Raw genomic sequence first — 225,881 nt, 5'->3', positions numbered from 1 at the left:
AGGGGGCAGGATGCATGGAGAAAGCTAAAAGTGGAGCTCCAGTAAGTTATACCACTTTGTTGACTTTACATCACACATTTTTTTTATGATTAGGTGTATAGGCAATGTACTTTGCTTCTGGGAATCAAACTTTGGTGAAAACCACATTAGACGGGACAGAAGAGGAGGGTTTGTAACGGGGCATCATCAATTGACATCAGTTCAATAAATGGTACCCAACCGTAGGTTCTTGACTTCTTAATTGCACCTGTTTCGCTTAGTTCAGGGGTGTCAAAGTCCCTCCTCGAGGGCCGCAATCCAGTCGGGTTTTCAGGATTTCCCCAATGAATATGCATGAGATCTATTTGCATGCATTGCATGCTAATAGATCTCATGCATATTTATTAGGGAAATCCTGAAAACCCGACTGGATTGTGGCCCTCGAGGAGGGACGTTGACACCCCTGGCTTAGTTGTTGAAATATTTAATATTTTTGTAAACCTCCCTGGACCGTCGCACGGAAAAAGATTCGATTCTATAATGGAACCTAGTTGCAGTCCATTATGGAATAGGCTCCCACAGCCCTCTCAGAGGGGGCCTAAACAGAGGTGCCCACTTATACAATTGCCCCTAAAGTGTCCTACCGCAGTGGTTCCCAACTCTGTCCTGGAGGACCACCAGGCCAATCGGGTTTTCAGGCTAGCCCTAATGAATATGCATGGAGCAGATTTGCATGCCTGTCACCTCCATTCTATGCAAATCTCTCTCATGCATATTCATTAGGGCTAGCCTGAAAACCCGACTGGCTTGGTGGTCCTCCAGGACAGGGTTGGGAACCACTGTCCTAATGCACATGGAAAAAAAAAAGAAGCAATCACTGAGAGAATGCAAAAAAAAAAAAAAAAAAAAAAGGCCGGGCACAGAAAGGGGCATGTGTGCCAACATGGGAGAGCACAAGGCTCTGCACCACCACTTGTGCAAGCATGGTGTTACACACGTAAGTACTGCAATCGCATTCCGCGCAGAAATATTGTCAGCGTTGGCCTACGGCGTTAGAAGCGCAAAACAGTATTCAATTCCAGGTACGTACGAATAATTCTGTATTAAGGAAATTTTGGGAGGGAGACCGACTTATCTGGTTTATTGCATTTTACAAGGTTTGTTTGTGTTTGAAATTGTGGAGCTAAATGTTTTTGTACGTCGCTAAATTATGGCAGCAATTCTTTGAAGTGCACCACCCGACAGACACCATAATGCTGGGCGCTGCGCCTGAATTTTAGAATGGGATCTGGGCACTCACGCCCACTTACGCTATTATTCTGGCATGAACACATAACTGACACTTCTATAACATGTACAATTCAGCTGAGAGAAATTGTCTCACAGCGTTACCACCCTTCATTCACACTTATGGTTTATTTTTCATTTAATTTAATAAAACATTTCGTTTCGACGCTATGGTGGTTGAATGTTGGTGAGAGGGAGTGGGAACCTTGATAAAGCCCATCAATTTGCACGGGCGAAACATGTCGGTGTATTCACACAAACTCCCCTGCACAGCGTCTCGCTAAAAGCTAAGTACTTTTAGTATATATAATTTATTTATAAAGTAAGCGCAAGAAGTATAAAAAAACATATGCTGGTTCCAATGAGGAGTGGGAGCGTAAAGCCATGCCCTATGAGAACGCTTGAGTGTGTGGTGGCCCGCTGAGGAACAGTGAAAAATTAAATGAAAAATAAACCATAAGTGTGAATGAAGGGTGGTAACGCTGTGAGACAATTTCTCTCAGCTGAATTGTACATTGTCTACATTGTCTAGATTGTCTAGATTCTTCATTCTAAAAGACTTTATTATAATAGTGCTTAAGTTTACTTCTATAACATGGACATGTAATGCTATAAAGACATGTACTGAGCTCTCCTGGGAGAACGGTATAGAAAATTGAACGAATATATAAATTAATTGTGGGACATGCTCATGCCCCATGAATGATCCCTTGCACACTAGGGGCCTGATTCTGCAAACACATGTCGCGGTGGTAGGTGGCCTACTGCTGTCTCTCAGCCAATCGGAAAAGTGACATTGTAACATAGTAGATGACGGCAGATAAAGACCCGAATGGTCCATCCAGTCTGCCCAACCTGATTCAATTTAAATTTTTTTTATTTTTTCTTCTTAGCTATTTCTGGGCAAGAATCCAAAGCTCTACCCGGTACTGTGCTTGGGTTCCTACTGCCGAAATCTCCGTTAAAACCTACTCCAGCCCATCTACACCCTCCCAGTCACTGAAGCCCTCCCCAGCCCATCCCCCACCAAACGGCCATACACAGATACAAAGCTGAACAAGTGGAAGTACGAATGAAGTAAGGAACTACTTCTGTGGTAAGTAAATGAATGGAAATGCTTTTAAAACAGAGAATAGTAAAGTTATAAAGAGGTCAACTGGAAAAGCAACATCATAGAAAGGGTGGCGGATGCCTGGGATGCAAGCTCAATACAGAGGATCTCCGTCTTTTTTGAAGTATGAAGTCATTTGTACTGCTCTCATCCCATCCTCTTGCAATTGAGCAAAGAGTTCAGCATGGGATTGATATTTACTTATATAGAACTTTATGGATATTTGTAACACAATCACGAGCACGATGAACATAGTCTATCAATGGCATCCATTGATTCAGATAAGTACAAGGTTTTTATTGGCCATCCATTTAGAAAAACGTACATAAGTGATTAGTGAGAGTGGTGGACAATCAAGGAACGTGATGATGCCCTGATGGTTCCTTGTAATTTGTGGTCTTAATATCTTGGGATATGGTCGTGAAGGAGGTGTACTGAGCACATCATATTTAAATAATTTAAGAGTGAAAAAATTTTTTAATTGAAATTAAACATTTTTGATAAGACATTCTTGTTAGCTGATCGGAAAGTGGAATGTCAGATAATAAATTGTTTCCCATAAATTAGTCTTAATCTGAATCTCCTGCCATCATAAAAACTGCCAAAAGTCCATCAAGCCCACTATCTGGTTTCCAACAGTGATTAATCCAGGTCATGAGTATCTGACATGCCACACTTCTTACCCACAGGGATAAGCAGTGACTTTTCCCAAGTCGTCCTGGTTAATAATGGTTTATGGACTTTTCCTCTAGGACACAGGTGTCAAAGTCGGTCCTCGAGGGACAGAATCCAGTCGGGTTTTCAGGATTTCCCCAATGAATCTGCATGAAATCTATTTGCATGCACTGCTTTCAATGCATATTCATTGGGGAAATCCAGAAAACCCGACTGGATTCCGGCCCTCGAGGAGGGACTTTGACACCCCTGCTCTAGGAAGTTGCCCAAATCTTTCTAAAACCCTACTGAATGAATTGCTTTTCAGGGACGTAGTCAAGAAGTCCCTGCAGATATATAAAAAAGAGATAGCAGGAATGACTGGCAAGAGTCTACCAGAACAGAGGCTTTGCTGAAGCATCCAATAATTATATCAGTGAAAAGGATCTTGGCTTTCGCCATGACCCCAACATTGCTTGCTTTCATTGTGCACTGCCAGGCACTGAGCCAAGAATTTCAATGTCTTCTTCATGATGGTGCCTAGATCATTTTCCTGGGTAGTGACTGCTAGTATGGAACTTAGCATCATATAGTTATGGTTTGGATTATTTTTTCCATAAGCGCACTGCTTTGGCTAACCAAACGGCAGATGAAATGTAATGTGGATAAACGCAGTCTCTCAATATCCCCCCTGAAATTTCTCAGAATCTGGTTGTGATTTAGCAGCTCGGAACAATTTTGTATTGTCAGCAAACTCGATCTTCTCACTTGTTCTTAGTGCCAGATTATTTAGAAACGAGTTCAAAAGGACCAGTCCCAGTGCCGAAGCCTGGGGCACTCCACTGAGAAAATTCACCATTTAGGAGATAATTTTATAGACATTTTTGTGTGTGTGACCACAAATGCATGTAAATGGCCTCTTAAAGATACCAACTGCTGCAAAGTACTTTCCATGACATGATGGTGTGTGTTTTTCTGGTAGGCATGCACAGAGGCAACGGCAGCCAAAAGAGGAAACAAGGTGTTAGGAATTTTTAAAAAAGGAATGGTTAACAAGACTATGAATGTTATAATGTCTCTGTATTACTCCATGGTGTGACCTCACCTGGAATAATGAACATAAGAACATAAGAACATAAGAAGCGCCATCTCCGGATCAGACCTTCGGTCCATCAAGTCCGGCGATCCGCACACGCGGAGGCCCTGCTAGGTATTCACCTGGCTTATTTTATAGCCAACCATATCTTTATATGCCTATCTCAAGGAGATATGCATCTAGTTTGCTTTTGAAACCTAGGACTGTCGATTCCGCAATAATCTCCCCTGGGAGAGTATTCCAGATGTCAACCACTCTCTGTGTGAAGCAGAACTTCCTGACATTAGTCCTGAACTTGCCCCCCCTTAGCTTCATTTCATGTCCTCTTGTCCGTGTCAAATTGGACATTGTAAATAATCTTCTCTGCTCTATTTTGTCAATTCCTTTCAGTATTTTGAAGGTCTCGATCATATCCCCACGCAGTCTCCTTTTCTCAAGGGAGAACAATCCCAGTGTTTTAAGTCGATCCTCATATTCCAGTTTCTCCATACCCTTCACTAGTTTAGTTGCTCGTCTCTGCACCCTCTCCAGCAGTTTTATATCCTTCTTTAGGTAGGGAGACCAATGTTGGACGCAGTATTCCAAGTGGGGTCTGACCATTGCCCTATAAAGCGGCATTATAACTTTCTCCGATCTACTCGAGATTCCTTTCTTTATCATGCCCAACATTCTATTTGCCTTATTTGCCGCTGCCACGCATTGTGCCGACGGCTTCAGGGTCCTATCTATCAGTACACCCAGATCTCTTTCTTGTTCACTTTTCCCCAGAGTTGCACCTGACATTCTGTACTCGTATTCCTTATTTTTACTGCCTAAATGCATTACCTTGCATTTCTCCACGTTGAACTTCATCTGCCATTTCTCCGCCCATTTTTCTAACCGACACAAATCGCTCTGGAGTTCCTCACTGTCCTCCTGCGATCTGATTGCCCGGCAGAGTTTTGTGTCGTCTGCAAACTTGATGATCTCACTGGATGTTCCGTTTTCCAGGTCATTGATATAAATATTAAAAAGGATCGGCCCAAGTACCGAGCCCTGGGGCACACCACTAGTCACTCTCTCCCAGTCGGAGAACTTCCCATTTATGCCCACTCTCTGCTTTCGGTTTTCCAGCCATTTGCCTATCCATCTTTGTATATCTCAGTTCTGGTCACCTTATCTCAAGAAAGATACAGCGGCACTAGAAAAGGTTCAAAGGGGATGGAACTCCTCTTGTATGACGAAGAACTAAAAAGGTTAGGGCTCTTCGGGAGAGGCGAGATAGGATTTAAGCCTACAAAATCCTGAGTGGTGTAGAACGGGTCCACGTGGATCGATTTTCTACTCTGTCCAAAATGACAAAGACTAGGGGACACGATGAAGTTACAGGGAAATATTTTTTAAACCAATAGGAGAAAATATTTTTTCACTTGGAGAATAGTTGAGCTCTGGAATGCGTGGCCAGAGGTTGTGGTAAGAGCGGTTAACGTAGCTGGTTTTAAGAAAGGTTTGGACAAATTCCTGGAGAAAAAGTCCATAGTCTGTTACTGAGACAGACATGGGGGAAGCCACTGCTTGCCCTGGATTGGTAACATTGGAATGTTGCTACTCTCTGGGTTTTTGCCAGGTACTAGTGACCTGGATTGGCCACGGTGAGAACATAAGAATAGCCTTACTAGGTCAGAGTGGACAGCACAAACACACAGATTATGACACATAGTAACATAGTAGATGACGGCAGATAAAGACCCGAATGGTCCATCCAGTCTGCCCAACCTGATTCAATTTAAATTTTTTCTTCTTAGCTATTTCTGGGCAAGAATCCAAAGCTTTACCCGGTACTGTGCTTGGGTTCCAACTACCGAAATCTCTGTTAAGACTTACTCCAGCCCATCTACACCTTCCCAGCCATTGAAGCCCTCCCCAGCCCATCCTCCACCAAACGGCCATACACAGACACAGACCATGCAAGTCTGCCCAGTAACTGGCCTAGTTCAATATTTAATCTTATTTTCTGATTCTAGATCCTTTGTGTTCATCCCACGCTTCTTTGAACTCAGTCACAGTTTTACTCTCCACCACCTCTCTCGGGAGCGCATTCCAGGCATCCACCACCCTCTCCGTAAAGTAGAATTTCCTAACATTGCCCCTGAATCTACCACCCCTCAACCTCAAATTATGTCCTCTGGTTTTACCATTTTCCTTTCTCTGGAAAAGATTTTGTTCTACGTTAATACCCTTCAAGTATTTGAACGTCTGAATCATATCTCCCCTGTCTCTCCTTTCCTCTAGGGTATACATATTCAGGGCTTCCAGTCTCTCCTCATACATCTTCTGGCGCAAGCCTCCTATCATTTTCGTCGCCCTCCTCTGGACACCCCTTGCACTCACACCTACATTCCAGGCATATTCTCTACCATATCCCCCTAGCATTTTATAAAGACACATAGGTGCTTATTTATAAGGACATTTATAAAGACAAATAGGCACAAAGCTTTTGACTTTGTGAATCATGATAAACTATGGGGATGACGCTGGAGGACCTTACTGGACTAGCACAAAATCGATCTCGTTTTAGATATGTAATTTATCACGTCGCTAGGACTCGAGCACGAGTTGATGGTACCTAACTAGGTGCTTATTTGTCTTTCTAGAGGAGAGGTCAATGTCTACCCAATAGTACTCTTGTTATAAAACATTACCTTTTTAATCCAACTCTCTTGTTTCCTATAGTTTAACTAGTTCCCAGTTCACAAAAGGACATTACCTCCTATCCAACGACTTTCAATTTCCTCAGGAGTTTCTCAAGAATGCAATGAAGCATGCTCGACTTTAAGAATAAATGGGACATCCACATGGGATCCCTACGAGGGTCGAGCTAAGGAACTAGGTCATTAGCACTCAGACTTAATGGGGTGGGTCAATAGAGTGGGCAGACTTGATGGGCTGTAGCCCATTTCTGCCGTCATCTTTCTATGTTTCTAAGATTACAGAGCAAAGTAGCAATCCCGTGATTAGCAACTGCACTTTAATCATGGTGGGAGCCTCGACCCTGAAGAAGTATAAATGAAACACGGACATGTTGGGAGAGGCGCTCCACGAATGAATGATTGAGCAGATAAGTGATATTTATTCATTTAAAATAGAAAAAATGAGTAAATTATATGAAATTGAAGAAAAGGATCCAATGACAATAGCGGATCATGCGGCATACACATGAAAAGTGGATGAAGAGCTAGCTGAGGATCTATCAAGTTATTTAAGTGGATTGATAAAGAAAACCGATTGAGGGGAATAAATGTTTGCTATTAGACTTGAATGGAATACATTTTTTTAGGTGAATATTTCTTTAAATTGGCTTTGGTAGATGATTGGTGGATGAACAGCAGGAAAACGGTGTGCCCCTTCTTTTTTTTAAACAGGCACCATTATTGGTTAAGTTGGATGACTATGAAGTCTTTATCGACATCATTGTGCAAATTAAGTACTACCATCGTGCACCCTTTCTACAGTTTGTGAGTGTCCTCTCTTCAATGTTTATGTTTATTAAGAATTTGATATACCGTGCCTGCATTTTACTGACTTATGCGGTTTACAATGTAACAATTGAATACTGAAAGGAACTCCAATGAACATATTCAGATAGGAACGGTAGAGATAGAGAAAGATACAAGATATACATATCCTAACAAGTATTCATTACGAGTGAAAACAAAAACTACTTTAAAAATTAAAATAAAGTAGATTTAAGAAAATTTGAAATTTGAAAATAGAAATTAAATTGAAGTGAAATAAAGGTCCAATTGGGCTCAGTCTAATGCAAGGCAGCAGCAGGATACAATGGCTGAGATAATTCTTTGATGTCAACCCATCATTGGCCAAAGACGATCTCAGGATCCCCACCACAGGAGCTGGACCAACAGCCAAAGATTGTAGGCAGAAAAGAAAAGGTGTATGATTGGTGGATGAATGCAGGATCAAAACGGGCCACGTCGGAACCTGGGATTTAAGATGTCCTTTTTTGAAGAGTTATTGAACCATTACAATACGAAAAAGTATCAACCTGTGGGTACACAGTCAAATGAAGAATTTTAAGATATCAACTGAAAATATATTGAATATGCGATGATTGGATGGTGAGGTGATAGTTTAGGGGTTCGCCCCATGTCTCTGAGCACGGTTTCATTATAAGTTGATATTATCTTTATGAATTACTATTTATTATTTTGGAGTGATTCTGCATCTGATTTATGATTGTGTTTATGGCAGCATTACATTCGATGTGTTTATTACTGTCACTTTACTCTGAGACTTTTTTCTCCGCCCTCAGTTTTTACAGGGAAGATTGGTAGGTCTCACGCTGAGCTTCTCTCATTTCAACAGTATAGTTTGAGCACTGACAGTTTTTCTTTTAAATCACTTTAGCATATCTCCTCTAAAACCATTTATCATCTAAAATTCAACATGGCTGGTTCGGCATCACACCTATAGCAAGGGTACAAGTAGGCATCAATACAGATTGCAATATCCAAATATTAACACTGGCCAACACTCATTTTGGTGCCTCAAATGTTCAACCTGTTTTTAGGTATATTTGACCTGCTGATTCCAAAAACTGGCACCAGTTTTCTCCTATCAGCTCTAGTTTCTGAGATACAGAACATGTGCCATAAAACCACTCTTCATTCTGCTCGCCCATTAAAAAAATCAGGATATTTTAATGTTGTGTTTAAATTAGTATCTTTTAAGCATGAAGGAAACATTAAACATTAAAAAATAAGTGGATTTTCATGCTGAACACTTTTCTTCTATTTCATACCAAAAGCACAAGTTGATTGATAGTTACTTTTTCCTAATTTTGGATCACAATTACCTAAATGTTGTCGGCAAAAGATGATTATTATTTCCTATTGTATCCTTGTTTCATTTTAGTTCAAGAATTTCTGTTAATCTCCAGAGTATTGGTGATGTAAAAGTGAAATTAATAAATAATAACTCTCCCCCCCAACAAAAATATTATGATATGAACTTTCCAGTCATTTGACACACAAGAAGCTCCTTTTGTAAGACTTCCAAGAGTGGGATCTGCCAGGATAATCCCACATAAGATTCCAACAATAGTCTACCATCATGCATACATCCCATCTTCCTTGGTATTTGGCTTCCATTGTTTTTATGTCTTGGTGAAATCTTTCACCTTGCTCTTTGCTTAAGTCACCAAGGTTCTCTGGAAAGCGATCTAAGCGACTGTGCAGATAATGGACTTTAACACTCATAATTGAGCAAAGCCTGTTGAAATGAACGAGCATATCCTCTACTAATTGTGTGTAGTTGGCTGCCTTCTTGTTGCCAAGAAAGTTTTCACAAGAACAAATGAAGGCCAGGCACATGATTCAATTTCATTCATTGATGCTATGAAATGTGGGTCATTTATAAGCTGTCTGATCTGTGGACCACCGAAAATTTCTGTCTTCAGTTTTTCCATGGTAAGTCCAGGTAATATATGGTGTATGTATTCAATGCATGAACCGTCTTTATTCAAAGCTTTACAAATTGTTTCATCAGGCCTAGCTTTAAATGTAGAGGTGGCAGTATGATTCTATCTCGTGCTACCAAAGGTTCATTGATTACATTTTGTCCTCCAACCACCATATATTCCCTCGGAGGCCAATATTTTTTTGCCCAATGTTCATGTTTGGCTCTACTATCCCAAAGGTATAAAAAGCAAGGATGCTTTGTGTGGCCACTTTGTTGACCAAGAAGAAAATGAACCATCTTCAAGTCTACACAATTCAACCATTGATGTTCTTAGTAATTTATCTTTTCCAAGACTAAAGAGATTGCCTTGTACTCTTCTTTCATCCTGGTGGAGTGACCGATTGGAATAGAACCATATTTGTTGCCATTATTTAAAAGAACACATTTCAAACTACGTTTTGAATTGTCAATGAAAGGACACCACTCACTTGGGCTATATTCCAAAAGACCTATTTTCTTCAGAAGGTTTCCGATGTCATTGCAGAATACTAAGTTGTCTTCGGTAAAGAATGGCAGCAAATCCTTTTCTCTCCTTTGATAAAATGTAATTTTCATTCCAGGCTGAAGTACATTCTTTTCCTTTAGTCTGGAGGCAAGCAATTCAGAAGATTCCTTGGAAAGATTTTAAGTCCCTGATCAGATCACTCAATTCATTCTGGTCAATGCGTTCACTATTTGAAGTTGGTTGTGAATCACTGTCACTGCCCTCATTTTCTTTACCTTGTGCAATATAATAATAATAACAGTTTATATACCACAGTACCGTTAAGTTCTATGTGGTTTACAAAAGATTAGTGAAGTACAAGTTGAGAGAACTTAAAGGATGGGAAAACAAGAGGGGGATAGGGCAAGAGAACCGTTATAGAGGGGAAAGAGAAGAACGGGTCAGCTGTCTAGATACTTCAGGAATAGGTGAGTTTTGAGGCACTTCCTGAATACCTCTTAAGTGGTGGGCGAGAGGAGTTGTTCTAGATTTTTACCCCATAAAGCTGCTTGATGTGATAGAAGGTGTTCATGGTGTTTTTTAAGTTTGCAACCTCTAACCGGGGGAGAAACGAAGTGCAAGTGGGAGCTTCTCTTGTGTCTGTTGGCTGAGAAGAAGAGGTCAGTTATGTATTTAGGGGCTAGACCGTAAAGAACTTTAAAGCAGGGGCAGGCAAACTTAAACTTTACACGAGCTTCCAACGGCAGCCAGTGTAGCTGTTTGTAGTGTGGCGTCATGTGATCAAATTTCTTTAGACCGAAGATAAGTCTGACAGCAGCATTATCCATTAATTGTAAGCGTCGCAAATTCTTTTGGGAGATTGCTAAATAGGCGATGTTACAATAGTCGAGTTGACTCAGTACGAGGGATTGTACCAGGATTCTGAATGCAGAGTTGTCAAAATATGATTTAATGGATTTAAGCTTCCAGAGGGTGAAAAAACCCTTTTTGATTAAGGAGTCCACCTGGTCTTTCATGGTTAGGCATTGGTCCAGAGTTACACCCAGTATTTTAATGGTGGGCTGTATGGGGTAGTTAAGTTTGTTGACATGCAAGACATGCAGATATGCAAGACTCATCCTCTGAGAGCTGTAGTCGTTCATGGAAAGGTGGAATGGGTACAAGATCCAAGTGCAGAACAGGTCTCCTGGCTGAAGGTTGATCAGGGAAAGATCACTTGTCACGATTATTTCGACTGATGCCTATGATATTAACAATACAAAAATAACAGTCATCGAAGTGGTTTTTCAGTTCCCTCCAAACCATTGGTACTCCAAATTTCAGGCAGCTTCTCTTTCCATTTGTCCACTGGTGCAAATGCTCCGTACAAGTTTTGCATACAATAAGAGGAACCCATGGCTTATCTTGATCTCCAAACTTGACACCAAAATAACCTACATATGTTCTTTTTACAAACTTAGAAATAGGTTTTCAACTTCTTTTCAGCGTGTACTTCCCCCAAACAGCAAAATACATTGGGATGATTCAAGCAGCTCCGTCTTGAAGTAGACATAACCTCTATGGTGTTCAATCTGCAAAATTGAAATGATATGAGTGGGACTACACACACACCTCCTATATGATCATAACTATTATACAATTGAGTTACTTACCTTTTACAATTCGATGTTTTGGATGTAAAAGTACAGTTGGAAATATGTAAACACTCACTATATCTGCTAACTTGTACGCAAAAAACACAAACCAGGTAACAGAAGACAAAGTTGAAAAATTTGTTAGAATTTAAATCTACGTGCAACTGTTTTAAAAAGATCAGGTTGAGAAACCTTTGAAATAGAGAATGACACGGTGACAAAATTCATCACCTTTCCCGTCCCCGCGGATAATCACGGGAAACCATCTTCATGTCATTCTTTAAAAAGAGAGGGAAGAATCAAGAGTTTGAATGGCCACAACCACTGACCCGCAAGCTTTGCTCTGAAGCTGGTGTAGAAGGACTGAGGTTGAAACAGACACTACAGAATGACAGTCTCTGGTATCCAGAGCAGATATTGTGATGTCATAATGCCTCATTCCACCAGTGCCTAAGAGCCAATCACATCAGTGATGTCACAATGGCTTCATTATCCTTGGCTCCCATAAGAATCAGAGTATGAATGGCCACAACCACTGACCCGCAAGCTTTGCTTTGAAGAATGCTGGTGTAGAAGGACCGAGGTTGAAATAGACACTAGAAAATGACATGGGATTATTTCCCGCGGGGAATGGAACGGTGATGAATTTTGTCACTGTGTCATTCTCTACTTTGAAATACAAATTTATGTAGTCTAAGGAAACCATGTTTACCATCTAAATACGTATTTGCACATAATTATGTATTATAACAACAAAGACGATTTTGTCATTTGAGCTTTACATTTTTATGTCAGTCTGCATTATTGGAAAGGAAGTAGACAGCTTGTTATGACATCCCAATTCCGCAGAAGAGATCTTTTAAATAGCGGTAAAAAAAAATTAATAAATGGAACCATATCTAAGAAACTAGAGCTAATGCGGTTTATTCAATGCAATTTTCAGAATCAGCGTCCCAAATAACCCCAGGAACAGGTTACAAAAAACAACCCAAGGCACTAAGAAAAAATTTTATTTTTGTTGGCCTGTTTTATCATACAAGTATTTCAACAAATGCAACGTTGCCAGATGAAGTCAGAAGACCATTCAGGAGCTAGAGAGAAAACAACAACAACAAAAAAAATCACCCTAATATTCCTACCTCTCCGTGGTTCATCCAGTCATCCTCAGTGCTCTGACACAGTCACCAAGTTGCCCATGTATTACCGCTTAGCAGTGATATACTTTACTGTGAATGTTATAATTTTATGTGATTATTTTTTTTTGGTTAAGCGTCCATTTGCCACACCATTGCCCCCTGCTTTTTGGTTTGTGCCATTAGAAAAGACAAAACCAAACCAGTACCAGGCGATGCATTAAAACAAAGAGTGGTTCAGCTTCTCCATAAAACAATCCAGCTCTTGCCATGCTCAGATCGGTATTACTGTTGACCTAAATGAAGAAAAGAACCCGTCCAAAAACGCACAACCATTAGGTCTCCAAAGCTCTAGAACTTTCAGAGTCCAAGAACACAACACTGAAATCAACCACCTTAAAGGACGTCCACTGTTGGTCCTCCTTTTCCGCGTTCGATTCCTCTGCTTTATTCAGACTTTTGAGGAGGCAACATCCAGGTTGCTATGTTCTTAGGTAGCACAAACCGGGTGAGCCAAATAGTCTTTATCCACTGCTTCTATGGCCCCCCCCCCCCCCCATTTTAGTAACGTGGGTTACAGTTTTACACTTACTGTGCGTTAATGGCTAAACACATAGCTTCATGTCGATACTGCCTAACAGTGCCCTGAAGAAACGGTCGTCAGACCGTGAAACGATGGCTCCATTGAGCACATGGCATGTTGGCGGACAGCACAGTTTGAAATAAGTCCAGCGTGTCTGAACGGGACGCTACACAGATAAGCACTTTTCTATTCTTCCAAAAGCTAGTGCAACTGCAATACACATTTGGAAAAGTTTGAGGAGGTTTTTTTTTTTTCTTTTGTCTGGTCAATTTTAGAAGTGTGCAGGGGAGCTAGCACATTTGACAGCTCCAAGACTGCGTTGTCTCCCGCCGCTTCCGAAGCCCTTTTCCTCCTTAAAGGAAGCATTAAGGCACCATACTCAGTTCTTGACGGGCGTTTATAACCATTTGTTTGAATAAAATTAATGTGCTGCAGTTACTACACCATCTCGGCATTAACTGCGGAAGGGATCTGCCACGTCTTCCCATACAGAAACAATGCACTTAGGACCCGATTCTATAAATGGCTTAATTGGCGTGCTAATGGACCACACCGTTAAAAGTAAAAAAAACAATTGGCTATTTCTAGGGAAAAGAGTTTGGATCTACCCAGATGGGTGTCAGGTCAAAACCGCGGAAGACAAAGGCGCGCGCCGACAACTGAGCGCAGCGCGAAGGCGCGCACCGAAGAAAATAACTGTTTTTAGGGGTTCCGACGGGGGTGTGTGTGGGGGGAACCCCCCCACTTTACTTTATACAGATCGCACCGCGATGTGGGGGGTTTGGGGGGTTGTAACCCCCCACATTTTACTGAAAACTTCACTTTTTCCCTAAAAACAGGGAAAAAGTTAAGTTTACAGTATAATGAGGGGGGTTACAACCCCCCAAACCACCCACAACGCCGCCGCGATCTGTATTAAGTAAAGTGGGGGGGGGGGCTCCCCACCAAAACCCCCCGTCGGAGCCCATAAAAACTGTCATTTCCTTCGGCGCGCGCCTCCGTCTTGCGCTTAGTTGTCGGCGCGCGACTTTGTCTTCCGCGGTTTTGCCTATGAACCACCCAGAAGCCACTAGGCAGACACATGAGAGGCGAAAACTTTTCCTGGCAATGAGATCTGAGGTAGTGACACTGGGTGCAACTTTCTTATTAGCCCACCCTTGCAAATGTTTAGTAAAATACCTCGGAGTTAAATATGTATTTTTTTTTTTTTTGTTCCTGAACTTGCATTTCTCGATATGAAGAAGTTGGTTAGTTAGGGCTCCTTTTACTGAGGTGCGCTAGCGTTTTTAGCGCGCGCTAACCATGCGCTAAACAAAAAATACCAACGCAAGCTCTATGGAGGCGTTAGCATTTAGCGCGCGCACGCTAAAACCGCTAGCGTACTTGAGTAAAAGGAACCCTTAGTGCTTAATGTTAAATGAACATTTATTTGTGTAACGGGAATCTTCGGTTAAGCCGATTCCTTTTTACTATCATTGATATTAGTTTCTCTTCACTATTTTCTGGATCTCTTTTATGATTTGATGGTGGTTTAAGAAAGTTTAATTGATTACCTTGGAAATTTAACTCAATGGTTTTTGGGGGGTTTTCCCCTCTGTTTTGCTTAAGCAAGGATATCTTGTAAATAATGTGCAAATTCAATAAAAAAAATTTTTAAAAATAAAATTCAATAAAAAAAATTTAAAAAAGAAATTAAAAAAAAAGATCAATTATGAGTTCATGGCAGAACTTGATAAGGTGCTTACCTAAAAAGTAGGCGTGGTTAGGGACGGAGAATAGACATAGCACGACGTAGGCGTTTGCGTCAGGCTAAAAAAAAGTACATATGAATCAATGAAATAATAGATTCAAATAAGAATTAATGAAAATTTGATCCAATGAAGATCGGGTTCAGTGATTTGATTCACGAGAACCACCGGGGTAGCTTAACCCTCTGAGGATCTTTACCATTCCTATTTGAATTAAGGTCTGGTAAAAAAAAAATTTTTTTTTCGTTATAGACAACACTGGAAGTTTATTGTTGTTGAAAGGATTATAGAATACCAGCACTTACATATGTGAACGTAACATTCAAGTGCAAAAGAGCTGGCTGGGTACTAAGAAGCATTCTACGAGCTTGGTGTACAACCCACATAGCCCAAGTGCAAGAAGAGGGGAAGGGAGTATATACATGGGCGGGTCCCACACTTATGTTTAAGGAGGTGTATCAAAGCTGATTTTCTAGATTAAGTAATTGCTGTTTTAATGTATTTGTTGGTTATAAATTATGTATATTTGTTGGAATCTGCCTAGAAATGTTGATAGAGCAGAGTATGCATTTTTTTTTAATAAATAAAAATTTACCTGTTAACGTTTACACCTGCCTTTTATGTGGCGTGCTGACTTGGGTTCTAGTCTATAAACAGAATCTGGGCATCCACATGCCATTATAGAATTCATGCTCAGAGCCCTGCATTTTAGGCACAAATTTAGGTCACCTTTACAGAATCCCCCCCTCCTTCATGTCAAGCCGCTGCATTAGCTGTTAACGCAGGGATGTGCTAATTCCATGTTTACCGCTTAGGGCTCCTTTTACTCAACTTTATTGTTATTTATCCAGGTTATGTCATTTTTGCTTAGCTAAGCTTTGTCAAACAAAGGAAACAAGACTTCTTTTTTTTTTTTTTAAATGTACAGGGATTTTTTTTTGTATGCACACCTCAGCAGGAAAGTAGGCCAAGGCCCTGCTCGCCTGAAAACCAGTTGTCAGAAGTGTTAAAACTCAGTGAGGGGAAAGTTCTTGGTGGTTCACAGACCTAACGGGGAAAGAATGTAGGTCTGAAGTAATATCATCAGTATAATTGTCACAGTTTCCGAAAGCCGCTTTTCCACTAATGGACAGAATCATCCACATCTCAGTTTCTTACAAAATGTGTCACTAATATATATTACATGCATGAAAAAAAAAAAAAAAAAAAGAGGAGAAATGTTTGATGTTTTCTCCAATCTTTCCATTATGGTTTTGTGGTGGGGCACAGTGGAAGCTGGAATCTAAGCAAATTGAAGGACTTGAGTTTGTACTGAATTTTGCCTTTATAAATGATTATGTACTCAGTCAGGCATACCTTCTAATAATAAGAAGTTCAAAAAGGGGGAGCTTCTGGTGAAACTACTAATTTAAGAAGAAGGATACCTTCCTTAGCACAGTGGTTCTCAATCCTGTCCTGAGGAACCCACCAGCCAGTTGGATTTTCAGGATATCTCTAATGAATATGCATCATGCTCTATTCAGGGTTCATAAGAAATGCCTTCACCGGATCAGACTCTAGGTCCATCCAGTCCGGTGACCCACACACGCGGAGGCCAATCCAAGTGTTCCCTGCTGAAGACCCTGTTTACCCATATCCCTCAATGTGTTTTGCAAGAAGGTGTACATCCAACCTGCCCTTGAATCCTGGAATACAATATACTATAGCTTGATTATAATCTATATAATACACTCTTAACTAGAGAGCAATATCCCACAAACACATTAAAATAAAAAATAAGACTTACTGTTATAATAAAAATAATATACTGTTTATAAATTATCTTCTATTTTAATTGCTTGTGGGATATAGCTCTCTAGTTAGAGTGTATTATAATGAAAATGCATGAGACAGATTTGCATGTAATGAAGATAACAAGCATGCTTTATTCATTAGGAATAGCCTGAAAATCTGTCTGGCTGGCTGGTAACCCCCCCCCCCAGCACAGGTTTGGGAACCACTGGTTTAGAATCTTGGTATTCACTCTCTGTACTCGAGGGCCACCAATGGTTCAGGCTTTCAGATATGCCTAAAAGCTATAAATAAAATATTTGCATACTTGCTACCTTCATTGTACGCAAATCCCTAATTAATAAGCATAAGAGATATCCTGAGACAAAGAACCAGTGGCAACTATTGAAGATTAGGAGTTAATACCAAGGGGCAACAGTAGGGGTTCTTCATTCCAGTCCTCAGAACCCACCCAACCACTCAAGTTTTGCTCGTTAAGTTTTGAAGATCATATTAGCAACTTAATCCAAAAATCCCTTCTTACATTACAAAAACTAATGGTAAGACCTTACATCTTCCAACAGCACTACAGGATACTATGCAGTCAACAAGATTGTCACTACTAGACTACTGCAATGCTCTACTCTCGGGTATCTCCATGAAATTGATGGAAAAAACTTCAACTGATACAAAACACTGCAGCAAAACTCATATACTACGAGGGTTCTTCAAAAAGTTTCTGAACTTTCATATTTTTGCAGGAAATGGTTGGGGCAGGAGAAGTGGTAAGAGGGCGAATTACCATGTTTCCCCAAAGATAAGACAGTGTCTTATATTACTTTTGGGCCCAAAAAACACATTAGGTCTTACACGATCATCTCTCCCTTCCTCTCCTTCACCCCAATTCTTCCTCTTTCCTTTCTCTCCCCCACATGTGTAGCATCTTTCCTCCCCTCCCCCTGTGCAGCAGAACCCTTGCCCAGCTTCTATCCTTCCCTCCCTCCCTCGTACAGCAGAACCCTTACCCAGCTTCTATCCTTCTTTCCCTCCCATCCCTTGTGCAGCAGAACCCTTGAGCACCCCCTCCGCCGCGCAGCCGAACCCCTCTGACCCTCCATTCTTCCCTCCCATCCGAACCCCGCCAACCGAGAGTGAGCCCTACATACCTTCATCCAAAGCAGAGTCAGGCCGGCAGCACTCTAAACAGGCTGCTTCGGCCTTGTCTGCTGAGGAATTCACACTCTGCCGCGTTTGAAGATCCCTTGTCCAAATCAAGATTTGACCATGCCGCACCACTGCTTATAGAACTACATTGGCTACCGATAGAAAACAGAAGCTGTTTAACATTTAAAACGCTATATGGCGATGTCCCTATAGCTTCCCCAGATTTACTGAACTATTAAGTAGATCTGTAGACCAACGAAACTCTACAACGTAACTCTAACAACCTGGCCCTATTATTCCCAACTCTGAAAGCTATAAAATACAAGACATCTCACAGCAAATCATTCAACCACCAAATAGCAAAAGTGTGGAACTCACTTCCCACTGAAATTTGCACAATCACAGTATACACACTGTTTCGCAAAAATCTAAAAATATGGATTTTTAAGAAATCCCGAATAATAATACAGGTACTCGTCGACTTACGACCTATGCGACTTGGGATGGATCGACTTTACAACGCGTTTCCCCAGGCCATACTAACTACAGCGCACATGTGAAAGGATTTTTTTGCCCCTCCCCGCGTACTTTTTCCCTGGTGGTCCAGCGGTGTATCCTGCCTGAGCCCCTCCTGCCGATGTCAGCCGTCAGAAGCCAGCAGCGCACCCGGGCCGGCACGCGCAAGAGCGAGCTTTTAGAACTCCCGCCCCGCACACTGAAACGCAGTGTGCTGCGAGAACCACAAGTCCCGTGAGAGCTGGCGGCAGTGTTTCAGTGAGCGGCGCAGGGCGGGGGGGGGGGGTTCTTAAAGCTTGCTCCTGCGTGTGCCGGCCCGGGTGCGCTGCTGGCTTCTGAGTCAATTTGATGTTTGAACAATAAAGATCGTCATTTCACCAGACGGACTGAAGGACATTTTTTTTAGTGCACATCATTCTCTTTTGGACAATTCCACTCTGGTTGTTGCATATTTGTGTCTGTGGTGTTGTTTTTTCCCGTTTTTTTCTTCTCAGCTGAAATTTATGATATATTAGCTCAGGCTGTATGTATAATTTGATAAACTTTATATAGCATGTATAATTCTTTATAACATACTGTATTTAACTCCATACAAAATTCTATGTAACAATGTGTTGCCTGTAAACCGCCTCGAACTCTTAACGAGGATTATGCAGAATATAAATGATTGCGCACAACACAACACACTGGATGAAAATCTCCCTTATGCATATTCATTATGGATATCCCGAAAAGCCCTGAGGACTGATAATTCCTGGATTAGGGTAACGGGCTGCCAGCCAGAGAAATCAGGGGTTGAAATCCACGTCCCCTACCGACACTCCTTGTGACCTGGGCAAGTCATTTCATCTCCCATTGCCTCAGACTGGAAGCTCTCTTCTGTACCTGAGTTACTACCGATACCTCAGGTATTATTTGGAAAGGCAGGCTCAAAACCCAAATTGTCATCCTTGAGAGAATTCAAATGGAAATCTTTTATTTCAAAGGCAAGGAAAGAACATCAAAGTTGCACAAGTGAAAGCAAGATTTGACCTTGGGACCTGAGGCATGGCAGAGCGCTGGACACGACAGTGGCACTGGGTTAAAAACACCACAGAAGCAGGGGGTTGAATAGGAGTCATGTCAAAGGATTAACAGAGCCCATTTAGACCTCGAGTCACTGTGGGGATGTTCATGTTTGTGAGACATTTCATAGTTAGCAAAAACCATACTGGCTCCACACAGAGAAATCAAATATTGCACAATCAGCCAAGTCTTAGATCCCTTCAGAAAGGCCTTCAGTCTCACTCTTTGGGACGTATACAATAATGCAAACCAGCAATGGGGAAATGCAACAGATCCGAGGGCAGAATGAAGGGGAGACACAGCAACAGCCCTGGGTCCAACTGCAGGCTTAAAAAGTGACGTTCTCCAATAGCACATAATGGAGGAGGGAAGAGGCCATGAAAGCTGAACACAGTTAACTCATCACAGCTGCGACCTCAAGGAGGCTGGAGGGAGAGGAGAGGGAACAGCCTGAACCTGGGCTGCGACCGCAGGCATTTCAATTGGGAAGACTAGATATCGTCAGAAAGCCGAGTGCAGGGCCCAGGCTGTGATCACAGACCCTTACACAGGGAGGCCAGTTGCTGGTCCTGGGCTGTGATTGCAAGAACCGTACAGGGAGGCCGCAGCTTGAGAGCTCTCTTAGATATATTATAGCATTTTATAGACCAAAGGAGGGTGCTACAGGGTAAAATGGACACACCCCAATGTTTTCTCGGCTCCACGCCTGCTGATTCAGAATTAATAGGCAACTTACAAACACAGCACCACAATTCACAGTTCCCAGTCACTTCAGAGAAGAGCTGGGGCCAAAAACACACAGTAACATTAGATTACATAACAGATGCGTCTACGAATTCACACACAAATCTATATACAGCATGTGCTGCATTTCCACATACTCTTTGGGTGCGGTAAGCAGAGACTGATGCAGGGATCTCTCGATTCCCAAACTCACCGTGGATAAGTGCATATCATTTTGCCTGCCTTTAATGAAATATTCTTTCCAAAATGTGCATTAGCAGCAGCGGGAAGCCAGCTAGGAAAAGGCCAGGCAGCTATTCAGTCTATAGGAACCTCAGAAAAATTTTTACGCAGTTGGGTTGACGGGCATGTGTGTCCCACTGGGGCATATGGTTGTACCCAGGAGCATTGCTCAAATAATTTGCAGCAGTGAGTGAGCTAGTGTTTGAAAAGTCATGGACAGAATGCAAGAGGTGGATTTTGTTTTAAAGAAGCAGACTGAGGTGTCAAATGTTGGTCCTTGAGGGCCGCAATCCAGTCGGGCTTTCAGGATTTCCCCAATGAATATGCATGAGATCTATTTGCATGCACTGCTTTCATTGTATGCTAATACATCTCACGCATATTCATTGGGGAAATCCTGAAAACCCAACTGGATTGCGGCCCTTGAGGACCGACATTTGACACTCCTGGTCTAGGCAAAAAAAAACCCAAAACGAAACCCAGCCATCGTCCATCTTGAAAGAACATCAACAAGGAACACCACCACTGATCAAGGATGTTCATTCTCTCCCCTATATTCCCCCACCCCCATGCTGAACTGTGGACAATCCATGGGAGAGGCACAGCCATCCTGAATGCCGGATGCATATTATGTGGTACAAGCAAAACACTTCTGCAAAAAAACCAAAACAAAACCAACACTCAGACAAAAAGACCTCTCCTATAAATAGCAATTTAAAAAAACAAGACACAAATATAGACCAAAAGACTGAATGGGACTATATTTCAGACACACTTATTGTCCAGAGTTCGTTCTTGGAAATCCAAGATGCTCAGGGCAAGAAAACTTGCTTCCAATGCAGAAAAATAAATCACTCTTTGTTGGTGCATGCAGCGGTCCGCACTCTTTGTTGGAATGCTTTGGATGAGCTGAAGCCCTCTCAGCAAAGCCTGCTTCGGGGGTCAGGGGAAAGAAAAGCAGGGATTTTCTTGTCCACAACTGACAATGGTAGGAGCCCCTCTCTGATCAGATAGTCAACCTTCCTTGGTGTAACCTTAGGGACATTTCACAAACAGGAAGCTAAAAGACTCAGGCGAGATGAAAGTGGCCTACCCTTACAGGACACGGACAGACAAGACAGGGCCTCCGGTTCCCTCTTGTTAGCACTCCTCTCTCACTAGTCAGAGGTAGACGCACTGGCACCTAGTCTGAATCCCTCTAGCTAGCAGCCCCTGCATTCAGAGGGTAATTACTGGCTCGGGTGGTCACAGTATCTGATGTCCTCTGATATGATCTGCAGTTAGGCGGCTCCACTGCCAACATTTGCAGAAAGGATATTAAGCTCCAGTTGTAGAACGAGCATGTGTGTCTCCTACAGTGGCATGAAAACAGCAGGTGAACAAGGTGCAGGATAAGCATTCCCCCCCCCCTCCGGCCCCATCTAACTAGAGTGCTCGTATGGCAGCCCAGGGAACTGAAATGTAATGGACGCCTTCAAAAGCAGCAGCAGCTGAAAACTGGCATTTCATGGAGCATCTGAACTCCACCAAGTCCTGGGAACTACATGGGAGGGGGGGGGGGGGTCAAAGTGCTTTGTCGATTGCTGCGATGAGGTGTGCTTTGTGTCGCTCATTTTCCAGCAAATTTGCACGTTACTGAATCGGCCTCAAAGTCTTATTTCAGCAATAAACTCCCGACACACCTTGACAACCCCGCTTCCCCCCTCCTTCCCCAGTCCGAGCGCTCTGCAGAAAGTTGTGTCCCTGAGAACAGAGGCTGCCACAGGATGAGGGGTACCACAGCATGTAGCTCTCGTCCTTCCTGTTGAACTTTCCAGTGACCCAATTCAGTCATTTGATTCTAATAAGATGCTGCTCTCCCCGCCACGTCAATGCCGATCCTGCCTTTAGAGAGATGTAACCTCTCCCGTAAGTTCCGCAGCTTCACCAGGGAAAGCAGTTTTGTCCATCTAAGGTGGGCAGACAGAGGCCAGAAAGGGTCAACAAATATTAAAGTCACAGCTTCACTAAGGGAGCTCAGCCAAAGCTCATCTGTTCTAGCAGTCGCTGCCATCTTCCCATCTGCAAAACACGTCTAGGACCAGATTCCTAAACAATGCAAAGTTTCTTTAACCAGACCCCAGGCCAGAACCTTCTGCATCCTCCAAAGAGACTCGGAGGAGGAGATAAAGTCCATCATACTGGGAAGAATGTGGCTGGCTGGAGGTGGGGGTATTGCATGCTGACCTCCCAGGCACTCTGTACTTGCCTCAGATGTGGCAGAAACTCATACGGCGATACATATGCATTACCAAATAAAAGTCTATATTAAAACCTTATCAACTTTAAAAAATAAAACATTGAAAACTTAATTTAAAATCCAGTTTCTGTCACAGTTGGCAGCTCTGGTAACTGAAATTTGCCGGGCAAACAAGGCAGTCTGTGCTCATTCTCTGGGGTCTCGCGTCTTCTCCCACCTCTCTCATCCCGAGAACGCTCCAGGCTTGACGAAGGGGGAAGTCTCGGCCAAGAGACTACCGGAAGGCCCTCTCTCTAGCGCTACACAGCCGTCTCCTGGTCCTCCCGCTGGATCATCTGGTAGTGCTGTCTGTTTTCAAGGTAGGCCGCTAGCTCTGGGTCATTGGCTTTCTCGGCTCGGTGCTTTGGAGTATCTCCCTGTAACGTATAGCACAAGAACAAGCCATTAGGAAAACACGTCTACACAATTGGCATCAAGCAAGGAAAGTAAACTGAAAACACTAAAGTAAATGTTTATGTTTCTTAAAAACTTTATATACCGCATAATGCCGAAAAAAGGATCCAAGCAGTTTGCAATATATATTTGAAAACAATTAGGAAAAGAACTCCATTCAGAAATAGAAAAGGAAAGAAAAAAAGAAAAAGGTTTTTAAAAAAAAATTCATAAAATTCTATAACAATGAAAATATCAAAAATAAAAGTTAATTAATACAAACTGCAAATTTTCTAAAAAAAAAAATCAACAACTACATAAATACAGATTGCAGTCCAACTCATTTCTTTAATTTGAAAAAGCCAATTGAAAAACAATGTGCTTTTAGATGTCTTTTAAAATTTATATACCATCCTTCTTTTTTCAGTTCTATAGGCAAATTATTCCATAACCGTGGAACTAAATAGAAAAACTTGTAATAGTCATGGTATGATGATATTTTAATTATTGATTGCTTTTGTGTATTTTTCCATAGATTTTACAGCCTCTTTGAATCTAAATCGCCTTGAACCTTTTTGGTATAGTGTGCATTAGATTAGATTAACAATCTCTATGCTAGCTGCCCATCTCCTAGGCATTAGTAAAAAGGGAGAGGTGGTGGAGAGTAAATACCCTAGAGGAAAGGAGAGACAGGGGAGATATGATTCAGACGTTCAAATACATAATTTGAGGTTGAGGGGTGGTAGATTCAGGGGCAATGTTAGGAAGCGTGGGATGAACACAGAAGATTTAGAATCAGAAAATAATATTAAAGATTGAACTAGGCCAGTTACTGGGCAGACTTGTACGGTCTGTGTCTGTGTATGGCCGTTTGGTGGAGGATGGGTAGGGGAGGGCTTCAATGGCTGGGAGGGTGTAGATGGGCTGGAGTAAGTCTTAACAGAGATTTCGGCAGTTGGAACCCAAGCACAGTACCGGGTAAAGCTTTGGATTCTCGCCCAGAAATAGCTAAGAAGAAAAAAAAAATAAAAAAATTTTTTTAATTGAATCAGGTTGGGCAGACTGGATGGACCATTCGGGTCTTTATCTGCCGTCATCATCTACTACTATGAATGGTAAACAAGACTAAGAATGTTATAATGTCTCTGTATCGCTCCATAGTTCGACCTCATTTGGAGTATTGCGTTCAATTCTGGCCTCCTTATCTCAAGAAAGATACAGCGGCGCTAGAAAAGGTTCAAAGAAGAGCGCCCAAGATGGTAAAGGGGATGGAACTCCTCTCGCGTGAGGAAAGACTAAAAGTAAAAGAGCTCTTCAGCTTGGAAAAGAGACGGCTTAGGGGAGGTAGGACTGAAGTCTACAAAATCCTAAGTGGAGTCGAAGTGGATCGATTTTTCCCTCTGTCAAAAATGACAAAGACTAGGGGGGACACTCGATGAAACTGCAGGGAAATACTTTTAAAACCAATAGTTGTAAATATTTTTTTCACTCAGAGAATAGTTAAGCTCTGGACTGTGTAGCTGGTTTTAAGAAAGGTTTGAACAATTTCCTGGAGGAAAAGTCCATAGTTTGTTACTGACAACTGATAGAACTTTTTAGTCGACAACTGTACGGTGATATGTACTGATTCTCCCTCTTCTATTATTGATTATCAATGTACCTAAAAATTACGTTTTGTTAACTGGTTTGAGTCCCTCTGGGAATGACCCAGTATATAAAACCAAAGATTAGATTAGATTAGATTACCTTAAGAAATTAGAGCAGGGAAGAGGGTTTTGCATGTTTTAGGATCACATACTCTTTGGGATAGGGTGCTTTCGTCTTCAACACAGCTGCAGCCAGGCCTGGGGCAGATGTGAAGAGCTCAATCCCTGTCTGGAGCGTTTGGAATGTTAACCGACCGATTCCCTGAGGAGGATTGGGAAGGGGGCCTTGGGGGGGGGGGGAAGAGAGTTTGCTTAGTGTTTATTCACCTGCTTGAATGAAGCGAGAAACTCCTTGGGTTTACAGAGAGAAGGGCACTGTGTACAAGGGTCTAGTTGCAAAAGTAATCTACTTTAGTCCTATAATCCTGGCCTTAGCCATAGCAGTCCTGCAAAGGAGGCGGTGACTGTGGGGATTAAACCCCAGTTCTCTGTGCCTGCTCCGTATACGGCATTGGCGATTTTCCCACCCATATTTCCACAGTTTTCTTGGGATTAAAATTGAAGGGGGGGGGGTAAGGGTTGCTTCGGTCTCCACAGAGATAGGTCAGTGACCCCTAGCAGGCAAAAGGTTTGTGCAAGGAGGATGCTGGGACATGTCAGCGTGCTCTGCTCCTGCCACTCACTGCCCCCGTGGAGGCTCAGGTTTCAGCCATCTGGCCTTCATTTGCTAATGAACTCTCACACTCCATAAAAAGTCCAGCTTTTGGCAGTACGAAAACAGTAAACCTCCCCCCCTTTTGTCTGACAAACTGCAGCACGCTAGGACCTAAGGACAGACACAAACCGCTCTAACAAGCGGTGTGCCATGGGGCAGGTTGGGAAGCAGAGGGTTCATACTGAAATCAGGGACAAATGTCTGGCACCAGAACTGCAGAGGGACCAAAGCAGTGGGCGAATTTTCTATTCAAGGAACAAAACGGCTTATGCGAAGTCTTGGAACTCATACAAGCGGCAAGGCATCTGATAATCTTAAAGCAAGCAAAGAATTCTTTAGCTCCAAGGAAACGGAAGACACGGTTACGAGGTAGTACACGTCTGATCGAAGGTCACTCAGTAGCCTCTCCTCCTTGATCTGGGCTGAAGTTCTGGTTCTCTTTCCTCCAACCATCACTCTACACCAGGGGTGTCAAAAGTCCCTCCTCGAGGGCCGCAATCCAGTCGGGTTTTCAGGATTTCCCCAATGAATATGCATGAGATCTATTTGCATGCACTGCTTTCATTGTATGCTAATAGATCTCATGCATATTTATTAGGGAAATCCTGAAAACCCGACTGGATTGCGGCCCTCGAGGAGGGACTTTGACACCCCTGCTCTACACCCTTTCACTCTCCCCTTCATTTTTCCCCTCAAAAAGACTGAACCTTGAATCCTCTTCCAGCTTTCCCTTTCCATTCTCCTCACTGTTTCTCCTCCATTCTCTTTTGTCTTCCTTCACAGTCTTTCCTTCTAATCGTCTCACTTCCCCCTTTCCCTCCCTCTCCTTCCATTCTTTTCCTGTCTCTCCTTTTGCTAGCAGTCACTTGTCCACTCTCTGGGCCACATCAAAAGATGCAAGATACATACCAGAACGAAACCCCCAGGCATTAGACAGGTATTTGTAAAAAAAAAAAAAAAAAAAAATTCTGCCCAGCAAAACACGTTCAGGTCTCTTGTGTGGGCACGTACTTGATTCCTTCTGCTATTCACATATGAACACCCTCAAGTCTGGCTTGGCTCCCTCTGCAGAAAGGGCCAGTTTGGTAAAAGAGACAGGGAACAAAGATTTGTGCTCCCTTCACAATACAAAGAAAAACACCCACCCTTAACTATATCAGGAAATACACCACTCTCGCTTTTCAAAGTTGGGGGGGGGGGGAACCCCTTTCCGCTAATCACAGGAAACAAATGATGCCATCTTGACCTGGCTAGTGGTCCTAGGGCTAGAAGATTTTGAAGGGCCCCCTCTCATGCCATCAAGACCTGAAGTTCTTTTTTAGGGGGGGTTTGGCCTATTAGAGATCTGAGCACTAGCAGAAGTAAAACAAAACACCTAAAGAAGGATGTGACCCTGCTGGAGAGGGTGCAGAGGCGAGCTACGAAGCTAGTAGTAGGTATGGAAAATTTGAGCTACAAAGAACGCCTCAGGAAACTGGGCTTATTTACCCTTGAGAAGAGAAGACTGCGAGGGGATATGATAGAGACTTATAAAATAATAAAAGGATTCGACAAAATAGAGCGAGAAGCATCGTTATTCACGTTGTCAAATGTGAATCGGACAAGAGGTCATGGACTGAAGTTGAGAGGCGACAGGCTCGGGACAAATACCAGGAAGTTCTGTTTCACGCAGCGAGTGGTGGACCCTTGGAACGCTCTCCCGGAGGAGGTTGTGACGGAGACCACCATTCTGGGATTCAAGGGCAAGTTGGATGCACACCTTCTTGCAAATCACATCGATGGATACGGGTAAACAGGTTTTCATCGGGCAACACCTGGCTTGGCCTCCGCGTGTGCAGGTCACCGGACTGGATGGACCAAAAAGGTCTGATTCGGTGACGGCGTTTCTTATGTTCTCATGAACATGTCCTACATCTCCATGCTGCTCTCATCAGGGAGTCATCACACACAAACCCCCGAGAGTTAGCACAGAACGCATTGCTCCTCCTGAGCTCTGGCTGGGAGCTCTGCAGAAAGGACTCCCCAGCCCCTGAATCAAGAGGGACTGCTGCAAACATTTTGTGTTTTAGGGTGTCCAGATCAGTGGCGTCTCTCTACACAGAGGCGCCTTTTATGCAACAAAGACATCCTATCTAGTTAGGGTTACCAGATTTTCCAAATGGAAAATCCGAACCCGTGGCCTGTCCCCAGGCTCGTCCCCCCCCCCTCGACCTGCACAAGCAACGTCGGACGGCATTCGTGCATGCATGCGGGCGATGTCACGGTGCTGCATCCCCGCATGCCGTGCCGACGTCGCGCGTGGCCAGAAGCTTTTCGAAACCCGGACAAAGCGCGAGGTTTTGAAAAGCAATCCGGACATCTGATAACCCTAGATCTAGTGAAACTACCAGTAAACTTATCCGATAGTTATGATTTCACCAATTCTTTTACACGGGAGTAAAGTCTGATTAAGTTCAATTGCCTTTGTTCATTGATATTTCTGGGTTATAGACCGCAGAAGTCCAATTAGTGGAACTGCCATCGAAGCTCACTCCATCCTATCTAGAGCAGTGTTCTTCAACCACCGGTCCATGGACCAGTGCCGGTCCACAGAAATTTCCTGCCGGTCCACAGGGCCAGCACGTGCATCAGGCCCAAAACAGTGTTCTTCAACCGCCGGTCCACGGTGCGATCGATGCGGCGTTATCTTCGAGCCAGCTCCCTCTTCCTAACTGATGCAGTGCAGAAAGCCATGGGCAGCGGCTCCTACGGGCATTCTGCGCCTGAACCGGAAGCCTTCTCTCTGACGCTGCAACGTCAGAGGGAAGGCTTCCAGATGAGGCACGGGACGTGCAAGGTGCAATTAGTACTATTATGGGGGCGGGGTCTGGGGTGGAGATTGGGTAGAGATGGGCGGGGTCTGGCCCATGACTTAGCCCAGTGTTCTTCAACCGCCGGTCCACAGAATAATTCTTTTATTTCTGCTGGTCCATAGGTATAAAAAAGTTGAAAAACACTGATCTAGACCATCCCAAATTATTGGGGTTCCCATCAAAGCCCTCCTAAGCTGAATAGCCACATACAGGACACAAACCGTTCAAGTCTGCCCAGTACCGGCCTTGGTTCTTCCAATTATACCCTTCATTCCTGATTAGAGGCATCCACCACCCTCTTTGTGAAAAAGCAAGTCCTAATATTACCCCGCAACCTCAATTTATGTCCTCTAGTTTTAACATTTTCCTTTTTTCCAGAAAAGATTTTGTTCTATATTAATACCTTTTAAGTATTTAAACATCTGTATCATATCTTCCCTGTCCCTCCTGTCTTCTAGAGTATTTTGATTAAAACAATAAATCCAATTGTTTTACAAAAAAAAAATTGTTAAAGAGGAAAGTTTTTAGGTTTTATTTTGTGAAATAATAGATGTTATACCCCATGGTATGGAAACACACACCACAGACATACATATCACTGTACAAACACCACTGTACCCATGGAAAACTAACGTACAGACATGCACAGAGGGCAGATGCAACTGAGATAGCTGGAGGACCACCAGGCCAGTCGGGTTTTTGGGATAGTCCTAATGAATGTGCATGGGGTAGATTTGTATGCCTGTCACCTCCATTATATGCAAATCTCTCTCATGCCTATTCTTTAGAGATATCCCGAATACCCGACTGGCCTGGTGGTCCTCCAGGACAGGGTTGGGAACCACTGATCTATAGCTCCCAGCACTCTTCCCTCCGATATTAAATTACATCCTCCATGCGCTCCTGCTTTTCCTCTCACCTGCAGATCTGTTTTCATCAGCGATGCTCCAGCTTCCACGATGTAATGGCAGATGGTGCGTTGGCGCAGTGATGCCGCTTGGTGTAAACAGGTCTCCCCCCTGACAAGAAAAAGAAGAATCATTCCATGTTGGAACTCTACAGCCACTTAACCTTCAACCTAACAATTGGCACGGAAAACGCCCAAATCCCAGATTCTCTAACCGGCGCCGGACTGACAGCAGGGAGAGGCGGTGGGAACCTGACCTCTTCCGCTCATTTAGGGCCTTGGCACGGCTGAAGTAACGAAATGGAGCTCGCCCCCCCAAACGCTCCCATACGAGAGCAAGACCAAGCGCGGAATCCGGGATGCCCCTTGAATCCGGAAGAAGGTGCTTCTTTCACGGGGAGATGTGAGAGGGGACAGGGCGAGCCAACCTTCCCCATCGGGGAGGAAGGGGCCTGACCCTTCTAACAGGCCTTTAAAAGCAGCTGCCGCTTGGCATGTCAATCGTGCAACAGCATTGGTTACAGAATCACGCCTTTGGCAAAGGTAGATGCCGGAAACGTAGGCCAGGGTTTTCCAGGCCGATGTTTTTTGGCACCTATCTTTTGATGAGAATCGCACTTCTGAACGCACTTGGTGGCACCTAATGATGCTTTTGGCGTTAGCCATGCCTGCAGTGGCGTTAGGCGCATTTCCGGCACCTTGAAAATCAATTAAAAATGTCATTTAAACGGTGTTTTTCACCGGGTTTGGGCACCTACCGATGCCGTTTAGAGAATCTGAGGGAGAACCTCACCATAGTGTAGGAACCTCTATCCCCACTCTAGCATCACAGTATGACCTCTCCCCTCTGCCCCTCCCCCCAAGTTCTATCATGGTAAAATTTCATATGATAGCACAATATGGAAATTTCTAGCATGTGAGATCCTCCCCTCATACCAGGAAGACATTTTGATTTAATGGCGAATAGTTATTTGCATCATCCTGGCTAGTTTATGCTGCACTTGGATTTCCTTGCAAATCTCTTGGGAGGGTGTGTTTTGGGTGCTTTGTGTGTGAAATTTAGTTGTATTAAGTATGCTCAAATTTTATATATACTTCTTGTAACTTGTCGTGGGACCAATATGTGGACAGTTAGAATTCAAAGGTAAATAAATAAACAAATGAGGTCAAAGATCCCAACATCTCTATCATGAAAGACCCAAACACAGGGGATCCAATCGCTCTGCACTTCAGAATGTGGGGCCTGAACCTCAACATGGCAAAACCATCCAATATTAGGGCCTTAAGAGGCTTTCTGTCCTGCCTTAATATGTACTGTTCATGACTTGGCTTACCCCCTACAAATTTACAAGCTCCTCACCTGGCTCATCTAATTTAATTTAATCTAATCCAATCTACTCTTTCTGGGTCGCTCTGTACCTATCTAGGTTCACGGGGACTTACAAATTAAGAAGTTACATTATGTTTAGGAGTTACTGCAATGGAATACAAGTGCGCATTATACCATGAGGTAGGAATCATTAAATAGAGGGAGATATAGAGTTCTTTAGAGATTGAGGGGAGACATATCGTGTAGGTACCTTTGTGTGGGCATACATTACTCTCCCGAAATTCACGGGAGTTCCATTCCAGGGGCACCCGCGAATTTCAAAAAACCGCAAATGCGATTTAGGAGCGGATCGGAGGCGGGAGAGAAATGCAGGGGCGGCAGGGTGTGTGCAGAAGGCTGTGGCAGGTGGAATCAGCTGTGCAGAAGGCTGATTGGCTGATGTGGAAGGGGGGGAGAGGGGAGGAGAGGAAGAATTGGCTGTGCAGAAGGCTGATTGGCTGACGGGGGTGAGAGGAGGAGGAATTGGCTGTGCAGAAGGCTGATTGGCTGGCGGGGGGGAGGAGGAGGAATCGGCTGTGCAGAAGGCTGATTGGCTGACGTGGAAGGGGGAAGAGAAGGAGGAATCGGCTGTGCAGAAGGCTGATTCGCGGACTCGGTCATTCCCTGTATTTTCCGAACGGAAGAGGCAGTCAGAAAATACCGCGGATGACTGAGTTCGCAAGTTCGCGAACAGCATATTCGTGGGGGTCTACTGTACTTGTTAAGTGTTGATTGAGTATATGTTCTCAAAAAGGGAAGTTTGCAGTTTCTTTCAAAATCTGGGGTAGGTAGGTTCCATTTTGAGGATTGTTGGGAGACTGTTACAGGTCTTGGTGCCAAGGGAAGCGAGCAGAGAAGTTAAATATAAGCTTGTATTTTACACCCGTGGGAGACCTCGTAGGAACCAGTTTTACCTTCCGGTGCTCTCAGCACGAGCCACTAGTTAAACTGACCAGTATTTCAACAACAATTGGCAACCACGGTGACATTTCCAGCACTTGTCACGGACAGTCACAAAGGCAGACACCGGGAAACCCTTCCACCACAGACAGGTTCGAGGTGCCGCTGCCACTTACTTTTGCTTGTCTGTAGTATCAAGGATCTCTGGAGGAGCTGAGGAAAGTAGAGAAAACCACAGGGTTAATTAGCAGAAGGAAAGGGATTCTGGATTTTGCTCACCATATACACGAATATAAACCGACCTGAATATAAAGCGAGGTAACCTTTTTACCCCCAAAAAAGGAAAAAAGGCTGACTCGAATATAAACTGGGGGGGGGGGAAGTTTTAATATTCAAGTGCAGTGCCTGTTCCTCCTCCCTCACTGCTCTGCCAGACTCTGCATCCGGTTCCCTCACTCACGCCCTCCCCTGCCCGTCTTTGCACCCAGCCCCCCTCCCCTCCCTGCCAGGAGCATGCTCGTAATCCAAAGTGCTCGTTTATCAAAACAAAGTTCCCCATTGGGGATAATGGAAACTCAGATGATTCGTTCTAGAATCCGGGGTCTAAACCTGTCGGGTGCCGGGTGCTGCAGCGCCGTCTCCTCCGTCGGTCATCTGAAGAACCCCACAGTGCCTCTTCGTGGGGGGGGGGGGGATGCCAGCCGCCGGAGAACCCCACAGTGTCGCTTCGGGCGGGGATGCCAGCCGCCGGAGAACCCCACAGTGCCGCTTCGGGGGGGGGGATGTCAGCCGCCGGAGAACCCCACAGTGTCACTTCGGGCGGGGATGCCAGCCGCCGGAGAACCCCACAGTGCCGCTTCGGGGGGGGGATGTCAGCCGCCGGAGAACCCCACAGTGTCACTTCGGGGGGGGGGGGGGGATGCTAGCCCCCGGAGAACCTTGCAGTGCCTTCAGAGGGATGCCTCCTCCATCCGCCGGCCAGCCCTCCACGTTGTATGCCCCTCACATGCTAGAGAGCCCCCACCCGAGCCCACGCAGCCGAGCGCCGCCCCACCCGCACACCACGCATGACACGCACAACGCCGATGATTGACGCTGTGCGCGTCGCACACAACGCGCAGGCGTGACAGCACCCGGCCGCACAGGCCCAGACAGAGGTCCTCCAACCTGCGGAAGGCACCCGACGTAGAAGGCTGGCCGGAAGACGGAAGAGGAATCCCCCGAAGCGGCGCTTCCTGGACTGTAAGTGCTCGTTGATCGGGGCAGTGCTCGGTTTGCGAGTCAAAAGTTTGTCGAGTGTTTTGCTCGTCTTGCAAAACACTCGCAAACCGAGGTTCCACTGTACTTTTAAACTACATTCAAGCTTGTGTTAAGAACTTACAATCTCAAAACCAAATATCTAAGCAAAAACTTAACTGTCTCACTATGCCTCTATCCATGTCTCCACGGAAGAAAGTTGAATATATAGTATAAATGTTGACTGATAAAGACCCGAATGGTCCATCCAGTCTGCCCAACCGTACCCTCTCTCTAATTTACCGATTTTATTAAAAATTGTCCTTTTTCCTAGATACTTCTGGGACAGAAACCCAGAGCTCTGCCCGGTCCTGTGCTTAGGTTCCATTCACTGAAGTCTCCGTCAAAGCTCACTGCAGCCCATCTAAACCGTCCCAGCCATCGAAGCCCTCCCCAGCCCCCTCCTCAACCAAATGACCATAAACAGGACACAGGCCGTGCAAGTCTGCCCAGTCCTGGCCTTAGTTCTTCAATATATACCATTATTTTCTTAGAGATCCTCTGTGTTAATCTCACGCTTTTTTGAACTCTGTCACCGTTTTCCTCTCCACCACTTCTCTCGGGAGCACATTCCAGGCATCCTCTCCGTAAAGAAGAATTTCCTAATATTACTCTTGAGCCTACCACCCCTCAGCCTCAAATTATGCCCTCTGCCAAAGATGGATATAGGGCAGAAAGTGAAAGAGAGAAAAACAGCAATTGGATAAGAAGGTCATGGAAACACAGTTAAGAGCACAGACAGAAGGAAGTGCAACCAGAGACTGGGAAAGGATGAGTCGAAAAATAAAATCACCCGACAACAAAGGTAGGAAAAGTGATTTTATATTCAATTTAGTGATTGAAATGTGTCAGTTTTCAGAATTTACATCTGTTGTCTATATTTTGCCCTGTTCAGGAAAAAATGCATTTGTTTCTATTTCTCTGGCGTTGTACTGCATGCAAAGCCTTGCATCTTAGGGTTTCGTTTGTGCATATTAAGACTTTTAATTTGTGGTTTATCTGTGTTCTGCACATGTGATCAAAGGCCAGGTGTTCTGGAAGTAATGAACATCATGAAGCGTTGTTGGTGTCATGGCCCAAAGTAGGAAGATATTTGTCGGCGGTTTGTCCGGGTTTTGGAAGGCCCCAAGCGTCCAGAGGGCCTCTGCGCTTGTGCCGATGTTGATGTCATGACATCACATGTATGTACATAAGCGTGATGTCATCGCATCAACATTCACACTCGCGCGGAGGCCCCCCCCCCCCCCCCTAGACATGGCCCCGAGCTCGGGGAAGGAAACACAAGGTTCGTGTGGGGGCAGGGCTGAAGGCAGAACAGGGCGGGGCCAAGTGTCCTGTTTTTTTTAAAGAGGAAATCTGGTAACCCTACGTGAATAGAAAATCTAATAATCAGGATTTTAATTGCGTCCAACTATCTTCAAGTTCCAAAAAAAAAAAAAAATGCACCTATGCTCTAATAACTGAAGTAAAAATTTACCCAAATCACCACCTTATTTATTATTCAGCATGATCAATTATTGTAGACTTCAAAAAAAGAATTTTTTAACCTACAATTACACATCCCACTTGGTGCCTTTCTTATACTATTGGCATAGAGCAGTGTCTCTCAAACTGTGTGCCCCAAAGAGAATCCAGGTGTGCCAGGAGAGATTCCAGAATTTTACTTTATTTAAAAAAAAAAAAATCCCTGGAGACTGGGACATTAGATCATCTACTTTATTATTTGTCCTTATATGCCGGTGGACATAATATACTTGGACTTCCAGAAAGCGTTCGACAAAGTTCCACACGAAAGACTTCTCAGGAAACTACAAAGTCATGGCATAGAGGGGGATATACAAAGATGGATAGGCAAATGGCTGGAAAACCGAAAGCAGAGAGTGGGCATAAATGGGAAGTTCTCCGACTGGGAGAAAGTGACTAGTGGTGTACCCCAGGGCTCGGTACTTGGGCCGATCCTTTTTAATATTTATATCAATGACCTGGAGGAAGGAACATCCAGTGAGATCATCAAGTTTGCAGACGATACAAAACTATGCCGGGCAATCAGATCGCAGGAGGATAGAGAGAAACTCCAGAGCGACTTGTGTCGGTTAGAAACATGGGCGGAGAAATGGCAGATGAAGTTCAATGTGGAGAAATGCAAGGTAATGCATTTAGGCAATAAAAATAAGGAATACGAGTATACAATGTCAGGTGCAACTCTGGGGAAGAGTGAACAAGAAAAGGACCTGGGTGTACTGATAGATAGGACCCTGAAGCCGTCGGCACAATGCGCAGCAGCGGCAAAGAAGGCAAATAGAATGTTGGGCATGATAAAGAAAGGAATCTCGAGTAGATCAGAGAAAGTTATAATGCCGCTTTATAGGGCAATGGTCAGACCACACTTGGAATACTGTGTCCAACATTGGTCCCCCTACCTAAAGAAGGATATAAAGCTGCTGGAGAGGGTGCAGAGACGAGCAACAAAACTGGTGAAGGGTATGGAGAAACTGGAATACGAGGACAGACTTATAACACTAGGATTGTTCTCCCTTGAGAAAAGGAGACTGCGTGGGGATATGATCGAGACCTTCAAAATACTGAAAGGAATCGACAAAATAGAGCAGAGAAGATTATTTACATTGTCCAATTTGACACGGACTAGAGGACATGTAATGAAGCTGAGGGGGGACAGGTTCAGGACTAATGTCAGGAAGTTCTGCTTTACTCAGAGAGTGGTTGACACCTGGAATGCCCTCCCAGAGGAGATTATGACAGAATCGACCATCCTAGGCTTCAAGAGCAAACTAGATGCATATCTCCTTAAGAGAGGCATATAAGGATTTGATGGACTATAAATTACGCCAGGTGTACACCTGGCAGGGCCTCCGCGTGTGCGGATCGCCGGACTTGATGGACCGAAGGTCTGATCCGGAGAAGGCAGTTCTTATGTTCTTATGTTCAAGTGAACTTATTATTGGAAAATCATGTTGCACTTTCTTACGATACAGTGTTATTTGGCATGATGATAAGGAAAAAGAGTCAAATCTCATCATATAACAAGAAGCTTTTATTAGTTATGACAGGGGTTGCCATAAGAACATAAGAAGTTGCCTCCACTGGGTCAGACCAGAGGTCCATCCCGCCCAGTGGTCCGCTCCCGTGGCGGCCCATCAGGTCTGTGACCTGTGAAGTGGTTTCTGACCACTTCTATAACCTACCTCTAGTTTTATCTGTACCCTTCAATCCCCTTATCCTCCAGGAACCTATCCAAACCTTCCTTGAACCCCTGTAAAGTGCTCTGGCCTATCACACCCTCCGGAAGCACATTCCATGTGTCCACCACCCTCTGTGTAAAAAAGAACTTCCTAGCATTAGTTCTAAACCTGTCCCCTTTCAATTTCTCCGAGTGACCCCTAGTGCTTGTGGTTCCCCACAGTTTGAAGAATCTGTCCTTGTCCACTTTCTCTATGCCCTTTAGGATTTTGAAGGTTTCTATCATGTCCCCTCTAAGTCTCCTCTTTTCCAGGGAGGATAGCCCCAGCATTTTTAACCTGTCAGCGTATGAAAAATTTTCCATACCTCTTATCAGTTTAGTCGCTCTTCTCTGGACTCCCTCGAGTACTGCCATCCAACATATAACCAATAATTGGAAATATCACAGAAACCTTAGTTATACATTTTGGTGGAATTCATTATGCCATATATTTAAAATGGAACGAGCAATAGCAGTACAAAGAGGGACATATACTAACTTTATAAAAATATGGGGGCCATTGGCAACATATTGTGGTGAATAGTCATCGATTCTTCTCTTTTCCTTTTCTTGTTAGCACACTAAAGGGGGGGAGGGAATTGGGAATAATTTATACATAATATGTTAAAATATGCTATATAATATGTGTGTTTATTCTTACTGAAAATGTGATAAAGGATGGGTGGTTGGTGGGGTTATTATATCGCTAGAATATTATGTGGTAGAGATTAATGTTCTATTGTGAAATAACTGGTATAGAATATTCTTTTGTGCACTTGCTGTTCAATTTGAAAATGAATAAAGAACGTTAAAAAAAAAAAAAATCCCTCCATTAAGTATACACTAGAATAGATGACATATATGTTGTGCACGCAAGAGTCTGTCAACGTTACGAGCCTCTGTGTGCGTAAGGATACAACGGCCCAGATAAGCCTCATTCTTTGACGCGACTGGTCCTTGAAAACTAACGGCAAGTCATTTTATTTTGCATGCAGTCGTTATCCTAACTTGAGCATCAAAGCAATCAAGGCTTTGCTACCGGTTGGATCTTCTTATCTTTGCGAACTTGGATGTCCAGCTCTGGCCGAAATTAAATCGGAAAAAAAAAAGAAGAGAACGATGGCAGACGGTAGTTGATGAAATGCGTGTTTGGCTTGTCGGCTACTGAGCTGCGTTTTGAGTTAATTTGCACTCAAGAACAAACACGTCCGTCGCCTATCTAGTTTCACCATTGTTACAATTGCCCATACGTAGTACAAAGAACTTGAAATAAATAAACTCTCAAATTTTAATTTTTTTGCTGGTTTTGCAAGTTCATCGTTTCAATTATAACGTGCAGCGAAAAACATTTAGTGTGCCAGGGCTAAAAAAAAGTTTGAGAGACCCTGGCAGAGAGCTATGAAAGGTGTGGAGAAGCCTAATAGTTACAGCAGTGGGCTGAAAACGTGGGGAACTAGGTTTGGTCCCCAATGCAACTTCTTGTGGCCATTGCCCCAGGAATAAAAACTTAGATTGGAAGCCCCGGGCAAACAGTGGATTATAATATATGTAAAGTGGTTTATCAGATCCATTACCCTTTCCCTTAGGTGTACATAAAAGATCTGAAGTCTTTCTCCTGTAGAGTTCATATCCTCTAATAGGCAAATTTACCGATTCATTTATGTTGCTTGTTTGTAGTGATTTTCTTATAGGTTAACAGACATTTCTAAAATTTGCATCCATGGGGGGGAGAGGTTTCTCCAAACAGTGTAGTTTTGAACATATCCTGACAGAATAAAACTCACCTGTAAGCTAGGCTGCCATCTTAGTTTCTCAGATTTACTGCTAATGCAGATGGAACCCCAAAGACACCACCTAATATACCACACGAAACCTCGCTAAAACTCGCACGCCACCGCAAATATAACCTGAATTACTACCACATTCTCCGACAACAAAGATGCACCCACCAGCAATGAAAAGCTACTTCACTTCCTAGTATATCTACACCGAAAATGCTGCAATTTAAACCACCCTATGTCCACTAAGTCTGTATTTGTAAGTCTAAATGTTATATCTATACTGTGATTGCTGTAATCTAAACCCGTGTCCATGCTGTAAAGTCTGTGTCTCACTAAAATCTGTCCTACCCATACTATGAATGCACTCCTGTAACCCGTTCTGGGCTCCTTTGGGAGGACGGGCTAAAGGAATGACCAAATAAATTATGTGTGGGGGGGGGGGGCGGGGGGGCTCTCCTAATTTCTGAACGGTCAGACAAGACACCTCAGCATTTACATGCTTGTGTGGGGTAGATCCTCATCCTTGGACGGTCACGCAGACGCTCTCGGCCACCCTAACTTCTCTCACCATTCTCAATGATGTATTTCACAATCTCCTTGCTCCCCGAGCTTACGGCGTGGTGCAGCGTCGTCCATCCGGAGGAGTCTTTCAGCATCAGATTTCCCCCAGCACAGTGCGCTTCTTGGAACTGTAGAAAGAGAAAGGAAAAAAGGAAGAGCGTTCGCCGGACCTAGACCCACCACCTATTAGCAAAATACTCATTTCGGGTCAGGTCTGCCACTTTATCTTAACAACAAACTCATAGCTCAGAACCATGACGGAGCATTGCGGTCTTCGCAACTTCTCTTTGCCACCTTTACAGTGCATCCGATTGACTACCGTGTTCTCGTGTTGGCCCCTTCCTGTGGAACAGTTTGCCCTCTATTATTTCTGAACTAACGGGGGTTTTCTGTTTTTCTTAAAGTCTTGAAGACTTGGTTGTATTCTTTCTCCTTTGATGTTTGACTGAATTATAGATTTTATATTTTGATTATACATTTGATTATACATTTTGATTTTTGATTATATTTTGATTTTTGATTATACATTTTCCCCCCACAAATTTGTGGTTCGCAGACTCACTAATTTGCAGTATTCTCCTACCACCTCTTCCTGTACTAAAGTCGGGCTACACCAATCGGAAGCTGCGTGTCAAAGCAGCTCCTGATTGGTGTAGCCTTACTTTAGTAACAGGAAGAGGCGGTTGGAGCATACCGCGAGTGATTTTCTTTACTTGCTGGCGCTCCAGCTGCCCTCTCCTGCCTTTTTGACAGGCGAAAAAATGTATTTGCGGTTTTTCATAATTCGCGGGGGGTTCCTGGAACGGAACCCCCGCGAATACTGGGAGAGTACTGCATATACTTTTTTTTTTTTTTTTTTTGTAAATCACATTTAAACTTTGTACAAAGCAGTTTATAAAGCCAATAAATCAAATTAAATCCCTGGCAGTACAGTCAGTGTTAGACATGCAAGGGGGTCCCGGGTAGAAACTAAAGAAGAGACCAGATGCACTGAAGTTCTGCCTCCATGCCGTCACTCACTTTGTCCAAGAAGACCCCAGGCAACTGCCCCAGGCCAGCTCTTCTCTTTGTACTTTACCCCCTAACACCTCCTCCAGGTCTGAAGTCTAGCTTTTGCGCTGAAAGATCAGCTGAAAGATCGCTTGCGTCAGAGATAAGCAGCCACAAGCTATTTCAACGCTCTGGCTGCTGGTAGGACGCACTTTTAGAGAAATTGCCTGCCCCAAAGGTAAGGAGCAGGGAGGGACATGCTTGGACAGCAGCGATCAAGCGGCGGCAGCCATCAGTATGGAGGGAGGAAGCACGATTGGCGACTGCGCGCGTTCCCTCCCTTCACTGCGGAGAAAAGGCCATTCACCGCTCCACGGGGCTGTCAATGGCCTTCTCCCCATACCCGGGGCAACAAATTCTTTTTTCTCCTCCGTTTTGGCGGGTTACCCGTGGCTAGCCGCGAGTAACAGCCACCGTGTCATTCTCTAATTGAAACCGTTATATATGTTGGATATATGTTGAACTGACAATACATTGATCTGAAAATTGGCTATATTGATAGTTACTTTCTATAGCATGGCACAAGAGTCAGTGATAATTCCTGACAGTTAAGGGCAAAGGTTGGGGGGTGGGGGTGGTAAAAGCTTTAGTACCTTCTTGAAATTGTTACTTTTTGCAGCCTCTAACAACACTTCATCTACAAAGGAAAAGGGGGGAAAAAAAAAATCAAGTCAGTAAGATTCTAGGTAATGCAAGAGCTGCATCCATTTAAGGGTGGTGGGGGTCGATATGGTCCCTCTGATCTAAGAGAAAAAAGCTCCCTCTCCTGAGATTAAGAATGGGATGACGCTTCCCAGTTTCTACCCTCTAGGCCAGGGGTAGGGAACTCCGGTCCTCGAGAGCCGTATTCCTGTCGGGTTTTCAGGATTCCCCCAATGAATATGCATGAGATCTATTTGCATGCACTGCTTTCAATGCATATTCATTGGGGGAAACCTGAAACCCGACTGGAATACGGTTCTCGAGGACCGGAGTTCCCTACCCCTGCTCTAGGCACTGGAAGCAAGACTCCTGAGAAATAGGACTAGCAACACTGGGTCAGATGAATGGTCCATGTAGCCCAGTGTCCTGTTTCTTTGGGGTTCTTTGATATTGAAGTTTTGCCTTCTGTTGGGCCTTTTACGCACCTATAGTGTTGAACTTATTGCATTATCTTTTCCCTCTTCCTTCTCTTTTAAAGTACAGTGGTACCTCGGTTTACGAGTGCACCGGTTTGCGAGTGTTTTGCGTGAACTCGCAGGCCTTGAGCATGCGCAGATGCTCAAGGCCCAGCAGAAGAGGAGGCCGATCTTCGGGCACCGGCACCAAGCACAGGACATGCCGGTGCCCAGATGAGGGTAAGAAGCGGAGGGGGGGGGTGCCCAATCGCGCTGGGGGGGGTGCTGGATCGTGGCGGGGGGTGCCGAATCGCGGGAGGGGAGGATCCGGATCGCAGGGGAGGCCTTCGGGGGGAGCAATGCCGGTTTTCGTGGGGGGGGGGGAACGCATCAAAGCGAGTTTCCATTATTTCCTATGGGGAAACTCACTTTGATAAACGAGCATTTTGGATTACGAGCATGCTCCTGGAACGGATTATGATCGTAATCCAAGGTACCACTGTAATTATTTCTTTCATAGGTACTATAGTTTGAATTTCCTTCTCTGTCCCAACAGGCTCACAATCTAAGTACCTGATTAGATATTTGGCCATTACTTAAGTTAATTTAATTGTTTTGTAAACTGCCTCGAATTCTTTTGGGAGATTTAGCGGTATATAAGACACCACATTATATTAAATTTCCACAGTGGCCAACCCAGGTCCCAAACACCTGGCAGAAACCCAAAGAGTAGCAACATTTCAGAGCTGAGATTGTGATGTCATAATGTCTCATTCCTTCAATGCCTAAGAGCCAACCTCAGTAGTGATGTCACAATGGCTTCATTGTCCTATACTTGGCTGTAGCCATGGGGGGGGGGGAGAGTCAGGCCCTGTCCAATCAGTGGCAGCACCATGAGTGAATAAGAGAAGAATTGGAGTCAGTGTCAAACATTCACATAGCCCAGTGCCCACCCATGTTAACCTCAGGCCACCCCCCCCAAAAAAAAAAAAAAATCAGACCTGGATACGCCATTGACTGGAAGCTTTAAAAATCCATATTTATTTCCTTAAAAAAAGAAGGGAGGAGAGTAAAAACTAAAAGGATAAATCAAAGCCTGTGCAAGATCTGAGTCTCCCTGTCTTTAAGGTTTAGAAATCTTGTGTTTTCATTGTACATTGATGGTTGCAAACCCACCAAAAATGGAAAACCAAGTCAACTTCATGGCTTGAATGTATAGGTCCATAACAAACTGTTTTACTGGCATCATGAAAGCTGTTGAACATGACAGGAACCAAGAAAACAGAAATGGAAGAAGGCTGACTGCAAAGGGGCTAAAAATCATTTAGGAGGGAAATCTTTCCAGCTGTAGAACAAGCCAACTGCGCACATGTTGGGACAGACAAATCCAATGAATGATTTACCAGACAAAGAATGAACAATGCGGCTCGAGGCACCACAAAGAACTGAGTCGGGAGGCAAAGTAACTGACTCACTCAACCCACATTCCAGTAAGTAAAAGAACAGAGACAAAACTCAACTGGAAAGCGGGCTTGGAGCGAAAGGGTCTTGGGACCTGATACGTCTGTAAAATCCCTGGAGAGACGCTCCTGTCCTTGTGCACATCAGCCTCTCTCCCCAGTTCTTTGTCTAAAACTATAATTCTTAACCTGCTGGTCCTTCTGTTACAGAAGGCCAGGTTCAGCTCTGTCGTCCCACCATCAATGAAAGGATATGTTGAAGAGTCTGTTATAAGCTAAGGACTTACCTTTCTCAGGCATGGAGGCCCCCTTGGTAGACCTAAGAAAGAAGAAGACTGTAACAAAATCTGCTGATATTTGGCTACATATTCATGTTCCTTACTAATCCCAGAACAGCCGGCGTGCCTCCATCACTCCCTACAACTCCCCTTCACTGTTAGCCCTCCCACACCACTCCCTACAGCTCCCCCCCACAACCACCACTCTCTGTAGCTCCCCACTCAACAGCCAGAGATCCTCTGCTATTCACTGACCCTCCCTTACACTCCATGCTCTTTCACCATTCCCTGCCCTCCCACCATTCACCAGATCCTAGTCAGTGCTCCAATATCCCTCCCCCAGTAAACAATGACATATTTCAGATGCCGCATCGTTATCAGGCAGTTATGGATTGGGCACCCAGATCTCTTTAAACTAAAATATTTATAGCTGCTCTTACATATTCCCTTATTCATCTCACTCTAAGGGTCTGTAGTACCTGCTGAGTGGAGCCTTTTCGCTTCGAAGAGCTTCACTGTGTGCCAGTGTCTCAGTGACTACGCTATCGCTGGAGATCCGTTTCCTCTGGGGTACTCTCTGCAGATCTAAGATCCTGTGAGGGGCAGTGACAGAGCAGGAAGAAGGTCAGAGAGGCACATGAACCCAGACCCAGAAAAACATCACCACAGGAAACCATTCTGGGGACGAAGAGGTGACATCTAGTGCTGGGGTGAACCAGCTCCTACCACAGGTCATAGATGCAGCATACTGAAGTCAGAGGTCCTGTGATGTTAAGTTCCTCTATGACTCCCCCTCTCCCCCCCAACTCCTAAGTACAACAATAGCAGACTTTCTGCAAACTCCCGGGAACAGCATCTCAAGGAGGAAGGCTTAAGCCCACCCCCCTTGGAATCTCATTCCATAAATGACATGCACAGCAATTCCCTTAATGAATCTGGAGGTGAGGGGATAGAGAACAGAAAGGGCCAGTGGCACAGTAAAGGGGCATGGACCGCCCTGGGCACCGTGTTGGTGGACCGTCACACTAGAAGACAATTTATCTTCTCTGTTACTGCTCCACAAATTTGGAATTCTCTGCCAATATATTTAAGGAAAGAAAATGATATTGAGAAATTTAAAATCAACTTAAAAACATTTCTTTTTAAAGATGCATTTGATTAACAAATTCTTCCCTTGAATTTAATAATGCTGCTTTCAACAATTCTTTGAACTCCCATCCTTATGTTTTTCCCCACCTACTTTACTATTATAAATTGTATTTCATTTCCCCTTTTTCCCTTCGTTCATGTTTGTTTTTATTTAATGGTTATATATTAATTAATGTTTTATTGTTAATTTTAAAAATGTAATTTTTGTCTTATAGTTGTAATTTAAATATTTTTTTTATGTATGTACATCGCTTTGAAGCAAGATTAAGCGATTAATCAAAAATTTTAATAAACTTGAAACTTGATATGCTCCCGCCATCCCTCCCCCCCACCCCTTCGCTAGTGCGAGCAACTTCTCCAGCCTGTTGCTCACACCAGCCTGGTTCCCCTCTGAATCACTTCCAGGTCAAGGGCCAGGAAGTGATGTCAGAGGAAAATCCAACACTGGCGCAAGGAGCATGGTGGAGAAGCCATTCACGCTGGCAAAGATTAGAGGTACCGGAGGGGCGGGGAGAAAGTGAGTGTGGGGATGCGGAAGGAGCCGCATACCCTTACTACGCCACTGGAAAGGGCAGATGGGATTAGTGTGATAAGCAGAGGCACAGTGGTTGCTGATGTGAGTACTCCATCCGTCCATCCTTCCCTGCTCTCCTACCCCATTGCAAAAAAAAAAAAAAAAAATCCATTCTGGATCCAGTTATCTGTTTTCTGTGAGCGACGCTGTGAAACCCGCAACTACCAGCAAAGCAAGGGACACAGTCAGAAAGCAGCAGCAGTACCTCTTAATAGGAAAATGGAAGCCAGTGTGTGAAGAGAAAAGAGGCTTTCGATAGCAATGCAGGAGAGCCTCACTGTCCGAGTGAGAGCCGGTTGGACTGGGACCCCAAGGCAAGTGGAGGAGGAGCAGAATAGGACAGGAGACGGATAGAAAAAAAAAAAAAAGCAGATGTTAAGAGCTTAAGGTGAAGAGAGGCATGCTCTTACAAGATTAGAAATTACAGTTACGGTAAGGGGAAGAGGGAAGCTGTAGCTTGTTCCAGTTTATCTGCATAGCTAAGCACGGTAGGCACGGCAATCGACTGATATAGTCTAGGCAAGGGAGTAGCCACTTTCAGCTCAGGCCCACTCGGCGGCAGTGCGCCAGTCAGCGGCATCACTCCTGCCTACGCTGGCACGTTGTGCGTCCCCAGTTCACGCTGGTGTCAGCGGCTGGGAGAGCTGCTGCTGGCTGCCCCAGTTGTCTAAGGGGAGTTATGGTGGGTTGTTTATGTCTTCAGCCGACAGGGCTTAGGGATACCTATCAGCTACGATATTTCATTTTTAAATCAGGCTGGGAAAGGTGGGAGATGGAGAGGAAATGCATTATGCCCACCCATTCTACCTGGTGGTCCACTCATAATCTGCCACCTAGCTATATCACTGACTCTACGGTATGTGGCTCACTGTTGTCGGGGAGGACAGGGAGCAATGCTCGGCGGGCATGACTTGTTCAAACCCACAGGAAGGATTCAGGAGCAACAATGGCTAACAGAGTATCTTCCTCCATCTACCTGAATAGCCAAACTGGGTCAGACTAATGGTCCATCTAGCCCAGTATCTGTTTGCACAGTGGCCAATCCAGCTCTCAAGCACCTGGCAGAAACCCAACGAGTAGCAACATTCCAGAGCTGCGATTGTGATGTCATAATGGCTCATTCCACCAATGCCTAAGAGCCAGTGATGTCACAATGGCTTCACTGTCTGACACTTGGCTCACATAAGAACATAAGAATTGCTATACTGGGACAGACCGAAGATCCATCAAGCCCAGTGGCCAACCCAGGTCCCAAGTACCTGGCACAAACCCAACGAGTAGCAACATTGCAGAGCTGAGATTGTGATGTCATAATGCCTCATTCCACCAATGCCTAAGAGCCAGTGATGTCACAATGGCTTCACTGTCTGACACTTGGCTCACATAAGAACATAAGAATTGCTATACTGGGACAGACCGAAGATCCATCAAGCCCAGTGGCCAACCCAGGTCCCAAGTACCTGGCAGAAACCCAACGAGTAGCAACATTGCAGAGCTGAGATTGTGATGTCATAATGCCTCATTCCACCAATGCCTGAGAGCCAACCTCATTAAACCTATGGCCACAAAAGTTAGGTTGGTGTAATCTAGACAGATGTTAGTCAATATGTATATCCAAAAATGTGTCCAGATTGTATTGGTTTTTAACCTGACGCCTCAGCCCCACCACTCCACCGCAATGTTAAGTTCAAAGAGCGGGAGATTTACTGTGGGAGCCTCATCATTGGCTGTCGGGTTTTTACCGTTAGTTTATTTATTTTGTATTTTTAATAAGTTTTTAGTATATTTTTTTAGTATATTTTTCAGTATATTTTTTCAGTCGTTAGACTTAGACTTAAAGAAGTTTTAAGAAATAAATATTGTATTTCTGAGTATCATAATTTAAAAGTACTTGATACTTATCTCAGCGTTAAACCCAGGGAGTCAGACCCGACATGTTTCACAGCATTGTGTTTTATCAAGGGTCTCCCGAGGGCGCCGCTGCCATCCGACTCCACTACTTTCATGATCTTTTCTCATGAAAGTAGTGGAGTCGGATGGCAGCGGCGCCCTCGGGAGACCCTTGATAAAACACAATGCTGTGAAACATGTCGGGTCTGACTCCCTGGGTTTAACGCTGAGATAAGTATCAAGTACTTTTAAATTATGATACTCAGAAATACAATATTTATTTCTTAAAACTTCTTTAAGTCTAAGTCTAACGACTGAAAAAATATACTGAAAAATATACTAAAAAAATATACTAAAAACTTATTAAAAATACAAAATAAATAAACTAACGGTAAAAACCCGACAGCCAATGATGAGGCTCCCACAGTAAATCTCCCGCTCTTTGAACTTAACATTGCGGTGGAGTGGTGGGGCTGAGGCGTCAGGTTAAAAACCAATACAATCTGGACACATTTTTGGATATACATATTGAGAGCCAACCTCAGCAGTGATGTCACAATGGCTTCACTGTCCTATACTTGGCTCACAAGAACATAAGACTAGGGTCAGACCAATGGTTCATCTAGCCCAGTATCTGTTTGCACAGTGGCCAATCCAGCTCTCAAGCACCTGGCAGAAACCCAACGAGTAGCAACATTGCAGAGCTGAGATTGTGATGTCATAATGCCTCATTCCACCAATGCCTGAGAGCCAACCTCAGCAGTGATGTCACAATGGCTTCACTGTCCTATACTTGGCTCACAAGAACATAAGACTAGGGTCAGACCAATGGTTCATCTAGCCCAGTATCCTGTTTCCACAGTGGCCAACCCAGGTCAAATGTACCTGGCAGAAACCCAATTAGTAGCAACATTCTATGCTACTGATCCCAGGGCAAGCAGTGGCTTCACCCACGTCTGTCTCTACTACTACTATTAATTATTTCTGGAGTGCTAGCAAATGTACACAGCGCTGTACAAAGTCATAAAGGAGACAGTTCCTGCTCGACTAAGCTCATAAGAACATAAGAAGTTGCCTCTACTGGGTCAGACCAGAGGTCCATCGCACCCAGCAGTCCACTCCCGCGGCGGCCCATCAGGTCCATGACCTGTAAGGTGACCGGTGTCTAAGCCCTTTTAATCCCCTTGTCCTTCCCTGTAAGCCCTTTCATAACTTATCTCTACCTCTATCTGTATCTTTCAACCCCCGTGTCCTTCAGGAATTTATCCAATCCTTCCTTGAAGCCCGGTAAGGTACTCTGTCCTATTACAGCCTCTGGAAGCGCATTCCAGGTGTCCACCACCCTTTGAGTGAAAAAGAATTTCCTAGCATTGGTTCTAAACCTGTCCCCTTTCAATTTCTCCGAGTGATCTAATCAATCCAGACAAACAGGATGCCAGGGTAGGGGTTACAGTTAGAGGGAATGGTTAAATTGCTGGCTAGGGTGATGAGCAGAGGGCAGTGATGAGTAGGGTTATGAGTTAAACAAGGGAAGGGAAGGGAAGAGGCGAGACGCACGGACTTGAGGAGTCTATTCCAGGTACATGATGACCTACATGCATGACAAACTGTTCCCCAAATACTTCTGTTCTTTATTAGGGTAATTATCACATTGCCCACACTGCTGCCAAGGGCAGGGATACTTTCTACCTGAGAACTTTCCACTTATTTTCAAAGAGAAAATGATTAGCTGATAAAATTGGTACAAGGCAGATTATAGGAAATACAGTGGAACCTTGGTTTACGAGCATAATTCGTTCCAGAAGCATGCTCGTAAACCCAAATGCTCGTATATCAAAGCGAGTTTCCCCATAGGAAATAATGGAAACTCGCTTTGATACGTTCCCCCCCCCCCCCCCGAGGCCAGCGGCGCTGCTCCCCCCCCACTCGCAAAGGCACCCCCCACCCGACCAACTTGAACTCACCCCCCCCCCATGTCTGAAACCGGCATGAGAACCGGCATCGCTCCCCCCCCCCGAGAACAGGCACCCCTCGCCCGACCAACTTTAACTCACCCCCCCCATCTGGCACCGGCACGTAGCCCACAGGACGTGCCGGTGCCGCTTGAAGATCTTCTTCCTGCCTCTGCCGGCTTTGAGCACGCATCTGCGCATGCTCAAGCCCTTCTAATTCTCCCTCTCGCCGAGATCTCCGAGTTAAAGTTGGTCGGGCGGGGGGTTGCCGGTTCGAGCGGGGGGGCCTTTGCGAGAGGGGGGGGGGGAAGCAATGCCTGTTCTCGGGGTGGGTGCTCGCAAATCGAGTCAACACTCGGTTTGCGAGACAAGTTTTGTGAGAATGTTTTGCTCGTCTTGCAAAACACTCGCAAACCGAGGTTTGACTGTAATTAATAATCTAATTGACACACTGAACCCATTCCAACTTGCAAACAGAACAATATAAACAATATTCCCCCTCCACAAACAAATCAACTAATACTCACCCACTATCCCACCCTTTATAACCTTTATCAATTAACAACACCCACGATTAATGACATACTCATAGAAGTGGCTTTCAAAGCTGTTCTCTATTTTTGCAACAGTGGACTCACCAATTGCTTTTGCCCAAAAGCAACTGGTAATTTCTACACCAGTCAACCAAAGTACTCTGAGACATCCCAAGGACCCTTACAGAAGAAATGCGATTAAATGGCTGGAAGGCGTAAGAAAAGCCCAAAGCAGCCCAAAACGCACACACACTAAGAGATGAGCTCCCTCACCTTGGGACTGGCGATCCAGGCGGAGAAGACGACGACGACGGGAAAGCAAACTGACGCGTCCTGGGACTGGAGGACGAGGACTCCACCAGATCAGGGATCGCTGGAGAGGTGCCCACAGTTTGGGTGAGCACGAGCTCTGGATCCAGGACAAACAGCTCATCCTGAGAGATCTCGGTCACGTAATTCAGGTGCTCCTGCACATGGCAAAAGTACATTTCTTACCCAAAGACTCACCGGCAGAGGTTTTCACTATAGCACGACATATCACTTTAAAAACTGCCTGCTGAGCTTGTAAGTGTGTCCAAGCAGGGCTGGATTTCCTTCCGGAGAGCCCACAGGAAGTCGGAAGGGGGCAGAGGGCAGACCAGTCCCAGCGAATACAGATCACTCATTCAGTATGGAGCCCGAAACCTACATGCTCTGGAAGACCCTATAGCAGTAGCGTAGTGAAGGCGAGAAGTGCCTGGGGTGGTTGTGTCCCTACCCTGCCCTCTTCTCCACCCCCATCCTCCACCGTTCCTTCCCCATCCCCCTCTTGCTGCACGCGCCCCTTTCCCTCCCCTGTTCCCGGCGTGGTTCCAGGAAATGATGTCAGAGAAAGAGCCGATGCTGGAGCGAGCAACAGGTTGAGGTTGATGCTTGCGTTGGGAATGTAAAAGAGGTACGGAGAAGGGGCAGGCGGAGAGGAGGACAGGTGCCGGCGCCCCCACCAAGAGGGCGCCCGGGGAGGACCGCTCACCCGCCTCTTACTACGCCACTGCCTAGAGTGCTTCATTGACCTCCCAAACACGAGAAAAGGCAATGTTTATGTTGATTTAAGATTTGATCTACCGCTCCTGCATTTTACTAAGCGGTTTACAAAGTATCAAACTCAAATGAAATTAGGTTCTTGAGAAAAACGACCCGATCTGTCCCGGAGGGCTCACAATCTAGCTCAGACATGGGCAACTCCGGTCCTCGAGGGCCAGAATCCAGTCGGGTTTTCAGGATTTCCCCAATGAATATGCATGAGATCTATTTGCATGCACTACTTTCAATGCATATTCATTGGGGAAATCCTGAAAACCCGACTGGATTCCGGGCCTTCGAGGACCGGAGTTGCCCATGTCTGATCTAGCTCAAGTACCTGATTAAAATAAAAATATGTGATACATTTCTAAGATGGAAAATCAAAGAGACAGAAAACAGAAATAATGAAAGAAGATAAAAAATTTTTTAAATAAAACAAATTGAAGAGACGGAAAAGTATCTGAAGTGGCCTGATAGCAAACGGTCCTATTTTAGTGCAGGTCTTTATACAACTCCCGGCACAGCCCACGTCACAGATCCGTCACTGGCAGAGCTTGAGAGCATCAAAGAAATGAACATTTCTAAAACATATCCACTAAAACTCTTCTATGAAATCAATCAATCCATGCATCAATGCAGCACCATCCATAGGCCCCACCCTGAGTGTTTGAATTGTATTTGCCACGGATGCTGCCTCGGGATTGGCCTGGATCGAGGCATTCAATGCTCCAGTGCCCATCTGAAGTTGGAGCTGGAGGCAGATGTCCACACTGGCCATCCCTATATCTGGGCCTGGCTTAAAAGCAACATCGGTGTCGCCTATGAGCTGCTTACCACAGTATGTTATGTTATTTTAATCAAGTTTTCTGTTTATGCCTTTATGTTATAACATTTTATTGAAGAAATCCAACAAATATCCAATAATATAATACAATAAAATAGTCATTACATTTAAATTTAACAAATTAATTTTTCATCATATGTCTATCATTCCTTCAAAATAAATTTCCAAATTTCTCAATACCTTCCCCCTGTTTCCTTTCCCCCATTCCCCTCTCCCTCCTTCCCCCCCAATTGTTTTAATTTAATTACAACATTGTAATAAATGAATTAAACAAAAATACCATTCAGGTAATTCCACACATATTAATATCATCCCTCAAGGTCGGAATACATTACAACAGGGTGAGTCAGTTACCCAGAAAGTTACAATGGACAGGTTGACGTGGACATTCAATACGGTTGCTAGTACAGGTAGATTCAACGATACAAACAAAAGACTGAGGATGTAGATGTTCTGAATGATGATTTATTATTCACTCTTCGTAATAAAACCATTAAAATACAAGTATGGAGCACAGGTCGATCAGCATAACTATTAATACAGTTAGGTCATAGTTTTAACTATAGAGTTTCAAGTAGGTCACTGTCGGGATTTGCATTAGACAGTTTAGAAATGTGCTTTCACAATTACCGTTTCACTTACTTCAGGGTTGGCTCCTTGTCTTGGTACAGAAATGCCTTTAGAAGCTTTCTGAACCTGAAGTAGTGGTCACAAGATCGTAGTGTAAATGGTAGGTGGGTTCCGGCATTTTGCTAATTAATGGACGGATAGGGTAATTTGCCTGGTAGATTATAGGTTATAAACAAAAATCAAGACAAAGAAGACACACTTACCTGTGCCCGATCGATACGGTAAAAGCGATCTGCTGTTGTAGCTAAAAGACAGACGGACATACAGATAGCTGTTACTCCTCTTACCACTGATCCAAGTTCCTCTATAGACAAACAGACAGATCAGCAGCTCTTATCCACATTTGCTAAACGGAGAGGCCTATTTATTCATCTCTACTTGCAACAGAGCATGTGAACACACAGATTACTAAATGCATCCTTACGAACAAATGGGCTGATATATATAATACTCCCCCGAAATTTGCGGGGGTTCTGTTCCAGGAACACCTGCGAATTAAAAAAAAAACAGCAAATGTGGTTTTGAGTCTGTAAAAAGGAAGGAGAGGGCAGCTAGGGTGCTGGCGGGTTCAGTAAATCATATCCAGTATGCTTGGGGGGGGGGGGGGGAGGAAGAGGAATCGGCTGTGCAGAATAGTTAAGCTCTGGAACGCGTTGCCAGAGGATGTGGTAAAAGCAGATAGCATAGCTGGTTTTAAGAAAGGTTTGGGCAAGTTCCTGGAGGAAAAGTCCATAGTCTGTTATTGAGAAAGACACGGGGGAAGCCACTGCTTGCCCTGGATCGGTAGCTACATCAGAGGGAAGTATTGCATATCAGCCACATGCAGGATGCAAGAGCCGTTGACCATGTCCCTGCAAAGAACTCGTGCTGCTGAAGGCAGGAAGGAGCAGCCCAGGTGGTGGGCCTTGAATGGAACAAGTGCGGCCCTGAAGGGAACAAGTAAGGGAGAGAGGGGATATGAACATGGGACAAAGGGAGAAAGGAGGGACAGATTGAAGGGGATGCAAGGGGGAGGAATGTTGGAGATAGTGATGGAGGGAGAGGTGTGGCATGGTGCTGGAGAGGGGTGCTAGCAGAAGAAATGTTGGGCATGGGGCTGGTAGGTAGTGATGAAAATGCTGCACGTGATCCGGGGGATGAGAGAGGGAGAAATGTTGGATGTGGCAGTAGAGGGAGTGGGAGAGATGCACCTTGGATATCTCTCTCTCTTTCCCCACTCCCTGTACACAGGGGAAGGGGATCATAAAATGCTGAGATGATGAAGGCAGGGAGATGGGCACTGGGGAAATACTAGAAAAGGACGCATAGGAGACAGAGATGTGAGATGCTGAACATGGGTAACAGTACATACACAGAGAAAGAAGATGGATGCTGAGCATGGAGAAAGAAGAATGTCAATTGGTCAGGAGACCCTGGCAAGTGAGTTAAGAGAAGACAAAAGAAAGCAGAGACCAGTGCCTGAGACCAACATGATTTGAAAAATAAAATGACGAGACAACAAAAGATAGAAAGAAATCATTTTATTTTCTATTTTGTGATTCGAATATATCAGATTTGAAATATGTATCCTGCTAGAGCTGGTGTTAGACATAACTGGGGAACGCAAAGCCCAGGCTGTGCTTCTTTAGCTTCCAGCTGGCTTAGGGCTCTCTCTGACCTTGGGACAGTTGCCCGAGTTGCATTCTCCTAACACCAGTATTCTGTTAGCATGATTTTTCTGTGTAGCATTCTATAATAATCGGGCTTATTCCATTTTCTCGATAGTGGAGGGAATATATGTGAAGGGGAAGGGGAGACAGGGGCTTTGTTGATCTTTGCTCTGTATTATTTGTGCTTATAAAATGACCACTGTACAGAATATTGTTTCTTTTTATATTTTAATAAAATAAGGGCAATATAAAATCATAACTATTCGAGGCTTGTACGGATGGGATTAGATGGTTTGCAGGGATGGGGATCGAACTCGTGGGGATGGGGAGGAGACAGGGACACATTTTTTTTCCCTCTGTGTCATTCTCTATTACCCACTCTTATATTGCACATATATACAGCAGGGAAGTCAGGCCTTGTGTGAGATGATGAAAATGAGGGAAGAGAAATCAGAGCACACAACACACTGCTAAGGTAAGGGGGGAGGGGGGTTTTGCTTCGAATAAGGCGAATCTGACAGAAGCCAGAACATACTGGAGAGGTGAAAGGCCTCATTTATCAGTACAGCAGCTGATTTATGGCCAGAGATGGGGGTGGACTACAACTGGCCCTCCTCCCTTCTCTTATATGCGTCTGCTAGTTTCTCATGTGGACAATTGTACTGGTCTGGTAACCCGCTGCCTAGAAACTGCTTGGGGGGAAAAGATGGAACAAAAACTATTTCAATAATACGCTGTGAAATAAAGCAAGGAAGAGAAGATCATAAATTGGTTACGTTAACCCATGCATTCTCGGCGAGGGCTTCAGGGTTCATAGACAAAACCGCCGAAGACAAAGGCGCACGCCGACAACTGAGCGCAAGACGGAAGCGCGCGCCAAAGAAAGTTTTTAGGGGCTCCGACGGGGGGTTTTGTTGGGGAAACCCCCCCCCCCACTTTACTTAATACAGATTGCGATGGTGTTGGGGGGGGTTTGTGGGGTTGTAACCGCCCTCATTATACTGGAAACTTAAATGTTTCCCTGTTTTTTAGGGAAAAAGTGAAGTTTTCAGTAAAATGTGAGGGGTTACAACCCCCCCAAACCTCCCACAACGCCCCCACAACGCGGCGGGATCTGTATAAAGTAAAGTGGGGGGGTTCCCCCCCACACTCCCCGTCGGAGCCCTTTAAAACAGTCATTTTCTTCGGCACGCACCTCCACATTGCGCTCAGTTGTCTGCGCGCGCCTTTGTCCCGGCACGCTTTTGACCTGACACCTGTGTAACAGCATCTCCAAACACTTCTGACACATTTCACCCTTCACGCACCATCCTATCACATTACAGTCTCCTAAGTCCCACCCTAAGAGTTATATGCCTTTAATTCAAGACGAATCAAGATGAACGCAATTCAGAAGTTGCTCTTTTCACAAGCGAGCAGAGGGAATAAATCTTACAATAATAACCACACCATGAGGACAGAATTTGGTTTACAAGCATATTAAATTGTCTCCCGGTGTAGCTGTTTTGGGATGAATCGGTTTGACTCTTGCCTTGTAAAAGTACCTTTGTGAAGTTAATTATCGTGAAATCTTGCGGCTGGATATAGGAGAGGTGGGGGTCCTCGGTGTGAACTAAAGAGGGGGGGTCTTATAGGTTCACCTACCCAGAAGGGTGAAGTATATAATGGAGGAAGATGACAAAATCCTCATTGAATCAGTCACGCTCTAAGGCTGGCAGCGGGGAGAGGTCCTTGGCAGGGTGGATAGGAATAACTGCTCTCATCTACCATGTTATGCGTAACCTAATACCCCCTGAACATTTATTTCAGGATCGCTCATACGAAGAGCGATTCTTTTTCTAATATGCCACACACATGAGGATTGGAGAATTTGGGGGCCAGCTGGTTCCATGGGAGAGAGAGAGAGAAAGAAGTCTAATGCACCTCCATTCAAAGAAAATCTCCTCTCTTGAAGGCTAGTTGGCTAAAAAAAAAAAAAAAGAACAGACTGAGGAAAGAGCACAGAGACAAACCAAGATAAAGTGGGAGGAAACAGAGACATTCAAAAAAATTCAAAGAAAGTGAAAGGAAAAAAATAATCCAAGGAAAAGTCTATTAAAACTTGAAATATCTCGTTTCAAAATAAGCAACAAAATAAAAAGACTCAAACAAAATAATGAAACACAAAAGTAGAAAGAGAAGGGTATCTAATTACAATCTTATCAACACACAGAAATTAAATTATATAATAATAAAACTAAACTATACAATAATAAAGATTTACAACAATCAGTCGGGGAAAATGTAGTTGCCCCCGTCTGTCCTGGCTATCACGTCTCTGTCTTCAGGGGTCAACAGTTCACAAAAGCTTGGGATCAATGAAAGGATTTTAAACGTAAAGGCTTGAGAGGAAGTTTCTGGGGGATGGGAAGGAGTTTAGTTTATTTATTTAAAAAATTTTTAGACCGTTTAAAATTTACACACACAGTATTTAAAATGAACACATAATAAAAACAAATGCACAGTTACAAAACATGTAATAAAATAAAGATAAAAACAATCTTCAAAGGAGATACCATAATGTGGATAGAAAGAACACGGATAGTTCACCAAATTTGTCAAGAATACCTAAAAAAAAGGCATCGACAAATAGCTGCGTCTTTAGTAATTGTCTAAAGCTCCCCTTTTCACCGCAATTTCGCATCTGACCCACCAAGGAGTTCCATAACTTAACTCCTGCGCAGCAGAAGGTCATTTTACCGGTCTCGACAAGTCTTGGCTTCAAAGACGTCTTCAGTAACGCCAAATTCCAAAATAAAAAGAGCGTCACCCAAAGAGAAAGTAGAACCATGTGAACCATCAAACCTAACCTAGAATCTAGAATGGACCATTAACAGGTTCTTATTCCGAGAGCGTCGAATATATGAAGAACACGTCAAAGAAGAGACACGTACGAGAGAACGTCAGAGTGAAGAACGCAGTAAGGGGTCCTTTTACTAAGGCGCGCTAACCAATTTAGCACGTGCTATAGATTAGCATGCGCTAAACCTTAGAATAAGGACCCTCAAGTGAGAACTAGTATTTTGAATTTGATCCTATATTAAAGCAGGCAGCTAGTCATGATGTTTCAGCTGTGGGGAGACACAGTCGTATTTACTGGCATAATAACTGAAGATAATGAAAGGAATAGACTTAGTAGATAAGGACTGGTTGTTCACTCTCTCCAAGGTAGGGAGAACGAGAGGGCACTCTCTAAAGTTAAAAGGGGATAGATTCCGTACAAACGTAAGGAAGTTCTTCTTCACCCAGAGAGTGGTAGAAAACTGAAACGCTCTTCTGGAGGCTGTCGTAGGGGAAAACATCCTCCAGGGATTCAAGACAAAGTTGGACAAGTTCCTGCTGAACCAGAACGTATGGGCACAATGGACCACTGGTCTGACCCAGCAGCAATTCTTATGTTCTGTACTCGCTGTAATCGATAAGGAGCTGAGAATAGCAAACCATTATGCAGACAAGTGCCTTCACCAGAAGTGGTGATTTTGTCTCTAGAATTGATCTGACCAAGCAAATTTGACATTACGTCAAGAACGAAGCTAGCATCGCTGAACCAATTTGAGATTTAAAGGGCAATGAAGAATCCAGATAGATACTCAAAATCTTTAACACAGTCACACAGTTCAAGCTGATGGCTTTTGGCAGTTGGCGAGATCCTAAGAGTCGTCGAAGAACTAGATATCTATATGGCCTTAGATTCCCCCAAATTTAATAGAAACATAGAAACATGATGTCAGATAAAGGCCAAATGGCCCATCCAGTCTGCCCATCCACAGTAACCATTATTTCTTCCACTCTCTAAGAGATCCCAAGTGACTATCCCAGGCTTTCTTGTCCATAACTGTATCCGTTGATTCAAAGAAGAAAGATCCGGTGAGAAGCAATCAGCGAAAGCCAATGGGGAATGGAAAACATTAAACAGGGTCACAGACAGGACTCACAGAGGTTAAGAGGAATACATTAGGGGAAAGAGAGTTGATGGTAACCTGAAAAGCATGCTGGGAGTATGATAGGAACTAGTTAAGAACTGTGTCATTGATACCCAAAGAAGATAAGTGTAATGGCAGTAGGTTTTGATCAATTAAAACCAAGGACACAATAATCCCAAGATGGCCAGCCTTTAAGCAAACATTATTATTAAAGCATAACCAGCAATAGTGTTGCAGTGCCATGAAGGACATTTCTATCTTCAAGGAACTTATACAGCTGTGTCTGGAAAATCGCTCTTCCTGGCCAGTCTTCCAGTGCTGGGCCTGTCTCTTCTCATTGTTTGGCTTTCCCTGCGAAAGGCCTATTTCTCCTCATTGCTGGGTTTTCTGCAAGGCCCATCTCTTCTCCCTGCCAGGCCTGTCTCTTCATTGCTCTGTTCTTCCTTTGTCAGGCCTGTCTCTCCTCACTGCTGGCTCTCTGCCAAGCCTGTCTCTTTTCATTGCTCAGTTCATCCTTTGCCAGGCCAGTCTCTCCTCACTGCTGGCTTTCTGCCAGGCCTGCTTTTCCCCCCATATTGCTGTTCTTTTCTCTCTTTTCTTGTAACTCCAGAACGGACTCCCTGTAGTGGCCAGTAACACTAGCCCGTCCTCCTTGAGTTCCTCAGCAATCTCAGTACAAAAGTAGCCATTGTCACAACTTTAATGGCTTCCAAGAGGCTTTTAAAAATATATCATTACCCTAAAAAAAAAAAAAAAATCAAAGCACATGTTGAAAAGAAAAAAAGCCCTGTCCTAGAATTCTGGGAACAAAGTGTGAAAGGGCCTAAGCAGGAGCACAGATCGTGAGGAGGCACTGAGAAAATCACTGCAACAAAAGGCCTGTTTATCAACATGGAGGAAAGGCCTGTGCCAAGAGCTTCGGGGAGCCTTCTCATAGAGCCGGCCAGCTCAGAGACAGAACAAACAACCCCAATCCATCTCACGAAAGCTATACTAGGCTTTCTAACTAATTTAAAGACTCTCAACTCTTGCAAAAAAGAAAAAGAAATCCTCTTGAAAATCAATCCTAGTTACCAATACCAGCAGTGATGTGAGAGGCAAGGAAAATCTATGAGACCTCCGAAAGCTATTTGCAAGTTTCCCTCCCCCTCATTGTCACCACTGCTATACAGCTCCCTTCCCTCCCAGTTAGTACTCCTCTACCATTTCCTACAGATCCCCCCACCCTCCACAGCTCCCCCACCGCTCCCTAGGTCCCCCCCTTCCACAGCCAGCGATCCTCCACCATTCCCTATAGCCTGCCGCCCACAGCCAGAGCTCCCCCACTATTCCCTAAGTCCCCCCCCAAAACCAGCGCTACTCCACCATTCTCTACAGCCTGCCCCCCCTCCCAACCAGAGCTCCCACCACCATTCCCTAAGTCCCCCCCAAAGCCAGCGCTACTCCACCATTTTCCACAGCCAATGCTCCTCCACCATTCCCTACAGCCTGCCCCCCTCTCTCAGCCAGAGCTCCCCCACCATTCCCTTGAGGAAGCCCCTATTTATTTATTTCATATCTGAGAGTCCGATCCTGTTATACGATTGAGGAAACTACAGCTTTGGGCATAGTCAGCTCTTTGACTTTTATCGATTATGTGTAGCTGTAAATTTTGTTCTTTGGGGAATCTTTTAGATTCCCTTTGGGTATCCTTAGGGGTTGTTTGGTGGTTTAATGATGGAATTATTTTGTCGCTGTAGTGGTGGTAGGTGCTTTTCTTTTTTTTTGTTCCGTTTTGCTCTTTTTGGTTCACCAGGTATTTGCGTAACTGGTTTAGGACAAAAATATTTGGGCACTACCCTAACGGGAACTGTGCTGGAATTAAATTCCAGAGGAATAATAAAGCCATTGTTCCTATTTAGTGCCAGGACAGCATTTCAATTGCTGAGGAGGGAGAGGTGGAATTAAATGAAACAAAAAAAACCCCCAAAAAACCCACAACTTGGGGGGCCTGAGCCTGTGCTACCAATGGCCACTCAGAGTGTTTCCTTTACTCCGGAACTAGACAAGTCCTGGCTTCTTAAAGATTGGAATTGCCTAGGTCAGAAGGGGCTTATATTTCTAGGCCTCTGCAGAAAACCTTTTTGGCTGTTAAGATGCCTCTAATGGCACTTGGAAGGTTGTTTTTCTGCAAATGTTTTGTTAAATTTTACAGACCCTGACCATTTAAACATTTTTCTTGATGTAAGGAAACCTGATGTGTCCACTCCTTTCTTTAAATTGAATTAGGACAATGTTTTTCAACCTTAGGAGTACGTGAGCTGCTTGTTGGGGGTACACGACACTGTGCGGGTCTCCTCCTTAATGGCCGCTGCCGCTGAGGATACCATGCCCTCCTTATTGCTTGCCTGACCGCCCGCCCCCCTCCACTGAAGCTGCTGCCGGGGATCCCATGCCTTCCTGTCCGCCCCCCTCCACCAAAGCTGACCTAGAGATGACGTTGGAGGGAAGCCTTCCGGGTCAGCGGGAGATCCCAGTTACCTCCTTCCAAGTTGGCTGTTCCTTCCTGCCTTCAGCGGTACTTGTTGAAGGGATGCGTCAGCAGCTCTTTCATGCTGCATGTGGCTGACCTGGGAAGGCTTGTGGGTCAGCCATGTGCGGCGTGTAAGAGCTGCTGCCTGTGTGTCCCTGGAACAAGTGCCGCTGAAGGCAGAAAGAGCAGCCAAACTGGATGGCCCTGAAGGAAGCGAGTGCGGCCCTGGAGCTAGCAAACAAGGAAGAGAGGGGACATGATCTGGGACAAAGGGAGAAAAGAGGGGAAGAGTGCGTTAGGACATGAGAGGAGCACGATTTTGGGACACAGGCTGGAAGGCAGGGAGGGGGGCATGAACTCAGGGCACAGAAGGAATGGAGGAAGGGGGAACTAACTTGTGACATAGGAGGGAGGGAATAGAAAGGGATAATTGTTTGGTATGAGTGTGTGAGTGAGAGGGAAAGAGATGGTGCACATGGGGAAAGGAAGAAAGAGGAAAATGGAGGGGAAGAGAGAGAGAGGAGTGAGGTAGAGATGAATGGGGAAGAGAAGGATGAAAGGGAGAAATGTTGGATATGGTGGTGGAGAGAGAACAGATGGGCAGATTGAAAGGGATGCAGTGGGAAGGAATGTTAGACATAGTGATGGAGTGAGAGATCTGGCATGGTGCTGGAGAGGGGTGTTAGAAGGAGAAATGGACATGGGGCTGGTGGGCAGTGGTGAAAAATGCTGCATATGATCTGGGGGATGAGAGAGGAAGAAATGTTGGATGTGGTAGTAGAGGGGGTGGGAGAGATACACCCTGGATCTCTCTCTCTCTCTCTCTTTCTTCATTCCCTTTGTAGCAAGTGAGAGAGAGAGAGAGAGAGAGAGGGAGAGACATGTTGTCAATAGGGTTGGAAGAGAAAGGAAGAAAAGTTTGACACATGGAGGGACAGAGAGAGATGTTGGTTGGGGAAGAGAATGGGGTCCAGAGGAGAGGAAGCGTGCAGGAGGCAGAAAGAAAGAAATATTGGATGCACAGTCAGAAGGAAGTACAACCAGAGACTCCTCCAATACTTCCTGCAGCTACTCCAAATACCAGTTTCACCATTCTGTACAGCACCTCAACCAGCACTCCTCCATTATTCCTACAGCTCTCTACAACTGGCACTCCTCCAATCATTTCTGAAGCTTTCCCATAGCTAGCTCTCCTCTAGCACTCCTCCACCATCTCCTACAGCAGTGTCTTGCAAACTTTCCAGCCGGCGGTACACTAAATCCAGTGCCCCAGCTGGAAGGCACCTGGAAGTGTGTGGAGGCCCTTCTGGTCATGACCCGCTTTGATGGAGGGATCCGGGAGGTGCAGGGAGAGGAGGAGAGACGCCGGCCAGGAGGAGAGTCATCTGCGCCGGCTGACTTCCTACAGGACATGCCTCTCGCTGCGAGAGGCACGTCTTGTAGGCAGTCAGCCGGCGTGGACGACTTTCCTCCTCGCCAGTGTGTCGCGGCACACCTGAAATCTCAGGAGGCACACTGGTGTGGCACAGTTTGCGATACACTGCCCTCCTACAATCAGTGTTCCTTTACCAAATTCTACCGCTCTCCTCCACCATGCCCCTATGGCTCCTTCACGGCCATCGCTCCTCCACCATTCCCTACAGCTCCTCCACATCCAGTGGTCATACTCCATCTGTAGAAAGCCATCACTGTCAGTCTTGCATGATATGGAGGACACCAATAGGATGAAGCAGCAATAAGCAGAAATTGTTAAATCCTATCCCAGGAACAAGCCGCAGTTCTGTGAAGTCCAGCCCCAAAGTCATGAGACGGTCTGGAAAGCTGCCAATAAAACCATTTTTTTTTTCCTCTTGATGTAGCCAAATCTTGTGAAAACATTCAGAGAGATGAATGTTTTTCCATCCTCTGCTGCAACTGGAGTTGCCACCTCTATCCAAGAAAGCTCAGCTTTAAAGAATGAGGACTGACCTCAAATTAGACTTGTCACCCTCTCCCTATTTCGGTAACATACCCCTGAACAATATCTCTAGGAGAAGAAGCTAGGAAAGTGCAAGCCTCCCTTCTAATCTTGCCTTTGTCTGTATTATACCCCAAGTGAAAGTCTGATCAACTTTAACACTGTCCCTCCCACAGTGTAACACCCTGATGGAAACCTGTCCCTCTCCACCTCAGGGAAATCCTAACACTGCTTCCTCTCCTACCATATAAGTGCTATACCGTTTATTGCTTTGGTTTCAAGCAGCGTTCTCTCCACATACCAGTTTTTCCACGTATTCACCACCATAGGACTTTTAGGGACCCTTGAAGAAGACATCTTGTCGAAACGCAGATTGTGTTGGGTCCTGCGCTACCAGCGGACTAGATCCTTTTGGCTTTTATGTGGATTATTTTATTTTCATGTGGATTGTTTTATTGTATATTTGGAACTTTGATTCTTTCATTAGAGTCCATCTCAGGATCATCGTCATCCCACTGTGTTTTCTTGGTTTCTCCTATACCCCCATGTAACACTTTGAGGAAAAGACAGAGCTCCCGCAACAGCGACCCTCCATGTGTTATACTTCCCTGAGGGAAATCCAATACCCCCATTTTTACAATTTATTACTACTGCATTATAATTTCTATATAACATTCAAGAAGCGGCTACTAAGGTTTCAATTCCATTGCACATTGGTCAGCCGATACAAAAACAGTGCTCAGAGATTCGATTGAATTTGTCAGCAAACGCTGGGAAACCAGACGTTGAAACCAGCTGAAACATCTTTCTCAGTCTGCAGTCGAAAGGGTGGTTGGGGGTGAGACAGACCACTTTCTCTTTGAATCTTTTGGGCAGCTTGCAAAACGACGGGCTTTACGATACAGCTTCGGCAAAACGTGTCAAGCCCAGAGCTCTCCAAAAAAAAGCACTTCTAAGTTACGTGACCCTGGTGCATACGTTTCAGATAAGTGATGTTTCTGACCATTTTTATCTGCAAATATAAAATTTAAAGAGGTTTTTTTTTTTTTTTATAAATCTTTATTGATTTTCCATGACAAACAAAAAGTGCAACACAATATTCGTATCAGTAACAGCTAAGCACTTAAATTCCATCAGTAGCAATGCAATAATATAAGCCCCCCCCCCACCCCACAATTACATCAAGGAATCACACTAAAGATATATCCCTCCCCTCCCTCCCCCCCCTGGATGTGTTTGAATTATACCAGCAAAAAGAAGGATAAAAGAACTATAACAATTGTACAAAAGACGTCAATGGACCGCAAACTAAGTTAAATTTCTTAGAATGTCCTAGTATGTCGGCATTCGTTTTCTCATGCCTATAGCTTAAAGAGTTTGAAAAGCATGTGCAATGATTAGAGAAAGAAGTTTTGGCTTGTTTCAACGTCTGGTTTTCCAGCGTTTGCTCTGACAAATTCAATCGAATCTCTGAGCACTGTTTTTGTATCGGCTGATGAACGAACAATGGAACTGGAACCTTAGCAGCCGTTTCTTGAATGCTGGTATTCATACTTACCTTTGAAGTTTGGCAGTTATATAGGGCTGGATTCACAAAGCAAGCCGACCTCTTTACTATCAAATTTCCCTCCGGCCTGATTCACTGACCTCTCCTGCGATCCGCTTCAAATCCGTGCATGCAAATAAGGTGAAACGCATGCAAAGCAGGCTGGGTCGCGATTCACAATACCAAATTTCAGATCCAACTGGGCTGGCCAATCACCTGAAGAAAGCGACTGCTGGGGACCAGTCGAAAACGTCTTTCCGACTGGAAGCCCTGCTCTCTGCCCTGCGATCTCTCCAGCCTGCTCGCTCCGAATGCCGCCCTGCTCTGTCTCGATCTTCCCCGAATCTCTCCTGCCGCATCGCCGTTCTCCTGCCCTTCCCCGCCCTGCGAGCCCATGGTTTTAACCCGCGGGTTTAAAGCGGGTTAAAACCACAGGCTCGAAAGGCTAAAAACGAATTTTTTTTAAGTTCAGTATGTTTTATTGAAAATTTTGCATAACATAAGAATAAAACAATACTAATACATAACAAGAGATCTTGACAATAATACCTGTACTGGAAATCAGTAAATGCACAAGTCAACGCCCCAAACTAGGCAATGATAATTCAACATTCCATATCAGTGAAAAGGGGAGGGCGCCATTTGTTAACTAACTCAAGACCTCACTCCTTGCGTTAAAAACAAATTTTAAAAAGTTTTAAGTTAAAAAAAAAAAAAGGTCACGTCTCAGATGGGCATGCACAGACCATCTACAGATGGTCTGCGCAGGCGTGCAGATTGCACAATAGTGATCCGTGCAGGCAGATGGGGGCGTTCCTCCGATTGCCCCTATCTGCATATTTTTCGTTCCTGAATTCGTCGGACCTGCCCAGATCAGGCCTGATTGGGCAGGTTAGTGAATTTGGGCCATAGTCATTTTTCCCCCTTTCTCGTAAGGATAGTATGGTAACATCATGAGGTGTGAGAGATTAAAGTTAAGAGAGATGAGAGATGTGGGATTAGAGCAGGGGGTCTCAAAGTCCCTCCTTGAGGGCCGCAATCCAGTCGGGGTTTCAAGATTTCCCCAATGAATATGCATGAGATCTGTGTGCACGCACTGCTTTCAATGCATATTCATTGGGGAAATCCTGAAAACCCGACTGGATGGCGGCCCTCAAGGAGGGACTTTGAGATCCCTGGATTAGAGGCTGTGAGGAAGGTGAAGGGGGAATCAAAACAGGAGATGCAAGATATGGGGTAGCGGATAGAGAGGAAGAGGTGAAACCCGAGGGATGGTAGGTACAGGAGGAGTTTGAGATGATGGAATATGGGGTGAAAGAGGAAGCAGTTTGTGGGTTCGGGGTACAGAACCAAGTGGTGTATGGAAAGGAAGCATTGGGGACGGAGGTGCATAGGATTGAGGATGCAGAAAATTGTAGATTGTAGGCGATGGGGGTGAAGGATACGAAGTTGACTAGTAACATGGTAAGTGATGGAAGATAAAGACCTGAACGGTCCAACCAGTCTGCCCATTAGCTATACCCATTCGCTCTTTGAAATCAGAATCGGAGACGGTTCTCCTCTTTCCTAAATGACCCGGCATCGTCCTAGCATACAAACAGATACAAACGGAGAGGGTATGGGAGGGGGCAGAGGATGGGGGGTGGGACAGAGAATACAGGAGATAGAAGCATGTTGGTTTACTGGTTACTCACAGTCCAGAAAGCACCACTTTGGCGACAGCTTGTGCGAGGATACAGTCTTTGCTTTGGCCGTTTCGCCCTCCTGTATGATTTGGGGGAGGGGGAGGGGGGGTTGGAAAAAAAGAGAGAGCTATGAGTAAACCTGCTCTTTGGTCATCAAACTTTGACCTCCCTCCCTTCCTTCTGTCACCCTTTCCTTCCAATCACTGCCGATACTTATCATTTCTGGGGGTGGGGGGGCAGCCACTGCTTACCCTGGGAGCAGTAGTTCTTTTTCCTTATATGATAATTGACAGAATGGGGGGATGGATGGTTTATGATAATTCAATATATATGTGCATAATTTAATTGATTAATATACATAGGAATTATATTATTCATGTATAGATATGAGATGGGGGTGGGATATAAATCTTTTAGGTATATATTGTTATGGAATTATCAAGTGATAATGTAATATGTTGTGTTCATATTTTAATGTACACTTGATGTATATGTTAAAATGAATAAAGATTTGGAAAAAAAAAAAAAATCTCACTACTCTTTGGGTTCCTGCCAGGAACTGTGGCTACTGTGGAAACAGGATACTGATCTGACCCAGTATGGCATGTTCTTATGTGAACACAAAAATACACAAGAAAGGATGCCAATAGATTCTCTTCAGAAATAAACATCCAATCATGCACCCAGCACTGTACACAAGCCCAGATTATGCCCCAAAATTGGAGGAAAGACCTCGGTGTCTAATAGGGGTACAATCAAAGTTCCAGACAGACAAACCTGCCTCAATATGCAATTATTGAGACAGGAAGACACATCCTCGGTCGTTGAAGCTGGATAATTAACGATCGTTTCCCTGACGAAGCTTTAGCGAAAAAGGGGGCCCTGTTGGAAATTGTGGTGAACAGTGTGGAAGCGGTGGCGATCGAGCGGCCGCTTTGCACTCAGGTTATGTTCCACTTTGCGGGGGGGGGGGGGGGGGGGTTCCTGCTTCTACAGCCCAGCACTATGAAAATGACTTTTTTTCAGATAAGTGTGACGATGTGCAACCGTTACTTAATTCGATGAAAAGTATTTTCACTTATCTCTGGAGTTTTTCAGACCCGAGGATGTGTCTTCCTGCCTCAATAATTGCATATTGAGGCAGCTTTGTCTGTGTGGAACTTTGATTGTACCCCTATTAGACACCGAAGTCTTTTCTCCAATTTTTTTGGGCATAATCTGTGCTTCATTATATTCACGTGTACAGTGCTGGGTGCATTACTGCATGTTCTTATGCCAGCCAAGTATAGGATGGTCGAGCTATTATGACATCACTGTTGAGGTTGGCTCTTAGGCACTAGTGGAATGAGGCATTATGACATCACAATCTGAGCTCTGGAATGTTGCTTCTATTTGTGTTTTTGCCAGGTACTTGGGACCTGGATTGACCACTGGTGTGACCCACTCCAGACATTCTTATGTTCTTAAAGACGTACATTAAACACGCTTTGGCCAGGTTGTCATACAGCGCTCGTCAATCTTTTTGTGGCCAAGACCCCATGATTGTGAGCAAATAAAGTGATGTGACTTCCCACTGGAAGGGTAGAATAAAGATGCACCTATGGAAAGCACACCCAGATTCTGCTACCCCATTTGGGGTCCCCACCCATAGCTTGGGAAGCTCTGCTGTAATACCTCTTCCTTTCTAGATCACCCTCCCCTTGGCTGCAACTGCCCCTTTCTTCCCACCCACCTCACTCTGTCACCTAGCCCCGACTCCCCCTCATTTCGGTGTGGCATCAGAGCAGGTCCCTGTCACATCCCATGCTTTTAAAACTCCTCCTTTCCCTGCCCTGGCCTAGGACCCCCTTTTCTATTCGTTTTTTGTGCCCAGCCCTATAAATGAGAGCTTCACTTCATACAGCAAGGCTATTGAAATCCAGAACACACCATACGTGGGATGCAGTAAAAGCAAGACACAAGCACGGGACATGCCAGAAATACGGTCAATAAGGCCTCCATGTTTTTAGGACAGAATGGCCCAGTCCTGCAGTTGTTTCACTGCACGAATGGAACATTAATAAAGTGGTATCTTGGTTTGCGAGTGTTTTGCAAGACGAGCAAAACACTCGGCAAACTTTTGACTCGCAAACCGAGCACTGCCCCGATCAACGAGCACTTACAGCCCAGGAAGCGCCGCTTCGGGGGATTCTTCTTCCGTCTTTCCGGCCAGCCTTCTACATCGGGTGCCTTCCGCAGGTTGGAGGACCTCTGTCTGGGCCTGCGCGGCCGGGTGCTGTCTCGCACAGCATCAATCATCGGCGTTGTGCGTGTCGTGTGTGGCGTGCGGGTGGGGCGGCGCTCGGCTGCGTGGGCATCCGACGTGGAGGGCTGGCCGGCCGATGGAGGAGGCATCCCTCTGAAGCGGCACTGTGGGGTTCTCTGGCGGCTGGCATCCCCCCCCACCCGAAGCATCACTGTGGGGTTCTCCGGCGCTGGCATCCCCCCTCCCGAAGCGACACAGTGGGGTTCTCCGGCGGCTGGCATCCCCCCCCCCGAAGCGGCACTGTGGGGTTCTCCGGCGCTGGCATTCCCCCTCCCGAAGCGACACAGTGGGGTTCTCCGGCGGCTGGCATCCCCCCCCCGAAGTGGCACTGTGGGGTTCTTCTTCAGATGACCGACGGAGGAGGCAGACGGAGGAGACAGTGCTGCAGCACCCGGCACCCGACAGGTATAGACCCCGGGTTCTAGAACAAATCATTGCTGTTGCCACTATTTTCTATGGGGAACTTTGTTTTGATAAATGAGCATTTTGGATTACGAGCATGCTCCTGGAACGGATTATGCTCGTAATCCAAGGTACCACTGTACTGTACTTCCTGCTCGCAGTGGGTTAAAACCAGAACTGGATCAGTCTGTCTTGATAAAAAGAAACTGCACGGGTAATCTTTCAAGGAAGCTCACTGCACATATCAGCAGAACACAGATATCAAAAGAAGACCACAGCGCAACGAGCCGAAAAAAGGCAGGGTCAGAGGGCAAGGGGGTAGCGCAAAACAGCAGCACAGACGGGGGCTGAAGAATTTTACAAACCTTCAAAGTCTGACGCTGCGTGGCAGAAGAACACAGAGGGAAATCCTGTAATTGTAGAATGCTTATCTCAGCCACATGCAGCTAAGGTGTGTTGTATCTCCCTTCTGTCTCTTCCCCCCACCCGAAAAGTTGACCCCTTTAATCCACAGTAGAATGGAAGTACAACACAACGGAACTGTGGAGTCTGAGGTTACTGAGGCAGACTTTATTATATCAAGAAGATCATTCATAACTTATAGATGAATGAAGAGGACCCAACATGGTCAGTGTTTCGACCTTAATGTCTTCCTCAGGGGTCCCTTCAAAAGACTGGTGGATGTAACAACCTACACCCAGCGTCGGTGAGTGTGTTCCTCCTGGAACGTTACAGGAAAGCACTCGCCGACGCTGGGCGTTGGTTGTTACATCCACCAATCTTTTGAAGGGACCCCTAAGGAAGACATAAGGTCGAAACACTGACCGTGTTGGGTCCTCTTCATTCTTCTATAAGTTCTGGATGATTTTCACTGCTCCAAAGTTGTGGATGATCTTCTTGATATAATAAACATCAGACTCCACACTTCTGTTTGTGTTGGTCTCCCTCCCATCCCCCACTTAACTATGTCCCAACCATGGAACTGGCCTTCTGTTAGAATCAGGTACTATGAGGCCCATTTAAAAAAATGCTCAGTTTCTTAAGTTGGTGCTAACTTTAGGGTGATTTTCAGCTGAAATCTTCCTAAATTTAAGCATCTGAAAACGTGTACGTCAACGCTAGGAAGCTCAGCTTCTTAACACTGACCGTATACTAATTCCATTAGCGCATACTAAGCTTTAGGAAGAGAGAGCTCCAATGTTAGGTGTCTATAAGGTAAATTTCATAAGATGCTATATTAGAAAGAAAACATAGGTGCCTATGTGTCTTCAGAAAATATTAGCTTAAGCAGCAGAAATCGCACCCAGCACTCAGGAGTGGACATTTACATCTGCACCTATATTCACACCTACATTATTCAAATATGTGCATTAGAGAATGACACGGAGACAAATTTTTCCCTGTCCCCACGGAAACTCATTTTCCCGTCCCATCCCCACGAGTTCTTTTCCTGACAGCTCTGTCCTCATCTAAACAAGCCTCAAAAACTTTAAAATCATAAGTGTCCAAGGCTTGTGCAATTAAGGCAGAGCTTCCAGGAATGGGGGTGGAGACAGGGACAAAACTTGCGGGGACGGGGGAAAAAAAAATTTGTCCCCATTAATGAAATTTTGTGGAGACCTGGTCAGAATTTTTCCAGATGTTTCTAGAGCCACTCAATTGAGGAGGAAATAATTTCTGAAATTAAAGGTTAGGGTTTTGGCTCTCGAGGCATCATTTTATTTAAAATTTCCCTGTAAGTGCCTTGTTAAATTACAAGACACTGAATTTGTATTTTGGGATCCAATAGAACTGCAACAATTTTTACTTGCTCGAGAGAAGAAATGATTAATGATCACTTAGAGAATAAGAGGAAACAATAATTATCCCTATTAAGTTAAGAATATATCTAGATCCATAATGGATGGATCTTGAATTTATTCTTTCTTTTCCCTATTAATTTTGCTCTGTAATGAAATATATCTCCCCATTAATGTGGGCTTGAAAAGGAATTATGAAAGGATGTTTTGATTATTGTAAATGTTTAGTTAATGATGCCTTTTTTTCCTTCTTCATTATGATAATGTAACGACTGAAAACGATATATATTTTTTAAAAATTTGTCCCCAGGTCATTCTCTAACATGCATAAATTTGCATATTTTACGATCTGTGCGTGAACTTGCAAACTGTGCCTATCAAGTCAAAAAGAGTACTCTTAAGCCATTTATTACATTATAGAATGCTATTTACACATGTACATGGCTACATAGCGGTATATAAGAAATAAATTACATTACATTACATTACATCTGCCTGCTTTCTATAATTACCCATGTAGGGCTAAGTATCAGGGATAAGCAACTAACTTTCTTTTGTATAACTACACACGTACAGGCGGGTTATAAATGCAATAAAAATCATCCTCCCTTTAGCCATCCAGATTTTAGGTTAACAAAGGTGTTAAGTTCTAATTTTCAAAGAGGCCAACTTAAGCTCTTAACTTAAGTTAGGAATAGAGAATGACACGGTGACAAAATTCATCACCGTTCCCGTCCCCGCGGATAACCGCGGGAAATAATCCCATGTCATTTTCTAGTGTCTATTTCAACCTCGGTCCTTCTACACCAGCATTCTTCAAAGCAAAGCTTGTGGGTCAGTGGTTGTGGCCATTCATACTCTGATTCTTTCTTCTCTCCTTAAAGAATGACATGAAGATGGTTTCCCGCGGTTATCCGCGGGGACGGGAACGGTGATGAATTTTGTCACCGTGTCATTCTCTAGTTAGGAACTTAAACCCTTTGAAATTGACTCCTAAAAGAGGTGGATATTCAAAAGATTTGTCTGGCTAAAATCAGGTTCTGGCTGGAGAAACCTAACCCAGTTAAAATGTGTCCTTGTCCTTCACCCGACTAAATCTGTTTGGGTAAAATCGCTATTCACAGAATTCACAAAACGCGGCAGAGCAGCCCTTTTAAAATGGAGGCCCAGGTCATGTGATCGTAAGTGCTCCCTGGTGAAATCTGTGGAAACCACTCCTGCAAAAATCAGTCCCAAAGCACGAACTTCGTCCGGGCGGCTTCAACCGGATATCCAGGGGCACTTTCAGGCAGATAAGTGCCACCACATAGCCGGATAAAGGTAACTGGGCAAATGCATCCGCTCAAAACAGAAATGTGAAAACAATGTTCCAAGGACTTTGTTTTATTTCTTCGAGAAAACTTAAAACACTATCCACATTTGTGGACCTGACATCTTTTTGGTTTCATGAGGTTAGCTACGCTACATCTCTATGGAAGAGGTTTTTTCTTTAATTTCTTTAAAGGGTTTTTGCACGCTCATGCCTTTCTACACAAAATCAAGGGGTTGCACATGCATGGTCATTTTTAGGGTCTGTCTTGCGCAGTGTACATGTACGCTCTTTTAATATTTATTTAAAAATTTATATACCGCATACAACTATGCGGTTTCCAAGTTTCCAAGTTTATCCAAGTTTATTAAATAGTTTGATTAATCGCCATATCAAAATTCAAGGCGATGTACAAAATAAAACACATAGTTATAAAACATAGGTAAAATATTATATAAATAAATACTGTTACAAACACAAATCACAATATTAAAATAAACATAGATTATTGGACATTAATTAGAAACAAAAGGAAAGTTCATTAATGGTTACAATGCATATTAAAAAAAAAAAAAAGGGTAATAACATAGGGGGGGGGGGAAAATTACTAAAAATAAGATAATAAAAGATCGTTAATCGCTAAAAGCATCATTAAAAAGGAAACTTTTAAGCTTACTCTTAAATTTATCTAGATTCTTTTCTTCTCTTATTACATACATAAAATCTTATTTCCCTAATTATCACATATAACATAGACATGTCTAAACAACATCATTAATCGTCCCTGTTATAAACAGGGATAGAGCACAAATTCAATCAATTCAGAAATACAAGCAAGCTTTAAATCATACATTGCTGTCAAAAAAATTAATCTATTTGGCATAAGCACGTAAGAACTGCCGCTGCTGGGTCAGACCAGGGGTCCATCGTGCCCGGCAGTCCGCTCACGCGGCGGCCCTCTGGTCAAAGACCAGCGCCCTAACTGAGTCTAGCCTTACCTGCGTACGTTCTGGTTCAGCAGGAAAGCAATGTTACTTACCGTAACAGTTGTTATCCAGGGACAGCAGGCAGCTATTCTCACTAGTGGGTGACGTCATCCGACGGAGCCCCGATGCGGACATCTCACAAGCATACTTGACGTCACCCACTAGTGAGAATACCTGCCTGCTTGTCCTGGGATAACATGTCCAACCTTGTCTTGACTCCCTGGAGGGTGTTTTCCCCTATAATAGCCTCTGGAAGAGCGTTCCAGTTTTCTACCACTCTCTTGGTGAAGAAGAACTTCCTTACGTTTGTACGGAATCTATCCCCTTTCAGCTTTAGAGAGTGCCCTCTCGTTCTCTCTACCTTGGAAAGGGTGGACTTAACTACTAAGTCTATTCCCTTCATTATCTTGAACGTTTTGGTCATGTCCCCTCTCAGTCTCCTCTTTTCAAGGGAGAAGATGCCCAGTTTCTCCAATCTCTCACTGTACGGCAACTCCTCCAGCCCCTTAACCATTTTAGTCGCTCTTCTCTGGACCCTTTCGAGTAGTACCGTGCCTTCTTCATGTACGGCGACCAGTATTCCAGGTGAGGGCATACCATGGCCCGGTACAGCGGCATGATAACATACATACATAGTAACATAGTAACATAGTAGATGACGGCAGATAAAGACCCGAATGGTCCATCCAGTCTGCCCAACCTGATTCAATTTAAATTTTTTTTTTTTTCTTCTTAGCTATTTCTGGGCGAGAATCCAAAGCTTTACCCGGTACTGTGCTTGGGTTCCAACTAACTTTCTCCGATCTCTTCTCGATCCCCTTCTTAATCATTCCCAGCATTCTGTTCGCCCTTTTCGCCGCCGCTGCGCATTGTGCGGACTGCTTCATTGACTTGTTCACCAGTACTCCCAAATCTCTTTCCTGGGGGGGTCTCTCCAAGTACTGCACCGGACATCCTGCATTCGTGTATAAGATTTTTGTTACCGACATGCATCACCTTACACTTATCCGCGTTAAACCTCATTTGCCATGTTGCGGCCCATTTCTCGAGCGTATTTATGTCATGTTGCAGGTCTTCGCAATCCTCCTGCGTCTTCACTACTCTGAATATCTTCGTATCATCTGCAAATTTTTTCTACTGTCCTACGTCACTCTCGTATCACTGACAATTTGGCCAGTAATTTGTATCACTACAATTACTGTTTCCAATACTTTCATGTCTTTATTTCTGTTCAAATAGCATCCAGTTGGCACATTAATACATAGTTACATTCCTTTATTATCATCATTAGTTTCCTAATATTCTAGGACCCCCTAAGGAAGGTGTTTTACCAAAACACGGCCCATGTCGGGTCCGTTCAATACAAATGTGGATAGTGTTTTTAAGTTTTCTTGAAGAAACAGAACAAAGACTTTGAATATTCTTTGTTTCCACATTTCTGTTTTGTTTGGTTTGGCATTTTCTCCGTGGAAACATGGGTCATTTCCTCTCGTTTTCTGTCGTCTCAAAAGCATCCATCGACATACCCGCTCAGCTGGCTTCTATTGACCTGTAACCTCACTCAGTGCACGTGGGACTTGCAGTTCTGTATGCAAAGGACTACAAAGCCCACAATGCAGCAGAGAAAGGCCAGACATTTCACTACGGTTTATAGTTTTTTTTGTTGTTGCTGAAAACGCAGATATAAATAGCACAAATATTCCCCTGTACCATTCATAACCGAGTCCTCCTGCCTAATCCTTCCCTTCATGCCAGAGCTCAAATGCAAACTTTCTCGGGGTAGTGTTTTCAAATGTATTCGTTTTGTACACGCTGGGCGAGAATAAACCTCATCCCTATGCCACTAAGTGCTGGAGATAATCTCATTCCCTCAGATTCACTGCTAAATGACACTTGCCTTCTTTCTCTTGTAGAAGACATAGAGTTGACCTGAATCCAACCCAGAAAACTTCGTCCCTTAGTTAACACAAGCCAAATTCTTTGGAATAACTTTAAGGCCCGTTTGAAGCATTATCCCTGGGCGTAGAGGCACCAAAATCACTTGGAAAGGCCAGGTGCGCCAATGCGCGATGTTGGAGGGATCGCACGCTCGCCTGGACACTAGCCGGGCGTTTTCGATCAGGCACATACCTCTTGCAGTCTCTCGATGTGCATTCGACACACTTCTAAATCGCTGTCTCCCGGCACCACGACCAGCCCCAGTGGGATGGCTAGAAGAGAAGAGAGACTGTCGTCAACGCAACATCTTCTCAGGCAGCACCGATTACACGCCATAATCGGCCTGCCCTTATCTTCCTTTCGCTCCGCAGCGCAAACCTACAAAGAGGCTCATCTCAGGTGAGACCAATCGAGACGAGAGGTACTAGGTGAAGAGGGGCGAGAGCAAATGCATCGAGTGACATTACAGGCAAGAGAAGAGGCATCAGAGCAGGCTGGAAAAGAGAGGACGTACTGGAGGAAAGAGGAGGCAGAGAGTGAGGTGGGTGGCACTACGTGAGAGGGGGAAAAAGGGGTGACACACAGGGTGATTTATGTTTGTTATTAAGGCAATGACAACCTACTAAGGGTATTTTTAGACATAGATTGTTTGCACTTGGTGGTACATTCCGATCATTGTAATCCAATATATTTGTGATTGCAAGACATTCTGGATCAAGTAATTTGCTCCTTGCCAGCATGCAGTGGCACAGATTATAGGTGGCTTGTGATATGCTGATCATATTACATTAGTGACTTCTATTCCGCCATTACCTTGCGGTTCAAGGCGGATTACATAAGAGGTTATCTGGACATTTCCAGAAGAGTTACAGAGTTGAGCGGGTTACTTCGGGGGATTGAAACGCTTCCTGCGGCGTTAGCTTGTCTTGATGGATTTCTTGAATAGCAGGGTTTTTATTTCTTTTCTGAAAGTTTTGTAGTCTGGTGTCGTGATCAGTAGATTGGAGAGTTGGCGGTCTAGTTCAAATACTTGAAGGGTATTAACGTAGAACAAAATCTTTTCCAGAGAAAGGAAAATGGTAAAGCAGGTGAATGAGGAGCACAGGATGAGGCTAGATGAAAAAGGAGATGCTTAGATAATACTCTTGGTGAGAGAGGTACTGAGTAAGGCTGCGTGAGAGGGGAGTACTGGCATCAGGGAACGTTTGAGCGCAAAGCTTAGCAAAAGAGTGTTAGAGGTGGTCTTCATAAGGGGGAAAATGATATACTCACAGGCCTCCTTTAACTTTTCCTTGTCATAGTGCAGCGTTTCGTAATCATGCATGCTGACACGACTCACACGGATCCGCAGTCTCTCTGGGACAGGCTGCTGGCTGGAGGAGAGAAGCAAGGAAACCCCGTGACTGCCCAGCAAAAGCAGGACGGTCTCTGCCAGCTGCCTTGAGTTTCAACACTTCAAATCTAGGCCCAGAGAACCAGTAGAGAGATAAAGCAGAAGATGCGACAGTCCAGGAGAATCTCTATTACATGCAATGTGACCTCACTAGAGAGGTGAGGCACAAGGAGACAACCGAGACTGCCCCAGAGAAGAGCGACATCCCTAGAAGAATCAGTCATGATCATAGAGGCCAGAGACTCTGTTACACAAGCACACGTCACAAACTGCGCTGTGACGCTGAAAGAGGGGAAGACGCCTGTGAATTGTACAGGACAGAATTTCAGTCTCTATTAACAAAAAACTAGAACAGAGGACGATAAATGGATTTTTGCTACAATTTTGCAATCTTTGGATTTCTGAGTTAAAATCGGACCTAACTCAGCATCATCAACTTGGGGTTAGGCATAGGCAACTCCAGTCCTCGAGGGCCGGAATCCAAATCGGGTTTTCAGGATTTCCCCAATGAGTATGCATGAGATCTATTTGCATGCACTGCTTTCAATGCGTATTCATTGGGGAAATCCTGAAAACCCGATTGGATTCCGACCCTCGAGGACCGGAGTTGCCCATGTCTGGGTTAGGGCCACAGAGCAGCTTGTTTGGTGCTTCCAAAAAAAAAAAAGATGTCCCATTGTCTCTGCCTGAGTGCTAGCAGACAGATTAGATTAGAGACTGCTTGAGGAGGAAAGCGATGGTCTATTATAGGTTTCTGCAAGAGAAAATTAAACTATTTATTACAGATTATATTTGGGAATGTGTGGTGCGGTGGTTAAGAGCTACAGCCTCAGCACCATGAGGTTGCGAGTTCAAATCTCACATTGCTCCTTGTGACCCTGGCAAGTCACTTAATCCCCACTGCCCCAGGTACATTATGTGGGCCAAAAGATGCTGGAATGGTGAAGTAAGATGGACGGTGATCATCAGCTGCCATTGGCTCTTCATTTCTCGTCTAATTACAACTGAAGTTTATTTCCTCAGCGAGAAAGCAGAGCACTATTTGTGCTTCAGAAATCAATGAACATCTCTCCTCAGCAAGCAAAGGAAGCCCTGAGCACTCTTGCGTAATCCTCTTTCCTATACGTACTCGTTAAGGAGCGGCACAGAGGTGCGGCGCTTGGTTTTCTGCACCATGTTGGCCTGGTTACGGAGGGAGATCTTCACAACGGAGGGCGCAAGCTTACAGGGCTCTCCGTCCACCTGCATCGGGATGGACTTGTAAGTGGTCAGGACAACCTCTCGGCACTGATTCAGTCGCTCCCCGTGTCCTCCGACCTGTAATGCGGCCTAAAAACAAATACGAGGTCACAAGGTAGCCAGGCATGCTGAGCAATAAACACAGTTATTACCTCTGAAGAATGCTAGAGAAATTAAAGGCCTACCAGTGATGCCATAGTAAAACCAATGACTTCAATGCAGCCGTCGTCGTGTCTCTGTGGTTCGAAGTCGTGGTGTTCTCCTGGGTTGCCCCAAGGCATTGTACCTGCACAATATCTGCGAAGCAAAACACGTGGCTTTAATTGCGAAGTTTGGTTAAGTCAAGTCGTAAGATCTACTTTTTATAGACTTCGTCAGATCCGATCGATATCTAAATTTTTATGTTCAAAATCATTGAATATCTTAATTCATTCACTTGTAGTGTCTAAATTAGACTACTGTAATGCACTATTTACAGGCTTGTCACAGAAAGAAATTAAACGATTACAAATAATCCAGAACGCCGCTATTAAATTAATCTATAAGGCTAAAAAATTTGATCATGTCACACCCCTACTTAAGAAAGCCCACTGGCTCCCAGTAGCACATAGAATAGTATTTAAACAATGCTTACTCATTTTCAAAGCTTTAGAACACAAAACTCCTGCCTTTATATTTAGACTTTTAATACCCTATACTACCTCTAGATCTCTTAGATCTCAAGACCAGCAACTTTTAGCTATTCCCTCACTAAAAGTTATTAACACAAGGCGTAACACTATTTTTTCCATAACAGCCCCTCAATCTTGGAACAATCTTCCATTGTACCTAAGACAGGAAAAAAACTTAACAAAATTTAAGTCAGAACTTAAAAGTTTTCTATATATTGACGCCTTTAATAACTAATTCTTCCTTTTTTCTTTCCGCAACCATAACTTAAAAGGTCAATTGTCTTTGTCCCCCTTCCTGTTGTTTTTTCCCTGAATTTAATTAAATATTTTAAATTCGAATTAGTGATTGTATTATCGAATGTAACCATTAAATAATTTTTCCTTATGTTTCACTATAACCTATTTAAATTACCTTTAAATGTAATGTTATATGTGTTATTTGTATTTTAGATAATTGTTTGTTTAATTTAATAATTGCAAGTGTGTTACCATCCATTTTATTTGTACATCGCCTTGAATTTTGAATAGGCGATAAATCAAAAATACCTAATAAACTTGGATAAACTTGGGAACAGGAGGCTCTGGATAAACTCACTCGGCGCACATCTCACCTGGGGATGTTCAGAAAGACCAGGCACTGCAACTTCAGCTCCTGAATCTTTGCCGTCAGGTCGGTGTCATCGCACTGAGAAGGAAAGGGCCAACGTTAGTTGATAGACAAGCCTCAATCGCCCTGAACACGAGAGAGGCCTAGCCCTTCGTACTACCCGCTGCCGGCAACACAAGACACAGGCCTCTCGCAGAGGTAATGGCACTGGAGTTCACAGGCCAAACTCACCTTCAGCGTCTCCTATCGCCCACGCCACTTACCACCACTTTGATGTGTTTTGCCAGGTCCCTGGAACTTCCAGTGAAGAAATCGGAGAACGCTGTCTGAGGACAGAAAGCAGAAGAGAGCTGGAGTTCTCAGGACAACGCAACGCAGGTTCCCTGAACCATCCTGACCTTTCTGCCTTTTGCTTGCAATTTGCTTTTTAGTTTTTGATTGTAATTGTTTGTCTGGCAGCTCTGGAGTGTATACAAGATTAGGCTGTAACTGCCGTTCCCTCCCTGAAGCTGCAGAGACAGTTGGGAAACCCCCAGCTGTGGGGAATCAAACAGAGCCATTCCAGACCACAAAGCAGTGATACTCCACGAATCCCAAGGGCTTTACACATATTTTCCTTCTGACCCTGCCATGACAACAAAGACACAAAACAGGCCCAATATCCAAAGCGCTTATGCTTCTATTTTGAGAGTTAGGCTTCTAAATTGGCCTCTCTGAAAATTTATCAGTGCCGAGGGTCTAAATTTATACTCAGAACTTCACTAAATTCCTACATTTAGAAGCATTAAAAAAAAATGGGTGGCAAAGAGGGGCAGATTTAAAGTGGGGGAAAAAGTGACGAGCTTAACTCTTCCCAGCCTGCAGCTGAAATTCAATTAAACTCAAATCTAGGCAAATGAATGGCAGGCCAAAATTTACGAGCATAAGCCTAAATTAGGACGAGTTTAGAGCTGAAAACATAAGCTCCCAAGTTTGGCTGAAAATAGCACACGACATTAGGAGCTCAGGGTATATAGTCAGCCAATGACCTCATAAATGTAGTTATGGGAACATACTGTGACATCACAATCACAGGGAGAGGCTGAAAGACCAGATATCAGAGATGGAAACCGGGGTTCAATTCCCACTACAGCTCCTTGCGACTTTAGGCAAGCCACTTAATAGAGAATGACACGGTGACAAAATTCATCACCGTTCCCGTCCCCGCGGATAACCGCGGGAAATAATCCCATGTCATTTTTTAGTGTCCATTTCAACCTCGGTCCTTCTACACCAGCATTCTTCAGAGCAAAGCTTGCGGGTCAGTGGTTGTGGCCATTCATACTCTGATTCTTATGTGAGCCAAGGATAATGAAGCCATTGTGACATCACTGATGTGATTGGCTCTTAGGCACTGGTGGAATGAGGCATTATGACATCACAATATCTGCTCTGGATACCAGAGACTGTCATTCTGTAGTGTCTGTTTCAACCTCAGTCCTTCTACACCAGCATTCTTCAAAGCAAAGCTTGCGGGTCAGTGGTTGTGGCCATTCATACTCTGATTCTTATGTGAGCCAAGGATAATGAAGCCATTGTGACATCACTGATGTGATTGGCTCTTAGGCACTGGTGGAATGAGGCATTATGACATCACAATCTCAGTTCTGGAATGTTGCTGCTCAATCTCAGCATTCTTCAAAGCAAAGCTTGCGGGTCAGTGGTTGTGGCCATTCGTACTCTGATTCTTATGTGAGCCATGGATAATGAAGCCATTGTGACATCACTGATGTGATTGGCTCTTAGGCACTGGTGGAATGAGGCATTATGACATCACAATCTCAGCTCTGGAATGTTGCTACTCAACCTCGGTCCTTCTACACCAGCATTCTTCAAAGCAAAGCTTGCGGGTCAGTGGTTGTGGCCATTCATACTCTGATTCTTATGTGAGCCAAGTTTAGGATAATGAAGCCATTGTGACATCACTGATGTGATTGGCTCTTAGGCACTGGTGGAATGAGGCATTATGACATCACAGTATCTGCTCTGGATACCAGAGACTGTCATTCTGTAGTGTCTGTTTCAACCTCGGTCCTTCTACACCAGCATTCTTCAAAGCAAAGCTTGCGGGTCAGTGGCTGGGCCCATTCATACTGATTCTTATGTGAGCCAAGTTTAGGATAATGAAGCCATTGTGACATCACTGCTGAGGTTGGCTCTTAGGCACTGGTGGAATGAGGCATTATGACATCACAATCTCAGCTCTGGAATGTTGCTACTCAACCTCAGTCCTTCTATATCAGCATTCTTCAAAGCAAAGCTTGAGGGGCAGTGGTTGTGGCCATTCATACTCTGATTCTTATGTGAGCCAAGGATAAAGAAGCCATTGTGACATCACTGATGTGATTGGCTCTTAGGCACTGGTGGAATGAGGCATTATGACATCACAATCTCTGCTCTAGAATGTTGCTGCTCAATCTCAGCATTCTTCAAAGCAAAGCTTGCGGGTCAGTGGTTGTGGCCATTCGTACTCTGATTCTTCCCTCTCTCCCTAAAGAATGACATGAAGATGGTTTCCCGCGGTTATCCGCGGGGACGGGAACGGTGATGAATTTTGTCACCGTGTCATTCTCTACCACTTAACCTTCTATTGCCCCAGGTATATATCATATGTAAACTGCTTTGGAGTGGCAGGATATCAGGTCTTATCCCATTTTCCCCTTTTGTCAGAAAAGCAGAGGAGAAAAGGCTACTTCCCGTTCTCTTGTACAAGAGCGGAAAGCACCTGCTCAACATACAGTGGCGTAGCGAGGGTGAGAGGCACCCGGACACCCTCATCCGCTGTTTCCCTGTGCCCCTTCCCCCGTCCCCAGCTTTAACATTCCCGGCGAAAGCATCAACCCCAACCTGCTGCTGGCGTCGGCTCTTCCTCCGACGTCACTTGCAGATCCAGGACGTGACATCAGAAGAAAAGCCGATGCTGGTGCGAGCGGCAGGTTGGGATCGCTGCTGGCGCCGGGAACTTTAAAGCTAGGTATGGGGGAAGGGAAGGGGAGCGCGTGTGGTCGGGGGGGGGGGGAAGGCGGGGAAGAGGAGGACGAGTGCAGGCACTCCCACCAAGATGGTGCTCGGGGCAGAGCGTCCCCCCCCTTATCCCGCCAGAAATATTGATCCAAATAACAATACTTATTGGATAACACTCTACTGGGTAATATATATTATCTATATTCCATCAAACTAACTCAGATAACAATAATTACGCAAAATATTTTTGTAGATCCTCTGTATGCTTGTAATACAGCACTCCCCCAAAATTTGCGGGGGGTTCTGTTCCAGGAACCCCCGCAAATTTTGAAAAACCTCAAAGGCGGTTTTTCACCTGTCAAAAGGCAGGGGAGGCAGGAGAGGGCAGCTGGAGCGCCGGCGGGTGAAGAAAATCACTCGCGGTCTGCTCCGACCGCCTCTTCCTGTAGTAAAATCGGGCTACACCCATCAGGAGCTGCTTTGACACGCAGCTCCTAATTGGTGTAGCCCGACTTTACTACAGGAAGGGGCGGTCGGAGCAGACCGCGAATGAGTGAGTCTGCGACTCGCGAACCGTGAATTCGCGGGGGAACACTGTACTCCTTTATGCTGAAACCGTGGATTGAAGACAAAGTTTTATTTTATTTTTCTTTCCAGCTTATGATTTATCTTTAATCTTATCTATTGTTTTGCCTTTTGTCTTTGTTTTGTTCTATTTCTATCATTTAAATTTCTCCAAAATTCTACTGTTCAACGGCTCCCCCTTCTGCTTCTATTCCTTTCTCTCCTCTCTTCTACCTTCCAAAGTATTTAGATCAATGCTGTCTTGTTAAAATGTTTATTTTATTTTTATTTTTCCTCTAACTCTACTTTTCACTTCTCTATTACCCTCCAGGTACTTTAGTTAGATTGTGAGCCTTCGGGACAGTAAGGGAATTTTTCAAGTACCTTTCTTATTTCTAATCTTAATGTATATTTTCTGTAAACCGCTTAGAACCTAACGGATGTAGCGGTATATAAGAAATAAATTACATTACATTACATTACATTTCATATAGAGATACTAATCTACCACTGGAAAGGTGGAAGCGGATTAAATAAATATGAATAAACCAAACTATTCCGCTTATACAATGTAAGGGCACTATCCCCAACGGAAGAAAAAGCCTCAGGTAAATATTAGGGCAGAGCATGAAAATGCTCAAACCTCCTCCACCCACATCATTGGCAAAAAAACTTCCGAGGGGAATGGGCAACGTCCACTACCCTATTTACGCAGGACAAAATGCGTAAGCTGCCTTCAAAAATTGTGAAGTTTTAAGGGATGCTGTATATATGCCAACGTTTCACGGCATATAGCGATTTCCTCAAGGCTTATTCACTCCTCCACTCGCATTCATTGCGTGCATTGCTTCTTTGCTCTTACCAATGTCCTGATTTTGAAGGCAGCTTACGCATTTTGTCCTGCGTAAATAGGGTAGTGGACATTACACATTCCCCTAGGAAGTTTTTTTGCCAATGATGTGGGTGGAGGAGGTTTGAGCATTTTCATGCTCTGCCATAATATTTACCTGAGGCTTTTTCTTCCGTTGGGGATAGTGCCCTTACATTGTATAAGCGGAATAGTTTGGTTTATTCATATTTATTTAATCCGCTTCCACCTTTCCAGTGGTAGATTAGTATCTCTATATGAAATGCATAAAGGAGTACAGTGTTCCCCCGCGAATTCACGGTTCGCGAGTCGCAGACTCACTCATTCGCGGTCTGCTCCGACCGCCCCTTCCTGTAGTAAAGTCGGGCTTTTTCTTCCGTTGGGGATAGTGCCCTTACATTGTATAAGCGGAATAGTTTGGTTTTTCCTATAGAGATCGCATAAGCCATTCTGTTCATAGGATCCATTTTTAAATATTTTACTGCAATGCTTTATAATAATTGTGAATCCTTCAAATATAACTTATCTTTTTGAGATGACCATTCCTGCTGCTGGCTCAATATTTCTATATCCCATCAAACTAACCCAGATAACAATAATTACGCAAAATATTTTTGTAGATCCTCTGTAAGCTTGTACTATTCCTTTATGCATTTCATATACAGATCGCATAAGCCATTCTCTTCATAAATATTTCCGTGCAATACTTTATAATAATTGTGAATCCTTCAAATATAACTTATCTTTTTGAGTTGACCATGACCATGTTTCACAGAATTTTCTTGAGGGTTGAGGCTCGTTGTTTTTACTCTGCGCTCCACAGGACTGCCAGTTCTGCATGAACTCCCGTGGAGCGCAGAGTAAAAACAACGAGCCTCGACCCTGAAGAAAATTCTGTGAAACATGGTCATGGTCAACTCAAAAAGATAAGTTATATTTGAAGGATTCACAATTATTATAAAGCATTGCACGGAAATATTTATGAAGAGAATGGCTTATGCGATCTGTATATGAAATGCATAAAGGAATATTACAAGCCTACAAAAGATCTATAAAAATATTTTGCGTAATTATTGTTATCTGGGTTAGTTTGATGGGATATAGAAATATTGAGCCAGCAGCAGGAATCACACCACAGTTCAGACGGGGCTGGAGCAATGAGATCTAGTGGGGCAGAAGCTCAGCCCTTGCTGCCGTCTCTGGCTCCACTTCAAGTTTCACCTCAGACGCTTCCCACTGCTGATCTCGCAAAATGAACAGGCGGGAATCACGATTTCAAGTTTCTCATTCACCATGCAGGCTGAGAAGAAAGAGGGCAGCAGGCAGCCTGAGACAGGCACTGCTTCTTCTGTACCGAGTGGGCGAGGAGTGAGGAGGGGGCAAAGTGCTGGTTGGGGAGGGCATGTGCTCAAAATCTCTTGCTTTACATATTGCTCCCTCTTGGACCCCCCCCCCACACAGGAGGAGAAGAGAGGAGTCTGGAAGAGCTACAAACAGAGAAAAGCATGGAACAGATATCATTGGAAGAACCACTTACCCCAGCGTAAAACATTTTATTTCGAAACCGACTATTGAATTTCTCAGGATTTGCCTCTGGGGGGAGAAAGAAAGGAGAGAAAATAAGAAAACCAATGAGAGGCTGAAGAGTGCATGATGCAGTGGTTAGAGCTACAGTCTCAGCACCCTGAGGTTGTGGGTTCAAATCAAGTTTCAAGTTTCAAGTTTATTAGGGGACTTGATAAATCGCTTAATCGGATATTCTAAGCGATGTACATTTAAAATTTACAATATAAAAACGAAAAACAATAACAATGCAATACATTACAATACATACAATTTTTAAATAATGGCTAAAATACTCAAAAATTTGAACATTGTTAAACAAGAGGAAAGGAGGGATGAAATACAATTTTAAAGTAAAGAAGAAACATTGAGGGAAAATACAAAAGGGATATAGTTAAAACAGGTTTAACCAAATAAATATAATTCATGAAGTATAAAATTATGTAGAAAAGGCAACTTTAAAAAGGAAAGTTTTTAACTCAGTTTTAAATTTTCCAAGGTCTTTCTCCTCCCGTAAAGTAAGAGGGAGGGCGTTCCATGTTTGCGGTGCCATACAAGAAAAAATAAATTGTCTCCTTGTATTAATAATCCTATGCTGTTCCTTGTGACCCTGGACTTAATCCTCTCCATTGCCCCAGGTACATTAGAGAAGAGTGTGAGCCCACCAGGACAGATTGGAAAAAATGCTAAAAATAAAATAATAAATGTTTTGAGATTTTTCTTTGTTTGTTCATGAATTTTAATACAATTGTTTTTCAACCTGCTTCTTATATATAATTATATACACTGTATACTGCTTGAGGCACAGAGGAAATGCTGTTTTGTACTGTATGCAAAATCAATAAAGTTAAAAATCAAACTCCACCCCTGAAAATGTACAAAGAAATGCAGAAAGGGGAAGCAGAGAAGAGAAGGAGCGAGATAAACAGGAAGGGTGGGGAAGAGAGAGGAGACAGCGACTCGCACAGCAGAACCCAAGAATGACAGCCAGACTACAGACATCACCGTCATTAACCCAAACAGTTCCAGTCCTGCAAACACACAGAAACTATGCCAGTGGCGGAAACCCCCGAGAGAACATCTAACCCAGCTCCACGGGGAGAACTTCTTCAAACCTACCGGAGACTTTTCCATTCTTTGGACTTTCCCGCCAAAATTCAAATTTCTGACCAACTGACTTTCCCGCCAAAATTCAAATTTCTGACCAACTGATTTTCCCGCCAAAATTCAAATTGGTGGACTGCCCTGTTCCCAATCAGGTCAGTGAACCCACTATTTCCAAAGTCACACTGCAGACGTCAGAGCAGATCCTGAAGAAAGCCACAGCGTGGCGGCTGAAACGTCGGCTTCTAGCTAAGAAAGACGCAGCGAGACCCGGAAACCTGCAGCAAGCACGCAGAAACTACCCACACCTGGAGTGCAGAACAGAACTAGGGGCTTCTGTTTACTGCTCACCAGATAAAAAAAAATATTCAAATGCTGCTCTCTCGTCAGTAACAGCAACACAGCTCCCTCCACCACCAGGCATTATGAGGATAATTTGGGACGGAGCCACTTAATTTAAGGCAACAAGAAGACATACCTCAGCCACTTATGCAAGTAAATGACCTCTCGGAAAATACTGGCTAGCAGAAACGTATGTACCATGATTTAATGGTGCATATTTTGATGGTGGGAGTGTGCCTGGGCAGAGTACACAAGGAAAGCGTGCACAAGAAGCTGTGTAACTTACAGAAATGAGCATTTATGTGAGTTTGAACTAGCAACTGGGCATGTGCATTTTTTGTTTTTGCACTCTGGGCTTTTTATTTATTTAAAAATTTTCTATACGGTTTAAAACTAAACGGTTTACAGGATTACATACATAATTTAAAAGCAAAATCATCATAACAAACATACAAATAATCCTTAAAAATCATATTTACAAACTAAAACCACGTTAAAGGTCGTGAACAATTCATCAGCTTTGCCAGGGAGGGCAATTATTGACTAGAAAAAGACATCTACAATTGGTTGCATCTTGAGTAGTTTCCTAAACGTGCCCTTTTCACGATAATTTCGTATTTGGCTCACGAGGGAGTTCCTTATTTTAACTTTTGATACGTTTTAATGATTTTTTTTTAAAGTTTTGCTCTACTTATTTCATATGTATTATTTCTTGTTGTTATGTAAGTTGGCCATTGTTCCTCGCCTAGATTTGTGGCTAGGTGGGTTATAAATACTTTTTAAATAAATAAATAGCGCTGCTGAAAGTGATTGAACCTTAAAAGTCAGTGCTTTTTCAGGCGTTTGCACTACTGTTCTATACAGATAAGCAGAGGCCAGCTTTTCTTTTAGACTTGGCCTCGAATAGGACCCCTAACCAGCACCTTTATTGTTACAGAATTATTCTCCAGGTGCACAAAGACAAAATCATGCAAAATAATCAGTACCTGTAGGACACGAACTCCCAGGACTCGAGCACAGCGACACAAATAACAGACCTCCTTTTAGAAAACCAAACCAGCCAGATAGCTTTAAGGGAAAGGGGACTTGTAGACCGCCTTTTTGTGGCTTTGGCATTTCAAAGCTTACCTTCAAAGCGGTGGGTACGGGAGGATTAAGTGACTTGCCCAGGGTCACAAGGAGCAGCACCGGGACTTGATCTCACAACCTCTGGGTGCATAGGCAGCAGCTCTACTAGTGAGCCGCACCTTCAGTTTGTCCTAGTATGGCAATTCTTATGTAAGTCAAGTATAGGACAATGAAGCCATCACTGATGAGGTTGGCTCTTAGGCATTGGTGGAATGAAGCATTATGACATCACAATCTCAGCTCTGAAATGTTGCTATTCTTTGGGTTTCTGCCAGGTACTTGGGACCTGGGTTGGCCATTGTTGGAAACAGGATATTAGGGTTTGATGGACCTTCTGTCTGTTCCAATATGGCAACTCTTATGTTCTTATGTGAGCCAAGTACAGGACAATCCAGCCATTGTGACATCACTGATAAAGTTGGCTCTTAGGCATTGGTGGAATGAGACATTATGACATCACAATCTCAGCTCTGGAATGTTGCTATTCTTTGGGTTTCTGCCAGGTACTTGGGACCTGGGTTGGCCATTGTTGGAAACAGGATATTAGGGTTTGATGGACCTTCTGTCTGTTCCTATATGGCAACTCTTATGTTCTTATGTGAGCCAAGTACAGGACAATCCAGCCATTGTGACATCACTGATAAAGTTGGCTCTTAGGCATTGGTGGAATGAGACATTATGACATCACAATCTCAGCACTGGAATGTTGCTACTCTTTCGGTTTCTGCCAGGCCTGGTTTGGCCACTGTTGGAAACAGGATAGTGACATTCAAAGCAGTGGGCACTGGAGGATTAAGTGACTTGCCCAGGGTCACAAGGAGCAGCACCGGGATTTGATCTCTCAACCTCTGGGTGCAGAGACAGCAGATCAACCAGTGAGCCACAGCCCTTCCTTTAGAACCCTACAGCGAAACTACACATCTGCAGAAATTCTACATTCCCCCACCACAGACCCCCACCAAATAAAGAACAAGAGGTGAAATATTCACAAGAGAGTAATTGGGCAGGAAAGGCCATAACAGGTTAAAATCCTGACGGCTGGCTGCCAAAGTTATATTCAGCGGCATTTACTCTAATCTAATCTAGAGTTCTTCTATTCTGCATCCAGGTAAATAAGATTCGGAGCCGATCACAATAAGACAAACTTTAAGTTAAAGGGAATCCTTTTTACTATCATGCTGCCGGGACCCCCCCCCCCCAGCCAGCCCTCTTCTGGGAGGAGGCGGGAAGGTGTGGCAGCAGCTGGCCCAAGAAGAACTGCGAGGTGCCATTTTCAGTTTTGGCTGAAACCGAACAGCAGATTTCGGACAGTGTCACTATCAGTTGTGAACGCCGGGACGGCGGGAACAGCGTTCAAAGTCCATGCACTGGGTATGTGTTTGGATAAAGCTAGGCCCCAAAAAAGGCCATCTTAACTTTATCTGGCTACCAGGCAGAAAATCATCTGATACTTGGAAAAGTCCCAGTGCACAGATGTGCTGGATATTTGATGCCAGAATCCAGACTAGAGTCCAGAGCTGAATATTCAGGTATAAAAAGCCCACAGCAGTTGGCATTTAAAAAAAACAAAAAACGCCAACCTCTGTGGACTACATATTGACCTGTCAGTCACCACAAATTAGAACTATGAGTGTGCAGACAAAAACTGCATGGGAAACCCCCAACAAGCCTGCCCTATGCATGCAGAGAAATAAACACATTTCATGTGTTGTGCCAAATGTTACCCAGCTAGATTGACAGAAGGTCAGGGTGGGGGAAGATACAGAGAGAGGAAATAACAGAAGAGTAGGGAATGAGAGACAAAGCGATCAACAGCAACCCTTAAGGGCCCTAGAGTAGAATTTGGTTAAATAACCGGTGGGGATTGAAACAGCACAAGGACTTATGGAGGCTGGCTGAAGGTTAAGTAGAAGACACCTGGGGACCCTTTAAATGAGGGAACGTCTTTAAGGCTTCTGTGAGGCAGCAAGATTCAGGAGACTAAAAGGTTTCCAAGCATCCTCTCGGAACATACCGTACCTCGGGACTCGTGGAATTCCAGCGTCACATGAGCATCGAAGCCTAGGCTGAAATAGTTATTAAACACATCCAGAGGGAGCTGAGGGAGAAAGAAATGAAGCAAAGCATTAAATTCCCTAGCAGCAGCCTCCACCCCCCCCCACCCAAAGTCTTCCTCATTCTGTCCTTCCTCCCCCCCTGCCCCCCAGCTTCTCCTCATCCGCTCTATTTTGGTCTCTCAACTTTGCTCCCACCTTCCAGCACTAATTATTTGTCTTTTTAAAATTCTAAGTAACAGCAAACTGGCCAGGCCTCTCCCCTTTCCGTTCCTGTGCCCCTCCCCTCTTTTGCCAGTGCTGTTATCCGTTGTGTGCGAGTCCGTCCCAGTGTTGGGCAGCCCTTGGTTCTTGCCGATCGCCTAGCGGAGTCCCTATGACTCTCATGTATCAAGCAAGTAAACAGCAGTCTTAGCTAGGCACCTACATTAATGGAGCTAGGCTGACCTACAAAGAAATTAAAACTGCATTGTTTGATAGATTTATCTCCTAAACAGAAGTTACACTAAATCTAACAATTTTTACTATGTCTATTCTTGAGTAATATGCTGCACTTTTATAATTTGCATATTGTAATTCGCCGATTGCCCAGCTCTCTTCGGCGTGAACCGCCTAGAAGTCGTCTGATTATGGCGGTATAGAAGAATAAAGTTAGGTTATGTTATATGTCAAATTCAGGGCCCCCAACAAAAGGATTTTGGAGAGGGCCTCCAGAGGGGGAGGGGATTCCATCTCAGAAGACTTGAGAGTGGCTGAAGGTCAGCCTGAATCTCTTTTTGGGACACTCTGCCTGTCACACATTATCATGGAAGAAGAACCCTAGTGGTCAGAGCATCCAGGGGGGACACGCATTCAAATCCCACTGCTGCTCCTTGCGATCTCGGACGTTTCACCGTCCACTGCCTCAGGCAGAAAATCAGATCATAAAACCTCTGGGGACAGGGCAATACCTTGTTAACCTGAATGCAACTCGCCTTGAGTTACGACTTGAAAGGTCTGGGCAGAATCCAAATAAATCGCCACTGCCTGAGGTACCTATTAGATTATAATCGCTCTGGGGACAGGAAACATTTACTGTATCCGGTAGCGCAGTGAGAGTGAGAGGCGTCCGTGGCGGTGGCACCCCTTCTCTGACTCCCAACTCCATTCTCTCCTTCCCTGCCCCCCTCCCCCGCACCTCTTTAACATTCGTGGCGTGAGCAGCAATCTCAACCAGATCGCGCCAGCGTTGGCTCTTCCATCGACGCCGATTCCTAGGCGCAGGTCCAGAAGTGACATCAGAGAAAGAGCCGACGCTGGCACGAGCAGCAGGTTGGCGTTGCTGCTTGTGCCGGGAATATTAAAGGGAAGGGGTGCGCGGTAGTGGGGATGGAGAGGACGGGTGGCCAGAGCTCCCACCAAGACGGCGCCCGTCGGAGCTGACCACCCTTACTATGCCACTGATTGTACCTGAATGTAACTCACCTTGAACTACTGAGCAAGCAGGCACTAAATCCGAAATAGAGAATGACATGGGGAGAAATTTTTCCCTGTCCCCGTGAGTTTTGTCACTATCCCTGTCCCTGCCCCTGCCCCATTCCTGTAAGTTCAGCCTTAACCACACTAGTCTCAAACACATGATTTTAAAGGGTTTGAGGCTTGTGCAGATGAGGACGGAGCTTAGGCATTGGTGGAATGAGGCATTATGACATCACAATCTGAGCTCTAGAATGTTGCTACTTAGGATTTTAAAGCGTTTGAGGCTTGTTCAGATGAGGACGGAGCTTAGGCATTGGTGGAATGAGGCATTATGACATCACAATCTGAGCTCTAGAATGTTGCTACTTAGGATTTTAAAGTGTTTGAGGCTTGTGCAGATGAGGACGGAGCTTAGGCATTGGTGGAATGAGGCATTATGACATCACAATCTGAGCTCTAGAATGTTGCTACTTAGGATTTTAAAGTGTTTGAGGCTTGTGCAGATGAGGACGGAGCTTAGGCATTGGTGGAATGAGGCATTATGACATCACAGTCTGAGCTCTAGAATGTTGCTACTTAGGATTTTAAGGCGTTTGAGGCTTGTGCAGATGAGGATGGAGATTGCAGGAATGGGTTAGGGAAAGAAAAAGAACTCGCCAGAACGGGGCGGGAAAATGAGTTCCTGCGGGGACGGGGAAAAATTTGTCCCCGTGTCATTCTCTAATCCGAAATCCCTCTTTACTACCAACTGAGCATTTTGGAGTGGAGTGAGCGATATTCCCTGCAAGCTTAGCAGATGGAATGTATCGAGTGCTGGCAGAAAGCCCAGAGGAGGAAGAGGGACTCACCTTGTCTGTTGCTGTTTCGTCCCTGTCTTCGGGGTTTGCCTCTGGGTTACTCTCAACCTGCAAGTTCCACCGGTCCAGCTGCACAATGTTCCCATCTTCCACATGTGACAAAATCTTGGACAGAGGCTCATCGGTATATCCCTGTGACAGTGGCATGGGAAACAAGGTGAATGGGAGCCGTTAGAGGGGTACCAAGGTGCTGCACACAGCAGCAGGGGGTTATTAATGCAACCCCCACCCTTCTATCTGAGGGAGTAGAAGAGGAGGTTCAGGCTTATTTTAGATAGATGAGTGACATCTCTAAAATACTGAGCAAAAAGGAAGAATCAATCGTCCCTGGTACCTTCAGGGCAGATTTATCCATTAGGCACAGAGGCAAATTCTATAAATGGTGTCCCGATTGTAGGCATCTGTAGGCGTCCTACCGCTGTCTAACCAGCCAATTGGGACGCACCTTTAAAAAAAACAACAACCCAACAACATCCCGAGGCAGGCAGGCATCTTCGCGAGTCTAGAGAGGCGCACAGGGCGGCCTAAGCTAGTCCAAGACTAGGTATGGGCATGATTTCGACCAGAAGAGGCCTTAGGCGAGCTTAGGCAGCCCTAGGTGTCTCCCTAGGGCCACGATAGGCGCATGAAATGTAGGAATGGGAGAAAATAAGAACTGCTCAAGTCTGTCTCTGATGAGCAACTATAGACCTGGGAGTCCATCTAGTAACCCTGGAAATTTTGCAGTAACTGGAATTAGTTCTGATTCCTGTGGAACAATAGCGACATCTTGTGGGAAAAGCAAGAACTGCTTTAGCTTTCCAGAATTCAATACAATGATTTTTTAAAATGTTTTCACGAGTGGAGCAACTCAGAGCTGTAAGATTACATTTTTCCACCCAGTTTTGAGTTACTGTAAAGGTATTGTGCCTGTGTGTGTAGAAAGGGGAAGGTTCTCCTAAGAACTGCCTCTCTCAAGTACAGAGAGAAGATGCTCAGATCCTGTCCCCCACACTTGCAACTTACCCCACCCCAGTTCAGTGTCCTGGCAAGGTCATTTCCTGTACCCAGAGGAAGTATGGCAACGGGAGGCTGAGGATTTAGCTGCAACTGATCCAAGATGGAGAGGATCCAACCCACCTGCACAAGGAAGCAAAGAGAGACCAGTACAGAAGTTAGAGGTCAGCAAGTTAGAACATCAAGTGTGTATGAACAGGACCATGCTAAACCTAAAGGAGATAGTGCTTTACCTGACAAGACAAACCTTATGTCCTTGAGAGACTAGGATACAAAAATGAAGGGGTTGATATTTAGCATGGTTCAAGTGAGCGAGAAACTCCTACCTGCTTAAACCACGCTGAGTGGTTCATAGACAACGGCGCGAAAGACAAAAGCGCGCGCCGACAATTGAGCGCAGGGCGTGCCACCGCACCGCTCTAAATTACAGTTTTTAGGGGCTCAGACGGGGGGGTTTTGTTGGGGAACCCCCCAGTTTACTTAATAGACATCGCGCCGGAATTATGGGGGGTTTGGGGGGTTGTAACCCGCCACATTTTACTGTAAACTGAACTTTTTCCCTAAAAACAGGGAAAAAGTGAAGTTTTCAGTAAAATGTGGGGGGTTACAACCCCCCACACCCCCCACAACGCCACCACAACGCGGCGCGATGTCTATTAAGTAAAGTGGGGGGTTCCCCCCCCCACCGGAGCGCTAAAATCAGTAATTTAGAGCGGTGTGGCGGCGCGCGCTGCGCTCAATTGTCTGGGCGCACCTTTGTCCCGGCGCGCTTTTGACCTGACACCCGCTGAGTAGACTGGCCGCTGATATCAACAGCACATAACCAGGCAGAGCTGGCGAATATCAGCTCTAACCACCAAGGCATTTTCTGGTTAGTGCAAGGGCGGTTGGGGGAAGGGGGGGTGTGTGAAGCCAGCACTGAACCGGTTAGTGGCAATATTCAGTCTGTAAATCAGACTTGGGAGGAGGCATGGCCTAGTGGTTAGAGTTGTTGCCTCTGTACCCTGAGGTTGTGGGTTCAATCCCAGCCTGCTCCTTGTGACTCCGGGCAAGTCACTTAACAGCTTATTGCCCCCAGGTACCACACTTAAGATTGTGAACCTGCCAGGACAGATAGGGAGAATACTTAAAGAGTACCTGATTACTATTCAGTGGATTGTAAATGGCTTTGGGTGACTCTCTTCATGAAAAAGGCAGTTAATTAATCCAAATAAACAAATTTTTTTAAAAAAATCAGTTAACTAAGGGTATAAAGTTAGGAAAGGCTGCCCTAAACATGATCGAAACATTTAAGTACCTCACGGGACGTGTCGAAGTGGAAGATGATATTTTCTTTCTCAAGGGACCCTCGGCCACAAGAGGGCACCCGCTCAAACTCAGGGGCGGAAAATTTCATGGCGACACCAGAAAGTATTTCTTCACAGAGAGAGTGGTTGATCATTGGAACAAGCTTCCAGTGCAGGTGATCGAGGCAGACAGCGTGCCAGACTTTAAGAATAAATGGGATACCCATGTGGGATCCCTACGAGGGTCAAGATAAGGAAATTGGGTCATTAGGGCATAGACAGGGGGTGGGTAAGCAGAGTGGGCAGACTTGATGGGCTGTAGCCCTTTTCTGCCGTCATCTTCTATGTTTCTATGTTTCTATCTGCCAAATTCAGAAATGGAGATAAATTCCTCTATTCCATAACAACAGAATCCAACAGAAGAGAGAGCAGAACATAGAAACATAGAAGATGATGGCAGAAAAGGGCCACGGCCCAACAAGTCTGCCCACTCTAATGACCCACCCCCTTAATTTCTTCCTTGAAGTGATCCAGCCTGGTCTTCAAAACCAACTTTAAAACAATCGATCAATCGTAAAAACATCTTTATGGTATTATATGTTCTAGGACTCCCGATGCAGGCAACATAGCCGAAACACATTGCGTGTCGAGTCCATAACCTGCCAGATGTTTTTAGGATTGATCGATTGTTTTATGCATGGTTTGCCTTATTGGTTGCCATTAAAGTTGGAGACCAGGATGGTTCGGTTTTCTCTTCTATTAGTTGCTGTCTGCCAAATTGACAGGGCATTGGTCTGAATACTGGCTGGTGACCCGTTAACTTCCAGTGACCACACCGACACAGATATTCAGTACCAGAGCCTAGATATGGCCTGGCACTAAATATTCAGATTTAAATTCAGCCTGCGGATATCAACGAGTTTAAAACTGCGGACGACCAAGAACTAAATATTGGGCTCAAACATATTAAAAATAACGGTCCATTTTTTTTTTTTTCTGGGTCAAATATACACAACTTCTTGCCAGGATGTCAAATGGCATCACACAGCGAGACTCTCCATGCAGGAATGGTCTAATGCCTGGCAACTAAAATTCAATGCAAAGAAATGCAGAGTAATGCATTTGGGGATTAATAATAGGAAGGAACCGTATATGCTGGGAGGAGAGAAGCTGATATGCACGGACGGAGAGAGGGACCTTGGGGTGATAGTGTCCGAAGATCTAAAGGCGAAAAAACAGTGTGACAAGGCAGTGGCTGCTGCCAGAAGGATTCTGGGCTGTATAAAGAGAGGCGTAGTCAGTAGAAGAAAGAAGGTGTTGATGCCCCTGTACAGGTCATTGGTGAGGCCCCACTTGGAGTATTGTGTTCAGTTTTGGAGACCGTATCTGGCGAAAGACGTAAGAAGACTTGAGGCGGTCCAGAGGAGGGCGACGAAAATGATAGGAGGCTTGCGCCAGAAGACGTATGAGGAGAGACTGGAAGCCCTGAATATGTATACCCTAGAGGAAAGGAGAGACAGGGGAGATATGATTCAGATGTTCAAATACTTAAAGGGTATTAACGTAGAACAAAATCTTTTCCAGAGAAAGGAAAATGGTAAAACCAGAGGACATAATTTGAGGTTGAGGGGTGGTAGATTCAGGGGCAATGTTAGGAAATTCTACTTTACGGAGAGGGTGGTGGATGCCTGGAATGCGCTCCCGAGAGAGGTGGTGGAGAGTAAAACTGTGACTGAGTTCAAAGAAGCGTGGGATGAACACAGAAGATTTAGAATCAGAAAATAATATTAAAGATTGAACTAGGCCAGTTACTGGGCAGACTTGCACGGTCTGTGTCTGTATATGGCCGTTTGGTGGAGGATGGGCTGGGGAGGGCTTCAATGGCTGGGAGGGTGTAGGTGGGCTGGGGTAAGTCTTAACAGAGATTTCGGCAGTTGGAACCCAAGCACAGTACAGGGTAAAGCTTTGGATTCTCGCCCAGAAATAGCTAAGAAGAAAAAAAAAAAAAAAAAAAAAAATTTTAAATTGAATCAGGTTGGGCAGACTGGATGGACCATTCGGGTCTTTATCTGCCGTCATCTACTATGTTACTATGTTACTATGTTACTATGCAGTTTGCACATCGACACCTTGCTGGGATTTTACCCACATAATGCATCGGATTTTTAAGGGTGTAAGCTACGTTCTGCAGGACACACATTTGGGTGAAGGCGAGGGGCAAGACAACTGCAACAAACCCATTTTACTTACCGTCCCATCTCCCCCGCATGCCAAGATTCGCAATGTAGGGACCTTCCGATACATCTCCAGGCTACGGAGGAGAGAAAAACAGGATCAGTCCCAGGGGGGGCCTGAAATCAGTCCAATAAACACCGACAGACCACTCCTTCGAGATTGATTTCAGAGGATTTATGCAGTTAGCTTTGAATTTAGTCAAATAAATTGTTGGCTGAAAATCTGAAGCACAGGCGTCCAAACTTAACCGGATAAGGTTTAGGATGGCACGTTGCGACGTCCAAGTTATAGATGGATAGGGTGGCTGAAATCGTGCTAAAAGCTACCTATCCATCACCCTCATAAATGCCAGACCAGTGAATAACAAAGACATCATACTAAAAGACCTCACACATAAAATCTGTGACATATTCCTGCCTACTAAAGCCTGCCCATGACAAATGGATTGCAGAGAAACGTATATTGGACCTAGATCTCAATGTGTGTCACATTAGGTTAAAAACTTGCATTGACACAACATGCACTGCCAAGGATAATGATGCAAATTGTAACCTATCGACAATATAATATGTACGTTTAACCTGTAAGCCGTTCTGAGCTCTTCGGGGACAACGGGAATTAAATAAATAAATAAATACGTACATCGTGACCTCCTGTAAAACCTCTATGTGATTTTTTTTTTTCCTGTCTTTTATTATTCTTCAGTCCACTTCTTCCTTTTTGCCCTAATGTATTCAGACTCTTAGGTCCTTACTACTACGACTATTTATCTTTTCTATAGCGCTGAAAAGTGGATGCAGCGCTGTAAGTTCAACATGCAACAGACAGTCCCCCTGCTTTGAAGAGCTTACCCTCTTATTTGGACAAACAGAACATAAAGGGGGGAGGGGGAGTTGGGGAGTTTCTTGCAGAGAATGATAGGATGGGCATAGGTAATTTTTTTTTAATGGTGAGTGGGAGTTACTTACACTGTACAGAAGCATAAGTTAAGAAAATGCTATCTTGTGAGCAATTGTATTCTTAAAATCTCCAAGTCCACTCACTGGCAGTTCATATTTTCAGAAAGGCAATTTTCAAGGAGGTATGAGCTTGGCTAGAATGGCCAGATTAAAAAGTGCCCCATTCAGGTCCCCGCTTTTACAGTACAATGTTCCTCCACGAATTCGCAGAACCGCGGACTCATTCGTAGTCTGCTCCGACCGCCTCTTCCTGCAGTAAAGTCGGGCTACACCAATCAGGAGCTGCGTGTCAAAGCGACCTTGTTTCACCAATGTTTGGCTGGTCTCAGCGTGGCTGTACTTTTCAAGGCTGTATTGTTTGTTCCCCTGATGAGCCAAACATTGGTGATAGAAGGTCGCTTGTTGGGAAGATTGGAGAAGACGTGACAGCGTTGGAGCTCAAGTCGTCTTTTGTCAGCCAAGTCCTTGAACGTGCCTCCTTTGCCCTTTTCAAAACCTGAGCTGTTCTGTGAGTTTTTTTGCCAGTGAAAGTATCAAAAGCAGTTTTGATCGGTACCTTTTGGTTTTATACTGCTACATCAGTCTGAGGCTTTTTCTCCCTCTTTTTGGGTGCATGCTGGGTTTGAAGAGGTGGGGTTCCTCAGTGCCACGATCACACAACATTTTCAATCATTATATGAACATATTATAATTTGTTAATAATAATTCATTAGCAAAATATAATTTTGAGGGTGCCGCTGAATTAGAGATGTCACTGTGGAGCTTGGTTTAAATTATTTTTGCTCCAATTTTTATTTCCACCTTAGATTTCTGGAACAATTTTGAAACACTGAGCAAAAACAGGTTAAGGAGTGAAACACTGGAATGCATTTTGGGGGTTTCTAGCAGACTATAGCAGGGTTTGGGGAAATTAGCAGTTGGTTCAGGTAAGGAAAATACTCACGCCTCCTTGGGACCTCCCTGGCTGAGGTCAAAGACTTGGCGTGGATTAAGGTACCACATGAAGGACTGGATAATCTTTGTTCCCTGCAGAGAGAAAGGAGCTTCATCAGGTAATTCAGAGTAGAGAATGACATGGGGACAAATTTTTCCCCATCCCCGCAGGAACTCATTTTCTCATCCCAGGGCGAGTTTTTTCCTGTCGAGCTCCATCCTCATCTACACAAGCGTCAAACACTTTAAAATCATAAGTGTTCGAGGCTTGTGCAGTTAAGGCAGAGCTTACAGGAATGGGGCAGGGAGAGCGACAAAACTCACAGCGATGGTGAAATTGAGTTCCTGCAGGGATGGAGACAAATTTGTCCCCGTGTCATTCTCTAATTCAGAGCCCAAGGATGGACTATGGACTGAGCCAAGACCTGTGGGTGAGGATGGGGGCACACAGAAAGAAACAAACTGAGAAAGGAAGGGAGGGGGGGGGAAGACGAGAGTGGCCATGTACAGCTAGGAAATTTGCATACTGGTGAAAACAACTCACCTGGTTCCCCCCACTTTTGGGATTCACAAATACTAGGAGTGGTTTCATGTGGGCAGATGGTGAGGGTTTTACAATAAAGGGTCTCCATCGACCTTCCTGAAATAAGCAAGAAAGGGATTAGCCAGTAGATGTGGTGGAGACAAAGACCAGTCTGAATTCAAGAGAACATGGGAGAGAAACACTGGATCTCTTAGAGAGAGGAGGAGATGGTGGCTGCTGCAGATGGGCAGACTGGATGGGCCTTTTGGCCTTTATCTGCTGTCATTTTTCTTTAACCATAAAGCTCTATGACATCACAATGCAAGTGTAAAGAGCCTTAGCCTAGAGGAAGAGGAGATGCAAATGTTAAGAGCCTTAGCCAATAGGGAGAGGAGGAGATAGTGGATGCTGTGGATGGGCCATTTGATATCTGCCATCATGTTATAATGTTTCTATAACCATAAAGTTCTATGACCTCACAATGCAGGTGTAAAGAGCCTTAGCCAATAGGGAGGGAGAGGAGATGATAGCAGATGCTGCGGATGGGCAGACCGGATGGGCCATTTAGCCTTTATTTGCCATCATGTTTCTCTGTTTCTACCCTTTTATTGAAACTAGAAAATGTCAGTCAAATTATATATTTTCATAAAACAGACTCTAGATATTTCTACATTTCTCCAGTTTATCTCTCCTACCTTTTTCCTCTTCCCTTGCTCCTCCCGTCTTCTTTCTTTTCCATCACTCTCCTCTACCCCCTCTTTTCTTCCTTCCATGACTGGCATTAGCAAGATGTGAGCCCTGAGCCTGTGCAAAGCCGATGGTGTTGTTGTTTAGGAGGGGGCACCCCCAAACTTATTATCACCCTGGGCCCTTCCCTCCATTGCTTTTGATCCTTTTCCCCCCATTCCTACCTCTGTCCCCTTTTTGCTGGATCTCCTCTTAAAGGACGCTCTCTTTTTCTTCTTACTGGACTTCAGCGAATTCTAACAGAGGAATGAAAAACAAAACTTTACAAAAATCTGAGTCGGGAAGGAGAAACAGGTGGTGAGAAAGCAAGAGGGAGAGATGCTGAGATGAGAGACAGGCCATGAAAAACAGACAAGGAAAGAAAAGAAAAGAAAAAAAACCCACCCAAGAAAGAGAAAAATTGCAAGAGAACAGGATAAAGAAGGGTAGCGAAGACAAGAAAAATAAATAATGCAAGAATAAAGAGCAAAAGAGGGGTCAAGAGAGAATGTCACATCATAACGCACTAATCGCTCCATTTCAACAAATACAATACAAAAAACCTTTTTTTTCCAAAGTCTGTTACATTAGACTCTTCAGTTTGGAAAAGAGATAGCTGGTCTGAAAGTTATTTGTCATACTGCAACAGCTGAGAAAGGTCAGACCATACTTTCTCCACCAACACTACAGGATACTGGTCTAATCAACACATGTAGGTCTTGCTTGTTGGGGTGGGGGGAGGGGAGGACATCTTATAAAGGAACTTAGTAAGATGATAAAGGGGATGGAACTCCTCTCGTATGAGGAAAACCTAAAAAGGTTATGGCTCTTCAGCTTGGAAAAGAGACGGCTGAGGGGAGATAGGATTGAAGTCTCCAAAATCCTAAGTGGAGTAGAACAGGTACAAGTGGATCAATTTTTTACTCTATCAAAAATTACAAAGACTAGGGGGGACACTCAATGAAGTTACAGAGGAATACTTTTAAAACCAACAGGAGAAAATATTTTTTCACTCAGAGAATAGTTAAGCTCTGGAACGCGTTGCCAGAGGTTGTGGTAAGAGCGGATAGAGTAGCTGGTTTTAAGAGAGGTTTGGACAAGTTCCTGGAGGAAAAGTCCATAGTCTGTTATTGAGAAAGACATGGGGGAAGCCACTGCTTGCCCTGGATTGGTAGCATGGAATGTTGCTACTAGTTAGGGTTCCAGAATTTTGCTATTCTCTGAGATTCTGCCTGGAATCTCGATACTCCTTGGTTTTGTCCAGGTACTAGTGACCTGGATTGGCCACCGTGAGAACAGGCTACTGGGCTTGATGGACCATTCTTATGTTCTTATGCTACACGTTCCAACTATCAAGCATTGGTTTGCCAACTTGGAAACACCACTCCTCATGTAATGGCCCTGCAGTCTCATTGGGCGATCCTGATGCATTCCCTGCACCTGGAGGTTAATAAATAATCATCATTTTGGTTTTCTCCCGTGCACATACCCACCTGGGGGCGGCGAGCTCGGATGATCCAGGTGGGTGGGACAATGACAGCAGCATGAGCCCCAAATGAGCAGGGGTCTTCAATCTGATGCAGCATGAAACAGGAGACTTTATTGTGATACTGTGGGGGAAGGCAGAGACGGGAAGAGAGACAGACGGGAGAAGAAAGAAGAGTGAATCTCAGTCAATTCAAATTCTTTTTTTTTTTCCCCATGAAATTTTATTGAGTTTTCAAAAAGTTACAAGAAACAAAGGCAATAAAAGAACATCAATGAGCGTCACAGTACAATAGTACAAATTAGAGAATGACACGGGGAAAAAATCTGTCCCCGTCACCGCCCCGTCACCGGCCCACCATCCTCTGCACCGCCCCGTCACCGCCGATCCCTTCACCGCCCCGTCACCGTCACCGCCATCCCTTTCACCGCCCCGTCACCGCCACTGCCATCCCATTCACCGCCCCGTCACCGTCCCCGCTGCATCCATATAAGCCTTTTTCCTTTCACTCCCTCCTTCCAATTTGAGCCGGGAACACTAGCGATCGCACGGTCCCCGCGGCCACTACCTGCCTGCCCGGTCGATCCTGGTGTTTGGCCGGCTCTCTCCCTTCTCCTCACCTTGGTTTGTGGGTTTTCTTTTTCGGCAACCTGCGCGCTTTCCCAGGGAGCCGCACACGCGCGGCTGCTCAGTGTTCGATCTTCTGCTCTGCTGCAACTTCCTGTTTCCGGTTGCGTCAGAGCAGAAGATCGAGGCTGAGCAGCGGCGGGTGTGCGCGGCTCTCTGGTAGCGTGCGGGTCGCCGAGGAGGAGGATCTGCGGACTGGGGTGAGGAGAGGGGAGAGAGCTGGCTGGACACTGGAATCGATTGGGCGGGCGGGTGTGAGCTGCAGGGACCGCGCGATCCTTCATGCCTCACTGCGGGGGACAAGACCATTCACCGCCCCGCGGGCGGTGAATGGCCTTGTCCCCGTCGCCGCAGCGACTGCTAGTTTTCTTCCCCGTTTTCGGCGGGTGACCCGCGGCTAAAATGCGGTGGCCGCGGGTAAACCGCCACCGTGTCATTCTCTAGTACAAATATCAGATTAGAACTTAATGGGTGTTTTATCTATTTGCGTGCTTACATTTGATATTTGAGAGACAGAGAGATTACTAACAAGAAACACACTGAAAAAAAACTTTTAAACACCGTTTGGTAGTGATTGTAAATACACTTGTAAGGGGAACCATTGGTTATTGAAGGAGATTGTGCTTATAAATTTTGTTGCATGGGTCAATTCGTATTTATAATAGTGTAGTATCAATTGCCACCAGTGATGTGAGGAGAGAGAGTTGGCCGATTTCCAGTTAGAAAGAATATGCTCGAGTGCTATGGAGAGAAGAGCATTTAGGAGTTTATTTTGTCTCTCGTCAATAACTTCTTGTAAAGCATGAGATTTGAATATTACTATGGAGAGAGAAATATCATGGTGAAAATCAAAATTTTTTTAACTTAGTTCCCATATAGCTCTCCAGAATCGTATTACATAGGGACATTCCTAAATCATATGAAGTAGTGAACCTACAGCTTGTCCACAATTCCAGTAATTGCTGATCTGTCAATTCAAATTCTATGATGCCATTTAAATGATGCAAACATACCAAAGCCAGTAAAACAATTATTTTAAAATTTTCTATACCGTTTACAACTAAACAGTTTACAAAATTTACATACAGAGTTTTAAAACAGGAATATAATAAAATGAACATACAAAGCAACCTTAAAAATTATGTCTAGAAAAAGGCATCTACAAATAACTGCATTTGAAGCAATTTTCTAAACATCCCCTTTTCAGGACACCAAAGAGTTCCATATCTTAACCAATTAGATACAGTAGAGCTCCTTAATAGCAAATATTCAGGCTATTTGGAGTAGCTACTTAGAAACAAGACCTTGTGGGATGGAAGAAAGCGGAGAGAAGACAGATTTGGAAAGAGTAAAACTAACTGATCTCACCACACCAGGTTTACGAGTAACTTTGCTTTCTATGAACTGCTTCTAAAATAAGTCATACCTTTCTGGAGATAAGATCTCCAGAACTGCACATTACTCCAGATAGTAACGTAACATAGTAGATGACGGCAGATAAAGACCCGAATGGTCCATCCAGTCTGCCCAACTTGATTCAATTTACATTTTTTTTAAAATTTTTCCTTCTTAACTTTTTCTGGGCAAGAATCCAAAGCTCTACCAGGTGCTGTGCTTGGGTTCCGACTGCCGAAATCTCCGTCAAAACCGACTCCAGCCCATCTCCACCCTCCCAGCCATTACACATTCCCTTGTTTGTGCTGGCAGTTCTTGTCTGTTCTTTTTCTCTCCAGGCTTTGTTCAGTCAGTTGGAACCAGGATGGGTTTCTGGCACCAGGAGCTTCGTTGGACTACCCAGGGAGGTTTTTTCATTTTTGTTTTCCGCCTCCCACTAAAGATATACTCTGTTGGGTCTCTGCAGCAGCCATCTGGGCCAGGGGCCATACACTGACTTTCTATGCAACTTTACAAACACACTCCCCGACTGTGAACTCAGCTTCACTTCTATACAATGACAAATCCCGGGAGTGGATGTTCTGGCTGGGAAACAGAGCTCTACCTACCACATAATAGAGTGTAAACCTCAGCCCCTAAGCCAGCGGGGTTGTCCTTGTGCAGACTTGTATTACTATGCTCTACGTAGGGGCTCAGGCGGAGCCCACTCCTACTTCTGATAGGGTCCCTCTATGTGACAGTAACAGGGCTCAAAGTTTGCTGTGAAAGTAGATGGAGTTCTACAACAAGGTTCAGATTTCTCAACCACGTCACCTCCTCCTCCACCTCTCCTTCCATCTGTCCCCTTTGCCAACCTTCCCTCAACCCCTGTCACCTTTTCTGAAATCCCTGAAAATGAAACTGCATTTCTCTCCTCCTCCAAATCCACTACCTGCTCCTCTGATCCATTTCCCATCAACCTACTCAGCACCATCTCTCCCACTGTCAACCCTGTCACAACCTCAACCTATTGCTCTCCACCGCAACTGTTCCCAATGTCTTCAAACATGCCGTAGTAATACCTCTCCATAAAAAAACCTTACTAGACCCCCACGTGCCCCGTCTCCCTCCTCCCCTTCTTATCCAAGCCACTCCTGGACTTCCTATTCTTGACCCACTTCATTCCATGGAAATTGTTCTTGCTAAAGTCTCCAACGACCTGTTCCAAAGGCCTCTACTCTATCCTTATCCTTCTCAATCTTATCTGCTGCTTTTGACACTGTTGATCACCACTTATTCGCTACACGGTCCTCACTGGGATTCCAGGATTCTGTCCTCTCCTGGTTTTCTTCCTCTCTCTTCCACCGCACTTTCAGCGTATGCCATGGTGGCTCCTCCTCCGCTGCTATCCCATTATCAATCAGCGTACCCCAAGGCTCTGTCCTGAGACCTCTCCTTTTCTCCCTTTATAGTCACTTCCTCGGTGCACTGATCTCTTCCCATGGTTTTCAGCTATCATCTCTACGCTGTTGACTCCCAGATTTACCTCTTCACACCACATATCTCTACAAGAATCCAGGCCCGTGTCTCAGCCTGCCTGGGTATCTCACCACCACCACCTAAAATTGAATATGGCTAAGACCAAGCCACTTCCCCTGTCCTCTATTTCTATGAACAACGCTCTCATTCTCCCTGTCTTAGCTGCTCACAACATCGGGGTCATCTTTGACTCCTCTCCTTCTCTGCTCAGATCCAACAAACCGCTAAAGCCTGTCACTTCTTCCTCCATAATATTACCAAAATCTGACCTCTCCCTCTTCGAGCACACTCCCAAAACCCTTATCTACATTCTCATCACCTCTCACATAGATTACTGCAACATGCTTCTCTCAGGTCTTCCACTCAACCATCTCTCCCCTCTTCAATCCGTCCATAATTCTGCTGCACGTCTTAGATTCCGGGAGAGCCACCATACTCGTATTACCCCTTTCCTCAAATCATTTACGAATACAGTTCAAACTCTTACTGACCTACAAGTCATTCACTCAGCAGCCCTCGGCAGCCCCTCAATCTCTCTCTTCGCTTAAAGTATCTCCCACTAAACTCTCTCCTGCAAACTCCATTCAACAGGTAAGTCCCTCCTATCTGTACCCTTCTCCTCTACTGCCAACTCCAGACTCTGCCCCTTCTATCTTGCTGCACCATCTGCCTGGAATAGACTGCCTGAGCCACTATGTCAAGCTCCATTTCTAGCAGTATTCAAATCCAAGATATAAGCTCACTTTTTCGAGGCTGCTTTTTACTCCTAACTCCCCACTCCCCATAAGATACCTACTGTCCATCTTACCAGTCTCTCTGCGAGAAACTTCCCAACCCCTAAATGTCCTGTTTGTCTGTCTAAATAGACTGTAAGCTCTTCTGAGAAGAAACAGTCTATGACATGTTAAATGCACATGTACAGCGCTGCGTACACCTTTCAGCGCTATAGAAATGATAAATAATAGCAGTAGTAGTCATAGTAACATAGTAGATGACGGCAGATAAAGATCCGAATGGTCCATCCAGTCTGCCCAACCTGATTCAATTTAAATTTTTTAAATTTTTCTTCTTAGCTATTTCTGGGCAAGAATCCAAAGCTTTACCGTGTACTGTGCTTGGGTTCCCAACTGCCAAAATCTCTGTTAAAACTTACTCCAGCCCATCTATACCTTCCCAGCCATTGAAGACCTCCCCAGCCCATCCTCCACCAAACGGCCATACACAGACACAGACCGTGCAAGTCTGCCCAGTACTGGCCTAGTTCAATATTTAATATTATTTTCTGATTCTAAATCCTCTGTGTTCATCCCACGCTTCTTTGAACTCAGTCACATTTTTACTGTCCACCACCTCTCTCGGGAGCGCGTTCCAGGCATCCACCACCCTCTCCGTAAAGTAGAATTTCCTAACATTGCCCCTGAATCTACCACCCCAAAGAGGCTCTCGCCAAGATTAGTGCTGCTTTTTCTGTGAATACTTTGTCCCTGAAAAATGTAGTGCACAATTTGGAAAAATGCACAACATCACAGGCAGAGTTATGCTTTTATCCATGTACAGGATGGGGATTTTAAGGCAGCCTTTTTGCCCAGTAAAGGCCTTTTAGAGACTGCCCTCCATATGATGCGAGAGAGAGAGCCAGAAGCTCCGCTTACCGCTTGCTTACACCAGGAGCAACTGATGGCGACGATCTCCTTGCTATGGAATGCAAACTTCTGTTGGAAACCCTAGAAAAAGAAGTAAAGCTGATGATACAGGACGCTGTCCACCTGTCTTCGAGCCAGTAGAGGGCAGTATATTAAGCGAAGATAACCTAACCAAAGTTTCCTCACCGAGAGAGTTCTTACTCTGTTTAGGTAGAAGAAAGAGTTTGAGAGGCTGATGGCTTCAGAGGCTTTCCTCGCAAAACTCAGAGGAAAAGTACAGGACTAAATTAACTGTATAGACATCCAAGCAAGGGGCAAGATGGGCGTCTGTGTGCAAGTATGAGGCTTGGCACCCAGGACTAGATGGATACAAGGGCTGAATTTTGGCTGGGCGACAGGGATGGCGGAAGAGTAGAGATGAAATTAGGAAGATAGGTGCCTGATTATTCCAAATTTTGATTTACCTCCTGACTGTAGTACACCCCTCCCCTCCCAATTCACGGGTTCACCGCTAGACCACCAGGCTTTAAAAGTAAGGTGTGGAGAAGTCTGGGAGGCGGGGGTGGTTCAGAGTCAGCCTTAAAGTTATTCACAAATTTTGTTATTCACGACGGGGCTGCATGCGAATATGGAAGGGGGGTAGGAGTGTATTTCACTGTCCCTAAGCTTGTACTCAGTAGTGCTGCCCGATTCAGGGAAAATCTTTTGATTCGATTCAGCCTACTGAATCAATTTTTCGATTGGATTAACTTTTCTTGCCCAATCGGATGATTTTTTTGTTTCAAAACATCCTGGCAGGTTTATTTTGTAGTCTTTCCACCCATCCACCCCCCTTTGTCCTCTCCATCCCCACGCTGGTGCTGTGGTGTAAACAAAATAAAAAAGACTTTTCCTTTCTGTTAGGTCTTAGCTCACACTCGCTGTCTAATACCAGCTCTGGCAGGATACACATTTCAAATCTGACATACTGTAATCACAAAAAAGAAAATGATTTTTTTTACCTTCCACATTTGTTTCTTTCTCACTGTCTACCATTTCTCTTTCTCCCTGGTCAAACCTCTCTATTCCCCTCCATGCAGCATCTCTCCTTTCCTCCCCTCTATTATCATATGCAACATTTCTTTCTCTCTCCTCATGCACCATCTCTCCGTGCCCTCCACCCCTTTGTCCAACATTTCTCTCTCTCTCTCTTCTCCATGCGTGTCTCCCTCCCCGCCACCATATGAAGGATTTCTCCCTTTCTACTTCTTTGTTTCATATCTCCCCTCCTCTGCTCCACCCCAATTCTTCCTCTCTCCTTTCTCCCCCCCCATGTGTATCTTTCCTCATCTCCCATCCCCCTGTGCAGCAGCTTACCTTCCCTTCTTCCCATCCCCCCTGTGCAGTACCCCACTAATCGTCCCACTGTGAAACCTGATATTCCTTTGAGGCCTCCTAAAGCAGGAGCGGCGGCAGCGCTCTGAACGGGCTGCTTTGCGACCTGCCCTGCTAGGGTTTCCCTCTGCCACGTCACCGATGACTTAATCAGCGACACAGCAGAGGGAAGGCCGCAAAGCAGCCCATTCAGAGCGCTGCCGCTGTTTTAGGAGGCTTCGGAGGCATGTCAGATGTCACCAGGATGAGCAAAGTCACCAGGATCAGCAAGTCCGATTTTCTCAGACAATGAATCGATTCACCGGAGTGAATCGGGCAGCGCTAGTACTCAGGTGAGTGACTTGTCCCAGATCAGAAGGCACGGCAGTGGACTTTGAACCCAGACTTCCCTGGCTCTCGGCCCACTACTCTCACCACCGGGCACCATTTGGGCACGGAGTCCGTATTGTCGTTCCAAAACTGAGGAGACTGAGGTGTGGAAGAGGCGATTTGGAGAATCCTAGTACAGTTGTAAGTCGGTCTTCATTAGCATCAACTCCACATTGTCTTACCTTTCCACACTGCCGGCACTTGCCATCTTGCCGCCTTCGGTGAACCCAGTGATGTCGGACAAACGTTGGCTAAAGAGACAAATACAGAGAGTGACTTAATTTTTCTTTTAAAATGGCGAGAGAAGATAAAGGCAATTGTAACGGCATGAATAACACACTGCGACGGGAATATCTGTGATGCCCTCCTGGCCGGGTTTTCCAGGAATCCTGCACATTCACCCCCAATAGCACACTTAAACCACTTTAGAGGGTGTAATAAACACTTTTATTAAGAGCCTATTCATGCACTTAACTTTTATATCTTACATTCAGTTCAACAACCTCAGCTTTCGATCATTTCCCCAGCTCTCACATTATTCAAGTAATATAGTTGACTTACTGCAGATCTCATCCAAACACTAACCATCTCACATAGGCAGATCTTCTGAGCTTCCTCTGCTCAGGGAAGTCTCTCTTCTAGGGACCTCGGAATGAATTCCAAACTCTCACCCCTCCGAGTGAGGCATGACCTGCTCTGGCCAGTTAGCGCCACCTCATGGAGGATAGTCTAACTGCCAGCTCAATGAACCAGCACCCTCTGCTGCCCATTGATATAATAGCATCATTTGTGAGGGAGAATCCTGGACTCCCTCACAATATCTTAAGAAAATCTCACCCCTTCTTAGCTAATGTGGTCCATCCAGTCTGTCTAACAGTCACATTCATTCTCAAGGCAACAAACCAGTAATTATTCGTTTTACTTGCTAAGTTTCAGTATATCCAAGATCGGTAAGATCTGTACTTAGATGATTTCGTCTAAAATACGTGTAACTGCTCCTGATCTTTCTTGCCACGTATGGGACGGAGACCATAGAAGTCTGTCTGGAATCGGCTACACCACCCCCATACTGAAGTATTTCCTGATGTTTCTCGAAAGTCTACCACCCCACTGCTGGAGTCACCATCTCAGCTAACTCCAGCCCCCCTCCTGAACCATCTTGCCCTATATGGGACACAGACCGTAGAAGTCTGTCCAGCATCGGATTCATTTCCCTGCTGCTGGGCTTATATTTAAGCACCACTCCTGCATATCATAAATTAAGTTATAGTTTTTGATCTGTCAAGTTTTATGTCATTATCATCTTCTATTTAGGGATCCTTTGTGTCTATCCTTCACATTTTTGAACTCTGTCACTGATTTTGTCTCCGCCATCCTCTCTGTGAAGAAATACTTCCTGACATTTCTCCTAAATCTACCACCCCGCAACCTCAAATTATGTCCTCTAGTTTTACTGCTATTCCTCTCTGAAATAGATTTGTTTGGAGATTAATATTCTTCAATTATCACCATCATTTTCAGCATAATGAAGTGTGGCGTTCTGGAGAGGAGGCTGGGCAAACCCGAGTACTAGATTGTCTTTTTTGTTGATCCTGCAATATCTATCGTAACCAATGACTACAGGATAATTGGGAAATAATATGGGCCTAGATTTCAGGTCCTGCTCTGCAGGCTGACCAGGACTAGGAGCATTATGGGCACGTTACTCAGAGAACCACATGTCGCTGGAGGAAACTGGAATTTATGATCCACTTTTCTTAGCTGGAAGATCATCAATTCGATCCATGGACTGGCCCTAGAGGAAATGGTAGTCCATGATCTGTGTTCTTTGGCCACAGAACTACCACTTTGTCGTTAATGCTGCCTATGGAGGAAGCTGTGGGTTGAGGTCCATGTTCCTTAGCCAGAAAGAAATCACTGTGATCCTCGAGCTGATGCTGGAGGAAGCTGTGGTTTGTGGTCCACGTTCCTCAGCTAAAGGAATGCCACTATGCTCTTTAGTCTGGTCCTGAAGGAAGTTATAGTACGTGATCCATATTTCTTGGCCAAGGAAATACCTTCATAATCCCTGGTCAGACTACAGACGTAGTACAGAAACAGACCACGATGACTGATCAGAGCCATTAGGCCTAGTTGGTCTGCCCAGGTTCATTCCTATTGTGCTTTCTGAGGCCTCAGTTGATCCGTTGTCCCCTGTGGTTTTTATCGCCTGTGTCTTGGCTTGGTGACTGTCACTAGGATCTCCGAGCTGGCTCTGAAGGAAGCTGTGGTTTGTGGTCAGTGTTCCTCAGCAGGAAAACTATTGCTACCATTCTTGCGCTTGTTCTGAAGGAGGCTATAATCCACAATCTATATTACTCAGCCAGAAAAATATCATTGGCTTTGGAGGGAACTGGGGTTTGAGGTTCCTGTCCTTGGCTGAATGATTATTACCGAGATTTCTGAGCTGCTATGGAGAAAAGTTCAGTTTATGCTCCATGCTCCTTCATTAGAGGAATATGACTGCAATCCCTGAGTTGGGCCTGGTGGGAGAAAACTTTCCATCAGTTTTCTGTCTACTCATTCCTGATCTGCCTTTCGTCGTCCTGTTAGAAGGGACTGATCCTCACTGATGCATCCTATACCCAAACACCGATGGAAAATGGCAGCAAGGAGATGAAGGTTTCATGATAGGACCAGATGCTGGAGAGGCCAGGCCAAGGTCAGTCTCAGAGGCCTCCTACAATGATAGCGTTACAAGAAGAAATGATAGGCAATGGAGGTAGCCAAGGACTGAGGTGAGACCTTGGCTTAACTCAGACCAGTAAAGGTCATGTGATTAGCCCTCCTATCCAAAAAGAAGTTGCCAGAAAGCATCTTGATGTAAACAGACCACAACGAAGAACTGGGTCATTTGGGAAGGAGAATGAAAACAAAGAAAAAGAAAAAAAAAAAGGCAAAACAAGAGAAAATTCACCTAAAAAAAAGGGCAGATAAAAGATGTATCCATTATGGGGATAATATTATAAGCCATTGAAGTGTGTATATACAGGTACACTTCTCCCTCTGCATTCGCGGGGGATGCGGGCAGAACATAGCTGTGAATACCGAAAAACCGCAAATAACTTTTTGCATATTATTCACCTTTTTTTTTTGGTAAAATAGACCTGAAAAAGATAATAAACCGTGAATAACCCAACTTGCGATTTGCTCTCTACAATGCTGGGAGCAGTGGTTTCCAATGTGAAACGCCAGGTTCAGTGATGAAAATTAGGGGGCGGAGTCAGCAGCCGGAAAAATCGTGAATAAGCGAATCCGCATATGCGGAAACCGCGGATATGGAGGGAGAAGTGTATATGCAAAATAATGTAGATGCTCAGACAATACATCCGCTTTTTTTATGCAATGCACGTAGAGGGCCAAATTTAAAATTCTGGTACTTACAGGCAAGATGGGGGAGGGGCAATTGTAGATCTCATTGAAGAGCCACAAAATGAACAAAGAAAGGACACTGTCACGCCTGTGAAGCGCCACGTGTGTACGGCTTTATAGCAAGTGGGAGCAGCTCTCCCTTTGGATTTCATAACATCACCAATTAATATGCAGCGGATAGATTCACAAGGGCGTGGCTCTTGAATATTAAGCCCCCCGTCTTATATTCGAGTCAACCATTTTCCCTTCTTTTGGGGGGGGGGAAATGGGGGTCTCGGCTTATATTCGGATCGACTTATATTTGAGTAAATAAATATAAATCTTGGATCCAAAATGTTGAGAGTGGCTGATTTTTCACATCGTGGGACCATAAGCAGTCTGTAAAAGTTACATGTTTGAACTTCTAGAACTTTCTTATGGGGTTTGGACTGCTGTATTACAAATTGCTCTAACAGAACTAATTAAAAGCTTTGGTCTTCTTTTCCCAGAGAAGGTCCTAGCTATGCTAATGTTCTCAACATTTATGCAAGGACAGGAATTGTTAGGTAAACGCTATGGTCTACTTTATGCCGAAAGGTTCCAGTAAGGAGCCGAGATAACAAGGAAGTTCATCATCTGCATCCTACATCCAACAGGGGCTAAGAGGACAAAAGCCACAGCCGGGAAACGGATTCTGTTTACAGTCACAAACTCATTTGAGGAAAGTTTATTCCTTCCAAATCAGCCCAAACACATACAGGGACCAAGCACCCGTCCAGAGTTCTCACCTCCCGAATGTTGCGGGATCCAGATTCTCGGAATGAAGGCTTGCACCGGAAGTTAATCTGCAAAGAAAGAACACAAAGGGGGCAAGACGCTTATGATGTGGGTTCCTTACCCCAGGGATACTAAAGTTTAGACAGAAATATCCGTGCCAAAGCTCTGGTTTGTATACTGGGCCTGACCAAAAAGCAGCCACCGATCATTGTTAGAAACATTAATAAATGCTTTCACAACTTACTACACACACATACACATAAACTCCAGCATTATACTCACACGCATACACACACAAGAGCTCCATCACTTGTCCTGTTTGTATTAGTACTTTTGTGAATTTTTTTTCCCCTTCTGGCATAGGCCCTACAGCTGATCAACGGGCTTCGTGGAGCTGAGCTCTGCAATGGAGACCCAAAGTTCTTGGGCCAGGGCTCGTACCCTGCGCTGGGCACTGCCAGAACAGAGGTGAAAGTGAGTTCCTGTGCTGGGATGACTTGCCAAGCAGCACCTGGTACCCTCACTATCTCATCACACACAGCAGAAACACCAACACAAGGTTTCCAAAGCCAAGACTTTACATGAGATAAGTCAGTTTACGCTGGAGATGGAATATATGCAAATTTATCTCATGCATATTTATGGTAAATATCCTGAAGAGGAACTCAACTGGCTGTGGGGGGGGGGGGGACATCAAGCCAGGTTTTGGTGCCCTGGTCCAACACCTTTCACACCTCCAAATGTGAACACTCCTTCCCCACCTCATGGGTACATAGTCTCACCCCACTATTTTCTGATCTGAAAAAGAAGGGATACCTTCGAAAGCTAATTAAAAAATGCTCTAAGTTAGTCCAATAAAAAAAAAAAGGCTCTGTTATCACCAGTTGTTCTTGGGGGAGGTTGGAGTGGAGGGTAGGAGCACTGATCTTCAGAGGGGGGAGGGAGGGAGTTTAAAGAGTTAAAAAGAAAAGTCCACATCACATAACGTAGACGTTATGCAAAGCATACCGCTTACCCCAAACTCCTGGTCTGGTCACTGAATTAATGGCCATGGCCGGGGACTTTGGTAACCCTGGAAGTTATGGATCCTAAATTTGGCTACTCGAGGTTCCTTTTAAGCAGCGACAACATCCTCCACAATCAGGGCTCTGAATACAACCTTCAGCTGATGCAGGGACTTTCCCTCCCTCCCACCCCCACCCACGCTGCTCCTTGTGACCCCGGGCAAGTCACTTAATCCCCCCCCCCCCCATTGTCCCAGATGCATTAGAGAGATTGTGAGCCCACCGGAACAGACAGGGATAAACCGTTCTGAGCTCTTCTGGGAGAACGGTATAGAAACGGAATAAAAACACACACACACAGACACACACACACAAAAAAAAATACAGCCGTGAAAGCTTCCCTGACACACCCACAGCTCCACCCCAGAACCCACAGCATAAACAAGGACTCGCCCTGTTACTCTGACTTGTCAGTAAGAGGCAGCGTCACTCACCTTTTCCAGCTGCACAATGCAGGGTGTGTGGACCACAATTCTGCACGCTGCACACTTCCTTCGCGACACAGACTTCTGTGGACACAGAGAAAACGTGGGTCCTGTTATTTGCATTCCAGTGGAGCCCGGGAGCTGAACTTTCACCCCCCCCTGACTTTACACCGCCCTCCCTCTTCGTTCTTTGGTCTCTTCCCACCAATCCCTTCCGCTTCTTTCCCCTTACCAAACGGTGCTTCCTCTCTCTCTCTTTCTATCCTTCACCGGCGGGCTTTCCGCTCTTGCTATCTCTCCCCCAACTCCACTCCAGTGTTTTTCTCTCTCTCTTCCCCTGTCCTTCCTTCAATTTGTTCCTCCTCCAGCTTCCATTAGACATTACGGCCTAAACATGAGACACAATATAGAAAGCTGCCACTAGTAAAAGTAGTGCTCTCTTCGGCCTTCTGCTGTGAGGAGAAGGGCAGAAATTGGGGGACGGGGGATGGGAAGGAGCTCTGCAGCCAGAAATTGGGAAATCCACTCTTGGGTGCAGTGCAATCACTGGTCCTGTCCCCAAAAGCTTAGGGTGTTGCCTTTATTTTCTCTCCTCCCTTCCCCACCTCTCAAAGGACAGACCTCGTGGCAGCACCTTCCTCCCTCACCCTGGTGACGCTTCCCGTTCTCTCCAGTTTTGGGCACCGCCTGCTCCCGTTAAGTCCCTTCTCTTTTCCCCTTCTTCTCTTACTTGCACTTTGGCTGTGCAGTTCTGCTCTCCCACATAACAGAAATCTCCCGACATGTTCGTCTCAAACCAAATGTGTTCGCCGTACAAGGCATTCTCCTGGAAAGCACAAAATTAGGTGATGTTAATGCCCTCTCACTCTGTCAGGATGCAAGAAATGCGCTGGCATGAGTAGGGTTACCATTTTTCGGGGCCGCAAAAATACGGATTTGTGGCCCTGCCCTGTTCCGCCTCTGGCCCCTCCCCATTCCACCCCAGCCCCACCGTTCCGCATTTGTCTCCGCCCCATTCTGCCCGGGCCCCCTCCCCCCACAAACCTCCTCTCTTCTTTCCCCGACAAGCTCCGTCCGTATCTGGAGGGCCTGGAGCATGTGTGCCAAGTCATCCGCGCAGGCTCAAGTGCCCTCCAGACGTGGCCGGAGCTCGTCAGAGCTTTCCAAAACCCAGACAAACTGCCGGTTCGCCTGGTTCCTTCGATCTTCATTATCTAAGAACTTGATGAATTTCAGACAGTAGCTGAAGACAAACTTAGGCCTCTTTTTACTAAATGGCGCCACAGGTTTTTCGTATGGGCCGGCGAGGTAAATGCTCCATCGCTCATAAAATACCTACGAGCGTCGGAGCATTGACCTCGCTGGGCCAAGCTAAAAAAAACACTAGCACCGTTTAGTAAAACCCGGTGTTATTTTAGCGCTGCATCTGCGGGAATCGGATGTAGCTCGAGAAGCCTGAACTGCAGAAATCAGTTCCGAGTTTTGTGGGGATGGATCAGAGCAGGGTCTTTATCTAAAGGCTGTCAATGTATCCTCATCAGTCGTTTTATGCTGAACCAGCAAGACTATGAAATGCTTGGAACTGTCTTAATCTTTTTTTATTTTTTTTTTTTTTTAAAGGTTTTGCTCTTCTCTGTTTTGAGAAAATTTGATAAGATACTTATCTTATCAAATTTGCAGAGAACTTAGCTGCAAATTGCTAAGGTCTTCCTGGGTTCTTTTCTCGATATCTTTTCAGAATGCTATCTTTCTTTACTCATGCTGCTAAATTTGCTGGTCATCTAAAAATGTACCGTATTTGCCGGCGTATAAGACGACTTTTCAGTACCTTAAAATCCTCCCCAAAGTCGGGGGTCGTCTTATACGCCGGGTACTGTTTACATGCAGTGGCGTACCAAGGGGGGGGGGGGCGGAGGGGGCGGTGCGCCCCGGATGCCAGCCCTAAGGGGGTGTTCCCGGCCTTGCCGTTCAATCCCCCCCCACCCCCGAAGGACCGCTCGCCCCACTGACCTTCCTGCACCACCTGTGAAGCAGTCCGCAGCAGGATCGCGAAGTCAGCGTCAGCGATCCCGCCCCTCCTCTGACGTCAGAGGAGGGGCGGGACCGTGGCGCAGGAAGCAGCGCAGGGATCGCTGACGCTGACTTCGCGATCCTGCTGCGGCTGCTTCATAGGTGGTGCGGGGAGGCCAGGGGGGGCGAGCGGTCCTTCGGGGTGGGTCGGGGCATCAGGCCTTCAGGGTGGGGCGGGTGGGCAGGCAGGCAGGCTTTCAAGGGGGAGGGGGTGACAGGCAGGCAGGCAGGCCTTCAAGGGGGGACAGGCCTTCGGGGGGGGTGCAGACCTTCAAGGGGGTGCAGGCCTTCAAGGGGGGGGACAGGCCTTCGGGGGGGTGCAGGCCTTCGGGGGGTGCAGACCTTCAAGGGGGGGGACAGGCAGGCAGAAGGTTGTGCAGAAGGTGTGCGGAAGAAGGGGTAGTCTTATACGGCGAGTATATAACAAACTCTATATTTTAACTGTAAAAGTTGGGGGGTCGTCTTATACGCCCAGTCGTCTTATACGCCGGCAAATACGGTATATATTTTCTTTTTCTCTCTTTCTGCCCTGCTTTTCCTTAGGGGAGATCCAGACTTCTAACCGTTTTGTTTTAGGTTTTACTTCTGCACTACAATTAGCTTGTAAACTGCTAAATGAACACAGTAACATAGCAAATGATGGCAGATAAAAGACCTGCACGGACTATCCAGTTTGCCCATCAGTCTCACCCTCATCCATTTTACTTAAGAACATAAGAATAGACTTACTGGGTCAAATCAATGGTCCATCAAGCCCGGTAGCCCGTTCTCACGGTGGCCAATCCGGGTCAATAGTACCTGGCCAAAACCCAAAGAGTAGCAACATTCCATGCTACCGATTCAGACTATGGACTTTTCTTCCAGGAATTTGTCCAAACCTTTCTTAAAACCAGCTACGCTATCCGCTTTTACCACAACCTCTGGAAACGCGTTCCAGAGCTTAATTATTCTCTGAGTGAAAAAATATTTCCTCCTATCGGTTTTAAAAGTATTTCCCTGTAACTTCTTTGAGTGTCCCCCCTAGTCTTTGTCAATATTGACAGAGAGAAACATCGACCCACTTGTACCCGTTCTACTCCACTCAGGATTTTGGAGACTTCAATCCTATCTCCCCTCAGCTGTCTCTTTTCCAAGCTGAAGAGCCATAACCTTTTTAGGTTTTCCTCATACGAGAGGAGTTCCATCCCCTTTATCATCTTGCTAAGTTCCTTTATAAGATGTCCTCCCCTCCCCCCACCCCAACAAGCAAGACCTACACGTGTTGATTAGACCAGTATCCTGTAGTGTTGGTGGAGAAAGTATGGTCTGACCTTTCTCGGCTGTTGCAGGATGGCAAATAACTTTCAGACCAGGCTGTTGACATGATTTTGAAACGTCAGTGAGCTGTCTAAGGTGACTCCCAGGACCAGAGGATTTCTCAATATTGAGGTGTACTCCATTTGTCAACGTGATAGAGGATGGAATCAATTGTGTCTACAGCCCAAATCATAATAGTTTTGAGTGTTTTCTGCTTTTAGTTTAAGATAGTGTTTTATTGACCATTCTTGCACTCTGTTTAAATCGAAACTAAAAACATTTTTATTTCAAGACGCCTTCGAACTTTAATTAACGGTTCTCCATACTTTTATTTATAGACGGTCCACTCCTACTGTACTACCCTTAATTAGCTCCGCATCCAATTTAGAAATATATTTCTTCCCCCTCCTTTCTGTTCCTGTATGTCTGTGTGTCAAAATTCATGTATACAGTACCTGGTTTTATATTTTTATGTACACCACTTAGAAGCTTGATAAGCAGAATATGAAATTTTAATAAACTTTGAAACTTAAACTTTGAGACAGCTTGATACGTAGAGAGGCTTGGAAAAAGAGTCGGCTGAGAGGAGATATGATTGAAGTTTACAAAATCCTGAGGGGAGTAGAACGGGTACAAGTGGATCGATTTTTCGCTCCGTCAAAAATGACAAAGACTAGGGGACACTTGATGAAGCTACACGGAAGTACTTTTAAAAACCAATAGAAGAAAATTTTTTTACACTCAGAGAATAGTTAAGCTCTGGAACGCGTTGCCAGAGGATGTGGTAAGAGCGGATGGCGTAGCTGGTTTTCAAAAAGGTTTGGACAAGTTCCTGGAGGAAAAGTCCATAGTCTGTTATTGAGAAAGACATGGGGGAAGCCACTGCTTGCCCTGGATCGGTAGCACGGAATGTCGCTACTCCTTGGGTTTTAGCCAAGTACTAGGGACTTGGATTGGCCACTGAGAAGACCACCTAGAGGCCACTGAGAGGATAGGCTAGATGGTCTGACCCAGTATGGCTATTCTTTTGTTCTTACGTGAGCTAAGTATAGGACAATCAAGCCATTGTGACATCACTGATGAGGGCCCTGAGGCACTGTGGAATGAAGCATTATGACATCACAATCTCAGCTCAGGAATGTTGCTTTCTTTGGGGTTCCAGAATCTTGCTATTCTGTGGGGATTCTGAATGGAATGTTGCTACTCCTTGGGTTTTGGCCAGCTACTAGTGACCTGGATTGGCCACCATGAGAACGGGTTACTGGACCATTGGTCTGACCCAGTAAGGCTATTCTTATGTTCTTGTTATATCCCAATCTAAGGGAATTACAAGAAAAGAGTCTTCTGCATAGCTGTTGTGCCTTGACCCTGAGGCAATTAGGCTTGGATTCTCTTAATGCCGCTGGTAGGCACCCAAGTTCGGCAACAAACGCCATTTAAACAACGTTTAAAACTGATTTTCAAGGCGCCTAAAAAAATCAGCGCAGGAATCACGCCTCCGTAGGTGCTTTATGTTGCCCAACGCCACTGTAGGTGTGGCTAACGCCAGAAATGACATTAGGCCCTTAAAGTGCCTACGGAGGCACGCATCTCATCAAAGGTAGGCGTTGGAAAGGTAGGCCTGGAAAACACTGGCCTACATTCGCCAGATTCTCTAACTGGTGTCGTCACCTGATTGACACACGATCAGCGGCCGCCGACAACGGCGCCGGTTAGAGCGTCCGGGCCGAAGAGCTTTCTCCATCGGATTCCAACTCTATTTTGAAGAAAAAATTAACTCAGCTGCAAGGAAGAATCAGCTGCAATAAAAAAAAAGTCCTCCCCCAGGGCTCAACGTTATGAGAAGCAACCCCCACTCCCACAAAGAATCCCAAATCCCAGAAATAGATGAATTATTGTGAGTTTGACCTAATACACAGAGAAACCCACTTCCCAAGGGATTCCCCTGAAAAACCGCCTTCTCTGCCTTGGAAAACAGAAGCTACAGGAACAGAAACTGATGACATTAGAGAAAAGCACTCCCCAAAATACTAGAAATCCCACAGGCAAGGTCTAAAGAGCTCAAAACAGGAAGTAGCTCCTGCAGGGGAACTCCCATTATTACAGAAATCAACTTAAAGGGCATTAAAAAGGTTAAATGCCTCCCAGGATCCTCAGAATTGTCACAGAATTTTATGTACAGTGATACCTTGGAATCCGAACTTAATCCGTTCCAGAACCCCGTTCGAGTTCCAAGACAATTTTTCCCATTTCAAATAATAGAAACTGGAGTCATCCGTTCCTGGGGTCCACGAACTCAAATTTTAACAGTACAGTGGTGCCTCACACAACGAACTTAATTGGTTCCAGGAGCAAGTTTGTTATGCGAAAAGTTCGTTATGTGAAACGCGTTTTCCCATAACAATACATGTTAAAAAAAATAATTCGTTCTGTAGCATAAAATATGCTAAGATGACATAAAAAAAGATAAATTTGTTGTTATTATTTTTATTTAGATACATCTAAAAACATAATTGTTTTTTAAAACAACACACATTTTTTAAATTTAAAGACAGACTAAGTAGAGTCTAATTTTACAGTGAGAGAGGGCAGAGTCTCAGCGGCAAAAACTGGGACTTAACTGTTCATTTTTTTTTTTTTTTCTAGCATCGGGGAAGCGGCGAGAGTAGCTCCGCCCCCCCCAACGCATCAGCAATAGGCGCCGGGCCCCTGCGAGCCGACGGTCCGCCACTGCACAGGGAGCCAGGTGGAGAGAGGGCAGTTAAGCGCAGTGCCTGCGCGGAAGGATGCAGCTCGGGCGACTTCGTTGTGTGAAACGAAGTTCGTTGTAGGAAGCAAGACATGAAGTTCGTTGTGCGCAGCGTTCGCTGTGCGAGGCGTTCGTTATGCGAGGCACCACTGTAAATACACTGGATTTTAAGGTAAAATATTAACAAACAATACACACAGTATTTTCCTCACTATACTACACAGAGGCAAAAATCACATGAGATGCTTTCACTACAGCTTCCGACAATGAACTGGACGATGTATGGGTGGCCCGAACGCTGGGGAAACGTACGCACAAACACACATGAACGACGTGCAGGGCGTTCGGATTCCGTGGCGCAAATACACATGACCGGCCTCCAGGGTGGTCGGATTCCAAAGCAGCGTTCGGATTCCAGGGCACAAATACACATGACCAGCGGGCAGGGCGTTCGGATTCCAAAGCAGCGTTCGGATTCCAGGGCACAAATACACATGACCAGCGGGCAGGGCGTTCGGATTCCAAAGCAGCGTTCGGATTCTAGGGCAAAATTTGCTGGAATTTTTTTGTTCGGATTCCAAGCTGTTTGAGTACTGGGGTGTTTGGATTCCAAGGTATCACTCTGTATTTGGGGGGGGGGGAAGAGTTCTTTTTTTTTTTTCCTCTTTCCTTTTCTATTTTTGAATGGAGTTCTTTTCTAAATTGTTTTGTAATATATATTGTAAATTATATTATATTTTATATAAAGTTGTTCATTAACATAAACCACAAACCAAACTGTGAATAGAACCAAAAGAAAAAAGGATTGGAAAGCTGATGTTTTGATTAGGGTTACCAGATTTATTTGCAAAAAAAAAAAAAAAGAAAACACATGGCCCCTCCCTGTTCCACTCTCCCCAACCCTACACAAACCTCGTCTCTTCTTCCCCGAGTTTGGGCCGCGTCCGCAGGGCTTCTGAGCGTGCGCGGTTGCGACGCAAATGAGGTCACGTGCATGCATGCGACATCATCGCATGCTCGGTGGCTCTCCAGACACAGCCCCGAGTTCGGGGTCTTCGAGAACCCGGACAAACTGCCGGGTTTTGGAAATCCATCCGGTCACCTGGACAGTCCTCTGAAAAGAGGACATGTCCGGATTTCCCGGACATCTTGCAACTCTAGTTATTATTCTTGCGGGAACAAATGACCTGATTAGAAATAGAACCTCTGCAGTCAAAGAAATATCCAGATTTGGGGAGATAGACTTAAACCTATTATAACTTAAACTAGCTCTCCCCTGGTTAAAAGGCGTTATTTATGCTGGAAAATTAGAGAAATCTCTTTTCTTCAAAATCACTGAGCTTTGAAATAACCTTCCCGCCCTTCTGCGGAATCTGGGCTCCTTCCAATTATTCCGAAAGCATCTGAAAACTTGGCTATTCTCAAAAATGTAAATCTCGCTGCCCTCTTTATAATCACTAATTCTTATTATGGTTTTCCTTCCTTATATTAAAGTTCCCGTAAACCGTGCCGAGCTCTATCTTTATAGAGAGGGTGCGGTATATAAACTTAAGGTTTAGTTTAGTCTAGCATTGTCAGACGTTCTTCCTGCTTTGCACATCAGTTGTGTACAATAAAAAGTGAAAGGCCAACGTACATAGACCAGGAAAGAAGCCTTGGGCCGATAGGGCAGGAGGATTTCAAGGTCACAAAACAATGTGTTAAGGCGGTGGCCAAGGCCAGAACGATGCTCCTAGAAGGAAGGAGGAGGTGATAATGCTCGTGTTGGCGAGGTTGCACTTGGAATTCAATTTTGGTGGCCACACCTTGCCAAGGAAGTTAAGACTTGAAGCAGTTCAGAGGAAAGTGACCAAAATGGTATGGGGTCTATGCCACAAGACATATGAGAAGAAAATCTGAATATCACTGCATACCCTGGAAAACAGGAGGGAGAGGGGAGATATGATACAGACATTTAAATACTTGAAAGACATCAATGAACAATCAAACCTTTTTTTCAAAAACTGGGGAGGCTACAGAACCAAGGGACATGAAATGTAGCCGCAAGGGGGAACTGAAAAGCAATGCCAGAAAATACTCGTACAGAGAGGGTGCTGGATCCTGGACTGTTCTTCCATTGGAGGTGGTAAGGAAGAAAATAGTGATGGGATTAAAAAAGCTGTAGGATAAATACAGAGGATCCCTATATGGGAAGAGGATGAAACAAAAGTATGACGCAAAACCAATTTCAAGCATTAGGAAAAAGATAAGAGTCGAGAGTTGTACCTGCTGTTCTTCCCAGGTTTCCCCCTCCCCCTTCACTCACACTCTCTCTAACAAAGTGGGTGGGCACAGCTGATCAATCCAGTCTTTATCTACCACCATTTGCTGTGTCGAGAAAGGGGATCAAACATATGAGCTTTTCATGGGAAGAAAGACACACACAGGTCTTGAGCAAGAAACATGTTATTCTGGACTTACGCTCCAATCCACCGTGCTGCGGATTTGCCTCTCCGAGTCACTCCTTAGGACTAATGCGGGATTTGACTGCGTAACCATATGTTGGAGGCCTGATTTAGCAATGGCTTTCCTGAAAACAACGAAGAAAGATGAGAGGAGAGACTCTCCACACAAGTTTCAAGACAGACTTTTAAAAACAATGACTTCAGAAGGCGTATCCTAATATCAAGAGAAGTGAGGAAACAACTCTCTTTCTCATCCTTTAATTCTACTCAAACTTTAGCCTCAGAATTCCCAAGACCTCTAGGGATCCAACTAGGTACTTGGGAACTGAGTTGGCCACTGTTGGAAACAGGATACTGGGATTGATGGACCTAGAATGGCAATTCTTATATGAGCCAAGTAGAGGATAATCAAGCCATTGTGACATCACTGATGAGGTTGATTCTTAGGCATTGGTGGAATGAGGTATTATGACATCACAATCTCAGCTCTGGAATGTTGCTACTATTTACGTTTCTGGGACCTGGGTTGGCCATTGTTGGAAACAGGATACTGGGTTGATGAACCTTCGGTCTCTCCCAGTATGGCCATTCTTATATTTTTATGATGACCACAGAAAGCATAAAGACCCTCAGAACTAGACAATGAGGTGTTAACAATTGCTTTAAAGGTCTCTCACCAGCTCTGGTCCATTCAACATGACTCTCGATGACATTAATCTGCAAGGGGTAGAGCACTGTTGGTCTTAGATTACGATAGGGGCAATTTTAAACTGTGCCCTTCAGTGTTAAGTCCACAGGCACTTTTTAGCAGCTAACCACAGGAGCCAACTCTTGGGTTCTTGAGCACCCCAATATTGAAAACACTCCTTGACTGTGTCCAGGGAGAGGTAATTTTCAATGGGTTTAGCACCACCAATAATTTTGAAAAGTTGGCTTTTTGAAACGTGCCCCAGGTAACTCTATGCTTTTCTTTTCATGGAAAATAACATTCAGATTTAAAAATAAAATCTGTGTGTGGGTTTTTTTTTCTGATCCTGCCCAAAACATGCTCCCTGGTCCACTTCCCCGAAGCACAACCAGAAGCATATTCTTGGTGAAACTGTCTGAAAAATTGCCTTCGGCCTGGCTAAAAGGTCAGACAATTTACCTTGGGTAAGCGGCTCTGAAAATTTCCCACTTTCTTGCAAGAATGAAGTCCATTATCATTTCCAATCGACAGTAATTTGGTTATGGAAAATAATGAAAATGTTGGGGGTAAATATAGCGTGTATTTTGCCTGCTGTGAAAATCATATCGCATGACATCCTTCCCAAAGCCATCATCGCATCATGTGACTTCCTCCTTTCTCCTCAAAGCTTGTGATCCGAGGGCTGATAAATTCTTTTCAAAAAAAAGGAAGTTTATGACCTGCCAATCATTTCGGGACTAAAAATGGCAACTATGCAGCAAAATTATCCCTGCAAACAACTAAAGGTGACTTCGCTGACTTCATCTTTTCTTTGTATCTGTAACAGTGGCATCGTTACCCTTAATTTGAAAAAGATTAGGGACAATTTTAATGAGCAGAGTAGAGTCAACCGCTTGCAAGTTCTCGGTGCCACGGTTGCCATGCTCACCGTGGGATGTGCCAAACTCTGAGGAAAGGCAGATTTTAGAGCACAACATGGGGAAATCCCAGGGGCACAGCTTTGAAATGCCTGCTGAGAAATGAAGGTGCATATATTCCATTATAAACATGCCATGCTGTGACAAAGTACAGCCAGCACAAGATTCCCCGGAAAATGCCTCTAGTACTTGGCAAGGAGCCATTAAGGCAGGCAAAGCTGCAAGGTCCCAATGCCTGGATGGACTGATGGCAATTTAACCGTTCCCTCTAATTGCAACCCCCTACCCTGGTATCCTGTTTGTTTGTCTTGACTAATTAGATTGTAAGCTCACTCGAGCAGGGACTTTCTCCTCTGTGCATGTCTGGTAGCACTCTAGAAATATAATAGTAGGTAGTATTAGGAATGGGGGAGCATTTTGGGGTATTGTTAAAGCTTCTCCCTGAGGTTTTTGACAAATCACTTAACCCTTCACTGCCTCAGGCACAAACTTAGATTGTTATCCTTCTGGGGACAGAGAAATACCTAGTAAACTTGAACATAATTTATCTTGAGCCATTATGGAAAAAAGACAAGAGCTATATACAAAATCACCCTACTGCAGGGGTGTCCAACCTGCGGCCCGAGGGCCCCGTGAAGTACTTTGTGCGGCCCCGGTCGAGGGCGATGCAGTGTTTTCCTCTGCTGTCCCCGGGTGTTTACCGTCTTGCCGGCTCCCTCCTCTGTCTTGCTGCAGCGTTTGCACGGCCCCAGAAAAAAAAAATTTTCGGCCAATGCGGCCCAGAGAAGCCAAAAGTTTGGACACCCCTGCCGTACAGGATGGATGAGATCCACTGTATATATAATGAATAGGCTCCCTGACAAACCCAGATTAAAAAGTACACTTCTCCCTCTGTATTTGCGGTTTCAGCAATCGCGGTTTCGATTATTCGTGGTTTTTAGCTTGCTGGCTCCTCCCCCAAATTACTTCAAGCTTGCATAGAGAAATCGCTGATTCTAAGCTTTTACAGAGAAAAATAGCCGGTTCCCGGCACTTTCTTCACCGTGTTTTGCCTCTCCTTCAGGAACAGCCCAGGTCTCCCCAACATGTTATTCGCGGTTTCACCATATTCATGATGGTTTTGAATAGAAAACAGCGAATAACGTATGAAAAAAGTTATTCGCGGTTTTTCTGTATTTGCGATTCTGTTAATCCCCTATCGCAGCGAATACGGAGGGAGAAGGGTATCAACATTTAGGGGTCCTTTTACTAAGGCCCGCTAGAGCGTCTTAGCGCGTGCTAAATGCTAACGCGCCCATAGGATATAATGGACGTTTTAGCACGCGTTAGTATTTGAACAAGATACTAATGCAATTTTAAGATTAGACTTTTGTAACTCCCAAGTGTTATTCTATGGGAAAAGGGTTTGGATGTTTCCAGATGTGACAAGACAAACACAGGAAAGAAGATAATTATGCCTGGCTATGAGATCTGAAACTGTGAATCTTGGTGCCTCATTCTTATTAGCATATCCATGTTAATGCATGGTTAAATATTTGGGAGTAAGATATAGCTTTTTCTCTCCTGAACAATTAAGATCCTTTCTGCATTTGAAGAAAGTGGTTTATGGAACCGTTTGAATGGCTGTTTAGTGAATTGGGGGCCTTTGGTTGTTAGGTTTTTCCTATATAATTAACTCTTTATTATTTGGAGGTTCTCTTTGGCTTTTCCAGTCTCCTTCCCCTAATCGTGGTCTAAGGCAGTGTTTTTCGACCTTTTTACACCTATGGACCGGCATAAATAAAAGAATTATTCTGTGGACCGGCATCGGTCCGTGGACCGGCGGTTGAAGAACACGGGGCTAAGTCGTGGGCCAGACCCCGCCCATCTCTACCCAATCTCCACCCCAGACCCCGCCCCCATAATAGTACTAATTACACCTTGCACGTCCCGTGCCTCATCTGGAAGCCTTCCCTCTGACGTTGCAACGTCAGAGAGAAGGCTTCCGGTTCAGGCGCAGGATGCCCGTAGGAGCCACTGCCTGTGGCTTTGTGCACCAAATCAGTTAGGAAGAGGGAGCTGGCTTGAAGATAATGCCGCATCGATCGCACTGTGGACCGGTGGTTGTAGAACACTGTTTTGGGCCTGATGCACGTGCTGGCCCTGTGGACCGGCAGGAAATTTCTGTGGACCGGCACTGGTCCATAAACCGGTGGTTGAAGAACACTGGTCTAAGGAAGATTGATACAATATTTTTTTCCTTTTCAAGTTTTATTAATTGATACAATTTCCTGTGTTTCCTGAGCGAGATGATTCTTGCGAAAAAATCCCCCCTCCTTTTTACTAAATCGCAAAAGGAACGCTATGAGCATTGGGAACAGCGCAGAGTATTCAGTGCGGCTCCCTGCGCTAATAACCACTTTCACGGTTTAGTAATAAGGGGGGGTTGAAATTTCTTTAAAAAAATAAATAAATAAAAGTATCAACATGAGCTCTTGAACTAGAAAAGCTCATGGGTACAGAAAAGCACCTGGTTTGAGTTAATGCATCCTGTCGGGAAAATATGAGAAATGTTATATTCTATGAACTAAAATAGAGGGCAGCCTCTTGCAGGTAGTCAAAGTTGCATGGCCAAAAGCAGGAAATACCCTAGGACAGAGGCTGATGGCTAGAGAAAGAAAGGTGATCACAGGGGCTAAAATCATCTTTAACTGTAAGACTTACAGCAATGAAGGGGCTCCATTTAAAGCAGGGGTGTCAAAGTCCCTCCTCGAGGGCCGCAATCCAGTCGGGTTTTCAGGATTTCCCCAATGAATATGCATGAGATCTATTACCATACTATGAAAGCACCGCATGCCAATAGATCTCGTGCATATTCATTGGGGAAATCCTGAAAACCCGACTGGATTGCGGCCCTCCAGGAGGGGCTTTGACACCCCCGAGTTAAAGGCTAAAAGAAATGAGGATCTCTCTATACTTTGCTAGGTTTGTATGTTGGCATCTTGCTTTTTCTTGACCCATTTAATGACCGATTTTCTTTTGTTAAATGTATGCGTGTGCACCTAAAATTGAGTTGTAGGAATCATAATTAAGGAAGAGACAATTAAAAATGTCCACCCCCCAAGTGTGTGTGTGTGTATATATATATATACACACACACACACACAGTATATGTTATTTTGTTCCCATTTTTGAGAGGCCCTTACACTAGTGCTGAAATGAAAAAAAAGACAAGACAAAATAATCAATTTTTTAAAAAATCCACTTAGTGAAAAAGACAACCAAATTATCTTTAATCAAATTTTCAGCCAAGCCTCACTAGATATATACATGGCTGAAATTATTTCTCAGCCTAGCTGGTCAAAATATGTTTGGTTAGAATTAAGACTGAAATTACTGTACCATGGCTAAATTTACTGCTGAAAATCAGCCCTAACTGGCTAAGGGGGAAGTTAGAAGCCATGTTAGGGCCTTAAGTCATGCTAATCAACTTTTAACGTTACTTTAAAACTCTAAGGCAGCTCTATTTAGTAATGAGATGAAGAATATGCAAATGCATGTAAAACAGCTCATTACTATGTAACAACTATAACGTGACTTGCAGTGAACACCAGGTGCACAATGCATCGCTTTATAGCCATAAATCACAGCTGGGAGCATTGGGCCTTAAAGCTGCTGAGCTTAAAGCCAGATAAGACTAACGCAAGAGCAACTTTATTCCCTTCATACAGACTCGGCAAAGTGACACTAGACACAGCATTTCCGCAAATTATGAACCACACCAGAAGAGGTGACACTGTACTAGATTTAATTCTAAGAATGCAGAGCTTGACAGCTCCTTAATGGGGGCCCATAATGTCGTCAAATTCAATGTTCACATTCAAAAATGTAAACTTTACAAAGGAGGACCTTACAACAACTTGACAAGGCGTACTCCCACTGGGTATACACATGTAAGCATGGTGATCCAGAACACATGCTATGTCCCAGTCAGTTGCACTTTTAAGGAGAGGGCTTTTTTTCCTTTGGCAGCAAGCGAGCTCCTTCAATGTTAGAGAATACAGCCAACCTCAAAACAGAGAAGATTCAAAAGAATGACAATATCTCCTCTAGTTTAGCCTCTAAAAGAGAGTCATAGAAAGACAGACAGATACAACCTACCTGTCAAATGATCTTTTCTACTTGTCTTTGTATGCAAATCTGTGTTAGAATGCCTACAAATGAAAAATCTATTGAGAAAGAAATTAAAAGATACAGGTAGGAGGGCAGCGTAACACCTATTCACATTCACTATTTTAGAGGCTCAGAGTAAATGTATACACATACATTTTTGAAACATAAATGTATGCACCTACTTTCCATCCAGGACCTCCAAATGCCTCAATTTAATATAGGCAAAAAATGTGCACTGTCAGGTAACTGAAGATTCACCAGTATAGATTCAGCAAATCCAACCACTTTACTCTATATTATATTATACATGCACATATCCCAACTAAGTCTTTGAAAATTTACTCAAATATAAAATTCTATCAGTCAGGTCACCAACAAACCTCAGGAGCCTTTTGTAAAAGAAATAAAAACCAACAACTTTTTTTTTAATTAGATAAAATCTGTGCTTTGAAGAACGCATCATCTCTGTTAAAATTAACCTATTATTCCCATTAGGAATATCATCAATCATGCTGAAAAGGTATATTTGGCTAGCTCTCTGACAGAGGGAAATGGTATATGCAGCTGGTAAATGGAATGGTATGGGCCACAGGACCAGTGAGTTAAGTAGCATGCAGGAGAGATCAGCTATACATAGAAAGAAATGTGTTTGAGCTGGATGTTGTGCATGGGCGTGAAAGGGAGTGGATAAGTGGTTAGAGCTAGACTGCAATACAAGGGTATCTGTAAAGGCATGGGCTGGATATGGATGCCCAGGTACATGGGATATGTGCGAGTGAGAAGTGAGAATGGGCGAGAGAGCAACTGTATGGGGAGTAAGCTGCAGTGTAGAACAAAGATATTCATGGATAGTCCTCAAGAGCTGGAAAAGGTTCAGATTTTTGTGATGTTTCTAATGAATATGCACGACATAGATTTGCATCCATACCACCTCCGCTGAATGCACATCTATTTTTTTTTTTTAAATAGAAAAAAGAACATAAGAACATAAGAACATAAGAAGTTGCCTCCGCTGAGGCAGACCAGAGGTCCATCTCGCCCAGCGGTCCGCTCCCGAGGCGGCCCATCAGGCCCATTGCCTGAGCAATGGTCCAGGCCTATCCCTATAACCTACCGCTACTCTTATCTGTACCCTTCAATTCCTTTATCCTCTAGGAACCTATCCAAACCTTCTTTGAATCCTTGTAACGTGCTCCGGCCTATCACAGCCTCCGGAAGAAAGAAAGAAAGAAATAAGGTTAAATAATCAAAAGTTTACGCGAGCGGGAAGGCAAAGAGAAAAAAGTTTCAACAGCCGTTGAAAAACGCGTCTTCTTAGCTCCGCGGAAACTAAGAAACTGAGGGACCGCGCGCCTCTGTCGGGCGGGAAGGCACTCGCGCGTGCGCGGTGCGGCCGAGCTAGAACTTTCTAAAGTTCTTAGAGTGCAATCACTCTAAAATTGTCCGTACCGGGGCTCCGTCGGTGCCGTCACCCATCAGTCAAGAATATGCTGCCTGCTTGTCCTGGGATAATAGGAATATCCTGAAAACCTAAATCATTTCTGGACAGAAAGAAAACAGTGCAGATGTTAAGACCCTTGCCTTATGAGTGGGTGCAATGCACATGTACATGAATAGGTGTGAGTCCATGCACAATCTCTGTATAGTTGTGAGTATGCACTGGGTATGTGCATGTGTAGGTATAATGAGTGGGGTCTATGTCCATAGTATACTCTTCTTCATGGTCTGTGCCTCCCTTTTCCCCAAATCTCTTCCTTAGCAACTATCCCTTTCTCACCCCTGTTTTTTCCTGTCCAGCTTTCCTTTACTCTTCTGCTGGTATGGCCTGTATCACTATTTGCTGGCCAGGAATTGGGAACCCCCACTAGCATTTTTGATGCTCATGCAGGAAATGCCAATAGGTAGACAGGCATAGCCTTAATAAAAACATACCTCATAAGAGGAAAAAAAGAAGGAATGAAAACCACTGAAAAGATGGAGGAAGTGACGTCACCTCACTGAATGGCAGCTGAATGGAGTTCCATCGAGGCTGGAGAGATTTGAAAACAAACTCACATGTTATGCATAACTTTGCCTGGTGTGTGTTCTCAGAATTGCCATACACCATGTCAGGTTGGAGAAATATCAGTATGTGACGGAGGCAGGCGATAAGCGGAAGCCAAAGATGGTGGTACATCTGCCGAGAGAAAGAAATTGGCACAACCACCCTCCCAATTTGACGAGCATTCAAGACGACTCAGAAGATGTTACTAAAAAGGAGGTAATTGCACACTTAAAATGTAAAATCTGAAACAGCAGGAGTTCACCAGGATGGTCAAGCTGTGCTATCCACTAGAGTGGAGGCTGGAGGACTGAGTATGCATGCAGTCACAGTGCAGAAGCACGTGTCTGCTGAAACTTGGGAAGGACCCCTCTTCCTGTGGGTCATATAGATGTATCTTGCTATTAAACACAGATGCTAAAATTATAGCCAAGGTCTTGGCCAATAGATTGGGGAGGGAGTTGTTGGTGCTTGTCCGTGTTGATCAATCAGGATTTGTTGTGGGAGATAGATCAGGAGAGCTGTTGCATTTGCCTTGGGGAACCCAGCAAGCCTATGACAAAGTGGTCTAATTTAAAGGGGAATTCGGATAGACTCCTTGGAACACAGAATTACGCTATTTGTGGCTGATTATTCTGTGTCCTGGGATTCATTATTGTCACTCTCAATCATTCTAGATGTTTTACAAGTTTTTAACAGGGTGACAAATTTTAAGGTCAACGTGGAAAAGTCTGAGCTTTTGGGAATTACTATTTCATGGGCAAAGGAACTCCGCTTGAAACAAGCTTTCCCTTTCAAAATTAGCTCCAGCTGATATTAGATATTTAGGGATTCAACTTCTTAGAGATCTAAAGCGCGTTTGTATGGTGTGAAATACCCAAAACATTATACAACAGCTTAAAGGAGACCTGAGTAGACAGAAGGGGCTTTGGCATTTGTGGTGGGATAAAGTAGCAACTGTAAAATTTACTGCCCTATCTTTTGTTCTTATTCCAGAGTCTTTAAGATTTGAGTATCAAAGGGAGTATTAATGCAGTTACATAGGGAATTTAACTGAGCTGCTGAAAAATTACCACCATTGTGTTGGCTTTATTTGCTGTTATGTATACAAAACCTTTAATACAAATTTAATAATTTTTTTTTAAAAAACTGGAAAGATAACAAAGCTATTACATATGAAAGCCAAATTTGTGTCTGATCAAACGGAGAATTTAATCCAGAAAAACTGTAGAGAAAAAAAAGTTTAATTTAAACATTAAACAGAGAGAAGATTTTTGAGAACTAATTATTGAAACCGGGGAAGTAAAAAAGGATTAGTTTGCAGAATTGATCAAACTCTTTATGACTAAGATAATAGAGGTTCTTAACAATGCCCCCCCCCCAAAAAAAAAAAGATTGCACCGCCAAATTATCAGAGAAAGCTTGGCAGGATAAATGAGCCAAAGCCCAAACGGCTCCTATGCTCCAATTAATAATTGAAAACAGTTGTAAATTGATAATGAGAAGGTATGAGAAATTTTAAAGGTTAGCAAAAATTGGGAATGGTGGTTCTGACTTGAAGGCAGTCGGGGCAGATCGAAAGCTACATACAGTATATATATGTGATAAGACACCTTAGAGGTGAAACAAATAATTTACAACATTATACACGGGTAGAAGTAATGTCATTCTTTTAGGAATGCTGATTTAAGAGAGAAATTAATTACATTTATGCTGGGTTCAGCTGGACTAATGAGAAGAGCCAAAGGAATAACTCGACATTGCTGAAGGCAGAAGACCGACCAGCGAAGAGGTGGGATATGTGGAAACCATTTGTAGTCTTACAAAAGAGGACAGATAGATTAGTAAAACTCCCGCCTAGTAGCAAGATGCAAGATGCTGAATTTCTACGATATATACAGACTAAATATAAAACAACCCCAGATAATTACAACAGGACATTGGAGTGTATTCTTGGTACAGTCCACTGTCCCTGCTCAGTTGGACTACTGTAATTCTGTCTATTCCTGGGTAGTTTAGACCGGCTGTAGCTGATACAAAACACAGCGGCTAAACTTATTTTTGGAAAGAGGAAATATGATCATGTATCCCCCATTATTAAGAAAACTAAACTGGTTACCAGTTCGCTACAGGATACATGTGTTATCTTTAAATTCCTCTGTGGAATATTTGACCCTGTCATTCAAGGACTACAACAATATATAAACTATCATATCCTTCTTTTAGAGGATTTAAATGTACTGGGAGGCTGAGCAAATCTATGGCTTTCAAATTGGTTGACATTTGGAATGGGCTTCCCGATTCCACCAGACTGATAGGCCAGTTTTTACAATTCCGGAAAACTCTAAAAACCGTAGCAATAACTTTACCCTAATCTTTTTACTCTTTTAATTTTTAAACTAATTTTATATGTTCAGAAAGGAAATAAAAACTATACTCTTCAAGAAATCCCTTAATAAAGCTTAATACCATGATAAAGCTTAACCCCTCTCTTACCATCCCCTCCCTAACCCCAGATCCTACTTTTCCCTCTCTTGGAAACCTTCTCTGATCTAACGTTGTAACCCTTCTTCCATAACTCTTTTTGTAATCCGCTTTGAACCGAAAGGTAACGGCGGAATAGAAATCTGTAATGTAATGTAATGTAATATTTTAACTTTAATTTCCATGTTGTTTTTGAACCCATAAAATGAATGTACTGAATGATAGATGAAACATCTTATCAACTTAACTTTAGATGATCGGTACACCGATAGTTGATAAGATGTTTCATCTATCATTCAGTACATTCATTTTTTGAACGTTACAACAGTGCAGCGTTTTTATAGTTTAAGGAGGTTTTTTGAGCCAGTGAGGTGAACGCCTTACCACCGCTATTCCACCATTGTGGAGGTGGGAGGGCCCTTGTCTGAGGCTTTTTCCTCCATTGATAACTAACATTTAACCTGCACTCTGTCTTTATTATACCATCAGACATTTTACATCTAACCTTTGTAGAAGTGTTTTTCTACTACATTTGGTTTTCTACAATATCTGAGTCTTTGTGGCTATTCTAAAAGTGATACAGAGAGAAAACTGGTCAAAGCTTCTGTGGGGCCACAGGATCAGAGTGTTAAAGGGGAATCTAGTGAAACAAGAAACAGACAGAAAATAGAAATAGGGAAAGGGGAGGGCAGAAGAGGGAAGCTCCCCACATTATTTGCATCTGTTGGGGAGTCCCAAACCAGAGTCATCCTTTCTAGGAGAAATCTGAAAAACCGACAGCTGAGGTGACTCATGAATAGTTTTGATAAAGTGAACAGACATGATTCATTTAGGAGTTAATATTCAAGAGAGTTGAACCAGACAGGAAAAGCTCATGCCTGGTTAAGCCCCACCGAGCTGGCCGGCTGCCAGGATTCAGCTGCGCTTAGCCAGGTAGTGTCAAATGAAGGATGGCTCTAACCAGCTAAATTAGGAGCTATCCGGGGACGGAGTTTTGAGCAGAAATGCTACTTAGCATTGATATTCAAGTCCACTGACTGGTTAAGTATGCTAACTGCATCCACTAAGTTAACTGCGCACTGGTCTGCCCCAGCACTGAATATCCAGGGTTAATTCAGCTTGTGGCTGTAAATGGCCTTACAAGCTGATTACTGCTACATCGGGCCTTTTTAATAGAACTTTGGCCGTTGATAGCTGCTCTGCAGATTCATACTCATCATTAAAAACAGAACTGAAAGGGTGCCCTTGGAATACCCATCTTCAGAAAGGTAACCCAGAAAATACAGACCAGTAAAACTAACCTCTGTTCCAGCAAATACTGAAAATAAAATCTGCCTGGAACAAACTGCTCGACCCGGTACGTCAAAGCTCTGTCTCTGACAATATTCAAATCCAGACTCAACGCCCACTTTTTTGAAGCTACTTTCAATTCAAATCTCCAACCAACCTTCTAGCGCCAATATCGGTCTTATAATTTCCCCCACCTGAGCACTGTATTGATGCACCTTCCTGTTCAGTTTGTCTGTCTTCACTAGATTTTAAGCCCTTTCGAGTAGGGACGGTCTCTTCTGTGTTTTGATGTAGTCGTAGAAGCTATCTGAACGCTCTGTGACATCCCTGAGTTCTTGATGACATCATAATGCAGCTGTATGTGGTTCCCCCACCTGAGCACTGTGTAGTGATGCACCTTCTTGTCCAGTTTGTCTGGCTTGACTAAATTATAAGCTCTTTTGAGCAGGGGCAGTCTCTTCTGTGTTTGGCGTACAGCGCCGCGTATGTCTAGTGGTGATATAGAAATGATAAGAAGCAGTAGTAGAATGGGGTGAGAGAGAATCAACGTGGCTTCTGTAAAGGGACATCAATTCTTGCTAATCTGTTAGGAGCTCTTCGGGCTGACAATGCGCACTTGGTTGAGGAGGATTTTCCAAAAGCTTTTGAAAATGTTTCTCACTCAAAACCGTTAATGAAACCTTTCTTAAAACTAGCTACGCTCTCCGCTCTTACCACAACCTCTGGCAACGCGTTCCAGAGCTTAACTATTCTCTGAGTGAAAAAATATTTCCTCCTATTGGTTTTAAAAGTATTTCCCTGTAACTTCATTGAGTGTCCCCTAGTCTTTGTCATTTTTGATGGAGTGAAAAATCGATCCACTTGTACCTGTTCTACTCCACTCAGGATCTTGTAGACTTCAATCCTATCTCCCCTCAGTCATCTCTTGTCCAAGCTGAAGAGCCCTAACCGTTTCAGTCTTTCCTCATTCAAGAGGAGTTCCATAGTTCCATCCCCTTTATCATCTTGGTTGCTCTTCTTTGAACCTTTTCTAATGCCATTATATTTTTCTTGAGATAAGGAGACCAGAATTGAATGCAATACTCCAGGTGAGGTTGCATCATGGAGCGATACAGAGTCATTATAACATTCTTAGTCTTTTTAACCATACTTTTTTTAATTGATAATTTTCTATATTACATATTTCAAATGAAATACAGTAATGAAGTCATAGTCCACATTATTGAGAGGAGACATCATGAATCGTTCATTCAAATATATCAACTTTAGGAAATTAGACCCTAACATCCTTCTTCTGCTTCCTTATTTATTTCATAATGCCCTATATCAGTGGTCCCAAACTCACAGCCCGGGGGCCACATGTGGCCCACCAAGTACTATTTTGAGGCCCTCAGTATGTTTATCATAATCACAAAAGTAAAATAAAACAGTTTCTTGATCATATGTCTCTTTAGTTATAAATTACAATATTATTATTGAGACTTAGCCAAAAGGAAAGATTTATAAAACTATAAAGAGTTTTACTTTATGCAAAATTCTCTTTTTTTTTTTTTAATAAGACATTAACTATTTTTTCTGAGGCCCTCCAAGTACCTACAAATCCAATATGTGGCCCTGCAAAAGGTTTGAGTCCTATATCATCTTCCCCTCTACAGAAATTTCTTTTTCAATCAGAAATCTCTCCAGCTGAGAAGAATCAAAGTAAATATATTTATTGGACTCTAATGTCACAGCACATTTACATGGAAATTGAAGAAAACAATTCCCGAGTAAAGATATCACCCTATCTTTTGATTTAAGAAATTCCTCCCAACGTAATTGTGTGGTTCTAGCCACATTCGGAAATATCCGGATAGGCTGACCACAAAATTGAGTATCTTTCTTTTGGAAATATTTGTTTTTTTAAGATTAACAATCTTTACCTGTTCAGTTGAGGTGGTCACCAAGTGGGTAGCTCTAGTCGAAATATCCTCCTAAGAAGATTCAAGGAAATCAGACCATCCCTTTTTTTTTTTTTTTTTTATAATTCCTAGCATCTTGTTAGCATTTATGGCCGCCACCACCACCACACATTGGGTGGAAGGTTTCATCGTATTGTCCACAACAACACCCAGATCCTTTTCTTGGGCGCTAACCTCCAAGGTGGACCCTAGCATCTGATAACCGTGATTTGGTTTCAAGATAAATGCTCATTGAACTGTCAACATTTTGCACATTTCAACTAGTGTCTTCATAAAAGATCTAGAAAAGGGAGCAAATTACTAAAATGACAAGTTTGCAGAGGAAAAACATTATTCCGAATCATCAAAACCCAAGCCAGTGGTAAAGAGTTGTGAAGAGATCTCACAAAGCTAAATCAGGAACCAGATGAGTTACAATAAAATGAATAAAATAAATTTAATTTACGCCGATTAAATGGAGCTGTTGATCTGCTGTGAGGCTGTCCTGTGATAGGGTATATTGGGAATTTGATTGCTATTTGCCTTTAAAGGCAGTATAACAAATCATTAATAAACTTGAAACTGGATGTGTTTCTGTTAATATCGATTTGATTGATATGAATAGTCAGTGTTTTTAGGTCTATTTTATGTTTATTAAAAACTTTATATACCGCTTAATAGCCAAAAAAGATCTAAGCAGTTTACAATACATATTTCAAAACAATTAGAAAAACGAACTCCATTCCAAAATAAAAAAGATAAGAAAAAGAAAAAGGGTTTTTAAAAAAAATAAAATTCATAAAATCCTGTGACAATTAAAATATCACAAATAAAAATGAATTGGATTAATACAAACTGAAAATTTTCTTAATAAATCATTAACTACATAAATACTGTTAAGATATATTTTTTGATATTCTATTGTTCTGGCATTTGTGGTATTTCTATGCTTTCGAGTAATCCCACTTCGAATCTGATTGATAGAGGTGAGCTTATAAGTCTCATATTAAATTAAATTAATTATACAAGGGATCCCAGTCATCTCCAACATCTTAACAGGCCTCAGGAAAGAGATCAGTTCTCAGTGTGGAGTAGTGGTCAAATTGGCTAACAGAAAGTTCAGATTACAGACAAAACAAAAACCTCATTTCACTTCATAGTGTGTCCATATCTTCAATACTGTGAACGCAGAGCACTTAGCAGATGAAAAGAGTAGACAACACGGATGAAACTGTGCTTGATGGACCTTTGGTCTGACTTAGTAAGGGAGTTCCTATGTTCTTATGTATGAAAGATCTGTCACATGTACTTTGAAGTCATGTTGGCTCGAAACCCGAGACAATCCTACACGGGTTACAGAGATCCTGCTCTAACCCTGTTTGTCAAGTATGTTGCAAAATAAAAGTGTTCAGGATGGTCCTGTGGTCCAGGCCGCACCACTGAGCTGCAATATGTGGAATGTGAATTCAAATCCCTTACCTGTCAGGGCTTGTTGGACATGGGTAGAACTCTAGATGGGGCACTGAAGCCCAAGGAATTTCCTGCTACAATGGCAATGTAAGGTCAGAAGGATACACCTCAAGGGATGCACCCACTTCACTTCTCCTGGCAGCTTGGGCCCTTGAAAACTGTCTGTGCTTGATATTTGGGAAGGGGGTTATGGTTTGTAGATGGCGGGAAAAAAAGTGATCTCATTACCAATTTACCTGCAATAAGACAACACAAGAGAAAGCTCACTTGAGTAAAAACTATTTGTTCATTTTTCTGTGTTTCCTTTTATTGGATTTTAAGGACTTGGTCCAGATTTAAATTTGTTTACTCTCTTTTTTTTTATCTTTTGTTTTTTATTTGAATGAAGGTATATATTTGATTGACGTTAAAATTTGGCTTTTCTGTACAAGATTCTCTCTTGGCTTGGTTGTATTTCAAATTTCATAAATAAAATTTTTTTTAAAAAACTGTTCAACAAGACAGGAACATTTGTTTTTCCACCCCCATTCTCCCTCCTAACTAGCTTATCTGAGCCTCTTAAATACATCTACATAGTAGTGAGCATAAAACACAGAAGAAGATGGAGGAAGATAGAGGATCTCCTACTCCAAAATACATCAACCCATTTCCTTAAGTCTACAAATACTCCAATCCTTTACTCTGTTTAGTATTCCCCAAAGCCTACCCAAGAGCATTGTGCAAAATGTGAGATTTACGTACAGCTCAGCAGTCTCCACAGCTTCAGGAGAGAGGTGACCTGAGTCCTCCGGTGCAGAGGCTGGCCTACAGTGTAGCATAGCCGGTTCGCACAATGTCTGGGACTTTGGTCTCTTGCAAGCTAGCATCTGCCTCCTGGCCCACGGTCTCACTCTGCTGGGCTGGCACAAGCTCCACCTCTCCCCAGAACCAAAGGGGTCTCCACAAAGGTGCCGTTGGCTGATACGTTTGTAATTTCCATGCAGTCCACTGGCACTCTTGCTGTGTACAAAGTCCAGGGGTAGGAGGTGAGAGGAGCTGCGGCGCAGACATCGGGGAGCCCGCAAGAAGTGCTTCAAAGCAAAGGTGGACAGTATGGGAGGCTCTACCCCTCCTGCAGGTCCTGGCGATTCCGGGAATGTTTCCAAAGGCCGGTCCTCGCCAGAAGTCATTGCCTCCTCAGAATCAGATACAGATACCTCACTCCAGCTTCCTGCATCCTCCTGAGCACGGTTCCTGTCCCTTATCTGGCACCCCTGTTCTGAGTTATTATTGGGTGCTGGAGTAAGCAAGGTGGCCATTTCCCCACCTTTATCCTCCTCTTCCTCACTCATTTGGATTAAACTGGCCAGCAGCACAGATGGTCCCACAAGATGGCTGTCAATGGTCCACATCCTGCCTCCTCTCTTTTTCTGTACTGCAAACCTAGGGTTCAAGCAGGGCGTAACTGTACTAGAACGCCGTCTGTACCCGCCGTTCTTGCTCCGGCTGCAAGACAAGCCTAAGCACAGGGGAAGTCCCTGCAGCTGGGCACTGGAACGGCGTCTCTGTGACAGCGAGGCCGATGGCATCCCGATACTGGAACGCCGTCTTGCCTTTCCTGTAGGCACTGCTACACTAGTGCGCCTCTGTCGGCAAAACCCGTGGGTGCTTGGACTCAAGGAGGCCACTTTCCTCTTGAAGTGTCTTTTGAAGAATGTTTCCATGGCGGGGAGAGGGGGGTAGAGCCAGCAGGAAGAGAAATGTCAATGCAGTGGCTGTTAACGTAGAAATCATGAAATTAATATTGTGTCCTGGAAATCTCTAACAAAGCTTCTGCCGCAAGTACGAGAGGCAGAAATACCAATACGGTGTATCGAAGAGCAGGAGACAAAAATCATACCGCTGCTAAGAGTTTCGAAGTTTTATTCCAGTACTAGCCAGGTTATAATTCTCATTAGACCAGTACATCTTAAATACCTCAACAATTTATTAAAGCTATGGACAGAAACAGAGTGCGATACCCTAAACCAGGAAGGCGCAAACACAAACATACAATATTTTCCTAAAACCAATATTCATTAAAATTAAAAACAACATTAAAACTTATGTTCAGTTAAACCAGGGGTCTCAAAGTCCCTCCTTGAGGGCGGCAATCCAGTCGGGTTTTCAGGATTTCCCCCATGACTATGCATGAGATCTATGTGCACGCACTGCTTTCAATGCATATTCATTGGGGAAATCCTGAAAACCCGACTGGATTGCAGTCCTCGAGGCGGGACTTTGAGATCCCTGATTTAAACCAAAAACTCACAGAAAAGCGAAAAAGAAAACAGAAAAAGGAAAGATATGGCAAGGTGAAAAAAAGTACAAACCCCCCCCCCCCCCCCCCGAGTACCAAAGCATATAAAGAAAGCCAAATATGTTTAACTTAAAAAAGCACAGTGATTGGGATCCGCAAGTCCCCCCCCCCCTCACACACACACAAATTTCACCGCCAGAATTTTTGCCCCCATACATTCACTGTTGGACTAAATTTTTTTTTTTTTTTTAATTCAATTTTTCTATACCGTTCTCCCAGGGGAGCTCAGACGGTTTACATGCATTCATTCAGGTACCTGTAAGGTCATAATCATTACTGACCCAGCACTGACTTAAGGCCAGAATGAAATTTTATTTTTCATATCTTGAGGGAGGGGGGTATTTGCCTCCTATCACGATGACATTTTTTCATATCTTGGGGGCATGGAGGGGGGGGGCACTGCCTCCGTTACAATGAAATATTATTTTTCATATCATGGGGAGTGTGGGTGATTTGGGGGGCATTGCCCCCCCCGTCCCCAGGACCGGGAGGGATGTACTGGTAATGCTGCAATGGGGAGGGCAGGGAGGAGAATCGGATTCATCATGGACGGTTCATTGCGCCGAAACGGCCGCAATGAAAACGTCCTAGACCCTCTGCCATTTTTTTTTTATGATTTTGTTACTTGATTTTAGACTTTTTGATGAAAAATTAAATTTCATTGTGGCCTTTTGAATGGGTAAAAAAAAAAAAAAATACTGCAATACAGCAAAAGATCTGAAATGCACGCAATGAAAAAAAAAAGCTGGATATCCATAAAAATTTACTTGAGTGGCATATTCAAATGAGCAAGGCCTACAAAAATGGTCATGATGATAACGCTTAATGATTGCGATATTGCAATTTAATACTGCGGTGAATGTTGGGGGCAAAAGCTCCGGGGGGGGGGGGAGGGGGTGAAATGTGTGAGGGGCAAAAATTCCGGAGGGCAAAATGTGGGGGGGGTGAAACTTCCTACATCCCACAATGACAAGCCAACATATACAAACACAAGGCTAAATTGACTAATCGAAGCCCTCTTTTACAAAGGTGCGCTAAGCGTTTTAGCGTGGATTTTGCGCGCCCTGAATCAATGTGTGTTAACGCATCCATAGGATAATATGCATAGGTTAGCGTTTAGCATGCGTTAATCTTTAGCAGAGCGCGCCTTTGTAAAAGAGGGGGAAAAACTATTACAGCTAATCAGAATTAAAAAAAAAAGCAATAGACAAGCAAATGGACTCAGAATACCACTCTTAAATAATGCCGGTCTTGCAACCACCAGAAAGTCTCCACAAAAAATAATTTTATTAGGATTTATATACCACCTTTTGGAGAAAAAAAGTCACCCAAGCCAAGTGTGCGGCCAGAATAAGTTGAACATTTGCAATGGAAAATTCCAGAAGTAAAAATGCTCAAATAATAGTACATAGTATGCTAAATATTTAGACAGTCAATACATGAGGGAAGAAACCAGCATAGGGTGAAAGCAAAGGTGGAAGACAAGAGAGAGAAACAGGAGTTAGAAAATAAGCAGACTCATTTATTTATTTATTCAATTTTCTAAACCCTTCTCCCAAGGGAGCTCAGAACGGTTTACATGAATTTATTCAGGTACTCAAGCATTTTGCCTTGTCTGTCCCGGTGGGCTCACAATCTATCTATCTAATGTACCTGGGGCAATGGGGGTTACAAAATATGTAACTGTATACGCTCCTGCCCCGTGCAGATTACTCATCCAAAATGGCTGCCGTAAGTTCCCGTAGTCTCTCGAGACTACGACGGGAGCTCACGGCAGCCATTTTGTATGAATGATCTGCATGGGGCAGGAGCGTAAGGAAGATCGCTCCTGCCCCGAAAGACCGCTAGACCTTCAGGTAAGGTCTGGGAGGTGGAGGCGATTCCGGTTTTAGGAAATCGCGAGTCCTAAAACCGCGAATCGGGAGGGGGGGAAGTGCACTCTAAAGGACAGGCGCACACTCTCCCAACCCCAAGGATCACCTTCAGAAGAACACATAAGAACACATCAAAAGCTACACTGGCTGCCCCTGGAAGCACGAGTTTTGTTTAAATTTTTCTGTCTTTGTTTTAAATCAATATTTGGCCTGGCACCTACGTACCTGGTTTCTCAATTTAATTTGGACAGTTCTATTAGATCTACACGTAGAATTCATATGTTCACCTATCCAACAATAAAGGCCTGCCGCTGCAAAAGATTCATGGACAGAACTCTCGCTTTCCAGGCAGGTAAATGGAACGATTGGCTGGGTAACATTATTACGCATTCCTCATCCTACTTTAGTTTTAGAAAATCAGTAAAAACAACGATTTGTAACCTAGAATTTTTATAGTTTTTCACTTCTGCTATTCCGCAAGCATGTATTCGACGACTTTGTATGGTGACCATTTCTCTGGATTGTCCAGCACTTCTTGGTGTAAACCACCTCGAACTATTATGACTTTGGCGGTATCTAAATTATTATTATTACCCGCCACAGTAGTCACTCTGTGGATTGCATCCATTTAAAGAGCAACAATAAAAGTGGCAGAAACGTCCCTACCATCCTGACGAGTGTGCAGGTCCGTTACTCAGTGCTGAAAACAACACGTGTGGAGTGTGTTCAAGGAAACAGTCCATAGAATATACAGATTAATCAAAGGCCATTTTTCTGGTAGGTGTTTCTCCTTCTTACGGATGTTACTGTCCTTGCCGTTTCTCTCTCTGAACCCATCAGAGTGCTCAGGAAAGTCACACTAGAAGTCAGCAAAGTTTTTTTTAGGGGGGGGTAAAAAGCGAATAAAATAAGAGCCCGATGCAGTACCCTAAGGAGCTCCCCAAATACATTCCCTATATCTCCAGTGCACCCCCATAATTCACTACCCAGTCAGACAGTACCCAGTAAAGCTGTCCCTTAAATGCATTCACCATACCACCAATGCATTTCCAGTAAGAAAGCAGGGTCCACCCCTCTAAAAAAAATTTGCTGTACCCCCATTACTCAAAACCCAGTCAAACAGCACCCCACCACATTCAATGCATTTTCATAAAACTCAATACTTGCCCAGACTATGCCCCCCCCCTTGCCCTGTATAGCACTTCCCGCTGCAATGAGGACTGGGGCTCCCCTAGTGAGTGAGGAAGGGCCTTCGCAAGTAATTAAAGGTTAAAAAGCAAAATGTGGAAAGCAAGGTATTTAGTTCACAAATCTCTGTGAGGAGATTAGCAGCGACTCCCGAGTATGTCCAGGTAATGAGGAGCAGGAAAGGTCATTCTCAGTTGAACCAAGCACAGGTCAGGCCTCTTTTTCAGACCCTGCTGAGGAAACTCACGGAGGGAGTTTGAGAAGATGAAAGAAAGAGTGGCAACTCTCTAATGAAGGATACATCAGAAGCGCCATGCTGAGCTGAAACAGCTTGGCAGCTTAGACAAGATGGAAAATGATCTTCCACACGGAGCAACAGAAGGTGATGCCCCATGGCACTGGTTTCAAGCGGGCTAGGCCATACGAACGCTGGCACAGAAAACGGATCTCAGCTTCAATTTCAGCTCCTACCACCCAGAAAGGGCGATTTTATATCAGGCTGCCTGGATTGAGAGGGCAAGAAGGTGTCTATTTATAATTTATTTTATAAGAGCATATAGGTGTCTATGCGTCTTTAGAAAATTCCAGAAATCGTGTTTATAAGAAAGCTGCAGATATTTCAGCTTGCTTGAGAACAGGTGGAAATTTTTGTATGTAGGTCGTAACTTTGCCCTTGCTCATTCTGAATTCTCCTTACACCAAAAAAACAGAAGGTTTAGTATGCAATATATAGGTTCATAGACAACCCCACGAAAGACAAAGGCGCGCGCCGACAACTGAGCGCAAGACGGAGGCGCGCGCCGAAGAAAATGACAGTTTTTAGGGGATCCGACAGGGGGTTTTGTTGGGGAGCCCCCCCCAGTTTACTTAATAGAGATCGCGCCGGCATTGTGGGGGGTTGTAACCGTCCACATTTTCCTGTAAACTGAACTTTTTCCCTAAAAACAGGGAAAAAGTGAAGTTTTCAGTAAAATGTGGGGGGTTACAACCCCCCCAAACCCCCCACAACGCGGCGCGATCTCTATTAAGTAAAGTGGGGGGTTCCCCCCCCACACACCCCCCATCGGAGCCCTAAAAACAGTCATTTTCGGCGGCGCACGCCCCCACGCTGCGCTCAATTGTCTGGGCGCGCCTTTGTCCCGGCGCGTTTTTGATCCGACACCCAATATATGATATATTTTTTTCATGTGCTTTGATTGAGGAACACAGAGCCAAAGGAGGTTTTTTTTAAAAAAAAAACAGCACAGGAACTGGACAAGGGTTGAAGGTACATGTTTGATATTTATCCTAGATAAATGACTGCTCGTGAATCAACAGGAGATAAGCCGAGTGCGTGGCACAGTGGTTGACACCCCGAGGTTGTGGGTTCAAACCCCTCATTGCCCCAGGCATACTAGATAGGAGTCTGAGCCCACCGGGACAGAAGAGAAATATGATACATCAGCCAAATGTGGGATATAAATGGCATATAAATAATTAAAAGATAAATAAATAAAATATAACAGTGGTCCCATTTTATGGCATACAATGCTAATGATGTCATAATGCTAAAACGTGATGTTATAGACGTTGCCAGGACGTCTATGTGGCACCTAAAAGGCAATTATATAAAGGATGCTTAACTATATAGGCACGGCTTAAATTCGCTGGACGCCGCCGAGCGCAATTATCTATTATGCGTCTATGCATAATAGAATTTCTCATAAGAACATAAGAATTGCCGCTGCTGGGTCAGACCAGTGGTCCATCGTGCCCAGCAGTCCGCTCACGCGGCGGCCCTCTGGTCTAAGACCAGCACCCTAACCGAGACTAGCCCTACCAGCGCACGTTCTGGTTCAGCAGGAACTAGTCTAACTTTGTCTTGAATCCCTGGAGAGTGTTTTCCCCTATAACAGCCTCTGGAAGAGCATTCCAGTTTTCCAACACTCTCTGGATGAAGAAGAACTTCCTTACATTTGTACGGAATCTATCCCCTTTTAGCTTTAGAGAGTGCCCTCTCGTTCTCCCTACCTTGGAGAGGGTGAACAACCTGTCTTTATCTACTTTGTCTTGAATCCCTGGAGGGTGTTTTCCCTTATAACAGCCTCCGGAAGAACATTCCAGCTTTCTACCACTCTCTGGGTGAAGAAGAACTTCCTTACGTTTGTACGGAATCTATCCCCTTTCAACTTTAGAGAGTGCCCTCTCGTTCTCCCTACCTTGGAGAGGGTGAACAACCTGTCCTTATCTACTAAGTCTATCCCCTTGAATGTTTCGATCATGTCCCCTCTCAATCTCCTCTGTTTGAGGGAGAAGAGGCCCAGTTTCTCTAATCTTTCGCTGTATGGCAACTCCTCCAGCCCCTTAACCATCTTAGTCACTCTTCTCTGGACCCTTTCAAATAGTACCATGTCCTTCTTCATGTACGGCGACCAGTGCTGGACGCAATACTCCAGGTGAGGGCGCACCATGGCCCGGTACAGCGGCATGATAACCTTCTCCGATCTGTTCGTGATCCCCTTCTTTATCATTCCTAGCATTCTGTTTGCCCTTTTTGCTCCAGGACATCTAAACGATGCCTAACCTTTAGGCGTCCCTAGAATTTGCCCCAAAGTGTACGTTACACAGAAGATGTGCGCTTCGGAATGAAATCAAACTCAGAAAAGAAAGGAAAATCTTAAGAAGTTTGGTTGCTTTAACCTGGTAACTGATTTATCTAGAAAATGTTCTTGCTTATACCACTGCTGTCTAACTCATCCTGCAGAGACAAGAGAAGGTGGGTTACTTCCAGTCCTGGTGACCCTTTGCGCAGACCGATAGTCATCAGGAGGTGAGATTTACTGAAAATAAAGGTCCATGAATCTGTAAAATGCCACAACACGTATAACTGACAGTGTCGCCACAACCATCAAGACCTAAGCTTATTAAAAATCTGATTGAACGCCACCGACTGCCGGGGAAGAGACACAGGCCAAGATTCAGAGGGGACAGGCACCATCTAATTGAAAACATCAAATTACAGAAACCTTCAGTGGCGTTATCTGTTCGGGCAACACTTACTGCCTCTTTTACAAAGCCACGCTAGCGGTGGCCCCGAAGCCCTTTAAATCTCGATGGGCTTCGGGGCCGCTAGTGCGGCTTTGTAGAAGCGGCCGTTAGTCCTCCGTTTGAACACGATTCCCTCCGTTAGGTTTAGCGGCTGCATACCATGACAGGCGCTGCTCCTAGATAGGCCCAAGCCCTGCCGGCGTTTTTTCAGCCCCAGAATTTTGGATGCACCACCGATAAGGGCTTTTCACAGTGGATCCTCTGTTTTCTATTCCTGCGTCCATTCACTTTGCACTCAGTCGCACAGGCACGCAATTTTACTCTACCAGATAAAGGACTTCGAAACATCTGTCCCTAGCGGTTTGAAATTAAGTACCGTACACAAAATGTGCTCAACACCGCAGGCACAGCTGCTCTCTGGACGCGGGGGTTGCTTTTGTTCTTATCTGGAAATTGCACTTTTCCATCCCTTCAAGACTTCGGCTTCCTGCTGGCAACATAAGGCTAAATAATGCCAATGAATTTGCTGTAGAGTAATACAATAACACTCAAGAGAGAAAAATGGGCAAACGTCTGACAGAAAGCACCGTTATACTACTTGCACTACACATCAATTCAAGCCCCAGGAAGCGACAGGTCTCCTTTATGCGCGATTAAGGCTCGGACTCCTTTTAAGGCCAGACGGTAGCTGACGAATTTGAGGGCCGAGATGCACAAGTGCTCCCCCGTGCTCTCTGTAACATTTCCTACAGGAAGATTGCTAGGGAGGGGCTGCACTGAAGCCTAAGGGTTGCCAGGTTGTCCTTGTGAATAAATAAAAGCCAGCGGTTTTACTTTGGGGCCGGCACTGGTGCCCCGGGCTCAGAACACAGAACTGGGAATTTGAGACCCGGCTCTCGGTGCCCCCCCCCCTCCCCCAACTCTCTCGCCGATGCTAAAGCAGGGCCAGCACAAGCCGACAGCAATGGATCTTATGCAGGACTGTGGCATAGCCGTCCAGCTCAAACCGCTGTTTAATAGTTAAAAGGGAACTTTTATTCCATCAGCGGATACAGAATGACAATGGCCAGAAAGGACATAGCTAAAGTATCAGCTAACAAAGTGGAAAAAGATAGCACCCAGCTCATTCAATGCCAGAGAGGAAAGGGCTGAAGACATGGACGGCTGGCACTGTTTTTAAACATCCAAAACATCAGATCATTGGCATCTCATTTATATATTTATTGCCAATTTTATAGGCCTTTCTTCCCCTCTGGCTATGGAGTGCTGAAAACTACCATAAAAAAAGTAATAATGAATCAATAAAAACAATCATACATTAGTAATGGAAAACACCTACACGTGAAACGTGTATATATTAACCTTTTATGAGCAATCCATTTTCACCGGAGAGGGGAAGGGAAGGAACGCAGCTGCTCCCAGTCCATGGAAGAAAAAGCATTTCCTTACATCACTCCGGAGCCCATCACCTCTTAGGGCTCCTTTTACAAAGGCGCGTTAGGCGGTAGTTTTTCGGCTAGTGTGCACTAAAAATGCTAGTGCACCTTCTTAAAAGGAGCCCTTAACGTCATCCTATGCCCTCTCATTCCAGAGCTTCCTTTCAAATGAAAGAGACTCGACTCGTGCGCATTTACGCCAGGTAGGTATTTAAAAGTCTCTCAAGAAAAAACTAAAGAGTAATAGAAAAATCCCAAAAATTAATCTACAAAATATTACTCGCCAGAGATGGGCTACACCCCCCCCCCCCCCCGATAATCATTTCACAACAAAGTGGAGAAAAAGCCTCAAAAATTTTCAGCGCAGCAATAAACCACTTCAATACTGTTTTAAGATCCAAAGCTGCTTGTTTACTATCACTGGCAAAAAAACTCCACCACCACAGAAATGTGATTATCAAAAGGGTAATATACCCATCACTGTGCACAGGAAAAGCAAAACCAAAAAAAGTTTTACTTAGCTTGGGACCATGGTCTGTAACGCCGTGCTGTGTTGATAGAGAATGTCTGGCCAGACTGTCGATGGAAATGCCACGGCACCGGTCAGATGTACAGTCCAGAATCCACGCCCAATCCTCCAACAAGTGCCTTGTTTCGCCTCTCAAAGGCTTCCTCAGGGAATTTATCAGCTGGAAAACTTCGGTCCTCTTCCGTGCACACAGGCACAAGAAACGCCCGTTGCTAAAAAGAGCTGCAAGATCCGACTTCCGGTGGCACTTCCAGGTTACGACGTCATCACAGCAGCCAAAAAAAAAAACCTACTGCCATTCGTCCACACAACTGCCCATTCATTCAAATTTCAAACTGCCACTCATCCGAAAAATGCCACCCACTCCACCCGCTGATTAAGGCCATATAGTGTCCAAAAAGAAAATCCAGCACTGGTACAAAAGCCTCTTCACATTGCCCCTCCGTAGGGTAACAGGAATGTGTTCCAACACAAAAATCATCAAAATTGTGCCGTTCTTTGGCACAATGGCGGGTCAGGATATCAACGTCTTTTCTGTGACCAATATTGGACCGATGTTCAAATAACCGAGTCTTGAAACATCTGGCAGTGTGACCAATGTAAGTTAACCTGCAAGGGCACGTCATCCCATACACTCCTCTTGTTTCACATGTTGTCAAAGAGCGCAGAGCGCAATTTCACCGCTCTTCTGCCTGGGACGTGTGCAGCTGTGCCCTCTTGCATAACATCACAAGCTGCACATTTTCCACAACGAAATGTCTCTATCATATCTCCCCTCTCTCCCCCTTTCTTTCAAAGTATATATATTGCGATCTTTACGTCTGTCCCCATGTGTCTTATGATGAAGACCACACACCATTTTAGTAGCCTTCTTCTGGACCGACTCCATCCTGTTTATATCTTTTTGAAGGTCCGGCCTCCAGAGTTGTACACAATATTCTAAATGAGGTCTCACCATAGTCTTATACAGGGGCATCAACGTCTCCCTTTTTCCTACTGGCCATACCTCTCCCTATGCACCCTAGCATCCTTCTAGCTTTCGCTGTCGACTTTTCAACCTGTTTGGCCATCTTTAGATCATCACATACTATCCCACCCAAGTCCCGCTTCCCTTTGGCGCACAAAAGCTTTTCACCCCTAAACCGTACCGTTCCCTGGGATTTTTGTAGCCCAAATGCACGACCTTGCATTTCCTAGCATTAAATATTAGCTGCCAAATTTCAGACCATTCTTTAAGCTTTTCCAGGTCCTTCCTCACGTTATTCACACCATCAGGGTATCGTCCGCAAAGAGGCAAATTTTACCTGACAGCCCTTCAGCAATATCAAATGAAAGATTTGCCTCATGTCCATTTATGCCACATAGGTATTTAAACGTCTCTATTATATCCCCTCTCTCCCAACTTTCCTCCAAGTATATATATACTGAGATGTTTAAGTCTGTGCCCGTATATCTTATGATGAAGACACTTACCATTTTAGCAGCCTTCCTCTGGACCGACTCCATCCTGTTTATATCTTTTTGGAAGTCCGATCTCAAGAATTGTACGCAATGTTCTAAATGAGCGAGCATTTCCCACTAACACTAAATCTCTTCCTCCAGCAACGTCTTTGACTCTTAAGTGATCTTTATACCACTGATCCTAAAATGTCCACTACCCCCACTCTTACGAGTTGTTACCACATCTCTTGCACTCTCACACTCTCTGTTGACCTTTTGCCTCTCTTCTAATGTATCATGTAACTTCTATCTCCAACGTAAATGTTTTTGTAACCTTCACTTCTAATATAATACTATTGTAAATCACTTAATACTCACGTATAAGTGGTATATCAAATAGAGTAAATCCAATCCCTTACAAAAATGTTAAAAAGAACAGGCCCAAGAGCTGAACCTTGAGGCACACCACTGGTAACATCCTTTTCCTCAGAGTGAACTCCATTGACCACCACCCTCTGTCGCCTTCCACTCAACCAGTTCCTGATCCAGTCTGGCACTTTGGGGCCTATCCCAAGGGCATTCGGTTTATTTATTAGATGCCTGTGTGGAACAGTGCGAAAGGCTTTACTAAAATCTAAATACACCACATCTAGCACTCTCCCTCTATCCAATTCTCTATGGCCGTTTGGTGGAGGATGGGCTGGGGAGGGCTTCAATGGCTGGGAGGGTGTAGATGGGCTAGAGTAGGTTTTGACGGAGATTTCGGCAGTTGGAACAAAAGCACAGTACCGGGTAGAGCTTTGGATTCTTGCCCAGAAATAGCTAAGAAGATAAAATTTTTTTAAAAAATTTTAATTGAATCAGGATGGGCAGACTGGATGAACCATACTGCTCCCAACGCTCATAGAGTTCCTCTGAGCATCGGGAGAAATGCAGAGCATTCAGCGCGGCTCCCTGCGCTAATAACCGCTATCGCAGTTTAGTAAAAGGAGGGGTTAGGTAGTAACTGCTTTCAGGTATGAAGAAGCATTGGAGGGAGGAAGTGGGGGAGGGGGAATTGTGGAAAAATCAGTTAAATGTTCCGGCTTTGAAAAAGTTTAGACTGTGGTTCATGGTTTATGGAAAATCCAGGAAGGAATTTGAAAAGTTTAAAAAAAAAAAAAATTAAAGGAAGTCAATTAACATCACTGTCCCGGGGGAACAACAGAAATCCTCACCTGAAAGGGAGTGGAGGATAATTTAAAATACAATCTGAACAGAAATCTAATTCAGATGATAGCCGGGGCACAGGAAAATAAAAACACTTGCTACTCTTCTCCTCTAAAGGGCATCACCACAGTTTCACTAAGCTGCCGTTGTACAGGATATCTAGAGTTTAGCTCAGAAACCACTGAACTGTGTTCCTTTAAACCAGTTATCACTAGCTGAAGCCCAGAGTGTATCATATTAGTAAAAGTACCAGGGCAGCAGAGCTTCTAATTAGAGAATGACACGGGGACACATTTTTCCCCGTCCCCGCGGGGACACATTTTTCCCCGTCCCCGCGGGAACTCATTTTCTTGTCCCATCCCCGAGAGTTCTTTTCCTATCCCTGCCCCATTCCTGCAAGCTCCGTCCTCATCTGCACAAGCCTCAAACCCTTTAAAATCATAAGTAACAACATTCTAGGGCTCAGATTGTGATGTCATAATGCCTCATTCCACCAATGCCTAAGCTCTGTTCTCATCTGTACAAGCCAACATTCTAGAGCTCAGATTGTGATGTCATAATGCCTCATTCCACCAATGCCTAAGCTCCGTCCTCGTCTGCACAAGCCTCAAATGCTTTAAAATCATAAGAACATAAGCAATGCCTCTGCTGGGTCAGACCTGAGGTCCATCATGCCCAGCAGTCCGCTCTCGCGGCGGCCCAACAGGTCCAGGACCTGTGCAGTAATCCTCTATCTATACCCCTCTATCCCCTCTTCCAGTAGGTAATTGTCCAATCCTTTCTTAAACCCCATTACCGTACTCTGCCCTATTACGTCCTCTGGAAGCGCATTCCAGGTGTCCACCACACGTTGGGGTAAAGAAGAACTTCCTAGCATTCGTTTTGAATCTGTCCCCTTTCAACTTTTCCGAGTGCCCTCTTGTTCTTTTATTTTTTGAAAGTTTGAAGAATCTGTCTCTCTCCACTTTCTCTATGCCCTTCATGATCTTGTAAGTTTCTATCATATCCCCTATAAGTCTCCTCTTCTCCAGAGAAAAGAGACCCAATTTCTCCAATCTCTCAGCGTATGAAAGGTTTTCCATTCTAGAGCTCAGATTGTGATGTCATAATGCCTCATTCCACCAATGCCTAAGCTCCGTCCTCATCTGCACAAGCCTCAAACCCTGTAAAATCATAAGTAGCAACATTCTAGAGCTCAGATTGTGATGTCATAATGCCTCATTCTACCAATGCCTAAGCTCCGTCCTCATCTGCACAAGCCTCAAACCCTTTAAAATCCTAAGTAGCAACATTCTAGAGCTCAGACTGTGATGTCATAATGCCTCATTCCACCAATGCCTAAGCTCCGTCCTCATCTGCACAAGCCTCAAACTCTTTAAAGTCATAAGTGTTCGAGGCTTGTGCAGTTAAGGCAGAGCTTACAGGAATGGAGCAGGGAGAGGGACCAAAACCTGTGGGGACGTGGAAATTGAGTTCCTGCGGAGACGGGGACAAATTTGTCCCCCTGTCATTCTCAACTTCTAATTCACCACCCTGTGAAACCTGCAATTGTGTTTAAGTTAATAAAATGGAAGAGCAGAAGGTAAGTCCTAATGCTTTTTAAATACAACATATATTGTGTACATTCTAAAAATTGATGTGTCTTTTTGAACTGTATATTCGCTAGATGTTCAGCCTTATCTGCTGTGAACCGCCTAGAACCATTCGTGGTCTGGTGGTATATAAGAATAAATTATTATTATTATTATTTTAAACAAAAAAAAAAGACACATCAATACTACCAGATACCCTAATGTAATGCGAGACCAGAAAGGGGGGCAGAAAGACTGAGAATTTATCCCAATTGTGTTGGGTGCCACTAGCTTGATTCAGGAACTCCCAAGCACGCTCATCTGTTGCCTATATCAGAGCTTTCGAGACCGTTACCCTGTTTCAACGCTTGAAAATTCACACGAGCCCAGATGATGAAGGGAAACAAGCCCCACTTCCATTCCCCTCCTCTCCCTCTTCGGCTCCTTCCTCTTATTCCAGAGCAGGAAGGTGGCAGTAGGGACAGCGGCGGTCAGAACAAGGCCCTGTGCATTAGCCTGAGCTCACAGACCCTACGACCAGCCTTAACAGGAAACCTGCGCTCATTCAGTGACTCACAGGTCCTATGCAGACTGCCACTAGGCCACAGTGCAGATCGAGGTGGGGGGGGGGGGAACCCTGTTTCTCACACCACATCCACTGCTGACGCTAACCCTATTTGCAATCTCAACCCAGTTTAGAAACCACTGGCCTACATTTATCACATCCCCGTCAGGGAACTCTCTTTGGCGCAACTCAAGGATCAAGGTGAACATTTATGTTAAATTTAAGAAACTAAGCTCCGAGAGACACAAACACACACAGTTGTTTATCATTTCCACACAAAACAGACACCGTGATACATTAGTTCACTAAACATATTAAACACAGCTGCGTAAAATATATATCTATCTTTTGTCAGAATATGTATATATGGCTATAGATATCGTCTAAAGAACTGAGAGACAGTATATAGACCAGGGGTAGGGAACTCCGGTCCTCAAGAGCCGTATTCCAGTCGGGTTTTCAGGATTTCCCCAATGAATGTGCATGAGATCTATTTGCATGCGCTGCTTTCAATGCATATTCATTGGGGAAATCCTGAAAACCCGACTGGATTCTGGCCCTCGAGGACCAGAGTTCCCTACCCCTGATATAGACTTTCTATATCGACACACACAGCAACTACAGCAGGGCTGCCCAAGTCCGGTCCTCGAGATCTACTGGCAGACCAGGTTTTCAGGCTATCCACATTGAATATGCATGAGAGAGATTTGCCTGCACTGCCTTCTAGGTATGCAAATCTCTCTCATGCATATTCATTGTGGATAGCCTGAAAACCTGGCCTGCCAGTAGATCTCGAGGACCGGACTTGGGCAGCCCTGAACTACAGTATAATAGTCCAACATTACCAGACAAGAGATAACACCAATACTGCCATACACCCCAACGTAACACCGACAGGAATGCACATGGGGCGTGTGTGGCACAGTGGTTTGAGCTACAGCAGTGGTTCCCAAGCCTGTCCTGGGGGACCCCCAGCCAGTCAGGTTTTCAAGATATCCTTAATGAATATGCATGAGAGAGATTTGCATATAATGGAAGTGACAGGTATGCAAATCTCTCTCATGCATATTCATTAGGGGTATCTTGAAAACCTGACTGGCTGGGGTCCCCCAGGACAGGTTTGGGAACCACTGAGCTACAGCCTCAGCACTGAGGTTGTGGATTCTCCTTGTGACCCTGGGCAAGTCACTTAATCCCCACCCCATTGCCCCAGGTCCATTAGATAGATTGCAAGCCCACAGGAACAGACGGGGAAAAATGCTTGATTACCTGAATGTAAACCACTTAATACCATAAGTAGTATATAAATACTAAATAAATATATATATATATATATATATATATATATATATATATATATATATATATATATACACACACACACACAAACACAGACACCTTTAAAAAGCCCAGATCACTACCCCAGTAATCAGCGTCTGATTAAAAACCTCTTTTTCTGCTTCTTTCAGTACAGGCACATTCATGTTTGCTCTCTCTTGCTCTTCGGACAGCCCGGGGATTATGTCCTGAAAGCTCTGGAGCACTGCTGAAGTCACAGACCAGGCTACGGCTCTCGCCCCCCCCCCCCTCCTCCCACCAACCTGGAGTACATTTACAGCTTACAAAACGAGAGACAGAAAAGCATATCTTGACCTGATCCGAAGAGTGAAGACGTCCCGGTTAGATTCCCGCAGCTTCAGACCCAAAGCGGGAGAAAGGGGAGTGTGTGTTAGGTGCACACACACGAGAGAGAAGAGGAAAGAGTGAAACACACACGCACGCACAGAGGGAGAGACTAGATCTCCCAGCCAACGGGCACCGATTAAGCCCTAGTTTGGAGAGAGAAGGCAGCATATGTATCTCCAGCCCCTCCCTTCAACAGGGCTGAAATAACTCATTGGTACGACAGCTAAACTTCCTCCGTTAAGGCTGATTCTCACCCAAAGAGCAAGAAAGCGACCACAAATTTAAAACAGAAACGTTATGAAGAAAAACGTCAAGAAAGGCCAGACTCTGCACGCAGTACAACACGAGAGAAACAGAAACGAATGCCCTCATTAATGCAAAATACAAAGAAACAAGACATGCCCATTTCTCTAAGCTGGTGGAGAAAATAAAGAACTTCCTGCCAAGAATGAGCAGGAAAAGCTCCCCTAGAAACCTCAGGCAGGAAGCAAATTTATTAACCTGTAACAGGTGCTCTTTGAAGACAGCAAGATAAGTCTTCACAGATAGAAATCCCTCTTTGTAGGCTAGCAAAAAAAAAAATAGAACACAGAAAAAATATCACCAATGGACAACGGGAAAATGTTTTAGTATTTCAAGACAGACAGATGAGCCTCTCGTCTGGGGATACAAACAGAAGAAGAAAAGGCAACCAATAATAAAGGTCCCGAAGGTCCCAACAAGGATCCCAGTTTCGGCCTTTAGAAGACGCCTTCTTCAGGGGACACTAAGGGCTCCTTTTACGAGGGCTTTAACGCATGGAATAGCGCATGCTACATTGCCCCCGCATGCTAGACCTCAACGCCAACATTGAGCTGGCGTTAGTTCTAAAAGCGTAGCGCGCGGTAATTTCCTGCGTGAGCTAAAAACGCTAGTGCACCTTAGTAAAAGAAGCCCTAAGTTTGCGCGCTGGTAGAACGGAAGGCTAAGGACCGCCCTGGACTTTATTATTGGTTGAAAAGACATCCCCCTTGCCTTTTCTTCTTGTTCCGTTAATATTTCAAGAGACCGTTTGTAATTTTTTTTTTTTTTTTTATGAAAACAATTTGGAAATAATAAATTAAAAAAAAAAAAAAAAAAGAGGGCCTCGGAAGGAGATGGATTCTAAACCTCGCACCGTTGTCCAAGGTCACAATCTTGCAGATCTGTTCCTTGAAGATTGACCTCTGGTGGGCTGATGCCACCAACGTGGCTGTGAAATCACGTGCACTGGCATGGCCTAGGGCAATCCCAGGTTTATTGGGGTCAAATGAAACAGAAAGCTGGACGGACTTTCCAAGGCTCTTAGTTCATTCCCAAATGGAAAGGCTCCTACTCCCCACTTCACAACGAGCCACTGGAATCGACTACCCCCGTAGATTAGATCCCTTGAAGGACTCCTCAACTTTAGGAAAGCAATAAAAACAGACCTCTTCACCTACCTCCCCTGCCCATGACCAATGGATTACAAAGAAATGTACATTGGGAGTAGGGGGTCACATTAGGATTTAAAAATCTTGCACTGCAACTATGACAAATTTAGCCTGTAATCTGTACACAGTAAAATCTTGGTTTACGAGCATAATTCTTGTAAACCAAAACACTCGTATATCAAGGAGATTTGATCACGTCACTTCTCTTCTTAAGAAAGCGCACTGGCTCCCGGTCACGCATCGAATACAGTATAAATTAAGTCTGCTTACCTTCATGTCCCTGTTATATAAAACTCCAGCTTTCATTTACAAATCATTGATTCCCTATACCCCAACCAGATCACTGAGGTCTATCGATCAGCATTTATTAGTTACGCCCTCACTTAAACTTATTAACACATGGCTGCATTTCATTTTTTTCTCTCACAGCTCCTCAAACATGGAACTCCCTCCCTATTCACCTAAAAGAAAACAACTTAGATAAATTTAAAAGCAAACTAAAAAGCTTTCTTTTTAAAGATGCTTTTGATACTTAGGAGTTCCAGCTTATCTCTCTAACCTCTTATAAGGCTACTGTTTATTCCCTCCCTATCGTTTTTTTACCATAACTGTCTTCTTTTCTATTAACAATTTTGTATTTCTTTACCCATTCTTTCCCTTTGTTTTTACTCTTTATATTGTAATTTTAAAGATATGTTCATCGCTTAGAAATTTGAGTAAGCGATTAATCAAATCATGGAAACTCAGACTATTCGTTCCACAACCCAAATAATACAAAATACTATATGTACTTGTATTGCAAGACCTTGCTCATTTGGAACAGTCACTACACTCCCGCAGCATCAAAGAGAGAAGAACCATCAGCTCAGTTGTGATGATGTGACGTGCGTATACCGTATGTACTCGTATTGCAAGACTTGGCGTGTTTAGAACTGTCACTGCACTCCCACAGCGTCATCGGCTCAATTGTAATGACGTGATGCGTGTATACCGTATGTACTTGTATTGCAAGACATTGTTTGTATATCAAGTTAAAATGTAATAAAATGTTTTGCTTCTCTTGCAAAACACTTGCAATCCAAGGTTTTACTGTATTATGTATACAGCAAACTGTTTATCATGTATATTGCAATTATTAAAAATGGGATGGTTAACTAGACTAAGAATGTTACAATGCCTCCGTATCACTCAATGGTGTGACCTCACCTAGAGTATTGCGTCTCTTTATCTCAAGAAAGATATAGCGGCATTAGAAAAGGTTCAAAGAAGAGCGACCAAGATGATAAAGAGGATGGAACTCCGCTCATATGAGGAAAGACTAAAAAGGTTAGGGCTCTTCAGCTTGGAAAAGAGACGGCTGAGGGGAGAAAGGATTGCAGTCTACAAAATCCGGAGGGGAGTAGAACAGGTACAAGTGGATCGATTTTTCACTCCGTCAAAAATGACAAAGACTAGGGGACACTCGATGAAACTGCAGGGAAATACTTTTTAAAACCAAGAGGAGGAAATATTTTTTCACTCAGAGAATAATTAAGCTCTGGAACGCGTTGCCAGAGGATGTGGTAAGAGCGGATAGCATAGCTGGTTTTAAGAAAGGTTTGGACAAGTTCCTGGAGGAAAAGTCCATAGTCTGTTATTGAGAAAGGAATGGGGGAAGCCACTGCATGCCCTGGATCGGAATATTGCTACTCCTTGGGTTTTGGCCAGGTACTAGGGATCTGGATTGGCCACCGAGAGAACAGGCTACCAGGCTTGATGGACCATTGGTCTGACCCAGTAAGGCTAGTCTTATGTTCTTATGGTATTAGACCCCTAGTATGTATCAAGGCAGGATAAAAACTTGTATTGTAAATTAATACTGAATATATGTCGCATCGTAATCCATTGACTGTAACTGAACACCCGTTCTGCGCCCTTAGGGAAAACAGGATCGAAAACAAATTAAATAAAGCTACGACTCCTTTGAAATTCAAAAGGAAAGAATGTTCACAATCAGGGACATAGGGCTTAGGGAAAAATGTTGGAAGGACAACTGAATGGTTAAGGTGGAAACTCCCTACCATTCCCAGGTGCACGTACAATGCTCCAGTGCCATAGTAGAAAACACCATGATGGGAGGGATTTTTGTTTTCCGAGTAATGCTCTGCACGAATAGCATGCAAATTATATACACTCTATTCGTGTGAAGCCCCGGTACAAGGGAGAGGACCTGTGCCTGGTGCCTGCTCAGAAGAGCAATCCCTAGGCACAGCTCCTCCCCCATCCCTCCTGTCAAAATTTAAAAAGTTTTCTTCTGTCTACTGCTGCTATTCTCCCTGCCGGCTGAGCTGATGTCATTCCTGATTGGCTGAGTCGGCAGGACTCACTGAAGCACAGGCTTCAGGGCTTCCCCTGCCAGCTCAGCTGATAACAATGAGCCTGTGGCACCTGAGCCAATCAGGGCCTTAGGCCCCCTCCCAGGATGCACTGGGAAGGCCCACCATTTTGAAGAGACAAGCCTACCGGCAGGAGGGAGTAGGCATCCCTCCTGCCGTTTATTTCTACTAAAATGTTCAGGGGTGTGTGGGGTGTCTCGGGGGGAGGGCGCCTGAGCTGGGGGGGCTGATGCCCCAGCCCACCAGAGATTTTTTGGGTGGGTTGGGGGTATTGGGGGTCCAGGTATGAAGGCTTTTTGGGGGGAGGATCATAGATGGGGGGGAGGGATCGGTGGAAGGGAGACAGGGATGGGGTTGTTTTTTCGGGGGGGGGGGGGGGGGGTTACCAGTCTTACTTGCAAGGAAACCTTTTGTGCATCAGGGCCTTAGTTTCTTGGGAGACAGGACTACGCTCACAGGCAAAGGACACCGCAAGCATTTGCTTCCTGTTTCCAGTACTGCTTTTCCCCCACGGTGCTTGCTTATTATTCAAGAAATGTAAGAAAGGGAGAAGCGGCTACAAAAAGCCCCCTATTTGGCCGTTGTGTCACCAGCGTCACTGCCAGTGTGAGAATGTTCGATATGGCACGGTGACGTCCCATGGTCTAGGAATGTGCGAGTACTCAGCGAGCGCTTATGTCCCGTTTCGTTACCAGGCTCCGTTGGAAATCGTCGCTTCTCCCCTGCCTAACTCTCCCCAAATTCGGCTCAGAATGCCCCGAGCCAAGCTGGAGTCTCGGATCCCTGAAAATGCAGCACACAACGAACAAACAGCCCCTCCCGTCCACCATAATCCCAGCATATGCAAAACGTCTTTCAGTCTCTCCAAGCCTCAATGCAAACTTATGTCGGGACCGCAGAACTAGAGCAGGAGACATTGGTGTGACCTCAGCATAGCCCTGCCCACAGCATCTCAAGTACATACGGCCATAGACAGATATGGAAATGCTTGAGTACAATTACGATTATTCAGGGAAACTCTGTGGTCTACCATTAACCTAAATTTATACAACATGAAACAGTGACTCAAAAGAAACCCTGCGTCCAACAAGTGTAGAGTTAAGGGCTTCTCCTTACTACTCAGTATACAAAAAAAAAGAGACTATTAAAACCAGTAACCATGAAACAAACTCCCTCTGCTACAAGGCACTCCATGAAACAACCAAACCCTGAAAAAAAACACACCTCTCAAAACACTTGTATAGCATAACATAAATGAAGGCAGATAAAGACCTACGTGGGCCATCCGGTCTGCCCAAAAGTCTCACACTGATCATCATTTTACTTGCTAAGTTCCTCTATACTAGGATCGCCCCGCCCTGTCCTCTCCTCCCCCCGAGATAAGAACATAAGAATAGTCTTCCTGGATGGTCCGTCTAGCCCAGTATCCCATCTTCACAGAGGCCAATCCAAGTCACAAGTACCTGGCAAAAACCCAAATAGCAGCAGCAATCCATGCCACCGATCCAGGGCAAGCAGTCTGTCTCAACAGCACTTTATGAACTTTTCCTCCAGGAACTTGTCCAAACCTTTTTTTTTTAAACCAGCTACATTAATCGTTCTTACCACATCCTCTGGCAATGCATTCCAGAGCTTAACTATTCTCCGAGTGAAAATAAATTTCCTCCTATTGGTTTTAAAATATCTCTTTGTAATGTCGAGTGTCCCCTAGTCTTTGTAATTTTTGACAGAGTGAAAACTGGATCCACTTGTACCCGTTCTACTCCACTCAGGATTTTGTAGACTTCAATCATATCTCCCCTCAGCTGTCTCTTTTCCAAGCTGAAGAGCCCTAACCTCTTTAGAGAATAAATGCACACAAGACATCAAATAGAGAATAAATAACCACATATATAAATGTACATACAAAAACTGGAAACTCCAAGAACATGGATTCTACCTGTAACACAATACCAAAGAAATAGAAATGCATTTCCCCTTGTACTGTGCAAAATACAAAGATATCAGAGTTACGGTATATTCAGATTCACAAAGCTGATTACAGTGGAACCTCGGTTTGTGAGTGTTTTGCTCATCTTGCAAAACACTCAGCAAACTTTTGACTCGCAAACCGAGCACTGCCCCGATAAACGAGCACTTACAGTCCAGGAAGCGCCGCTTCGGGGGATTCCTCTTCCGTCTTCCGGCCAGCCTTCCACGTTGGGTGCCTTTCGCAGGTTGGAGGACCTCTGTCTGGGCCTGCGCGGCTGGGTGCCGTCCCGCCTGCGCGTTGCGTGTGGCGCGCATAGCGTCAATCATCGGCGTTGTGCGAATTGTGCGCGGCGTGCGGGTGGGGCGGTGCTCGGCTGCGAGGGCTCGGGTGGGGGCTCTCCAGCATGCGGGGGGCATCCGACGTGGAGGGCTGGCCGGCGGATGGAGGAGGCATCCCTTTGAAGCGGCACTGCGGGGTTCTCCGGCGGCTGGCGGACATTAGAGCCATCCCCCCCGAAGCAGCACTGTGGGGTTCTTCTTCAGATGACGGACGGAGGAGACGGCGCTGCAGCACCCGGCACCCGACAGGTACAGACCCCAGGTTCTGGAACGAATCTTCGGTGTTGCCACTATTTTCTATGGGGAACTTTGCTTTGATAAATGAGCATTTTGGATTACGAGCATGCTCCTGGAACGGATTATGCTCGTAATCCAAGGTACCACTGTATAGTCAAAATCACTAACCTGAAATAGAAGTTATTTTTCCCACTTTTATTGTCTGGATAGCTCAGCCCCTGAGGCCCACACTTTGCATGCAACAGCTGAGATGTGCTGACTGCACCACGGGCATCCAGCTTCTCCTATGGGCCTGCAGGAAGTGGCTGAAGGCCGTGCTTCTGCCAAGGCTAGCTCTTTCCATTAATACTTGGGGACCATAAGCCAATTTTAGCAACACTACCCTGAAAAACAAGCCTTATTCCTGGATGCAAATCATCAGCATAATGCAGGCCAAGGATGGATATTATCTGGTCTTTGAGCTAAGCTACCTCAAGTGGAAAAAATATTCTGTGCCCATTCAACATCACTTTGGTGAGGGGGAAGAGGGTTAACGATGCTTAAGGTCTAGAATTATAGTCAGCTAAGTGACGAACATTACTGGAACAATGGCAAACAGATCTAAGATAAAAGATCTTTATTGAACCAGAAATCAGATACTTGACGTGGCCATTTTTCGAAATGTCTTCATCAGGGTTAAAACAGTTCTAGAACTGTAACGCACAGTCAATACCCCGATGGTAGCACTTCTGCATTTACTCCCAAAGTCAAGTCAAGGTCAAGCTCATTTGATACGTCAAATAGAAATCGTTTTTCCAAAGAAATGCAGAGAGAGATCTCTTGGACAAAATTATGTAGTCTTTAAAAAGACCATCAAATCATGTTCTGTTCCAAAGGCAATGTATTTCTACCAAGAAGCTTCTTTTACCAATGTCTTGCAGGACTGGGGCAATAACATGCGCTTCCAGGTGAGGTGATAGGACAAAGTACAATAATGGGTTTCAAAAAGGGCTTGGATGACTTCTTGAAGGAGAAAGGGATGACAGGGTATAGATAGAGGGGTACTTTACATGGTACTTCAGGATTAGACCATAAACAATTCAGGTGGAGGGATCTTACAGGTCAAGGACCTGGAGGGCTGCCGCGGGAGCGGACTGCCGGGCACGATGGACCCCTGGTCTGACCCGGCAGAGGCAATTCTTATGTTCTTACTTGGAATCAGATTGGCAGAGATTCTCTCTCTCAGCCATTACATCATAAAGAAGCCTTAGAACCCAGATATATTTTTAGGACTTTGGACAGTACCTTCCACATGGTTTCAAGATGAAGTCAAAAGCCTAAACAAGGCCAATGAAAGCTATATACAGGTCTGTACATATTTTTAAAAATATCTGACAGATACAGAGATCATGCCAAATATGATCTAAATTTGCAGTGAGATTCCAGCAGGATATTCTAATCTAATCCTTAAATTTATATACCGGGTCAACTTTTAAAAATAAAAGCTGGACTCGGTTCACATAAGACAGTTAATGAAACAGAAAAGTCAGACATAATTTACAAAAATAATGAAGACGTTTTAACAAAATCCAAATCTCATTAAAAATAACTGATAAAGCATGTTTTTAAAGATGTTCTGAAAGTTGGAAGAGATGAAAGAATTCTAATCCCAACAGGAAGTTCATTCCAAATGGATGTGAAAAAATATAAAAAGAATCGAGAAACATAACCTGGGGGATTTTATTCTTTTAAGTCAGGGGTAGGCAATTCGGGTCAGGTTTTCAGGATATCTACAATGAATATGTATGAGATGGATTTGCATGCACTGCCTCCTTGAGATGCAAATCTATCACATGCATATTTATTGTGGAGATCCTGAAAACCTGACCTGGCTCTGGCTCTCGAGGACCGGAATTGCCTACCCCTGTTTTAAGAGATGGAAAAGATCATTTATACACCTGAGAAGTTCTAGACTTTATAGATTGTAATGAATTCAAAGAAATTGAGATTAAAGGCCCAAAAGAGGAAGGTGGTATTCCAGGAGAATAAGTGAAAGAATATTTCCTGGATTTGAGTGGAGAGCAAAACATCCAAAGTTCCCACACACTGCACAGACTTATCTACTTTATAGAGGCAATATTCCTCATGACCTCCGATTATCAATTCAAAGGAGAAAGTTATAGAGTTTCAGTATTAGTTCTTTGCTGCCAGCCCTGAGGATTTAAGCAGGAATACCATCTGGGCCTATGAGTCCTGACTAGAAGCAAAGAAGGCCCAAGCAATATCTAAGAGGCGACATCTGTCTTCGCTCCACACTCAAAAAGCTTTATTAAAGAACTGGAAAGTGGTCTTTGGGAGGTCAAATCAAAGTCTAAAAGAACACGTATGGAAGAGATGGGGGGAAGGGGCCATGTCTAAAAAGGACCAATCACTTATTTGTTTATTCTATTTTCTATACTTTTTTCTCATGGGAGCTCCGATCGGTTTACCATGATTTTATTCAGGTCCTCAAGCATTTTTCCCTGTCTGTCCTGCTGGGCTCACAATCTAATGTATCTGAGACAATGGAGGGATTAAGTACATAAGAACATAAGAAATGCCTTCACCGAATCAGACCTTAGGTCCATCTAGTCTGGCGACCCGCACACGCGGAGGCTAAGCTAGGTGTTCCCTGATGAAGACCCTGTTTACCCGTATCCCTCAATGTGACTTGCAAGAAGGTGTGCATCCAACTTGCCCTTGAATCCCAGAATGGTGGTATCCGTCAAAACCTCCTCTGGGAGAGCGTTCCAAGCGTCCACCACTCGCTGTGTGAAACAGAACTTCCTGACATTTGTCCTGGGCCTGCTGCCCCTCAGTTTCAGTCCATGACCTCTCGTCCGAGTCACATTTGACAACGTGAAGAACGTTGTTTCTTGCTCTCTTTTGTCGAATCCTTTTAGTATTTTTAAAAGTCTCTATCATATCCCCAGGATGAACAATCCCAGTTTTCCGAGGCATTCTTTGTAGCTCAAATTCTCCCTACCTTTTACTAGCTTCGTGGCTCGCCTCTGCACCCTCTCCAGCAGGATTATATCCTTCTTTAGATAGGGAGACCAGTGTTGGATACAGTACTCCAAGTGTGGTCTGACCATTGCTCTGTAGACGCGGCAATTTGACGTCCGCCGATCTACTTGCGATTCCCTTCTTTATCATGCCCAACATCCTGTTTGTTTTCTTTGCCGCCGCTGCGCATTGAGCCGACGGCTTCAGGGTCCTGTCTATCAGTACCCCCAGGTCCTTTTCCTGTTCACTCTTGCCCAATGTCACACCTAACATTTTATATTCATGTTCCTTCTTTTTCCTGCCCAGGTGCATCACTTTGCATTTTTCTACATTAAACTTCATCTGCCACTTTTCCGCCCACTTCTCTAGCCGGTTCAAATCTCTCTGGAGTTCTTCGCTGTCCATGTGTGACCCAACTGTCACAAGGAGCAGCATGGGTTTGAACCCACACCCCCAGGGTGCTGAGGCTTTAGCTTCAACCACTGCGCCACACTCTCCCCCCCCCACTGAAGCCAACCATATCCAGCAGATGATTTGCTTTCACCACCAGGTAAATAAAAGAATAAAGTAGAGAAACCCTTGTGCAATCTTCTGAGAAAACGTCTGGAATAGCAACTACAGCAGCAAAATATCCTGTATCCTGCAGTAGGCCAGAAATGCATTCATTTATTCAAAACATTTACTGCATATTCTATTAATTTTCCTAATCTAATCAGAGACCGTACAGAAGGAGATTTCTCTTCACGGTTTCTGCTGCACTTTGTCAGGCCGAGAAAGCTTTTTTGCATCTGTACATCAGATGAGGCCTATACAGGAAAAATATGGGAAGGGCACGGAAAGGACTTCTACCTGTATAAAGCAGTTGCAGGGTATCATCTCTCTGTTACACTCATCTGTCAGGAGCAAATATTAATGCAGATGGAGACAGGGGAGGGTTCGATTTGGTTTATTATTTATATCCCGCCCTTATAAAAATACTAAATTACGTACAAATACACTTATTTCTATCTTTACTTGGAAGCTATGAGAAGATCTACCTTTCAACATAGACAAATTCCTCAAGTTTCTAACACTTGTGAAGGTCACATGTGAATCATTCTCCTGATCAGAACCCTCAAGCTGAAATGCAAAACCCATGTTTCTTCTGGTAAAAGTCATGGGTTTCTCAACTGCTTTTGGTACTCTGCAACAGCATACACCTAATCACTTTCATGAGCGAAGAGCCTGACTCACTGAAACCAGAAACCACATAGCAGTAGGAAAAAATATATATATATGAATTCGGTCACTGCAGAGAACAATTCCTTCAGCAAGCACAAGGTACAGGGTGGGCCACGGAAAAGTAGCCCGCCTCCAATACCGGTGCCAGAAAGATGGTGTTTCTCCCTGGAAGGCTATGTGCGAAGTGGATCGATTAAGGAAACGCAAGAGGCCTTCGCTGACAAGTACCCAGGAACAAAACCACCAGCTAAACGTCGCATTCAGAGTCTGGTTTGGAGATGGCGTCAAACTGGCTCCGTTTACAGAGGAGCGAACTGTGAGCAAGGGGTTACGGCCACCACGTTCCCCGGACCTGTCCATATGCGATTTTTTATGGGGGGGGGGGGAATTTAAAGCAGAAAGCGTACACCAACAATCCACATACCCTGGTTCAGGGGTCTCAAAGTCCCTCCTTGAGGGCCGCAATCCAGTTGGGTTTTCAGGATTTCCCCAATGAATATGCATGAGATCTATGTGCATGCACTGCTTTCAATGCATATTCATTGGGGAAATCCTGAAAACCCGACTGGATTACAGCCCTCGAGGAGGGACTTTGACACCCCTTATCTAGAGCAGGAGTCTCAAAGTCCCTCCTTGAGGGCCACAATCCAGTCGGGTTTTCAGGATTTCCTGAATGAGATCTATTTGCATTCACTGCTTTCAATGCATATTCATTGGGGAAATCCTGAAAACCCGACTGGATTTGGCCCTCAAGGAGGGACTTCGAGATCCCTGCCCTTGATGAACTCAAGGAAAACATCACGAACGCTATCCGCAGCATCACTGTTGAAGAGGCGCAAGCAGTATCGGCCAACATGATATCCAGGGAACATGTTGGGTTTATAATCCACGAGCAGCTGGGTATGCAGAAGCTGACAAAAAAATGATGTCAAGCGGACACTTCCAAGTTGATTTTGCTGCATACTAAGCGAGCTAGTGCGAACTTTTTTGGAATGACTAGTTACTGTTGACGAAGCATGGTTACACCACTACGATCCTGAGACAAAGCAACAGTCCATGCAATGGCGGACCTCAGGTTCTCCAGTGCCGAGGAAATTCAAAATCCAAAGATCAGCAGGAAAGGTCATGGCCACAGAGTTTTGGGACCAGGAAGGTGTTGTAATGACTGGCTATCTTCCAAGGGATCAAACAATTAATAAAGAATACTCTTTAAAGGAGGCATTGAAAGAACATAAGAACATAAGAACATAAGCAGTGCCTCCGCCGGGTCAGACCATAGGTCCATCCTGCCCAGCAGTCCGCTCCCGCGGCGGCCCAAACAGGTCACGACCTGTCCAAATCACCAGAAGGGGCCCCCATGCCACCTTGGTTTCCTATTGGACAAAAGGAGAGGGGAAGCTGCGGTAAGGAGTTCTCTTTTTCCAAGACAATGCATCCACTCACAAGGCTGGCAAAACGATGGATGCTTTGACACAGTTGGGGTTTTAGGCATAGACCATCCACCCTACTCATCAGATCTTGTTCCATCTGACTGTTTTCTCTTTCCCAACCTTAAACAGATTTTGAAAGGACATCAAGTTTTGAGTGATTCGGAGGTGACTGCAGCAGCAGAGCAGTAGTATTTCAATGACCAGACATCAGAGTAGTTTCTGGAAGGGTTACAGACACTTCAAACATGATGTGTTGACCCTTAAGGGTGAAAATGTGGAATAACTTGTAAGATATAGGACTCCACGTCATTCCCCTCTTGGTTGGGCTGAGAACTTTTCACCCCCCCCCCCCCTTGTATATCTGTCTATGAGACGTTCCGCTGGAATTAGATCTAATTGGAAAAGATATTGGTTGAAAAGCCTGTGGTGAGGTCAGTCCATAAAAAAAAATCTTAAAAATAAAACAGGTTTTTAATGCTATTTGTGATTGGAATGATAACCAATTGGAACTCTCTGAACAAAGGTGACACTTGATTGAACTTACCCTGTCTAAATATAATTCAAACAGCAAATATTCTGCAATAGTTGTATCCTATTCCTTAGTTTGACAGTTATATTTAAAACCAAAATGCCACAATGAAAATACAGTTCTAATAGATCGTGTCGGTCTCTCCCTCTCCCCACTCCGCCCAACTCCCACCTGCTCGTCTTCGCTGAGGGAGTCGCCGGCGAGTAGGGAGATCTCCGCCACGCCGCCCGACCCCGCCACGATCTCGCTGTCGCTCACCCAGGAAAAGCCGCCTCGGAGGACCCAGGAAGACACCGGGTCCTCCGAGGTCCTGGCTTTATAAACTCCGCCCCGCGCTCCTCTCTCCTATCAGGAGGCAGCCCTGTGGCGGGAACTTCAAACCCGCCTATGGCTAAGCTGCCTCCTGCTCGCCTACACCTACCACCCCCCCCCCCTCGCGCGGAGCGCTCGTCTCCATGGGAGGCTGCACGGGCCCTCCATCCCCGCGTTACAGCCGCCCATCGAGACGAGACTCTCGGGCTCTCCTATAGATCGTAGATGTCTCAGTTTAAAGAAAACATTTTTAAACAGATAATCAACAATTTTGATAATCAACAAACAATTTTACTGTGCTTGTTACGCTAAAAACCAAAACCAAAACAAACCTGAGCCTCCAAAGAAAACAAGGAGTCTAAGATAATCCTCAGTACCGTCAGAACCTTTCTACCTTTAGACTGTCATTCTAATTGAGTGGTATAACCTTGGGTATAAATTCCAATCGATTGGAAAACCATAAGATCTTCGTTTTGGTGGCATATAACTTTAGCTTTATTTATTTAAAAATTTAGATACCGTATATTACCTATACCAGTGGTCTCAAACACATGGCCTGGGGGTCACATGCGGCCCGCCGGGTACTATTTTGAGGCCCTCGGTATGTTACCATTGTTCTGGAACGTTGCCCGCCTCACTGCTGTAACCTCACGCAAGCGCTTTCCTGCGTCTGTACCCGATTGTGAGGTGGCGTGGAGAGGACAATCGCGCACAGATGCCGGAAAGCGCTTATGTGAGGTTACAGCAGGGAGGCGAGCAACGTTCCAGAACGGAAGGTAACCACTGGAGGCAGTGCAGCTTGTGCGTGTGCACGTAATCTCGTGAACTCTCGTGAAATTCGGCACCTCTCCTGGCGGAGACCGCTTGATGCAGGATGGCGGTTGTGTCCGGTGCTGGAGGAGGTGAGAGCTAAATACGGTTGCGGATGCGACCTCCGGACAATTAAGGAACAAGTTTTCCAGACACAAGTCGGATATTGATTCTCCCCTCTACCAAAAAAAAAAAACCTAGAGGACTACACCATAATCTTGTCTCTTGCAGTTAATACTTTAGATCAGTGTTTTTCAACCTTTTTACACCTATAAATAATTATTCTGTGGACCGGCATCGGTCCGTGGACCGGCGGTTGAAGAACACTGGGCTAAGTCGTGGGCCAGACCCCGCCCCTCTCTACCCAATCTCCACCCCAGACCCCGCCCCCATAATAGTACTAACTGCACCTTGCACGTCCCGTGCCTCATCTGGAAGCCTTCCCTCTGACGTTGCGACGTCAGAGAGAAGGCTTCCGGTTCAGGCGCAGGATGCCCGTAGGAGCCACTGCCCGTGGCTTTGTGCACCGAATCAGTTAGGAAGAGGGAGCTGGCTCGAAGATAACGCCGCATCGATCGCACCGTGGACCGGCGGTTGAAGAACACTGTTTTGGGCCTGATGCACGTGCTGGCCCTGTGGACCGGCAGGAAATTTCTGTGGACCGGCACTGGTCCATGGACCGGTGGTTGAAGAACACTGCTTTAGATTAGAATCTAAATCACAATTTTGCATGAGGTAAAACTCTTTACAGTTTTTAAATCTTTCCTTAATTGCTCTAGATCATTTCAGTTATACACCGCTGAAAGCAGAGCAAAATGAAAAACTAGCTAAACTTCACTTTCTCTATGTTGCACTGCTTTCAGCTGTATATAATGGAATTAGCAGAAGCAATTAAGGAAAGATTTAGAAACTATAACGAGTTTTACCTCATGCAAAGTTGTCATTTTTTTAATAAGACATTAACTCTTTTTTTCTGCGGCCCTCCAAGTACCTACAAATCCAAAATATGGCCTTGCAAAGGGTTTGAGTTTGAGACATCTGACCTATACAATTTATATAGCCACAGGGCATAGAAAAGGTAGACAGGGACAGATTCTTCACACTGTGGGGAACCACAAGTACAAGGGGGCAAGTTTAGAACAAACGCTAGGAAGTTCTTTTTCACCCAGAGGGTGGTGGACACATGGAACGCGCTTCCGGAGGCCGTGATAGGCCAGAGCACGTTACAGGGCTTCAAAGAGGGTTTGGATAGGTTCCTAGAGGATAAAGGGATTGAGGGGTACAGATAGGAGTTGAGGTAGGTTATAGGAATAGTCAAGGCCCATTGCACAGGTGATGAGCCTGGAGGGCCGCCGCGGGAGCGGACCGCTGGGCGGGATGGATCTCTGGTCTGACCCAGCGGAGGCAAATTCTTATGTTCTTATATACACATCAAATGGTTACCAAAAAATCTTTGCTATAAAAGTCGACTCAATCTAATAAAAAATAAATAAAAAATCAGCAGCCACTTGTAGCGCAGGCGTTTACGAACAATTGCGTTTTCAACATTTTCTTAAAAATCTAACAGTGCATAATCGCAGAACTCCTGGAAAACATTTCAAAGCTTTGAACCCCCCCCCCCCCCCCCTCCCACCGACAACATGGCCTCGCCAATCCTGGAATGAGTTTAAATGTTAAAGTCCACTGTTTCAACTTTCCCATATAACCCAGGGCTCCTTTTACAAAGCTGCGCTAGCGTTTTTAGCATGCACTCACCCCGCGCCACAGGCCAGCTCAATGGTGGCGTTAGCGTCTAGCGAAGCTTTGTAAAAGGAACCCCTAGTATCTTGGCCCGAGTATAGATCGCATCTTTTGACACATGAGCAGCAAAATTCAGCATCCTCCAAAGGAAGATATTTGAAAGAACTTCTAACATTTTCAAGGGTCTACTTAAGCCTAAATTTTAAGCTCATCCGTGGACAAAATAATCTCTAATTAGAAACATGGGTTTTCTGCAGGTTTGATGGTTTCTAACTAATTGTTGCAACTAGTTCCACTTCTTTGAACTGAAGGATGCAACGTGGTAGGCCTCGGGTTAGCCACAATGATCCTTTTCTAGATTACGTCTATTAGTATTTATAGACGGCTCTTCACTTTAACCCTACGCAAAGCTGACGTCTGGTCTGGTGCCTTGCACCAGCCCTGCTTAGCAGGACTTCAGGTTCCTCGATTTCTTTTTCGTTCTTGTGCAATGGAGCCCTCTGCTGGATTTTTCTTCTTCGTATTTGAAGCAGCAAAAGGCAGCATTGAACCAATCCATAACCCTCTTTGAGAAGGCTTCAAAGTGAAGAAGTAATGCAGCCTTGCCTTTATGTTATAGCAATTTTATGAATGCTACGGAACATTATTTTTCCAATGAGGATGTGTTGGAAGGTTCTGGGGCATCAGTCCTGTGCTTCTAATGCAGTGGTCTCAAACTCCAACCCTTTGCAGGGCCACATTTTGGATTTGTAGGTACGTGGAGGGCCGCAGAAAAAATAGTTAATGTCTTATTGAAAAAATGACGATTTTGCACGAGATAAAACTCTTTATAGTTTATAAATCTTTTTTTGGGCTAAGTCTTAATAATAATATTGTCATTTATAGCTAAAGAAAGATATGATTTATTTTACTTTTGTGATTATGATAAACATACCGAGGGTCTCAAAATAGTACCTGGTGGGCCGCATGTGGCCCCCGGGCCGAGAGTTTGAGACCACTGCTCCAATGCTAGGTGGGCACTAATTACAGGACATCACCATTCAAACAGTCCCATTCATGAGAGAAAGGGAGGAAGACAGGTCAAATTCTGTATTATTGCTGCAAGAGAATGAAGCAGGGGGGTTTTCTCTTCAAGAAAGAGGAGGTTAGCTGTGTTGAAATCAGTTTACGTTAAGTGCTAGAGAATGACACGGTGACAAAATTCATCACCGTTCCCGTCCCCGCAGATAACCGCGGAAAATAATCCCATTTCATTTTTTAGTGTCTATTTCAGCCTCAGTCCTTCTACACCAGCATTCTTCAAAGCAAAGCTTGAGGGTCAGTGGTTGTGGCCATTCATACTCTGATTCTTCCCTCTCTCCTTAAAGAATGACATGAAGATTGTTTACCGCGGTTATCCAAGGGGATGGGAACGGTGATGAATTTTGTCACCGTGTCATTCTCTATTAAGTGCTCTGGTTAGTAAGAGAAGCAGACAGCAAGAGTTGGAGAAGAATGCTACAGAGAAATGTTTGCCAATCAGTTTCCTCAAGGATTTAAATTCCCACGGCACAGAAAAAAAAGCACCGCGGTAAGCTCTCAAAACTTCTGCTTGAACGCGCCATGTTTAAATAAATGGGCAAAAAAAATAAATAAATTCTCCCACCCCTACCCCTGCTTTTTCTGTACACTAAGGGGTCCTTTACCTAAGGCGCGCTCGTGCATCTTAGCGTACACGCTAAATGCTAACGCGTGGCAACGCGTCCGTAGGATATAATGGACGCATTAGCGGACGCTAAGATGCGCTGGTGTGCCTTAGTAAAAGGTTACCCCCTAAGTTTTCCATTTCTGAAGCTGCCGACGTTTAAATCCTTGGATTAACACCCAGACTTGGAGGTTTATTTAGCCTTTAAAAAGAGTGGGGGGGGGAAGTAAAAAGGGGAAAGAGAGACATTCCGTAAATAAAAGGGAAAGGGAAACAAATGAGATGGAGAAATACAATATATATAGGGCTTCTATTTTAGGGGTTTATACATTGTTAATTTAGATGGTTTAGTTTCTTTAAAAGTTAGCAGCTCTTTGTGGCTATATCAAATTGATGTTGATCTGTATTTTTGGGGCACAGGTGTTTCAGTTCAGTATCTGAGAAGTCATCAAAAGAGGGACACAAGAAGAATGAAGGATCCCAATGGTTTTCGTATGATTAGCAAATTTTTAAAAACACCTTTGATACAGTAGGTGTTCATCAGCGATTATCAGTTAAAAATTAAAAATAAGAAGCCCTAGATTATAAAGAAAAACAATTAGATACAAAGAGGTAGAGAGAGAACAGCAATTTAAATAAAAAGATTTGGGAAGGTGAGGTGTACACAGTTAACCCCCCCCCCAAAAAAAAAAAAGCCACATACTTATACACGGCTGGCCTGCGCTTTATCTTCTGGAATCCGCGGTGGTCATGGCGCTCGTCGCCGAGACATGGAAGTGCAACTTTGTGTGGCAGGAGGAGTCTGGGAGACACAGAGAGAGCCGTCATCGACAGTCATGAAAAGGGAACCTGAAAGAGCCCATCAACCAAGCAATTCCACAACATCTCATATCAAAATGTGCTACCCAAAGACCCAAGCGCTGCCGAAATGTTCCCAACCATTCCTTCCATCCCACTTCTAACCAACAGGAGCTCTTTACTTCAGGAGCTCACATCTTTTTTTTTTGGCCGACACATCAAGGCTGCTACCACTTGAATAAAAAAGCTAAAAGAAAGCCAGCACAGTATCTGAAGATGATACCATCAGATTGCAAGCAGATGGTTAAAGCTGCAGCTTTTGCTATGCCCTTCCTCATTTTCTTCTGACACATTTACAGGGTAATTCTAGAACTGCCCACACGCACATACTTTAACTCGGAAAACTATCCCAGGAAAAAAAAAGTACCTGTACACATTTATTCAGATCGGCTACTCTGCACAGATTCTTTTTCTAACTAAGGGGGAATTTTACTAACTATAGCACTAGTTATCTACCACAGGACCTATTTCATTACCCTGTTTTTAACCCCAATCCCAACCCCATGGATGCTTCTCACACAGCTGGTAAAGAACATGCAAAATGGCACGACACACACGTTTTTTACACACAAAACAAGTTTACAGTCTAATTAAGACTTCTAGACCGCTAATTACTGACATGCAGAACACAACGGTGTACAAATATTTAAAACCAAAGGAGGAAAAGCACGCCACTTAAAAATAGGGCCAACGTCAATCATGCCAAGGAGACTGGGAAGAAAATTGGAAAGGCAATAACAAAATGGCTGGGGTGAAGGAAAAGGAGGGGCTGAGGGAGGATGGAAAAAGAGACGAGAGGGTAGGAGGAGAAGTGCTGTTGTAGTTTAGAAAGGGGGAAAGTTAAGGGGGGGGGGGAGAAGGATAAAGTAGAAGGGAGCACTGAGAGCGGATTACAATTATTGGGGCTGGTGGGTGGTGACAAGAGTTGTATTATGTGTAAGCCTGATTTAAAAGTCAGGTTTTGAGTTCCACCTTGAAAATTTTAAAAGATAAATCACTGAGAAGGGAGAGAAATAGGGGCTAGGAAGTAAAATGCACTCTCTCTCTCTAGTGGACTCAAGTTGGGCAGTGCTAGGATGGGGAAGGACTAGGCGATGGCCATTTAATGATTGAAGTAGTCATGTGGGGGGAGTAGAGAAAAGTGGAAGTAGAAACGTAATCTGGAATGCCTGTGCAGAGAGCTTTGAAGGAAAGTATGAGAATTATATAAGACAAGTCAGGAAATTCTTCGAAAAAACTCAATTCCAGCTTATAGTACAATCCCTAATCCTAAATCTACTAGATTACTGCAACATCCTCTACCTCCCCTGCTACAATGACTAAACAACTATAAACAATCCAAAATACAGCTCCGAGATTCATCTACTCATTGAGAAAACACGGCCATATTACAGAAGCATACATCATCTCACATTGGCTACCAATCCAAGAAAGAATACTATTTAAATTCTACTGTATGTTATTTAAAGCCTTAAACGGAGACAGCCCAACCTACCTGAACAACCGCCTCATCCAAACCACCTCAGTCAGACATAGGAAAACACACACCCCTCGATCAAAGAAGTAAAATGGGAAAAACCAGGGTTGTGGAGTCAGAGTTGGAGTCGAGGAGTCGGAGGAAATTTCAGGTACCTGGAGTCGGAGTCGGAGTCAGAAGTACAAAAAACCGAGGAGTCGGAATCGGAACATTTATCTACCGACTCCATTTTTGAACTTGGCATACCAATTACGAGCGATTCTTTCAGCTATAGCACCCACTATATACACAGCACAAATGTTGCGAGCAGCTTCTGCGGCCTTAGAACCTTGATTAAAAGCAAAAAGAAGGTGGTGTCGAAAATGCTCATTTCTCTCAACTTGACATTCCATTTTAACGATCTGAAAATTAACCAGTGCTGTGGAGTCGGAGTCGAGGAGTCGGAGGAAATTTCGGGTACCTGGAGTCGGAGTCTGAAGTACAAAAAACTGAGGAGTCGGAGTCGGAACATTTATCTACTGACTCCACAGCCCTGGGAAAAACTATACGATGGCCTCCTGGCCACTCAAGCAGCTAAACTAGATAACCAAATCTCCAATCTACTGATAACGACGCCAGACTACAAGACGTTCAGAAAAGAAATAAAAACTATACTCTTCAAGAAATTCCTAAAACAGCCTTAACTTCAAACTTACCGTACTTCCCCCCCCCCCCTCCCTCTTCCCGCCACACTGAAACTACATAACCTACTTTTTACCTCTCTAGAAAGGACAAATGTTCTTCCATTGTAACCCTCCGTTTTTTAATCTCTTTTGTAACCCGCCTTGAACCGCAAGGTAATGGCGGAATAGAAATCTCTAATGTAATGTAATGTATATAAATACTGTAATTCTTGGCAACCAGAGGTGAGATTTAAGGAAAGGAGTGAAATAATCAAAATGATGTTAGAATGGCAGAGTAACTGAATAGCCGTATTTTGAAGAGACTGAAGTTTCCTTAATGGAAGGCCAGAATAGATATTACAATAACTGAGGTGTGAGATACAGAGTGAAAGGATAAGAGAACGAAGTGCATCATGACTGAACAGGTGACAAATGGCCCAAAGTTTGCAAAAAAAACCCAAAAAAACCCTCAGAAAACTAGTTCTGGTTAAGAGAGAAATTTGTAGTTGGAATGACAATGAAGAATCAAGGAATACACCCAGATAATGGAAATGTCCTACGTGGGTTATGGGGACACCAAAGAGTTGTAATAGAATGTTGGCTAATGAGTCTGAGAACCAACAGGTCACAGTTTTGTCCTTATTAAAGACACGTTTATGATCAAGAAGCCACTGGGCTACAGATGGAGTGAAGGGAAGGAGCAAATGGACTAGTAGGGAAAAGTAAAAGGATATCGTTTGCATGCAGGGTGGAAAACGTTATTAAACCCCCCCCTCCCCTACTCATTTCCAAAAGGCAGAGCCCTGTTTTACGCCTGAAAATGACCCTCATAACATGCTAAACGGAATGAATTTCAGACAACGCAGTGACATTTTAGGAACATATCTCCAGACTTTCAAATAGGGCCGATGCCATCTTTCGAAATATAAGCAGCTCCGAGATCTAGTAACTGTGTTCTCCAGAACCCTGGATTCTTCATCGGTTCAAGTATTTTTTTTTTTAGGACAATAGATGTCTTTCACGTGTTTTCCAAAAATGACGTAACACCATTCTTTTCTTCAGATGTGACCATCATGTGCAGCCAAACCACATGTTTTTCCGTGTAAGAGTTTCGAACACCCTACAGATTTCTCAGGAAGCTTCTGAAGATTTCTAAAAATGTCAGAGAATTCTCGGGAAGTAAAATAACACAGTCCCACGGCAGTGCGAGTGTTTTATTTTTAAACTCTCTCGGACACAAAAATCACTGTGATCCTCTAAACCGGGGGCTGCCCAAGTCAGGTCCTCGAGATCTACTGGCAAGCCAGGTTTTCAGGATATCCACAATGAATAATGAATATGCATGAGACAGATTTGCCTGCACTGCCTTCTTGGTATGCAAATCTCTCTCTTATGCATATTCATTGTGGATATCCTGAAAACCTGGCCTGCCTGTAGATCTCGAGGACTGGACTTGGGTAGCCCTTCCCTAAACACAGCCTAATGCCTTTTCAGAAGCTGTGAAAAGAGGAAGGCTGCATATAATAGCCGTCATCACCAGATGGCACCAAATACTGTACAATGGTATGAAAATCCAGTTCCAGTCCTTTTATCCTCTTTTCTCGTATCTGTCACTTTTCTGCTTATCAAACCATAGGAGGATCCCATGTTCTCAATTGCCGGGGAGGGGATGGTACAGTGGAGAATGCCTCTATTTCTGTATAGCATATAGTCTGCTTTAGCGTAGCCCTTTCAGGACCAAGGGACATATTTGTCCCATAACTTTAAAATCCTATAAATTTTGATTGGGATAGTCTACAGTTCTAAATTTGATATGTACGGATTCCATAGGATACTGCCTTTATGTAAACAAACTGGTTCCGACATTCATTCATTAGCGTCGTTGCCAGATTGACGAGAAGATTCACTTGCCACACTGTCCATAAGCCAGAAGTTTGATTTTTTTAAATAAAAATAATGATATTTCACCAAAAAAAAAATCAATTTTTTGGCATCTGCAAGCCCTTTTTACCATAAAAATGTCGTCAAAACCACAAAAATTGGCCTACGATCCTTATGGTCCTAAAAGGGTTAACGAAGGTCAGTTTGGTGAAAACAAAGATGACCTATTTACTTTCCTCTCCTAAGGACTTAACCTGCCACTTCTGACATTCCTCAGGCCCCCAGCCAAAGACACTGATGTCATAGGCAGGAATTGTGCATATATATCTCTGGGGAGGTTTCTCTCCTCGAACAATGGGCTAGATTCACTAAAGCTTCCGATCCTGTCCCGACGATCGCAAAACCAGTTTTACTGGTTTTGCAACGGTTCCCTGACCAGATTCACTAAACTCCTGCCGATCAAATCTCCTACCCAATCCACCCATGCAAATGAGGGCAAATGGCATCGATTCACTAAGCAGAAGAAGAAACACCAAATGGGTTTGCCGATCCAAAATGAAGCGACCGTCGAGGATCAGTCGCTTAATGTCCTTGCCGACTCTCCTGCTCTCTTCCACCCTGAAATCTCAGGATCGAGGTTACAACCCCATATAAAACAACCATCAAAATAAAAAATAAAACTATAATACCTTAAATCATCTATACGTATGCATACGAATTCCCTTTTTAGATATTCTGCAAAAGGCGTAGTGCGAGCCCGCGGGTTTAAAGTGTGTTCTGTTCCATAATCTGGCTCCAAAAAAACCTGAAATCATTCCTTTTAAAATGTCCGCTCGTAGGGCCAGCAAGTAAACTGCAGCCACCTCGCCCCCCTTTATTTTGAGCTCGCGTCTGCGAAGAGCAAGTGCATGCGCAAATTGCATCTCCAACCAACAGGGATAATCTGCGCATGCGTCTCGATGGCTCTACAGCGATGGGCGTGCGACCGATCAGATCATTTGCATGCAGAATCTGTTGTGAAACTCGGCCAAGAATCGTCCAACGATCCAGATCGGTGCGCCAATATTACTGGGTTGCCAAAAAAATAATTTTTTTTAATTGGTGTTGTGAATCGTCTGTGTGAGGAAGGACCTGAATAAGGAACCAGCTCTGATGCCTAACCAAGCCACGGTTTTACCCACGCGAGAACCTCTCTCGCTAGTTAGGCCGCATACCATCACAGGATTCCACACGTGGGCTATTAAAATTATAATATAATGTGAAGCGATCGTGAAGAAAATTCTTAACACAAATAGTGTGCAATTAATTACTTTCAAAGACAGAGTCCCCCTCCCCCCTCGCCGGACATCAGCCAGGAAAAGAAACAATAAACGATGAAGGCTATAAACCTATCTCCCCAGATGCAACGCGTCAAAATTGACATGAGGAGGTACGCCATTCTATAAACTTTTTCACCTCCTTTGAAGAACAACAACGCCGTAGTTTAGGTTCTGCCCAGCTCGGTTTCAGGGACGAGCGTCTTCTTCAGGAACCCTCAGCAGCTGTGCGTTTGACAAAATAATAATAATTGTGTTGAGATGCTGCTGATTCAGGCTGAGAGGACGGGTAAAAACCGTGGCTTGGTTAAGCATCAGCGCTGGTTCCTTATTCAGGTCCTTCCTCACACTGACGATTCACAACGCCAATTAAAAAAATTATCGTTGGGCAACACAGTAATATTGTTCGAGAGGAATCCCCCCCCCCCCCGAGAGAGATATATATTTTATGTGTTGGTATCTTTTCAAATAACTTGGGTCTTTTTGACCTTGGGGTCTTTTCTGGTGTCTTAGGCAAGGATTGCGACATCACATGGGGAGCTGCAGACTAGAGGAACTCTCGAAGCGCTACGCACGTCCTAGCAGCCCAAAATTACCAAAATGTACGGTAGTAGCATTTTAAATGCAAACTGGGTTTTTTCCCTATTGACCATGTGCGACTCCTCCTGCATCTCTCTCTCTCTCTCTCTCCTTCTCCTCTTCACCAGTTCCTCTCCCTCATCCCTCCCCCCCCCCCCAGATTCTGTCCATAAGTCCCTAACCATCAGCCTTCTTCCATTCTCCTCCCAGATGTACTCCATCATTCTCTCTCAATTCTAGCAAACCTCACTAGTCTCTCTCCCTCCCACCCACCCCAGTCAGTTTCCCATGGCAATTAACTTTATATCTACAGATCTGGACCTACATTTTCAAAGAAAAATCTTCCCACAGAGATTTCCTTTGATCTGGTAGTAATGCAGGTAACTTACATGTGAAGATATCAAAATAAGTCCTAGTAGCTGTCTGTCTTTCCCAAGTTATGCCTTGATCTTTGGCCACCATCTTCACATCTTCCCCCCCCACTTAACCTCCCCCCCCTCCCACACACACCTTTTCTCCATTCACCACAGCCGCTTCCCAAGTACCTTCACTCCTGTCCTTCTCTGTGGCCTTAAAATTATATTAACATTTCCCACACTTGGTCTTAGCTTTGTTCTCCTGCCTCAGTCGATCCTCCCAGCAACTCATTTCCTCATCTAGAGCTGTCTCGAGTAATGCCTTCCTTCCTGCTATCTTCGTCATCATCTCCTGCCTAGCCCCTTCCCGTGTACTCTCCCTTCTTCACTTCCCCCTGGCCCCTTCCCAAATGCAACCGCTCTATGGCTCACTCATTAGAACTGCCCCCTTTTGTTCTTATTTCTCCGAGGCCTATTCCCACGAGCTTATCCTCTCTCCACCCTCAAGAGTGTTCCTTTCTGTATTCCTTCCTCCCTTCTGCCCTCCCCTTCGGCCACACCGTTCACTCATTGCAGGGTTACTCCATTATTGGCAGGTCAGCAGAGCACATGCAATGGCAACCAGACATGTTTCTCAAGGTTAATCACTCTGCTTGCCTCCTCTAGTCATTTGGAGCTGCAGCTAATGAAGGCGTTGAGAGCAGAACAATTCCCTACCTCTTCCCGATACAGGCTCCTGGCCACAGTGATCAGCCATTTTCTTTCCCACCTGCTCTCTGTGCTGGTTCAGGCTCCTGCCGGTACCAACCATCCTCGCCTCCAACTCACAACAAATTCAGATTCCTCACGATGACAGTCTTCTCCTCTCTGCATGGATTTGGGTACATTGAGGCTACAATTTTCCTCTAGTGGATGCTGCTGGATGGGCCATTTGGTCTTTATCTGCCGTCATGTTTCTATCTATCTGCCTCCTCCCTGTTTTACCGTCATGTGAGCTCAGTTCTCCCCTCCTCTTTTTCACACCAGTGGCCAATGCTATGTGCTTCTCGCTTTCTTCATTTGATACCTCACTTGGCTGTAAGAGACTCGGCATGAAGTATCTGCGTGTGTCAAGAGTGTACAAAGAATGAAGCAAAGAGAGATCCTTTGCCCTGGGTAGAGTGGGGGGGGGGGGGGGGGACTGTGCTGGATGCCTGTCCCCCAGCCGTGTGCTTAGAAAGGAAGTATCAGGTATGGATTAGGTGGACAGGTGCCCTGCTTCCTGCTCAGTCTTTCATAGGCCTGAAAAGAGGAAGAATACTTTTTTCTAGAGAGGTAGAAAAGCAGAACCAGCAAGCAAGAGGCGCATCATGAGGAACCTGAGATGAGGGAAGGAACCAGAGGTTGACGAGCAACAAGGAAATTAGGGACTGTACAGGCAAAACATTTTCATGTTCTTTCTTTGTATCAGTCCATTCCACATTGCTATCAGGAATTGAAATACAAAAAAAAAAAATGCACATCCCTATAAAGGGAACAAAAAAAAAAAAAAAAAAGATGGTATCAAAGAACCAGAAGGAGGAAGGAATGATAAATTCAGCAACCTGGATGTGATGGGAGGGGAGGGAAGAAACCTAAGAGATGACGACAGATCAGGCTGCCCGCCCAAGGTCAAAGCAGCAATACAAAAGTTGGGTTGAACTTGTGAGACCTCATTTAGAATCTGGTGTGCAATTCTGGAGGCCTCAACTTCAAAAAGATATAAAAAGGATGGAGTCGGTCCAGAGGAAGGCTACTAAAATGGTGTGTGGTCTTCGTGACCTAAAGATCTCAATCTGTATACTTTGGAGGAAAGGCGGGAGAGGGGAGATATGATAGAGACGTTTAAATACCTACGTAATGTAAATACGCATGAGTCGAGTCTCTTTCATTTGAAAGGAAACTCTGCAAAGAGAGGGCATAGGATGAAGTTAAGAGGTGACAGACTCAGGAGTAATCTGAGGTGGTAGATGCATGGAACAGTCTCCTGGTAGAGGTGGTGGAGACAGCCTGTGTCTGAATTCAAAAGGGCCTGGAATAGGCACATGGATCTCTCAGAGAGAGAAAGAGATAATGGTTACTGCGGATGGGCAGACTAGATGGGCCATTTGGCCTTTATCTGCCATCATGTTACAATGTTTCTATAACCATAAAGTTCTATGACATCACAATGCAACTGTAAAGAGCCTTAGCCTACAGGAAGAAGAGATGCAAATGTTAAGAGCCATAGCCAATAGGGAGAGAAAGAGATAATGGTTACTTTGGATGAGCAGACTGGATGGGCCATAAGTCATGGCAACTACTTTTTTCCTCTCGAAAATGCGCCTACACTGGAAATCTAATATATACGTTTGAAAATGTGCGACATGGACTTCTTAACGTTGCCACCAGATGAGAGACAAGTGCAGCGGGTCTCTGGTAGGGAAGAAGCAAAAAACACGACATTTGAACTCATTGTTTTATTATGGCGTACAGTGTACTGTACAACGTGAACAACAAAGTACAAGTACAAACTGTTTAACTGTCAACATCCTTCAAAGCAGCCTCCCGGGTTGTCCACAGTTCGTTGCCATCGATGGGGAAGGCGGTGAATACCGTCAGCTAAATTCGAATCGCTAATGTGTGCCACCTCTCACCGAAATGCAGTTCAAATGTCCTGTTCGTCTCATAGCGAGTCCACTTCCACATCGCATTTTAGTGACGTGGCACCCACTTTGTAGCAATCTTGTGCAATTTTAAGTCCTGCCATAAAATTCGACACGCTGTCGACACAGGAATGCCTGTATACTGGGCTAATTCTGTCACAGTCCAGTGCCTGTCTTCAATTAGGCACTGTTCAATCACAGCCACCGATAAATCTTTGCGAGGGGACACAAAACGTCCACTGCGATGCAGGTCAGCAGTCGACACTCTTCCCCGTTTGAAGCTCTCTAACCACCTTGCCACTGTGATACAGGAGGGCACAATCACCCAATGCTTCTTGTAGCTCTGCATGACATTCCCACGCATTTTTGCCAAGGAGAATTGGTACCTTGATGGAAGAGCAACATTCCATTGAACACCGCTGTCACCAAAACTTTGACATTGAGGGGCATGATCAATTCTAGACCGCTGCACTCATCTGTCATCCGATGGCAACATTAAGAAGGACATGTCACATGTTATGTTAGATTTCCAGTGTTGGCACATTTCCAAGAGGAAAAAAAATAGTTGCCATGACTTATAAATCAAAGAGAGAGAGAAAGAAAGAAAGAGAGAAAGAGAAAGAAAGAGAGAAAAAGAGAAAGAGAAGAAAGAGATAGAAAGAGAAAGAAAGAGAGAAAAAGAGAAAGAGAAGAAAGAGATAGAAAGAGAAAGAAAGAGAGAAAGAAAAAGAAAAAAAGAGAGAAAAAGAGAAAGAGATAGAAAGAGAGAAAAAGAAAAAGAGACAGAAAGAGAAAAAAAGAGAAAGAGCAAGAAAGAGAAAAAAAGAGAAAGAGATAGAAAGAGCAAGAAAGAGAAAGAGATAGAAAGCGAAAGAGAAAGAAAGAGAAAAAAAGAGAAAGAGATAGAAAGAGAAAGAAAAAAAGAGAAAGAGATAGAAAGAGAAAAAGAGAAAGAGAGAGAGAAAGAGAGAGAAAAAGAGAAAGAGATAGAAAGAGAAAGAGAGATAAACACAAGAACCAAATCCACAAACTTAACATCGCAAAGAGTGGATATGTCCTAATAGGATTGGTGAATACTGTCATACGAAAGTCCTTTATTCATCAAATAAATAACAATTCAAACTCTATGACTTCACATGTACATGTTTCGGCCTCAACCGGCCTGCTTCAGGAGTCTTTAAGAGTCTTGTGGGTGAAACAAACCCACACACATATGAACTTCCGGTATGATGTAAATATATTGGTTATATGAAACCCAACACACACAGGAACCAAAACTTCTCTTCATACATACAAGGGGCAGAACTATATTTTCTATGTTTTTTGTTCCGTATTTTTCAAACAGAATGAAAAAAAAAAAGAGGAAAATCACTGTACCAAGTGTTCAGCCCTCGATGGAGACTGCCCCAATTTTGCTGGTTGGTCCGAGAACTTTTCAGCGGCCCCTCGTATACATACACATAAACAAACTGAATGCAGATAATGTGCGTGCAAAAACATGGGGCGGCACAGCGATCATTATGCAAACGATGCGTCAGAAATTCATTAGCAGCAGAATCCTTTCTTAGTGCAGATTGTACCAGGAGAGGTGTTGCACGCACACACACTGCAAAATGCAAATAGAAGATTATGTGTATTAAATGTGCATGTTTGGAACGCTAAATATGTATTCCGGGCATAAACATTATTGATCTGCTATTATCTAAATTTGCAGTGGATCATATTGCCCATTATTTCACGCTATTGCTCCTCCCCTTTTGGCAACATGATCACCCACCAGACTATCCCTTCTGGTCAAAAAGACTTGAAGCAGTCCAGAGGAAAGCGCCAAAAATGGCAGAGGGTTTGTGCCAAAAGTACGAGAAGAGACTAAAAGACCTCAACATGTATACTCTGGAGGAGGGACAGGGGTGATATAATACAGACATTTAAATATCTGAAAGGTATTAATATAGAACCAAATCTTTTTCAGAGAAAGGAAATTGGTAAAACTAGGACACATGAATTGAAGTTGCGGGGTGGCAGATTTAGGAGTAATGTTAGGAAATTTTTTTTCACGGAGAGGGTGGTGGATGCCTGGAATACCCTCCCGAGAGAGGTGGTAGAAACTAAGGTCAGTACCGGGTAGATTTCTAAGGTCTATGGCCCAGAAAAGAACAAAGAAAAAAGACATTTTAATTCAATCATGAAATTGTGATTACAGGGCAGATTGGATGGACCATTCAGGTCTTTATCTGCCGTTCTTTACTACGTTACTATGAAAAAAAAGCTGGCACAAGAAATGAAACTGGCATGAAGGCGCTAACACTTTACTCCCTCTTAACGTTGCAGTTCAGCCTTCAAGTCTCGTGCGTGCTTTTTTGCATCCATGTTTAACAACCAGTGCCTTTACGACCGCTGGATTTAAATGAGCAATGGCTATTGATGTCTACAAAGCATAACAGTGCAGAAAAAGGTGCTGGGAACTGGTGCTAAGACTATTTTATTATATGGACGCCTCAACAGCTGCCTGAAAATACACAGCTGGCAGGGAAAAAGACTGCAACAAGTCTGATGGGAAGCAAGTGGATGAACGAGCTGCTGCCTCCTCTCCTCTTGGTCCACTGTGCAGAAAAGGCAGCAGCTGGCTAGGGACGGCTTGAGCCACCTAATTCTATCCGTCGCACTTTTCAACCACATTTTCCCTAGAATTAGGTCCCGAAGTGGTTTAAAACTTTATGCAGGAGAACACGTTAGCTTAGTTACAAGACAGAAGAACTACGTCGGGACAAAGATCTGCCAAAATAAAACGAGTTAAGGATACGTCAAACACAACACAAGAATCAATAATTCAAAGCTTAGTCGGGAGAGCATTCCAAATAAGTTGAAGCTTCATAAGAAAAAGACTGTTCTAAAATTGGACAAACTTTTGCGGATGGGGTCTCCAACCCCCACTCCACTCTGGAGCAGCAGCACAGTTTCCTTATTCCCTTCCAGGGAGATCAAAAGTGGCATAAAGGTGTGGAGCCGCTGTTAGCCTGCGTTGCTGATGGACTTCTTGTTTGTAAGGGGTGGGACCAACGGAGCCATCAATGGCATGGACAGACGGCACCTCCAAGCAGATTAGGGAAGTTGCTGGACCAGAGTGGGCTCTGAACTCGAGGCCACTTACTTATTGGCCCCAGTTAAGCTGAGCTTATAAGTAAAAGTGGCCCTGTTGGCAGAAAGTGGCCCTGTTGGCAGAAAGAGAGCAACAGAGGATGGTTCTTATGGGAGAGAAAAAGGAGGTGGTGAACACCGAGGTCAGGTCAAAATGAAAGAGGCTGGAATAGGATAAGGATTAAAAAATGGAGTGTGATATATCCACCCACCCACCCCATTAGCAATTCTAACCACATGTAGCAACAATCCCCACCTCCACATAAAGTGCATTCTACTAACTGCCACAATCCATTATACTGTGGGACACCTCAAGCTATATATTATTCAGAGAAACCAATAAAAAAAAAATCTGCAAAACTATGAAAATAATTTTGACTGCTCTGTTGGAACAGGCACCTACCCCAGATCTGGGAAGCTGTGTGTCAGCACTAGACATACCATGATTTCAGAGAGGTAAATGCCACAGTTTCAAAGGGCAGTCCAAGACCCCCATGAGCACTGGAGCTGCAGCTGTGCACACCCCAAGGGGAAGAGAAGGAGGCTCGATAGTTGCGCTACAAGTTGGATGCTCCATGATGCCCGGGGAGGACCCTGGCGTAATGTACCACAGACTGCTCCAATGCAGCTGAACCCAAAATACAGAATCATCAAGGAACAGAGACAAAAGTGTGGAGTGACTCGGGACTGGGAGACCTCAAAAGAAAGGGAGCGAGAGGATAAAGAGGGATTTTCTTTCTAGCTCTGGCTGTTGGTGATAATCCTAGAAAGTGCTAAGGTGGCACACCCAGCTCCAACGTGGAGTCGGAGAAAGTTCACCTGAAGCAAAGGAGGCAACTCTACTCACACTCCCCTGCTCTCCTCTCATCCAACCATTTAACCTTCTTCTCCCTCTGAGGTTGGCGCACCTCCAAATGGAACACAAAAATACATCATCCAACACGCTCGTATTTACATGGACAAAGCTAGACAAGCAAGCTGGGCGCACACAGACGAACACACCCTGGTACACACACAGAACAAAAACCAACCTCTAAAATCAGCTCAGGGGAAGTGAAGTCAGGAAAAAGGAAAGCGAGACAGGAAGACAGAGAGCAAGGAGACAATGGGAAATACACAGAAGCAGCAGACACAAGAGATTCAGAATTGCTTCGTACCCCCACGTGGCCCTGCTTCAGCCCACGCTTACAGCACCTCAATCATGCCCTGCAATAGGCCAGCTATCCTAGTACAGAGGCCTTCACCACTGCCACCCAGCTCTGCACCTCGTCACACCCTGAAGCTGCCTCCACCGTTGCAGTTTAAAACTTTCTGGGCACCCCCCCCCCCCCATACACATACAATTTTGCCTCTTCTTTCAAAAGACAAAACACGCAGGTATGTTCTTGCCGCATTAATCTCTCAGGGACCAAATTCTTTCTTGTGCTTCTTTCTTAGGACAGTATAATGATCTCCACCGTGAGAGATTTCCGTTACGTTATCTCTTAAGGGCTCCTTTGACTAAGCTGCGATAGCGTTTTTAGCGCACGCTAAACCCGCGCTCTGCGGGCCAGAACTAACGCCAGCTCAATGCTAGCGTTAAGGCAATTCAGCTGGCCTTAATTCTAGCCGCCTAGCGCGTCGCTGGCGTCAGTTCTAGCGGCATCGAGCTGGCGTTAGTTCTGGCCGCCTAGCACGGGGTTTAGGGCGTGCTAAAATTCTGCGTGCGCTAAAAACGCTATCGCAGCTTAGTAAAAAGGAGCCCTAAATCTCTTGAAGATTTATTTAATTTAAAAAATTTTTATAAAAATCTTTATAAAAATTTCTGTCCCGCTTATCAACTAAGCAGGTAACAATCGGTACATACACAAAGGTAACGAACATATTAAAAAGTGTAATGGAATGGGAGGGATAGGAGTTTGTACAGAGTCCGAAGAGGGGGTTAGACTTGCCTCAGGAGAATGTAACGGAAGGGGGGAAGGGAAGAATGAGGCAAGGATCACCACCACCTCCAGTACTGACATTCACACTAGAGAATGACACGGGGAAAAAATCTGTCCCCGTCACCGGCCCACCATCCTCTGCACCGCCCCGTCACCGCCGATCCCTTCACCGCCCCGTCACCGTCACCGCCATCCCTTTCACCGCCCCGTCACCGCCACTGCCATCCCATTCACCGCCCCGTCACCGTCCCCGCTGCATCCATATAAGCCTTTTACCTTTCACTCCCTCCTTCCAATTTGAGCCGGGAACACTAGCGATCGCACGGTCCCCGCGGCCACTACCTGCTTGCCCGGTCCATCCTGGTGTTTGGCCGGCTCTCTCCCTTCTCCTCACCTTGGTTTGTGGGTTTTCTTTTTCGGCAACCTGCGCGCTTTCCCAGGGAGCCGCACGCGCGCGGCTGCTCAGTGTTCGATCTTCTGCTCTGCTGCAACTTCCTGTTTCCGGTTGCGTCAGAGCAGAAGATCGAGGCTGAGCAGCGGCGGGTGTGCGCGGCTCTCTGGTAGCGTGCGGGTCGCCGAGGAGGAGGATCTGCGGACTGGGGTGAGGAGAGGGGAGAGAGCTGGCTGGACACTGGAATTGATTGGGCGGGCGGGTGTGAGCTGCGGGGACCGCGCGATCCTTCATGCCTCACTGCGGGGGACAAGACCATTCACCGCCCCGCGGGCGGTGAATGGCCTTGTCCCCGTCGCCGCAGCGACTGCTAGTTTTCTTCCCCGTTTTCGGCGGGTGACCCGCGGCTAAAATGCGGTGGCCGCAGGTAAACCGCCACCGTGTCATTCTCTAATTCACACTCCTTGCTTCTGGATTTTAGAGGATTAAACCCAAAGGAAAACAAAAAAACTTGTCTGAAAAAGAATGCAACCAAACTCCATAGCGTTTTGGATTACAAGCATGCTTTCGGAACAAATTATGCTCGTAAACCAAGGTTTTACTGCACTTAGATTTAAACAAAATATGGTGTTAGGGGGAGGAGGGAAGACTCATACTGCTTTTCCCTCCAAGAAGTAAATTCATTTGAGGAAAAGGGGAAAGCCCTGAATGAATTAAAGCCCCCAAATCGCATATTTAATAGTATTTCAGACTTCCCCCCCCCAAAAAAAACGCCAAACAAACAGTACTGGAGGACAGTTAGTTAGTGAAACAGTTAATGGATAAACTGGAAGGAAAGAAAGAAAATGAAATGAAATGAGTGGCAGAGCATCTTACTGGAGAGTCACGTGTGCAAAAGCCTGACATCTTGTCAACAAAGCCTACGCAGAGGCAGACAGGACCATACTGGGTTTGATCTCGTAGGAAGAGAAGAACAGGGAAAAAGGGACAAGCAGCAGTTTTATTTCAGGCACACAGTAGCGGTTGCCAAGATGCACCGAGAAGCTGAATTATAGTAGGTTGCCCTGGGGAGATCAAGTAAAACTTCCATCTACATGACAGTACTATGACGTAGACCTTCAACATATGAGAAAGTGGTTAGAGCAGCGGGTTCAAAAGAAAGGAAGCCAGGAAGCAAATACTACTTCTCCAACGACCGACCATTGCCTCAAGTATAAATTTAGGGCTCCTTTCACTAAGGCGCGCTAAAATCAAACGCATCCATAGGATATAATGGATGCGTTAGCGTTTAGCGTGCCTTAGTAAAAAGGACCCCAACTCTGTCCTGGAGGACCGCCAGGCCAATCGGGTTTTCAGGCTAGCCCTAATGAATATGCATGGAGCAGATTTGCATGCCTGTCACATCCATTATATGCAAATCTCTCTCATGCATATTCATTAGGGCTAGCCTGAAAACCCGATTGGCCTGGTGGTCCTCCAGGACAGGGTTGGGAACCACTGCCTTAGATTGTAAGTGCCCTGAAACAGGAAAATACATTTTGCATCCGTTAGTAATTCATCTTAAACTTAGATATGAAAAGGCGAGTAATTAAATCTAAGACCCATAATCAAAAAGGTGACAACAGTCAATTCATGCAACCAGATCTCATGCATATTCATCGAGGACATCCTGAATAGCCAATTGGATTGCGGTCCTCAAGAACTGGGGTTGACCACTCCCGGTAAAGTCAGACAAGATGGAGATATCGTCAGGGATGGTACGGAAAGGGGCAAGTACTGTTTGAGGGAAATTTCATTTATTTTAAAATCTGAGTCACAAATAACACGCATAAAATCCATTTACATCATAAAAATATCAACAATGCCAAACAATACATTCAATTAATCGGCAGCCTGCAGTTATCATAAAAAAAAAAAAAAGAAAACCTGCATTTCTTAACCATAAAAAGCTTGCACAAAAAAGTGTGCTTTAAAGAATTTACGAAACTGGTCACTACCTTTACATAATCTCAAAGTTCCTGGTAGCTTATTCCACATTCTTGCTGCAACCACTGAAAAAAAAAAAAAACGACTCAACGGTTGCCACATATCGTACTGTATCAATCCTCAAACTCATAGCAGTTTCTGATCTCAGTTTCCTATTAGGTAAATAAATATTCAGAGATTGTTTTAAATATAACAGTGCTTGACCATACAAAACTTGCTTTCTATTGGACCCTCCATCCTATTGGTAGCCAACTGGAGTCATCAAAACATGCTTATTCACTCCCACCAAAATACAAAATGCAATGGCAAGAGTTATTTGTAAAGCTCGTTACTCTAGAGCCGATGCAAACTAGAGGCTTCTGGGGGCAGCATATACAGTGGAGATGTTCTGGATGCCTGGATGGACAGCTCACGCGAGAACAGGTAATTCTAGGCCTAGTACTGACACAGATGGTACCACTGACTCTGGGTAAGGGAAAATACAGGGGTTTTTGAGCACCATGCGGTGTGGATACCCATTAGATACAGACCTGAACTGGCCAATAACACAGCAGGGCTCATAAACCTCAAGTTGAAGGAATCACATAGTAAGATGTCCAAGTGGGCGTTCCCAAAACTGACTTTCCAGGCGTCTTTTCAGTTGTTCCAATTATATTGTAAGTTACTTTCAGGAATCAGCCACCCAACCCCCCCCCCCCCTCCCCTCCCAGATGTAGCATCTCTTCATATTCTCATTATATTGTTTCGGTAGCGATGTTCGAAGTCCAGTATATCGGATGGAAACACTCACCTTGCTCCTCTAAGTGTGCTCCCATGTTCTCCTTGAATGTCTCAAGATGAGCATCAAGGACATGGACTTTGAGAGATTTCCTACGGCCCATTTTACTGTAATTGTTCACCAGATTCTCAACTAATTCCATGTAATTTTCAGCCTTGTGATTTCCCAGGAAGCTCTGAACCACTGTGACAAAGCTGCCCATGCCACTTTCTTCTTCCTAGTTAGCTTCTTCAGAAATTCCTTGAACTCCAGGATCTTCTTTTATCTGTGATCTGACAAAGACACCAACTTTGCCTCAAATAGATTAGGGAAGATGTCTTGGAAGGTACTCGAAGGCTGCCCACTCATTATCTAGAGCTCTGACAAATTGTTTCATTGGGCCCAATTTGATGCGCAGTGGTAGCATCAGCGAGCTTGGGGTCCACCAGTGGTTCCCATTCAACATTGTTTCTCTCCACAGAGAACTCGGTCCACTGAGATAGTAGGGAAACTTGATAAAACCGCCTTAAAGACCCATTAGGGTCATTTTGAAGTCTCCGATGCTGTTGAAATCCTCTTTGGGGTACTTGTTCCCATTATGGAGAAGCATGGCTTTGATGCTCCTGGATGAGCAGTCAATGAAGAGACACCACTCTTTCGGGTTACAGGTGATTCCAATTGCCGACTGATCACATTGTGGCAGAAGCAGAGCCCATCTTGATGGATAAAGAAGGTGGAAAAAAGCTTGGAGACGTTTCTTTTGATCTGTGACCTGCACACTTTCATCCAACAAGTTCCACTGCTTGAACCTAGGCAAAAGGGTCCCTAAGTTTACTCAGGTTGGAATCAATCTGTAATATTCTGCAAAAAAAAGTAAATTTCAAAATATCAATGTCCTGGTCATAAAGGCAATGTTTGAGAGGGATGATAGCAATTTTCTATATTTTTGTGGCATAGGTAATCAAGAAAGAACACTTATTACCCAGGAACAAAAAAAAAAAAATTGTTACATAGTGTAATCAATATCCGAATAGAGAGCTCAGTTATTGGCTCACATATGCTCTCTTTTAGTATAAGCAAAAAAACTATACATACACAGCTATCATTCCTGCTCTTGCTTTTAACATATCATCTTCACATGACTATTGATGTTCTAAATGTTTGCAACCATACGCAACTCTTGGACATATGTTTTGGAGATGCCCTTAGGAAAGATTTTGTCTTTTTGGTCTATGTTGGGCCTATTTTGTCTTTTTGGTCTATGTTCCTCCCTGTGGAGATGGCATTGGACTCCTTGTCCAAAGGCCCTGTTTGGCTGCTACTTATTACCATCTCCGACACCTAGGGGCCTGTCTGCATTTGTTGCTGGAACTGTATTGCTTGGAAAAAAAGCTATTTTGAATGCCTCGTTGACTTCTGATCCACCTACTCAGGCTCACTGGAAATCCCTTATGATTGTTCAAACACCACTAGAGCCTCGATTCTCTACGAGAACAACATTTTACACAAACTTGGGGACCCTTTTGGTCGAAGCTCATGCCTTATACTCATAGTCAACTCCTGAATACCTGATTTTAACATTATAATTTGTTTGCACGATATATTAGCACTCATGTTTTGGGAGGTTGGGAAATGTTATATCTCTGTTGTGATGATATTGTATTTTCTACATGTTACTTTTTTAAGAATCATTTTTATCTCTATTTTAGCATTTTATTGTAAACCGGCTAGATACTTGTTGATGGTCGGTATATTAAAAATCAATTAACTTGAAACTTCTGAATATTAATAAAGAAACTTAAAATATAACATCCTGCCTTCATCCTTCCTCCCTCCCTCCTCAATTTTTTTTCTTCCTTTGTTTATATAAATTCTCACTTTCTTGTGTAAGAAAGATACTTTGTATTTCCCTTTCTAACCTTTCGTTGATTTGACATTGTCAACTGATTTGGCAGTATGTCAAGCATTTTAAAATATAATTACCTTCAAGTGCAAAAATTATTTTTCTTCAATTAAAAAAACCAAAAGCCAAGAAAACTTTACTTTAAACAAAAGAAACACGTGCACAAGAGAAGACAATCTACTCTGATTAGAGATTTGCCTATAAATAGGATATTACACAGCCCTCCCTCATTATCATCAACTCAACAGTAGCATCATTTAAAGCTGACTCAGCAAGATTTAATAACATCTGTAAAGAGTGAAGCAGAATAAGGGGATTTTTTGTATCTAATTAACAGTGATTCTCCTTATTCAGTGTTCTTCCGCTGTTTAGAGAACAGTAGATTAACCAAATTATTAACCATTATAAACAGAGGCTTTCTCCAGGGTCCTCTATGTGTTTCTACAACTCTCCTGAAGAGTCGTCAACATGGTGCTGAGTCTGCACCATAAAGCCCTATGAAATAAACTGTAGGACTCAAATGTGAATATCCTACAGGGCTCCCCAATCCACAAAGAATATACACAGTAGAGATTAGCACAGCTAGGATACAAATCTGATGTATATTCATTGCAGTCTCCTGAGCGACCAGCTGGTTAGCTATATCTGTGACATTCTGAGAAAATGGAAAGAAAACCCAATATGAGGAAAACAAGGATGAACAAGTTAAAGCAGACCAAGAGAGACTTTGAAACGCAACTTAGTTTTTTGGGGGGTAGTTTATGCCTCAATAGTAAACACTTTTTTTTTTCAAGCAAAACGCCTGTGAGGGTTTTCTGAACAATGAGTGCTCAGGAATGAAATGAGAATAGCAGAAAAATTTTTTAAAAAATTCTTTGTCTTTTTTAAATAAATTTTTTATTATCATTTTCATAAACATACATCTTATACATATATAACACAATCCAACATACATAATATTATATCTAATACAATGCAAAATATATTACATAGCCATACAATCATCCAGAATAAAGGAAAAAACATATTAATTTTTGAGTTATAATATAATAAAGAATTAAAACATGAATCTAGAACAAAAAAAAAGTTGCAGAGTCTCTTTACAGAAATAAAGGAGCCTAGAGTATTATAGTAGGTTCCTACAAAAGTCATCTAGCGGAGCCCATTTCATACTGAAACTAGCAATATTATGTTTAAAAGCTATAATTTCTTCATATTTCCAAATTATACACAAGTGATTCCATCATTCATAAAAATTGAGATTAGAATTATCCTTCCAACTGCAGGCAATATGATGGATAGCCAGAGCCATCATAGCGTCAAAAATTTTAAGAGAATTTTGATGGGATCGAGAAACCTGGGTTCGAGGAGCACAAAATGATGATTCATCTGAATGAGATAGAAATACCACTATCCAAAAGGGTTATAGAAAGTATTCTTTGCCTTTTTCTTTACCGAGGAGGATGCTATTGGAAACAAATCATGTGAATCTGGAAGAAACTGACAAACTAAAGAGTGATAAAATCAGTAGGACAGAATTGTAAAAGACTTCAAACATGAAACCACTAATCACTTATAAACTATCATTTGAAAAAGTCACGATACCTGAGGACTGGAAAGCGGTCAACAAAACACAGATTTTTTAACAAGGGCTCTAGAGGTGATCCAGGAAACTTTAAAAAAGGTCAGTAAATTGATGTCCTTGTTGGAAAAATGGTTGAAGCTTTACTAAAAAGACCCTTACTGACCATAAAGACAGATGGGCATAATGGGTTGAGCAAAGACAGACAATTAATAAAAAAAATTTTGAAGGCAAAAAACATGTGGTTAAAAAGGTGAACTAGTTGATAAAGTGTGAAGATTTTTCAGAAGGTATTTGACAAAGAGGACCATTTTCAAAAAGACGTCAAAGTCCAACTTTGGATGTTTCCTGCAAAATATCCGAAGTCAAATGCACAGAAACAGCCATTTTCGAACTGCTAAATGTCCCTTCCAAATTTTTTTTTTTTTTTTTTGGGGGGGGGGGAAATCATCTACTTAGACGCCTTGGTCGCCAGGATATCAAAGGCACCAAAATGTCCAAAGTAATACCCCATTTTCAACCCCCCAAAAATGTTCAAATGTCCAAATGGTTTGCATTTGGACGTAGGAGGGGCCAACCTTGTAATGGACTGGCCACACAGGCATGCCAAGAGAGCAGTGGGGCACCGTTGTAAACTTCATATAAAGGGTGCCACATGTACATCTCACCATAACCTTCTTATAATGTAGGGTGAGCCGCCCAAAACTCCCCCAATACCTACTATACCCACCTGACTACCACCTCAATAGCCCTTATGGCTGCAGGTGGCATCTATATGGCAGTGAAGTAGGGTTTTGGTGGGTTATGATGACCTCCCTCTTTCCACCACAAATGTACTGGTTAGAGTGGCTTCTGGGTATGGGTCCTCCTTCCTAGCCCACTCACCAGGCCTACTTAAGACACCTTTGTGCTACTCTAGTAGGCTTTCCTATATGAGATGCTCTAGAGACAGGAATGGGGTGGGAGGGGGGGGTTATGACTTAATCCCTCCAGAGGTCATCTAGTCAGTTTGGGTACGTTTTGGGCACTTAGATGCTTCTATAAATAGGCTAAAACATCTAAGTTCCGTCTAGAACATCCTGCAAAAAGGTCATTATAGGTACAGGGCGTCCAAGTCTAAGCCTGCCCATAAACGCCTCTCTACATGCCCCTTTGAACTCTGGACGCAAAACAGGCCAAAGGTCCCGCTAGATGTCCAGAAAAATGGTTTTGATTATCAGCACTTGAACGTCCTGGCGATTAGGATATCCAAGTGGCAACTTAAGACGTTTTAATTTTTATTTATTTATTTTTTTTTATTATGCCCCTAAATTAAAGTCTCCTTTAGGAAATTAAATGGCTAATTTTCACATCACAAGTCCATACGAAGTCGCATGTTTATTCTTTGTAACCGTTTTATTTTTTTTCACGGGTTCTGGACTGTTGCGTTACAAATTGTTCCGACAGAATTCTATCAAACCTAATTTTTTTATTCCTTGTAACTTTAGCCACGTTTCCCCAGAGATGAGCAAGGGAGGGACATGTCGCAAAATCGTTCAAAGTCATTACAACTGCAGAAGGATCTTGAAAGACTAGGACACTCGGCTTCTAAATGGCAGATGAAATTTTAATGTGGACAAAGTTCAAAGTGATACAAACGGTAGAAAAAAATAATCCCAACCACAGGTACAAGACGCTGGGTTCTAAGTTAGGAGTGGCCACCCAAGGAAAAGCTCTTGAAGTAGGATGCAGAATATTTTCAACCCAGTGTGCCGAGGCTTCTTAAAAAGCAAAAAGAGAACATTAGGGATTTTTTTGAAAAGGGACGAAGAGCAAAACTGAGACTATCATGATGTGAAGGAGTAAAATAATGGTTACAGCAAAGGCGGTGAACCAAGCCTGCCAGGTTCAAATCTCACTGCCGCTCCTTGTAAAACTTGGAAAGGTTCATAACCCTCCATCACCTCGGATAGAAACTCAAATGGTAAGCTCTCTGGGGACAGGAAGATACCTACTATACCTGAATATATGGTAATCAGCCTTCAACTATTGAGACAAAATCTAATTCCAGATGTGGAGAGTGTGGTGTAGTGGTTAAAGCTACAGCCTCAGTACCCTGAGGTTGTGGGTTCAACCCATACTGCTCCTTGTGTCCCTAGGGAAGTCACCTAATCCCCCCATTGCCCCAGGTACATTAGATTGTGATCTCATCAGGACAGACACGGAAAAATGCTTGAGTGCCTGAATAAATCCATGTAAACCGTTAGGAGCTCTCCTGGGAGAACGATATAGAAAACTGAATAAATAAACAGTGTGGCAAGGTTCAGCCTCTGATAACCAGAGCTGGTATTGTGACATCATAATGCCTCATTCCACCAATAAGAGCCAACCTCATCAGTGACGTCACAATGGCTCCATTGTCCTAGACTTGGCTCACTTTTGCTACATTTTGATTTCTGCCTTATGACTCTGGGCAAGACTGTGATAACCAGAGCTGGTATTGTGACATCATAATGCCTTATTCCACCTCATCAGTGATGTCACAATGGCTTCATTGTCCCATACGTGGCTCACTTTTGGGGACCGCAATCTGTATTCATTTGTACTGATTCATATTAATTTGGATTGATTGATTTCATAGAAGAGTTTTAGTGGATATGTTTTAGAAATGTTCATTTCTTTGACGCTCTCAAGCTCTGCCAGTGACGGATCTGCGACGTGGGCTGTGCCGGGAGTTGTATAAAGACCTGCACTAAAATAGGACCGTCTGCTATCAGGCCCCTTCAGAGACTTTTCTACCTCTTCAATTGGTTTTATTTTATTTTTTATCTTCTTTTATTCTTTCTGTTTTCTATCTCTTTGATTTTTGATCTCGGAAATGGATTACATATTTTTAGTTTATCAGGTGCTTTAGCTAGATTGTGAGCCTTCGGGACAGATCGGGTCGTTTTTCTCAAGTACCTAATTTCATTTGAGTTTGATGCTTTGTAAACCGCTTCGTAAAATGCAGGAGCGGTAGATCAAATCTTAAATCAACATAAACTTTTACTGCATTTTTGTTTCTAGAGTGGCGCAGTGGTTAAAGCTACAGCCTCAGCACCCTGAGGTTGTGGGTTCAAACCCACCCTGCTCCTTGTGACCCTGGGCAAGTCACTTAATCCCCCCATTGTCCCAGGTATATTACACAGATTGTGAGCCCAACTGAGACAAACGGGGAAAAAAAATGCTTGAGTGCCTGAAAATTTTCATGTGTGTGTGAGGAGTGTGTGGCGCGGTGGTTGGATCTACAGCCTCAGCACCCTGGGGTTGTGGGTTCAAAGCCCGCGCTGCTCCTTGTGACCCTGGGCAAGTCACTTAATCCTCCATAGCCCCAGGTACGTTAGATAAATTGTGAGCCCACCGGGACAGATAGGGAAAATGCTTGAGTACCTGATTGTAAAACCGCTTAGATAACCTTGATAGGCGGTATATAAAATCCTAATAAACTTGAAACTTAAACCATTCTGAGCTCCCCTGGGAGCAAGTATTACATACAGTTCTGGTCATCCCATTGCAAAAAATGTAGTGGAACTGGAAACGTGTCAGAGAAGGGCAACCTAAAGGGGGGGGGGGGCGCGGTGACACCCAGTAATGAAGAAAAGCTAAACAGTAACATAGTAGATGACGGCAGATAAAGACCCGAATGGTCCCTCCAGTCTGCCCAAAATGTTTTCAATTTAAATTTTTTCTTCTTAGCTATTTCTGAGCAAGAATCCAGGTCAGGTCTTCTCAGTTTGAAAGAAACAATAGACAGGGGACATGAAAAGTGTGGTAGAATGTTAAGGAATCGGGGTTTAACCTTAAAAAAAAACACAAAAACAAAGAGTATACTCAAAGGTAAAGTATGAAACTGGGGAATCTGTCACCAGAGGCGGTGACCAAGGAAACTAACAAAGAAGGATTCAGAAGAGATTTGGAAAAGGTTACGTTAGAATGATGAGCCGGGTAGACTTGAAAGAAGCCATCGCTTATTGCAAGAGAGCTAAGAAACCGATCTACACTTTGCAGTCTTTGGCGCATTTGTGATCCCGCTTAGCCACTCTCAGAGACAGGTTTCTCCGTTCAACAGACCTTGATCTGACTCGGCGAGGCTGGAAAATAGTGCCCTAGAGGCCTAAACGAACACTCAAGGGCCCTCAAAAGCACAAGAAAGATGATCTCGAACAAGGGACATAACATTCGCAAATATTTCTTCAAGGAAAGGGTGATGGATGCAAAGAAGAGCCTCCCACCAGAGCCAAACAGTCAAAACAATTCACGAAAACTACAAATGTGCAACCAGTAAAACGGAGTAAACGGGACTGGCCTTACTGGTTTCATCTTCCATCATATTGTATACGTTATGGACACGATAATCACGACTGCCCCAAATTTTTTTTTTAAAAGGGGGAGAGAAACCACTGGATGATCATAGCTGATAAACTCAAGTTTGCTAAGCAGGATAGGAGGGAAATTGGCAAAAGCAGAGAGATTAGTACATGGGAATAGAACAGAAGGTATTAAGGTCTCTTTACCAGAACCTGTGCCTAATTCAGGAAGCCCAACTACCTCAGAAGGATGAAAATGCACAGCAAAGGCAACACTGTCCCAACTGATAAATCTGCACCAGAAGCCCCAAGAAGGGCTACTAAGGATCTCGAGTGTATATCCTGGAAGAGAGAAGGGGTGAGGATATATGAAAAATCTTCAAAGTACTTCAACGGTATAAAAAACAAAATCGCACAAGACATTAAACCTTTTCTATGGCAAGGATGTTCTAAGAACAAAGAGCCCCGGTATCGGGATGAAAGGAACCGAGTTAGAAGTATCAAAAAAAATAGGCGTTGCCAGAGGATGTGGAATGAGCGGTCAATGTAGCTGGTTTTAAAAAAAGGTTTGGACAAGTTCCTGGAGGAAAAGTCCATAAACTGCTGTTGAGACAGACATGGGAGAAGCCATTGCTGCTTCTATTCGGGTTTTTGCCACGTACTTGTGACTTGGATTGGTCTCCATGAAGATGGGATATTGGGTTAGATGAATCACTGGTCTGATCCAGTAAGACTATTCTTATGTTCTTATGGATGCATGGGACAACCAACCGATGGAAGAAAAGTGTTGGCTTAAAATCCTGTCTAGAAACTCACCTTCTTGAGGTTGCTTTAAAATCTTCAACACTGGCCCTCCATTTTACCTAGGGGGGGGGGGGGGCTTTTACTAAGGCACGTGCTAACATGTCCATAGAATATAATGGGCGCTTTAGCATTTAGCGCGCACTTAGGTTCATTGAAATCCACATTTCTCGAAACCTCTCATCGCCTCCTCCTGAGTAGACCGTACATCCCATGGAGTGGAGACCATGGTTATCTGTATAGCCAGGGCAGGCATTAGACCAAACGACATTTCCGGCAAGAAAATTCTTGTGGTATCCCCTTCCCTTTTAGGCTGACATGGTCAGATTCACATAACGGTCCTTTTACAAAGGCGCGCTAGCCAATTTAGCGCACGCTAAAATATTAATAATAATAATCGCTTTATTTTTCTATACTGCCAACACCCAAGAAGTTCTAGGCGGTTCACAGAGTAAGAGGACTGAACAATTCCAGGGCTCCTTTTATCAAGGCGCGCTACGGGGGTTAGCGCGTCGGACATTTCATCACACGCTAACCCCCGCGGCAAGCCAAAAAACTAACACCTCGCAACTCGCAACGCGCGGTATTCCGCCTGTTAACCGCCTACCGCACCTTGACAAAAGGAGCCCTCAGTGATTCAACAAAAAGACTTAAGAAAGCAAAGTTTTTCAACAAGACCTAAATGTTATAATGAAAATGTACTTTCATGGGACAACGAGTTTGGATTTGCCCTGATGTTAACAAAGTCAGCCAGGAGAGGAGAAAACTTTTTCTGAATACGAGACAAGAAGCAAAGGATTTGGGAAGTACACTTTCTTGGTTCCGGACCATTTGCGGGCTTTTCTGGACTTCAAGAAAATCACCAAGGGTTAAAGTGGTCTGTAATTTGATATAAGAGGAGTTAATCCCGTTAATGGCTATTATTTATAAACTAGTGTTTCAGCCCGTTAGATTAACGGGTGCTAGAACGTATGTGCAGACTTAAGAGTTAAAACAATTTACTGAAAACTTACCATGAGAACTTTAATATCCATTGTATGGTTGATTTATTATAAGTTTTTCTATTTCTCCTATTTGTTGTTGTATGTCGTGGGTTAAGAAATTTTTTTGATTTCCCATTTGTCCAGGAGATCTGTTTTCCTCTGGGGTATATAGGTGCAATTTGAAAACCCAAAGTGACTGAAAAATATTTTTATTTTTCTGAGATTATTCTGAAACATTGTAAATGACAGTATTTTATTGTATATTGCTCTCCCCTTCCTAACTTTGCAAAGACGTGAAGGGAGCTGTGGTGCGCGAGGGTGAAAACGTGAAGGAATGGCGGCGGAGGCGGCGGCAAACTTACAGGAAGGGAGGGAGGGAGCATTTTTTGCTTCTTGGCTTTATCCTTCAGGCGGCAAGACCCACCGCGGCCGCACCGCACGCATGCGCACCTACCTGCGGGGCCCTACAGCGCACGGAAAATGGAACACGCAGATGGGAGTGCGTTTCGCGGCTAGCGTTTTATTATATTAGATCATTTTCTTGTTTATGTAATAAGTCTACAAGGTTTGGGGCTATTTCCCCCTAGATTTCATGTTGGGGTCTAAGAAGAAAATGATTGATTTCTAATTTGTTAAATGTGATTCCTTATGACTTTATAACAGCGGAAGCTGGAGCGGCCCGCTTTCTTAATGTAAACATTCTTCCTACCCATCAAACCCGTAATCAGAACCTCAAGAAGACACGTAAACCTGAGTGGAGAAACCTGGCCGCAGCCCTGTTTATTGAAAATTAACATATTTAAATAACATTTACATATTATAAATAACATTACAAACAACATTCAATAACAATTTATCCATTAAACCAGCACAATGGTATCACCATTGCAACCCAGATCCCGAGCTACTGACTCAGATGTAAATGGCCCCCGACCCTGCCATCTAAGCAAGGGTCCGAGGGGTGGCATGTCCCCACATGCCCCATTGTCCAGGGTCAACCGACCCACCAGGCACGGCTCCCAACTGGCCCACCGCTCATCCCCATGATGAGACCAGCCGCCAGTAGCTCGGGATACCGCCAACCGGAACAAATACTCCTCCCCAGGACTAACGGGCGAGAGGGCGGGAAAGTTGTCTCGGAGGACTGGAAACCGTTAAGGTCCTCCGAGTGCCCTCCTTATATGGCCTCCCACCCCACCCTACGGCTGCGACTTTGCCCTATCAGAGGCCAATCCCCCGGCGGGAAGGCCTCTACCCCCCCCCGATTTCAACTTTTCCTTCCTTCCTTAACCCCCCCCCTTCACTAATCCCTACCCGACGGACGGCCCCACGGGCCTCCCAGCTCCGCGTTAGAGCCGTCCGTCGAGACAGGCTCTCGGACTTTTTATTTCTTTTCGATGTACTTAAACAAGCATTTTTGCTTGCCTTTTATTTCGATTATAAATGTATAATCGAAAGAAAGCACAGTACAATATTCCATTTATAAAACTACAGTATGAATACTATGATGTAACACATTTTTGGAAAAAATAAGTCTTAACTGATTTTCTAAAAGCACAATAAGATGCCGTCTGTCGAATCAGATCATCTAACCGAGCTTGAACTTTACCTGCTGGATAGGCCAAAGATCGATCAAAAAAATTTTTTATAACGACAATTTTGGGGATTAGGAAAAGGGAATAAACCGGAACGTCGAGTAACCTTAATCGGACTACTGTATACAATTCGAAATGAGAGAAAAGATAAGATGGAGCTAATCCAGATAACAATTTATAACAAATGCAAGCAAATTTGAAAAAGTATTCTAGCTTCTATTGGCAGCCAATGCAGCTGATGGTAATAATGGCTGACATGTTTAGCTCACGCTATAACGGCTAGCACGCCATAGTAAAAGAGAGAGAAACTGCCGCAAACCTATATCTCCGACAGCCACCCTGCTGTGCCACAGTATTGGGTACATTTAGTAATATTACTTTATAACAATTTTATTGAAAGAATCAAATAATCAATACAATAGGATAATACAAAAATACATTCAATACAATAAGAATCATAATAATAATATTCATACAAATTTATATCATTCTTTCAAAATAAATTTCTATATGAACTAATCCAATTTTATCTACACCCCCCTTAATTCCACCCCCTATCCTACCCCCTAAATGAAATCCCTCACCCTGGATGAAAGTTGACAAAAATAAAGAATTAAAATAATAACTGGAATGTAATTAGAAAACCTAATTTTCACCGTAAATCATTGAACCAAACTTCTTATTCTTGGTGAAAGATTCTGAATATAAGGATCCCAAACGTCCATAAAACATAAGAACATAAGAAACGCCCTCACCGGATCAGACTGAGGTCCATCTAGTCCGGCGATCCGCACACGCGGCAGCCCATTTAGGTACTCCTTTTTGGAGACCCGGATTTACCGTATCCCTCGATATGATATGCAAGAAGGTGTGCATCCAACTTGCGCTTAAATCCCAGAACACTCCTCCGGGAGTGCATTCCAAGCACCCACCACGCGCTGGGTTTTTTAGGCGAACCTCGAACCTCCCAACTCTCAAATAAAAATAAGCAATGTAATGGATTCCTCCAATGCCCAAAACTTGGAGATTCTTTCTGCAACCAAAATTGCATAATACATTTAGGCCCAATCATACAGGCTTTCTGAAATAAAAGACATTTTAGTTGGCCAAAAACCCCACAAGCTGATGCTTTACCAAAAATGATTCCCCTAGGACAACCCACTATCGAATTACCCCATAAAGAACCCAAAAATAATAGGATGGCAGACCAAAATGAGTTGATCAAAGGACACAACCAAAAAGCACGAGATAATGTGCCAGGATCTTTATTACATTTAATACAAATTGGGGTATCAATTAAACCCGCATGAAAAGCTTGAATTTGGGAAAAATAAGCCCTATGTAAAACTCTATAAGTACATTCTCTCCGGTGTCAGGTCAAAAGCGCGCCAGGACAAAGGTGCGCACAGATAAGAGCGCAGCGCGGAGGCGTGCGCCGCAGAAAATTACTGTTTTTAGGGCTCCGACGGGGGGGCGTGGGGGGAACCCCCCCCCACTTTACTTAATAGAGATCGCGCCACATTGTGGGGGGTTTGTAACCCCCCACATTTTACTGAAAACTTCACTTTTTCCCTGTATTTAGGGAAAAAGTTAAGTTTACAGTAAAATGTGTAGGGTTACAACCCCCCAAACCCCCAACAACGCCGGCGCGATCTCTATTAAGTAAACTGGGGGGGCTCCCCAACAAAACCCCCCTGTCGGAGCCCCTAAAAACTGTAATTTTCTTCGGCGCGCGTCTCCATCTTGCGCTCAGTTGTCGGCGCACGCCTTTGTCTTTCGCGGGGTTGTCTATGAACCATTCTCTCCAAACCCTGTAATAACTTTTGGCAGTAACATTAAATACCTATACATCTTAGCTGCATATTCTGTTTGCTTGTGCTATTGTATTTTGTATATAAACATTTCATAAATACAGAGAAAAACCCCAAACAAACCTATATGTAGACGTAACAGAATAAGAATTCAAGAAATGGGACAAGGCTCATGGGATGTTTAGCAGTGAGAAAGTGAAGGGAAACCTCTAAATCAAAATAGAGCAGGCTGGGGAAAAAATCTGCAGGTCTTTAATCTGCCTTTTCGACCCTAAATACCCTTTAAGGGTCTCTCGTTCTCAGAATTATTTCCTTCACCTTCTGTTTTGTTTATTTGATGAAAATAGAAAACCTTCTTGACAATTCTGCAAAACCACTTTCTTCTCCCATTTTCTTTTTGAAAACAATTCAAAGAAGACAGAAACAATAAAGCGTCATAGGTTATTTGACAGAAGATAAACGTGAATAAGTAAAACAAAATACAGAAAGAAAAAGGAACAAGACAAAAAACCTTAGAATTACTTATACAAAGAGGGTAATTTTCAAACAAAACCTCTAAATCCGATTTGGACGTCTCCTGCAAAATGTCCAAAATCAAACGCACAAAAACGGCCAGTTTTCAAAACCCTAACCGCTAGGCGTCCAAAATATTTTTTCCCCCCGAAAATTGCCTATTGGGACGTCTAGGCTGCTAGAACATCCAACTTTAAACCCCATTTTCGACCACAGAAACGTCCAACTTGAAATGTGCAGAACATTTGGACATGGGAGTAATCTGCATTCTAATGGACTGACCACAGAAACATACCACCAGAGCAGTGGGGCACCTGTGAACTTCACCTAAAGGGTGTCAGATGCACATCTCACCAGATCCACCTTATAATTTATGGCGAACCCTCCAAAATTTGCCCAAAACCTACTATACCCACCTGTCTACCATCCCTATAGCCCTTATGGCTGCAGGTATCATCTATTGGTGGGCTCATACTTTCTACCATAAATGTGGGCCTGGTTCCTCGTCTCTATGCTTCACTAGCCCACCTACCTGGCTACTTAAGACACCTGTGTGGAGTTCTACCAGGCTTTCCCAAAGCAGATGCTGCTGTTCGAGAGACAGGTATGTACTCTTTCATTCAGATCTTTGGGGTTGTATTAAGCCTTCTGGTCAGTTTGGGCACCTTTGAGCAGTTAAGACACTTCTAGCTTGAAACGTCTAAGTTGCATCCAGAACGTCTTTGGGAAAGTTCAATTATAGCCGCAAAACGTCCAAGCCCACCCAAAACCCACCCATAGCCGGCCTCGAACATGCCCCGTTACCAGTTAGACGTTCTGGAGAAAAACAGCCCATAAAACGTCTAAGTTTCTTGTTCTGAAAATCGGCACTTTAAGACTTTTTAGCAAGAAAAATATCCAAGTGCCAACATTCGTTTTTTTCGACATTTTACAGTTTTGGTGATGCCCCTGAACGCCAGCATCGATGGGCAGAATGAATAGACCAAGAAAGCAAGAGCAAGCTGAGCTGTCTTGTCTTCCACACAAACCCATAATCCAAACCTCCGACACAAATTTAATATCGGATGAAAAAAAAATTCAATTCTCCCTTTTACTCAAGAACTTTTCAAGCTGAACTGGATCTCAGTGCTTAAACAGGTACTTGCAAGGGAACTTTAAAATATGCCTCCCGACGTATAAGCACCCCAACCCTGTCCTGGAGGACCACTAGCCAGTCGGGTTTTCGGGACAGCCCTAATGGATATGCACGGAGCAGATCTGCATTCCTTTCATCTTCATTACATGCAAATCACTTTCATGCATATTCATTAGGGCAGTGGTTCCCAAACCTGTCCTGGGGGACCCTCAGCCAGTCAGGTTTTCAAGATATCCCCAATGCATATGCATGAGATCTATTAGCATACAATGAAAGCAGTGCATGCAAATAGATCTCATGCATATTCATTGGGGAAATCCTGAAAACCCGATTGGATTGCGGCCCTCGAGGAGAGACTTTGACACCCCTGCCCTAGGCAAACTTTCAACCTTGTGCATCCCCCAATTATCTTTCAGATCCCCATGAAACTTTTCTAATTAAACTCATTCATGATTATCTAAATATCACCCATCCCAGAGCAAGCTTGTAAAAATGCACAGATGACATCAACCTTTAAATATTACACCTTGTATTTATATGTATATATGTAATGAGGACAATTTCAAAAAGCTATTTATTGGCTATTTAAACAGGTAAAAGTACGTGCAGATGGTTCTTTGGGTAGTCTGATCATCAGGACCTATTATTTTGCTTCAATTGAAGTGTTCACTGCTGCCATTATAGGCAACTGCCTGGTTTGCCTAATGCAGGGGTCTCAAAGTCCCTCCTTCAGGGCCGCAATCCAGTCGGGTTTTCAGGATCTCCCCAATGAATTTGCATGAGATCTATGTGCATGCACTGCTTTCAATGCATATTCATTGGGGAAATCCTGAAAACCCTACTGGGTTGTGGCCCTCAAGGAGGGACTTTGACACCCCTGGCCTAATGGTTAAAACCAGCAGGGTATACCTTTTATTCTGCTCACAAGAGCTTTACCACTATTTCCATAATTCCTAGACACTGCAACAGCAAGACATTCCAAAATAATCCTTGTGCACTCGGCCCTCACCTGCGACCGAAGAACTTTAGCCCTGTAAAGGCCTTGCCGCTGTGTCGCCTCACTATGGCCGTTCTCTCTGGTTCAGGACACGCAAGTGCCTCCGAGCTGCTGGAGGAAGCCTCGCTGGAGGTGCTGGGGCTCCGCAGAAAACTCGCCTGTGTGCCCACATTGTCCTGAGAGTCCATCCTGCAATTCCAGGCCCTCCCCTCCCCTCCCCCACCTCCTCTCCTAGATCCCAAAACCTGTTCTCAAGTCATGTTTGCAACCGAACATCAAGAGCCTCGCTGCACTGTATGCCGACTGCACGAGCCCTAGTTAAGTAGAAGACACCCCTGGTTTCCTCATTGTGGTGCTGAATGAGTTGAGGTTAAAAGTTCATTGTTAAAGACAAAAGCATGGGGTGCCCATGTCTCTTGATCCTTATTCCTTTCAGGGGCTGTGCTGCCCCCCACCCCCCTTCTCAGATCAATGGCTTGTGCTGCTCTTGCTCTTATACTCTGGGTCTGAGATAACTGTGCTTACCCTCTGCCCTCAGATTGCTGGTTTGGGCTGCTCCTGGGCCCTGAGATGGCTGTGCTGCCACTTCTCCTCAGATCTCTGCCTTGAGTTGCTCCCTACTCCTCTGCCTGCCCCAGTGCTCCGAGATAGCTGAGCTTCCCCTCAGACCACCAGCTTGTGCTGTTCTGTTCCTGTGCCCTTAGATCAATGGTTTGTGCTGTGTCTGCGCTGCCTCCTTCCTGCCCCCTGTGCTGCCTCTCTCCTCGCAGATCACTGGGTTGTGCTGCTCCTGAACTGCTTCTTCCCCCCTCAGATCACCGGCTTGCGTTGCTCTTGGCTCCTGCGCTGCCTCTCTTCCCACAGGCCACTGGTTTGTGCTGCTCCTGCCCCCCCCTGTGCCTGCGCTGCCTCCTTTCCCGCAGATCACTGGCTTGTGCTGCCCCCCTGTGCCTGCGCTGCCTCCTTCCCCGCAGTTCACCGGCTTGTGCTGCTCCTGCGCCGTCTCTCTCTCCCCACAGATGCCTCCTGCTCCCCGTCCCTCTGCCTCTGCTCAGCAGCTTGTGCTTCGCCGCTCTGCTCCTCTCCCCCGGGCTGCTGCCTGCCTCCTGCCTCCGCTCCTGCTGCTCGCCTGCCTCATTGCAGCCTATCCAGGAAGTGTCAGGGAGCAAGCTAGGACCTCGATATAGCTGCCCAGAGCGGTGCCTCCTCCGATCTCGCACTAAGGAATGGAAGAGAGGAGGGGGGGAGAGGGAGATAAATTCCCAAAAATAAACTGTAGAGCCCTTAGGGGGTCGACGGAGACCTGATAAGAGTCAATGGTGCCGTCAGCGCCGGCCGCACAGTGCCACCTACTGGCCGCCGAGGGCGAGATCACTGCAGTGACCCACTTTCTCTACCTACTGCAAGGATACAGGTCAGCCTTGACCAGCGTGCCTCCCTCCCTCCTATTTTTTTTACTTTGAAAGACCGGAGCTAAATCCAAAGCCCTAGTGAGGTTCCAACAACATCAGTGCCCAATTACTGTATATGCATTATACTAGCACAGGGGTAGGCAATTCCGGTCCTCGAGAGCCGGAGCCAGGTCAGGTTTTCAGGATATCCACAATGAATATCTATGAGATGGATTTGCATGCACTGCCTCCTTGAGATGCAAATCTATCTCATGCATATTTATGGTGGAGATCCTGAAAACCTGACCTGGCTCCGGCTCTCGAGGACCGGAATTGCCTACCCCTGTGCTAGCACAATGGGTTGCTCTCTTCAGCCTGATGCTCCAGCTCTGCTCCCAGAATGTCCAGTTGTGGAATGCCTACTCTGTATTTATTTGTCTCTGCACTATTTGAATATTTCAAATCAAAAAATGACTTTTCTGGGCAAACTAGGTGAAAAGTGGGTACTTCGGGATGGGAAAAAGTGAAATCTGATGGACTTATTTTGTTTCAATTGCAGCTGCCTGTCCTTAGAACATAAGAAATGCCTTCACCGGATCAGACCGAGGTCCATCTAGTCCGGTGCTCCGCAACCTAGTGCATGGTGGCACATTTCTTATGCAAATTCAGCCTTAGAGAAACAAAATGCACTGGATGGAGGGGATTGTAAAATATCAATATTGGAACAACATAAAATATTGGAGCTGGTAATTCTGGTCTTTAGCATGCAAAAATATATCAAGCTTGAGAGCATGAATTGAATTTTAGAATTGTAATCCACTCTGGACAGGTATTAGGGGGCTATATGCATTAAATTAAATTGCAGTCCAAAGAGTTAGATAGCTTGAGCTAATTCCCCTCCCTTCACAATGCATATAGAACCTCAGAGCAAAAGAATAGCCTTACTGGGTCAGCCCAATGGCCCAATCCAGGTCACTAGTACCTGGCCAAAACCCAAGGAGTAGCAACATTCCATGCAGAATCCCCAAAGAGTAGCAATATTTTGGAACCCCAATGAGAGCAACATTCCAGAGCTGAGATTGTGATGTCATAATGCCTCATTCCACAGTACCTCGGGCCCTCATCAGTGATGTCACAATGTCCTATACTTGGCTCACGTAAGAACATAAGAACAGCCATACTGGGTCAGACCAATGGCCCATCAAGACCAGTAACCCGTTCTCACAGTGGCCAATCCAGGTCACTAGTACCTGGCCAAAACCCAAGGAGTAGCAACATTCTGGAACCCCAATGAGAACAACATTCCAGGGCTGAGATTGTGATGTCATAATGCTTCATTCCACAGTGCCTCAGGGCCAACCTCATCAGTGATATCACAATGGCTTGATTGTCCTATACTTGGCTGACGTAAGAACATAAGAACAGCCATACTGGGTCAGACCAATGGTCCATCAAGCCCAGTAGCCCGTTCTATAGTAGCCAATCCAGGTCACCCAAGGAGTAACAACATTCCATGCAGAATCCCCAGAGTAGCAAGATTATGGAACCCCAATGAGAGCAACATTCCAGAGCTGAGATTGTGATGTCTTAATGCCTCATTCCACAGTACCTCAGGGCCCTCATCAGTGATGTCACAATGGCTTGATTGTCCTATATTTGGCTCACATAAGAACAGCCATATTGGGTCAGACCAATGGCCCATCAAGACCAGTAGCCCGTTCTCACAGTGGCCAATCAAGGTCACTGGTACCTGGCCAAAACCCAAGGAGTAGCAACATTCTGGAACTCCAATGAGAGCAACATTCCAGGGCTGAGATTGTGATGCCATAATGCTTCATTCCACAGTGCCTCAGGGCCAACCTCATCAGTGATATCACAATGGCTTGATTGTCCTATACTTGGTTCACGTAAGAACATAAGAACAGCCATACTGGGTCAGACCAATGGTCCATCAAGCCCAGTAGCCCGTTCTTATGGTAGCCAATACAGGTCACCCAAGGAGTAGCAACATTCCATGCTACCAATTCAGGGCAAGCAGTGACTCCCCCCATGTCTTTCTCAATAACAGACTATGGAACAGACTATGTTCCTCCAGGAACTTATCCAAACCTGCTCTCTCCTGTACACCTGCCTTTCTGACAAGTTTGATGCCATCAAAACTGCTTAATTGGCTTTCATATTTAACCAATAGCAGCTTGCATGTCTAATGGTGCCCTACCTTCCTCTCAGCAGGTTGCTTAATGAAGTCAAGTGTGCCGAGGTTGTTCGGCTATGTAAGGTGCGTGCACTTGTGATTTCATGAGCAGCTGGCCTTACCCAAGTCTTTCTGTTCATGTTTATTACATACTGTACAGACGCTTCATAATTTAATGCAAACAAAAGTTTGGAAAACCAGCCCCTTTGCCTCTTGGCCAAGAGAGTTCACACTGTAGCACTGTCCCGGAGAAACTTCCGTTTTCACAAGACTCTGGCTCCTGAAATACTTCTCTATAAGGGTAGTCAATGCCATGAAATGGCCTTCCAGTGGACATGAAGATTGTTTCTTAAGTCAAGAAAGCATGAGACAAGCACATAGAATCTTTAAGGGAGAGGAAGGGGCAGGCGATGGTACGGATGGGCAACCTGGTCTTTATCTGCCATCATGTTTTATATTTTCTGTTATCCTCTGCCTTGCTCCCCTACCGCTCCCCTTCTCTGCCTTCTCTTCCCTTTCTCCTCCCTCCCCTTCTCTCTCTCTGCATTCTCACCTCTTCTTTGAATGCCTATCATTTTTTTGTCCTGTAACTTTACTTTGAATGTCAATTGTAACCCATTCTGAGTTCCAAGGAGAACGGGATAGAAATCTAAATAAATAAAATAAGCAACAGGCAGTGGCATAATAAGGAGAGGCAGACTGCCCCAGGCGCCATTAATAGGGGTGCTGGCATCTCTCCTCCCCTCCACCCCCCCCCCCCCCCCCCCCCACCGTACCTCTGGCTTTTCACCAGCGCATGTAGCATTTCCAACCTATTTCTCACGCCAGCCTCGGCTCTCCCTCTGAAGTCACTTCCTGGTCACCAAAGAGGGAGGGGAGAGGGAAGGGAAGATGCCCGTGCAGCGGTGGGCACCTCCTACCCTCGCTACGCCACTGCCAGCAGGGTAACCAACCAAGGTAGTACCACCGATTAATTTGGCAGTTAGGTGATTACGTTATGCAACTATTTACAGCTTCCTCGTAGTGATTCGCTGGCAGGGCCAAGCAGCAATGCAGGTTGCCTAATGCCCAGTGATGCCACAGAGGAGTAACCTAGTGGTTAGCGCAGTGGCCTGAGATCCAGGTTCAATTCTCAGCCTTACGTCTCTGGGCAAGTCACATAACCTTCCATTGGGCCCAGGTGAAAAATAAGTACTTGCTTATAATATGTAAACTGCTTTGATGGTTACCACAAGCACAGTCTATCCAATCCCACCGCCTGTCTCTGTCTAGTAAGGGGAATTTGTATCTAGCAAAAATAAAATAAAGAAAATGATCTTAGGCTGAAAACCAGGGAGCAGCAAAACATCCTCTTTGCCCAGGAGGGCCAAACTCCTCATCTGCACATAGTAAAGATTTGGTAGGCCCCCCCTGTTCCTCCGTCTATGGCCGCTGCAAGCAGAACTTATCTAAGAGCTGAAAGAAGAGGAGTAGGTTGTTATAGCACCCTGAGGAGCTACAACAGCTAGCCAAAAAGCAATGACACCCACAAAAGGTGAAGTTGCCTCCAGAACGACAGCTCGCCACATCCTGCGACACCTTTCACTTTCAATATCCTGTGTCCTTATTGCTTGCACAGTGAGGGTCACAGAACCAGTTTGGCTTAAATCCTAGGAAGACATCAGACGACCACTACCATTTAACACTTCTATAGAGCTGAAAGGCCTACACAGAGCTATACATTTTGACATTAACTAGACGGTCCCTGCTCTGAAGAGCTTACACTCGAATGTAGACAGGCGGACATGACGTAGAGGGTTGGGGATGCGGAACTCAAGGTGAGGAGTTGAAAGCAGCGTCAGCCAGCTCTCAATTTGTCATCAGATACATTTTGGAAATTTTTGCCAACTGTCAGCGGGGAGGATTTTTTGGGGGGAGGGGAGGGGTTGTGTCAGAATTACAGGTAAAATTTGATTACGCTGCTTAATCAACTTTACACATACTAATCTGAAGATTTTACACTCAGAGTCCCCTCCCCCCCCCCCCCCCCCACCCCAACATCAATGAGAGTTTCTCTCTTGTCTCTAACACAGGCATAGACTGGGGAGCCTCTTCTGTCTCAGTACAACCTGAGGAAAACTCTCTCTCTTTCTCTGCCGCTAGCATACCGTGGTTAAGTAAGAAGCAGGCAGAGTGGTACAGAGCGGACGAGGTGAAGGGGGTATTGGACAGAACAGGACCTCTTGCTCTACGCATCCAGGAAGCAGCTAATTAACTGCGAAGTAAAGCAGAGTCTCACATTTATCATCATACCTTGTGCATTTCTTTTCCTTTGTGGCATGAGGAACGTTCCAGGACCGATAGTGCCACATGGATGTGCGCTGTCCTCACTCCACTCAGCCCTAGGCCACACTCGCTCGGTCTCTCCTCGATGCTCTGACTGCACCCCTTCTTCCGCACTCGCCCTCACTCAACCCAGCCTTTCATTCTCTCTCTCTCTCGGTCTTTTTGTCGGTTCCTCTTTCGGGACTTCCTGAAATGTTGTCACTAGAGAGGCAGGAGCCCTGCAAACGTGTTTGGGAGCAAAGCGGCAGAATGGAGCAGAGACGAAGCATCTTAACTCAGAACAAGCGATGACATGCACGACAAACCTCTCTTCAGGGCACAGTCGGCAGCAGCCAGAAAAGAAAGACATGCACAGCCTCTCGACGGTGCAAAACACAAAGGCGTGGGAAATGCACATGTTCCAAAGCCAAGAGAATGAGAATAAAGGACTTCCTAACTGGAAAAGCTTCTGCAAGAGACATCCAGCTTCGACTATGAACCCGGTTCTGGATCCTTAAGTCAGGTTTGGGGACACTACAGAAGCAAAATGTGCAGACTCCAGGGAAGGAGCCTAGTGGCCCTTATACTAAACTGCATTAAGCAATCAATATGCAAATTAGCATGCGGGCGTGCTAATTCACATATTAACTGCAAGAACTGGATGAGTTATGGGCAGAGAACTGCAGTGCACAGTTCGTAGCCATTAACCCACAATATCTACCGCGTGCTATCAATCGGGTGGTTTTGTGTAGGTGCGCCGAAAAGATATTAAAAGGTCGATTCAAGAAATGCCAAATCTATAATTGCAATTGTGCACAAAATTGGCATAGAATAGAGCTTAAGTTGGCATGCATGTGCTTAAAGTTTAATGCCAACACCCATGTCAATGGATGACGTAAATGTTTGCACCTCAAGTTGGCATCTGTGCTTATAAAATGATAGCTTTCTATAAACTTATACGTGCCCCAAATTCACCGCCCTTTGCAGCTGTATGCTAGAGCAGTGTTCTTCAACCACCGGTCCATGGACCGGTGCCGGTCCACAGAAATTTCCTGCCGGTCCACAGGGCCGGCATGTGCATCAGGCCCAAAACTGTGCTCTTCAACTGCCGGTCCGCGGTGCGATCGATGCATTGTTAATAAGATTATATTGTATGTATATATGAAAAATGAATGGAAAAAATAGTGTTACAATTAGGACTATGGGGGCAGGGTCTGGGGTGGAGATTGGGTAGAGATGGGCAGGGTCTGGCCCACGACTTAGCCCAGTGTTCTTCAACCGCCGGTCCGCGGACCGATGCCGGTCCACAAAATAATTCTTTTATTTCCACCGGTCCATAGGTGTAAAAAGGTTGAAGAACACTGTGCTAGAGCATTCACACTAATGGCAAAACCATCTCAGTGTGCGGTAATTGCAGAAGACATCAATTACTGCCTAGCCTTTTGCTGCTAAATCTTACCACGTACCACATTTTAGCAAACTATTCGAACACTTACCTTCGCCATGTGCCAGCTCAGGACTTCCAACTCCGAGAGTTGGCCAGATTTTCCCAGCCAACCTAAAATGAAGGTTCATGGCTCCTCAGCTGGACCCCTAGAATAGGAGAGCCTGCACTGACCAGCAGGAAAAGTCACCGAGAAATGAACGTACAGGCAAGTCCCCAAGTTACAGACGCCTGACTTAAGCATGACTCGTACTTAAGAACGTGGTTGTGGATCTATTTGATTTCACTGAGCAGTGTTTCCAGTGGCAAAGACTCCTACACTTCTCCTGTAGCAGATTCAGGAATGATTCACGGCTACATTGAGAAGTGTGTGTGGTTGTGCAGAGAGAACCCTGGTAGGGACAGTTGGCCCTTTTGTCAGCTGGGAGCAGAGGTAAGCGGCAAGAATCTTAAAATCTCCAAGTTCTGACTTACATACAAATCCGACTTAAGAACAGCTTGAAAAACGTAACTCGTTCTTAACCTGGGGACTGCCTATGTAGGAATAATCAAGCCACTGTGACATCACTGATGAAGTTGGCTCTTAGGCATTGGTAGAATTAGGCATTATGACATCACAATATGAGCTCTGGAATGCTGCTACCCCTTGAGATCTTGCCAGGCACTTGTGACCTGGGTTGGCCACTGTTGGAAACAGGATACTGGGCTTGAGGGACAAGAACATGAGCTCTGGAATGTTCTCCTTCTTAACCCCGGGAACACTGGTAGGGACACTTGGCCCTTTTGTCAGTTAGGAGTAGAGGTAAGCAGCAAGAATCTTAAAATCTCCAAGTTCTGACTTACATACAAATCCGACTTAAGAACAGCTTGAAAAAGGTAACTCGTTCTTAACCCGGGGACTGCCTATATTTCAAAAATGGAAAGATATAAACAGGAAAAACAGCATGAAACCAAGCCCGACATGGAATCCAGCCTAGCAACATAATACATGATGGCAGATGAAGCCCACCCAGCACGGTGCAGCCAGCGTCAAACACTGTATTTCTTTGGTTAGTTTTAGCTCACTCCTTTTCACTGGTTCTCCCAGTAAAGTAGTTTATTGTTCATATTTATTTGAATCCCGCTTTGCACAAAGTGGGTCACCACAAATACGTACGAGCACATAATTATAATCATAACAATAGATTCACAACAAAGCAGTCGCAAACAGTAAGAAGCGAATATGTGAACCAGCGTTCAGTCATACAGCCTAAAATTCAGGTCCCATACTTCAGCTTACAAACAAGGTACAGCAAGATCTTCCCAATTCCTGGTTAAGGACCTCATTTACTAAGGGCTCCTTTGACAAAGGCGCGTCAGGGCCTTAACACACGGAATAGCGTGCGCTGGGAAGGGGTAAAACACGGACCTCGCGGATCTAAACCTGCACGGCCTTCAAAATCTGAGGTCCGTGTCCGTGCCGCTTGTAATTTCTGTCTCTTACAGACCTCGATGAGATTTTAGCGCTGACGGATCCGTCTCAGCATAGGGAGGGAAAAGTATTAGGATCCGTCAGCGCTAAAATCTCATCGAGGTCTGTCGGAGCCAGAGACTAGTGCTGGAGCGGCAGATCAGAAGCCAAGAGAGCGGGGACATAGGTTTCGGACGTGCGTTATGGAAAAGAAGTCTCCAAACTCCAGCACTAGTCTCTGGCTCTGACAGACCTCGATGAGATTTTAGCGCTGACGGTTCCTAATACTTTTCCCTCCCTATGCTGAGACGGATCCGTCAGCGCTAAAATCTCATCGAGGTCTGTCAGAGACAGAAACTACAAGCGGCAAGGACACGGACCTTAGATTTTCAAGGCCGTGCGGGTTTAGATCCGCCAGGTCCGTCAAGTCCGTGAGGTCTGCGTTTTTACCCCTTGCACACCTTTTGTAAAAGGAGCCCTGAGCTGTGTTACCATATTAAAGCGTGCGTTAATTTAAGCTCACAGATAGTAATGAAGTCCTACGGAGAATTATAGGGTTAGGTTATTTAACACACATTAACGCAACTTAGGGCTCCTTTTATCAAGGCGTGCTAAGGGGGTTAGCGCGTCGGACATTTCATCCCACGCTAACCCCCGCGGCAAGCCAAAAACCTAACACGGCAGCGACTAGCATGGCAGGCGGTTGAACGCGCAGTATTCCGGGCGTTAACCGCCTACCGCACCTTGATAAAAGGAGCTCTTGGTAGATGAGGGCCTAAGTTGGTACCTGGGGGAACAGAGGCTGAAGTGGCATACCCAGGATCAATCACATGGGGCATCCCTGGTTCTTAACTCACGTTCCAGCCACTGGGATATTTCTTTTCTGTTTCACAAGAACCTAGAGCTGTCATTTCACCTTCGTGCCTCGTCATTTTGTATACAAATTTTGGTCAGAATTTGGCAATATATATAGGAGAAAATGCTGATAAAGTTTCTTTAACTGGAACTGAATCGAGGCAAAGAGGCAGGCAGGGAAAAAAAAAAAAAAGAAGAAACAGAAAGATGAGAATGGGAAAACCTGACTTTAAAAATCCTTTTTATTACTAATATATAGTGGGAAAAGGGGAGCATGTGATGCAATGGTTGGAGCTACAGCCTCAGCACCCTGAGGTTGTGGGTTCAAATCCCTCACTGCTCCTTGTGACCCTGGGCAACTCACTTAATCCTCCACTGCCCCAGGTACGCTAGATAGGGACAGATAGGGAACTATGAGAAAGTACCTGAATGTAAAACCAGTTATGATATAAGTGGTATATAAATATATAGCCAAATTTAGTTCATTCTGTTTTAAATCCCAGTGCTTACAAATTGATAATTGTGCGTTTCTTTATATAGACTAAATTCCAGTTTAATCTTTATGGCTAACCCTCGTTTTGCTATTTCAGAATTGAGACCTCCATCCACAGATCTGTCAATTCACCTCAGTCCTGATCTGTAGTACCCCTTTATTCTAATACTGAGACCCACAGGTACAGCTCTGTCAGTGAACCGCAGTCTCGCTAAGCATCTTCTTATGCCGATGTTTCTAAGGGTGAGTCAATATCAAATTGGCATTTAAGTAACAGTTCAAGCTTCAGCCAGCAGAGGGCATAAGGACAGCCAGTTTCCAAAAGACTTTTACCACCGCTGCCTCCCAAGTCAGCAATTCTCGCTATCTAAATGTGTACTTTTCTCAAAACCATCATGCCACTCTCCTCCAAACCATAATCTACCTCTGCAAACCCCTTTCTGCTATTGAAGGCTGCATTTCCAAGAGCTGCTTATAAAATCCAATTTATTTTTTTCCTTTTTGAGAGAGATCTGGGCTTTCTTTCCAACTATAAAGGCATTTAAAACTGCTCTGTCTCCTGCCAGCCCCTCCCTCTTCCTATCCCAGAAATGCTTTCGTGTTTTTCCTTTTATATTCTGATATTTGTCAACATTTGCTTTTTTCTGATCTGATGAGTTGCCTTCAAAAGTTTATCATACCCCCTCTCCCCCCTTCCTGCCGTACAAGGTACTACTCGAAAGGGTCCAGAGAAGAGCGACTAAAATGGTTAAGGGGCTGGAGGAGTTGCCGTACAGTGAAAGATTGGAGAAAATGGGCCTCTTCTCCCTCGAAAAGAGGAGATTGAGAGGGGATATGATCGAAACATTCAAGATACTGAAGGGAATAGACTTAGTAGATAAAGACAGGTTGTTCACCTTCTCCAAGGTAGGGAGAACGAGAGGGCACTCTCTAAAGTTAAAAGGGGATAGATTCCATACAAATGTAAGGAAGTTCTTCTTCACCCAGAGAGTGGTGGAAAACTGGAACGCTCTTCCGGAGTCTTGTCATAGGGGAAAATACCCTCCAGGGATTTAAGACAAAGTAGATAAAGACAGGTTATTCACCCTCTCCAAGGTAGAGAGAACGAGAGGGCACTCTCTAAAGCTAAAAGGGGATAGATTCCGTGCGAACGTAAGGAAGTTCTTCTTCACCCAGAGAGTGGTGAAAAACTGGAATGCTCTTCTGGAGGCTGTTATAGGGGGAAACACCCTCCAGGGATTCAAGACAAAGTAGATAAAGACAGGTTGTTCACCCTCTCCAAGGTAGAGAGAATGAGAGGGCACTCTCTAAAGCTAAAAGGGGATAGATTCCGTGCGAACGTAAGGAAGTTCTTCTTCACCCAGAGAGTGGTGAAAAACTGGAATGCTCTTCTGGAGGCTGTTATAGGGGGAAACACCCTCCAGGGATTCAAGACAAAGTAGATAAAGACAGGTTGTTCACCCTCTCCAAGGTAGAGAGAACGAGAGGGCACTCTCTAAAGTTGAAAGGGGATAGATTCCGTGCGAACGTAAGGAAGTTCTTCTTCACCCAGAGAGTGGTGAAAAACTGGAATGCTCTTCTGGAGGCTGTTATATGGGGAAACACCCTCCAGGGATTCAAGACAAAGTTAGACAAGTTCCTGCTGAACCAGAATGTACGCTGGTAGGGCTAGTCTCAGTTAGGGCACTGGTCTTTGACCGAAGAGCCGCCGCGTGCTGGGCACGATGGACCACGGGTCTGACCCAGCAGCGGCAATTCTTATGTTCTTATGTTTCCAAAACCTCAAAAGTGGTTTTAGCGCAGGCCGGCAAGCTAAATGCTCCGTGCCGCTCCCGATGCTTATAGGAACTCTATGAGTGTGGGGAGCAGTGAAGAGCATTCAGCACGCCAGCTGGCGCTAAAAACCGCTTTCACGGTTTTGCAAAAAAAAAAAAAAAGAGTGGGGGGGGGAGGAAATGCATTGAGTTAGTCCAATAAAATGATCTCACCTTATTTCCTTTGTTTTATTTCGTTATCTTTCCTTTTTGTAAATCAGCCCTAGCACCTACAGAATGAACGATACAAGTCAATTCATTTAATTAAAAAAAAATATATAACAGTTTATGAAAGTTGTGCAAAATGGATAGTGGCAAGATTTGAAGCCTTAACAACTGGTTCTACACTCAAAGTTTCAAATGTGTGTTTTAATTTTTTTTTTTTTTTTTTTTTAATTATTTATTTATCAAATTTTTACATATTATAAATCAAGTATCCACTTGTACAGAAAGTTGAAGAAAAGCAGGAAAAGAATACTCAAAAGTAAAATACATGGTAATCAAGTCAAATAAAATAAAATTTTTAGCTTAAATTCAGCTCAAGTCCTCAAAATTAGATCCAAGAAGGATAAGGCGGACTTAGTAACAAATACTAACAACTATCAATTCAAATATTAGGAAAACAAGATCCCTTGGCTGAGGAAGGATATCATTATTCAAATGCACTTCACTTTGATTTTGATTTTCCTTCATCCAGCCGAGTTCCTGCCAAAAAAGCTGTCAACTGGAATGGTTCAAAGAATACATATTTCTTCATATGGTACAAGAGTGTCGAAGGAAAAAAGTCCCACCAATAGATGTAACTCCGGGTTTCATCACAAGAAACTCTCGCCTTCTCCTCTGGGTTTCCCGTGCCAAGTCTGGAAACATTAATATTTTTTGTCCAAGAAATTCTTTCATTTTGTTTCTAAAGAACAATCTAAGCAACCAGTTTTTTTCTGGGGCAAGAGCCACAGTAAGGAGCAATGTTGCCGGAGATGCAAGCTCTCTATCCGAAAGTTTCAAGATTGCTGAAACATTAATTGGTTGATTATTCTCCTGTTGTTTAGATGGTGATTTAATAGGTTTCGTTGGTAGGTAATATACTTGAGTAAGTGGTGGTAATGTATCCTCTGGAATACCCAAAATGTGTGTTTTAATTCAATTCAATTGATTTTATGGTAACAGCATGGGCATAGTTGGTGAGGGGGGGGGAGGGAAGAGTGGCATCACCTCCACTCTAAATCTGCAGGTGTTGGCACTGAATTTTAACCCTTTCCTCCACTACCAGTATTACTTTCCGATCCCTGCAGCCCAAACTAAGAAAGCAAACTGCACTTCTCAAAGAGATATTGAAATTCAAAGCAGATGGAGATTTGCATACACGACGAACTCCTCTTACCGACTTCCAAGTGCATTGACGGCGTAGCCCCTCAATATCTCTGCTCACTCATCTCCACCCTGCGAACTCCATTCGTCAGGTAAATCCCTCCTATCTGTACCCTTCTCCTCCACCGCCCAACTCTAGACTCCGTCCCTTCATTCTTGCCGCGCCTGGAACAGGCTGCCAGAGTTAATACGTCATGTTCCATCTCTAGCAGTATTCACATCCAAGCTAAAATCCCACTTTTTTGAAAACCGCTGTCAACTCTTAACTCACTATCAGATACCTATACCCATTGTTAGAGAATGACACGGGGACAAATGTTTCCCGGTCCCCGCGGAAACCCATGTTCCCATCCTGGCAAGTTCTTTTCCTGTCCCTAACCCATTCCTGCAAGCTCCGTCCTCATCTGCACAAGCCTCAAACACTTTAAAATCCTAAGTAGCAACATTCTAGAGCTCAGATTGTGATGTCATAATGCCTCATTCCACCAATGCCTAAGCTCCGTCCTCATCTGCACAAGCCTCAAACACTTTAAAATCCTAAGTAGCAACATTCTAGAGCTCAGATTGTGATGTCATAATGCCTCATTCCACCAATGCCTAAGCTCCGTCCTCAACTGCACAAGACTCAAACCCTTTAAAATCATAGAGCTCAGATTGTGATGTCATAATGCCTCATTCCACCAATGCCAAAGCTCCGTCCTCATCTGCACAAGCCTCAAACCCTTTAAAGTCCTAAGTAGCAACATTCTAGAGCTCAGATTGTGATGTCATAATGCCTCATTCCACCAATGCCTAAGCTCCGTCCTCAACGACTTGTCGAAATTAAAGAACTATATCATTAAGTGGGCAGGCATCTGTCAGATATTTGGAGCAATATATTCAACATGACATTCTAGGGTGCTTTTAACACTGTGATCAAAGGTCATAGCTTCGTTTTAGGGGAGGCTAGGAACAAGTGGGAACTGCTGCCCCTAGACTAGATGGATATCTAAGCCTTAAAGCATATGCCCCAAGATGGGAGGATTGGGTTATGCTCCAGAAGGCGATGGCGAAACATCTGGTTAGTCAGGTGGAGCTATGTGGAAAAGGGTGTGGGCTGATCTCAGAAGGTTGGTCATGGACAGTAAGCTGGGGGGAGGGGGGGAGAAGGCAATGGGACTGATAGTGACAAAAGCCAACACGTGAATACATCAAGAGCAGATGAGCAAACAGCAGACACCCCCCCCTAAAAACAACCTTCTTGAACCTCATGTTGTTTCCTTCCAAGCCTAGTTCTGTATCTCTACAGCTGGAGCACAAACACGCCTGTATATCACAAGCGCTTATAAATATGGAAGATGTCACTTATTATAGAGATACAGGGCCACCGTCCGAAAACTGAACAATGTGAAACCAGGTCAACGTTTCTACTTTTCAGCATAATGCAATCCCCGAAACAGCCTCTGGCAAAACCTATTGTCGAACGACCCTTTCAAGATTGTATTTTTTAAATATGATTTGTGTTTTTCCGAGCATCTAGGGCTCCTTTCACCGAAGGTGCGCTAGGGCTTTAACGCACGGAATGGCGCGTGCTACATCGCCCCGCGCGCTAGACCTTAACGCCAGCGCTGAGTTGGCGTTAGTTCCGGATGCGAAGCGCGCGGTAATTTCCTTGCGCGTGCTAAAAACGCTGGCGCGCCTTCATAAAAGGAGCCCCCGGGCTCGCGAATTTAAAGCTGCGCTACCGATACTGCGAAATCTATGAAAGAACGAAGATTTTCTGACTGAGGAATAGAATGAAGTTTTTGCTCTCACTAAAGCTTCTTCCTCCACATAAAAAAAAAACCCAACACATTTTCACACATTTTGCTGGTGGGTTAGAAATGATGAACTAGTTATGTGGGTTTACACTGTCACCATAGATCCAAGTTGTTGTTTTTTGCTTCACATTTTAAGATCAAGCTGTGTGAATTACTTTCCCTCCCCCCTCCTTCCCCTAAACATACCCTCAAGAAGGCTTCTTTTTAATGCGGAGGAGTAGCCTAGGAGTCAGAGCATAAGACTTGACGGCTGCTTTCTTGTGATTTGGGGCAGTGGCATAGTAAAGCGGCTTCCTCCTCTCCACCCACTTCCCCGCTCCTTCCCTCTCCTCCCCTCTCCACACATCTTGACTTCCCCCTCCCCCACCGTGCCTGGGTCTCTTCGTAGCGTCAGCAGCAAGTCCAACCTGCTGCTTGCGTCAGCTCTCCCTCCGACCTCACTTCCGGGTCCCCAGGAAGTGAGGTCAGAGGGAGAGCCAATGCGGGCAGCAAGTCGGTGATGTTGCTCACGCCAGGGAAGTTAAAAGAGGCATGGGGATAGGGGATAGGGAAGGGGTGCACAGGTGCAGCAGGGGTGGGGGTAGGGCACCTCCCCCCCCCCCCGCTATGTCACTGATCTTGGGTAATTCACCTAACCCTCCATTGCACCAGGTACATAATGGACAGGGAAATACGGTAAAACCTTGACTGATTCAAGAGCAAGTTAAAATGCTTTCTTTGTAAAGATGCATTTGATTGCTCGAAAGCTAGATTTGGAGCCTCTAATGAATTTTATTTTCTGACTTATTTCAAGTCTACCGCTTTTACCCTTCTTGTTGTTTTTTCCTTATTTGTCTCCTTGTACTATCAACAATTTGTATTTCTTTCCCCATATTTTCCCTTTGGTTTGGTAGGTGGAATGAGGCATTATGACATCACAATCTGAGCTCTAGAATGTTGCTACTTAGGATTTTAAAGCGTTTGAGGCTTGTGCAGATGAGGACGTAGCTTAGGCATTGGTGGAATGAGGCATTATGACATCACAATCTGAGCTCTCCCGACGTGGTTCCGAGCACGTGAACAGGTTGCGAGAGCAAGGCTGGGGCAGAATGGGGCGGAGTTATGGGTCCGGATTTTAAAATAGTAAAATCTGGTAACCCTACATCTGAGCACTGCGTATAGATGCACCCTTTTCCCCCGTTTGTCTAACCAGATTGTAAGCTCTTTCAAGCAGGGACTCTTTCTTCCATCTTTTGATGTACAGTGCTGAATATGCCTGGTGGCGCTGTAGAAATAGGTCGTAGTAATACAGAGAGAAATCCTTTGATGCAGATTACTCTACAGGGACAGTGTGACCCCAGCATGCTTGCCTTCTTATTCTTGGCTCAGAGAGGCATCACTGCTCTCAGACTGGCACCGGGGAGCCTCTGGAGAGCTTGAACACTTGGCTGCTCTCAGAAAATGAAATCTCACACCTCAGTAGCCTCCTTCACAGCTGCCCATGCATCCAGGGCTCGCGCTTCCATCTTCCTTCTATGGAGCTGAAGAGCTTTGAAGGGCCAGGAGGAACTCGTGCCTCTAGGTGCATTTTCTTTTTAACCAAGGAGCTAAAAATAATCCACAGAAGCAGAACAAGACAGACATAATCAAGCCAATTTATAAGAATGAAATGTGGATCTAAGGGTTTGCCAGTAAATAATGAAGCAGAGAAAACAGCCAGAGGGTAGGGACTGAAAGTTACAGATTAGAGAATGACACGGTGACAAAATTCATCACTGTTCCCGTCCCCGTGGATAACCGTGGGAAATAATCCCATGTCATTTTCTAGTGTCTATTTCAACCTCGGTCCTTCTACACCAGCATTCTTCAAAGCAAAGCTTGCGGGTCAGTGGTTGTGTCCATTCATTCTCTTATTCATATGCGAGCCAAGGATAATGAAGCCATTGTGACATCACTGATGTGATTGGCTCTTAGGCACTGGTGGAATGAGGCATTATGACATCACAATCTCAGCTCTGGATTGTTGCTGCTCAATCTCAGCATTCTTCAAAGCAAAGCTTGCGGGTCAGTGGTTGTGGCCATTCGTACTCTGATTCTTCCCTCTCTCCTTAAAGAATGACATGAAGATGGTTTCCCGCGGGTATCCGTGGGGACGGGAACGGTGATGAATTTTGTCACCGTGTCATTCTCTACTACAGATTACAAAGGCCCATCCTATAGGAGGGGAGGGAGGGATAAATAGTCTCACCTCTAGGACTGAATAGCTCAGGGAACGAGCGCAGCATTTTCACATCTAGAAATGTACACACTGGGGGGCTGATGCCAAACAATGCACTAGGCTTTGCGTACCAGCTAGCTTGGTTCTAGCAATTTCATGGGCACCCTAGACAAAAAAAAACAAAACCCCAACAGGTTTTGCGCACCAGCTGGCTGTGTGCAAAACCCTAACACACAGCATAGTTCAATCCATAGCAATGATGTTTTGGGCTATTCAGCACAGATGGGAAAAAGTGCGTAGAAGGCCAGAAGGCGCAGATGCACTCCAGCCCCAATCTCGCCGGGTTTTGAAAAGCCGTCCGGACGCCCAGACGTGTCCTCTAAAAGAGAACTTGTCCAGGGAAATCCAGACATCTGGGAACCCTACTTGTAGGGCTAGATATGACTGGGGGTGTTTCTCTATCTGGGGGTTCCTGTGACTGGCAGTAACTTTCTTTATGTAGAACTGGGATCTTTCTATAGAAACATAGAAACATAGAAAGATGACGGCAGAAAAGGGCCAAGGCCCATCAAGTCTGCCCACTCTATAGACCCTCCCCTTAATACTATACAATGTTTTACCCTGACCCACTTAGGGATCCCACATGGGCGTCCCATTTATTCTTAAAATCTGGCACGCTGCTGGCCTCGATCACCTGTACTGGAAGCTTGTTCCATTGATCAATCACTCGCTCCGTGAAGAAATACTTTCTGGTGTCGCCGTGAAATTTTCCGCCCTTGAGTTTGAGCGGGTGCCCCCTTGTGGTTGAGGGGCCTCTGAGAAGGAAAATGTTATCTTCCACTTCTATACGTCCGGTGACGTATTTAAACGTCTCAATCATGTCTCCCCTCTCTCAATCATGTCTCCCCTCTATGGTTGAAGCTTGTCCATGGCTGAGGGTGAGGGCTCTCATTGAATTGGTTTGGGGAGAGAGAAGAAGCCTTAAAAAAAAATTAAAAAATAGTGTCCGTTAGAGGTGGGAATATGGCTGAAAATACTGAATGTGGCGGTATAGAAAAATACTTATCGATTTAAGGGGTAGGGAGGGGGGGATTTTATTATTACATGTTTTATATGATAATGGAATATAAGGGTGGGTGGGGTGGGAAAAGGGAAGGGATATGTTTTTATGTAATATATCAATGATTGTTTGTAAGTGATGTATATATTTAACACTTAATGTAATTTTGAAAATGAATAAAGAATATAAAAAAAAAAGAAAAATAAAGTTATGTTATGCCTCCATTATATGCATATTCATTGTGGATATCCTGAAAACCCGATTGGATTCTAGCCGTCGAGGACCGGAGTTGTCCCATGTCTGTACTATACCCGTAACTCATTGCTCCTCACCGCGTCCTGCTCCAGTAGTTATTCCAAAGGGAGGGAAGTCAGCCCCCACCCAGAACAACGCCTGGAAATAAAAGCTATGATCATTAATAAGGGTGTAGGAAGGTGCACCCCTAGTGCCAACAACCACAGAGAGCTCTGGGGAGATCAGCCCGCAGGGATTTCTCAGCTCCAGGAAAGAAACTGTTAAAGGCTCTGGCTTTTAGCATCCAGTTTGTAGACAGTCTGGTGTAGTGCCTCAGGTCCTGTGTACAATATTCTGCTGAAGTGTAATATGTTCTGGTTTTCAGGGAACTCAATCACGCTCTTCCCCCCCCAGGTACAATGTTCTTTGATTTAGCTGCTTTCACTATAACAGCCTCATTGCCAGAAATAATTAGACCTAAACACTCTCCCAGGCAGGAATGAGAGAGACAGGAATGCACAGAACCACTATTCAGTAAGACAGTGGTTCCCAACCCTGTCCTGGAGGAACACCAGGCCAATTGGGTTTTCAGGCTAGCCCTAATGAATATGCATGAAGCAAATTTGCATGCCTATCACTTCCATCATATGCAAATCTCTCTCATGCATATTCATTAGGGCTAGCCTGAAAACCCGATTGGCCTGGTGTTCCTCCAGGACAGGGTTGGGAATCACTGCAGTAAGAGACACCAAGTCAGTCAACTTTACAGTCTGCGAGAGACACACTGAATCACACAGCTAGCTCCAAACCACCGAGACCTAGAGAGACATACAACCAGAAAGCGGAATAGGAGTCAATGGGGATGGTTATCGGTCTGAAACAATGAGCCTCATCTTACCACCTCCCCCCCCCAGCTACGGACCTGGTCATCACACTCCAGCACCTCGTCACCTTGCTTTCCGGGACATGGCTTGGAAAAGTCCGTCCACTCACATCCTGCCCACTAAACACACACAGTTGAATTCATACAGCTTTGAAAATTGGGGAGCAGTTGGAACTGTATCAAAGGAAAAGCTGCGACCAAGGGGGAGGGGGGGAAAATTGTGAGCTTGACAGGCTACCAGGGTACCAAAGTCTCAGATTCGCACAGGTGTCAAAGTCGGTCCTCGAGGGCCAGCAATCCAGTCGGGTTTTCAGAATTTCCCCAATGAGTATGCATGAGATCGATTAGCATACAATGAAAGCAGTGCATGCAAATAGACCTCATTCATATTCATTGAGGAAATCCTGAAAACCCGACTGGATTGCGGCCCTCGAGGACCGACTTTGACACCCCTAAGCGTTCCAAATTATAGGAGCTTTATTGCTCAGAGAAAAAAAAGAACGACATGATAATAGAATACATGGTGAAAATGGATATTAGGAATTGATGATGGGAATTTATTCGTTATCATAACGGTTCAAAATTAATTAGAAATTGATAATTAAACATTTTAATCGAGAATGCGAGGACTACTGGGAAGAGCTAGACCAGGTGGGTTGTAATTGGATTCACTAAAGCAGGGATTCTCGACTGGGTCTAGTCAGGTTTTCAGGATCTCCACATTGAATCTGCATAAGCTTGATTTGCATACACTGCCTCCACTCTATGCAAATGTCTTTCATGCATATTCATTGTGGATATTTTGAAAACCTGACTGGACCCATTCGAGAAACCCTGCTACTAAAGGACAGGCTGTCTTGATTGGAGAAAACTGCCTCCAGTGAGGTCTCTTGAGACTGCCTAAGACAGGGGTAGGGAACTCCGGTCCTCGAGAGCCGTATTCCAGTCGGGTTTTCAGGATTTCCCCAATGAATATGCATTGAAAGCAGTGCATGCAAATAGATCTCGTGCAGATTCATTGGGGAAATCCTGAAAACCCATCTGGAATATGGCTCTCGAGGACTGGCGTTCCCTACCCCTGGTCTAGGAATACCTAGAACAGGGGTAGGGAACTCCGGTCCTCGAGAGCCGTATTCCAGTCGGGTTTTCAGGATTTCCCCAATGAATATGCCTTGAAAGCAGTGCATGCAAATAGATCTCATGCATATTCATTGGGGGAAATCCTGAAAACCCGACTGGAATATGGCTCTCGAGGACCGGAGTTCCCTACCCCTGGCCTAAGAAAAGCAACTGGTGGCAGTGAGAGAGCACTGCATTTCATCAATCTACTTACTGATCACTTTTCCAGTGCTTCCAAACTAACAATGATTCTCTACCTGTCTAACCACACCCAAGACCCGAGGTATTAATACATTGGCCCTAGCTGTATTACAGGGTCCAGGAATACCGGATATTCTGTGCAGGTCTTGCCTCTCCCCCCCAAGAAAATCTGGTGTGATTTTAAAAGTCACTGCAGTAATTCACCGGGTTTCCCATTAAAGGGACTTGCCAGTGCAGCTGGGAAATCAGAACTAGAAGCCCCCGAGGATCGGATCATCCCTGCCAGGTAAATCTGATCTGAAGCTAAATGTACAAAGATGCCCAAGTCACCCAGTTCTAGGCTGGAGATTTTTAGGATGGTCCTGAATTTCTGACCACCGCATTATTTATTTGAAAAATTTCTATACCGTTTAATTGGAATGAGGAGTTAGGAATTCAGATTTCTCTTCTTGATTTTACTCAATCTATTAAATAGACTACCAAAGATTAGAAAAGGGTATGTTTGGAGAAAATGTACTTATAGAATTTTGCATAGGGCTTATTTTTCCAAAATTCAAGCTTTTCATGCGAATTTAATAGATACCCCAATTTGTATTAAATGTAATAAAGATCCTGGCACATTATCTCATGCTTTTTGGTTGTGTCCTTTGATCAACTCATTTTGGTCTGCCATCCTATTATTTTGGGGTTCTTTATGGGGTAATTCGATAGTGGGTTGTCCTAGGAGAATAATTTTTGGTAAAGCATCAGCTTGTGGGGTTTTTGGCCAACTAAAATGTCTTTTATTTCAGAAAGCCTGTATGATTGGGCATAAATGTATTATGCAATTTTGGTTGCAGAAAGTCTCCAAGTTTTTGGCATTGGAGGAATCCATTACATCGCTTATTTTTATTTGAGAGTTGGGAGGGTCGAGGTTCGCCTAAAAAATTTGTCTTTTTATGGAGGTTTGGGATCCTTATATTCAGAATCTTTCACCAAAAACACGAAGTTTGGTTATCAATGATTTATTATGAAAATTACATAATTACATTCCAGTTATTTATTTTAATTCTTTATTTTTGTCAACTTTCATCCAGGGTGAGGGATTTCATTTAGGGGAAGATAGTGGGTAGGGGATGGAATTAAGGGGGGTGTAGATAAGATTGAATTAATTCATATGGAAATTAAATTTGAAAGAATGATTTAAATTTGTATGATCCTGGATTTATTCAAGGTGGGTTTTTTTTTTTTTGCAAGATTTATTTAAATTTGATTAATCGCTTAATCATACTTCAAAGCGATGAACATAAGAAAAAACTTTACAACTTTCAAGGGGGAACAAACACAAACAGTACTCAACGAACAAGACATACGTTACAAAAAGGGAAAAAGGGTAAGAAATACAATATTTAAAAGAAAAGAAACAAATGGATTAAACAAGTTTCAAGTTTAATTTATAACATTTTATTGAAGAAATCAAGTTTAATTAATTTTAATATACCAACCATCGACGTGCACCTGGCTGGTTTACAATGCTAAAAAAAAAAGGTTAATTTATAACATTTTTTTGAAGGAATCAAATATACAATAATATGATACAATGAGATATTCATTACAATTAAATTCATAATAATAATATTTCATACATATTTTATCATTCCTCCAAAATATATTTCCATATACCTAACCCATTCCTTTCTATATCCCCCTTGATCCCTTCCCATTCACCCCTACCCTTCCTCAAATCCATCCTCCTCCCTTCCCTACCCCCCTTTATTAAAAAAAAGGTTAGAATAAATTTTTGTAGGGGGTGGAGGGAAAATTTGAACATTAAATAGACAAATTACAAATACAAACATGATGAGATTGAGAGGAATGGGGGAGGGGAAAGTTAATAATGACATCATTAAAAACAAATTAATTAAAGGGAAGGGGAGGGGGAATAAAACACCAGGAATGGGAATCGCTTCTTAAAGGCGGTTCGTGTAAATACTGCTAGCTGTTGGAAAGGAAATATTTAGACGTTATGGTATGCGTTTTGGAATAAGAACGTTGAATTTGTCGAGTGAATTTTCGAGGCATAGTTGAGGTGGCATGGTGTTCCATAAAGTTGGAGCTACAATGGAAAAATTTGTTTTTCTAGTGTAGTAAAATTCTTTGATGGAAGGTATGGTCAGTAAATTCTGAT

General features: G+C 44.3%; 1 protein-coding gene across 8 annotated transcripts; it reads right to left on the bottom strand.

The window, feature by feature from the left end:
- Positions 1–21,366: 21,366 nt before the first annotated feature.
- On the bottom strand, positions 21,367–204,281 carry DGKZ (diacylglycerol kinase zeta). 8 transcript variants are annotated; one of them, XM_033928412.1, is made up of 34 exons: positions 202,921–204,281; positions 169,981–170,079; positions 120,326–120,434; positions 112,481–112,576; positions 111,760–111,834; positions 110,273–110,329; positions 106,277–106,345; positions 104,361–104,432; positions 99,176–99,292; positions 97,868–97,939; positions 96,978–97,073; positions 96,444–96,526; positions 94,557–94,617; positions 91,030–91,143; positions 90,016–90,156; positions 87,675–87,753; positions 83,056–83,111; positions 77,347–77,409; positions 77,088–77,161; positions 75,991–76,102; positions 75,696–75,895; positions 74,446–74,546; positions 73,366–73,445; positions 67,507–67,551; positions 64,444–64,513; positions 51,327–51,367; positions 48,861–49,054; positions 42,969–43,082; positions 42,499–42,530; positions 40,248–40,291; positions 38,612–38,732; positions 31,905–31,941; positions 29,472–29,571; positions 21,367–23,323 (listed from the first exon to the last, which is right to left on the bottom strand). In XM_033928412.1, the coding sequence occupies exons 1-34, from the start codon at positions 203,094–203,096 to the stop codon at positions 23,207–23,209; spliced, it is 3,117 nt and encodes a 1,038-aa protein (XP_033784303.1). In that variant the 5' UTR covers positions 203,097–204,281; the 3' UTR covers positions 21,367–23,206. The 8 variants fall into 8 exon arrangements, with proteins under 8 accessions (XP_033784303.1, XP_033784300.1, XP_033784304.1 ...); XM_033928409.1 differs by lacking the exons at positions 169,981–170,079; positions 202,921–204,281 and adding exons at positions 136,033–137,045; positions 152,122–152,195; XM_033928413.1 differs by lacking the exon at positions 169,981–170,079 and having other exon boundaries at positions 202,921–204,280.
- Positions 204,282–225,881: the final 21,600 nt, after the last annotated feature.

Source organism: Geotrypetes seraphini, chromosome 19 (genome assembly GCF_902459505.1).
Source record: "Geotrypetes seraphini chromosome 19, aGeoSer1.1, whole genome shotgun sequence".
NCBI classification, from domain to species: Eukaryota; Metazoa; Chordata; class Amphibia; order Gymnophiona; family Dermophiidae; genus Geotrypetes; species Geotrypetes seraphini.
The sequence above is the reverse complement of the archived record's forward strand: the minus strand, read 5'-3'. Positions and strand labels throughout refer to the sequence as shown.

Coding starts and splice junctions, on each gene's coding strand:
- DGKZ (XM_033928409.1), bottom strand. CDS start 136,994: ATGGAAACATTCTTCAAAAGACACTTCAAGAGGAAAGTGGCCTCCTTG. Junction 73,446..74,445: donor GGAAAAGTTAAAGGAGGCCT/GTGAGTATATCA, acceptor CTTCTCTTCTAG/CCATCCCACTGGGGCTGGTC. Junction 42,531..42,968: donor GAAAAGGCTCCACTCAGCAG/GTACTACAGACC, acceptor CTTCTTTCTTAG/GTCTACCAAGGGGGCCTCCA.